The sequence below is a fragment of the Pinus tabuliformis genome, chromosome 1_1 (assembly GCF_031772625.1).
Source record: "Pinus tabuliformis cultivar Carrire ecotype Pingquan chromosome 1_1, CPIR1, whole genome shotgun sequence".
NCBI lineage: Eukaryota > Viridiplantae > Streptophyta > Pinopsida > Pinales > Pinaceae > Pinus > Pinus tabuliformis.
In genome coordinates, this window is record NC_142297.1 from 50,369,471 (window position 1) to 50,657,828 (window position 288,358).

The following is a 288,358-nucleotide window of genomic DNA, read 5'->3' on the forward strand; positions in this document are numbered from 1 at the left end:
AGCAAGTTTCAAAACACATGTAGACCTCCCTTTGGCTTGTACCCCACTTCCGCAGTGCATTGTATGTTTTCGCAATGCCTTTACAAAATGAAAACTTGATGACCTTTTCCTCCATGTGGATTGTTGGAAACCTCATAATAAGTACTAGAACCTTCATACAAATCCCTCATGATAACAAAAACCTTGAACTTCACTACCCCATAACTATCAAATTTACATATGGAAAGCGCAACAAGCCCCTTGCTGCAATTCTGCTATTTTCATCAAAACTGATCTTTGAGCCAAAAATGAAGTTTTTAGGGCTAGGTTGAAGTTTCTTGCTGGAGTTTCATCTTTGTACTAGCCTCTACCAACAATTCCAACTTACCTCTCTTCCCTTTTCTTCCAGCTTCTTTGACTTCAGTAAGCCTTTTCTTCACCAACCTAAGTCTTCTTTTCAGGACCAGGTTTTGCACATATAAATTCTTCACTTTCCTATGTAGAGGCAAGGTCCACTTCAGTTTGTATTTAGCCTTATCAAGGGCTGGCATAATAGCCTCTACATGTCCAAACAAAGCCAACTTATCCTTATAGTCTCTCTCTTCAATTTTATCTACTTGATATTGTATTCCTTCAATCTATTCCAGTAGCTCCTCAAACTTCTTTTGCTCATCAAGGAACCTCTGATCTAGATGGAAAATCTCCTCTTCTTGCATTTTCTCTTTGGTAGCAGACCTAGTTCTAGGCCTCCTTGGCTGCTCAGTTACATCTTTCAACTCTTCTACATCAATGACCATTTTACCTTTGTCTTTGGCAACATGAGCCAATGTTTCCTTTGATGGATTTTCTCTTCTAGGATGGATAGTTTCTTGAGACACTTTATGTCTAAGCTCCCTATTCTCCTGCTACAAATAAGCTCTAGTCACATGTGCCTTGTCTAATTGATCTTGTAATTCCCTATTTTGCTCGTCTTTTTCATCAATTTCCACCTCTCTTTGTGTGCTTTCTAATTCCATGACTTGAATTCGTGATGATGGAGGAACCATAGGTAGTCTCTTAGCAACAACTCTTTTTCTTGGCACCCTTACCACCTTCTCTATCTCAGGGGAAAATTGTAGCTTCTTAGAACTTTTCTTATCATCCAATTTTCCTTTGGTCAAAGGTTTCTTGACTGAGCTTATTGCAGGTGAAACTTCCTTAATCACAACTAAAGGAGTGTCTTTCCTAGCCTTTTGTCTGTTTGAAGATTGTGCTGCCCAACCTAAAGAGACCAAGAACTCCTACCATGTCTTCTCTCTATTCTCAATCTCCTTCAAGACCAACAACTTAGTCAATGAAAAATTAAATACATTGGCCTCCACTTGACTTCCTTTTGTGTGCACTCGATCAACCATCTTACATAAACTCCTGAACAAATAATAGGGAAGACTCATAGCTTTCTTGCAAGAGAAATGCATTAAGAGCCTCATGTGGTAGTGATAAACCCTATTGGATCGTCCCCCACATGTAAAGTTCCTTTGGATGACCTCTAACAACTTGCCACAATGGTCCTATAAATAACTCATAGAAATATATAAACCATATCGTTTCCTGTGTTTAGGCTTGTGGAAATCTTTCAACGCAACCAAATCAAAATCCATTCCTTTGAACCACTCCTCTCCACCTAAAGTAATTTCACTAGCCTCAGATATTGTTTGGCTTGAAACTAGAAATTTTAGGCTTCCCACATTTGCTTTTACACCATCAAAACTTTTAGTAAATTGTTTAGTCAACTGCAAATGGTATCCTTGAATTCTTTCAAAAAATCTCATACAACCTACTTGCTCAAAAGCTATGCTGCTGGCTAGGTATGCATTGATAACTAAGATTTTTTGCGGTTAAAAAAGTACAATGGATCCTCCTTTATGTTTTGTGTCCCATATTTTTAATTTTGCAACAATGAATTTGGTAAGGGTATTAGGCAACAAATGGAGGTGTTCTTTGGTTTCCAAACCTCGTGACAATGTTTTAAAATATAGCATATCAATTATGTCAAGATTCACAACTATGGGCACTCCCAACTTATCCCTATAAAACTCAGAAATTTGATAATTGTTGACAAGCAATTTGACGAGGGAAAGTCTCAGCACAAAGGGTTAGAAACATAAAATAGAGGAAATTTTGTTTTTAACACACTTTCAGGCATAAATTTTGATGGAAAAGCTTTGGTTACAATCCCCAGGCTAAAAACACAATTTCATATAAGGTTTACACAATGGAAAGAGGTAAATTGGCAGCTTAGAAGAAGGGGTGTGATCCACTATGTGGATTCACATCGCTTCGAGATGAAAACACAATGCCATATTAGGATAAAATGCAACAAAAACACAACGATATCAAATTTCACTTCTTTTACAAGATTGAACTGGTCTATAATGGCTTCTAATCACAATTTCACAGTTGTTCGAAGTCTAAAGGATAAAAACCAAACTGAATTTGCACTTTTGAGTGAGCATTTGACACTCATGTGCAAGAAAAGAAACGTTGTCTGAAATCAACGCCCCTGCAGACTTTGCACAGCTAACAAAACAAGTGAACAGGAGCCTCCAATGAAAATGTCAAAGAACTAAGCACTAACGCGTGCACGTAATAACCAATTTGAACATGCAATATAGCTTAGAGAGGGTAAAAATGATGTTGATCATGGTTTTGAATGACCAATCATGAAAACACAATGCATGTCTAGAATCACAACGCTTGGGAAGAGAGAAGGATTGTACTCATAACTGTTACCTCCTTTTCTGAGATCACTATTTTTTTGTTGAAAATACTTCCAAACTGACACATCACCGTCTCCAAATCTATGCCCATTCCCTTGTCATTAGTCTTTTTTATGCAAAATTGATTTCCATGATTGACATGTGATAACCAAAGCTTGATTACATTGATACCTGTACTTTCTTATAATGAGAACTGACCTTTTATGATTACAAATTAGAATCATGAATCATACTTTGACAAATCTAACCTTTTAATGCCATGACACTCACAAAGACCAAAAGAAATACACTAACATGCACTTATAACTATGACCTCAAGTGACATAGTAAGAGTATCATAACCAAGATACCTAGACCTAGGACACTAACAACACTCATGTTGATTTACATTTCCTCTACATTGACTTGGCCTTTCCCTTAGGTAATTGAGCATGGTGCTCATGACCAAGCTTCCCTTCATCAAGAAATATTTCTTGGTCCTTGATAAAAAAATCACAAAAAATTATCGAGGGTGTAATCCTTACCATCTTCATTGCATGAACTCTAGTTGGTGTGAAAAAAGAACATAACACATGATGAGGTGTTTTCATATTCATCTGGACTAGTTCAATGAGTTCTCTATCTCTATCGTTTGCCTCACTCTCATAATAAAACAATTATAAATCCAAAAATCATAATTAAATAAATTAAATCTTGAGAATTAGGAGTTAGTTCTTCAAACTAGGGAGTTTAGTTAGGATGAGAGATTCTCTCCAACTAGTTCTCCTAGATTAGTGTTTGTTAAGAAAATGTCTCAACCAAATTTGTTCAAGATAGACGCACTATATTGAGACAACTTCCTCATGTATTTATATGTATCATAAACATTATTTTAATAAGGAGAATGAGAATGAGAAATACATGAGCAAGAGAGACCACATGATGGCTCTCTGCCTTTTCCACCATGTCTAGTTTTTTCTATATTTCTGAGTGTTTATTTTATTGAGTTTATTTTATGTGTGTTAATTTCCTTCATGTGGTATCAGAGCATCAATGATTCTTAGGGCCTGACTGACTCCATGGTAGTCTTCCATAGAAACCTATTAATTATATTATGATCTTTGCAATGGAATAAGAAGGGGAGACATTGTTTACATTCATATCTCACACCATTTGTTGGAGAACTGGTAGCATGCAGATATTTCATTTTCACCGGCACATTGATGGTATCTAAACTTCATGCCATCCATCGGTGAGCATGGAGACCTACCATCTATCTGAATCTCTATTGAGTGGAATAATTGCACGTTGGAAGAGATACGACGATGATAAGCTGGAATTGTTTGCTTTAGTTACTACTGCATAGAATTATTGCAGCCTGCGAGTCCCCACTGCCATTGACAGCTTGCATCGATTCGTCCTTTTTTTTTCCACTCTTGACCACCGAGAAAAACTTCTAAACGACCATACGAGGCTTCGAGGAGCTTAAATTTGTTGTCTGGACCAAAAGATTCCTTTAATTTTCCTGTCCCATTGGCTTTGGCTTCATCCGGAGCATATATATTCAATTTTGTTGCGCCCTTGTGCATCACAAGGTCGAAACCAGCGTCTTACAATCGAGCTATTGAGAGGTGTACTAGGTTTGGAGATGTCAAAGCGTACCGAGTTCTGAGATTTGTCCCAGCGTTGTTAGGTTTTGAGCCTTTATAAACGTCGCTCACAGTGGCCAGGGAAGCAGGAGGCGTGGATAAAAGGAGGCTTAATGTGTCTTTTTATTCCCGAGAGGTGGTTGTTCTACGTGTTTTCGTTGAATTCAAGAAGTTTGAACGAAACAGACAGGTTGAAGCAAATATCCTCGTCAAAGAGGAGACGTCCCAAGTGCGGTAAGAATGTGAAATCTTTATTCGAGGGATCTTAGCGGCTTGAAAGTATTTGTCATAGAGTTATTTACAGAGGTTTTAATTGAGCGGAAGGAGATGTAAACCACAGCAGAAAAAAAGAGTTTGGTTGTGGCATTCGGTCATTTTGTTATATTTATAGAGAAAACTAGTAAAGAGAGCAGGACTTTGTTAGAGATTCTGGAGTTCTGAGTTCAAAGTTGGCTTCTTATTTCTACAGTATGTAGACTTTGAGGTGACGTGTTAGAAGCCGGTTAAAGAGTATTTTCTGATCCGACATGAAAAGGATTTTGAGAAATGGCCACCGGAGTGTTGGAAGGAACTAGAACTAATTCCAACTACCCGCAGTCAGAATTCAACAGAAGGTTTAAATGCAGTTTCTAGAAATCATTGACAATGGGGAAACCTTCCTGAAGAAGCCACCGCCCCATCGATCTCCAGAACCTTCTCCATCCTGTATAAATACATGTTTAATCAACTAATGAAGCCAAGTTCCAAGTTCTGGAGTTCTCAGTTCAGTGTTGTGTTTATGAGTTTGAGTCTCTTATCTCTCTGATATGGTATCATAGCTCTGATATGGTATCAAAGCGAGGTTGAGGGCTGAGAATGTAAGGTTCTTCAGTGAGGGTAAGCTGTAGAGAGGGAATAAAACCTATGTGAAAGGTGCCTATGTAAGTAAAGGGTGTGTTACGCCTGTGTGTGAGTAAAGGGTGTGTTGCTGAGAAATCAGGTGAGACTTTGCGTGTAAGAGTGAGTCAAGAAGCTATGCAAAGGAGGGTTCGGTGGTGAGCTGTGTGTTGTGTGCTATGAGCTTGGAAGGTCCTGGCTGTACTGGCGGTCGCGGTGGCGGTGGAGGATGCACCTTGGACTGCAATCGCAAGTGCCGCGCTTACTATTAGAAGTAGTACTCCATATGTGTTTTTGTTTGCTTGCTATAACGCGCTTACTGCTAGAAAAAGAATGTCATCTATGTTTTTTTGCTTATATGTTGTAAGCTAGTGCTTATATATGCTGTACAATTTAATCTGACGGGGAGGTTGGTTGAGTTTTTTGTGGTTCTGTGACGCTTTAAGTCTTCTATGTGCCAAGTGGCCTTAAACTCTATCAAGCATTTATGCATACGTTTCATATAAATAAGGTAAGGATCATAACATGTGGCATCGTCTTATGGGGGATAGTGCATGCACGATTGCTTACAGTTTTTGGGTTGAATCTCTGGTTAGATTCGACATTGAATTATAACTGGAACATTTAGCAGCAGACTCCAGGCTTGTTGTAGTAGAGCCAACAGGTATGAATGTTATTTTATTTTATTGGAGCATAAAGGGGTTCAAATGGGAAAATTGATTTTAAAAGATTTGCTTTATTTCAAGTGTTGAGACTAAATTTAGAAAGGGGGTGCTTATTTTTAATGAGAAGATTATAATGGAGTAATAAGGTATTTAGTATTTTTTTAATGTGGTGAAATTTTTTTGAGATTTAGTGAAATTTGGTGTATTTGGAATTAGATTTGGTGGCATTTTGGTGATTGGAGAAAGTTTTTTTTTCATCATGGCAAATTTGTTGCCTGATACTTATATGAATGAATCCACCTTACTTGATGGAGGAAATCATGTGAATTGGAAATTCAAGTTAATGACTATTTTAGAAGGTAATAATTTGTGGTCCATTGTGAGTGGGGATGAGCCCAAACCCACTGTTGCAGGTTCTATTCTAGATTGGGAGAGAAGGGAGATGAAAGCAAAGGTGTTGTTGCGTATGTCCGTAAAGGACAACATTATTCCTCACATCAGAGATTGCAAGACATCAAAAGAAACATGGGATATGCTGAAGGGTTTGTATGAAACAACAAATACAAATCGGATCTTGTTTTTGAAGACTAAACTTTTATCTCTAAAAATGGAAGCAAATGAAAATATAAGAAATTTCATATCTCGTGTCAAAGATTTAAATGATAAGTTAGGAGATATTGGTGAAAAGGTGTCTAGTACTGACTTAGTCACCATCACATTAAATGGCTTAGTGCAAGATTATAAAATTTTTGTTTCAAGTCTTTCAGCTAGAGAGAAACCCCCTACATTTGATGAATTGACAGGAATTCTTCTACAAGAGGAGGAGAGGATGAAGAGCTTTAATTTGGGATCTAGTAGTTCAGATTTGGCATTGGTAGCCAAGGGAAAATATCCATACAGAGGCAAGCAATGGGACAAGAACAAAGGAGGCGAGTTTCAAGCAAAACAAAAAGGTATGACAGAGTCTAAATTTCCAATCCATAAGAGAAATGATGATTGTTATTATTTTGGAAAACATGGGCATGATTCTAAAGATTGTTATAAAAGGAAATATAATGATTCTAGGCAAAGAAACGGAAGGCATAATGGAAATTTTGTGGACAAAGATACCTCAATCAATGATGGAGTTAAAAATCTTAAATTGTTTGTTTCCGATGCTGCATTGTCTGTGGAAAATGATGATGTGAATGCTTGGTTCATTGATTCTGGTGCATCACTCCATATGTCTTGTAATAAGGAGTGGTTTGATGAATATTATGAAAACATTGATGGAACATATGTTTGTCTAGGAGATAACAGATCACTTAAAGTTCAAGGTTATGGAGTAATAGGTGTAAATTTGCCTAATGGACAAGAGAAACAGATCCATAATGTGATGTATGTTCCTGATATAAAAAATAATTTAATTTCTGTTTCTACTATTACTGACCAAGATTTGAAGGTGGAATTTGTTAAATCACAGTGTGTAGTGAAAGACATTCAAGATCAGTACAAGGTTATTGCCACAGGAACCAGAGTTGGAGGCTTGTATAAGTTGGATGTGACCAGGAAAAGTCATCAAGCATTGACTTCTACAACAATATCAACAGTAGATTTATGGCATCAAAGGTATGGACATCTAAATCACAAAGATTTAATGCTACTTCAAAAGAACACAATGGTTGAAGGTCTTCCTGTCTTGAAGAATGATCATGTTGAATGTGAAGCATGTGTACTTGGCAAGCAACATAGGGAGGAATTTCCTATACATAAAGAAAAAAGGCAAAGGGAAATACTTGAATTAATTCATACTGATGTATGTGGACCTATGCAAACTAGATCTATTGGTGGAGCATGGTATTTTCTTATTTTGTGGATGATAGATCTAGGTATACATGGGTGTATTTCATAAGAAAAAAGAGTGATGTTTTTTAGTATTTTAAAGAATTTAAAAGTATGGTAGAAAACAAACTGGTAATTACATCAAAATTTTGAGAACTGATCAAGGAGGAGAATTCAAATCAAGAGAATTTAATCAATATTGTAAAAGCAATGGGATTCTGCAACAATTTACAGTGCCAAATACACCTCAGCAAAATGGAGTTGCTAAGAGGAAAAATAGAACACTAGTTGAATGTTCACATAGTATGCTTCAAGGTAAAAATATCTCTAATGTTTTTTGGGTTGAATCCATTAATACTGTTGCTTATTTGAAAAATAGGAGTCCGACCAAAATTTTAGAGCTAAAAACACCTTTTGAAGCATTTTATGGGTACAAACCAAAAGTGGGTCATTTAAGAGTTTTTGGTTGCAATGCATTTGCTCATATTCCAAAAGATGAAAGAAGAAAACTTGATGCAAAGTCAATTAAGTGCATATTTATTGGTTATTGTGACAATCAAAAAGCATACAAGTTATTTGATCCTAGTACTCTTAGACTGCTTGCAAGTAGGGATGTGGTGTTTCATGAGAATGCAAATGAAGGTGATAAAATAAATAATACTATTGTATGGCATGATATTGATGATTATGTCAAATTAGATACAAGTGTTGAACAAGAACAGGAACAAGCACAAGAATAGGTACAAGTTCAAGAGCAAGTAGCATCAAGCAGTCATGACACTCCAAAGAGAGGAGAGGAGACTCTGCAAAGAAAGAAAGATGAAAGTAGTAAAACTCCAAGAAGGTCATCACGTCAAAGTCAGGTACCTGTAAAGTATAAAGATTATGCATTAATGTCTCTTCTTATGAATGTTGTAGAACCTTCAAGCTATGAGGAAGCTAAAGAATATGAAGAATGGAGAAATGCAATGAATGAAGAATATAACTCTATAATGAAGAATGACATATGGGAATTAACAGAATTGCCTAAAAACAAAGTTCCCATATGATGCAAATGGCTTTATAAATCTAAATTTAATGCTGATGGAAGTATTGATAAACATAAAGCTAGATTGGTTGCAAAAGGATATTCACAAAAGGAGGGAATTGATTATGAAGATACTTTTGCACCTGTAGCTAAGTTGAACACAATTAGAATCATGATTGCATTAACTACAAAATATAATTGGAAAATGCATCAGTTAGATGTCAAATCTGCATTTTTGAATGGTGAGTTAAAAGAAGAATTTTATTTAGTTCAGTCTAAAGGGTTTGTAAAATAGGGATAGGAGCATCTGGTTTGCAGGTTAAAGAAAGCTTTATATGGTTTGAAACAAGCACCAAGATCATGGTATGTGAAAATTGATTCTTTCTTTTATGAGAAGCAAAAATGATCCTAACTTGTACATCAAGGAAGATGAAGGCAAGAATGTTGCTTTAATCTCTGTATATGTTGATGATCTTATCATGACAAGAAATGCATGCAAGTTGATTGAAGAAATTAAAAATCAGTTGTCACGTGTATTTGAGATGAAGGATCTTGGTGAATTGTATCATTGTTTAGGTCTTGAAGTTTGGAGGGAATCTGGTAAGATACTAATCACACAAAGCAAATATACAAGGGAAATCCTTAAAAGATTCAATATGATTGAATGCAAGGCAACATCTACTCCTTTAGAACAGAATGTCAAATTTTGTAGTGATGATGGAACCAAAGAGGTGAATGGAACTATGTACCGTCAACTGGTGGGAAGTCTAAACTATCTCACCACTACTAGGCCAGCTATAGCATATTCTATTAGCATACTTAGTCAGTTCATGGCTAAGCCTTGTGAAAGCCATTGGAAAGCGATAAAGAAAGTCCTTCGATATCTGAAAGGAACACTTAATTTTGGTATTATGTATACTGATGAATTTGATGTTGAATTGGCAGGTTATTCTGATTCTGATTGGGTTGGAAATCTAGAAGATAGGAAATCTACTACTGGATACGTGTTCAATATTGGTTCAGGACCAATATCATCGAGCAGTAAGAAACAACCAACTGTTTCATTGTCATCCACTGAAGCTGAGTATAAAGCATTATGTAGTGCTACCTGTGAAGCAATATGGCTTAGGAGGATACTTGAAGATGTTGGAGAAACACAACAAGCACCTACAGTAATCAGATGTGACAATCAAAGCACTATCAAACTAGCAAACAATCTTATATATCATGCAAGAACAAAACACATTGACACACAACATCATTTTTTAAGAGAAAAATTGCAATCAAAAGAAATTGACTTATCATATTGTAATACAAATGAAAATGTGGCTGACATATTCACCAAGCCTCTTGGAAAGGCTAAATTTGAAATGTGTAGAAGTAAGTTGTGTGTTGTAGAAAATCCAAATTATGTTGTAAGCCTAGCTGAAACTTAGACCAGCAGGCATATCAGTTAAGAGTATGTTTGTTATATAGTTGGAATTAAGGGGGAGTGTTGGAAGGAACTAGAACTAATTCCAACTACCCGCAGTCAAAATTCAACAGAAGGTTTAAATGCAATTTCTAGAAATCATTGACAATGGGGAAAGCTTCCTGAAGAAACCACCACCCCATCGATCTCCAGAACCTTCTCCATCCTGTATAAATAATATTTAATCAGCTAATGAAGCCAAGTTGTGGAGTTCTCAGTTTAGTGTTGTGTTTATGAGTTTGTGTCTCTTCTCTCTCTGATACGGAGCTGAGGTAATGTCGTAAAATATGTTGGGATTTTAACTCTTGAAGATGGCAGCAGATTCGTTTGCTAATTTACGGCTAGAATGTTGAATCGCATCAACAACTATTGAACCCTGGCAAAGCAAAGACAGGTAGTACTCGCAAGGCTTGCATTTGCCAAGTTAAATCCGAAGTCTTTGTTGACATTATAGCAATCACTATAGCAACAACCTCAAAGATGACATGGTATATTATAAAAGGTCGAGCAAACTTGCGCCAAGTTTTAGATCGCCTCTTTGTCCTAGCATGAACCGAAGATTTTTCTTTGGAAAGCTCCAACGCTTAAAAAGAGACCAAATTTGAACTTCTTTGAACAATGACATTATTTTATTTCCAAGTATGCATGATTATGATCTCTATAAAATCTATGTGGTAGATTGAAGGTAGCACTATTGTATCTTGGTATTGTACAAGCACAAAAAAGCCAGCATAAGCCAGGTTGAGCCACCCAATATCCAGCATGGAGGACAACCAGCGTGGAGGACGTGTTTCAAAGAGAAGAAGGTACTATTCACCTGGAAAGAGTTTTAACGATGGTGGTGAACTCTTTGTCAAAGCCAAATTCAAGGTTTGACTTCTCGCGAGTGAATGGTGAGAATTTACTTTATGCATTAAACTTTAAAGTTTAGTTTGGAACTAAAGGTGAATTCACCTTTTATAAAGTGATATCATAAAAAGATGATAAATTCATTTTCAAGTGGGATGATAAAGTAGAGTTTTTATGAGGCTTTTGGAGAGATAAGGTTATGAAAGATTTTTTTTCAAGATTTCCAATCATGATAATGTTAATGGAGTAATAAGGGTATGCTTTTTAATTTGTATAACTTTTTTGGAGTGATAAGTTGCCTTTTGTAATATTTGGAGTGATAAGTGAATTTTAAGGGAAGGTAATTTTTATAATGTTTTGAGAGTGAATGGGCAGAAATTAACGTTGACTTTCAAAAGTCATTAAAGTGAGTTTGTTGTTTGAAAAAGGGTCCAAACAAACAAAATATTGTAATTGAAAAGTTTTTCTTGGGTGTAAGAGCTGGTTGTAACCTGTATAATAAAAAGGCATATTTTTTGTGGAGTTGAAGTGTCTTAGATCTGCTCAAAATTGAATAAGGGGATCTTAGGAACACCTTGTGTAGTGCATGATTCTTGGTATTGCTTTTTATTTATGTCTCGTTTTGACACTAACCTTCATGTGGTATCCTTCTAATATGGTATACATGTAGCACACAACAAATTAACGAATTACATGCACATAATCATTTTCATTCAAGCTCTTGTAATCAAGCTTAAGTAAACAAGCACAAAGTGTCGCATCATCAACTTGATAGGATGATAATCCAAGCAAACACATTTCACATCATGTAATCAAAGAAATCAAGTTAAGGACGCTACAAAATCAAGCATTTCAAGCCAAGATGACATCAACATCCTCAACACTTTTTGTATCACTTGCAGATAAACTGTTTTAAACTAAATTGTCCAGGTGCATTTTTGGTTGTAACCGACACCCTCATTTGATTTGTTACAATGCATACATTAAGTCAAGTAAGTCATCAACTTATTCATCAAGATTGAACTTGTCATTTGTCTCTTGGGTGAATTTTCGACAGTGTTTAACACCCTTCATTTTTTAAAATCAGCAGTTCAAGCAAGTGTTTAAAAGCATCGATAATCAACAACCAGTACAAGTGAGTGTGTCATTTCAATGATCGACTCAAGTGAGAAATTTTTTCAAGCACAACTTCTACGACAAGCAAGCCTGACTTCAAAGTAAGCAAGGCAACATGGTGACACACATTCAGTTGTCCCAAATTATTAACAACTTAATGTTATCATCAACTGGCAACATGGTGCACTTCAGCAAAACCACTCTTGCTACCATTCAAGTGAATATTCAACATGCACATGAAACGATTGAGTTCCTTCAACTAGAGTCACAACTGTAGAGAAATGAGTTGCAAGAGAAGCGTGTTGCTTCCAAGTCTTTAACCAATCTAGAGACAGTTGATCATTCGAGTTCATTCATCCAACTAGCTTTACATGTTGAAGTTGTTCCAGTTCAACTTTCTTCCAAACCCATCATCAAGCCATGGGAAGAAATTCAAAGTAACAAAAATCGATGAGGCTTAGGATATATCAAATATGATGCCAAATTACATATCCCAGATTATTCAAAGCCCATTCAGTTCGTTAGTGCCGGATTACTTGAACAAATCACCTCAACAAGTTCTCATCAACTTGCAGACTGACGTCAATTGAAGATGGTACTCACACATATTGCAGCCAACAGTCAATTGAAGATGGTACTCTCATGCACCTGAAAGTAGGAGTACAACAGTGAAACTCTCCTACACCTGAAGGGGGGAGTTCAAAATTCAGATATAATTTGGAGAAGATTGCCTCTCCTTTCAGCTGACAAAGGGGAGAAATGTCAATGAAATTGACAAGTGGTTTTCAAACTGAAACTCTCGACAACATCAGCGAAGTAGCTAGTGGGCATCAACAACAAAAGTTGCAGTGAGCAGTTTTCAACATCAACAAATTCGCTAGTGGGCAATCGACAACAAAGTCATGAGTGAGCAGTTTTCAAACACAGCAAAAGCAACAGTGAATGGTTTTTCAAAGTCATCAGCCAGTGGGCGATCTCGTCAGCAAATACACCAGTGGGTGTTCATCATATTTTGTCAGTGGACATAGGACGTTGATTTCTTAGCACATGATTGAGTTGTCAAGTGACATTTGGAGATCAATCGATCATGTAGATGATTCATATTCTCTTCATATTGCAGTTTCTTTAGCATCCATCTTTGGAGGTTTTTCACGTAGTGGTTTTTTAGGATCAACTTGAGAACTTGGAAGAGGGTTCCTTGTTCTTATTTTGGATTTATCATTGAGGGGGGGACTGTTAGCCTCACTCTCATAATAAAACAATTATAAATCCAAAAATCATAATTAAATAAATCAAATCTTAAGAATTAGGAGTTAGTTCCTCATACTAGGGAGGTTAGTTAGGATGAGAGATTCTCTCCAACTAGTTCTCCTAGATTAGTGTTTGTTGAGAAAATGTCTCAACCAAGTTTGTTCAAGATCGACGCACTATATTGAGACAACTTGTTCATGTATTTATATATATCGTAACCATTGGACCGCCAAGCAGTTTTTGCTACAGTGGATAGTATTTCGGACGCGCCAAAGGTTGGAAGTGGTTTTGAAGGTCCAACCCCCAATTCCACTAAAAGGTTGACGCGTAGCAAGGCGGAGAGGAATAAAACCATATATCGGGTGGTTAACCCCCGATCTCTTGTTCCGCCTAAAATCGTCGACTACCGTCGGGTCTTACAGATCCAGATCAATGGTCATTGAGGGTTGATGTGTTGACTTCTGGTGTACGGTAAGCGTGCCAATGTGAAAAGGTAAAACTTCGGTGTTTCAACTTGTTTTTAGTGTATTTAGTTTAAAAGGAAAACAATCAAGTTATAAAGGAAAAGGGTTCCGCGAGGTGATTTTGGAGATTTTTGAGAGTCCGCTTCTGCACTGCATCATTTTTTGTATCGGAGCAGAAGAAAGGCTTGTTTGCAATGAAAATGCTACCAAGGAGGGGCATTGGTCGAGGAAGACCTGAACCAAATGCAATTCTATTGGAAGAGGTATGGAGTCTACGTACATGAATGGAGTCAATTAATACTGCCTAGAGAAGAGCACCTAATGAAGGAGATGAAAGTTCTTCAGAAGAATCTCCTACAAAGGAGGTAGTAGAAGAAGACAATGAAACTGCCAAAGTCATCAAGATGTTGGCGAAAGTAGGGGGAAAACCTAAGGTGGAAATCCTTATGTATGAAGGGATTCTGAATGCAGAAGAGCGAACAGATTGGATCAGATCCTTAGACCAGTACTTTGACTATGAAGAGGTTGATGAGGGGAAGAGGGTGAAGTTTGCAATTACCAGATTGAAGGGTCATGCAACGATCTGGTGGGATGAGTTACAGACATCAAGAACGAGGAAAGGGAAGTACAAGATCAAGATATGGGACAAGATGGTAAGTAAAATGAAAGCCAAGTTTTTGCCTAAAGACTATCATTTGAATTTTTTTAAGCAATTACAAAATTTAAGGCAAAAAGGAATGTTTGTTCAAGAATATACAGAATAACTTTATAGATTGAATATTAGAGTAGGGCATGTAGAGGATGATGTGGAAAAGGTAGCTAGATATATCAATGGCTTAAGGTATGACATACAAGATGAGATTAGCTTGTTAAGTCTGAAAACTATTGAGGATGCCTATCAAGCAAGTTTGAAGGCAGAAGAGAAGATATTGAGGAAACAAAGTCAAAGGAATAGAGGAAAAAGCTCAGCAAGAGGTAGGGGAACTACTAGACCAAGGGGACAACAGCATCAGCATGAAGCAGGAAGCTCAAGTAGCAGACCACCATAGAGGGGAGAATCTAACAGAGGAAGATTTGTGCCCAGAGGAAGAGGGCGAGGAAGAGATGTTCGATGTTATACATGTGGAGAATGGGGACATATGTCATGGGACTATCCTCATAATAAACCAACAAGTTAGAGGAATGCGAATGTGGCTGAGGCAAAGCCAGAACCACCTCGACTTGTGGAAAAGGAAGAACCCCCTGAAGAAGGTGAATCATTGTTATTGAGAAGGACTTTGCTTAGGGCAAAGCCGGAGATTGGAGAACCAGCACAGAGGAAGAATTTGTTTAGAACTACCTATAAATCCAAAGGTAAGTGTTGCAAAGTAATAATTGACAGTGGAAGCATTGATAATCTTGTTTCTACAGAGATGGTGGACAAGCTTGGACTAGCAAAGACCGTGCAGCCTACTCCTTACAAGGTATCATGGTTATAGAAGGGACATCAGATTATTGTGGCTGAACAATGCAAGGTGCAGATACAAATTGGTACGTATAAAGATGTCATATTATGTGATGTAATGCCCATGGATGTATGCCATGTATTGTTGGGAAGACCATGGAAATTTGATCGAAAAGCTATTCATGATGGAAGGAAAAATAGTTATACTTTGGAGAAGGATGGAACTAAACACGCACTGCTGCAATTGAAGGATGATGCTGACAAAGGAACACAGGGAAGTAGTATTATGTTGATAAGTGGAAAAGAGCTGCTGCAGGAAGTAGTGAAGAATGAGGAGTTGCATTTTTCTATTGTGGGAAGACCAAAGGTAATTTTGACTTCCACAAACTTGGATGATTTTCCTGAAGAAGTTAAAATGTTGTTAGATGATTTTGTTGATATTATTTTGGATGAGTTTCCAAATGCATTGCCACCAATCAGGAGTATTAGTCATCATATTGACCTAATACTAGGAGAAAGTTTTCCAAATAAAGCAGCATACAGATTAACTCCTTAAGAGAATATAGAAGTTGGAAGATAAGTGCAAGAGCTAATGGATAAGGGGTTAATCAAATAAAGTCTTAGTCCATGTGTTGTACCAACAGTACTCAGTCCAAAGAAAGGAGGAGAATGGCGTATGTGCACATATTCCAAGGCCATCAACAAGATCACAATCAGGTATAGATTTCCTTTTCCATGCATGGATGATTTAATGGACTGTTTGAGTGGATGAAAATACTTTACTAAAATAGATTTGAAGAGTGGATATCATCAAATAAGAAACTGAGAAGGCGATGAGTGGAAAACTGCATTTAAAACAAACAGTGGGTTGTATGAGTGGTTAGTGATGCCTTTTGGACTCACTAATGCACCTAGCACATTCATGAGATTAATGAATGAAGTCTTGAAGGAATATGAAGGCAAGTTTGTTATTGTTTATCTTGATGATATTCTAGTTTTTAGTAAAAGTAAAGAAGAAAATTTAGAGCATCTTAATTTGGTTCTCAGAACTCTGCAGAAAGAGAAACTACTAATAAATCTGAAGAAATGGAGTTTCATGAAGGAAGAACTGGTTTACTTAGGATTTTTAGTTTCTAAAGAAGGCTTGAAGATGGATCCAGATAAAGTCCAAGCAATTTGGAACTCGCCTACTCCCAGAAATATATTTGAGGTAAGAAGCTTCCATGGTCTTGCAAGTTTTTACAGAAAGTTTATCAAAGGCTTTAGTCAGATTTGTGCACCAATCCTTGAGACAATCAAGAAGATAAATCACCCATTCAAGTGGACAAAAGTAGCAGACATGAATTTTAATTTTCTGAAGAACAAGATCACAAAGGAACCAATTTTGGCTTTACCTGAATTTGAGAAATTATTTCAAGTAAAAATAGATGTTAGTGGAGTTGCAGTTGGAGAAGTTCTGAGTCAGGAGAAAAGACCAATAACATACTTCAGTGAGAAATTGAATGATGCAAAGAAGAAATATTCTTCTTATGATAAAGAGTTTTATGCTATTATGTAGGCCTTAAATAAATGGAGACATTATTTGCTGCAAAAAGAATTCATATTATATTCAGACAATCATGCCTTACAGTTCATCAATAACCAGCCAAAGTTGAATCAGAAACATGCCAAGAGGGTAGAATTTTTGTAAAGCTTTACTTTTGCAATAAAGCACAAAAGTGGTAAGTCAAATAAAGTAGCAGATGCATTAAGTGGGGTAATTTTTATTGTACAAGAATTCAAAGTGGGCGTTGTAGGGTTTGAGGAAATGATTGAAATGTACAAGGATGATGTAGATTTTAAAGATATCTACACAACAGTTCAGAATCCAATGAGTCATAATAGAAGTCAGTGGTTGGACTATCTCATTCAAGGAGGCCTAATGTTTAAAAGCAACAAATTGTGTATTCCCAAATGTTCCATGAGGGAGAACATAATAAAGTAGAAACATAGTGGAGGATTATCTGGACACTTTGGACAAGATAAAACCTTTGCCCAAGTGAATGCTTTTTATTATTAGCCAAAAATGCAGATTGATGTTAAGAAGTTTGTTGAGAAATGCAGGATATGTCAGCATGCAAAAGGAAGGAGTCATAATACAGGATTGTACCAGCCATTGCCAATACCAGATCGACCGTGGGATGCAGTTAGCATGGATTTTGTTCTGGGATTACCAAAAACCCAGAGAGGGAATGATTCTATTTATGTTGTAGTAGATAGATTTTCCAAAATGGCACATTTCATTGCATGTAGGAAAACTAGTGATGCAACACACATAGCTAATTTATTCTTTTCAGAGATTGTAAGATTACATGGATTGCCTGTAAGTATTGTGTCTGATCGAGATACCAAGTTTGTAGGGAATTTTTGGAGAACTCTTTGGAAGAAACTGGGAGCTAACCCCAGTTTTATTTTAGCATACCATCCTCAAATAGATGGATAGACCGAAGTAGTAAATGGGATCTTGGGGAATACATTGAGAAGTTTAGTGTATCAAAATCCTAAGCAGTGGGATTTAGCACTAGCTCAAGCTAAGTTTTCTTATAATGATACTCCAAACCGAAGTAATGAAATGAGTCCATTTCAGATTGTTTTTGGAATGAATCCAAGAGGTGTGTATGAGCCAGAGATTTGGGAAAACAAGAGACCAGAAGTAAAAACATTGAAGAGTTTGTAGAACAGATGTAGAGACTACAGGCAGAAGTCAAAGGCAGATTGCAAGAAAGTAGCAACAAATACAAACAAAGGGTATATCTAAAAAGCAGAGAGAAGGAATTCCAAGTGGGAGATTTAGTGATGGTGCATTTAAGAAAAGAAAGATTGCCTACTAAAACTTACAATAAACTAAAAATGAATAAGATAGGACCTTGTAAAATTGTAAGAAAATTTTCAGCCAATGCATATGAAATTGTGTTGTCAGAAAGGATTGGAATATCCCCCACCTTTAATGTTGCAGATTTGTATCCATACAAAGAGGCAGAGATAGAGCTATAGGAGGAAACTACAGGAGATGAAGTTCAAACTGTGAACTGGGAAGAACAGATGCCAAAGACAACTAAGAAAGAAGTGGAAGCTGTGTTGGAGAAAAGAGTATCCAAAAGAACCAGAGGACATACTTATTTCCAATATCTAGTCAAATGGAAAGGACAACCAGTGGAGGATGCTAGTTGGTTGACAACAGAAGAATTACAGAAGTATGGAGTAAGTCCTGAAAGTTTGAAGGACGATTCTTTTCTTCCCTAGGAGTCTGATAAAGGAGCATCTAACTTAGCCATCAATGTGAAATATTTTTCACATGTTGTGGCTAAATAAGTTGAAATTCATTGACCTGATGGGTCAAAAGGAAATTTTACTGAGAGGGTTTGTTCTCTCAAGAAATGAGTAGTATTTCATTATTGTAATAAGTTAGAAATTGTCCTATTTTAGGCTCAAAGATGAATTGTTAGCATAGGTGTGAGATAGAGCTAGGAATCAGAATATTTTTTGTTATATTTATTAAAAATAGGATTGATTTATTAGATACAGTTAGAGTGGTATCCGACTTATAAAAAGGAGGAAAAATGTAATGAAACGAGAGAGGATTGAGGAGTGGATTTAGTAGAGCAAGAGCAAGATAGTGTGTGGATTGTATTTTTGAGACAGAGGTCTTTGTTTGTGTAATCAGGCCCAAGGCCGAGACTCTATAACTCCTTTATTTTGAATGAATTGATGTTGTGCACATATATATATATATATATATATATATATAAATATATATATATATATATATATATATATATATATATGCAGCCGTGGAGGTCCTCAAATGCTTGTTTTCTCTGTATTTGGATGATATTGATGCTTGCTCTATTTTCTACGCTTTACAATAGATAATACTGAGTTAAAAGAGTAATCGGCGAGTCTTTTTATATTGTTTTGGTTTCGCAAGCGGAAAACCCAAAATACACTAAGGATCGGCGCAAAACACATTCGGATTTAGAATCCAGACTTCAAATTTTTTAGACGGAGGTTTTCAATGCTATCGAGTCCGTGAAACCCAAATTGCATCACTTAAGTGGAGAGGAACCAGTTTTTTGAATCGCCAATTTCCGACCTCGCAATAATACCGGATCTGAAATGTTATAAAAAAGGATTGATAAATTATCGGGTCCGCAAGCGCTATCGCATTGGCGCTTTGAAGTGGAGGAAGCCTAGACAGTGGCATTATGATTTGTGATCAGTCGATTAGATCGTGGTCGTTAGATCACGATCTATCGTAACCATTGGACCGCCAAGCGGTTTTTGCTACAGTGGACGATATTTTGGATGCGCCAAAGGTTGGAAGTGGTTTTGAAGGCCCGACCCCCGACTCCATTTAAAGGTTGACACGAAGCGAGGCGGAGAGGAATAAAACCATATATCGGGCGATTAACCCCTGATTTATTGTTCCGCTCGAAATTTTCGACTACCGTCGGATCTTACAGATCCGGATCAACAATCATCGAGGGTCAATGGGTTGACTTCTGGCATATGGTAAGTGCACCAATGTGAAAAGGTAAAACTTCAGCGTTTCGTCTTGTTTTTAGTGTATTTAGTTTAAAAGGAAAACGGTCGAGTTATAAGGGAAAAGGGTTCTGTGGCGTGATTTTAGGGATTTTTGAGAGTCCGATTATGGGCTGCATCATTTCATCTTTCTTCTCACAGTAACCCAATAATCCTTGACATGGGGGGCAGCTTTGAGAAGTGAAAAACTAATCTTTTCCCATTTAGAAAAATCATGAATAGAAAAAATGTCCTTCTAACCGATTTGACCATTTATCTACAACGCTTGCATCTATTTGACCTTTAAATCTGGGGATATCAAAGTTAACTTGTACCTTAAAGGGTGTGGTGCTTCTAGAGTGGTTGTCGGAAGTAGATTCATCGCCTTTGGATAGCCGCTAGAGGATTTGGGAAAAGTTTCCCATCATCGTGTTCCTTTGTCAGTCGAGGGCTTCTTTGAGAAATATTTTGAAAGGATCTTTTGCCCCCTCATATTTCTTCTCTTCCACCATGGGAATTCATCGGGATTTGCAAAGGCTGGTCTTGCAAAGGTTTGACTAGTTTGAACCCTAACTCCTTATATGTTAGGTCCCTATAATACTAGTGATTACCCCATTACTATTGTATTTGTATCCCTTATTAATATTATTGTGCCCCTATTGTACTCATATTGTTATTACTGTGCCCCATAGAATGCCTCTATTGTTATTTTTGTGCCTTTATATTATTATTGTTAGGTCGGCTGGGTTATATTGTGACTCCTTCGACTCCTATATATAGAAAGGAGGTTTTGTCATTTGAATCATCAAAGAATCATTCATTTGTGTAATGTAAAGGAGGTTTCCCCCTCAAAGAGGCTGAATTCTAAGGCATTGATTTATCTTTTTTATCTTTTTGTGAGCTGGTTTCATAACATTTGGTATCTAAGATTTGGATTCTAGGGTTTTGCTGCTCCAAATAGGTCATCATGGCATTTTCGCTATAACTTTTTTTTTGCGATGTTTCAGAAGCGAAAACAAAAACCCATTTGTAAAAAAATCTCACTAAACCTCAGGTCCAAATTTCAGATCTTTTCACGCTATATTGGCAGAGATATGATCTGAGGAAGTTGGTCTTTTTGCAGACTCCTGAATTACATTCCAAACAGGTGACCTGGGAAAAATTGTCATAACTTTCTCTCTAAGCATTGGATTGAAGTTTAGTAAGAAGGTACAAAAATAGGACAGACTGTAGTTTCTTGTACATATTTTTCAGATCCAAAGGTCGAAACAGGGACATGTGGCATGTCGTACAAGTTCGCTCTACTGAACTAGTCTATAATCAGATCACTGTGGGAGATTTGGCATAACTCTTCCTTGGAGAATCCAACTTGGATCAGATTCATGGCATTGTAAAGAGGACACAGAGGGCTACTACAAGTCGCAATTTCAGAATTGGAGGATCCGAAATTACAGAGATACATCAGAGGCAATACCGAGCTCCTACAAAGTGAAAAAAGGTCTGTAGATTTTTTTAATTTTTTTCTTAAGCTTGGTTTGAAAAATTGTTTTGAAGAATTCAAAGGGCATAGTAGAGAATTATTATTGGTAACTAATGCCCCGAGGAAAGAAAATGAAAACACCTAGTAAGAAACCTGAAAGGGCTAGCATGACTCATGAAGAAGAGGAAGAAATGCTACATGATATATCAAAATTACAAGACCAAGTGCAACAAATGTCACTCTCATAAAAGCTAACAGAAGCTAAGATAAATGGCGTGGAATATAAGATAAAGGGCATGGAAGCTAAGATGAATGGCATGGAAGCTAAGATGGATGATTTGAAGATAGATTTGAAGACAAATTTGAAGACAGACATGGCAGATTTGAAGACAAATTTTCTACAAGGAATACTTACTAATGGTGAAAGGGTAGTAAAGGAAACTCATGATGCGAACAAAATAAATGTTAATCATGATTTCATGGAATCTAATGTTGGATCGAAAACCCACCATATTCCAAAAATTGATATGAGGAAGTTTGATGGCAAGGATCCCGCAACATGGATATTACAGATGGAGCAATTTTTAGATCTCAATAATGTGAAAAACACACAAAAGGTACGTATTGCAACTTTATATTTGGAACCAAATCAGTTTGTATGGTACCAATGGCTTTTCTCTTGTAAACAAATTATCACTTGGGCAATTTTTACGGAAGAATTGACAGCACATTATGAGGATATAAAAAGCAACACTTTTTTTAGCCAATTGATAAGTCTCAATCAAAAGGGTTCAATAATGGAGCACATTGAGGAGTTCAACAAATTGAACATAAGGGTAAAAAATATTCTAGAGGAGCATAGGATTGATGTGTTCATAGGGACTTTAAAAGATAATATCCAACATGATGTTCGCCTTTGGGAACCTGATTCATTAGAGAAGGCATTCAGGTTAGCAAGAAAAATGGAAAGCAAAATTATGGCAACCAGGAAGCATACCACTCACAACTATAAATATGGAAGTGTTGTTGCCCCTAGTCTTCCACAACCTATAAGGTTGACACCACAACAATTGGAAGAAAAAAGAGCAAAAGGACTTTGTTATAGTTGTGATATCAAATACAGTAAAGGTCATAAGTGTGCTGAGAAGAAATTATTCTACATAGGTTGTGAAGAGGAAGAAGAAAAGGAGCAAGAAAGGTCAAAAGAAGAGGATATACTCCAGGAAAAAAGCCTAGAAGAAATGAATCTGACCATATCTTGTAATACATTGGCGGGAATTACCACTCCTCAAACCATCAAGATAGAAGGACAAATCAAGAAGACAAAGGTAATAGTGTTGATTGATTCAATAAGTGCCAACAATTTTATTCATTGTAAGGTAGCAAAAGAATTTAATTGCTTCCTATACCCAGCACCAGAGTGTCAAGTGATGGTTGCAAATGGAGGAACAATAAATTGCTCTGGAAATTTCCATAATATCAAGCTATCCATGGGAGAATATGTATTGACTACCCCAATGCTTTCCATTCCAATGGGAGTCCAATGGCTACAATCCTTGGGTACAATAGCTTTTAATTTTCAAGAACTTTTCATGAAATTTTCTGCGAAAGGAAAGGAAGTTGAATTAAGGGGTATTTCAGGGAAACCAAGAAAGATAATTAGCTCTAACGGTATGACAAAGCTTCTAAAAAAGGAACAAAGAGGTGTAATTGCACAATTATGTTCGCTAGATGTTTCCACGTCAAAATCATCTCTTTCTCCAGATCTCCAAAAAGTATTGGACAATCATTCCAAGGTATTTGAGACTCCCAAAGGTCTCCCACCTATTCATGATCATGATCATGCTATTCATCTGATTCCAAGAAGTGTTCCTCCAAACATCAGGCCATACAGATATCGCTATGCCCAAAAGAGTGGAATTGAACGTATGGTTGCAAAAATGCTAGAGGTTGGTATAATTCAACCTAGTCAAAGTTCTTTCTTTGCTCCAATAGTATTGGTGCACAAGAAGGATGGATCATGGCGCATGTGTCCGGATTATAGGAAGCTCAACAAGCTCACTATTAAAGATAAGTTTCCCATTCCTGTAATTGATGAATTACTGGATGAATTGCATGGATCAATTTACTTCACCAAGTTGGATCTTCATTTAGGATATCATCAAATCAGAATGAAGACTGCAGACATTCTGAAAATAGCATTTAGAACTCATGAGGGTCATTATGAATTTTTGTTCATGCCTTTTAGCCTTACCAATGCACCTTCTACATTTCAAGGTTTGATGAATTCCATTTTAATACCCTTCCTTAGAAAATTTGTGTTAGTATTTTTTGATGATATACTAATCTACAGCAAGTCTTGGAAGGATCATGTTGAACATGTTGATAGGGTGCTACAACTATTGGAGGAGAAAAAATTATATGCAAAAGATCCAAATGTTTCTTTGGAGTACAAGAGGTGGAATATTTGGGTCATATTGTATCTCATGAAGGAGTTAAGGTAGACCCTAGCAAAATTAAAGCCATTAAGGAATGGAAAATCCCCACATCCATAAAGCATCTGCGAGGATTTCTCAGGTTGACAGGGTATTATCGCAAGTTTGTTAAGAATTATGGGAGAATAGCAGCACCTTTAACAACATTATTGAATAAAGATGCATTTTCATGGACTCCAGAAGCAACAAAGGCCTTCGAACATCTTAAAGAGGCAAAATGCCAAGCATCGGTCTTAGCTACACCGGACTTCACAAAAACGTTTATTGTAGAATGTGATGCTTCTGGAAATGGAATTGGTGTTGTTTTAATGCAAGATGAAAGACCCGTCGCTTTTGAAAGTCGTCCAATCAAGGGAAAGTTTTTACACAAAGCTATTTATGAGAAGGAAATGTTGGCAATACTACATGCACTTAAAAAATGGCGACCCTACCTAATGGAAAGACACTTCAAGGTAAAAACGGATCATGATAGCCTTAAATACTTTTTAGAACAAATATTATCCTTTAAAGAGCAACAAAAGTGGGTCACAAAGATGTTGGGTTATGACTTTGAAATCATCTACAAAAAAGGAAAGAAAAATTTGGTGGCAGATGCACTCTCAAGAAAGGATGAGGATGTGGAAGCATTGTTGTGCACCACTTCTATTATGCAACCAGATTGGATAAACAAAGCAATGGAGGAATGGAAGAATGATGAAGAAGCGTGGGCACTTATTCAAAAGTTACAACAAGATTCCAGTACATCTGATACATTTAGCTGGCAAAATGATTCGTTATGGTACAAATATCGCTTATAACTCTGTAAGAATTCCCAACTCAAACAAAAGATTCTTATGGAATTGCACACTTCTCCCTTAGGAGGGAACTTAGGAATTTTAAAAACTTACCACAGGGTTAAGAAGGAATTTTTTTAGGATGGCCTTAAATCAGATATTCAAAATTTTGTGGCAGAATGTTTGGTTTGCCAACAAAATAAAGTTGAAACAATTAAGACCCCGGGTCTATTACAACCTTTATCCATTCCAAGCCAACGTTGGGAGGAGGTTTCAATGGATTTTATCACAAGTTTACCCAAGTCTAAGGGAAAGAGTGTCATCATGGTGGTAGTTGACAGACTTACCAAGTATGCACACTTTTACGCATTATCACATCCATTTAAAGCCAGTACAGTTTCTACTACATTTATGGAAACAATTCAAAAGCTACATGGAAACCAAAAGATTATTGTCAATGATAGAGATCCCATTTTCACTAGAAATTTTTGGACAGAATTATTTTCTTATCTTAGTACTCAGTTAGCTCATATCTCATCTTATCATCCTCAATCTGATGGGCACAATGAGATAGTAAACAAATGTTTGGAAGGATATCTTCGTTGCTTTGTATCTGATAAACAGACACAATGGGTCAAATGGTTGCCTCTGGCTGAATGGTGGTATAACACTTCCTACCATACAACAACAAAAATGACCCCATTTATGGCACTTTATGGATATCAGCCGCCATCCATCACATCATATTTAAGAGAAAATTCTAAGTTTCAAGAAGTGGAACATCACATCGAGCATCAACAACAAGTCCTCCAACTCTTAAAGGATAACCTCATGTTGGCATAGAATAGAATGAAACAACAGGCAGATCAACATCGCAGTGAAATAAGTTTTGATGTTGCAAAAGATTGGTACTATGGCATACAAATTGGAGCTTCCTGCAGCTTCTCGAGTGCACCTAGTTTTCCATGTTTCGTGTTTAAAGAAGGTTATAGGCGACAAGCTCCCAGTTCAAACATTATTGCCAGAACGTGATGAGGAAGGAAAAATTATATTGGAACTGGAAGCAGTCACAGAAACAAGAACTCGACAGCTACTAAATCGATCAATTTCGGAGTATCTCATCAAGTCGAAGAACTTATCCGCTGAAGATTCCACATGGGAGGATGAGAATTTTATATTGAAGCATCCAGAACTACTCAAGCATTGAGGACAACACTTTTTTGAAGGAGAGGGGCATGTTAGGTTCCTATAATACTAGTGATTTCCCCATTACTATTGTAGTTGTATCCCTTATTAATATTGTTGTGCCCCTATTGTCCCCATATTTTTATTACTGTGCCCCATAGAATCCCTCTATTGTTATTTTTATGCCTTTATATTATTATTGTTAGGTTGACTGGGTTGTATTGTGACTCCTTAGACTCCTATATATAGAAAGGAGGTTTTGTCATTTGAATCATCAAAGAATCATTCATTTGTGTAATGTAAAGGAGGTTGCCCCCTCGAAGAGGCTGAATTCTAAGGCATTGATCTATCTTTTTTATCTTTTTGTGAGCTGGTTTCATAACCAAAACCGGAAGTCCTTGATGTGGGGGGCAGCTTTGAGAAGTGAAAAACTAATCTTTTCCCATCTAGAAAAATCATGAACAGAAAAAATATCCTTCTAACTGATTTAACCAGTTATCTACGACGCTTGCATCTATTTGACCTTCAAATATGGGGATATCAAAGTTAGCTTGTACCTTAAAGGGTGTGGTGCTTCCAGAGTGGTTGTTGGAAGTAGATTCATCGTCTTTGGGTAGCTGCTAAAGGATTTGGGAAAAGCTTCCCATCATCGTGTTCCTTTATCACTCGAGGGCTTCTTTGAGTAATATTTTGAAAGGATCTTCTGCCCCCTCATCTTTCTTCTCTTCCACCATGGGAATTCATTGGGATTTGCAAAGGCTAGTCTTGTAAAGGTTCGACTAGTTTGAACCCTAACTCCTTATATCCTGACATCAATGGGGACATGCAATGAAAAATAGATAAAGAGCGAACCGCTTTGATACCACTAAGCTTAACTTAAACAGGAATGCAATAAATTACAAATATAACCATGAATACAGAGATGCAGCAGAAATACTACTTCATTTCATTAATATCATATACTAAAATATGCTTACAAAGAGAAATGGAAATAAACTAACTCAGACAATGGTAGATTATATCTGAGAAGAAATGTGGTGGCTACATGCCTCTGAACTGTCTTATAATGAGATTTAGAGACCTATTTATTATTGAGAAACAATGGAAAATCCTAATAAAAAACCTAACCCTAGGAAATGAAGCACCAAAACTATGGGCTCCATTTGGGTAAATTGGTACGTCAACTTCCTAGGGTCGTAACTTTGGCATACAATCTTCGTTTGACATGCACAATACCTTTTTAGAAATGTCTATCCGAGGACTACAACTTTAGAGTGACCAACACCAATCCATATACTAATTGGCCCTGATTTTCCCAAAAAAACGTCGTTTAGGGCCTCAAAATGGCTCCAAAAGTTTAGGACCCAAAAAATTGTCAAAAATAGTAAACTACGCTACGATTAAGGAAAATGAAAAACCCGAAAGAGACAATGGTGGGGGTCCCAATGGAATAGGAGGGTGTCCAACCACATCCACCTGGATCAGTATTGGCCAAAGGTATTCAATCAGGTGTAGGATAGAAAATACTTGTGTGGGTTGAGCTCAAGGTTGGGCAGAGCATATTGTATTCATCCAAGGCTTGCTTAGGAAGAAATGAGATAGATATAGATAGTGTAGAGGTTGCTCGAGCTTGATAAAAGCATTATAATATTCTCATATTTTCTTATTAATCCAATATACAAATAGTAGGGGTTTTAGTGGTGGCTTTCACTAGGAAATTATTGTGTTATATGAGATTGAATTATTTCTCTTTTATGCCTCGTGATTTCATTTATTGCTTATTATTTCCATTGATGAGTATAGTAGATTCAAGTCAATTGTTTTAGCATATTATAATTTGTAGTTTGAATCTAAAAGGAATTTCAGTATCAACATAGTGAAATATTAAGAGATTTCATTTAGCTTTTATGACATTTATTCTTAATACACAAAAATAATGTCTAACTATTTTAAGAAGAGCTAAAGTGTTTATCTTTGAAGATTTCTTTCCATGATTTTATTCCCTAAGAAATTCCCAATAAAAATTTACACATTTCTTAAAGTGGTGGTAATAGGCCTGCTAACTTATATCTAAAATCATACTTAACTCATACCATCTGTAAAATTGTCCTGCAAATACCTTGATTAAGACTCCATTTCACTTTCTCCATCACAAGAGAAGAGCATATTAAGAGACTTAAAATTTCCTAAATCAACAGTAACATTCTCAAATAATATCTTGGAATGTGATCAATCATCACGTAATAATTACTCCATATTTTCATCGAATGATCCATATTCCCCAAAGTGATCCATATCAACCAATTGGTTTAATGGGGAGGCAAGTGTACCATTTTATCCATATCATGATGATGATTTTCCTTTTCAATAGTCACAGTTTCAATATTTCCACAAGAGAGAGACTTGAAGAACATAAAAATTATTCATTCTTGGAATTATGTATGAATTGGCATTTTAAAATTATCATGGGCCATGGTTTTTGCATAAAATATCAGTGCACAAAGTTTGAAGCTTAGGTATTTCTACAACTAAATTTGAACTCATAATATTCCTACCTGAAGTAGTTCATCTACCTCTATAATTTGCAATGCTACTTGTAGGAAATTTATAAATTATTGGCTCATCTATAGAAGTGAAGGCCAAAATCATAGGAAAAGGGTTATTGCCATCATAGTTCCCACTTGTTTTTCATTGTCTTTACTCTGAATTGATTGCATCATAAGAGGATGCAATAGTGGTTGATACAGGGGTTCAGGTAACTCTGCACCCTCAATTCCTGCTTTGTTGGCATGAATGTACAACATTTATCTCCATAAGTGTCATATTTGGATTGAATAGCTTTGTAATAATAAAATCCACAACTCCTTGGAAATAACATTTCCATTTTTTTCATTGTTTTATTCATTTGCATTGTCGAAATCCCTTAACAAATGAATAAGTACATGCCTTCTTTCTAATTTTTCCTTATTTTCATCATGCGAAAGTGGTTGAAATGCATTACCTAAACTTGGAAAAGACAAAGTTTCTCTAATAGGTTTCCCACATTAGAGCACTAAGACCCATGACTCCATTTGACCCCAAGACTAGTATATGGACACTGAAGGGAAAATGCAAGATTCATTGATGGACAATTGACCATAATAGAAGTGTTACGTGTACCCACGCTACTTTTAGTCATCTAAAATTCACATAGTCACATTTCAAGATTCATTGATGGACAACTGACAAAACCATAATAGAAGTGTTAAGTGTGCTAACACTACTTTTAGTCATCTAAAATTCAAGTAGTCATATTGAATGGCCAAAATAGTTAATGGAGATGTTTATAAGAAAAAAATTGCATGGTTTCTTTAACAAAAAGTACTAAATAATGATGCCTATAGTATAGAATTACTTTTGGATGTAGGTTCCGTAAAAAAGTTATGATACGTCTTTTGCATCAAGTTATGGACTCTCAGATTGTTGATAATGCAATGGTTTCTAAGTTGATATAGGCTAGTCCCTACTATTTGATCTTTATATGAAACTTGAATAACTTTTAACAATTTGCAAGTGAAATGCTTGAGGGTTTATCTCCATTTAAATGTGAAATTTTTATGGAGTCTTTAAACAATTATGTCAGATTACTTAACATATAATATGATTTTAAAATAATTTCTATAGAAAATACTGAAGATCAAAATACCAAAATAGAAAACACAAGACAACAAATGATAAAGGAGTTCACTCCTCCCGGGCTACATCTCTTGGTCCAACTTCCAATGGTTGGGCCTCTTTCATTATTCTCAAAGGATTAGTGTTTACATCAAGTTACAATGCTTAGAATGTAGATATGATAGCTCCAATGGCTTCAGAACTATATAAAACCCTTGTCTAACCTCTTTCTGCTCCCAAAAAGGACAAAACCTAAAAAAGATATCATCTCCCAAAGTTTTTGTGCTATTCATTCTACAAATTCCTCTTTTTTTAGCCCTAGGCGACAAATTGCACCCTTTTTAGTATCATGGGGCGAAATTTTTGCCCAGCACCAGCGGGATTCCCTTCTATAAGGAGGAAAATTATCACCTCCTTAATCGCGTCAGTGAGTCTCCATACCCAGCCAAATTTCCGCCATGTCGCACATCAACTGTTATTGATTTCAGAGATTCTATCTATGGTTGGATGACTTGGGTTCTCGGGCGGTGACCTATGGGAATCCTTGTGTTGGGTTAGCGGAACCCTACCCCCGGAAGGTTCTCCTTCCCTCCCATGGTTCTGGTCGTGGTTACATGGTTTGGGCATATGGCCCAGGGCTGGCCCCATGGGCCGACCCTCCTCCTTTTAGCATGTGGTTCTTTGCATTTTTGTAGTGTTAGGAATATGGTGTTAAGCATTTTTTTTTCAATGCTAACCCATGGGTTGAGCTAGGGCCTAGGCCCATAGTCCCATGGCGCTGGGGTGGCCAAGGGCTAGGACTTAGCCCCATCCCCCTCCAAACGCACCATAACCAAAGTTTAAAACATGTATTGGTTGCCACGTATAACAATAAGTAATATGGCACAGATGGTCATAGGCATTACTACGTTGTTGGATGTCTCATGTTCGACCCCCATGGATGCTGCTTGGCCTTTAACAAAATTTTAGTGGTCACTGAGAGGCCATGTAGTAGCCTTTGTTTGGCCCATGTGGTCCTCCCTAGTTAGTCGATCTCAACCAACCTCACTAATAAAAAATAACCATTTTACATTCAATCCAATCCTAACAAGTGGCAAGTTATAATAGGTCAGAGAGACAAAGTCAACATGTCAGGGTCTCGTCAGCAGTATGGACTGTTAACTGTGCAGCCTTGCACCTAAAAACCATTTTTTTTTGTTTTTCCACAAATGAACAAAACACGTTTTAGGGAGCATACATCATCTGTTTTGAACGAAACGAATTGCACCAAATTCAAAACGATGTATATACATGGTATTTCTCGTTTTGATACATTTCGACAACTTCAAATTTTGAGGATAAAATTGATCCACCATATCATTCCTCCCCACTGGAATATTTTGGACCTCCAAAATCTCTTTATCCATCAACAAATAGATGATGGCAGAGCTCCCTCACCCTTCCGGTCTCAATCCACTAAAAATTTCTTGGATGTGACATTTTGCAATTTTCGTGAAACTGATCATTCTCCCTGATTTTGGAGACCTTGTCTTGTTGTCATAGATATCATCTTGCTGCAATTTACCAGAATATGAAAAACAAAAAACTGTCCTTGAAGCAATAAACACATTTCCTCCTTGGTCTCCAATCAAAGGAAACTTAAACAATGACAAATTTTCTCACCTGGAACATAGTTGTCATAACGATGCTTACCATGTCTAGCCTTGTACTTTGCTCGAATCTTGACCAAATGAGATCGCCATCGCCATGCACCATCTCTTTTCAAATCCAACACATTCTAAAACCCATAAGAATAATTTTTGAAACCATTGTCCTCTTTGTCAATTTTCTTTTTCTACTCTTTGACTCTTGCACCCTCTAACACCAGTATCTTACTCACACCAATGTTCATCAATAAGGCATGCTGCTACAAATTTACTTCATGTTTTTGACCTCTTTGATAAGGAAACATGTTAGACTCCTGAAACATATTATCACACTCATTAGCGACATCAATAAAATCATATTTTTCATTTGATGTATCACCTTGAAAGACCTCATTCACAACATCTTTATGTTTGAACATTAACAAAGAAAAATTCTCACTAGCATTCACAATTCTCTTCATTTGTCCAACATGCATAAGAGACAAACTCATATTCTTACTATGTGCTCTAAAAATGTACTCAATCCCATTCTTGAATAAGTGATAATTATTCTCGTGACGATGAAGTATTGCTCTCCTATCATAAATATATGGGCTTCCCAAAACAATATGAGTAATTTCAAGTAGAACTGCATCAAGTTCAACTTCATCAAGAAAGTTTGCAGTGATTGCAAACCTAAGTATACACTTCCTTGTCACTTGAAAATTTGCATTCTTACATATCCAACCTAAAGAATAAGGTCTAAGATGTGGAATGGTTTCTAGAATCAACTTTTTGACAATGTCTTCTAAGATATTATTTTCTTGAGAATCACTATCGAATAGTCTGTCAATCTTGGTATGATTTGAAATAAATCTAATGTGGAAAAGATCTGTTCTTGTTTTTTCATCTTGAGTTTCATTGAGACAATTTGAAGAACTAGTACTTGCAATGTCCTTACCTTTCAAACCCATCGTTGTAATATTTGTTTCATCTTCATAGTGTGAACCTAAATCATGTTGAGCAGTTCTTGTTGTCTTCTCCTTCTACTTGTTCTTAAACTTTGTGAGTCTCATTTTTTGATGAATTTTCCAATAATTATATTCATAATGTCCATCTTTGGAACGATGTTTAAATGTGATTTTGTCTTTCTCCATCATGATGGAAATATTCTTCTTCCCCTTTCCTTTGAACTTACCTTTTCCTTTCTCTCCAGATTCAAAGGAATCCTCACTTTTCTCATCAAAAATATTCTTCCCTCTTGCTTCTAGATGTGTGGCTTGTACACAAACTTCATCTAAATTCATAGGGTTAAACATGAGAATAGTGTGTCTAAGGTAACTATGTAAACTTCCAATATATTTGAGAAAAATATCTTGTGATCACAAATCTATACCCAATATTAAGGCTCTCCTCCTAAACTCTTGAGTATAAACTTGCACATTTTTCCCCTTAGCTTGCCTAAAGTTTGGTCAACCCATAATAGCTCTCTACATATATGCTAATGGATAAAAGTTCCTTCTTAATGCAACAACAAAATGATTCCAAGAGGTTAAGACCTTACCATGCTTTTTCATATCCTCTTGAGTTTTGGCTTCCCACTAAATAAGTGCTGCACTCTCCAACCATAATAAAGGAAACTGAATTTTGGTCTCATCATACTTGATGTTTTGTATCCTATAATACACTTCAAGTTGATGAACCCAATTATCCAGTCTCTCAGCATTCACCTCTCCATTATACATAGGAAATTCAAACTTAATATCAAGCTTAAGTAACGGAGTTTTACCATGACCTATTAGGGAATTTGGATGTGTTTGTGAAAGGGTAGAAGAGGTAGAAGGTGAGGATGAAGATGAGGACGATGATGGAGGTGAGGGTGGTGGTTTGTGACCATTCCCTCCAGTCCATTTTGCAGGCTTGTCCCTTTTTTATCCATGATATTTTGAACTATCTCCATACAATCTGGAATTCCTCTCCTCATTTACAACCATAACCATCTCTGACATCTCAAACAATGTTTTTATGAAATTTTTCTCATCGTCAAACATCCCTTCAATGCCCTGTTCATTTGCCATAACTATTGAAGATTGAGGAGTGTTTGTTCTCCTTGAAACAATCTGATATCTTGGCACTACCAATTCTCCTTCTCTTGTCTTGAGCTTCAACCTTGTAAGCATAAAAAAAAAAACCTGTAAACAAATCAAATCTTCACAAAAACAAACTGTGCTCTCATACCAAAATTGATCTATATATGAAACTTGAAGATTTCTTGACAATTTACAAGTCAAATTCTTGAGGGTTTATGTCCATTTCAACTCATATTTTCAACTTATCTCCCTATGGGTTTACTCAAATTCAAGCAAAAATACTCGTTGGATGTAGAATTTGATTCCTCATCTAAAGAATACCCATGTTGGATACTTTTGATGAACCTTGCTACATGAAAAATGAGAAATACATGAAAAAACGTGACTACAATCATGTTTTTCCATGTATTTCTCATTTTTCTTGTAGTATGCTATAATCGAAAATATGCAACATCGATACTCCTTGGACGAGGAATCAAATTTTACATCCAACGAGTACTCCTGCTCGAAATTTGAGTAAAACCTTGGGGAGATAAGTTGAAAAGTGGTGATTCAGAATACACCTTTTTTTGCAGCATATTTTTGGCACTCTAAATTTTTTTATGTATCAAGTATGAACATTTTTTTAAATGTTAGTGATTTCCATCTTGATTTTGAAAAGTTTTGATGCAACGTCAACCTTTTTTGTTTAGTGGATTTTTGTTTGTTAAATGTCAGTGATTTTCATGTTGGTAATAAAACATAAAAATAAAATAAAATAAAAACATGACAAAAAAAGCCATAAAAAAAATAAAAAAATTAACTTGTAAAAATAAAAAATAACAAATAACAAAAAATAAATTAAAAAAAAAGAGAAAATATTTCAAAAAAAACATATAATTTAAAGAAAAAAAATTGAAAAATAACAACAGCTAAAAAATAAAAAAATAAAACATTTATAAAAAAAATTAAGTTAGGAAAAAAGCACAATAAAAAACAATTAAAATAAAAAAATAAACCAAAAAAATTATAAAATTAAAATTATAAAATCTCAAAAAATTTATAAAATTCAAATAAAATAAATTAAAATTAAAAAATAAAATATAAAATAAAATATAAAATGAAAAAAAGAAAAAAACCAAAATAACCCCACAGAAGGTGGGCTAGAGGTGGGCAGGAATGCGGCTGCACCTTCCCCACCCATTAATTGTGAACAAATCCCTTACTCAATCTATCCTATTTTAAAATATTTAAAAAATATAAATGTATTATCTCTTATAAAGCAAAAAAAACTTATAAAATCATAATGATTTTCTTAATTATCGTATAAAATAAATATGAAGTCTTTAACTCTAAAAATAATTTATAAAAATAATAATACATTAATTATTTTAAATACAGTATAATTACTTATATTTCTTTACCGTTTCTCCATATACGAAATTATACATTTTGAACAGACAAAATAACCGTTGTTAATCATTAAATTAATAAAACAAATTGTGAACAAACACGGCTACATATTCTGTCAAAATTCTAAATATCTAAACACAAATTTTATCTTAGATAAACCAGTGCGAAATTGTTTCAAAGGACTTTGATACATGGGTTTGGTTCAACGGCTATAGCTCCGTAATTAGCGGCCTCATAGTTCGCACCTCCTACTCCGTGATGGCTTACGGGACAAATGGGAAGCCAACTCCATGTGTTCTCAATTAAGTTGTAATCAATAACATCTACTACTTCTCTTGATCTAATCTTCCCAAACTGTGATGGCACGAAACAAACGTGATCTCCAACTCCTATACAATCCCAATCAAAGATTGCTTGAAAGAATAGATTTCCTGCCAGTCTCCGTCCTGGAAAAGTCAAAACAGGATTTAATCCAGGTTTTTGTGTAGAAACAGAAAGCCATACATGAGATTTTCATACTCAGGCCGCACAGAACCAACCGTGGCTAAGAAGTAGTTTGAGGAAAGAAGGTCGTTCCATTGCTTGGAGATGATGCGATAACTATACACAAATTCCACTGGCAGACGCTTACATATCTCCGCTTGAAAGCCAACAGGCACTTCGTTCCACCATGAACCCGTTTTTTCCATTTCGATACTTATAACTCAACGGGACCAATGATATCAGAGTCGAAGATTTGGTCATGCATCAAATATTACTCCGACCACGATATATATATGGTACACTTATGAATATGGGCACGTTGGTTCAGAGCTTCTGTTATGAATAGAAGGTACGTAGACATTACATAGAAAAATATAATACTATAAATAAATGAAAATAATTGTTTGTAGTTTTGGGTTGGCTTTGGGGATATTAATTGTTTGTAGTTTTGGGTTGGCTTTGGGGATATTAGATTGGATATGGTTATTTATTTAAGATTTAACCTTATTTAATATAAGGAAAATTAATTTGAAAAATTATTAATAGATTAATTTAAAAAGAGATATTTTAAAGTGATTGAATTTTGTTGAGATTTTTTTTTGGGAGTAAAATAGGCAAAAATCTCTGTAGGTGACAACAATAGAAATTCAGTTTCTAGATTAGCTCCAGGTTGTTGGGAGATGATTAATGCCTCCTATATTTGATGTGAGTGAGTTAATGAGGTTGTTAGATTCTCTTTGCTATGAGGGTGAGAGTTTTGTGAGGATTTCATTATGTAATCTCCTGTTTGATTAATAAGATTGCCGATGCCTATGTTGTGTGGACGTAGCCCAGATTGGTTGGGTGAACCACGTTAAATTCTTGTGTCTTTATGTGCATGATTGATCTGCTGTGTATTTTGTTTAATTTAGCTGAGCATCTGATCTCCAACCAGTGGTATCAGAGCAGTTGGAGGTGGAGCGTGCTGAAGGTGGAGCGCAAAAGCGTGGAGCTGTGTATTACGTGCTTGGTGCATGTTGTGCGTAGAGGTCATTTCTTTGCTGCCTAGAGGCGTTGCATGGTGTCTCTACGTGCGTAGAGAGCCATCCTGAACGGTGGAGCGAGGCTTCCATTGATTTCATCGTGGAGCGCTGGCTACATTGAAGTCGATCTGGTGCTGGTGCGTGGTGGACTAAAGACTGCTGCGTGGATTTGAGAACCGATCTGGTGGAGGTAACTTAAGTTGTAAAATATAGATTGTTGCGTGGTGTTGAAGGCAGTGTTGTTACAATCAAATTTCTGCGATATCTCGAATGTGCTGAAAGATAACCAATAGATAGAGAAATTGTTGTATTGCACGTCTGATTATATTGCACGTATGATTGTATTGCACGTCTGTTTATATCGCGGGGTTCCATTCAACACAAAACCGTAAATTTTAAAATTGCAAATCGAAAATGTTAAAACTGTAATCTGGTTCTCTGTGGTTTCAGAATCGTTGTATTGTGTTTAATGTCATCCTTTCTGTGAGAGCACTCCATGGACGGGGAGAGATAAAGCAAGCGACTGTAGCTGGGTCAACTCCATTAGATCGGTAATAAGCAGCTTTAGGCTCCGATTTGTTCACAAAATCCTGTTCGGTTGTGTCCAAGCTCAGTTTTGCGAAACTATTTGTGGAGAAAACGTAAGTAAATCATTGGTTTATTGGTGTCCAAGCTCAGTTCTGTGAAACTATTTGTGGAGAAAACGTAAGTAAATCATTGGTTTATTGGTGTCCAAGCTCAGTTCTGCGAAACTATTTGCCCGAAACATTTGAGAGAGTAATTCATTGGTTGATGCTCAGTACCGAAAGCACTTCTTTTGTTAAACAATAGCATAGTTCCAGTGCATATTGATATTCAGTTTTTTGTATTATAACTCAGCTCTTTATTTAAAGGTGTTAGAGTCGGTCTAGTAGCCCTCCATCAGCGATCAAAACTCTTTGCATTTGCATAAGTAGGTGTCTCATCAGTGTCATCTTATTGCATTCCATTAGGCATGCCATAACCCTGATGGAGGAGATGGTGTCTTTATTCCCCTCATGGCACTGCTGGATCATGTTGTTTCAGTCAATAAACTATTTCAAAGTTGCTTGTCTTGTCTTGAGGTCAAAAGTCTTAGGTCTAGGGTTTAGGTCCAGTTTGTCTTCAAGGTCATGTCTCTAAAAGTTAATAAATGCCCAGCAGGCCAGAGGGATGATTATCAAAGTGTTTCTTTAAAAGATTTCATCTTGTACAGTTAATTTTTACCTTGGATTTAAAAACGTTGTTTTTAAAAGCCAAGGTCATTTCTCAAAAAATTTTAAAAATTGTAAAAATTCAAAAATTCTTTGAAAGGCAACACGCAACCCTGGACCCCTTTGCCGAGACTCTTCAGAAGCTATCCCTGCAAAAATTATCAAGGAAAAACATCAATTCAACCAATTTCAGGACAAAAGGAAACCAAAAAGTCAGCAGCATTCAAAGTTTAAAAAGTGTCATGAAAAACATTAGAAAGAGGGTTTTGACATGAAATTAATTCAAAACAAGGCTATAAAGTCATTCTCTCCCTCCATTAAGCTTCATTGTGCCTTCAAGCAATAGAGCAAATCGTTTTCAAGAGCATTTGGGCGAATTTGGTGAAGTGTGAAGGCGCGCGACCCGTCGAGACTGGCGCGCGACCCGTCAAGCGAGCGCGACCCATCAGGGCACCTCCGCCAGTGTAAATTTTATACGGGCGCGACCCGTTGAGTGCGCGCGGCCTGTTGGGCAGTGCACGCGACCCATCAGGGTTTCCTCCACAGAAAATTGCCAGCAAGTTGCCAAACGACCACAAATTGTTCAAGCTTGTCATGTAGGCCTTCAATCATATAAATTATGGTTTGCTAAAGCTTGAGAAGATCATGATAATATTTTTAAAAGCCTGCATTTGCAAGTAAAGACTCCATGTGCTTTTGCTTGAAAATATCAAAGTTGCTAGTGTTTGTTTTGTTGTTTTAAGGTATTCCTTTTCATTCCTATTGTTCCTACATTTTCCCACCTCCCATTTCGTATTCCCTTATCACTGTTATTTAATTTCCCTACCAAAAATATTAAGAAATCAAAAATCAAACCCTAAACCCTACCTCCCATAACATCCTTGCAAATGAAATTGTATGATGATGTATATGTCATAATTCTTCCCCTAAACTCCCTGTTTCATATATTGTTCCCAATTTCCCTTCCAAGTCTCCCTTCCCTAACATTTCCCTTGTGTTATTTGTCCCCTTGAAACAGCATTTCAAAACAGTTAAAACAGCAGATTTCAAAGCAGAAGCAGCAGTACATTTCAGCCACTTTGCTCCTGAAACCATGTCAGAAACCAAAACCGATTATGAGCAAAGTGATGACCATGAGTCAGCTTCAGAGTTTGAGGTACATAGGAGGCCTCACAGGGGTGGTAAGAGCGGTCACCATAAGAGAGAAGAGCCCAGCTCTTTGACCGATTTGCAGGCTTGTCCAATTGCAGTCACATGTTTCCGCTATCTTTCATGTTATGAATTTTGTGAGAGGATCTCTCAAATCCAGCATCACAGGGAGTTGGCTCGCTTGTTTGTTTTGCATTTGCATGATGGGCATGTGAACCTTGCAGGGGTGGATTTTACATTGACACCCGAGATGATTGCTCAAGCAACAGGGATACCAAATGTTGGAGAAGTGTGGAACAAGCGCAAAATATTGGACAGTTTTCAGTGTGAGCCTTACATTAAACCTGCATTTATGAGACAAGTGACGGGTGTATTTCCTTTTATATTTTTGAGGAATGAGTATGCTCCTCTGATGAGGCTTATCATGCGCTATTTCACCTGTGAGGGCAGATTTTCACGTGTGTATTCATACCATATTCGCTTGTTGATGCATTTCACACGGGTTCGGATGATGAACATCCCTATTTTCTTGTGCCAGAATATTGAGAGGATGGTGCCCTTGATGCAGAGGAAGAGCCCAGCACAACAATATAGGAGCCTCTATCATTATGGTTTGATTCAGCTTGTGGTCATACATCAGTTGGCTCAGCATGGCATCCCATGGGAGGAGTTTATCTCTCGTGAGTTTTTCACAGCACCACTACCACATCCTGAGATTGTTCATGAGGAGGGAGGACCATCACAGCAGCATGATATCCCTGAGACTAGACATGTCAGTTCTCCTCCATTGGTCACTTATCAGAGAGGCCACAGGGCCTTATTTGCAGCAGCTCGGCGAGTATTTTCTCCACATCAGGTGGAAGGGGTCTCGCCTTCTTCATCAGCACCACGAGTGTTATCTCCACACCAGGTGGAAGGGGCCTCGTCTCCGACAGCAGCACAAGTATCAGAGAGGGGCAAACAGCCCAGGATTGATGAGGGGCCATCAGGTGTTCCAGATATAGAGATTGTTGATCTTGATATCAGTTCTCCTAGCCTAGAGTCAAAGGAGATCATTCAGCACCTAAGAGATGAAAATGATTCATTGCAGCGAAAATTGGAAGGGGCACAATGGACGATCACATATTTAGAGCAGCGCAACAAGCAGTTGGAGGATGAGCACACTCTTGATGAGTTGCGGAGGATTCATGAGGACCGCAACTTGGCTCGAAAGAGACCCGGCGATTTGGTACCCGTTGAGCGAGAGGCTATGCTTCTCTAGGTCAATGCTCATTTGGAGAGGTTGCTGGCCAAGGCCAACCAAGATAAGGACTTGCTCAGAAACATGAAAAATCATTATTGGGCGTGGATGCACGTATGCAAGGCAAGAATGAAAGTGCTCCAAAGACGGTTGGCCAAAGCACAAAAACAAAGGAAAAAGCCCGATCCCCTCCACATCTTGGCTGAGGCTTCTTTGAAGGAGCATGATACTAAATAACTCAACTCCAGCACAATTTTCAAAAAAAATTGAGCATTTTGGGTCATTTGTGATTTTTCTGGCAAAAAACAGGTTTTCTTCACCGATGGGTCGCGTGCCGCGCGCGACCCTTTCGTTTGGCAACTCCATTTTGGAAAAACTCAGCATTTCTGGATTTTTCATGAAAATTTACACTTGCTCAGCCATTAACAAGAGATTTCATCAAGTTTTGGGTCTCCAGAAAGTCAAAAAAAAAAAGCAAAAAATGACTTTCTCCCACATTTTTGACACACAGGAAGCAGTCTTGGGAGATTGCAATTTTGGGGGGGGAAATGACCACCAAATTCAGAAATTCCACTTGGGTTGGAAAGTAGACATCTAGACCGTTCCAACAAGCCCACTTTTGCCTCATTTGGACACCTGGAAGTGTCTCAAAAGTGCCTCCAAAGGCGCGCGACCCATCAGGCAGTTTGCACAGGAATTCAACCTACAGCTCAGCAAAACGCAGTTTTGACTGGATTTGACTTTTTGGAGTTGATTTTCACCCTCCTTGTTGTAAATGATGTAATTTTATGATATTTTGACACTTATTTACCTACTCTAGAAGATTCATTCATGAAATAGCAAACATTTAATCAATGAATTGGTTTCCTAGCTTATAGAGGCAAGTTGTTTTGACTGCCTAGATTTTAGTGCTCGATTTAGAATTGGTTGAAACAGCTCCTAGAAGGATGAGCTCGACCCCTAGAGGCAAGGAACAGTGTTAGCTTGCCTATATTATGTATTTTCTTAATCATTTTCAGGGGTTGGGGAAGGTTGGACTCTTGAGGGATAAGCTCTATTGTATTACTCATTGTATCTCTGCAATTTTTGGCAAAGGAAGACCAGGGTTTTGCAGTCCTTTTTGGGATTCCTGTGGTTACATGTATTGATGGTGTGTTTCTCTTTGTACTTGTAAGTGTGTTATGTGAATCATTTCCTTACTTTTCCTTCTGCAAATTAGGCAAACGAAGTGTTAAAGTAGAATTCATGACTGTCATGCTCTGCTTTTAAGTTTGCTTAATATCAATGTTTTCAACTGTTTAAGGGGAATTCAAGGTTATTGTTTTCTCTCCTTAACTCCTCACCGGTCATTCTCATCCATCCACCTCTATCAAAGGCATAAATACTGTCTCCTACCTTGCCCCAAAGAACCCCCTGCAAAAACTGTGTCCAATCCCCACACCCAAAATTGCCTTTCCCCAACTTTCCACCAAAATCTTAAAATTTCCAATTCAAACCTTTTTTATCAGTTTACTAGCCTAAAATCAGTGTTTCCTTATTGGTTATCTCGCCCGTTGAATATATTTACCGAGATATACCGGAGAGAGCCCTCTCCTGCCCCGTAGGGCTAGCTACGAGGCTAAGTGGTTTGATGTTGCCTTGAAGTTTACCTTTCTCAGCCTGAGGTGAAATTTCAAGCGCTAACAAAAGGCAAAGACAGAAAGGCATAGGCAGTTGGTTTTGTTAATTGCTTGTATTGAAACATTGGTTTGTTTTTTTTTTGGAGATTATTGTTTTTTGATTGATACAAATGGTGAAAACTCAAAGTGCCCGATTCGAAATCGAGAAATTTAATGGCAAAAATAATTTCGAGATCTGGAAGGTAAAGATGCATGATCTGCTGGTATAGCAGGGCGTTGCAAAGGCATTGTTGGGCAGGTCCAAACTGCCTTCCCCCGTGACAGATGATGAGTGGAATGAATTGGATGGAAGAGCCTTGAGTGGAATTCGGTTGTGTTTGGCTGATGATGTTTTATTTAACATCGTGTCAGAGAAGACTACAGTTGGTTTGTGGACGAAGTTGGAGAAGCTGTATATGACGAAATCCTTGACAAATCGGATTCTCCTGAAACGGCAGCTTTACGGTTTGCGGATGAAAGAAGGTACCTCGATTACTGATCAGCTGAATGTTTTTAATACCTTACTGGTGCAATTAGACAGTCTAGATGTGAAATTTGATTCGGAGGATAAGGCAATAACTCTATTGTGTTCATTGCCCGAATCTTGGGATCACATTGTTACTTCCATAAGCTTTAGTCAGCAGACATTCTTGAGTTTGACGATGTTGTTGGAGGCTTGTTGTCTGAGGAGACGAGGAAGAGGTCGAATGCAGACACCTCTACGTCAGAGGTAATGATGGCCAGAGGTCGCTCAAGAGAGAGACACTCCGGGGGAAAGCATAGCGACTCTCGTTCAAAGTCCAAAGGAAAGAAGACAAAGGTGAAGTGTTGGCATTGTGGCAAGGCTGGACATCTGAAAAAGGATTGCTGGAAGCGAAAGCAGGCTGCTAAAGAAGGCTCTTCAACATAAAAGAAGGAAGCCAACACCACAGATACAGGTTTAGTATCTGGTTTAGGTATGAGTGATGAGGTATTGTCTATTAATGTTTCAAAACATGATCAACATTGGTTGTTAGATTCCGGGGCATCTAACCACATGTGTATTCATAAAGATTGGTTTAAGACATATAGATCAATTGATGATGGAGTCGTGTACATGGGTAATGATTTCACTTGCAGTATTGTTGGAATTGGAAGTATGCAACTGCAAATGTTAGATGGCACAACCAAATTGTTAACTGATGTGATACATGTACCAGATCTAAGAAAAAATCTAATTTCATTAGGAGCATTGGATACGAATGGATATAAAATTGTAATTCAAGGTGGAGTTATGAAAATCTATAAAGGTATTTTACTAGTGATGAAGGCTAAGAAGGTAGGAAATATTTTTCAATTAGAAGGTAGAACTGGGTCAGATCATGTGTCGGTGTCTGAACAGGACGGTAGTTCCATTCGCCTATGGCATCAAAGGTTGGGCCATATGAGCGAACGAGGGTTGAAAATTTTGGCTGATCGCAAGTTACTTCCTAATCTAAGATTTGGAAAGTTAGATTGCTGTAAACATTGCTTGTTTGGAAAACAAAGTAAACAAAAATTTAAAACAAGCAAACATACTAGTAAAGGATTACTTGATTATATCCATTCAGATGTTTGGGGTCTAGCCCCTACAGCGTCATATGGTGGCTCGTCATATTTTGTATCGTTTATTGATGACTTTTCTAGAAAAGCGTGGGTCTACATGTTGAAAAAGAAGTCTGATGTTTTTACAGTTTTCAAGCAATTTAGAGCATTGGTAGAAAACAGCACTGGTAGAACTATAAAATGTTTAAGAACTGACAATGGTGGTGAGTTTACTTCCAAGGAGTTTGACAGCTATTGCAAGGATGCAGGGATCGAGAGACATAAGACCACGGTTTATACTCCTCAGCAGAATGGAGTTGCTGAACGCATGAACAGGACTCTTCTAAAGAGAGCAAGGTGTATGCTGAGTAACACCGGGTTGCAAAAGGAGTTGTGGACGGAAGCAGTGGCAACAGCTTGTTATGTGATAAACCGATCTCCATCAACGGCGATAGGCTGCAAGGTTCCACAAGAGGTATGGAAAGGACACCCTTGTGACTATTCTAAACTCAGAGTGTTTGGTTGTGAATCATATGCTCTAGTGCCTAAACATCAGCGAACTAAATTAGATCCAAAGTCTAAAAGGTATATCTTTGTTGGGTATGGTGATGGAACAAAGGGATATAGATTGTGGGATCCTACTACCCGCAAAATCATCATCAACAGAGATGTAAAGTTTAATGAATCCTCTCTTGTACAGTTAGATGTAGATAGTAGATTGAAACAGGATGATGTATTTGATTTCCAGCACATTCAGTTTGACAGCATTTCTAATGATAGTCATAACGACCATAGTTCAGATTCTAGTCATGAACAGGTTTCAGAATCAGATTATGAACAGGGTTCAGATGGAGGTCATGAACAGGTCTCAGATGGCGATCATGAAGAAGTTCCTACAGATGATAGACAGCCAATTGTGGAAGCACCAGAAACTTTCTTAAGGAGGTCTACAAGGATCAAATGCCCTCCGAGAAGGTATGATGATCATGTTACTTCAGTTGCTTTGACCGCTAATGATGATGAACCTTTGTGTTATCAGGAAGCTGTAGAAGGTTCAAATAGTGACAAGTGGAAAGCAACCATGAAGGACGAAATGATGGCCTTAAGTAAGAACGGCACATGGGATCTGGTTGAGCTTCCGAAAGGCAGGAAAATTGTGGGGTGTAAATGGGTTTTCAAGCTGAAACGGGGTGTGAATGATACGGAAGACAGGTACAAAGCACAGCTGGTTGCAAAAGGGTTTTCTCAGAAAGCCGGTATTGACTTTCATGAGATTTTTTCACCAGTGGTTAAAATTGTTTCAATTAGAATTGTGTTAGCATTAGTGGCTTTGCTTGATTTAGAGTTGCAGCAGTTAGATGTTAAGACTGCATTTCTACATGGTGACTTAGATGAGGAAATATATATGGAACAACCAGAAGGGTTTGTTCACCATCGCAATGAGAAATTCGTCTGCAGGCTCAAGAAGTCATTATATGGCCTGAAGCAGTCGCCTCGGCAGTGGTATAAGAAGTTTGATTCTTTCATGTTGAGTCAAAAATATGTTAGAAGTCAATATGATCATTGTGTTTATTTTAAACAGTTGAATAATGGCATATTCATTATCTTGGTATTGTATGTTGACGATATGCTTTTAGCAAGCAAAAGCATAGAATAAATCAACAGGTTGAAGGCTCAGATGGCAAGGACATTTGGTATGAAAGATCTAGGAGCTGCAAGACAGATTTTGGGCATGGAGATTTTCAGAGACAGGAGAAATGGTAAGCTATGGCTATCACAACAAAAGTATATTGAGAAAATACTTTTGAGGTTTGGTATGAATAATGTGAAGCATGTTTCAGTCCCTTTAGCTTCCCATTTTAAGCTTTCTTCGAGTTTATGTCCTAATACAGATGAAGAAAAGGATTATATGTCTCGAATTCCATATGCCAATGTAGTAGGGTGTTTAATGCATGCGATGGTTTGTACTCGACCAGATATTTCACATGCAGTTGGGGTTGTCAGCAGGTACATGGAAAATCCGGGTAAAGAACACTGGTCAGCAATGAAATGGGTGCTTCGGTATCTGAGAGGCACAAGTAGTTATTGTATCACTTACAATAAGAGTAGTGAATTTGTTTGCGGATATGTTGATTCCAATTTTGCAGGTGATTTGGATAAGAGAAGGTCAACTTCAGGGTCTGTCTTTACTCTTGCAGGTGGAGCTATAAGCTAGATGTCAAAGCTACAGAACATTGTCGCATTATCCACTACTGAAGCAGAATACATTGCTGCTTCGCATGCTTGCAAAGAGGCGGTTTGGTTGAAAGGTTTGCTTGGTGAGTTTGGTAGGTTACAGGACAACATCAGGTTACTTTGTGATAGTCAAAGTGAAATACATTTGGCTAAGAATCCGCCCTATCATAGTAAATCAAAGCATATTCCAATTAAGTACCATTTTGTAAGACAGGTTATCACTGAAAGGGGAGTCTCTCTTGAAAAGGTGCATACAAAGGAGAATTGTGCAGACATGTTCACGAAACCAGTTTTGTTAGAGAAGCTACGCTGGTGTTTGGCTTCTCTTGGCTTGCAGAAAAAATAAAATAATAATAACAGGGCATCAGGCTAATTGTTGTCAAGGTGGAGATTGTTGAGATTTTCTGTTTGGAGTAAAATAGGCAAAAATCTCTATAGGTGACAACAATAGAAATTCAGTTCCTAGATTAGCTCCAGGTTGTTGGGAGATGATTAATGCCTCCTATATTTGATGTGAGTGAGTTAATGAGGTTGTTAGATTCTCTTTGCTATATAACAGGCAACCATTCGGATTGTTTGCTATGAGGGTGAGAGTTTTGTGAGGATTTCATTATGTAATCTCATGTTTGATTAATAAGATTGCCGATGCCTATGTTGTGTGGACGTAGCCCAGATTGGTTGGGTGAACCACGTTAAATTCTTGTGTCTTTATGTGCATGATTGATCTGCTGTGTATTTTGTTTAATTTAGCTGAGCATCTGATCTCCAACAAATTTTATTTAAATAATTAAATTTAAATTTATAGTAAGAATTTTCCAATAAATAATTAGTTAATTTGAATTAGTTAAATATATTATTTTTTCATTTTACATATTATTATTATAACATGTAATTGTTTAAGCGACTAAATATAACATAAATAAATTTTTTTTTAGGTAATTTTGTTTTTATTTTATTTTATAAAATTTTAAAATATATTCTTTAAATATTTTTTTCATTTTATTAGAGCATATTTTTTTAATGGAGTGTTTCTCTTCTTACATCTTAAAACTTAAGAAAGAGATATGATTTCCTAAGGCTCTAAATATAAGAGAGAATATATAAGTTGTTATCACCGGAAAATTTATGTGGTTGTATGAGGAAATAACTAAGGTAATCTCAAACTTCTTGTAGGTTGAAGTTGGCTCTTCAACCCAAAGAGGGATCTCTTCGTAAAGCGCAACTACCATATGGTCGTTGTAGTAGAATATTTTGTGTAATTGAGTTTAGGTGGCCAGATTTAGATATATGGATGAATTGGTTGGGTGATCTTCAAAACCATTCGACATGGAGTCTAGCTATTAAACAATTGAGATCAGAGCTCCAATGAGCAGGTTGTTCAAAGCATGAAGAGTCATAAGTCCTTTGACTATTTTGAGATTAGAAGAAAGAGGGACAAAACGAAACAAAATTTATAGATAGTTGGAGCAAATATTACTGAGTGATAATTTAAGAGAGGAGCATCAATGAAATCCAATCTCATAAACTAACATTATCATACATGGAAGAAAACAATTATATAACAAAAAAATACTTACAAGGTGAAGCAACACATGAATTTACTATTGACTACTCATAGAACATTGTGAATACATTTAAGATTGCACAAGCAAACCAAGTCTTCCGCACTTGCAGAGCATGCGGAGAAGACCAAACATCATGTGTGTATTGAGGAGGCCAATGTTATTGCTAAAGTTGCGCAGTTCCATCACCGAAAATTTAGGGAAGCCATTGAGATCGAAAGAAGACCAAGTAATCTCAATAGGGATGACGGTTGGAAGATCAGCAGTTGCTAGATTCCAGCCCTCTCTTCCTAATCGTTTCTTCCCCTTCCTCCCCTCCCTCTATTTATAGTTGGTTATAATTTTCTTATATTAATATTTTCTTAACCTGCTCTCTTTAGCCTTAATCCTTTGATCCTCTTTAGGAATCTCCCTTGATTTCTTATTTTTGAGTGACTATCCTTTCCCTGACTATCTATACTCTTATAGCTAAATTAGACAACTTTACCAATAAATCCATATAATTTAGTTACCTTCAATAATAATACTATTATTATAACACTATTATAGTAATAATAATAATACAATAAATCCTTATTATTACTAATTTCCCTAGTTACCCTAACCATTAATTATTAGAATAATACTTCAACATGAATATAATAGTATCTATTATTACCTCACTAGTCGAATATATATAGTATAACAATAATTAATAATATTTTTGTTAATATTAAATACTTTCAATTACTAATATCCCTAGATCTATTGATACTCTGACCCATTAAATAACATTTCTATTAAATTTATTGATTAGTTACCTTGCCATTATTAATAAATTAACCTTATTATTATAATAATATTTTATGAATTATTATCATATCCTCTTGATTAATAACTGTTAATTTTCCTAGTTCCATTATTTTAAGTTATCATTTTTATCAATTTTATAAATATTCCCCAGTAGTATCTGGGTATTAAAATAATATTTTTAACATATTAATTATTCAATTTGAATAGTCAAGTCTAGCCATTTCTTGGTCAAAATATTAGCCGTTTTATTTGTGTTTGTGTTTTTTGTTTTTTTTTTCTTCAATATGATCTATTATAGCCGTTATTCTAGCCATTGGAAGATCTGCTCTCCCTATTTAATTCTATAGCCATGATCTGATTATTCAACTTGTCCTGACGATGAACCACACTCGTTGGTTCGAAACACATTGACAAATGTATTACCATGTGATTTACGCCGAATTTTTTTTCTCTTAAACTCGATATGGATCACAGAAGCCTCAATTCAACTATTGCTCAAATATATCTAGATTCCAAGTGTTTTTCCAATAATTCCCAACCTCTATTTACATATTCATAAATGGTTTATATAGTTCTCTATATAACAGTTTTACAAAATAATAGTCCTCACATAATTAACAAAACAGAGATATTTTAATATCTCTCAAGTTCATGTATGCAAAAGATAAACTTAAAAATATTCTGAATGTCTTAGAATAACTATAATAAAATATGCTTGCATTTAGGTAAAAGAAATATTTAATCAACTTCTCCCTTTGAAACTAGAACAGGTCCCTCAACTGTAGTTTTAGCATCTATGCTATCATAAAAGGTCCCTCTATAACTGCTCATTCGTTCTTATTTAATTATGTTAGAAAATCTCTAACATTCAAAACTGGAAACCAGTTTTTTAATACTAATCTTCTTGCTTGAAATTTGGAGTGGTTGTAGTTGTTTTCGCAACAATTTGTGATTGTTCATTCAAAACTATGATCCTTCTTTTATTGCCTTTCAATAACTGTGGACCCATCCATATTTAACCTTTTGTATGTTCCTATCAGAGAAATCTTTGGTTTATTGTTTCACTAATATTCCTCGACCCCTTGCACTTTTAGACCCTTCTTGTATTTCTTCACTCTATGACTGAGGGTTGTGACCATCGTCTTAGCCTTGAAGTGCTAAGGATTTTTATTCATTACCGAGGGCTACTTCCTTTGTTAAATGCTTTAGGCCTAAGGTTCTTTTAAACTCTAAAGACTGTGTGCCAGTCCCGATATTGGAGCTCCCTCTATCAAAACGTTTTAATGTATGCCACTCTATACTGTGTAGAGTGTGAACTCTCTGATATGCCTAGCCCTTGGGGTTTAGGCGGAAAGTACATGACTGGGGTGTAGGGGCTCAGGGCCAGAAATTTTATGGGCTTTAACCCTGTGACTAGGACGAGGTCGATTCTTTGAAATAATGCATTACAAATAGTTCCTATGTGTAACACATGGTACCACAACACATGCACATGGACCTTTTATAATATAGATACTTGTTAATCAACGATTTTATAACGCTGCATTTGCACCCTCCCAAGGCTTACAATCTCTGATATGCGATAGCCCGTGGTTATCATCCCTAACCTTTGGTTCTTTGAGCTCCTTGCAACCGTCGACCAATTCAAATACCTGAGCCCCTCAATCAGAGGATTTTCAAGTGGTACATGTTACAAATCACCGATATGTGATCACCTTTGGTTCTCAGCCCTATGCCTTAGCTTTCTTTATGACCACGGGCTAGCCCCCATATCACAACCCCTTAATCGGAGGATTTCAATATGAGGTTTTTACATTGAGAGTTGTGAAACGCCTTAACCTGTTATCATCAATCTCTGATATGTGATGTCATCACTTCTACATGTCACCTTGTGATTTTTTACACATGTCACCCTTTTCTGGCCCCTTATGACCCCTGAAAATGTCAAAATTTCTTGCCACGTGTCCACTGTACTGCCACATCATGATGACATCAACCGCCATGTGGCCCTTATTAGATCCAATCACTACCCACCACACGTATCTTATCAGATCTAATCATTCCCTGCCATGTGTACTTTCTTGAATCCAATCATATTGTGCCATGCGTCGAGTTGGAGGAGAGAGAAAAGGAACGTCCATGCTCTGTTTTGCGATAACAATACTTTGTAAATTCCTTTTGGCATTTCGTGGGGGTTTAGCATTGTCGACCCTTTTCATGTCACAACTTCGCATATTGCAACTTTAAAATGTGGTCACTCAACCTCATTTTCAAATCGTCGATCACCGAATGTCGATATGCTCTATGTGACTTTCATCCGATATGTGATGTGCCTTGGACATCCGATTTCCTATCGTCGATTGCTCTCGACCTCTGATCACTGGTTGTCGATATTGTAGGACCTCTGCTCACCGATTGCCGATATCAATCATCAGTGATCGCTGATGGGCTTTGACCTCCATTACTGCTGCTTTAAAAAACTTTGATATGTGGGATCTAGGATTTTCATACTTAGGCATTTTCTCTTTATTTTCTGGTTTTCAAAGGGAAACTTCAATCTCCTCTAACTTTTGATTCCGGGGTCCTTTTGGGGAGTTCCATATATCATTGGAAACATAATTTTGAGCACTTCCAAATGGAGAGGTCCAATGTAGGCTTTGAGTCCTTCTAATGATTGAATACTGACTTCAAAATTCTCTATTTATTTACTCAGATTTCTGAAAAAAATTTGAAAGGACTGCTATTAAGCAATGTTCCCTGTTTATTACAAATTTAAATACTGAAACTACAACTGTCATAATTTTCCAAAAATATTTAAAAGTCAAGAAGTTTTTTGTGATAACAATGGGCTCCACGGGGATGTTGTTTATCAATGATGGCAGCAAGAACCTCACATATATCAGTCGCCTCATCCATTACAAAATTTAGCGATAAGAAAAATTGACTAAGAAATAGAGCTTCATATTTTAAAAGGTGATTTTACAGACTCTGAAATTGAAAGTAGAAAATAAAATTGTTTCTAAAAAACTTCTTAATTTTCTTATGAATATCAGCAGAACCTTAAGGCCTTCATTTTGGGCTTCAATTCCTTTAAAAAATTCATCCACAACTACATGATACTTTTCAAAATATATGTATATGTACAATAAAAATTAAAAATCATCATGTGTTCAAGAAATATAGTTCGTCATGAAACTTCCATTAACTAGACCTCCTGGTAAAGATTCTCCATGTGGACCTTCTAAGATGATATTGTTATTTCCTCGTAAAGATGAAATGTTAGTTGTTTATTACAAATTTAGATATTGACACTACAACTGTCAGAATTTTCCAAAAATATTTAAAAATGTGAAAATTTTATTGTAATAACAGTTGGCTCCATGGGGATGTTGTCGATCAATGATGGTAGCAAGAACCTACCATAGACTAGTCGCGTCATCCATTAGAAAATTTAGCTAAACGAAAAACTAACTAAGAAATAGAGCTTCATCTTTTAAAAGATGATTTTACAAACTCTGAACTTGAAAGTACAAAATAAAATTTCTAAAAAACTTATTATTTTTCTTATGAATATCATCAGAACCTTAGGGCCTTCACTTCGGGCTTCAATTCCTTTAAAAAATTCATCCAAAAATGAAATATACTTTTCAAAATAATGGATATGTACAATGAAAATTAAAAATCGTCATGCATTCAAGAAATATGGTTCTTCATGAAATGTCCATTAATTGGACCTCCTGGTAAAGATTCTCCATGTGGACCTTCTAAGATGAAATTTCTCTTTCCTCAGAAAGCTACAATTTTGTATGGCCTTTTCCAAATGTTCTCAAAATTCCCATGTTTGCCTTTCTCCTCAAAGTGAGCATCCCATTTTCAAACTAGGTCTTGGCATTTGAAGTCGTCCTCTTTGGTTTTTCTGTCAAAAATTATTTTTGATTTGATTTTGTATTTCTTGAGACTTTTCATACACCCTTTTTCTTGTTTCTTGCACTTCAATTAGCTAATTTCTCCTTCTTAGTAGCTTGTTTGGTTCTTCTCCTAACTCTTGCAAATATTTTGTAACATACATTCCCACTGAAAGAGGAAAAATTGTGTCAACACCATATACTAATGGGAAAGGAGAAGTATTGATTGACCTTTTAGTGCTAACTCTATCTTCCCATGAGGCAAATTTAAGATTTGTGTGCTAAGCCTTGTGTTATCTTCTAACAACTTTTTAATGATTCTGACTAAACTCTTATTAGAGGATTCTGCAAGTCCATTACCTTTAGGGTAATCTATTGTGGAATGGTTGAGTATAATATGGTAGTCTTCACAGAATGTTACTAACTTATTATACTTAGAACACTAGGTATTATCAATAATTATCCTCTTTGGGCAACCAAACCTAGAAATAATATTTTCTAAGAATTGAATAACCACAAGATCAGTAGCTTTCCTATTTTGAGGTGCCTCAATCCATTTTGTAAATTAATTTATCCATGTCTAGATCCATCAATGTTGTTTTGATGATGCTGGATGAATTTCACCTATAAATTCAAGGCCTCATTACTCGAAAGGTGCCTCTACAGAGATAGGTTTCAAAGGTAAAGACAATAGTTTTGACTTACCTTCAAACAACTAACATTTGTGACAAGTTGTTACTTCTTTCATAGCATCAAAAAATAAAGCAGGCCAACAAAAACTGAATCTCAATATTTTATCTATTGTGGCCTTCCAGTAATTATGCACTCCACATGCTCCTTCATGAAACTCTTTACGCATTTTCTTAGCTTCATCTTGTAGAAGGAAGTTCAACAAAATACCCTAAGGATCTTTCTAGTATAGATAATGGCCATTCAAAAGACAATACTTGACAGATTTCAATCTCAAAAATATAGCTCGTGTTTTATTTATTCATAGTGGCACTTGTAAATTTTGCAGAATGTAAACAATATTATCATGCCACTAACATTTTTTAAAACAATCTTCAACTTCAACCGCTGATTCTTCGTCTAGAAGATCTAATAATTCAAAAACATAATTTATACCAACATCATCAAGATTTGATTCGGATATGAGTCTTTCTATACATTTTCCTTTAATCAACTTGATAGGTTTTATTTCCATTTCACACTCCAAAATTTTAGTAATCCATGTCCCTCTTCTGCCATCATTGTCTGGTTGTACTAAAATACTCTTTATTGCAACATCTCGTACATATACAATCACATGAGAATGTAAATCAAACATTCTAAAATATTTTAGTACTTTGATCAATGCATATACATGGTTGTCTATAATATTGTACTTTAGTTCAACATCCCTCAATGATATGCTAATAAAGGAGATGGGTTGTTCTTGTCCTGCATCATTCTTCTGAAGAAACACACCAAAAAACATGTATTCAGAAGAAAAAGAAAAAAAATATGAAATCCCTTGAAAATTTGGGACTAATGAGTAGAGGCGCTTGACCTAAGGCTCTCTTGATGTCATTAAAATAATTCTTCACTTGTTTATTCCACTTAATTTTTCTCCCCTTCTTAAGGATTCATGTTATTACTTTTAATATTTCTGCAAAATTGAGAATAAAATGTCATAGAAAGTTTACTTTACCTAAGAAAGATTGCACTTCCATTTTACTTCTTGGATACTCAGTATTTTGGATTGTTGTCAATCTATTGGGGTCTATCTTGATGCCATACTTTGACACTATATAACCAAAAAACTTGCCTTCTCTCAAGGAAAAATGGGATTTCTTCGAATTAAGAGAAATTTTGAATTTCATGCACTTACTAAAAATTGTTCTAAGATGTTTCATATGGGAAGATTAGGACTTTGATGAAACAAAAATATCATCTAGATAAATCACTACAAACTTATCTCTTTGGTGAGCAAAGGTGACGCCCATTGCACCCTAAAAAGTGTATCCCGCGTTCATGAGTCTGAATGGCATCTCAGAATACATGAACGTACCCCATGGTGTGGTGAAGGCAGTGTTCTTCTAATATTTTGGGTCAACTAGGATCTCATTGTATCCAGACCACCTGTCCCGCATGGAAATCCTTTCGGAACCAATCACCTTCTGGAGAATGTGATCCATTTTCGGTAAAGGATAATTATTCTTCATTGAGACTTTATTTAAATTTGTGAAATACACACATAGGAAAATTTCACCACTTTTCTTTCTTATTGGCACCAAGTTTGCTACCCAATTGGAAAATATGAGTGGAATGATAAATTTCACAGCTAGAAGCCTCTTTAGTTATTTTTCAATCAGTGGTAGTAGTTTTTTACTGATCCTTCTCAACTTCTATTTGAATGGTTTCTCATTTTCCTTAAGTGGTATGGTATGTTGGATAATGGACTAATCATATATTTTCAAATCTTCATACCTCCAGGTGAATATATCAGTGAATTATTTCAATAATTTTTCATAATATGTTTTCTACTCTTTCTTCAAAGTGTTGGAAACTTTGACAACTTTTGGGTTACTTTCGGTTCCCAAATTGTAATCCTCCATCTCTCCCTCGATTGGAAGAATTATTGGCTTCAATGCTACATCATTAGAATGAAATAATCTTTCTAAAGGTACTAAGCCTCTAGGAATCAAATTATTACTAAGAGGAATAATATCCTTTCTTACTAGAACATTAAAAATGATTTTTTTTTCAGAATTTTCATCTATAATTTCATCTTCATGTCTTTCTATCACAGTGTTGAGGAACTCATTTATTCTCTCCAGAAATCTTTTGATTTGTTGGTTTGTCTTCAAAAACCTTCCAATGCTTTGTATTGTCTAGAATTGAAGGTGGTTGTTTAACATTTATCTCATATTTGTTATTTGAATAAAATAGAGCTCTAAATGTACTAGCAACCTTTTTCTAGAGCATCTATGATTTCGTTCTTCTCTCTTGGTATCAATGAGATTTCATGTTCGGTGAAGAAGTTAGCAAACAAATCCCAAATTTCATTTTTGTAGGCTCTGATTCTGGAATGCCTAGTTTGATAAACATACTTAACTTGATTCACAACCAGATCTGAATATCCAAAAATGTGAATTTTTTGTGCCTTTTTTTTCTCATAACATATTTAAACCAATCACGAGAGCTTCATACTTTTCTATGTTATTTATACACTCAAACAATAATTTATAAGAATGGCACTGAATTATACAATTTGGTCATGCCAAGAATGTCAATAAGTAAATTTAGAACATCAAAGAAATAGCGGCGGCTGGAGAAGACAGAAGCAAGTTGAACTAGGGTTTTCAATAGGGCATCAGTGCTGGTTACCATGGAGGGACGAGGAGGGGGGAGTTCCACTCTCTCCTACAGTCATTCGGTTTCAAACCGCTTCAAAAAACCAATGGAGGCAGGAACTGGGAGTATAACACAAAGAAACAGAAAAACATCAGATCACAGGAACAGGAAGAGAATCATGAGGAAGTCAGAAGAGAGAAGAGAAAAGGAGGAGGCAGTCAGAGATTTGAGCATAATAATATGACAGGACTCTGTAAACCTAGGTTGGCCATCACACCACGGGTTGTTTTAAGTGATCCAGCGCTATAAGTGCATAGGGATCACATGGCGGCATATGTAATAATATGAAAATTTATGGGGATATGGTCAAAGGAGAAGGCTTTACATGCATGGATAAAGAACCACTGGAAACCTAAGGGAGAAATAAATCTTCACCTTGGGTCAAAGGGTTTCTTCACAGTAGTGTTCACAAACTTAGAGGACAAAGACAGAGTGTTCGAAGGAGGACCATATTTTTATGTTGCTTCAGGACTCTACAATCGACCATGGGTGATGAATTTTGTCCCAGAACGAGAGACATTTACATCAGTGCTGGTATGGATAAGAATCTACTCCATACCTTTAGATTATTAGCTACCAGAATCCTTAAAAGCCATAGGCAATAAACTAGGTCATTTTTTAAAAATAGCAGATGCGACTCTACAAGGAAAATACACCTCTTTTTTCTGAATATGCATGGAAATGGACCTCTCTGGAGCACTTCCAGACAAAATACTTCTAGAAGTATATGATGAAGAATGGGTGCAGGTGGTGGACAATGAGCATGTCCCATTCATATGTCGCAAATGTCATGAACATGGGCGCCTCTTCAGAGACTACCCATTAAACAAAATGGAGAGCAATATCAAAACCAACATAGGCAAAGATATTGAAGGCTTTTCTAAGGTGGAAGGAGGAGGGAAAGGAGGGAAAAATAACCAGAAGAAAATCAATGAGGAGAAGCAACTAAGTCATAACAGATTCAAGATATTAGAAGAAGAAGATGGGAACAATGGAACGAACCAGGTATTGGAGGATAGTCCTGCAGAGAAGGAAAAGGATGACAGCATGGAGGATATACCTAAAAATAGAAAACTAAAGGAGGATCTACCAAGCACTATGGAACTTGATAGGGACCATGAGATGACCCCAAGCAAGGTTAGAATGAAGGACCATGATCTGCAGGAAATTCTTGAAAGGGAGAATCTCGATCTAGAAAATTTCCTGGAGTAGGGATCCACCAAAGGAGTTGAGTCTCTACCACAAGAGGAGTTTGACAGAGTGCAACAACTCTTCCTTTGGAGATCTCAAGGAAATGGTTTTGGAGTCAAAAGAAACCATGATATTTAGGAAAACAGAGGGGTAAAAACGATGGAGGCAACATCAGAACACGCTTCCAAGAAACCAGGCAGGAAAAGAGGAAGAAAAAGGCAGAATGAGTTGTTGATAGAGTGTGGGAAACTCATGATCAACTCAAGTAAGATGAAAGACCTTACTAGTTAATCATTTACAAACCTTTCTTAATGAAGCTTAAAACCAAATATGGTGTTTATCTAGGAAACAAAATGTTCAATAGATAAAATAAGAGAGATACATAGCAAATGGGTCATCAAGTATGAATATCTAGAAGTTAAAGCAGACAACATAGCAAGAGGGATTCTCACACTTTGGAACCCCCCGAAACTTGGAATCCTAGATGCTGAAGCATCCAGGAACTACCTATCGATGGTGATCCAACCTTTGGGAGATAAGTAAGTCTATCTAATCACAAATGTCTATGGTACTAAAAAACTTTAAAACAAACTCAGGCTTCTTAGCTCACTGGAGGAGCTAAGAGAAAGATATCCTGTTATGCCCTAGATTCTGGGAGGGGACTTTAATATGATCACATCTCTTTCAGAAAAAAAAAAAAAAAAAAAAAAAAAAAAGGTGGGACCAGAACACTAGGCAGAGACTCCATAGCCTTTCATAACTTCCTAAACGACGTGAGGCTAGTGGATACGGAGACAAAAAATGGTACCTTCACCTGGAATAATAAGTGGGGAGGGACTTCTCAAGTTGCCTCCAAACTAGATAGATTCATAATCTTTGAGGACCTCATTCTCACAGGCCTTGATTTTTCTTCTTTAATCCTCCCTTTTGGAGGCTCGGATCATTGGCCTGTCCAACTTGATGCTTCTTTTATAGGCACTCCGAGAAACATACCTTTTAGGCTTGAAAATATTTGGCTCACCCACCCTGACTTCATCAACAATAGTGGAAAATGGTGGGTAGAAGATATGCCCGTTCAGGGAACTAATATGTTCCTTCTGCATCAAAGGTTGAAACACATCAAACTCAGGATTAAAGAGTGGAACAAAAATTATTTTGGAAATATATTCAAAGCCAAAAAAGACTTTGAACAGAAACTACGGGGAATTAACTAGGTCCTCATCACAGATGGCTTCACCGAGGAAAGTAAAATACAAGTTGACTCTCTTCAACAGGAATGGGGAGACATATGCAAGCAAGAGGAGATATTCTGGAAATAGAAATCGAGAGTGCAATGGATAAAATAAGGGGAAGGAAGCACAAAATTCTTTCACAAGTCAACCATGAATCACAGGTCTCATAACAATATTTCAAAACTCGGAGATACTCAAGGAAGACAGCTCAGCACCCAAAAAGAAATAGAATCTTCTATGGTACAACATTTCCAAAGCATAGCAGAGGAGTCTCTCATAGACAGATCACAATATATCAACAACTTCACAAAGCACATTCCTAAGCTTGTAACAAGAGAATATTTCCAATTACAAACTTAACATGCCAGTGAATGAAGAGGAGTCAGCGAAGTCATCAAAGAGATGCAAAATGGGAAAGCTCCAGGCCCAGATGGGTTCAATGTAGACTTCTTCGAAACATGTTAGTAAATAATCAAACAAGATATCCTTGATGTGGTGGAGGACTCGAGGAAAAACAAAATTCTCTTGAGGGCACTTAATGCCTCCTTCATAGCTTTGATTTCAAATTAGGAAAAATTTATGACACCAGATAGATTTAGACCCATAACTTTATGCAATGTGGTGTACATAATTATAGATAACAATGTCAAGGTTTAATTACATTTGCAAGTGAACCTCCACCTTGAGGAGAATTCCATGCAAATCGAAATCAAGATGATAATGAAGGGATGTGTCCTACCTAAGCTCTTGTTGCTAGTGCACATGTTTATGATAGTAAATTTATGGCAAACATGGTAATTGTTGTTATTTCTAGGCTATTTATGGGCTAGTGTATGATCAATCCCAAGGGATATTCTCTTGGAAACAACCGCTTGTCAAGCATTTTCATGATCCATAGGGTAAAAACATCTAATAACAAACTTACTCGAGGCCCCAACATGATCCACCTGGAGGGATTCAATTGTAGCACATTTTTTCTAGGCCACCTTTCTAAAACTCTACTCAAGATGTTCACCATGTCTTTCCCCTTATTCTTAGTGCAACTATTCTTAGTGGGAGCTATATGAATTCCAACCTCATGAATTTCCCTTATGGGCCAATGAATTCTACTTCTATGGGAGAACTCACACGATACAATGGGATTCATCCCTAGCATTAGCCTTATAGTATGCACTATATCCTATTTATATGCACTATCTTACAAGTTTCGATAAGGTTAGGCGAATGGATACTAGTTCAAGTTGGTTGCTAGTCAACCCTCCAGACTTATCCATTTACCCTTTCAAACCATTTTGGAATTTGAATTCAACCACGAATATCGTAGCTTGTATTATTGCAAGGGGGTTGTAGAACTCGTTGATGGTGCTTGTTGTACTAGGGTGACTAACTCCTCAAGCATTGGTTTATTGTTTACTTCTGATTATGGGTGGAGATCCATGAACTTATTTAACACCTCTTCTTACTATACTTTTCCCATAATGACCACCTATCCAAAATTCCTCCTAGGGATTCCACTAGGTCCCACGCCACTACCATGGTTAGCTCAACTTCTTCGATGACCTTTTTTCTTCTGGACCTAGTGGGATTTTGGCCCTTTGTGATGTTGAAATGAATTACACCATTACTAAGAATAAATATATTCCCTAGTTAGGTCCTTAAATCATTTAACTATTACTAAGAAACAAGCAGATTCCCTAGTCAAGTCCTTGAAGCATTTTAGAACTTATGCAAGCCCATCCTTTTCCCCCTTAAGGAAATAAAGGTCAGTGATGGAATCTCCTACCTGACCTTTCCCCAAGATTCATTTCAATCATTTAATTTCTCACTTGACCCAGCTCAGGGATCTCACTTACATGAGTAGGAACTCCTCAAGAGCTAGGAATATAAGCACCACCCAACCCTTTAAGAGAGTTGGAGTCACATAGTTTTAGAATGATCGGTAAAAAAATTTTGATGGTGGACTAGCTCGAGTGTTGAAGTTTTAAAACCAAAATTAGGCATTGGAGTATGGTACCACACTTGATTTATCTCTATTATATCGCTAGAGGCACAATAAATATTAATTAAAATATATAAGAAATAGAAAAAGGTAAGATAAGGAAAATTTGTTATTTTGTCTTAAAGTAATGTCTTAAAACCCCCCTTCTTGCATTATTGTTATCAAAGTAACTCATTTCATGGAACAGTGTTGGCCTTCAAAGTGTAGAGAAAACCACAAAATTTGTGTGCTTTTGTGCTAGATAATTGTGGCATTTTCTAGAGAGATATTGGTATGGATAGGAGTTGGTGCTTTTTTGGGATTTTCTACTTTTACAAGAAAACTAGAAATAGGTGAGCGGAAGCAATGTACTCCTCAATATTTAGCTCTATTTCTCTAGCATAATTATGCTCTCAATTCCTTCTTTTAAATTCTTGACCATGACTTCTACTTATAGGCTAAATTGAGATATGAATTTAAATTAGAATCAATTTTAATTCTCCTTCTTGAGTCATGGGCATCCACATTCTTGACTACACCCAAAGGAGGGCCAAAGGATCAAGTGTTAATGAGAAGTGGGGCTCAAGAAAGCTTGTCTACAACTTTACAATGAAAAGTGTCCTTGCATATTTATGAGCTATGGAAATGCTAAATTTTATATATTTATAGCAATTTCCATAATAATTGAAGCTTTTTAGGTACCACTTGCACAAGTATTGAAGGCTATATAGGGTGATCCTAGAATTGGTTCACTGAGGGTTTTACTCTGCATGACAATGTACGTAGCATATGGGTCATGATATGACTATGTTATGTAAGTTAAATGTGAATATGTGATTCTTCCATGTACCGTCACTTGAATTTTATAGTTTGGTGAAATTATGGTGATAACAATATTGATAATATCAAATCTTACGTCTCCGTGAAATTTAAGGATAATAAATAGAATGGGAATGAAATAATTAATTAGATAAAGATGAACTACTTCAAAGATTTTATAAATCCAATTTTTTTTTTATCAAAACTATGTGTTTCATTTGAGCTTAAAGAAAAAAATGAATACTCAAAATTAAAACAAATGTTCATGACCTTCATCATTAAAGCCAACATCGCACTAATGCAAAAACACATTAGGATGAGAAAATTTGTAAAATTTGTTTCACAAAGGACTATAGCCCTAATAATATAAAGCATTTTTACTCTATTTCATAATTTAACTATTCTTCAAGACTCCTTAATTAATGAAAACCATAATAATTCTTCTACTTTCATTTTCACCATGTTTAAATATATAAATACCTTTATAAAAAATATTGAGTATATTCTATTGTTTTTTAGTTGTTTAGTATAATGTACCTTCATTTTCATTTCTAATAATAATTAATATCATACAAAACATGTACAATATACCTTGTAACAACATTTTGTTACTATAAATTTCAAATATATGTACAATCATTACTTAAATATTTGTGTGCTACTTAGATATTGGTCATATCTAGGAATAAAAATGTTTTGGCATGATATATGAGAAGAAAATGGAAGTAACAAGGTAATTGGAAAGTGTGAGGCTTATTTTTAAGTTATACAATTTACTATGGTGCAGGTTGATTGCCTCATTTACACGTGTCATGTTGTGATGCTCTGACCTTTGGATTTAAGGTGTATCAAAAAGTTTCACGTCCCTAGCTATCTTGTATAAATATCACACCCTAGATGGTATCAAGGGAGTGGTGTCTTGGAGATAAGTTGCAGCTGCTACAACTTCACTTCCTAATTTATGGGATAAAAATATACTTCAGTACCATCTTGACACCACTGAGACATACCAATAGTTGTAACTAAAACATGATTTCCAATTAGGGAAAATTTAATCATGTTTTAATAGAATAAAAACAATTCCATAAAAAATGAAGCCATAAATACAACACACATAAATAATATTGTGTTAATATTGGGTACTATTTATATATCATACTATATATGACTTGCCAATGATATCATTAGAAGTTTTTGTAAGTTAAACAATTACTTAAAATATCTCCCTCAGAATATTTTGTTGCATTAACAATAATTTGCACCATAACTATAAGATAATATATGTAAGGTGCCAACATAGTCTTGTCACCATCCCAAACATTAGAGCATCTAAATCATATGAAATTATAATAAGTAATGATGGAAATCAAATCTGTTACTAAGAACCCTAAAAGTATGATATTCATATAGATACTAATGTGGCATCAATTTTGATATTCATAGGAAAATTTTGATATTTATAGTGTTAAGAGGATAGCCCTAGAAGTTCTCTAAGACTATCCATGCCCTTAATTAATGTTCTACAATCAGAAAAATCGTCTTTTGAAACAAAATATTTATTGTCAACATGGACTCTATTTGTAAGTTTCATTTTCATTATTTATATCCTTATACCCTTGACTAATCAATTCACAACCTCCCTTAAACTTAAACTATGATCGTAGTAAACAAAACTCACATTATTTCATCTTATTATGACATAATTACAACAAAAAATTACTTACCAAAATTCAATTAAGGAATGTAATTGAGCTTGTGAAGGTCTTGTGTTTTCTATCACCATGACAAATTGACCTACATGCACTCATTCTTCACTTGATCACAAAAATGTCTTGCAATAACTAGAAATTACTTGTATCATGAATCCTAGTTAATTTTTTCTCTATCATAATAGATTACAAAACAAATTCCATTCTCTTATTGGGATTAAAGTTATGGTGTTAACAACCTCAAATGGAAAAATTATAATGGTTAAGGCCATTCTTTTATAGGAGCGAGGAGTCCATAAATCATAGGTTGCCTTCCAATTGTTTCTAAAAAATAAAATATAAATATTCCACTATCTGAGTATTCTAGTCCTAAAATGAAAAACATGAAAGAAATGGTTACTCAATAATATTATTGTGGAAAAATTTTCTTGATATAGCTACATATATGAATTTTCCTATCTATGTGAATTATTTCATTATTCCATACTGATTAATGTCACATGGACTTATGTGGGGAAGAATTTAAGTCATTCAGGCTTCTGAGGTGTCATATTCTTAACATATTTCTTGCCACTTTATTAAACCCCAATCCAAAGCTAAAATTAAATCTCTTCCACACTACTATCATAATCCTTTTCCTATCAATATAAGGGGGAACAACCACAACTGTAACAACATCATTGTACCATTCCTTCTTTTGATTGTAGTTATTCAATTATCATGCTTCCACAACAAGCCTCGAAATCCAATTTGAAGAAGAAACATTAGTAACTTCAATAATGCTAGACCATAAATATATGCTACAATTTTATTGATCTAATATATATATACTAATTGTTGGACACCTAATCCTAATGGGTTAGTGTGGAAGTCGAATGGAAAAAAGCAGTCCAAGAGACCTTGGGATCTGAAACCCAAGAGTCACATATTTGTACTATAAATGTATATCTGATGTTAATAAAAAATGAACTCACTGATTTATCTTTCATATCTCTTGTGATGTCCATGTGTGTTTAACATGGTATCAAAGCCGCTTGTTTTTCTGTGGCCTGTTATGTGCATGTCATGTCAGTCCTGGCCCTCTGCCATATTCTTTTCCAGCGCTCCTGACATGCTGCCTCTGCCATATAACGCATCTGTCCAAGCCGTTCTGAGATGTCTGTCTTCCCTATTCTATTTATGAGACCTGCGTTCTCTGTCCATAAACGTTCACTGTTCATAAACGTCTGCCAGTAGGTGACTGTTCGTTGCTCCTCTCTACCATATGGTATTTTTAGTATGCTATCCCTATGCATGCGCTTCTCTGTCCTGTCAGATAACAGTTCACGCCTTTGAAACAGTCTATTCGGCTTGGTAATTTCGCAGGAGGATATGCCTTGCAATGTCTAAAGGCTTTCAGTTTCCGCAGGTTAAATCATTTGTTTCCACAAACAGTAACCGTTTATTGTGTAGATCTTGGCCACACATCATTGCTCAGCTACTTTGAACCATCCTTTTGTGCCAAATAATTTTCCATAATTCACTGAACAATGTGCATGCCATATTGCTGGACTCGCAGGTCTTTTAAACCAAGATAATTTTTGCAACTCAGTAGACAATGTAATTGTGCACGCCATGACTTTCTCTTCCCCATATTAACAAAGGTTATATATGCAGCCTCGGCTTCGTATTTTTCAGTATTGAAAACTGCAGCCATCTTGGTTGATGTCCCACGAATTGATTTCACATCATTTAGCCATGGATCATCGTCCCATTGTCTTTCGATTCTGGAAATATTCATCACTGATCTATTCATCTTGGTCTTGACATTTCTCGTCTCTTGTCGATTGTCAGTCTTTTTATACGCCACCATTCCTCCCTCGACTTCAATTGACTTACAAATTGCAGCGAGTAGAGCAGACGAGTAAAACTGATCTCTGGCTTCCGTTGAAGCGTTCAAAGATTTTGCTTTTCCTCCGAATTTTAGCAGAAGCGTGGATTCGCGGTTGCATTGTCGGTCGCGGATGGATGATTTTGTGAAAATTGAGGAATCTTTGAGGCGGTCGGAAGGTTAAGATTCTTCGCCGTTAGAAGGAGACCTGGTTTAATGAAATGCGGAGGAGGCCGGGGCATTCTTGCTGATTTCCTTGAATTTCTTCTCTGCGCCAGCTTCTTTGTTTACATCTGGATGAAATTGTCTTGCAAGTTTTCGATAAGCACTTTTTATTTCTGATTTACTGGCATTCCGCGACACTCCAAGAATACTATAGTAGTCTGATTCTGCCCTGACAACCAGTCTATGTCCTCTTTGTTGAGAACACCGATGATATAAGCTAGGATCAAATATTGAGTTGACAGATTCTTTTGCAAAAAAAAACCTGCATTTGATGAAGCCAGGGAATTTCCTCTACTCCAACTGCTGCATTGACGATTACTCAATCTATGTGACTGTGCAAGAGCTGAAACATGAGGCAGAGAGCATTCTAACAAACATTGACGATGTTGGCTCCAGTGTACTGACAATGCCCCTCCAAATGGAACACACGCCATCAATTAGTCTTTCAAGGGAATGTAGGCTTCACAATTTTCTTTCTTAACCATTAGAAAGGAAGGTTTACTTTTGAAGAATGGTATATTCACAGCTCTGAGACCCAACTATCGAGTTTGTGAATGAGAGTGAATTGGAGTATGGAATCGAACCTCCTCCGACTCCTTCACCTCCTGCTCTCCGAGGGCGTGGTTTTGTGTTAGGAGGTGTTGTGATGTGTGCGAGATTTTTGCGGTCCGACGTTAAAGATTCGGGTGAAGCTTTGTAAATTAGTATGTTCATTCTAATTTATTTGCTTGTTTTTCAATTTGATTGCTAAGGAGAAACGAAAATGTGTTCTCTTTTCAAGTTTGTCAATGTGTGGAGATGTTCTTGTACGTGATTCAGAAGGTCAACACTGTGCTCCAAGTGAAGCAAGCATTCTGCAGCAATTAGAAGCAGTTGTTGTAATGCCAAACTACAACAGGTTGTTTCCAACTAGTCGGACACTGTTTGCTATTCTGGATAATGGTTATTGTGCAGCAGCGGCAAAGTGGCTAGCTTGTTGAATTTCCATTCAAAGATGCGATGGTGATAATCGGCTTCGTGTTTGCTATTCGGCTTGAAAATCATATAATGCAGCTTGTGGTGCCCGTCTTGACTGTTGTACGTCACTCGTGGAGGAGACCGAGCTTGCCGTGAAGGAGGTAGCCTTCTGGGGTCTCGTTTCAAGAAATCTGGAAAGTTTTTCCGTGCCGGTGTTGTATCCCTTGTCTCTTTGATCATGACTGGTGGTTATCTTCATAGCATATTGCGCAGTTCTCATCATGAAAGTATATGAGGTTGAAAGCCATTTTGTGCGATGAGTGTTTATAATTGTAGATTTGGATCTCAAAAATTTCTTTGTGTATGACATTTCTGGTGTATTTTTTACATTAAGATACCGCCCATATATATATGCACATCTCATACGAAGCACACTAATATGTTTTCTCATTCGTATCATATTCATCAATACCTGCTGAGGTGCACTTTTGTAAGCCAAGTTCATTAATATCTCCACACGAATTACTCAGCAAGTGTAAAGTTCCACCCGCTGTTACCTTATATGAAGTACAGGAATCAACAGAGATGTCAGGACGGAAACTCTGCCCGGAGTTGAACAGTGGCATAGATGCATCAAAATATGCAGAGGCTATTCTCCATCTTCATGAGGGTTGCAACACAAACTTCAGTGATGTATTGATCTGTTTGGAGTTATTAGTTCATCAGTCTCTAATAATCTCTTGAATATTAGCTGTTCATCTGCTTCCAATCTCTGTTATTATTTGAGTTGATACATCAGAGGTATATGTAATCCATTCCTGTAGTTGAAGTTCGAATTTCAAAGAAGGAAGAAGTCATTTAGTTGTGCATCCATACAAAGCGTATCTTGGTATACCTTAGCATTTTAAGGGTGAAACATATCTATTGTATCTGTGTTGGAAGGACTTTGAGCCTTTCATTCTTGCTGGACACAAATCTGTTTGTGATTGGCTAAATTCTTAGATGGAATTAGTTGAGTGTTCATTTCTTTGTTGAGACAATGGCTAGATTTGATGATGTATTAGAGTTACTGAATACACTAATACACTCCACTATTGGTGGGAAGGTAAATGTTAGCAAAGACACTCTTTGTGACATTCAGACATGCTTATATAATGCACAGGAAAAGATTGATTTTTTACAGCTTGAATCTCAGCTTCAGCAAGAAGAAATAAAACAAAGGAGTCATCATTCTGAACCTGTTTTTGTTCAGAACAGTGAAATAGACTCCCATAAGCAGCAAGTTCATTCAGATCCAGAAACCAATAAAGCAGCAGTTGTACATGTAGATGAAGAAACTCAGTTTGCATTTCCCAAGCCCATCATCAGACCTTGGGAACAGCTTTTCCACAACAAGCACAGAACTGGTCTTGGATATGACAAGGACTTGTCCTTTCATATTCCAGACTACTCAAAGCCCATTCAGTTTCAGAGTGTTGGACTCATTCATGATAGTTCACCTGCTCCTCATGACAGTGCACCTACTCCTCATGACAGTTCAGCTTCAGCTGTTCCAGACTCTGCCCCTCTTCCACAGCAACAACAACAACAAAAACAACAGATCGTGAAATGCCAACACTGTGACCGAGTTGGCCATTTGAAAGATCACTGTTTTGATCTTCATCCATGTAAGCACTGTCATAAAACCACTCATTCTTCAAACAGATGCTTCAAAAACAAACGTCCCGCAAGAACAAAGATTCATCTTGGATGGATCGCTTCTTGGCAATGGGCATCAACAGCCAAGAAGATATTCCAAACACGTGTCAGAACTTGTTCCAGAGTATTGAACAGTCTTGCAGTTGAGTTTTCTCCATATTCTCACCTTGTATCTGACAAGGGGGGAAATGATGGTCATCTACAAGCTTCAAAGTCACATAAAGCGAGCCTGAGCCACAACCTGCCACACCAGTTTCAGAGTTGTAGCCAGAGACAAAGATGCCTGTGAACAGATTGAGAACACTTCCTCTAGCAGAAGACACCAGCTTCGTGCCAGTTTTGGAAGAGTTCCAGGAATTGCATTAAGCATTCCAGAGTTGTTGGTCATCCTTAAACCATCACAGATTGAGAACACTTCCTATAGCAGAAGACACCAGCTTCTTGCCAGTTTTGGAAGAGTTCGAGGAATTTCATTAAGCATTCCATAGTTGTTGGTTATCCTTAAACCATCACAGATTGAGACTTCCCTTTTCAGGTTGAAGTTTTACCTTTTATGCGGGGTGAGACCTCCCTTTTATGGTTGAAGGTTTCCCTCTTTAAAACAATAGGATCACTTCCTCTAGCAGAAAACTTCAGTTTCTTGCCAGTATTGGAAGAGTTCCGGGAACTGCACTAAGCGTTCCAGTGTTGGTGGTCATCCTTAAACCACCTCCCTTTATACCAACATTTCATAGAGCACATTCAGCCTAGTGCTGCCATGTATTTTTTTGCACATTTTGTATTACAGCTCTTTTCTTGGACTCATACATAACCCTTCGGATTAAGGGGGGGAATGTTGGACACCTAATCCTAATGGGTTAGTGTGGAAGTCGAATGGACAAAAGCAGTCCAAGAGACCTTGGGATCTGAAACCCAAGAGTCACATATTTGTACTATAAATGTATATCTGATGTTAATAAAAAATGAACTCACTGATTTATCTTTCATATCTCTTGTGCTGTCCATGTGTGTTTAACACTAATGAATGCTAGGTGAAAGAAAAAATTGTATAATTTTTAACCAAAATTTGTAGTAAGGAAAATAGTGACAATTTAGGCCATCTTCTAGATTTTATGAGCATGCCCATTTCAAAAATGATAAAGAAACATGCATTGGCAAAAGTAAAATTGCATTGTTGCATTTCCTAATCCACTATGCCTTCAATGGTTTTATGTAAGCATTCCTCAAATAATGTAAGGTTTGGAGCTATATGTAGTCCATATAAAAGTTGAATTGATGGTGTGTAGGGCCAATACATCCCTAACTTATATAACTTCAAATAGTTGTTCCTGTAACAAAATACCCTTAGTTAATTTGTATTATTTTCTAGTTCTAAGGCCTTTGGGCTTGCACACACAATACCAACACCTATTGGCAAGGACAAAACCTTTTTAGAACCTATTTGTGCTACATCCACTCCCAATTCTCCATACAATATAAAAGACACATTTTCCAAAAGAAACAAAGAAGGATGCATCCAATCATCTGTAGCCCCCCATTCCAAATATAATTAGTTACAAGTAAACTTATTATTAAAAAAAATAATCATTTTTCTTATGATTATAGGTATGAGTGTAACTTGATTATAGGTTTTGAAAATTTGATGGAAATGAACAAAGTCAAATAGTTGAGTCCACTCTTATCCATCGGATTTTTAGAATTTTCAATTGAGATAATGATGGCCTATTTATAGCTAGTTTCCCTTTTCTTACATATTTTTGGAATATTATAGAGTCTATAATCAAGATAAGGATGGCCTAATTATAACTAGCTTTTTAACCTCAACTAATTCTTCTTGGTAGACAATGGATTTATTAAGTGGAATTATAAAACTATAAATAAAAACTCTTAAGCAATTCAATCAAATCCACATTGGTGTTCATACTCACCCAGCACCTTCCTTATATTTTCCAAATTCATTTTGACCCCAGTTTTAGTCTCATTATGAACATAGCTAATAGGCTTTACTTTGTGTTCCTTATCTGCTTCAATATTTTCCCTTAGTATCCCAATATCCATCCTTATCCCCTATTCATTTTGTACAACATAAAAATCAAATTTTAGGTGCTTCCTTTAATCAATACACATAAGACTTAATTGGCCCATCTCAAAAGAGATGATTCGATCTCATGGTGATAATGTGTTTATAAGAGAGCTTTACCACACATCAATACCCAAATAATTCCACCAACATATGCTAGATTATTGATACACCATGCATATGGACTTACCTAAGAATAACATGCAAGTAAAACTTATACAATATAGATTACCACATCTAGTTAAATTGATACTACCAAATAGTGCCCCAAATGAATTATTTCATAAATTAGCAGTTATTTTGACTCACTGTAACCATATGAGGGAAGCCATAGAAATGAAAGTTGATGAAACTAAATATAAAGACATAACTTTATTAAAAACAAAGCACAATTTGTGTCTGTGGGTTTAAATTTTTAATTTAAAGAGCTAAGAGAATCCAATATAGCAGTAAACCAGACAAATATACACAAGAGAACTCCCGTAGTGCTAGTAAAAAAAAGTATATTAGGAAAACCCAAAGTATGGGTTCTATCACAAGGTAATTTATTTCTCCCTGTGCTCTCATAAATGATTTATTTCAAAATTTTGGATTTTCTATGGTGTATAATACATAATTTTGAGCTATCATCAAAAACCTTGTTTCCCACTGACTTGGCTTTAGCAAGGGAAATTTCAAATGGCATACTAATATTGAGAGGTAGCTAAATAAAATGATAGAAGCCTACCCTTAACAAAGCCTTTATTAGTGTAGATTTGAGAGGAATTAAACTCCTTCAGGTCACACAATCCCACGTCAATTCCTTACCACGGACTATGTACCTTGAGGGTTTGAATACCTCTAAGTGCTAATTTGATCATATACTAATACTTATGTACATACACTCAAAATGTAAAACATTGATTTTAGAAGAGAGAGAATGGTTATTTCTACTAGAGAAAATGTGATATTTACCTTAAATTATTGCATATGGTTGATGGAATTTTAAACTAGGAAGCAATTGAGTATAAATAATATAATGATATTATACATATGCAAAGAGCCTTCATTGGTGGGAATCCTAGGTGGTCCTGATTAACCATGTTTTTGTTGTCCAAGTAAAACTTATAGTAGGTACACATGGCCTATCTCCATGAACCTTAAGATCATATATGTAACCCTGAAATGTATGGTTTTGAGAATGTTATGAAACCAGCTCACAAAAAGATAGAAAAGAGAGATCCACGCCTTAGAATTCAGCCTCTTCGAGGGGGCAACCTCCTTTAAATTACATAAATGAACAATTCTTGGATGATACAAATGAAAATACCTCCTTTCTATATATAGGAGTCTAAGTGGTCCCAATACAATCAAAGCCTACATAACAATAATATTGTAGGGCACAACAATAACAATAGTGGGCTTCTATGTGGCACAATAGTAACAATATGGGGGTAATAGGGGCACAACAATATAAATAAGGGGTATAACTACAATAGTAATGGGGTAATCACTAGTATTATAGGGACCCAACATGCCCCTCTCCTTCAAAAAAGTGTTGTCCTCAACGCTTGAGTAGTTCTGGATACTTCTGCATAAAATTCTCATCCTCCCATGTGGAATCTTCAGCGGATAAGTTCTTCCACTTGATAAGATATTCTAAAATTGATCGATTTTGTAGCTGTCGAGTTCCAATATAAATTTTTCTTCCTCATCAAGTTCTGGCAATATTGTTTGAATTGGGAGCTTGTCACCTATAACCTTCTTTAAACATGAAACATGGAAGACTGGGTGCAATCGAGAAGCTGCAGGAAGCTCCAATTTGTATGCCATAGTACCAATCTTTTGCAACACCTTGTACAGACCATAATACTTTGGTGATAATTTATTATCCTTCTTAGCTTGCTTTAGGGACATTTGCTTATATGGTTGTAGCCGTAAGAATACCCAATCACCTACATCAAAACTTCTTTCACTGCGATGTTGATCTGCCTGTTGTTTCATTCTATTTTGTGCCAACACGAGGTTATCCTTTAAGAGTTGGAGGACTTGTTGTTGATGTTCGATGTGATGTTCCACTGCCTGAACCTTAGAATTTTCTCTTAAATATGATGTGATGGATGGTGGTTGATACCCATAAAGTGCCATAAATGGGGTCATTTTTGTTGTTGTATGGAAGGAAGTGTTATACCACCATTCAGCCAGAGGCAACCATTTGACCCATTGTGTCTGTTTATCAGATACAAAGCAACGAAGATATCCTTCCAAACATTTGTTTACTATCTCAGTTTGCCCATCAGATTGAGGATGATAAGATGAGCTATGAGCTAACTGAGTACCAAGACAAGAAAATAATTCTGTCCAAAAATTTCCAGTGAAAATGGGATCTCTGTCACTTACAATAATCTTTGGGTTTCCATGTAGCTTTTGAACTGTTTCCATAAATGCAGTAGAAACTGTACTGGCTTTAAATGGATGTGATAATGCACAAAAGTGTGCATACTTGGTAAGTCTGTCAACTACCACCATGATGACACTCTTTCCCTCAGACTTGGGTAAACCTGTGATAAAATCCATTGAAACCTCCTCCCAACGTTGGCTTGGAATGGATAAAGGTTGTAATAGACCCGGTGTCTTAATTGTTTCAACTTTATTTTGCTGGCAAACCAAACATTCCGCCACAAACTTTTGAATATCTGATTTAAGGCCATCCCAAAAAAATTCCTTCTTAACCCTGTGGTAAGTTTTTAAAAATCCTGAGTGCCCTCCTAAGGGAGAAGTGTGCAATTCCATAAGAATCTTTTGTTTTAGCTGGGAATTCTTACAGAGGTATAAGCGATCTTTGTACCATAACGAATCATTTTTCCAGCTAAATGTATCAGAAGTACTGGAATCTTGTTGTAGCTTTCGAATAAGTGCCCACACTTCTTCGTCATTCTTCCATTCCTCCCTTGCTTCGTTTATCCAATCTGGTTGGATAATAGAAATGGCACACAACAATGCTTCCACATCCTCATCCTTTCTTGAGAGTGCATCTGCCACCACATTTTGCTTCCCTTTTTTGTAGATGATTTCAAAGTCATAACCCAACATCTTTGTGACCCACTTTTGTTGCTCTTCAGAGGATAATCTTTGTTCTAAAAAGTATTTAAGGCTATCATGATCCGTTTTTACCTTGAAGTGTCTTCCCATTAGGTAGGGTCGCCATTTCTTAAGTGCATGGAGTATTGCCAACATTTCCTTCTCATAAATAGCTTTGCTTAAAAACTTTCCCTTGATTGGACGACTTTCAAAAGCAATGGGTCTTTCATCTTGCATTAGAACAGCACCAATTCCATTTCCTGAAGCATCACATTCCACAATAAAGGTTTTTGTGAAGTCCGGTGTAGCTAAGACCGGTGCTTGGCACATTGCCTCTTTAAGATTTTCAAAGGCCTTTGTTGCTTCCGGAGTCCATGAAAATGAATCTTTCTTCAATAATGTTGTTAGAGGTGCTGCTATTCTCCCATAATTCTTAACAAACTTGCGATAATACCCTGTCAACCCAAGAAATCCTCGCAGATGCTTTATGGATGTGGGGATTTTCCATTCCTTAATGGCTTTAATTTTGCTAGGGTCTACCTTAACTCCTTCATGAGATACAATATGACCCAAATATTCCACCTCCTGGACTCCAAAGAAACATTTGGATCTTTTTGCATATAATTGTTTCTCCTCCAATAGTTGTAGCACCCTGTCAACATGTTCAACATGATCCTTCCAAGACTTGCTGTAGATTAGTATATCATCAAAAAATACTAACACAAATTTTCTAAGGAATGGTTTGAAAATTGAATTCATCAAACCTTGAAATGTTGAAGGTGCATTGGTAAGGCCAAAAGGCATGACCAAAAATTCATAATGACCCTCATGAGTTCTAAATGCCATTTTTGGAATGTCTTCAATCTTCATTCTGATTTGATGATATCCCGAACGAAGATCCAACTTGGTGAAGTAAATTGATCCATGCAATTCATCCAGTAATTCATCAATAACAGGAATGGGGAACTTATCTTTAATAGTGAGCTTGTTGAGCTCCCTATAATCTGGACACATGCGCCATGATCCATCCTTCTTGTGCACCAATACTACTGGAGCTGAGAAAGAACTTTGACTCGGTTGAATTATACCAGCCTCTAGCATTTCTGCAACCATACGTTCAATTTCACTTTTTTGGACATAGGGATATCTGTACGGCCTGATGTTTGGAGGAACACTTCCTGGAATCAGATGAATAGCATGATCATGATCACGCATAGGTGGGAGACCTTTGGGAGTCTCAAATACCTTGGAATGATTGTCCAAGACTTTTTGGAGATCTGGAGAAATAGATGATTCCAATGTGGAAACATCTAGCGAACATAATTGTGCAATTACACCTCTTTGCTCCTTTTTTAGAAGCTTTGTCATACCATTAGAGCTGATTATCTTTCCTGGTTTCCCTGCAATACCCCTTAATTCAACTTCCTTTCCTTCCGCAGAAAATTTGATGAAAAGTTCTTGAAAATTAAAAGCTATTGTACCCAAGGATTGTAGCCATTGGACTCCTAGTACAACATCAGCACCTCCCATTGGAATGGAAAGCATTGGGCTAGTCAATACATATTCTCCCATGGATAGCTTGATATTATGGCACTTTCCAGAGCAATTTATTGTTCCTCCATTTGCAATCATCACTTGACACTCTGGTGCTGGATATAGGAAGCAATTCAATTCTTTTGCTACCCTACAATGAATAAAATTGTGGGTGCTTCCTGAATCAATCAACACTATTACCTTTTTCTTCTTGATTTGTCCTTCTATCTTGATGGTTTGAGGAGTGGTAATTCCCGCCAATGCATTACAAGATATGGTCGGATTTATTTGTTCTTCATCTAGGCTTTGTTCCTGGAATATATCCTCTTCTTTTGACCTTTCTTGCTCCTTTTCTTCTTCCTCTTCACAATCTATGTAGAATAATTTCTTCTCAGCACACTTATGACCTTTGTGTATTTGCTATCACAATTGTAACAAAGCCCTTTTGCTCTTTTTTCTTCCAATTGTTGTGGTGTCAACCTTGTAGGTTGTGGAAGACTATGGGCAACAACACTTCCGTCTTTATAGTTGTGAATGGTATGCTTCCTAGTTGCCATAATTTTGCTTTCCATTTTTCTTGCTAACCTGAATGCCTTCTCTAATGAATCAGGTTCCCAAAGGCGCACATCATGTTGGATATTATCCTTTAAAGACCCTATGAACACATCAATCCTATGCTCCTCTGGAATATCTTTTACCCTTATGTTCAATTTTTGGAACTCCTCAATGTGCTCCATTATTGAACCCTTTTGTTTGAGACTTATCAATTGGCTAAAAAAAGTGTTGCTTTTTGTATCCTCATAATGTGCTATCAATTCTTCCGTAAAAATTGCCCAAGTGATAAATTGTTTACGAGAACAAAGCCATTGATACCATACAAACTGATTTGGTTCCAAATATAAAGTTGCCATACGTACCTTTTGTGTGTTTTGCACATTATTGAGATCGAAGAATTGCTCCATCTGTAATATCCATGTGGCGGGATCCTTGCCATCAAACTTCCTCATATCAATTTTTGGAACATGGTGAGTCTTCGATCCAACATTAGAGTCTATGGAATCATGATTAACATTTTTTTTGTTCTCATCATGAGTTTCCTTTACTACCTTTTCACCATTAGTGACCCTTTCTTGTAGCAACTTCTTCAATTCTTCCATGTTTGTCTTCATATCTATCTTCAAATCTGCCATGTCTCTGTTCAAATCTGTCTTCGAATCATCCATCTTAGCTTCCATGCCCTTTATCTTAGATTCCACACCATTTATCTTAGATTCCACACCACTTATCTTAGCTTCTGTTAGCTTTTGTGAGCGTGACATTTGTTGCACTTGTTCTTGTAATTTTGATATATCATGTAGCATTTCTTCCTCTTCTTCATGAGTCATGCTAGAGCTTTCAGGTTCCTTACTAGGTGTTTGCATTTTCTTTCCTCGGGGCATCAGTTACCGATAATAATTCTTTACTATGCCCTTTGAATTCCGTTAAACCAAGCTTACACAAAAAATAAAAATAAAAACTACACACCTTTTTTCACTTTATAGAAGCCTGATATTGAATCTGATGTATCTCTGTAATTTCGGATCATCCAATTCTGAAATTGCTACCTGTAGTAGCCTTCTGCGTCCTCTTTCCAATGCCACAAGTCTTAGCCAAATTGGATTCTCCAAGGAAGATTTATGTGAAATCTCCCACAGTGACTTGCTTTTAGACTGGTTCAGTAGAGCGAATTTGTAAAACATGCCACGCGTCCCTGTTTCAACCTTTGAATCTGAAACCCACATACAAGAAACTACAGTCCGTCCTCTTTCTGTACCTTCTTACGAAATTTCAATCCGATCCCCAGAGAGAAAGTTATGACGATTTTCCCCAGGTCACCTGTTTTGAATGTAATTCAGGAGTCTGCAAAAAGACCAACTTCCTCAGATCATATCTCCGCAAATATCACGTGAAACACTCTGAAATTCGGACCCAAGGTTTAGCGCGATTTTTTCTCAAATGGGTTTTTTTTTTGCGACTTCTGAAACATCACAGAAAAAAAGTTATAGCGAAAATTCCACGATGACCTGTATGGAGCAGCGAAACGCTAGAATCCAAAGCTCTGATACCAAATGTTATGAAACCAGCTCACAAAAAGATAGAAAAGAGAGATCCACGCCTTAGAATTCAGCCTCTTCGAGGGGGCAACCTCCTTTGCATTACATAAATGAACAATTCTTGGATGATACAAATGAAAATACCTCCTTTCTATATATAGAAGTCTAAGTGGTCCCAATACAATCAAAGCCTACATAACAATAATATTGTAGGGCACAACAATAACAATAGTGGGCTTCTATGTGGCACAATAGTAACAATATGGGGGTAATAGGGGCACAACAATATAAATAAGGGGTATAACTACAATAGTAATGGGGTAATCACTAGTATTATAGGGACCCAACAGAGAACGAGGAGCTCAATATCATTGCCTCTGAAATTGTGGCACTGCAGCTAATATTTTGGGTGTTATATGGATGCAACAAACATAAAAAATGATGGCCATTGAAGTGGGCCTATAGTCCCATGTGTCATGGTCACTTATGACCATGTGTGTAGCGTAGTGAAGAACATATAAGGATATGTAGTGCCTAGTTAATAATGCAATGAGGTGGTACCATTATCCAAAATAGACCAAAAACACCTTGTAACCATATGAACCTAGAATCCACTATAAATTGATGATGAATCATGAGTAAGATGGATCCCTTAAATAACATGGGGCTTGGATAACTTGTAGTATACGATAGGCTTCTCCCTACATGTGTCCCTTCCTCTGTTGTGGGTTTCCTTCTCCAACTCGTGTTTCCTTCTATGAGTTGTGCCCTTATCTTCTTCATCCTAATGTCCTATTTATACATGCCAATGGAGAATGACTCTAGTTGACTATGACACTCATGGTTGATTTGACTAACCCAAAAAGTGGATTAATTTATTTTCCTAATGGGAGACCTATGCAATGGTAGCTTAGATGCATTACAAATTATGGGAATCCTTACAAAAAATAGAATGTAGAATATAAGGATTAGTGATGAGATTGGCATAGCTAGAACTCATGAACTATAAACTTGTTGTTTTCGTTTATCTTTATGAGTGTCTTGTTATGTAATTCCTCTGGACTTAGGGATCATAGTTGAGCCCTTCATTGGTTTTATGGAGACTTGATAAGATCTAGGATTTCAACATCTTGAGAAGATTGGCTTTCATTGATTTGGGGTTGCAATTCCAGTGCCTTGACAATATTTTTCTTTCCTTAGGTTGGGGCTATAGTTTCACCTCTTTAAACTAGCCATTGGGAATATTGAAGTCAAATGAGTCATTGATGCATATTGAATTTTCTTAGCAGAACATTGTCTATGCCCTTCAATCATCTTGCACATCTTTTTATCACCCTTCTCATTCACAGTGAGATGAAAAGGGAATGTTGGGACAAAATGTCTCAAACTAATGTCTTGAAACACTTTTTCATTTATATAAGGGAAGAATTGAGATGAAATGATAAATTGTGAGACAAAATTATTATTTTGTCTCAACATAATGTCATAAACAACCCACTGTGTAGTATTGATTTTTTGAAATTGGTTGATTTCATTTATTGAATTAGGGATACTACAAAGAATATTATAGGGTTATTAAATCAATATTATCCATAATATTTTATTTCCTAAAGAATAGAAATTTTGAAATCCCTCTTCTAAAATAGAGCTTCTCAAAACCCTCTTCTAAAATAGAGAACTCTTATATGCTTAACAATTTGATTACAAATTAAAGAATAAACTTTATCCTATTTATTTTGATCTTTCTCAAAAATATATTATTTAATAACTTTAATAAATTTATTGAAAAATTTAAACATTTCATATGAGAAAAGATTTGTTATTTTTAAGAAAAAACATGAGCCTCCAACCATCTTTACAAAACAAATATATCATTATATTACATCACTCACAATAGAATGCATAAACATAAAATATAGTAATAATATATTGAGAACATTTTAAAAAGATAAATGCTTTCAAAAAATTCATATATATATATATATATATATATATATATATTATCATTTCATTTGGTTACATATACTAAATTTAATGGTCGAAAAGGAGTCTCAGGGCATGACCCTGTGAACCCAAGTCAGGGATGACTTGGCTTGTGCTAATGGTCATGATAAGTGATTTTGGGTCACCCCATAGGCCTTGTGGGCCCAAGTGAAGGATGACTTGGCTTGTGCTAAGGGGCATGCCAAGTGATGTGGGATCACCCAATAGGCACCACGCAGGGGCCACTGGGTGGCATGTGGCTATTGATGTGGAAAGGGATAGAAAATATTGACTTCAAATCACCATAACTTTTGGTCTACAAGTGGTATTGAGAAAAAAAATATATCACCAAAAATCTCTTGATAAGTGGAAAGTGATGGTGTATCAAATTTTAATTTCGAAAAAGTTGACAATTAAGAAATTTTGTGACCCCATTTCCATGACATGAATATGGAGGTTGATTTAATTCTAAGTAACACCTTCTCTATCCTAAAAATGGCTTACGCGAGTGTATGGGGGTGCTACAAGAAGTTTTAAAAACTAATTATTTTACTAATGGTAACTCCAGATCTATCAAGCCATAAGTGGTATCAAATTTCTCAATGTGAAAACCTATCCTCAAGTTTTGCACTCAAAAAACTAATTTTCACCGTGAGAGATTCGATCCCTCTTGGTACTTGATACATTTGGAGTTGATCCATATTGGATCATTCGGAGTGGAAAAAGTGGAGGAACCAACTCACAAAACCGTTTTTACCAGTGGGACCTTGTTTGGAAAAACACGGTGACAAACTTTCTAGGAGTGTTTTGAGGCATCAAACTATGTTCTTTGGAGGTAAAACTTTTTCGATTTAGCGCAATTCCATTTCATGGTATTATACACAAAGATCTCTCCAATGGTGCAAGAAGTGCGTGAATCAGAGTTTGTATGCGAAAGTTATGCCACTCGAAAGTTGACCTTCGTGTTTTGACACCTATAATTTGGGAGGATGTCGTGTTAGCCCCCATTATTCATGGTAAAGGGGCTAGCCACGTGTTTATGATATAAAATACTCTAAAATAGTCTATACTTTAACTCTATTTAAGAGTTGTAGTCTAAATTAACCACTAGTAAGCCATAGGGTCGTGTTATAATGGGGCCACTAGGAGAAAGAGACATTTCATTCTTTCAAGAGAATTTTGTTCCATAGCTTAGGAAATATAGTCCGGAGAGACAGGAGGTAGAACAAACAGATAATATTTGTGCACTATAATGGGCCACGTGCATTACTTCTTTGTACGTGCAGCCTTATTTTCTAGACAAAGAAAGAGAGTGAAGCGACCTCACCTTCGAGCTGGGTTTTCTCCCAAAAGGGTTTCCCATAACATATTTTGTGTCTTATGAGTTTGTGTGAGCTTATTTTGTCATTATCTATTTTTTTGCATAATTTCCATTCACATGCATGCACTAATTATAGTTAAATATATAGATCTTGAAGCTTAAATAAAATGTAATAGTGTAGAATTTTCATATTTCTAATATAATATTATCAGATCTGTTGTCACTAATTGTCGAGTGGAATATCCATGACAGTTAACAGATCAAGAGTTAATATGGATCTAGGGTGGTATTAATATTATTGATCATGGTGATTAACATCGACTAACACAAATATGGTTTACGAGACCTTAAGAAAGTAAGAGATAAATTAGAATTATTAATTCTTTAGCATTTTATTTATATGCTAAAAAAGAAGTGAGAGAAGTGCTCCTGTATCACCATAGTTTTGCTAAGTTAAAAGGTGAAGACTCATAGTGTGACAAATTATGTTTTGTGGTTTTATTATTGTTATGTTTTTAGTATCAATGTGATTACTTATGTTATTAATAACATTATTTTTATACTCTTAATATTAAATATTAAATGTCAATATTATTACTTCAATTTTGTTAATAATAATAATATTAATAAGAATATTATTACATCTAAATATTATGCAAAGAGACACTCTCTAGTATGACAAGATGTTGTAATATTAGGTTATGTAAATTAAAAAAAAACTAAATAAAAATGAACCTAATAAGTATAATTAATAAGTGCTCAATGTAAAATTGAGGCTATAGACTCAATTTATTGCATGTTTTCGCAACTTAGAGTTTTCCTAATGGAATCATTTTCTAATATATCTCATTTAACTCTTTGTATAAAAAAAATTATATCTATATCATAAACTATACTAGATACATCTTAACTTCAAATCTATCAAACTCTTTATAATATTTTATATTTTAAAGAAAGTAAATTAAGGAAACCTTAATGGGCGATTTTCAAGATTTATTATTATTTTTGGATCTAATTTGTGATTTTACCATTATTATATCTAAAACACTTCTAAATACAAAAACAATTGGATTGAAAAGTAAGGAATAAATGTTATCTTATTTTTTTAATCTATTTTTTCAAAATTATATTTTTTAATCACTTTAATAAACTTTTCAATAAAAAAAATATAGTTTTTTCACATAAACATAATTTTATTTTTATTTCGAGGGAAAAAATAGGTGTAATCAGCTAAATCTTTACTCAATAAAATATATCATTACATTGCAACATGTAGGGTAGGATGCAAAAACATATAATATATTCGATAATATGGTTAACACACTTTAAAAAGCTAAATGTTTTCCAAAAACACTATGAATTATATATTTTTTATTATTTTATTTGTTAATCATTATTAAATTTAACTTTTACCATGGATTCCACAATTTATTTATGATGACATATCCATGGATACCCTGGGGAACTAGGATCATTATTTTCCCCTGCCTGAAAGAGGGGACTTGGAAGTAATGGATCTCCTTTTAGGGAAGACCTTGTTTTTTATACTAATGATGATGGAATCAGTAGGGCCCTTACTCCTACATATCTTCATTGGGATTCCTAGAGTATATTCAAATCACTTGAGCCTTAGAATATGATTTTGAGGAAAATAATCGCGTTGAATACAATATTTCACCTTCCCCATTGCATATTTTTGGTTTTCATCATTTTCAGTCATCCATAAGTGGTTCCCTCACCCCTTTTCATATGATCTCAAGTGATCATGAGCCTTTCCCCCTTCTGAGTATAGTGTCAAGGAAGAGCCCCTCATTGGATATATCTTACCCCATGGAGCACACATTCAAAATTATAATCACTCCATAACTACCCTCTCCAATGTGACCACCACATTGAGCAAGTTATTTCTCCTTCTTTCCCTCACACTCCTTTCCCCTCCCATCATGACCTTGTGGCATCCATAATGTATAATATTATGAAAATTTATCATGATAAGGAGTTTCTCAGCTTTGTCATTCATTCATCCATTTTGTGTTTGAAATAAAGGCTCTAGACCTCTAAAATGGTGTCATTCCCCTCATCCAAGAATCCTTTCTACATCATATGCATACCACAATTCCATGCCTCCCACTCACATAATCCTCCAATTGATTGTGTCTACGTTGACTTTGGGATATATTGCATGAGTAATCATATGGACAATCATATTTATATTGACCTAATAATATGTTGGTTGAACTAGGTCTATGAGTACAAGTAGTTTTTGCCTCAAATGATATGCATGTGTAGGGTAGGATGCATTACATATTATCATATGATATTATCATTCTATATTAGCTACACTTAGATTAGAATTTCATTTACGTTAAAAAAATATATTTCTTTTTAGTTTTTATGGCATAATATAAGTGGGCAATCATACGAGACCATGAAATGATGTTTCCGCATATGCCCGATTTGTGATATGTGTAGGTTTGTGGTCCCAAGAGATTGATGGTGTTCACATGACCTCCTCATTCAATATGTTTATGCACTCTTCTGAGAGATCATGTTTGAGTTGGAGCCATATGTTACCCACCACTTTGTAGGTGATATCCATAGGAGAAAATTTGCTCCTAGATGGTCCTCATTTGTTAGCTAGAAGCCCCTTGTAGCCAATAGATAGCTTGATCTTCCACTTTCTCCACCACCTCAGCCAGCCATGTGGTCCCTCACCCATCTATTATGATCGTATGTTTGAAGGTGGGCCTTCCGACCCCAAATGTATGACTTTTCATTATGTAGCTGGGTATTTTTGTTTACTTATTATGGAAACTTTTAGGCATGGATAAGTGGGGGGATTTGGTGGGAATAGTGGGCTAGGTCTATACTCTTGTATCCTCTGCCCAATTTGATTGTTAAATTTCTATCATATTCTCGTGTGATCTCCTTTATTGGATGCTAAGATTTAGGGATGACACTACATGGGAAACCTCAATTTTTGTTGCATGGTTCCACTTCCCAATACCATATACATCACACCTCTTTTGATCATTACAACACTATTCATCATTATTCCCATCTCAGTCTACATTTTTCCATTGGGTCCACGAGTTAGCATCCCCTTCCCCTTCTCCACACCTTGGGTTGGGCCTCAAACAATACCCAAAGGTTGATGCAACTAAAACCAAAGGAAAAAGGATAATTTGGCCACCCTCAATAGGAAATGTACCATAAACCGCAAAATATGGTCGAGGCATACAAATTTAGCACGTGGGAAAAATCCAAAGATGAGCCCTACCCCTTATCTATGGTCATCACAGCGGTTCCTAAGGGACATATATGAGCCCCCTACATCATTAAGGAACCCATGATTCTCCCAACCCATGGTGGGAGATGAACAACCCCACCTTAAGGGGGTATCCATTACTATACCCTACACATCATCCTCTCATCCCCAGGAGGCCTGAGCAGTTATGAAGAAAAAATAATCAAAGGAAAAAGGCATTTGAAGGAAGGTGGAAAAATAAAGGCCTAGGTAAGTCATTATGATGATTACTCCTACCTACAATCATATGCCCAAGTGTCGGCTTTCCCTATTATAGCTACCCTTGTGTTGTGGCATGTGGCTTCAAGCCCCTAATTCCCACTCCATTCCATCACTATATCACATGCCACATACCACTTGATGGATTTACCAACGACATGTCACCCGCTTTAAAGGTTGAAACCACCTAATAGATTCCTTGGTTAACGCTTTTATTGAGCTTGGATACAATTCTACATTCCAAAGCCCACTATGGAAGGACATGCCACTATGAAGTCCACTTGATTTCCATGTTTTGTAAACTCTTTTACTCCATTAATCTAATGATTTGTTTTACTATAAGGTGAGGAGACGCATTGGATCTTCTACAAGATTACAAGTCGGTCTCCATTTCGGGTTTGGTCTACCTATACGGGGTCCAATCCCTCTAAAGGGTCACATTGGCACTTTTATGGTGAGCATTGAGAGCGATGGGCCTCCACCATAACACAAAAAAAGAGTGCTAAGTCATGGACCCATTAGCACCATTCATTTATTGCTCATGTTTAACCTTTTTGGAGAAGGAGGATGGATGATGCACCTAGACCACCTTGCCCAACCAACTTCACACTTGAACCATACACTTGGAAGATGTTCCATGGCCCAAATAAGGATGTGCCTCACCATGGGAGACAATGAGAGGGCTTATTCGAGCCCTTAAAGATGGTATACCAACATTATCGATCCACTCAGAGACCCATGAGCTTGCCATTGTTCCCCCACACACATTTGAGGGCACCACATTGGATTATCTTGAATATCAAGGGACCACTCCCGTGATCACTATGTTTGGAGCCTATTCCTCACATTGCCACACTTGAAACTCCACTAGACCTCCTCGATGGCCCAACGACTCAATGTATCTACTATTTTTCTCGCTTGAGAGGATTATCTTGGTATTACTAAGCTATATTAGTGGGATTGTCACCAAGTCATGTCATTATTGTACATTATTTTATTATTTTGGGCATTATTAGGATAGCTGAAATATTGATGGAATAAGCTCTTCAAAGTTATTTAAACCCAACATTTCAGGCTACTATGTGAGTCCATCATGAGGGGAACTCCCAGATTCTTTGAGAAGATTGATATGGATTAGGGCAAGGAATATGTAAGGATATATATATTGATAGATAAGAGAAATGATTTATGAGGGGAATGATTTGGAGTCGGTTGGTATAAATTGTTATTATGATTTGTAATTATAATGCAAAATCTATTAGCTAATAAAATTATGCTATGATAGTTATGTTATTCAAACCCCCTTATGGATTGTATAAATAGATGAGAGGCTAATTCATTCATCTCATCATCACTTGGATTAGATTAGTATCTCTTAAAAAAATTCACTTGCTCTCTTAGAAAAAATTTCTGGAGTTTCTTGATGCACTACGATGTTTGGATTTTTTCTATTACCTTTGGAGATTCTTTCTATGTGAAGATGATGAATGGATATACTCTTGTCTCTCTTTTAAGTGAAATTTAATGTTATTTTTGTCTTTCTTACTAGTCAAATGCATGAAACTTTATCATTGTTCTTGTATGGGCCATAAGTAATGTGAAATTCTTGAATGATTGATATATTGCATGTATTGTCATTGAGAGAGAGGGTGAATGTTCTTAGAGGCACCATAATAGGTTAACAAGCCTTGAAACTTCATTTCCTTCACAATTTGAAGTATAAAACCCTAATGACCTAGTATTTCACCTTGAAAGGCTACTGAAGATCATTTACGTATCCTCAGCTTATGAAAATTCTTGATGTAGGTGTATCTTAAATCCATTAGGCCCAATAAGCAAGGAATTCATCCTCGTATCCCTTTCGTGGTCAAAATAACCCTTCTTTTCTTCTTCTTTTCCAATTACAGGACTAATTCTAGAAGGTATCATAGAGAATCATTTGGAGACATCAAAAAACCTTGAAAATTGTTCTAGAACTATGCATGGTCTTCTCAATGGGTCCTCTAATTTTGAGCTCAATCTGATAGTGGAATTTTGAGATACTACAAGCCCTAACTCGAAGATCGTTATTTTCCCTAGGTTCCATTTGGTTAGTGCACTCATTTGGATCATTGCACTTAAATTCCAAGAAAATACTATTCCTTTGATCCTATTCTCCTCCCTAACCTAGTCAAGCCCCTCTATTGTTGATCAACTCCACACCCTTGACCTAGTTTGGGTCCACTTGGGTTCTTTATGGTCCTGCAACTTTGTGACTCAAATTCTACAAGGATTACATAGAAACCATTTATTTAGGATTATTATAACTACGATACACCTTGTCAAGTATTAATCACCAATCCTAGGTCTCAGTGGCCTCGTAGCCCTTCTAAGAGAGTTATTCATCTTGCTTTCATAACAAGTAAGGCCATTATCTGAGCCTCTCTTGTGAATGGGTTTCAGGAATTACTCCTCATCCCATCATTGGTATATCCACCTTTGTGAATCCTCTTATATTGGGCCTCCTCCCATCACCAAAAGTCCATAAAGAGTAGGGAGATTTAGCTGAGGTGACAGTGGGTTATTGATCCATTGTTGCCACTTAACCTGGTAGTTGCAACTTACTCTATAGGATGCCCTCTTAGGACCCCTCCTAGTTTGAATGGTAACAGGGCCAAATGGACCACAATGGGTGGCACGTGATACCCTTTAAAAGGGTCTTGTAGGTAGTATGACATGAGCATGATGTTATCTTGGGCTGACGTTATTACAGGACAATGAACCTTAGAACCTCAAGAGGATTTGTAGTGTATAGTTAGGAGAATTTTGAGTACTAACGGAGTCGACAGGTGGGAAGTTTCCTGGCCACGAATTATTTTATGTATGAGGACCTTGGGAACTCAAATCTCAGGGAAACTGTGCCACAATTGTGAACATGAGAAAGGAGGGTATGGGAGACAAAGCCAAGAGACAGGAATTACACCCATCAGTTGGCATTGGTAAGTGTGTCTCACCCCAAGGCCATTTCATCATGTGTATGCATAGTAGTTTGAGGAAAGTGAGTTGAGGTTAATATTAATTATAATGGAATATCGTTGAAATGTAGTCTCAGGGGTGGCCTTATGGGCCCAAGTGAGGGATGGCTTGTATTACACCTGTTGGAAAACACTGAGAGGGGGGTGAATCAGTATTTCTTTTCAATTGTTAATTTACCAGTTAAAACATTTATATTTAGAACACAAGATGAACAACAAGAATAAATGCTTTTATTAATATAATCTTTGTAATAAAATAGATACAATATATATATATATATATATATAGATATATATATATGATTCCAATCTATTTCCAAGCACCAACTTGGACTTTTTTGTGAGGCTCCAAACTCCAGAGCACCAACTATGTTTTATCAAGGCACCATCCCTGGACTTAGGAGCACCAACTCCCAGGACACCAATCCTTCCAGTTCTGAGGCACCAACCTCAAGGGCTCCAACCCTTTGCTGCAAACTATCTGGATCTGTTTTGTAAAGGCACCAACCTTGGATATAGGAGCACCAACTCCAAGGACACAAATCCTTCAAACTTCTAAGGCACCAACCCCAAGGGCTCCAACCCTCTTGTCAAGGCATGTTTGATAGTAATTTTCTACTCTCAGAACTCTTCTTTACTGAGTTTTGTATGTTTACAGCTTCACTGTAGTCTCCATATTACAGCATCAATGGCAATTAGTGTTCATATGAAGAAGTCTATGCAAATATTCATACTGTCCACACAGATTCTGCAGTAGCCATCATGATCTCTGATAATGTCTCCACTTAGCTTTAGTGAGTCTACTATTAGCTACACTAAGCTCTGATTAATTCATCACTGCTTTGAGCCTTTCACAGGATAGCCCGATCAACAGAGTTGCTCGTCCGTTGGCTTCCTCCTGTCCTGCTGGACCTTCAGCTTCCTCTTGTCTTGCTGGACCTTCAGCTTCCTCCTGTCGTGTTGGACCTACTGTTGCCTTTGTTTATTCCAGTTTTTCCAACCTCTAAACTTTCCTTGTTCTTTGTTTTATATGTCTAATACCCCTGACCTTTGGCTTCCTCAACACTCGCTTGATCTTTCAGCTTCCTTTGTGCTCACTCCATACACACAGTCTCTTCAAATCCATCAATACACACAGTACACGTTAATGTGGAAGAGAGGCCGAATTACACTAATGTTTCATATTAAAGAAAATATCAGAGAGGCCCCCTTTTATAATATTCATACAATATATATTAATAATCCCGCAATCGCAATCGAGCTTTAATATGACAAGACCTTAAGCCTTTAAACTCGGGACCACACAACATATCGGAATACAGGGATACACATGGAATACACAGAAAAATCCCGCTTCGAAACACTTAGCCAGACTTCAAATATTTATACACCCGGACATATATATATCGTTGGGTCCGCACATCAAAGACACCTCCGCAGCGCTACTCCTTCCTTTCTCCAATCTTCGATCAACCCTTCACCTTCGCGATTAGCATTTAAATCGCAATTGTCGATCTGGCGCTCGATCCGATGGTTGTCGCTTATCCTGATCACCAACCAATCCGCTCAATCTCCACCGTTTATCTCCTTTTATTTGATCCGACGGTTGACATTGATTTCGAGTCCATATATATATATATATATATATATATATATATATATATATATAGATAGATATATATTTATTTATTTATTTATTTATCGCAAACACAGTTTATAGTGTGCCATCCCTTTATAACTTGCGATGCATAACCTCCTATACAGGGACGCAATATGATTATAAACTGTTTTTAATACCTCCGTCGGTTCCATATATATAGATTGCAATCAATGCTTTCAATATGGCAAGGCTTTACAAGAGGCTTGCAATATGCGACAAATGCAATAATATATTAAATCATATTGCAATGGTCCAGTCGGGTCCGTCTATTATCGCAATCGGAGGTTTCGAGGGTGACAGCCCTTTATAACTTGCGCTATGAGAGTTCTGATAGGCGAATGCGATAATATATTAAATCATATTGCAATGGTGTAATTGGGTCCGCATACATATCGCTATCACAGTTTTAACGTGAAAAGGCTTAAAACACTGCGATACATAACTCCCGATATGCTTAAGCCGCATATAATCAAACTTCACACTTTGCTTTGATATATCGGACTTAACCACAAAACCCTCCGTATAATGGGAATATACACAAACACGCGGAAACTTACATTTTCCACTTTTCCATAGCCTTGGTGCATTTATCGATGCTTACCTTTATCAGGCTCATTCTCCACCGTAGATTTCCCTCCATCAGATCTGACAGTTGATATTACACCCGAAGTTTCAAACAGTCCGTTGATCCTCCACCATCGATCACCTCCCGCAAGATCCAACGGTTCACAAGGATTTCAGGTGGACAAATAGCTCGAGGATTACCCGCCCGAAAAATGGTTTCCTCTCTCCTCCTCGCTGCTACGTGTCGCTCGGTTAATGGAATCGGGCGCTCTCCTCTAAATACCACTTACCGCCTAGCGTCCACCCGAAAACCACTGCCACTGTTACAAATCCGCCTTTTGGAATATAACCACGTGCATTCACCTTGACTTTAACCCAATATATGTGGTTATATACTTTAACCCGATATATACTCCTCCACTTTTTTATGGTCTAATATGACTCCGCAATGGCTTCTGATGCACTGTTCCAATAGCTCTTCTCTGATATTCCTCTGATATCACATGATATGGCTCCTCTGTTAACTGCTCTTCCACTGGCTTCTCCTCCTGATGCGTGTTCCTCTTTGTTCCTTCTCTTTTGATGACTTCTTCCTCTTTGCGGGACTTCTTGGGCATATAATACATGCGATACTCCCGATATGGTTGTTTATGCTCCTCCACTATGTGTTCCTCTTTGTTTCTTAGTTCTTACCTTTTTTCGTTATGTGTTCCTCTTTGCTTCTTCTGTTGAACTTCTTCCTCTGGCTTTTCTTTGACTGCTCCTGTTCTGAGCTTCCAATGAGCTCTTCCGATGGTTTCCCTGATGGCTTTGCTCCTTGGCTTCTTACTCCTATTTCTTCATGGATCTGCTCTACTTCTCCTAGAATATTGCCATATTGACATCAATGACAATCCAGGTCAACAATCTCCCCCTTTGTTATTGATGGCAATATTCTTCTTCTCTCCCCCTTTGACATCAATGGCAAAGGAGTGCTCAGGGACTCCCCCTATCAAACTGCTTCTGTTCTTTATGAATAGTAGATCTTCATGAGTATGTTACTCCCCCTGTAATAGTGCTCTTCATTTTTTTTCAAGATAGAGGGATTTATGCTTTATCATCAATTATTACATTATCCCCTCTTCATGTCTCAGAACTACTTTATCATGGCTTCAACAATTCTTAAGGATGATCCACTTCAATGCTTTCAAACATATTACAAATAGAGACACACCAAATGATCAAGTCTAGGTTTTTATGCTTCATTCTGTTGTCTCCACAGTCAGAATTAAGAGGCCTTCATAGTCTGAATCAAGAGAAAATTCCACTGAAATTGTCATTCTTGCTATATCTCTTTAGATCATAGTTCCTTTTTATTTTTGTGCTTCTCCTTAAGTTACTGAGCTATATTCGAATGCATAACATTCTCCTTTATATAGTCTTTTGATGAGCCATCTTTTCCTTGTGTTCTTAAAAAAACGATCCCTGCAGGTTATCTCCACAAGCAGATTTTGATATCCAATCTGTGACTGTCCTTTTAAATTCTTTTTATTGATTGGCATCTTTTTGCAATGCTTCAGTTTTGTTAGATGTTGCCAACTGCTCTTGCTTGATGCTTCATTCCCAGATGTATCCATTTGTTTGAAGGTTGCCTCTATTTGTGTCCATAATCTACCTATTCTCACATCAAATCCCTGAGTCGAAAAATTTAACATATGTAATATCAGCACCATAGTTATTTTCCCTATTTCTCTAGTATTATATGACCTTCTCTATTGCTCCAATTACTACTTAGTGATCAAGTGGAAAACATCTTCAACAACAGTTCAAAGAATAGTTAAGAGATCAATTCTTCAATGGGGTGCTCCTGAGAGATGATCTTTATCAAAGAATGATTGTTAATATAGCTCAATAAGGATTTCATAAGGACCCTTTCATGAATATCTTCTGCAATAATGATCAAGAATCACAGGCTCCCCCTAACTGTATGCATCATCTCTTTTGGTAGATTCTTCCCATCAAATGCTTAGATTGTCAAAAATTAGGCCAATAACATGTGTTGTTGGCTGGAGAGTTCAAGGGACTTTCGGATTGTATTTTCTTTCTTCTCCATACTTGTGTAACTTTCTTCTTTTGCATGGTACTAGCTTGTGTAAGAGCCCAAGTTAAGTTACAATCACGTGCCATCATTGTTATGACACTTGAAGCATTCTACATTGTTCATGAATAAGAATTCATGATTTCTTCCTAAAAAATTGTTCCTTGGAGATTGTTGGGGACCATAATATCTATCTTTATGATATGGTTGGGGACCATAACATCCATCTTTATGATACGCTTTACAATCTTTTTCCATGTGATCAAAGTTTGTACAAGAATAACAATAACCAAGAAATAAACTTTGGTACCTAGGGGATGGAGATTTCTCTGATGTGCTTTCGAAGTCTTTCTGGCTTGAGATCCTTTGATGATAACCATTACTTCTAGCATCCTTGACATTATCTACATTTCTTCTTGGAGCAGGATTTCTTCCATTGTTGCCTTGATTTTTCTCCTTGCCTTTGCTGGAACTGGGAGCATCACCATTTTTTTTTGGCTTCTTCTCATCCCTTTTGTTTGAAGCATTATCATTATTGTTTGAGAATTCACCTGCATACCCGAGAGCTAATTTATCAGATGGACATCTTTGGTGGCTGAGCATGTCATCCAAGGCTTGACAGATCTTCAAGGTTTTGTTCATCCCTTCAACCTTTTTCCTAAGACAATCTCTTCTTCCAATCTTTCACACTCATTATTCTTCTCAGCAAGTTGTTTCTCAGTTTATTCCTTGATATGAGCAGCTTCATTTTCTTTTATTTTAAGGGAGATGATATCTGACTTCATTTTGAAGATTTCTTCATTTTCCTTTGCTAGAATGCTCTCCATTTCTTCCTTTATCCTTGTAGCTTTACATGTTTCGGCCTTGAGAAGTTTGATGTTAGATTTTACTCTGAAGATTTCTTCATCCTTTTCTTTTAGTTGACATATCATGGTGTTTCTCTCCTTTTCTGCTTCATCGACCTGTTCTTCTATGATTGCTAATGCTTCCATTTTCTTCTCGTCTCCTTGTGCTAAATGTCTTGCTTCTTGTAGTTGACTTGACAAGGTATCTTCCCATTTCTTTTCTTTATCCAATTGATTTGTCATGGATATGACTTCTTCATGATGCTTTCTTTTGCTTTGATGAAATTCCTTCTTAAGCTTGACAAGCTCTTCATCCCTTTCCTGTATTTGAAGCGGGACAAGGTCAACTTTCTTCCTTGTTTGGTATTGTTCACCAGCTAGTGCTTTCTTCTTAAGTTCCTTGTTTTCCTTTTTCAAATTGATAATCTCTTCCATGGCAGCTGTAAGTTGAGTGAGGAGATCTTCTACAAAATCTTTTTCATTCTCTTCATCTTCTAGGTATTCTTTAGCCTTGATGTCATCATTCTCATTTTCAACTTCTATGATGGGTTCTCGATTTTCTTCTTGATTTCCATCATCTTCTTGACTGATGGTCATGGTCAATGATACTTTTGAGTGAAGTTCATTAATTTTTTCCCATATACCCTTTGTTGACGAACATTTTCCTAAATTGTTCTTTATAGAATCAGGTAGCCCATTCAATATTGCCTCCATTTCTTTTGCATTGTCCTTGGATTCTCCATCCATCATGCTATCAACAATCACTGATTTCCAGATTTCAATGCCTTGAGTCTTTAAGAAATTCCTCATTCTTGCTTCCCATATATTAAAGTTCCCATTGAAACATGGAGCCTTCTCAAATTGATTGTCTTCTATTTCAGTGGTAGAGGGAGACACATCTTTAGGAGGATTGGAGACTTTCTTCGTTGACTTCACCTCTGTGTTCTAAAGATCAACCTTCAAGTTGTTAGGCTTTGAGTGAAGGTACTGGCTCTGATACCAATTGTTGGAAATATTGGTGGGGGGTGAATCAGTATTTCTTTTCAATTGTTATTTTTACTAGTTAAAACATTTTTATTCAGAACACAAGATGAACAACAAGAATAAATGCTTTTATTAATATAATCTTTGCAATAAAATAGATACTATATATATATGATTCCAATATGTTGCCAAGCACCAACTTGGACTTTTTTGTGAGGCTCCAACCTCTAGAGCACCAACTTGGACTTTTAAGTCCAAGGCACCATCCTTGGACTTAGGAGCACCAACTCCCAGGACACCAATCCTTCCAGTTCTGAGGCACCAACCTCAAGGGCTCCAACCCTCTCCTACAAACTGTCTGGATCTGTTTTTTCAAGGCACCAACCTTGGATATAGGAGCACCAACTCCAAGGACACCAATCCTTCAAACTTCTGAGGCACCAACCCCAAGGGCTCCAACCCTTTTGTCAAGGCATGTTTGATAGTAATGTTCTGCTCTCAAAACTCTTCTTTACTGAGTTTTCTCTGTTTACAGCTTCACTGTAGTCTCCATGCTACAGCATCAATGGAAATTAGTGTTCATGTGAAGAAGTCTATGCAACTCTTCATATTGTCCACACAGAGTTTGCAATAGCCATCATGACCTCTGATAATGTCTCCACACAACTTTAGTGAGTCTACTATTAGCTGCACTAAGCTCTGATTAATTCATCGCTGGTCTGAGCCTTTCACAGGTTAGCCCAATCAATATAGTTGCTCGTCTGTCGGCTTCCTCCTATCCTACTAGACCTTCGGCTTCCTCTTGTCCTGTTGGACCTTCGGCTTCCTCCTGTCTTGCTGGACCTACCGCTGCCTCTGTTTCTTCTAGTTTTTCCAACCTCTAAACTTTCCTTGTTCTTTGTTTTATATTCCTGATACCCCTGACCTTTGGCTTCCTCAATGCTTGCTTGATCTTTCAGCTTCCTCTGCGCTCACTCTTCGGCTTCCTATATCTCTTCAAATCCATCAATACACACAGGACACATTAATGTGGAAGAGAGGCCGAATTACACTAATGTTGCATATTAAAGAAAATATCAGAGAGGCCCCCTTTTATAATATTCATACAATATATATTAATAATCCCACAATCGTAATCGGAGCTTTAATATGACAAGGCCTTAAGCCTTTAAACCCGGGACCACACAACATATCGGAATACAGGGATACACATGGAATACAGTGAAAAACCCCGCTTCAAAACACTTAGCCGAAATTCAAATATTTACACACCTGGACATATATATATCATTGGGTATGCACATCAAATACCCCTCCGCAGCGCTACTCCTTCCTTTCTCTAATCTCCAATCAACTTGTTATCACCATAAAAGATTTTTTTTCTAAACCTGAATAGTTTACATTGTTCCTAGTCATTGGTCCTAGATAGGTGTCAAGTCATTTTATGTTTCAACAGGTAGGTGATGGGTTAAGAGTCTCAAAAGTCTCATTTTCATATCCAAATAAATTTTAACAACCTTAATCCATGTCTTAGAAGTCTCACATTCTGTTTATAACTCATGTCTTAAACCATTTTGAAATTTTCTTTTTGGAATTAGCCCTGAAACCACGTTTTCGTAGCACAGACAATGTAAAAGGTTTGTTTTGCACTATGAAAACGTTGCTCTTTTTGTAGCACTTTTCCCCGAAAATACTAAGCGTGCTATGAAAGCGCAGATTCGTAGGCAGTCTTATCAAAACATCAATTCGTTCAAATTTTGTTAATTTTTCATTATTAGGTATCAGTTAGGAGTTAGTTCTTAAGCATGCAACCATCCAAATCCATCATTTCAAATGTAGGGGTCATCATGACAAGTAATTTCAAATTTGAAAGGGTTGGCTAGTTTCTTATTGCAAGTTGCATGCAAACACTCAAACAGACCATTTTCGAATGATAAGCTTATGGCAATCTCTTACCAATGCTTCTCTCATCTATGAGTCAAGCGAGGCTGACCACCATAAGCAAGTGAGGCTGATAAACAGAAATTCAAGAAAGGTTGATTTGTTACAAGAATTCAGAGGCAAAGATGACAGAAGAAAGGAAAAATCACAGGTCTAGTCAATTTTTAAGTACAGAGCTTGAAAGCACCGAGGTCTTAGCTATAGATAAATCAGTAATGGAAGCATTCAAGAAAATAGGATGTTGGAAATTCTGTGAAAAAATTTAGGGAGAACACACTTAGGTGACAAAGGAGTTTGCCCCACATTTCACTAGCTCAAACACAAAGGTTGGAATCCTAAACTTGCAAATTACTCCTAAGCTCATAGCTTTGATGACAGAGATTCCTAGGGGGCAAGATAGATGGCTCAAAAACTTTAGATTTAACATGGAACCATGTAAAGTGTTTCTGAAGCCAAAGTTTGCAGAAATAGACTTAACCAAGGCAATTCCAAGGAACTACATCAACGACATCTATCCCAACTTTCTCTTCAACATTCAATGGTATTTTACCTATGAGGGAAGATATCATAAAGTATATTCATATCATTTTAAACTCCTGTTGCATTTTACTGGTATGATTTCTTTATATTTGTCTATATTCCTGTATGGAAGTATAGCAAAGATGGCAGATAAACTGCAAATGAAATCTCAAGGATATGAAACCTCCCTTTTTCATCATGGTCTAATTAAACTGATAGTTTTACATGAACTCAAAAGGATCAACAGAGAATGGTCTTCATTTTTGTTTTTATGTGGTTTTGGAATGGAAAATCAAAATATAGGCATTAACCCTAAGGCTAAAGAAACTCCATCAACAGAAATCAGTAAGCATGTAATGACCAGGTCAAAAAGGTATGTTAAGCTGAAACATAGAAAGCAGGTGAAAGAGCAAGTGAGTAAAGCATCAGTGATTAGTCTTGAGACTCCTCAATCTACAAAGGAAAAGAGAGCTGAAGTTAAAGAAATGACAAAATAACAGTCAGCTAACAAACCAGTTCAAAGGAGATTGACAAGAAGCCAAATTGCAAAAGAGAAGGGTAAATCAGTGATCTCAGGAGAAATTCTAGGCTTGAAAGTTAATTTAGATGATATTTCACAAGCCATTGATATTGAAGAATCCCCTTTGGTGCAGGCAGATTTCATAAAATCTGATAAAGGAAAATCGAAGAAGATGAAATCTTCTAAGAAACTGGAATTTGAGGATGAGATTACATCATTTGTGTTAAAGCCCAGAAAGCCTTTAACCAGGCAATATAAAAAGATGCAAGAGTCCAATATTGAGTCAGGGAAAACAGAGGAAGCTTCAATTGTTCAGGAAGATTTGATAGATCTTTCATCACAAATACCTAAAGGTGACAAAAACAAAGTTTTTTTCCACTCAAACAGGAAAACCAATTATGAAGAAATGGAAGAAAGGTTAAGAGCAGCTAATAATGAAATTGATAGACTAAGGAAGAGAGCAAGAAGGCATGCTGTTGAGAAGACAAATTTCAACTGGATAAAGGCTCTCTGGGAAGTTGAAAAAGTTTCCGAACCAGAAGTAGTCAGCAGTGAAGCTCAGTACTTTACTTGGACTGTACCTGCAATTAAAGAAGCCAGATTTGTAAGGATGATGAATGTTTAGTTGAGAGCTGCTAACAGGAGATTGAAGAGACATGCTGAATACCTAGAAATATAGTTAACAAAATCTGAAAAGAGGCTACAACAACAATGAAAATTGTGTTGAAAAAAGAGCATACACAGCAGTTTCGTAGCGCGCTACGAAACTGCTGAAGGTGAACTTTTAGCACTTTATATATGTATTTTGGAGGTAAGGTCTGATAAGTTTCAAGTTTTGATGTTGCTAGTAGACATATGAAGATCATAGATGAAGTTCAGATTGCAGAGATGAAGAAAGAATGGTTCAAAGAAGCATCTTACAATGATATAAAAGTTGCGCTACGAAAATAGGTTATTTTCGTAGCGCAGTCATGTTTCATCTTCTTCTCCATTTATTCGAGGTTCTCCTTTTGCACAGGTGGAAAAACACATGTCCCATATATGAAACAATCATCAATGCCAACAAAACTGCTCGATGATAAGCATAAAGGATTAAGGGATTAAAGACTAAAAAGGAGGAACTATGTCTCCTTGTTTTTAGGACAATTAGGTCATGAATCGGCAAGGATTGTAACAATGCTAGGGGCATCATAAAGGTTGAAGATATGGATTAGCCGCTATCAAAGGATGTATTTAAGTCATAGATAAGGTTGTTGAAACATGTTTTAGGAGTTTCACTCCTATTTGTATTAGGACTCCTAAAAGACAGTTAGTTGTCAGTTTGTAATTAAGAAATTTGCTTTATGAGTAGATAGGTATTAATTTTAGATATTCGAATTCTCCTAAGGATGGATCATAGACCAAGGTTCTAAAAACTCTATATGAAGCATGAGGTCGAATTTCTCAGGGTTGGCAATTTGATTAGCAAAAGAAGTTGTGTTATTGTAGCAGACTATGTGTTTCTCAAACTTAATATAGAGATCAGTTTTACTACTCAAGATTCACAAGGGGTTTATGTGTTTGATATTTCTATGGCCTTTTTCAATCATTTATTTGCAGTGGGTGTTACTTAGAATTCATTGGAAAATGCTCTAATTTCCTTCACATGCTTGTAAATTGTGTTTATTCACTATGTTACTGTTTCACTTATAAACCTAAACTCCAAGTGCCTTGACTTCCATGTTTAGCTGATTATGATGTTTTGTTGAAGACTATCTTGACTCCATAGCCCAATAGATGTTTGCTAAATCTTTGATTCAACCAGTTATACATTTTTTTCCATTTTTATTTATAGAGTTAGCCATCTAATCATTAATCAAAAATCCTAAACCTATTGAGAGAGCCCTCTCAGGTTGAGGAGGCTAAGCCTCAACCGAAAGATTGGTTTGAAAGAGTTACTCAGAGTCTACTTGATCAGCAGCCTATCAGGGTTAGATTTTGTGATAACACAATCGTTCACTTCCACAATTAGCATTTAAACTATGATCATTGACCTGGCACACGATTCGACAGTTGTTGCTTATCATGATCACCAACCAATCTGCTTGATATCCATCGTTGATCTCCTTTTATTTGATCCGACGGTTTACATTGATTTCGGGTCCATATATATATATATATATATATATATATATATATATATATCACAAACGTAGTTTATAATATATATCAACAGAGCTATCAGAGTTATCGGAGGAAGCAGAGAGCAAAACAAAGCTATCGGAGAGCATATCGGAGGAGTAATATGTGCCAAGGAGCCATATCGAGAGCAATGGAACCCAAAGGAAAAAGCGGAAAACATGTATATATGCTATATACACTATCGAAGGCGCAAACATATACATATATGTTATATACACTATCGGAGGCGTAAACATATACATATATGCAATATACACTATCGAAGGCACTACTACCCGAAACCCCCGACAGCGATATATGTGCGGACCTGACGAAACATAAATGTTCGGGAGTATAAACAGGGGAAGTCCGCCAAGGGTGTCGAAGCATGGTTTTAAGTGTATTTTCATATATGCAGGCCTTAAGCCTTGCCATGTTAAAACATGTGAATTGCGATATATATATATATATATATCATACAACTACGATATGTTGCGGACCCACTGCAACATTATGCAATGGTTTAATGTTATATCACATCCGCCCATCGCAATAATACAAAGGAGTGTCACCCCTGAAAGCACTGATTGTGATATATGTTGCAGACTCGATGCAACATTACAATTTGGCTTATTATCATATCGCATCCGCAGAAAAATCGATCGTCAACCATCAGCAATGTCATGGGCTCGACATATAAAGGACCTCCGAAAGCCGCGATTGCCAATTATGATTACGTTATGGAGGAACAGACTCGATGCAGTTATAGATGCGGGTATAATGTTTTTGAAGTCCACCCTATAAAGTTTTGGTCAGGTTTTCTCGTATATTCTTGTGTATTTCAAAAAATGTATTGCCCGGGGTTTTTGAAGGCCAAAATGCATAAATAATGGTTCCTATAGTTCAGTAGGCCTGAACGAAGCCGATTGGGATTGCAATCGTGACATGGCAGGTGGGGCCTCCTTGTTGGTACTGTCTCTCCAATGAATTCTCTCTATAAACAATAAAGACCTATGTTTGCATATTCTTACCAAAAAAAGGGGCCTCTGTTACAGTTTTTTATGCAGCAATTTTTCTCTGTGTATTCGGTCCTCGCCGTTGAATCAACGTGTCCCAGGAGTGTTGGTGAGCATGAAGAGACTGAAGAAGTCGAAAAGCCAGGAAGCCGAAGAACAAGCCAGCACAGAGGAAACCAAAGCGCCGAAGAGGACAAGCCAGCATAGAGGACGTTGAAGTGAGCGTTAAGGAAGCCAAAGGGGCCAGCGGAAAGAGAAAACCAACGGTCAGAGGCATCAAGAAAATACAAAAACAGAGAACAAGGAAAGTGCGTATGTTGTTGAAAAAGCTGGAGGAAAGAGAGGCAGTTGTAGGGTCCAGCTGAACAGAAAAGGGTCAAAGGACCAACAGGACAGTTGGCATTCGAAGGGTGAGCTTCTCAGCTAATCGTGTTACCTTGTGAAAGAATTAATCAGGTATACAATGCAGTCTGAAGAATAATTATGTGATGTAATGAATAAAGTTTTATCTAACATTGTTTGAAGGGAGAAGCATTTACTGTGACAGTGAGAACAGATGTTTGAACAGAAAGTTGGTTCTTGTGCAGAGCTTAGTGCAGCGAATAGTGAACTCACCAAAGCTGTGTGGAGACATTATCATAGGTCATGAAGGCTATTGGAGACTCTGTGTGAACAGTATGAAGAGTTGTAACGACTCTTTCATAAGAACACTGGTTGTCATTGATGTTGTAACATGAAAACTACAGTGAAGTTGTAAACAAACAGAACTCAGTAAAGAAGAGTTCTGAGAGCAGAACATTACTATCAAACATGCTTTGACAAGATTGGGTCGAAACCCTTGGGGTTGGTGCCTCAAAAGTAAGAAGGATTGGAGTCCTTACAATTGACGCCTCAGAAGTAAGAAGGATTGGAGTCCTTGGAGTTGATGCCTCAGAAGTAGGAAGAATTGGTGTCCTTGGCACTGGTGTCCCAGGGACTGGAAGGGTTGAAGTCCTTGGGAGTTGGTGCTCCTAAGTCCAAGATTGTTGCCTTGGTGAAACAGAGTTGGAGCTCTGGAAGTTGGAGCCTCACAAAAGTCCAAGTTGATGCTTGGCCACTGATTGCAACCATTTATATATTGTATCTATTTTATCGCAAAGATTATATTAATAAAAGCTCTGATACTACTCGTTCATCTTGTGTTCTGAATATAAAAGTTTTTAACTAGTAAAATTTTGATGAGACCACGAAAGAAAAAAAGATGCAAGTGGAATTAATTTCCGTCGACTTAGAATGCTTTACAACCATATATTAGATGTAATTTTTTTATCTATCAATAAAATTAAATTGCGGAAAAAACATATATATCGGGGCCATTAAGGGTTTGATGCCTCCTAGTAGTGATCTGTGAGAGGTTCAAACTTTGAGATGATGAAATGACGCTACGTTTGATGCTAAACCATGGTATCCTGCTCTGAGATTCTTGATGGTTTATTGTGAGAACGTGTAGACCAACAGAAACGACGCTGAAGAAGGCGTGAACCAACGTAATTGACAATGATGGGTCCCTCAAACAAGTCCAACACCAACGCAAGCAAGGTCATGTAATTCCCTTTAAAATGACAGTAATTCATTGCTGTGCGTGGTATTTCCTTGCACAATAGGCATGGGATGTCCAATGACCAGTAAGGACAAAGAATGTCGGATGGGTTTGTAGCAGCAACGTCCAGCATATATGTCGAAGGTTTCAATTATGTTTGATAATAGAATGCTGGTTTGAACAAAACTTGTAAATGTGGAACCGCGGAGAGAAATAAAAGGCCACTGGGCATGAAGAAACCTTCGTCCGCTCACAGAATCCAGTGGTTTCACGAAGAAAAGTGAAGCCCGTATCTAAGAGCCATCGGTTGGAAGAGTCTGTAGCAGCCTCTCACAAAGTGGTCAGCTAGTAAATGAAGCCCCTTATAGTCAAGAAGAGTCGATGTCTTCTAAACGCCGCTGCAGCCAAATCGTATTCAAATTTTTCATTCTGGGCGAAGTTCCAAGCTTTACCTGTCCAGTGACCTAGCGCGTGATTTTGGCATTGAAAGGCAGTTGTGAAGTAGTATCTTAGTTGTAGAAAACGAAATCGTGCTCCTTTCACTCCCAACAATCTGACACATCTATTTTTCTTTTGCAAATTGAAGGTGCTCCTCTCCATGTTTGGATTCTACAATTGCGCAACAACCCTCTTCTCATATGTGGTAGTTGTATGTTTGAGGGAGCTGGATGTCAGAGATACACTAGACTTCGACCACTACGCAACTGATTGAAGCTAGGAATCCTGTGATTGAATCCTCGACCACTCTTGTGGTCTGGCGTGTAAGGTGGAAATATCTCAGAAGTTTTGAAAATTAGTAAATCAAGATAGATAAAACTTAGCGTTCCCAAATGAAATACATAAATATATAAAGAAAATAAAATTTTGGGTTGAACTTCGATGCTGGTGCATTGCCAAATTGAATGTCAAGTTGGCAAGCTTTTGCCGTCCATAGTCTAAATCTTCACAACATTGATACATAGACAACATTAATTTGTTTAGTGCATTCTAATTTTTTTTTGTTGAATTCCAAGTGGTGTTGACCTAGTTTTTCATTGACGTCAATATGGCAATATTCTAGATACTAGATGATGATATGAAGCCAAAGGGAAGTAGTGCAGATCCATGAAGAAACAGAAGAAAGGCCATCACGAAAGTCAAGCCATGAGTAAGAGTCTGTTATCAGAGAAGGTCTTGAAAAACATTTTAAAGCCAAAAGAAGACATTGGACCAAGAGGAGCCACATTGGAGGAGCATCGCATGTAATACATGTCCAAGAAGAACCAAGAGGAAGAAGTCATCAACAGAGCTATCAGAGTTATCGGAGGAAGCAGAGAGCAAAACAAAGCTATCGGAGAGCATATCGGAGGAGTAATATATGCCAAGGAGCCATATGGGGAGCAATGGAACCCAAAGGAAGAAGCGGAAAACATGTATATATGCTATATACACTATCGAAGGAGCAAACATATACATATATGTTATATACACTATCGGAGGCGTAAACATATACATATATGCAATATACACTATCGAAGGCACTACTACCCGAAACCCCCGACAGCGATATATGTGCGGACGTGACGAAACATATATGTTCGGGTGTATAAACAGGGGAAGTCCACCAAGGGTGTCGAAGCATGGTTTTAAGTGTATTTTCATATATGCAGGCCTTAAGCCTCGCCACGTTAAAACATGTGAATTGCGATATATATATATATAAATACAACTACGATATGTTGCGGACCCGCTGCAACATTATGCAATGGTTTAATGTTATATCACATCTGCCCATCGCAATAATACAAAGGAGTGTCACCCCTGAAAGCACTGATTGTGATATATGTTGCAGACTCGATGCAACATTACAATTTGGCTTATTATCATATCGCATCCGCAGAAAAATCGATCATCAACCATCATCGATGTCATGGGCTCGACATATAAAGGATCTCCAGAAGCCGCGATTGCCAATTGTGATTACGTTATGGAGGAACAGACTCGATGCAGTTATAGATGCGGGTATAATGTTTTTGAAGTCCGCCCTTTAAAGTTTTGGTCAGGTTTTCTCGTATATTCTTGTGTATTTCAAAAAATGTATTGCCCGGGGTTTTTGAAGGCCAAAATGCATAAATAATGGTTCCGATAGTTCAGTAGGCCTGAACGAAGCCGATTGGGATTGCAATTGTGACATGGCAAGTGGGGCCTCCTTGTTGGTATTGTCTCTCCAATGAATTCTCTTCGTAAACAATAAAGCCCTATGTTTGCATATTCTTACCCAAAAAAAAGGGGGCTCTGTTACAGCTTTTTATGCAGCAGTTTTTCTCTGTGTATTCGGTCCTCGCCGTTGAATCAACGTGTCCCAGGAGTGTTGGTGAGCATGAAGAGACTGAGGAAGCCGAAAAGCCAGGAAGCCGAAGGACAAGCCAGCACAGAGGAAACCAAAGCGCCGAAGAGGACAAGCCAGCATAGAGGACGTTGAAGTGAGCGTTAAGGAAGCCGAAGGGGCCAGCGGAAAGAGAAAACCAACGGTCAGAGGCATCAAGAAAATACAAAAACAGAGAACAAGGAAAGTGCGTATGTTGTTGAAAAAGCTGGAGGAAACAGAGGCAGTTGTAGGGTCCAGCTGAACAGAAAAGGGTCGAAGGACCAACAGGACAGTTGGCATTCGAAGGGTGAGCTTCTCAGCTAATCGTGTTACCCTGTGAAAGAATTAATCAGGTATACAATGCAGTCTGAAGAATAATTATGTGATGTAATGAATAAAGTTTTATCTAACATTGTTTGAAGGGAGAAGTGGCCAGCAGAGAAGCAGTCATGCTAAAGCATTTACTGTGACAGTGAGAACAGATGTTTGAACAGAAAGTTGGTTCTTGTGCAAAGCTTAGTGCAGCGAATAGTGAACTCACCAAAGCTGTGTGGAGACATTATCATAGGTCATGAAGGCTATTGGAGACTCTGTGTGAACAGTATGAAGAGTTGTAACGACTCTTTCATAAGAACATTGGTTGTCATTGATGTTGTAACATGAAAACTACAGTGAAGTTGTAAACAAACAGAACTCAGTAAAGAAGAGTTCTGAGAACAGAACATTACTATCAAACATGCTTTGACAAGATTGGGTCGAAACCCTTGGGGTTGGTGCCTCAAAAGTAAGAAAGATTGGAGTCCTTGGAGTTGATGCCTCAGAAGTAGGAAGAATTGGTGTCCTTGACACTGGTGTCCCAGGGACTGGAAGGGTTGAAGTCCTTGGGAGTTGGTGCTCCTAAGTCCAAGATTGTTGCCTTGGTGAAACAGAGTTGGAGCTCTAGAAGTTGGAGCCTCACAAAAGTCCAAGTTGGTGCTTGGCCACTGATTGCAACCATTTATATATTGTATCTATTTTATTGCAAAGATTATATTAATAAAAGCTTTGATACTACTTGTTCATCTTGTGTTCTGAATATAAAAGTTTTTAACTAGTAAAATAATAGTTGAAAAAGAAATACTAATTCAACCTGCACTTGCCCCCCGACCTCCTCCCCCCTCCCAATATTTCCAACAAGTTGGTCAAGTTTTTGCTTTGCCAAATCTAAATCTTCACAACATTGATACATAGACATCATTATCTTTGCCCACAGTCCCTGGCACAAAATATGGGAGATAACCTCCAAATCAGTAAATCTCAGTTTTCTTTTAGTCAATGATCTGCTTAATTTTCCATATTCTTTATAAATTCACAAATTTTCATTTTTTAATGTATACCCTTAAAATATATAAGTTAAAATTATTTTACAAAATCTCAAAAAAATTCCAAAACCTGTATAATACTAATAAATCGCAATCGCTTCACCAATCATTTCATAATTGGAAATGAACAAATTCACCAAACTTGGACACTTCAACTTTTTCCTACTTAATGAATTTCTATACCAAAATTGGACTTCTCCCATAATGAGGATTCTAACACGTCAAATTGTGTGCCCAACAAAACATTGATTACTCATAGCCAAGTGTTCCAAGTCCCATTCATTTTGTTTTATTCAATTGGTCATGCTTGCTTGGACCTTACTGGTGGACATCATATATTTTCATTTCTTTGATAACTATCCGATTAAATGATGTATTAACGGATGAAAAATTTAACTGAGATAATATTATTTGAACTTGCGACCGTACAGTGACAACTTCTTCACACTCTTGCGTCGCATATGGTTCTGTTTCGTTCCACTATATATGTTAAAATGAGAGACCAAATACAAAGATTTAATTAAACTAAAAACAGAAAAACAAACAGCAAAACAATCTTTAAGAATCTCCATATATCAGTATTCCAGGGACAAACTCGTGCACAGTATTACCTGTAAAAGTAAATGTAAGGCCCGCTAAATGCTTATGTAACAAAGACTCGTATTTTCTACATACATCTTGCATTGCATAGAACTTGCGGAGCCTGAAAGAAATAAAGAACCCCGAGTGCTGTGAGCAGCACACAATCTTTTTGCATATCAATTTCTTTTGTAAAGACATGAATGTACTTGGAAAAAGTATATTCTAACATTTTAGGGGCCATTCAATCAGTTGATATTCGACGTTATACCAATATCACTTGGGTGTTCAACGAACCCAAAAACCCCTAAACACCACTCAAATTTTGAAATTGTTGTCCATAATGCCAACGTAATAGACTATAGCCAAAGCAGACCTACTTTACAAAAATGAAAGAAAAAGCATAAAATTATATTGTTCAAGTAGACATCAACGGCGAATAATAGCCTCACATGTCCAATACTATAGTACAAATCGCCATAAAAACATATCACTCGAACAAACTCAAAAAATTAGTCACAAACTGAAATCTGGCTACTTCTCGCCTAAGCATTTTGCAGCGGGCTGAAATTCAATAATATGAAAAATAAAAAGCTTTCCTCATAATTTGGAACTGTTCCAAAATTGGCATTCCCCGCCAGTTCTGAACCTTGTGAATCTAACTTCAGTAATGCTACAATGTAGCATCAAAATCATACAAAACGAGTGCTGTACAATCAACACACATTAGTATTATAACATTTTGACTAATCTGTGTCATGATCCACTTTCTCCTTTTTCTTCTTTTTCTTTTTTCCCTCGCCTTCAACGGTTTGTAACCCATTCAAAGCAGTTTCTTTCACTGATAAGATATCTAAATCAGCTCCAGATTTCTTTTTCTTTTTCTTTTTTCCTTCAGATGCTACTGGCTCTTCGTTGGTACCACCATTTTCGGTATCAAGCCCAATGTTCTCTCTGAGCCGTTTCTTTTCTTTCTTACTCTTTTTCTGTAATTCAGCATCCGCTTCCACTTCTGTTTGGTTCAAGAGATCAATTTCCATTTGATCTCCCTTCTTCGTCTTCTTCTTTTTCTTCTTCTTGCCTGCCAATGCATGTCAGAAAATGTCCATCGTGAATAAATCAAGAAAAGGGTCGACTATAAACAAGGGAATAGCACTGACTTGCTTATACAAAGACTATTTTCCTTATGTTCCCTATACAAACAATTTTATAGAAATGTCTTCAACAAGTTATTCATTTTCTTCCCTACCATTCTCTTCTGCCTCGCCAGCCTCTCCAACTTCAGGCGCATCTACGTCCATTTGATCCTTATGCTTCTTTGTTTTCTTCTTCTTCTTCTCAACTGCCAATACACAATATCAGATACATACGAGCAAATTATGAATTAGACCCAATACAAAATATCTACATCAAGCTCAATATTTTGACAGGTTGATCAAGGACTATTTCTAACAAAAAGATTAGCAACCATGTACTTCACGAAACACCTTTGATCAAAGAAATATAGCACTACATTTTTTATTTCACAGGGTAAACCGTAAGAAAATTGACCATATGTAATTGTTGAACTATCATTACAGATCCTGCCATGTAATTATCATCATTTTGTATTACGAGTAGCCTTTTCCTATGACCTGTGGTAATCCATGATGAATTTAAATAGTCATGGGTCAAGACCTGCTGGATGCCAAGATAGAATATAATTGTTTTAAAGTACCCTTCAGAATCGTCTTCTGTAGTTCAAAAGACACACAACTAACACAAACCCTTGTGAGGTGTCACATCTAAGATCGACACACAATGATCTCAAATACTTTAAATTATCCTCGAAATGACTTCAGTAACATGGTACAACTAACGGATAAATAAACCTTTTCAAGTAAAGAACAGAGTTCAGCAAACTTCCAAATTGAACTAAACCTAGCTCACAAACCATTTCTTCAAGGACCAAAATCCACAAACAATTTATTCGAGGGCCAAAGCACATTCCTTCCTGCATATAAGCTCATTGAGGAAAAATTTCCATGCAAACACACCATGAAAATAAACAGCTTCACCAAAAACCCTCCAACAACACATTCAATTACAAAGTACTGCAGATTTCTTATTTAAGTTATGGATTTGACAGATTTCACAGATGCCTGCCCCATTTCCAAATCGAGGGCATTTCATATCCATGAAATAGTCAAGCTTAAAATTTCAGATGGTTTCATTATTAGAACACAGTTGAGGATAGAATCATACCCATCGTGTTACATGTCATTACTTTCATTATTTATTTATGTTATTTGGCATGGATCTATACACCTTCTAAAGTTGAAGATATGATATGACAACCCAATAGCCCAAGAGGTTAGTTCAATAGGTTGTCACCAATGTTATTGAGCATTTGACTAGTAGTGCCTGGTTGGAATCCCCCAGGGTGAGTGGCCACTTGCCTATGCCAACAGGTTTAATAGGGACACCATCCATGATTGGGGGGAAGCATCCCTTGGGTTTAACCCTAACAACCATTGTAGGCTAATTAATTACCCACTAATTGGGTACAATCATGATACTAATGGCCATTGAATGACCACTAACTAATGATTAACCACGGGTGTTCGATATAATTGCCCACTATAAGTGAGTCAAAAATGACATTAATGATGAGCTAATTAATGACCTATTAATGGTGTACAACCATAATACTAATGGAAACGGAACAACCACTGACTCGGGATTAAGCACGAGTGTATGTTATAACTGCCCAGTCCCACTAAAAGTGGTGAGTCACAAATGACATTTATGAGCACTAGAAGGGACCACTAAGTGAGTCGTAAATGACATTAACAAGAACAAAGGGATCACTAAGTGGTGCTTAAGCACCATTACAGCTGTCACCAACATCACTCCTAGGTTAAAGGGCAAAATGCAAATTTTGAATAATTTCAGAGGGGAAATCCCCTTTGAAGAAGCGGTATTTTACATCATGGTACAATATATTTACATCAGGATATTCCAAACATATTCCGAACAAAAGCATAAATTACATTCCAACATTCCCCCTTAATAATCACTTGGGTAAGTCATAGTACAAATAAATTTGGTGTATCACCATTACAGCTGTCACAACATCCCTCCTAGGTTAAAGTGCAAAAGGCAAATTTGGAATAGTGATGTATTTGACAAAAGCATAAATTACATTCCAACATTCCCCCTTAATAATCACTTGGGTAAGACGTAGTACAAATAAATTTGGCCAAATACACCTTCTAAAGTTGAAGATATGATATGACAATCCAATAGCCCTAGAGGTTAGTTCAGTAGGTTGTCACCAATGTTATTGAGCATTTGACTAGTAGTGCCTGGTTGGAATCCCCCAAGGAGAGGGTGCACTTGCCTATGCCAACAGGTTTAATAGGGACACCATCCATGATTGAGGGGAAGCATCCCTTAGGTTTAACCACATTCTACATGCGTTATGGGCCATGGCTATATTGGTTAACCCTAACAACTATTGTAGGCTAATTAATTACCCACTAATTGGGTACAATCATGATACTAATGGCCATTGAATGACCACTCTAGATAACTGGATTCGTCCTATAGGCCCCACGAATCCCGAATCCATCGTGTCCGACACGATTCTCTTAGGATTCGTGTCCAAAAACCATGACACGTCGTGTCCTATTTTGACACGTCGAATCTGACTGCGTGTCACAATTTTGGCAGCGTGTCCTATTTTCCAGGACTCGTTAGGCGGCAAAAATGACCTGCACGGGTATGAAAAGGCCGCATTTGGTCATTACAGCGACGCATATTTTCATTTGGCAAGCGTTTTGGCAGCTTAATGATCAAGTCTAGGCCCTAGTATTGATATGCTATTCATGGTAATGTCATCCTTTTACTTAAATTTTTAACATTACCATGAAATGGCTCAGGATGTTTGAGAGTGGTTCCGGCCTCATTGGATTTTATATCGAGAGAGTAGAATTTTAGATTTCATTCAAAATCCAACAGAGTTATCAGTTTTTCAGGATTTTAGGATTAGGGGATTGCAATGTTTCCATTGAATTTTGTCATGTATTAGAATATGGAACTCGTATTTAATCAAGAGCACCAATCCCTCTATGTACCTTGATGTTAGTGACATTGGTTGTTGAACTCCTGTGTACGCATCACTCAAACAAAATCTTGACTTGATATGTTATGCTTGTTCTATCTTATGTTAATGCTTAAGGGGTGATATTAATGACAAAGATCCCTATACAGATACAGAGGTAATGACAAAGATACCTGTAGATATTAATGCTTAGAGGGTGATATTAATGACAAAGATCCTGATTTTCCAAGACTAAAAAATTAGACATTTCTCGTGGTGGCAAGAGGGCCAAGCATAAGAAATAGATAATAGATTGACATGTATTTAAATTGTGTGTACTATGCATGCTAATAGCTATAGATGAAGATCTATATTTGAAATCGATAAATTTGTATCATTAATTAAAATTTGTGTAAGAAATATCTAATTTTTAATATATATATATATATATATATATATATATATATATATATTAATAAAATAATATATAACAAATCCTACGTGTCCTGTTCCGGGGGGTCAACGTGTCCGAATCCGACACCACGAATCCCGAATCCTACGAATCCTGAATCCCCGTGTCAGGTGACTTAGCCACTAACTAATGATTAACCATGGGTGTTCGATATAATTGCCCACTATAGGTGAATCAAAAATGACATTAATGATGGGCTAATTAATGACCTACTAATGGTGTACAACCATAATACTAATGGAAATGGAACGATCACTGACTCAAGATTAAGCACCAGTGTATGTTATAACTACCCAGTCCCACTAAAAGGGTGAGTCACAAATAACATTTATGAGCACTAGAGGGGACCACTAAGTGAGTCATAAATGACATTAACAAGCATAAAGGGATCACTAAGTGGTGCTTAATCACCATTACAATTGTCACCAACATTCCTCCTAGGTTAAAGGGCAAAAGGCAAATTTGGAATAATGATGTATTTGACAAAAGCTTAAATTACATTCCAACGTTCCCCCATAATAATCACTTCGCTAAGTCATAGTACAAATAAATTTGGCCAAATACACCTTCTAAAGTTGAAGATATGATATGAAAATCCAATACCCCTACAGGTTAGTTCAATAGGTTGTCACCAATGTTATTAAGCATTTGACTAGTAGTGCCTGGTTGGAATCCCCCAAGGTGAGGGGGCACTTGCCTATGCCAACGGGTTTAATAGGGACACCATCCATGATTGAGGGGAAGCATCCCTTGGGTTTAACTACATTCTATATGCGCTATGGCTATATTGATTAACCCTAACAACCATTGCAGGCTAATTAATTACCCACTAATTGGTTACAATCATGATACTAATGGCCATTGAATGACCACTAACTAATGATTAACCACAGGTGTTCGATATAATTGCCCACTATAGGTGAGTCAAAAATGACATTAATGATGGGCTATTTATGACCTACTAATGGTGTACAACCATAATACTAATGGAAATGGAAAGACCACTGACTTGGCATTAAGCACTAGCCCAGAGCCACTAAAAGTGTGGGTCACAAATGACATTTATGAGCACTAGAGGGGACCACTAAGTGAGTTGTAAATGACATTAACAAGCACAAAGGGATCACTAAGTGGTGCTTAATCACCATTACGGTTGTCACCAACATTCCTCCTAGGTTAAAGGGCAAAATGCAAATTTGGAATAATGATGTATTTGACAAAAGCATAAATTACATTCCAATATTCCCCCTTAATAATCACTTGGGTAAGTCATAGTACAAATAAATTTGGCTAAATAAGCATTAAAAGAATTCCCCCTTATTGCTCAATTGGGTAGAGAGTAAAACAGTGACCAATGTTGACAACATCCCAACCATGACAAACTAGAGAATAGAGATACACTTTAATGGAGAGACAAAATTAGCAATATTGTAGCCTCCACACGAACCTCTTCAACGCTAGCAAAGCAAATGGAGAGCCATACTTCAAAACTATAGCCAAAAGAAGACCTTCATCTAAGTCACTTTGGAACCAGTGAAGCAAATAAACGGAAACGCAAATCCAAGTTTGAAAGCACATATGCACATGTGGTCAGAGTAAGGCACAAATCTCAGAACGTTGTTAACGATTAATCTTCAAAAATTACATAGAAGATAGCAAAGAGCATGTTGAAGCTAAGAATGTCCTGATAGAGATGCAAGTAATGGTGTCAAAGATCACCTAGATTTCTCTAAGCAAGCAAACCAAGAAACTAACCATGCCCTCATAATGATAAAAAAAAAACTCAACGAATGTTGAAAATGTTGGAAAACGTAACTAGCTTTGCTCTTCATTTAATGTATTTGAGTCATCTTGTATTGTACTTGTCAAAAGAATAAAGAAAATATTTATTATTATTATTATGACTTATTAATGCATGGGTTTCATGCTTGGGTCATCATGTTTTAGGTCAAAGTCCCCATTGAGGAGTTCTAGGATTTATTGTGAATCAATAGAGTCATTGTACTTTTAAAGAGACCTTTCTTGGGTTTTTGAATCATGTAAAAAGGCCAAGTATTGAGTCAAATGTAATTTATGTATCCTCCACATCAAGTCGGACTAGAAGAGATCAAGTTGGCATAAGGATATCAATTCGACCTCCCTTGAAGCCTATAAATAGAAGCATGTCGAATTCATTTGGAGTACCTCATCTCAAGCAAGTTCGATATCTCTGAGGAAGCTGGGAAGTGAGAAGTACAAAGTCGAGAAGCCAAAAGAAGTGCGAGTTGGGTTGGGTCTAAGGAGGAAGAAAAATGAAATTTTGGTGCCTCTCTCTCTCTGTTTCATGCCCGAGATTGGGAGATCAAAGTCTTCCAAGTTTTGTTGATGCCGGAAGCTGTCTGATGCCAGAAGTTATCTGATGCCGGACGCTGCTACATAGTCAAAGCTACTAGAAGAGAAGTCGAAGATCTAGTAGGCTAAATTAGTGTGGAGGGAAGGTTTGGTCTTTGGTCTAGGGTGAAGAGTCTCAAAGAATACTATTGAAAGGAAGAGAATTTTGATTGGGTCTTCCCCTCGAGGGGGGTTTTTCCTCAATACAGTGCCTACATCTGGTGTCCATTGTTTTATGTGTTATTGCTTTGGTAATTGCTTGATGAACTAAAAGAAAGAAGATATAAGGAATCGTAATAACAAATCAAGAACATCACAATTAATTGTCAAGAATTAGAAAATTGTTATGCCTTTCCGATTTTCTAACATGGTTTTAGAGCTTTGGTGAAGAAAGAAGAAAAAGGCAGACTCAAGCTCTTGATCAAGGAACCATTCAAAAGGATTACCTCAGGGAAGGAGTTTACTATATTCAAGGGAGATGTCTAACACAATCAAGGGATAGAACAAACTTGAAGGAACCTCAAACTACAGGACCTGGAAGAAGAGGATTGACCTCATCCCTGAAAAGAACAAGGTACTAGAATTGGTCAAAAGAAAAGTAAAGAAGCCTACAGATGACTCTAGTGATGCTGACAAAGTGAAATTCAGGGAACTAGTATTGGTGACCATGACTCTAATGGTAGAAGGAATAAAGGACAACCTTATCCCATTCATAGCCAACATCAATCATGCTCAGGAAATGTATGAAGCCTTGTCAAAGTTATTCACTATTAAGAACATTGGTCAAGTAGCAAGTTTGAAAAATGAGCTAAGGACCACAAAGATGACTAAAGAAGACACAGTGGCCCCCTTCTATGTGAAGATAGCAAGAATCAGGGATTATGTTTTGGTCGTTGATGAAATTGTTCCAGACAAAGAACTCGTGATCATTGCTCTATTAGGATTGCCACCTACTTGGGGTGCATTTGTTGCAAGTCTTAACAGTTGGAAGGAAGCTCCCACTTTTTAAGAACTATGGATTGCCCGCAGTCAAGAAGAATTGAGGATCTCTTTAGCTGCCAATCTTAAAGGAGTATCAAATGGCTACATTGATCACCATAAAGGAAAGAAATCAAAAGGACCAAGGAAGAAACTTGACATGTCCCAGGTAGAATGCTATCAATGTCATAAGAAGGGTCACCACATGAGTGACTGTCCCGACAATCCAAGGAAATAGAAGAGAGATAGAGATCATGCTAAAAGAGACTTGACATGTCCCAGGTAGAATGCTATCAATGTCATAAGAAGGGTCACTATAGGAGCGACTATCCCGACAATCCAAAGAAATAGAAGAGAGATAGAGATCATGCTAACATTGTTGAAGAAGGAGACCCAAAGAAAGTAAAACCCGAAGAATCTGATATAAGATACTTACACTATTAAGCCCTTTTCTTTTAGTCTTAGATATTCTATTTTTGTAGAATAAATGTTTAGGATTTATAGGTTTTAACATATTTTTGGAAAAGACCTTTTCTTTTGTTTTATAAGTTTATAGGTATCCCTCAAGCTTTGGAGGGAACCCCCAACAACTCTCAAAGATAAGTATCTCATTTCCTTTCAATTATTGGTTTCATGTACTCATTTAGTTTTGATTATATTAATACTAGTTACCATTCTCCCTCTATTGTCTTGGTTAGGAAAAACATCTGCTATATTCTCAAGTAGTATGAAAGAGGACCACTCAAGACAAGGTTTGTCAAGGAACAAAGGTATGCTTTAGAACATTGGTTTCTTTATAATAAATGCTTATTCATTTGACAATCTATTACTAACATGGTTGTGCCTAGCTATAGTGAATCATATTGATTCTTATTTTGGGTGATTCATCTCTTAATAAATCTACCCCACTCCTATTCTTAACTGATTATATAGAACCTTAGACAGGTTCTCTGGAAAACCCTAACCTAAGGGTATGCTAATGTGAATGTTTGAAACCCTAAAACTACTTAGAGATATTGCGAAATGCTATTTAAAGTTCTTTTTGATGATGTCATGATTAAGATTTCGGTATGATCATGAAAACTTAACTTGTTAGGGTTGAATGATGTTTGTCTGAGATCTTGAACCTTTGAAATTTTGGAATAGTAGGGTTTGCTTTGCTATGTTATGAAACCCTAGATCTTTATGTTTTGATTGGGTTTATAAGCAAAACCCTTGTTATGTATTTAGAGTCCTAGGAATGAAGCCCTAAGTATGTGTACATTTGGTCGAAACCCTAGCCTGGTCTGGGTCAGTATATGTATAATATATTAATGTTGTCTGACATATGATATGCTTATGCATGATAATTGTTAAATTATGGTATGTTCTATGCTTAGCGCAGTTTACTTATTTTTCTTCTTATTAGCCACAGATTAACAATCACATATACATTAAGTAAAGTGCACATAGAACATTAAATGATCAACTGAAAACAAGCCAAGACAAGAGACACAAGATGTGGCGGCTAGCCAAGGACAAACCCCAATGCGGGGAAACCCTTTGATCAAATCTTCTTTTATCTTCAATAGTTCAACAAAGAGAAATAGTACAAAATCTGAATTCTGTAATTTTATATCAGCAGCAACAAACCCAAGATCAGCAAAGTTAAACTTGGTCAAACTAGCTGAAATTGACCTCTAAAATACTTGGTCAATTTCCGATCAACTTGTCGTTGAACAGCCTAAAGAAACAGCCCTTGAACAGCCCCAAAATTTCAGTCAATTTGTAGATTTCTGAAGTCAACTTGCAGCCCTAAACTAGGGCAGTCAACATCGGTCAAACCAGAGGTCATATCACCTCGATTTTTATGCCAAAAATTGCGGCCTGCCTAGGAGAGGCAACCACACCCAATCCATACTTCTGGAAGGTCAACGCTTGCTCAACGTTGGTCAAAGAGATGACCTGCTGCCCTAGCATCCTTCTTTCTGCATCTTCCTTGCCCTAGGATGTCTTCCTTTCAACCACACGTGTGAGAGAGAGAGGCTCCTTTTATGCATAGGAGAGAGAGAGAGAAGATGAGTGAATTGAATTGTCCAAATGAAGAGAATACTTCTTGTATTTATATGCAAACGTTGAGGTTGAATAGACATGATTGTTGGTCTTCTGAGCCTACATAAGTTTGTTGGCCGACCTTGACAATTTGTCCATAACCAAAATAAATGCATATCTCCATAAATACTTATCGGAATCGGATGATCTTTAGATCAATCCTACACCTCTCGATGAGAGGAATCTAGGAAAAATATCAGAAGCCATAAATAAGGTGATCCACATGGAGTTTGGCCCTAGTTGCCAATTTTAACACTCCCTCTCAACTAGGGAGAACTTCATTTGCAACCCGTGAGACCGTCACTGCTATCCATCCATCAAATGCACTGTCCTAGCTTGACCCCACGCTTTGCTCTGTTATGCTCTGCTCGAACTATGAAGAAGAAGAAATGATCGAAGATGTATCATACCATCCTCCACTAACCCGAAGTCAGTCTCAGAGTGTGAACCACTCTCACTAATCCCAGATCAATGGAGATCATCCTAGCATAGGGAGTACGGTTGATACAGCGATGCATCCATCAATAGTACTACTATGGTCCCTATCCTCATTTCCCTGCTCATTGATCAAATGAGAGGTACTTCCCATGAGTCCCAGACTACATAGTACTACTATGGTCCCTATCCTCATTTCCCTGCTCATTGATCAAATGAGACGTACTTCCCATGAGTCCCAAACTACATGGGTAGGGTGCCTCGACAGGAGAACTAATCATCCTGTCCATAGGAGAACAAATCATCTTGTCCAGTGGATGCCACGGAGAACTAATCATCCTGGCCTACAAGAGAACTAATCATCCTGGCCCACAGGAGAACTAATCATCCTTTTCTACAGTCACCACGAGGTGTCACAAGGGAAGGTTGAACCTTTACCCTATACATAATGCACCACCAGGGGATGGTGAGTCGCCCTGTGGTCACATGTCGCTCCAAGAAGTACCTCGCGCCCCCTGGAGCTCCCAGAGCTCAATACATCATACTCGACCCTCATAAGAGGGTCTCTGAACGACACCAAGTTGTTCTCGGAAAGTCAAGAATTTGACCTTTCCTAGGGGCTTTGTTAAAATGTCGGCGACTTGTTCATCTGTACCAATATGTTGGAGCCTTATTGCTCCCCGCTGCACCATATCTCGAATATAGTGGTACCTAATATCGATATGCTTGGAGCGATCATGAAATATAGGATTCTATGGCAAACGGATCCTGCTCTGGTTGTCACACAGAATCACGGTGGTATCCAATGTAAATCCAAACAGCTCACTGAAGAGCTTTCACAACCAGACTGCCTCACAAGAGGCCATGCTAGCAACAATGTACTCTTCCTCAACAGTGCTCAAAGCCACCGACTTCTGCTTCCTGCTCATCCAGGATATCGAGGCAGATCCCAAAGAGAAACAGCACCCGGAAGTGCTCTTTCGATCCACCACACTGCCTGCCCAATCAGCATCAGTATACCCAAGTAGTCTCACATCTCCAGCAGTGTATCTCAACCCATGAGTGATTGTGCCACAAAGATATCTCAACAGGTTCTTAGCACCAATCCAATGTGAGTGGTGAGGCTCAACCATATGTTGACTCAATGTGTTGACTGCAAAGCATATATCCGGACGGGAGTTCACCAAGAACATTAATGCTCCGACGAGTTGACAATACTCGGTAGCATTTCGTAAAACAGGTCCGGCAACACTACCGCTTAACTTCTTGAAGTCAACCTCCATTGGGGTAGCTACGGGCGTGCAGTGCACCATGTTGAATCTCTCCAATATCTTCACCACATATTTTCCTTGAGATAGGAAAATCTCCCCTGGTTTCTGCCAGACTTCCAGTCCTAGGAAATAGTGCACAAGTCCTATGTCTTTCATCTCGAACTCAGAAGCTAGCTCCCTCTTACATTCGTGAATGAGAGGGTCTGCACCTGTTAGAAAGAGGTTGTCAACATATAGCACCAGTATGAGAGGCTTGTCATCTATAACCTTAAAGTAAAGGTTAGGGTCGGCTTCACTCCTAGTGAGTACCAACTATCGATCTTCTCATACCATGCTCGGGGTGCTTGCTTTAGCCCATAGAGGGCCTTCTTCAACTTGCACACATGAGATTCTCGATCATAAATCTCAAATCCTTCGGGTTGCTTCACATAGACCTCCTCTTTGGTTGAACCATGTATGAACGCAGCCTTGACATCCATTTGATGTAGGTTCCATCCTTGCAAAGCAGCAAGGGCTATGATCGAGCAAATGGTGGTATATGGGGCAACTGGTGCAAATATCTCGTCATAGTCTATACCTTCCTTTTGGGAGAAGCCACGAGCGACAAAACGAGCCTTATACTTTTCCGCACTTCCATCAACTACATGCTTTATCTTGTAAAGCCATTTTGAAGTGACAACTGCTTTGTCCTGGGTCTGGGGACCACATCGCAAACATCGTTTTTCATAATGGACTCATATTCCTTGGTCATAGCATCCTTCCATACTTTATGCTTGACAGCATCTGTGAATGACGAAGGCACATTTTGGATGATCGTGCTCATGATGGTCAGGTATCCCTGATACCTGTTCGACTTCTTACTTTCACGGAAGGTTCCTCAAGGTGCAATGTGTCCTTCAGCATCATCAAGTGTCCCCCTAAGCCATGAAGGCCTCTTCCTAGAAGAGGAAGGCCCTTGCAGAGGAGGATCAATAGGATCCATAGGTTCTTCCACATCGGGCATCATCTCATATTCCTTTTCCTTCGATTCCCCGGTGTCAGCTTCTTTAGATCCCCTTAAAGTAGGAAGATTGTCTACTTTGCTAAGAGCCATATCTTCGTCAAAGGTGACATCATGACTAATCTCGACTTCCCTTTGACCAACTACATAGATTCTATAGCCCTTAGTATTTTCGCTATAGCCCACAAAGATCCCTTTCTTTCCAGATGCACCCAATTTATTCCTTTTCTCTTTCGGCACATGAAAATATACAAGGCTTCCAAAAATTCTAAAATGAGATATGTCAGGTTTCTTACCGGTGAACATTTCTTCAGTAGTCTTGGAACCCAATGCTTGATGAGAGCATCAGTTTTGTACATATACGGTGGTATTTGCAGCTTCGGCCCATAGAAACTTCGGAAGTCTTTGATCATGGAGCATATAGCATGGATGGCCCCCACAATTGTACGATTCTTCCTTTCTGCCACACCATTTTGTTCAAGAGTATATGGTGTAGTAGTCTCCCTCTTAATGCCAGCCTCTTTACAAAAGTCATGAAACTCATTGAATTCATATTCAGTCCCATTATCAGTGCTTGAGATCTTGATCTTCTTTTCGGTTTGATTCTCCATCAAGGCTTTGAAGTGTCGAAACAAGGAGAACACTTCATCCTTCTTTTTCAAGAAGTATATCCAAGTCTTGCGAGAATAATCATATGTAAAAGTGAGGTAATATAAATATCCTCCCAAGGAGTTCATAGGCATCATATCGGATATGTCTAAGTGAACCAACTGCAATATATCAGAGGTCTTGCTTTGGCTTGAGGGGAATGGTCCCCTTTTGAGCTTTCCTTCGGCACATCCTGGACATACACCTTCTTGCTCTAATCTGAACTCGGGCATCCCGATCACCATTTTTCTTACATCGGATAGAGCTTTATAATGAAGGTGAGCAAACCTCTGATGCCATAGTTCAGATTGAAGGGATGTGTCACAAGACATGACACCCAGTGGACTTCCTCCGACCTGATATAATGAATCAACTTGAAACCCAAGAGTAAAAGCATCTTTAAAGTTCTTTTTCCATACACGTACCTTGCCATTGCTGAAAGCCACCTTGTAGCCTTTGTCTTTCATTGCCGAAATGGACACCAGGTTCTTTTTGAGATCAGGTACATATAATACATCTTGTAAGTGAGTCGTATTAGTCTGATTCAATTGAAGAGTGACATTTCCTATGCCTTTCACGGGATATTTATCTCCAAGAACAATTTCCAAGTTGGTTTCCTTCTCTATCAGATTATAGAGAGCTTCTTTGTAACCAGTGAAGTGCCTTAAGGCACCACTATCAATCAGCCAATTTCCCAACGAGTCCGGGGGAGCAGTAGTAGATAGAGCTGCTGGTAGATAATATTTATCTTGCTTATTGTTAACAGTGTTAGATTCATACCTGGAATTTCTTGCCTTCTTAAATGGTGGTCCTCTTCCTTGATTTCCAGCACTTCTTTTACCTCTACCATTTGACCTGCCATTCCTTTGATTGCCTTGAGAGGCATTTTGATCATCATCTCGATGTGAGTCCCTTTTATCAGGGCACTCCCTTGCATAGTAACCCGTTTTATTGCAATTGTAACATCATCCTTTTCTTCCACCTTTAGGTCCAGCTTTTCCTTTGAATTTAGCCCCGGAATTGTTTCTTCTTTTAGTATGAGAAGAAAAGGCAGAGGGATGACCTTTAAGTATGGGCATTTCTTGCTCTTCCATCCTCGTTTCTTCTTTAATGCATCTGGGCATTAATTCCTCAAATCCAAGAATTACGTTATTGTTGAGAAGAGTAGTCCTGAATATATACCATTCAAATGGCAATCCTCCAAGAGTTGTGAGTGTTATTTCCCTGTCAAGAATTACTTCCCCAATAGATAGGAGATTGTTCTTGATCTCGGTAATCCTTAAGAAATATGCTTGCATACACTCATATTTTCCCTTCTTAATCTCCTGCAGCTTATTTCTAAGAAACAAGACTTGATTGCATCATTGACTTTAAATAAACACACCAGTCTATTGTAGATTTCCTTGGAGGTGTTCAGCTCGAAAACATAGGCCACCAAGCGCTTGTCGATAGAGTCCCAGATGATCTTCCTTGCTTTGACTTCTCCCTTGGTCCATTTGTTCCTAGCAGCAGCGGATGCATTTGATGGAGGCTCAACAATCCCACCTCTCACATGGTCCAACACTTCTTGCTCTTCTAATGTTAGATCAAAAGACATCTTCCATCCGTTATAGTCAGACTTCTAACGGAGTTTGTCTTCCGCAGGGAAGTGTGTTGAGGACCCCATGATTTCTTTTTTAAGATAGCCTTGCCAACCTTCTCTTCGATGATTGCTCTTGCTTGGGCTTTGTCTTCACCTAAGCTTCGATACCATGTTAAATTATGGTATGTTCTATGCTTAGAGCAATTTACTTATTTTTCTTCTTATTAGCAACAGTTTAACAACCACATATACATTAAGTAAAGTGCACATAGAACATTAAATGATCAACAAAAAACAAGAGACACAAGATGTGGCGGCTAGCCAAGGACAAACTCCAATGTGGGGAAACCCTTTGATCAAATCTTCTTTTATCTTTAATAGTTCAGCAGAAAAAAATAGTACAAAATCTTAATTCTGTAATTTTATATCAGCAACAGCGAACCCTAGATCAGCAAAGTCAAACTTGGTCAAACTAGCTGAAATTGACCTCTAAAATACTTGGCCAATTTGTGGTCAACTTGTCCTTGAACAGCTTGAAGAAACAACCCTTGAACAACACCAAAATTTCAATCAATTTGCATATTTCTGAAATCAACTTGCAACCCTAAACTAGGGCAGTCAACACCGGTCAAACCAGGGGTCATATCACCTCGATTTTCATGCCAAAAATTGTGACCTGCCTAGGAGAGGCAACCACACCCAACCTGTACTTCTGGAAGGTCAACGCTTGGTCAACGTTGGTCAAAGAGATGACATGTTGCCCTAGCGTCCTTCTTTCTGCGTCTTCCTTGCCCCAGGACATCTTCCTTTCAGCCACACGTGTGAGAGAGAGAGAGGCTCTTTTTATGCGCAGGAGAGAGAGGCTCCTTTTATGTGTAGGAGAGAGAGAGAGAAGATGAGTGAATTGAATTGTCCAAATGAGAATGCTCCTTGTATTTATATGCAAACGTTGAGGTTAAATAGACATGACTATTGGGCTTCTGAGCCTACATAGTTTGCTGGCCGACCTTGACAATTTGTCCATAATCAAAATAAATTCATATCACCATAAATACTTATCAGAATCGGATGATCTTTAAATCAATCCTACACCTCTCGATGAGAGGAATCTAGGAAAATATCAGAAGCCATAAATAAGGTGATCCACATGGAGTTTGGCCCTAGTTGCCAATTTTAACAATAATGAATTCCTAGATATCTGTGTTGACCTAGTTATTAATGGTCATAAGTCTTAGGATTTAATGTAAGTCCTTATCTGATATTATAGGATGATGATGTTTGGAAATCTAGGGTTTTGCAGCTAAACCCTAGTAGTAGTTAAATTCTCTAGTATGTGTGATACAACAATCTGAGATCTATTTTAATTGTTGAGATTGTGAAAATGAAATTCTAGGGTTTTGGAGTTAAACCTTAGTAGGAGTAAAAACCTCTGATGTATGATGACAATGTGATAATTCGAGATTTGTGTAAAATTGTTGAAATCTGAGTTTTAGTTGTGATTGATGTTTGATTGAAAATCTAGGGTTTGCAACCAACCCTAGTGGAAGCTAGTCATGTTAATGACGTTGTGATTGGTGTTGATTGATTTTTTTGTATGAAATCTAGGATTTGTATGAATCCCTAGTGGAAAGTCAAACATATGGATTTTGAAAGTTGTTAGATGCCTTGCAGATCTATATTTGTTTGAATTGTTTCTAGGGTTTGCTATATGTTGTAATAGGGTATGTCACGCCTTTGAAAGAAACATTGAAACCCTAGATGGAATGAAAGTTGCTATGAAGTAGTCTAAGGTGTATAACAAAGTCCCTAGCAAGATGTTGAAGAGTATATGTCTCTTGTTTGTAATTATATTTGGCAGAAATGCTTCTGTAATTCTATTATGGCTAACTTCATGCTTCTATAATTTTGGTTGTACTTGCTATCTAAGTTGTGCAGGTACACAATCTTCAATATGGTGAGGATGTTTGTTGATATGATAAGCATGATGAGGATGATGATAATTTTGATGGTAATGGTTGGAAGAAACGAAAGATTCTCCCATGACGAAAACAGAAGAAACCTCCCTAAGATTAAGGGAGTCTAGATAAAGAGATGCTCTTTGATGATGTTAAAATTGGCAACTAGGGCCAAACTCCATGTGGGTCACCTTATTTATGACAGCTGATATTTTTCTTAGATTCCTCTCTCTGAGAGGTGTAGGATTGATCTAGAGATCATCCGATTCCGACATGTATAAATGGAGATATGAATTTATTTGTATTATTGACAAATTGTCAAGGTCGGCCAACAAGCAAAATAAGCATTTTCACCCCCAGCTCATCCTCAACGTTGCATATAAAAGGAGGAGACCTCAAGGCATTATTTCATCATCTCATTCACTCACATCTCTCTCTCCTCACTTGATTGGGTACGCTTATCTGGGCAACATCTCTCACACATGTGAAGGAAGGAAGGCATATGGGTACGCTTATCTGGGCAGCATCTCTCACACTTCGAAGGAAGGCATTTTCTGTTTAGGCAGCATTGACCAGTTTGACCGAACTGTAGATTTTCTGTTTTAGGTTGCATTGACCACCGTTGACCTCTCTTTGACTGTGCTTTGGGTGTGGTTGCTTCTCCTTGGCATGCCGCAGATTTTGGCATAGAAACCGAGGTGATCTAACCTCTGGTTTGACCAGCGTTGACAACCCTAGTTGTTGGTTGAAGGTTGACTTCAGTGGGCCAGACTTTGACTGAGTATTTTTGGACTATTTTGGGTTGTTTCATCTTGATGTTGGAGGCCGAGTTGACTGGGCTTTGACCGAGCTGATTTGGAGGTCAAATCTAACCTGTTTTACCAGCGTTGACTTTGCTTATTAGGGTTTTCTGCTGTTGTCATAAAATACCAGATTTGTATTTTTGTATTATCTCTCTCTATGTTGAACTATTGAAGAATATAAGAAGATTTGATCAAGGGTTTCCCCACATTGCGGTTTGTCCCTGGCTAGTGCCACATCTTGTGTCCTCTTGTCTTGGCTTGTCTTTTACTGTTTATGTTTATGTTCTATCTGCATTTTACTATCATGCTGATGTGATTGATAAACTGGATATTGATATTGGGCTAATAAGAAAATTGAAGTAAATTGCTCTTAAGCATAGAACATAACAAAAATGAACAGATAACCCATTTCAGTCTATAAGCAAAAGAGTATTAGCATGCTTACGATGTATGCATATGATAGCTACATATGCACACATCATATGTCTTGCACTAGTATACTTATTAAATAATTAGGAAACAGTTAAATATTGATTAATATATATATAAACATATATTATATTAATCAAAGTGTTTAATATCATAAACATTTATTAACCATTAAGTTTGTTATTGTAATAAAAAAATTATAAGAAAAATAACAAAACAAAATCATCAAAGTTAAAGATGACAAAGACCTTAAAATTTATATACTCACCTCACCTCACTCTACACATAAAATGGTTCTGCCGAAATCAAATCGAAGAAGGGAGGTGGAAGAAGGCGGTGACTGCCAAAAGGGGATTACTTATTCCGAGCATGCAGAGGAAGAAGGGGGATTTTCGGACTAGAAGAGGACGGGGATGAGAGTTAGAGATCTGAATCAGAGTTGGGTTTCCATTATTCTTGAAGCTTTTTTGGGCACGAGGGACCGAAATACTCAAATTGGGAAGTATTTTGGAGCTGAGTACCAAGACTATGCTCAGCTTGGCTGGGTGGTTTTGGTCTTTTGGTAACAGAACGGGAGCGGGAGCAAATTGGAATTGTCTTCAAGTTGTTTTCCAGGTATTCTTCTGTTGCTTGGACTTTCGACTTATTATGTGATGACCCATTTCAGTCTATAAGCAAAAGAGTATTAGCATGCATACGATGTGTGCATATGTATAGTATACTTGTTAAATAATTAGCAAAAAGTTAAATATTGATTAATATATATGTATATAAACATATATTTTATATTAATCAAAGTTTTTAATATCATAAACATTTATTAACTATTAAGTTTTTTATTAATGTTTATGATATTAAAAACTTTGATTAATATAAAATATATGTTTATATACATATATATTAATCAATATTTAACTTTTTCCTAATTATTTAATAAGTATACTAGTGCAAGACATACGATGTGTGCATATGTAGCTATCATATGCATACATCGTATGCATGCTAATACTCTTTTGCTTATAGACTGAAATGGGTCATCACATACTTCCTTCCTTCAGAAAACTTCGTCCCGAAGTTAGAGTTTATATAATATATCAGTAATTGTTTTAGTAATTAGTGTGATCATGTAAGGATTGCATTTCAAGATTGAATTTTGTTTGAACATTTAAAGTTTTATAAACTTAATAATCATTCCTTGCCCCAACTAGGTTCCCAAGCTATTCTAGAATCATCCTATCCTTCCTAATCTCTTACACTCCCTTCCTATTTGTCCTCTACTGGAGTATGCAATGGCATTAGCTACGCTAATATAACAATTCATAGGTTCTCAAAGGTATCATCGTCGACTACATCGACCTGATTGCCCAATAAGCATCTGGCAGTCATCTTCACACATCTAGGGGAGCGTGACTCGCACATTCCTCCCATGACTACACGTTTTGGAGAATAAACGGTGGGTAATACCTCCACCTATCCTAGTGGGGTCAGAGTCCTCTACTAGAGTATGCAATGGAGTTAGCTACACTAATCTAAGCATTCATAGGTTCTCAAGGGTATCAACGTTGACTACATCGACCTGATTGCCCAGTAAGCATTTGGCAGTCATCTTCAGTGTTCACACATCTAGACGAGCGTGACTCACATTCCTCCCATGACTCCAAGTTTTGGAGAATAAATGGTGGGTAATACCTCCACCTATCCTAGTGGGGTCAAAGTCAACACTCTATCATGGCTAATAGCTACTGCTGGAGAAGCCAACATCATTTGGCTCAGACTATGAAGCAGAGTCAAATGGAGAAATCCATGGCTCCTCCTCCTCATCGTGATCTCCAACTGCAACTGTAGAAATAGTAGCACTAGCATGCGAAGCAGTTGCACGTTGAGATAGATGAGTTATGCACTTGCGTCGTCGTGGAGTAGAAGAAGTGTCTGCCACTAGAGGACTTGGGGCTAGGTCTAATACTAGTGGATCTCCATTTAACTGAACATTATGTTCAACTGATGCCTCAATCTCTAAATCCAAATCAAGACCAATATCCTCATCAAAATCAAAACTCTTCTAGATGACTCTCCACTACCCAATCTAATGTTGGATCAATATCTTCCAACACAATCGGATCTGTATTAGGTCTTTTGTTCAGCAATTGGTTGCGCTTATCCCGAGGTTGTATTGGACATAGACTATATCATTTAACCGTTTTTGTTCCATACGATTTCTCTTCGTTGTGTGATCCTCTCAAAGACAGACCAATTGCACTCACACCCAAAAGCACTGCAAGTTTGACTCAAAATACGGATTGCAAACTTCTGCAATTGAGGACAATGGCTACCAGATGCCTCCCACCATTGTGCTACAAAAAACATAGTTGTGTAATGAGTTAGCTCAACAAATTATATCCAACTTTCAAATAATAAACAATTTAACAAAATGTACTTTCTTGAATCCTTTCTTCTTGCCTTGCTTGTTGAAATTTATTTGACCCTTTTTTCCCTTCGCAAATCCTTCGTTCTTATGAGGGCACTTAGCTGCAAAATGCCCAATCTCACCACAATCAAAACATGATAAAGGAAGTTTGTCTTTATACTTACCTATTCCTCTCTTCATCTTCCTTGTAAGATAAGCAAGCTCTTCATCTGAAAATTCTTCTTATCTTTGCATAGACCAGATCTTGGTTCGGATAACTACTTGCCCTTCCAGATCTTCTTGGATGTTGAAAACGTTGTTTCTAACTTAGATGAACCATTTTCTTCTTCAATCCTCATTTCGTATGTTGTAGGTATCCCATGTAGTTTGTCCATACTTAAGCTACCTAAATCTTATCTATCTTCTAAGACGAAAACCTTGGGATTAAATCTTGACGGAAGAGTTCCGAGGGCTTTTCGAACAATGACCTTTTTGTCAACCAGTTCATCCTTCCAATGAATTTGTTATTTCATCTATCCGTTGAAAGTATGTTGCAATGTTCTCATCTTCTTTCATCGTCAGTTGTTCAAATTGAGCTCTGTAAATTTGAAGCTTTTCTTCCTTGACCTTCGAGTCTCCTGCATATATATTTTGAAGTTTGTCCCATAATTCCTTAGCCATTTTACAACCCAATACTTTAACAGCGACAATTTGAGTAAGCCCACTTATAAAAGGTACCTTTGCTTTGGCATCATTTTCAATATTTTTCTTACCTTGTTCATTTGTTGTTGTTTTGTAGTCATGCTCGATTATTTCCCAAACTTCATATCCTTGCGCAAGTAAATGAACCTGCATCCTTCTGCTCCAAAGTGCATACATAGTTATCTCCATTAAATAGAGGAACTCTATTCTTGGTGTATTATGTGATCTCCTTCCATTTGTTAAATCGCGACTTAAGGAACCAAGCTCTGAAACAAATTGTTGGAATACTAAGAAGAAGGGGGGAGCATGAATCAATCTTTCTTAGCAAATAGCACTTTATTAATCCTTTTCAAAGCATTAGTTAATCTTCGATTATTAATATTATTATTTAGTCACAGTAGTAAACAGCAATGCAAAATAGAGACAGTAGGCACAAGATTTTTAGGTGGAAAACCCCTTACAGGTTAAAAACCACCAAATGCTTTTATAATAAATTCTTTAATCTTCAGCGCCAACTGAAATGAAAGTTACAGCTTAGAATTCTAAAAAACATTCTTCTCCAGCTCCCACTGGAAGGACGCCCCAACATCCTGGTTTTATCAGCAATTAGTTGAAAGGATGCCCCAACACCCTAGTAAGCCACAACCCACCCTACCACCTTGAAGTATTTATAAAATTATAGGCCCCTACCTGCAGGTGACTTCATCCACCTCCCTAGCACCACCCTACCACGCTATAAAGACAAAATAGAAAAAGATGTGGACTCTCATACTAGGGACAATGATCCATGTTACAATGATTTTCAATACATGATAAATAACACTAGGACCATACCCTTTATCCCGACGGAATTTGACAATAAAACTGACTCTCCCCAACAATGCCTTTTACAACTCTTAGGCAATTTGACTCTTTTACAAATATGGGCTCTCATACCAAAGATAATGGCCCAATTACAATGATTTGACTCTTGACTTTGACAATGCTTCTTAATACATGGACAGTTGTTGATGATGTGACAAGATAGTTGTTTTGTCTTCAAGAATTATCCTAATGTAATGCTTCCTTCAAGAGATGATGATTTGTAACTTCAAGCTCTTGGATGTCCTGGAGTCTTCTTCTACCTGCGTACAAATTTTCCTAAACGAGACCCAATCCCAAAAGAAAAAAAATACCCTTCAACTTACCTTTGCCTATTGTACACATGTAAGTACATAATAGTGAATGTACAAAATTAAATTATTACAACGTGTACTTGAAATGTGCTTAAGTTTGTCTCTTGTGTTGTTGGCTTGTAGCAGCAACTGACACAATTTGAAAACAAGCCTAGACTCTGCTTAGACATACCCAACCTTGACACAAACCTAGATTTTATGTAAGACTATACACAGGAGAAGAGTATTAGACACAATGTTGACTTAGACATACATAGGATAGAACTTACCCTCGCTATCAATATCGGACACAACTCTAGTTACAAACTTACAAGACACAGTTATGACAAGGCAATCTCACACTAAGTCAAACACAACTCAAAAAACTAGCCTAATACATGGTACAGTGCAATCAACCATTACTAAAGTACATTATCAACACACAAGAAGAGAATTTGAATATATACAGACCTTTAGCTTAGCCTCATTACAGATCTACCTTTCGTTCCTTCCACAACAAGCAAAGGATTATTCAACGATGTTTAGACCTATGATGTCTTTGAATGAGGAACCGAGACCAAAGGCTTGTTGCTAGATCTAAAGAAAAGGCCTCAGACCCTTAAACAAGATTATAGATCATCAAGGTATCTCCTTGCTTGTCTCTAGTAGTTTGGAGTGGGGTTCTGAGACCTCAAACAATCTGATGCCTTCATTGCTTTTGAATGGAGACCGCAATCCTTTGTACGTATTTAAAACTTGGACCAAGACCCTAGTGTTATGAATAAATATATAGGAAATCGTATAAAATAATGTAAATGATAATAATCATAAATAATGATTAGTTAATTAGTAATTAGGTTGAAAAGTCATGTGTAAACGACTCTCATTGTATCATCATTATTATTCACATATTTAATATATAATATTTGTATCCTCATGGATATCTTTATATTCCAAGTCTTCTGGAGTAATTAATCTGAAGAAGGAACTTTGTTCGCTTCATTTGGTATCGAAGCCACGTCTAATCCCAGCTTTTAGCCATCAACCGTTTGTCAACCTTGTTGTCGTCAAAGAATTCAAGCACAGTTGGAGGTTCTCCATTCCATTGGATTCACCATCAAGCCTTTGGCCATTGAAGAAAAAAGTCAAAAGCAATTTTAAAAGAGCAAAGGAAAAAAGAAAAATTATAAATACAAAAAAAGAGTCAAAAATATCAAAGTAAAAAAAAATAGATTATATATAAAAAAAGGAGAAAGAAAGTTTAAAAAAGAAAAAGGATATTAAAAAAAAAAGTTCAAAATAAAAAACGGAAAAAAAAAACTGCAAGCCGCAACTATGTCGTAGCCAAACCAACGAGCCCCTCCACCGCATCTGCATAACCAGCCCTCTATGTTCTCTGTCCACCGCACTTGCACACCTCAACCTCGCCATTCCTCGACCACCTGCATCGTGGGATCCGTTGTCCACAGTGTAGGTCACCACTGCAATTCTTTGTGTTCTCTATCCATCGCACCCGCACACACCTCGACCTCGTCATTCCTCGACCACCTGCATCGTGGGATCCGTTGTCCACAACATAGGTCAACATTGCAGTTGCAGTCCAGTCATTGTCATTGTCCACAACACTGTTTGCAGCACTGCAAATTCTTCTCTACCGTTACCATTTCGTTGACGTTACTGGTAACCACCCTCACTGCTGAAGACCGTCAACTACCCTTCGAATCGTGAAGACTGTGCGTCGCCATTTACAAAGTCGACTTATGACTTTGTCAACAGTCGTATCATTTCATAAAATTAGTATCATTTCATAAGATTAATATATATGATTTAATATATAGTTATATATAAATCTAAATATATTAATTTAAATAAATAACTATATAAAAAAATATTGAAGAAAAAAAAAAAAATATATATATATATATATATATATTAATTAATTAATTAATTCAATTAACTAAATTAAAAAAAGGAATATTAAGAGGTAATCAAAGAATAAAAGAGGGGTTACATTAAAAACCCTAAATCTCGTTCCAAGGCGAAAAATGGAAATCAATAAGGAAAGATTTCCTAAAACTTTTATTAAATGTGTTAGTACACTATTTAAAATCAAAGGATCACTGACAAGAAGAGTTATTATAATCTCTATCAGCGCTACTGAAGATTGTAATTACGTTAGTACTAAATGTCCCAACCAACTAGTAATTCCTAAATCGACTATAATCGGAAAAAAATTTGTTGGCACAAGTAACAAACAATACAACATAAACAATCTACAATTAGGTATTGAGGATTATACTTTTACTCGCAATTCATCGTGAAAACCTTATTTTTTGACGATAGTGACATTGTTTTGGGCTCACCTTGGATGGAAACTCTAGAGTCCTTTATTCTAAATACGAAAAAGAAGTCCTTTACCTTTTCCCACAAAAAAGAAAAAAAAAATAACGCTACAAAATGTTACTTTGAAGCCAGATTCAGTGATGCGAAAAGGCACACAAGAAATCTCAAAAGTAATTCTTCAAGAAAGTAAAAAAATGATACAAAATATGTAAAAGGAAGTTGACAAAATCACCGCTGACAAAAGTGAAGTCTCTCGGCTAAAAAACCATAGTGAAAAATTTATTAACAAAAATCAAAAAGCTTAGAAAGGACAAAAAGTCATTAACAGACAAGTTAGAACAACTTGCTCAAGAAGTATCAAAGTCTCCAGTGATAGCAGTCCAAGTTGAACATAAGGGAGCAGATACCAATCTAGTGAATGTCACAACTCAAGAAGAAGACAAGCAAGTTGAAGAAAATACACACTTAGATATTGTAGTTCAAACAATGAACATCACAAGTGAAGGTTTGGCAATGAATTCAACAACATCCTCACAAGAAGAAAATCAAAAAATTTCCTCACACCTAATAAGGGAAAGTCAAACCCAAAAAGTTCCCTGTCGACATTCGAATCATGAGAGTAGACAACTCAACCAATCTACGTATCGAGACCATTCAGAACAGAAACAACAAACTGACATTCCAGAGAATAGTGATGTAACCTCAATCCAGTCCTATGATGACAAGTCGTTACAAAACTCCAGTGATCAGAATATTACACAAGATTAATCTAGGATGGTCTGATCCATTCTCAGTGCGATAGTTTTGTTTGTCACTTAGAAGATCATATCAAGTTGTATCGACAAAGATCACTATTTAGAGACGAAAGGACATTCGAAACCAAAAAAGAGATCAAGCCTTTTTCATCGACAAGCTTTGAGGACAAAGCTTTTTGAGGAGGAAGGCAATGCTATGAATAAATATATAGGAAATAATGTAAAATAATGTAAATGATAATAATCATAAATAATGATTTGTTAATTACTAATTAGGTTGAAGAGTCATGTCTAAATGAGACATGACTCTCCATGAAGAGACACCTGCTTGGTATATAAGCAAGCCTCTCACTCTCATTGTATCATCATTATTATTCACACATTTAATATATAATATTTGTATCCTCATTGATATCTTTATATTCCAAGTCTTCTGGAGTAATTAATCTGAAGAAGGAACTTTGTTCGCTTCACCTAGTTATTGTATGCAAACTTATAGTTTCAGGTTAGAAACTCCACCTTGCTCATAGTTTTGTAGTCTGAGACCAATAATGATGCTTGAAACTCCTAGACCAAGACCTATAATGATGCTTGAAACTCCTGGACCGACACTTGCAATGATGCTTGAAACTTCGTGATATAGGCCTAGACTAAGACCTTGCTACCTAGCCCAAATCTTGGCTAACCATTGGTGATTAGACTTGCAACAAAGCCGAGCCCTAACAAAATGTATCTACGTGAATTTCTTTGAGAGTAGTGCTGAAATTTCAGAGATATCAGTTCAGTTCCTCATACATTACATCTATGTCAAATGTCTCTTAATATATAGCATAAGGTTCTCAACTGAAAGTTGTAAGAGGGGCTTCATAAACGTTGGAGGAGTTAATTACCTCATGATTGAAGAAATATCCACGTCCCTTGAATGATTTTGATGTTCGTATACCTTTTACTATATTATGACCATTTGATCATAGAAGAATATTTAGATTAATTAATGGAGGGAATGTGAGATAATTGTTGGCTTTACAGCCTAAGAATTATACCTTATGATGTGCAAAAATGCTAAGTGACCCTTAATTTAATTAATCACTAACCCTTATTAATATTTGTCTAGGAAAAAAAAATAATACCATTAAAATTTTGAAATCAATGATTGGCTTAGTGCATATGGTCCTACCTAGGCTGTGAAGCCAGTGATTGATTTATTGTCTTTGATTCTTGAAATTATTCAACTTGTACAAAATGATATTGCGGCGAGAATCACTGCCATATATTGACAATTGTAGGTGAACAAAGTGTCATGTCACTACCCCATGGGGTTTTAGCCCACAAAACTGGGTCTTCAACTTCAACCTCAATTTTCTCTCAAACCTGGAGGAACCACAAGGCGTACCACATATCAACAGAAACACCCCTTCTAGGAGAATCTAATAAGGTTGGTTAGAAGACAAGAAACCACGAATTTTCATGCCAAATTTGCTGACAAGGATCAAGGTAGCTCCTAGTGCTACTTGGGTTGACATCAATGACAACCACCAATCAACAATCGAAACCCGACCTGAGTTTTAAAACAACTGTCGTTGCATCATCTTTGGAGATTTCCTGACTCAACACCAATAAGAGACGTGTATCCATGTCTTTCCTATCATTCTTCAAAGGCCATTGCCCAATTAGCCCCCTTGTCTCTCTTGTCGAAGGCAACTGAGGGTGGCCTATCTAATCATTAATGTACTCCACCTCTCCCATCTAAAAACAGAAACTGTGAAGCATATTCTATGGGAGTACCCTCTTGCAAGGTCGTGTTGGTATTAGGTTCAGTTGTAGTTGGCAAGCATTATTCATGGGCATTTGCATTGGAGGGTAACGTTGTTGGGAGATTCCAGATCCGTGATCTATGATTCTCTAGCTGCCATTTGGAACTAGGTGAGAGTTTCAGCGTTTGTTTGTTCTCTGGAAACTCCAATGCAAATATGTGTTTGAAAATTATAACAGTTATATCTAAGACTTTTATGATCCATATTGTAAATAGTAATGTCTTTCGGATTAATCACATCAATGTCTTTGGTTGCTTTCTATCAATTATGAAAAAGAGGAGGTATATATATGCAGTTGTTGGAAAAAAGATCACCACTGAGTAAGGATGCCAAACTATTAGACTATACCAATTATTCTGATTTTATAGCTATTTTCTACGTTACCGAATCCGCGGGCGTCAAGCGGTGAAACCTCGGATCCCCGAATCCGAAACTGGTATGGATACAGATACGGTGGGATCCGCACGATCAGTTAACAAAATGTTGATGTCGCACTTCAGGTGGGTTTGGATCCTCAGTTAACAATTGATCCAACTCAGTTAATTGAAATTTTATTCTCGTTTAACTTCTAGTTTAACTCCTAGTTGAGCTGCAATGAATTCTATAAAAGGGCGATAGTGAAATCGATTTTAGAGTGGGCGAGTTTGGTTGGCAACGTCGTGGGAGAGCAGGCATCTGCGCGGCTTCTTCGTGCGGCGTCGAGCTACGTGACGTTCTTTGCCCACAGCAGGCGAGCCATCCTCCAGTTCTCCGTATTTCGGGCAGAGGACCAGGCGTGGGCGTCGTGGGTCGGGCATAGGACCAGGCGTGGGCGTAGTTGGTCGGGCAGAGGACCAGGCGTGGGCGTCGTGGGTCGGGCAGAGGACCAGGTGTGGGTTGCAGGGGTGGGCATCGTGAGTCGTGTGTCTCAGTTCCCCGTGGGCGTCGTGGGTCGGGCAAAGGACCAAGCATTGGTTGCAGGCGTGGGCGTCGTGAGTCGAGCGCTGCGCAGTAGGTTTGATTTTAATTTTTGTGTTTTATTTTAATTTTCTTTTTTATAACATATACCGTTATACGTTATAACTTATATCAATTGACAATATGATATGGTTAAAAATTAAATTTTTTTTAAATAAAAATTAAATATGGTTAAAATTTAAAATATTTTTTTATAGATAAAAATTAAATATGGTTAAAAATTAAAATATTTTTTTATATAATGGGGCAGATGCATCAGGGTACAGCTATTGGATTATGAAGGAGTCCCCTTCCGCTGCAGACGGTGCCATAAAGTCGGACACCTTGCTAAGGACTGTCCTCTCAACAAGAAAGCTGAAGACACTCCGAAGAATACCCCGACTTCCTCCAGGATGGCATCTCCAAACTCTTCTCGGCCTCCCTCTGCCGGTCCGCCCCCTTCGGCTTCAGCACCAGTGGACGTTTCTGGACTCCGGCGTCCTTCGCCTCCTATCACTAGGGCACGCTCGGCGGCTGAAGCGGGTATGATCTCTGGTTCTCTTACCTCTCATGTTCTTTCATCGATTGATGTCATTGGTCCCTCATCTCTTTCCCCTATGATTCATTGCCCTCTTACTTCATCTCCTACCATCTGTTCGGACCCAATCATATCCACTTCTCCCCTTAAGAATTGCTCCTCCCCGCGGACGTCTTCCCCTCCACACCCATATTTTCTTCGATCTCGGAATCCAGCCAGAGAGCCCCCAATCGGACATTCCGGTCTGGGCATTGTTTTTCCTGAAGGGGGTGTATCGAATACCAGAGGGAGAAAATCCCATCTCTCTAAAGCCATTAAACTTGCTGGGGCAGAGGTGGTCTCTGGCAGACAATCGACCATTGACGGGGTCCTTAGAGCGGGACACACCCCGAGAGGTGTTCCCCCATGAAGTGTCTTTCATTTAATTGTAGAGGACTGGCTAGTTCCTCCAAGAAACTAGCCTTGAAGAGGCTCATTGAATCAGAGCCTAGTGATATTATCATGCTACAAGAAACTCTCTGCACAGCTGATCAGTGTACTCAAGCCTTGCTTACCTTGGTCCCTGGTTGGAACATCTTTGCAAACGATGTTGTTGGTCGATCCGGGGGGCTTGCCATTGGGATCAACCCCCGCACCATTAAACTAAATTCTAGTTGGGGGGGGGGGGGGGCTGGATTCATTGGAATGGATATTTTCTCTGCTGACCTCGGCATGGACCTTAGAATTGTCAATATTTATGCGCCCTGCTCCCAGCGAGAAGCATTCTGGCAGCACATCCTTCATCTCCCTTTACTGAATGAAGATCATGTCATTATCGGAGGTGACCTAAATTTCTCGCTGGGTTTCAGGGAGTCTTGGGGCTCGGATGCTCAAATTGACCCCATTACCGATTTCATGCACAATCTGCTAGAGCAATCAAATTTTATAGATATCCCCATGCAGCGCCCCCTTCCTACCTGGAGGAATAGACGGGTTGGGGACGCTGCCCTTGCTCGCAGACTTGACAGATTTCTCCTTAAAGGGACTCTTCTCCAGCGCGTGCATCTGTTCCGACAATGGGTTGGCTCGGGGGGGCTATCGGACCATAATCCTATTTATCTGGAGATTCAAGGCCCTACCAAGAAACCCAAGGCACCCTTCAAATTCAACCACACCTGGCTGAAGGACCCCTCATATATCAAGCTGATTAAGGATTACTGGATAGCTCACCCTATCAATGACAATGAATCTTATGCTAAAGGTTTCTGCAGAATTAAAGCATATTTCTATCCAGTGGGCTAAGGCGAAATTGGAGAGGGAATCAGCACAGCTCACCCAAATTGAGGCTGATATTTGCTCTCTTACTGACGACCGGGGCTTGGGATTCATCTCTGCGGCTGACAAAGGCAGGCTAATTGACTTGGAAAGTCAAAAAGCCAAGATCCTCAAAGAGAGGGAGGAATCCATCAGATTAAGAAGTAGAGCATTATGGATACAAGCTGGGGACGACAACACAAAGTTCTTTCACAGCTATGCAAAGAGCAGGAAAGTTTCTAATACAATCTGGAAGCTCCCCTCTCCGGATGGTGATATTGCAGACAATTTTCATAAGCTTGCACACCTGGGCACCACCCATTTCAGGAATTTGTATAAGAGTCCCCGGGAAGCCAATCTACTGGACATCATCAATGTGGCAAACCACTTCCCAAGATTCGTGGAGGATGAAGATGTGGCGGATTTAACCGACCCTGTTACAGCTGAAGAACTTGAAGGGGTGTTGAAGTGGTTCAAGAAAGATAAAAGTCCCGGTCCAGATGGATGGACCATCGAATTCTACCTAGCCTTTTATGAAGATCTGGGGCAGGATCTGCTGAGGGTGGTTGAGGAGAGCCGAACTACTGGATCCATTTATCATGCTATCAATTCCACATTTATTGCCCTCATACCCAAATCTGATTCCCCGGCATCCTTTGATGACTATCGACCCATTTCATTGTGTAACTGCCTATACAAAATCATCTCAAAGATCATTGCTAACCGGCTTAGACCTATCCTCTCCAGGTCCATTGCCCCGCAGCAATTTGCTTTTCTAGATTCCAGACAAATTCATGAGGCCATTGGACTTGCACAAGAGGCCCTTCACTCCATCTGGTCTAAAAATCTAAAAGCCATCCTCCTCAAAATCGACCTCTCCAAAGCTTTCGATCGTGTCAGCTGGCTCTATCTTAAAATGATACTCATTCATTTGGGGTTCCCACATGCTTTTATCTCTTGGATAATGGCCTGCATCACCTCTCCCTCCTTCAGTATCCTCATCAATGGCTCGGCCTCTACATTTTTCCACTCGGAAAGAGGTCTGCGACAGGGGTGCCCTCTATCACCCCTTCTCTTTCTCTTGGTCATGGAAGGCCTCAGTCGCCTCATGGAAGCTGCAAAGAGGGATGGTGATATTGGAGGTCTTGGCATATCCGATTTGTGCTATCTTACACACCTACTTTTTGTGGATGATGTTCTTATTCTACTTGATGGCAGTGTCAGAGACTCCCGGACCTTCTCGAAAATCCTGCAAAGATTTTCTGCAGCTACAGGTATGCAGCCAAATCAGACGAAATCCACCATCACCTGCGCCCGCACATCTGTTCAGGAGACTCGGACTGCCCTACAGGCTTTTCCTTACTCGGTGCACTCTCTGGATAGAGGTCTCAAATACCTGGGTTTCAATCTGAAGCCTACCTGCCAAAGGATAGCTGATTGGGTCTGGTTGGTGGCCAAATTGGAAAAGAGGCTTTTGGGTTGGAGCCACAGATATCTATCTAGGGCTGGCAGACTGGTGCTCATCAAATCTGTGCTAGAGGCTACCCCGGTCTTCTGGATGGCACTAGCCTGGATTCCAAGGAACATCCTGGGGAGGCTGCAGCAGCTGTGCAATCGCTACCTATGGAATGGGAGTCAGGAGAAAAGAATATTTGCTTGGATCAGCTGGAAGAAAATCTCTCTACCCAAAAAATGGGGAGGTTGGGGCCTCAAAGACCTCCCAGATTTTGCCAAAGCACTAGCTGCCAAGATGGGATGGACACTGCTCACTAGCCAAAATCTGTGGACACATGTTACTTATCACAAATACATTTGGCCTCAAAATATTATGGATTGGGCCCGACTACCAACCTGGTCTTCGAAAGGATGCTCTTCTGTCTGGAAGGCCTTGATTGATTCCCTTCCCCTCATTCGGGACAACCTGGCTTGGCGCATAAATGATGGCATGACGGGCAGGATAGGCATGGACCCTTGGAATAACAGCGGGGGCAGACATATATTAAATCAGGAGCTTATCAATTATCTACAATCCCGGGGGATTCGGCACTTCGCACAGATTGCTGATCCGCATCGAACAGACATCTTCGCTCAAGCTTGGAAAACTGCCCAATATTTGGATCTCCCTATTCAATGGCATCAGGAATGGGATCAATATACCATGGCTTTAACTGAATCTCACATCCGCATCAAACAAGGGCCAGATGAACTTATTTGGTGCCCAGCGGACCATGGTATATATGCACCAAAGCACGGATACAGTGCTCTCATATCTCACAGATCACCGGAACAGATCCACCCGTGGTGGCATATCATATGGAAGCTCAAGGCCTCTCCCCGATCAAAACTATTCTTCTGGTGTGCTCTCCATGGTATCGTCCCCACGGGAGAACAGCTGACCCGCAGAGCCATACACGGCCCCTCTTGGTGCACCTTCTGCAAAAATGCGTCTGAATTCACAGACCACATCTTTCTACTCTGCCCGACTGTCCAAATCTTATGGAGAAATATTTGTCAGCAATTGGGCATATCGGGACAATGGAGTGGACCTGATTTACAAAGCGCATGGAGTAGCTGGTCACAAACCCACCCGGACTCAAAATTAATCAACCTCCCCCCTGTGGCCACCTGGTATATCTGGCTCGCCCGGAATAGGGCCATTTTCGAGGACCGACCGATTATGGGCTGCCGGATTGAAATCGCTGTTATTGCTGCATATCAGGAGTTACCAGATCCGCCACCTACCAGGCCCAGATCCATTCAGCCTATGCCCGAGATTGACAGATCCATCCCTTGGGCATTTTTCGACGGGGCAGCGAATCAAGCCGGGTGTGGTGGAGGATTTGTCCTTCACATAAATGAACAGCACAGATATCTAGCAAAACTGGGTTTCGGAAATGGATCAAACAATTTTGCTGAGCTCTCTGCATTACATAATCTTCTACATTTTGCTTTATCACATCAGCACACACAGATCAATATATTTGGGGACTCATTGGTGGTTGTTAACTGGATCAATAATGTCACTACTTGCCATTCTCACACACTCAGCAATTTATTACATAATACTCTCACACTCAAAGCAGCTTTTGATCATTTCACTTGTGTGCATATTTACAGAGAACACAATAGCGAGGCTGACAAACTATCCAAAGAGGCCTCGACACTTCCCCGAGGCGATGGGCAAATAGTGGAGCAGAATGGGTCAGATGAACATCAGTTTTACCACCGACCATATATAGATCAGAGGCAACAGAGGGACAATAGTCCCAATAGCTGACCGAGAATGGAGACTAATTTGACAAACTGCTACTATATTTATAAAATAGAATCTTTTTGTATATGCGAATAGGCTGTAGAGCCAGAACAATGAAATGTAATTAGTACTTTTTTTGTTACACACTGATAATCACCTGAAAAGGTGGATTTTGTATGAACAAGACAGTAATGCCATGGCATCTGCTTATGTAATTTTCTAATATTAATGAAAGTTACTGATTTTTCCAGGGGAAAAAAAAAATTAATAGTAGGCCCGTGGGCCGTAAGCTATATTAATAATTTAATATAATGTGTAAGTTATAAATAAAAATTAAAAGACATAACTTGTAGCTGTAAGTTATAAATAAAAATTAAAAATATATATATATATATATATATATATATATATATATGTTTATGTTTATAATTTTATTTTAATAATTATAATTTATATCAATTATTCAATATGTGTATTGTTTTTTTAATAATATTTAAATTTTATATGTTTATTAGTTTTGAAAGTTTTAAAATATGTATATAATTAGTTATTTCTTTAAATTTTAAATTATTTATTATAAAATAATAATTTAGAATTTTATATTTTTTTGCAATCTTATTTCGACCTACACATGCATATATATAATAATATATCAGGAATAACAATTTAGAATTTTCTTTTGAAAATGACAATTTTTTTAATTTATATTTGGTTATCAACACGGGTGTGATAAAAATGAAACCACTACAGCATGAATCTAGTGAAGGAATAAATATCAATAAAGATCCAAGATCTCCTTTATGGCAGTATGTGGAAATTCTTGGCAAAAACTCTGGTGGTGGTTTGTACAAATGGAGATGTAGTGAATGCAATAGCATTCGAAATGGCTCATACACTAGGGTGAAGGCCCATCTCACTAGGCAAACTAACACAGGTGTGTTAGTATGCAGTGGTCCAAATGGTCCAAATGGCCAACCTGGGACAGGTTTGAGTCCTGCAAAAGTTAAGTTTTATGTATCTTTGCAAGATGTCGCTGATAGGAAATTCACCAAGGGAAAACTCCCTGTGCAAGCCTCTACAACCAAGTCTTGATTGCCATCTACACCAGCTCTCACAAGTTATAAAAGGCCTACTCTAGGACCTCTTGAAGTAGCATTCAATAACCAGGGTAGAGAAGTTGCAGATGAGCATGTTGCTTGTTGCATCTATGCAAATGGACTAGCATTCAATTTGGTGCGCTCTCCTTATTGGCAACAAATGATTAAAGCAGTTAACGAAGCACCAAAAGGATACAAGAGCCCCGGGTATGAAAAGGTACGCACCACTTTGTTAACATCAGAAAGAAAATTTGTGGATAGACAATTACAATCAATCCGTGATACATGGGCAGAAACAGGGGTGTCCATCGTTTCTAATGGATGGAAAGACCAAAGAAATCGCCCTTTATATTATGTTATTGCAATTTGTCCCCAAGGAGCAATGTTTTTGAAGGCCATTGATTGCAGTGGAGTGGAAAAAGATGCAACGTTCATCTCGACAATTCTTATTGATGCAATAGAAAGTGTGGGGTCACAAAATGTTGTCCAAGTTATCACAGACAATGCAAAGGTTTGTAGAGTAGCGGGCCTGATTGTGGAGGGTCAATACAATCACATATTTTGGACTCCATGTGCAGTGCATTCATTGAACCTAATGCTAGCCAAGATTGGTGAAATTAAGTGGATCAATGAAATATATGTAGCATCAAAGGAGATCAAAATGTTTATCACCAATCACTCAATGTCCCAAGCCATATATCAGAGTTTTGCAAAGTTGGAGCTAGTAAAGGTACTCCAATTTTAATCAATGTCATGCATTATGAGTTCTCAATTTTAATGTTCAATTTATTTTATGTCTGATTTAAGATTTTACTTTTCAAGATGTTTATGTAGGTTGCCGAAACTCGTTTTGCTTCCCACACTTTAGTCATAAAAAGGCTTTTGGAGGTCAAACAAGCATTACAGGGAATGGTCATTGACCCTCTTTGGGAATCATGGAGGAATTCAACTTCTGATAGAAGACAAAGAATAAAGTATATCATTCTTAATGATGCATGGTGGGACAAGGTCCAATACCTTTTGCAGTTCACAGAACCAATTCTAACCATGATTAGGGCATTTGACACAGATATGCCCTGCTTGGGGGAAGTCTATGAAAATAAAGATAGTATGTCGGAGAAAATACGGGAAATTATCAAGGCAAGTGAGCATGACCCGTTTGAAGTAATTAACAATGAAGTGAAAGACATATTACAAAAAGGTGGAACAAAATGACCACACCATTACACCTTTTGGCGTATGCTCTACACCCCAAATATTACCATTCCAAAATATTGTCTTTACCTGGTAGAGCAGCACCAAACAGAGATTCTGAAGTGGTACAGGGATATAAGACAGGTTTGAGGAAAATCTATAGGGAAGTTGGAATTGCAAAGGATGTACGTGAGGAATTTGGAGCATTTGTACAATCCACTGGGATCTTTTCAGATCCAATAGCCATGGATGATCAAGGGCATATGGATCCTATTACTTGGTGGGGCTTTCATGGTGGAGATAGCACTTATCTCTCAGCTCTAGCCACAAGGTTGTTATCACAGGTTGCCAGTTCCTCATCAGCTGAGAGGAACTGGAGTACATATGGCTTCATCCATTCGGTAAAGAGAAACAGATTGGGAGCAGCGAATGCTGAGGATCTTGTATATGTCCATTCCAACCTTCGCCTTCTATCACATTCTACTTCAGAGTATAAAGAAGGTCCAAATAGGATGTGGGATGTGGAACCTGAAATATTTGACTTGAACATGACATTGAATGCCATGACTCACCTTAATCTACTTGAGGATGCTACACAACCACTTCCTACTTCTGCAACAACTTCTAACATTCCTGGCGCACGATCGTCTATTCATGATGTAGAGTTGCAATATGTCGATGATGATGATGTAGACCCATTTCATGATATGTAGACACACCTACTCTATATTATCATATTAATAAAGTGATCATTGATGAAACATTCATTTTGTTTTTACTACTACCATCTTTGTATGAGGAAGACGCATCATTTTAGTGTTCAAATCCATAAATTGTCTAATTATTTTAGTTCTAATGTTGTCATTCATGAATGGTTTTGATTTTAAACATCAAATGTATTTTTTAAAATTTTAAAAAATATTATTATATATTTTTGTACTTGCCGTATCCTCGCCGTATCCGGATCCTGGGTTTTCAAAAATCCAACGGATCCGGATCCGTATCCGTATCCTGGTAACTTAGGCTATTTTAGTTGTTTTAAGAAAGAGGATTGTAATTTCATTTTATATACATTTCCATATTTTAATCCTTCCACTGATGCAAATATTTTTCAGTATATATATGAAATATCTTAACCATTAAAAAAAACGATTATAGTTTGCACAACAGCTTCTTTTATCTGTCTCAGACTTAATGGATCCCAGGTTGAGAAGAATATCTGCCACTTTACTATTTGCTAAGAATGATCTTTGTTAGGTGTTTGTGTGTACTTACACTTAAGTAACTGGGGTCAGTATGAGACTTGTGACAACTAATCATAATGTCCTAGCCCAAGGGATCAACTCAATCAATCATCATGGATGTGCCAATGTTGTTGGGCATTTGGCTAGTTCCATGCCAGCAGGTGGTGCCTGATTCAAATGCCCCTGCATTAGGGCCCGGGCTCATTAGTCTACACCAACAGGTTTACCAGGAATGTCATCCATGCAAGTGGGGAAGCAGCTCTTGGATTTACGCACAAATTTTTCCATGGTTCATCATGTTCTATCATTTAATCATTTAAATAGTTAAGTGGTTGATTCAAGTGTATAACATTTATAGCATATTTTAAGCATAAAAACAAGCTTACAGCATAAATCCACCACTCACAAAAAAAATTGAGTCAATGCTAATTGACTGAGTATTCAACAATGTTTGGGAATTAAATTCAAAACAATATAATGATTGGATCAAAAAAATGCAAATGTGCTACCTTTCTGGCCAAAAAGAACAAATTGTTGTCTATGGTTTATATTATTCAAAAACAGAGTCTTTGCAAGCTTAGTTCCATAGTAAATTTAGGCTAGTTAATAACATTAACAATATTAACTCAGAATGTTTACATGGTGTCGATGAGGCTATCCTATGAAATGAAGAGAACAAAAAGGAATTGAACACTTCTTTTCTGAAACAAAGAACAACTACAACAAAATAAAACCACTGCTCTCTATTGACATTCATAAAAAAATACAAACCGCACAGTTGCAAGTGCATGACAGAAAATTTAAAAAAATAAAATACAAAAATAAAAATAAAAATAAAAAAACATACTAGTACCACTTACCTTCTACTTCAGGCAAGTCACCATTTTCCTCATCAGCTTTCTGAATAGCTTCTTGCATAACATCAAGATTCTTCCGAGGAGCAATCCCTTTATCATAAAATTCCAATCTTTCCTCAACCTGTTCTCGAAGTTTTTCACCAAAAATATTTGTATTTGTCTCTGATGTAGGCAATATTAGCTCATTAATATTAAATTGCAAAATCCATATAACAAACTTAGGCCATCAAAATCCAAATATTCTGGTAAGAAAATTTTGAAATGCCAAGCATATACCTACCAGAGAAACAGTCAATACGACTAGCTATAGAACATTTGTTAGCCAGGTAACGAGATATACGCCCCTTATTTCGAGAAGAAGCTCTCCCAATAAAAGATGAATGAAAAATAAGACCATACTTTGGTGTATTTCCACGTGTTTTAAGAGCCCTGACACACATTCAAGTGTCTCAATACACTTTCTCGAAGACAAAGAATTTAGACAGTAAGTAAAAATAACATAAGAGAGAAAATTGCATTGTAACCTGAAAAGAGCCTTCTCAGCGCCCAGAATCTGAAGAGTTGATGCTGGACATTTTGCAAGGTTTGTAAGGCTCCCAGCATGTGAGATCAATCGAGCACCTACCATTTCACCAATCAAAGTTGCAAGATTTGGAGCAATATCATGCATCTTTGACACAAGATAAGAATGGAGCTGCTTCCGATACTCAGAAAGTTCTATAACCCTCTGTGCAAACAGCTCAATATTTATTAAATCAACTGGAGATATGTCTTGACCTGAAATCACAAACATAATGATATCTTGTTATAAGAGAGGCAATTAAACTACAACTGAAACAAACATTACTTGATCTCAGTAAACAAGTATCTGATTAGAGAGTCTGTACCCATGGAAGACTTTGCAGCTTCTATGATATCCTTGGCTTTGTCTTCATCTCCAGTTATTTCTACTAATTCAGGTAATGCATCATCTGATAACGTGGACTTATCCTTCACAAACTTTGCAACTCGTGCATATATATAGTTGTCATTAATAATCTTAACCAGCTCAGGAAAATGCCACGAATACCATTCTCTGCAGATCAACTACTAATGATTTAATTGCTGGAGTATGGAAGTCATCAAATAGGTCATGTAATAAGAACGAATGGGATGATTAACTATAAATATATTCCATCTATCCATAGAATCTATATTGACCAATGAAAGACTTATCACCCTGGCCTGCAAGTAACAAATACAATTTTCCTGGGTCTCTATTATGAAAGACCTAGATAACAAAGCACCATACACTAGAGAGAATTATACAAACTCATTTTATGAACATGTACAATAAATGGATTACAATAAGAGCAAAGCTGACATAAGACTCCAAAATAACAGAGACCTTTTAATACATAAAGATAACAAGAGAAATTTGATTTAAGAATGTAACTCCTTAACATAATCTGCATCTTAAACATTCAGGATGGGAAATTGTTGGCTAAGCTCACAAGTTGATGTCCATTTTTAGCAGTTCACAAGATAGATGATAATAATGGATTTGAACCTTGTTCAATTTCCTCTCAAGACATGGCACTTACTAACTTTACAATAGACTGAGGACGTGGTTAAAGCCTCAATTACCCATCTTCTTGTAATAACCACTATATAGATTTTAGGCTGAAACAATGTAGGGTCAAAATCTTGATAACCAAGATTCTAATAATTATCCAAAAACACTGGGGCAGAGTGTAATGGTAGTCATGTGCATCTCCATGAGGTAGACCTCTCTAGTTCCAATCTCTTACTATGGACATACTACAAGCTCAACTCCCATATTCACTGAAGTATTAAGTCTAGAGTCTAGACAGAATGTATTCTCATGCTCCTATCAAGCAGTCAAGACACCAGAATCAGTGATATTTTTTTGCACAAGTGATATTGTTAATTTTAGGATAACAACGTATGTTCTATGCTTAGAGTAATTTTACTTCTATTTTCTTTATTAGCCCAATATCATATCCAGGATAGCAATCACATCAACATGATAGTAAAATGCAAATAGAACATAAACAATAACAGTAGAAGACAAGCCAACACAAGAGGAAACAAGATATGGCACCAGCCAGGGACAAATCCCAATGTGGGGAAACCCTTGATCAATTCTTCTTATAATTCTTCAAAAGTTTAGCAGAGAGAAAGAGTACAATTTACAACATTCACTTGCCCAATGATCAGTCAAAACAGCAGAAACAGAAAACCCTACCCAGAAAGTCAACATTGGTCAACAGGGCTGAAATTGACCTTCAAAACAGCTCAGTCAACCTTTGTCAACTCGGCCTCCAACAGCAAGATAATGCAGCCCAAAACAGTCTGAAAATAACCAGTCAAATCTGGTCAACAAAAGTCAACACAACAACCTGAATTAAGGCAGTCAACGCTGGTCAACATAGGGGTCAAACTGCTTTGGTTTTTGCGCCAGAACAGCCTGCCCAAACAGAAGTCTCCCTCACAAAATCTAAGTCAAACAGGGCCAACGCTGGTCAAAGTCAGCCTCCTGAAATTTTGGTCAAATCTGGTCAACGCAGCAGCTAGAAAAGACAGTCTTCCTTTCGCCCATGTGGAGAGAGAGGCCCAGAAATCCATACTCAATCAAGATGAGAGAGAAAGATTCAAAAGTTTAGCAGAGAGTACAATTTACAATATTCACTTGCCCAATGATCAGTCAAAACAGCAGAAACAAAAAACCCTACCCAGAAAGTCAACGCTGGTCAACAGGTCTGAAATTGACCTTCAAAACAGTTTGGTCAACCTTGGTCAACTCAGCCTCCAACATCAAGATAATGCAGCCCAAAACAGTCCAAAAATAACCAGTCAAATCTTGTCAACAAAAGTCAACACATCAACCTGAATTAGGGCAGTCAACGCTGGTCAACATAGGGGTCAAACTGCCTCGGTTTTTGTGCCCAAAACAGCGGCCTGCCCAAACAAGTCTCCTTCACAAAACCTAGGTCAAAGAGGGTCAACGCTGGTCAAAGCCAGCCTCATCAAATTTCGGTCAAATCTGGTCAATGCAACAGCGAGAAAAGACAGTCTTCCTTCCGCACATGTGGAGAGAGAGAGGCCCAGAAATCCGTACCCAATCAAGATGAGAGAGAGAGATGAATGAGATGAGATGCCAAAATGAGGAGGACGCACCTTGTATTTATGTGCAAGGTTGAAGGCTGGAGGAGGCTAATTTGATCGCTGGCCGACCTTGACAATTTGTCCACAATCAAAATAAATTCATAACTTCATTTGTACATGTCAAAATGGGATGATCTTTAGATCAGTCCTACACCTCTCAGAAAGAGGAATCCAAGAAAAATATCAGCTGCCTCATAAACGCTGTCCAAAGTGATGTTAGGCCCTAGTTGCCAAATTTAACACTCCCTTTCAACTAGGGAGAACATCTCTTGCCACACTGTTTGACAATCTGTACCATCCTTGTCACTGCACTGCTTTTCTCTACTTTGTTGAACCATGAAGAAAGAAGAAATGATCGAGAATGTATCATACCATTTTCCACTGACCCAAAGTCAGTGTCCAACAACAGAGTGTGTCATACCACTCTTAATTGACTCGTAGTCAGTTTCCATTGATCCTAGATCAATATCAACATCCTATCATAGAGAGTACGGTAGTACACGATGCGTCCATCGGTAATACTATGGTCTCTATCCTCATTTCCCTACTCATTGGCCAGATGAGAGTTACTTCCCATGAGTTCCGGATTGCATAGGTAGGATGTGCCGGCAACAGAAAGTGAACCATTCATCCTGCTCATATGCCATAGGGGAGGGTGAACCACTCAGCCTATGCATATGCCACCATGGGGTATCACAGGGGAAGATGAACCATTCACCTTGAACATAGCACACCACTAGGGGAGGGTGAGTCACCCTATGGTCGCTCATCGCTCCAAGAAGTACCCCAAGCCCCCCAAAGCTCCCAGAGCTCACTATCCATCTCATACAGGACCCTCATAAGAGGGTCTCTCCACGACTCCAAGTCATTCAGGGAAGGTTAAGAATTTGACCTTCCCAAGGGGCTTCGTAATAATATTGGCGACCTGCTCATCGCTCATCAGTGCCAATATGATGGAGCCTTATTGCTTTCCGCTATACCATATCCCGGATGTTGACCACTACTGGTCAACTACCCATGCAGTACACCCCCCTTTTTCTTTGCAAAAAGGGGCAGCACCTGATCAGCGTGTCCATGCCATCCAGCAATCATCAGCAACTTGATCATTTGTGATTGTAAACCCAGTCTGCATGTATAAATTGTAAATAATCTTAGCAGACATGAGTCGTGTATGTGTATTGCCTAGGTGGACCTAACTTTCTAGTGGTAATCTACGTCCCGAAAGGTTTTTTGTCTCACCGATCCATGGATCGGCAGAGTTTTCCTTCAAACCTAACCCCAAAGCCGGGATGGATTTTGTCATTAGAACTTTAGGAGAATCCTAGTGTGTTGATCTGCTAGATTATAGTTGTGTCGCAGAACTGGGTGTTTTGTGAGGGTCTGTATTAAGTGGGTTTGTCCCCTTGAGATGTAAATTGTAAAAAGTCATCATGAAATGTGTCTTGAGGGTTGAAAATGTTTTAAATCCCCTCGTGAGTCCTAAGTCCTAGGTCCTAGGTGATGTTTCCGAAGGATTAGTTTGATGATCCATTTAAAAAAACAAAATAAAATAATAAAATAAAAAATAAATAAAAAAAAAAAAAAAAAATTAAGAAATTTTAAAAATGAAATAAAATAAAAAAATAATAAAAAATTTAAAAATTTAAAAAATTAAATAAATAAAAAATAATAAAAAGTTTAAAAATTTAAAAAATGAAATAAAATAAAAAATTAAAAAATTAAATAAATAATAAAAAATTTAAAAAATTAAATAAATAAAAAATAATAAAAATTTTAAAATTTTAAAAAATTAAATAAAATAATAATATTTTAAGTGAATAAATCGACGGATGAGATCAAGAGATGTCTTGATCCTCATCAACGGTCGAGATCATTTCTACATGGATCATTCGAACTAGCCGTTGGGATCATTTCCTTTATATAGGGTCTTAGGTGGTCATTTCAGATCATTCGATCTGTGAGTCTAAGACTGAAGAAGCTCTCTTGTAAATCTGTTTCTGGTTAATAAAGGAAGACTTTGGGGTCCATATCTTGCTGGTGTTACTCTCTTGGAATGCTGTGAGATCATTTCATTTTCTGCATATGTTATTTTCAGCCATTAATAATAGCTTTTTGTAGAGTATTGTGAGCACAGGTATCTTGTTCACTTGTTGGGGTTTGAGTGTTGTTAGAGTTTCTGAAGTAATGGCAGGTATCTCCATCACTGTTTGAGATCTAGCAGCATTTTTGCCCTCTTTGTTGACGGTTGTTTTGAGCTGTGCAGAAAACATTTTCTGAAGGAATTTTGTGGGCGTTCGGGGAAGTTCTCGGCTGAACCAGCCAACTCCCGCAAGCATTTTTTGTTGAGCCCAGTTGGATTTGATCCTGGGACTATCATTCGGTTTATTTATCTGATTTGCATGAGATATTTTTTTTCTGAAATTCTTCACAGTGAAAACCTCAAATTTTTATTCTTAAAATATTTTTTGTGCTTACTGCTAAATCTGGTTGTTAAGGGGCCAAATTCGTAAATTAATCAGTTGTCTTAGGGTTTCAAATTTAGCTGATCTAGGGTTTTCAAAAATCTGCTTTTCACAATTTTTTTCATTAGGGTTTAGGGTTTTTAGTTTAGTTTCTGGCATACTTCATTTTAGGTTCTCTTTTCTTTTGGCAAGTTACAGGTGCAGGTTCTGAAAAATATCTCAGGGTTTCATGATATAGGGGTTTGCCCTTTTCCTCAGCAGAGTTTTTTAAAGTTCATAAATTGCAATACCTGCGGAAGGAATACTCGGAAAATCTCAAGAGGTCGGTTGTCAACAAATCCATATATCCACACGCAGATAGCAGAAGTGAAAACATGCAATCACGCCGCCGCAACAGGTCCTTGTGATAACAACTTTGTCAGATTGGTGTAATTGTTGTGGCTCCAGCTCATCGTATGTGTTGTGCGTCAACTGTATCAAAAGGTTAACCTTCTCACGAATACATCCTTCAGCGAAAAACAGTTTCAAATCGATCACTGCAAATCTGTCCGTCAACCTCCAACGTGCTCAGCCTGCGGATTTAGTATCGATTGCTAGCAAATCTTTTGTGCAGCGAAGCCATAAAGCAGATCAAAAAGGAAACATTTTCGCTGCTCCTTCTATTCCATCACCTGCAGACAGTTCACACGTCAGGCAGCAAGGAGGTCTCAAATTGATTCAGCAAATCCGATTCAAAACAAAATCATTCCCTGCAGAATTTTTCTCAGTCGAAACCATTCCAAGCACAAACGCTCAGATTAATATTCACGCAAGTTTTATTCTTCTGATGCCAGCAAACGCTAGGCCAGGTAAATCACGCTCAGAGAATCAAATTTCAGAAAGCCGAACAGGTAAAATCGATTCAAGTTTTCCCAAATCACTGCGTCTGCGTCCAGGTAAGTTCCAAATCGATTTTTTTTTCTCCTCAATCCCGCCGTGCGTATCTGCGTGGGCATCGAAGTTTTTCTTTGTTATACGCCAGCGGCAGGGGTTACGGTTCCACTGTGTTTTCTGCTGTCGTAGCCTTGTTTTATTATTTTAGTGGTGTTTTGCTCAGACTTTATTTAGGTTTCTGTATAGTTTCATTTCATGTTAATTCTCTTAGGATTTAACATATTTAGATTTCTTGTAATATATGATTTACGTAGTTTATGTTTTGACTTGGATTCGTATTTAAGATTTAGGTTTAGAGATAGTTAACGTAGATTAGATTTTTCATTAGGTTTTTCAAATGTTAGATTTTTTTTTTTAAATTTCATTTTCATAAAATATATAAAAAATAAAAAAAGGGGTTTCATTTCAATTTTTAGTTAGAGTTTCAATTTCCTTTTGTTTGGACTTTCATTTGTTTTAATTAGATTTGTTTAGATTTTTAGATTTTAAAATCTTTTCATTAAAAATTAAAAATAAAGATATAAAAAATAGTAAAAAGCTTTTATTAAAAAATTTAGGCTTGAGTTTATATTTCTGTATAGTTAGTGTTTTAAATTTTAGTTTGAATAGATTTTAAGCTTTAAGTTTTATTTTTATTTTTATTTTTAGATTTTAAAATATTTTTTTTGAAAAAACATAAAAAATTTCGTGGAAAATTATTTTGCCAGATTCAGTGGTTTTCATGTTATATCTTTCATGCTGAGATCTGAATTTTCAAGTCGAGATACGAAATTGATATCTAGTTAATGATTTACGATTCTCGTGGTGGTTTAAAGCATTCATCTTTCAAAAATTTCAGTTGTTGGATATCGTTTTGGTCATTTTAAGAGCATTTTGATTTAGCTGATGACAAATGATTGATGTTCACAGTTCATGTTTCTATATCATCTAACAAGTAATCGTTTTAACCACAATCTCTTAAGGCACTGGTCTGCTAAATTAAATAAATCTTTTAGTGCTTATCTTAATCATATCTCGTGTCTCCCAACCAACTGGTCGACAGTTGGTCTCATCATCTCACAGGGACTACCCCCCTTAGCCGCGGGAGACAGGCTTAAACGGAGGGATCGGGGATCAGAGTGACAGCCCCCGGTCTGAGCGTTGTCGTGTCAATTCGCGCGACAACATTTTTTGGCGCTGTTGCCGGGGAAATTGTTTTCTCGGCATTTCATCATATTTTCATCATTCATCGTTCATCTGTCTATCATTCGTTTGAGCCGGCAACGCCAACATTTTTTGGCGTCGTTGCCGGGGATACTTTTTCTCTGCGTTTCAACGACAAATCATTTTTCTCATTTCTTATCTCTTCATCTAGCCCGGCAACGCCAACATTTTTTGGCGTCGTTGCCAGGGACATTTTATTCTCGGCGTTTCAACGACAATCATCATTTTCTTATCTTTTCATCTGGCCTGGCAACGCCAACATTTTTTGGCACCGTTGCCGAGGATACTTTTTCTCGGTGTTTCAAACGACAAATCATTTTTCTCATTTCTTATCTCTTCATCTGGCCCGGCAACGCCAACACTTTTTGGCGCCGTTGCCGAGGACAGAGTTTTTCTGTTCCTGGAATTTCATCGACATTCATCTTCTCATCTTTCTCATCTCTCATTTGAGCTGGCAGATTCAACCTTTGGGGTTATCATTTGGATCTTTCATTGCCTTATCAGTGTCTCTTCGGTGTGTTTCTTGTTTGGGTGGCGACTCCACTTTCTCATTTTTCCCAGACAAGAAGCTTCCCTCATATCTGCTTGTGATTACTTTTTGGATCCTAGAATCAGATTCATTGTTCAAGTGGCGACTCCACTTCTTTCATCTCTTAATTTTCTTGAGCAGAAATCTCTTTCTATCATCCATCTGATCCCTTACTGTTCATCATGGATTATTCATGTAAACCATGTCATTTTACTGATAATCTCCATGATCTTCCGAAAGAGGCCATTTCTAAATTATTTAAGTTCTCGGGTGGTGATTCGGTCACTGTTGGAAAGCATTTAAACATGTTTACTTGTGTAATGATCTTATATTGTAGATTTCCTCAATATAATCATGAAGATTTCAAGATGCGTCTATTTGTCCATTCTTTAGAGGGTGATGCCTTGAATTGGTTTAATAATTTTCCTAATGATTTTTTCACTTCTTTACAAGACATTCTCAATGCTTTTAAAGATAGATATGATAGTCCAAACAGCTTGCCTTCTACCTCTAAAATTGTGCAACAGAATGAAAGTAATTTGATAAGAGGTCCAGCTGAAAGATCCCAAGACGATTCATCATGTCAGAATGTGTCATCCACCGGAAATATTGCAGATCAAGTTCATGATAGTGAAAAATCAGGGACAAATGACAATGAAAGGGAAGAGCAAAAACAAATTTTACGAGATCTAATGATGCTGGTAAGAAATATGGAAATCAATCAAACTAATTATGTCAATGATGTGAAAACTTTATGCACCCACCTGGAAAAACGTAATAGGGAGATTGAAGTCACGCAAAATCAGCATGCTAAGGAAATTGAGGCCATGAAAACTAAATATGAAACAGAAATTAGAAGCATGCAAAGCAAGATGTCAGTCTTAAAGGAAAATATGGTGACCATGAAAGTTGATCATGATAGGGAAATTGACTCTATGCAAAACAAGCTATTAACCATGGATGAGGAAATGACCATCATGACGTTCAATCATAATAATCAAGTGGCTGACATGCAAGCGAACCATAAAGAAGAAATAAATTTTATGCAGCATTGCTTGATGGACATAAAGGAAAAGAATGTTAAAGTAATGCAAGAACACCATGCCAGACAAATCAGTGCTACAAAGGTTAAACACTGTAGTCAATTGGATGCCATTAAAATACAAGTTCAAAGGTTTCAGCAACTGGCAGAGGATAAGAGAAACCAGCAAACATCAACAGATCAGGAGTCTTCTCATTTGCTGCAACAAGATTCATCTTATTATGACGAGGTTATTGATTCGATTGAAAGATGGTTGATTGAAGGTGATCCGGATAGACTTAAGAATGATAAAGATCAGATGCGGGCTAAAGAAAGACATATCACGCATACTTCATCTGATAGTTTTGAAACAGAAAGTTCCAGGTCATCAGTAATTGAACCTGCCAGAAAGAAAAAGCGTAAGAGAAAGAAAAAAAGAAGAAGATTTGACGCATGAGACGGCCGTGAGCAGCTTGATTTTCGGATAGGAAAGAATCCTACCATATGCAAAATTGACATGGCACATCCGACAAGCAGCCAACAGATTTGCCTGAAAGCAGGCAAATGCTCAGTATGCACTATATTGAACACATCTGATGTCGTAGGGCATCCTTTGTATCGTATTTCTAACCCTACTCCTTGTTTTTTCCGCATTTTTATTTCTGTTTTAGGATTAGATTTGCTTTTCTAGATTAGTTAATAAATGAAGAGCTTTTATCTTTCTTGTGCTTAATGTATATGATGATTTTTGGATGGACGCTACTTATTTTTGTGATGTATGGATGCAGATTCTGGATTCTCACATTCCTGCAAGCAGCAACGTGTCCCCAAGTAGAGCCAGATGTTGACCACTACTGGTCAACTACCCATGCAGTACACCCCCCTTTTTCTTTGCAAAAAGGGGCAGCACCTGATCAGCGTGTCCGTGCCATCTAGCAATCATCAGCAACTTGATCATTTGTGATTGTAAACCCAGTCTGCATGTATGAATTGTAAATAATCTTAGCAGACATGAGTCGTGTATGTGTATTGCCTAGGTGGACCTAACTTTCTAGTGGTAATCTACGTCCCGGAAGGTTTTTTGTCTCACCGATCCATGGATCGGCAGAGTTTTCCTTCAAACCTGACCCCAAAGCCGGGATGGATTTTGTCATTAGAACTTTAGGAGAATCCTAGTGTGTTGATCTGCTAGATTATAGTTGTGTCGCAGAACTGGGTGTTTTGTGAGGGTCTGTATTAAGTGGGTTTGTCCCCTTGAGATGTAAATTGTAAAAAGTCATCATGAAATGTATCTTGAGGGTTGAAAATGTTTTAAATCCCCTCGTGAGTCCTAAGTCCTAGGTCCTAGGTGATGTTTCCGAAGGCTTAGTTCGATGATCCATTTAAAAAAACGAAATAAAATAATAAAATAAAATAAATAAATAAAAATTAAGAAATTTAGAAATTTAGAAAATGAAATAAAATAAAAAATAATAAAAAAATTAAAAATTAAAAAATTAAATAATAAAAAAATTAAAAATTTAAAAAATAAAATAAAATAAAAAATTAAATAAATAATAAAATATTAAATAAATAAAAAATAATAAAAAATTTAAAAAATTAAATAAAATAATAATATTTTAAGTGAATAAATCGACGGATGAGATCAAGAGATGTCTTGATCCTCATCAACGGTCGAGATCATTTCTACATGGATCATTCGAACTAGCCGTTGGGATCATTTCCTTTATATAGGGTCTTAGGTGGTCATTTCAGATCATTCGATCTGTGAGTCTAAGACTGAAGAAGCTCTCTTGTAAATCTGTTTCTGGTTAATAAAGGAAGACTTTGGGGTCCATATCTTGCTGGTGTTACTCTCTTGGAATGCTGTGAGATCATTTCATTTTCTGCATATGTTATTTTCAGCCATTAATAATAGCTTTTTGTAGAGTATTGTAAGCACAGGTATCTTGTTCACTTGCTGGGGTTTGAGTGTTGTTAGGGTTTCTGAAGTAATGGCAGGTATCTCCATCACTGTTTGAGATCTAGCAACATTTTTGCCCTCTTTGTTGACGGTTGTTTTGAGCTGTGCAGAAAACATTTTCTGAAGGAATTTTGTGGGCGTTCGGGGAAGTTCTCGGCTGAACCAGCCAACTCCCGCAAGCATTTTTTGTTGAGCCTAGTTGGATTTGATCCTGGGTCTATCATTCGGTTTATTTATCTGATTTGCATGAGATATTTTTTTTCTGAAATTCTTCACAATGAAAACCTCAATTTTTTATTCTTAAAATATTTTTTGTGCTTACTGCTAAATCTGGCTGTTAAGGGGCCAAATTTGTAAATTAATCAACTGTCTTAGGGTTTCAAATTTAGCTGATCTAGGGTTTTCAAAAATCTGCTTTTCACAATTTTTTTCATTAGGGTTTAGGGTTTTTAGTTTAGTTTCTGGCATACTTCATTTTAGGTTCTCTTTTCTTTTGGCAGGTTACAAGTACAGGTTCTGAAAAATATCTCAGGGTTTCATGATATAGGGGTTTGCCCTTTTCCTCAGCAGCGTTTTTTAAAGTTCATAAATTGCAATACCTGCGGAAGGAATACTCGGAAAATCTCAAAAGGTCGGTTGTCAACAAATCCATATATCCACACGCAGATAGCAGAAGTGAAAACATGAAATCACGCCGCCGCAACAGGTCCTTGTGATAACAACTTTGTCAGATTGGTGTAATTGCTGTGGCTCCAGCTCATCGTATGTGTTGTGCGTCAGCTGTATCAAAAGGTTAACCTTCTCACGAATACATCCTTCAGCAAAAAACAGTTTCAAATCGATGACTGCAAATCTGTCCGTCAGCCTCCAACGTGCTCAGCCTGCGGATTTAGTATCGATTGCCAGCAAATCTTTTGTGCAGCGAAGCCATAAAGCAGATCAAAAAGGAAACATTTTCGCTGCTCCTATTCCATCACCTGCAGACAGTTCACACGTCAGGCAGCAAGGAGGTCTCAAATCGATTCAGCAAATCCGATTCAAAACAAAATCATTCCCTGCAGAATTTTTCTCAGTCGAAACCATTCCAAGCACAAACGCTCAGATTAATATTCACGCGAGTTTTATTCTTCTGATGCCAGCAAACGCTAGGCCAGGTAAATCACGCTCAGAGAATCAAATTTCAGAAAGCCGAACAGGTAAAATCGATTCAAGTTTTCCCAAATCACTACGTCTGCGTCCAGGTAAGTTCCAAATCGATTTTTTTTTCTCCTCAATCCCGTCGTGCGTATCTGCGTGGGCATCGAAGTTTTTCTTTGTTATACGCCGGCAGCAGGGGTTACGGTTCCACTGTGTTTTCCGCTGTCGTAGCCTTGTTTTATTATTTTAGTGTTGTTTTGCTCAGACTTTATTTAGGTTTTTGTATAGTTTCATTTCATGTTAATTCTCTTAGGATTTAACATATTTAGATTTCTTGTAATATATGATTTACGTAGTTTATGTTTTGACTTGGATTCGTATTTAAGATTTAGGTTTAGAGATAGTTAACGTAGATTAGATTTTTCATTAGGTTTTTCAAATGTTAGATTTTTTTTTTTAAATTTTCATTTTCATAAAATATATAAAAAATAAAAAAAAGGGGTTTCATTTCAATTTTTAGTTAGAGTTTCAATTTCCTTTTGTTTGGACTTTCATTTGTTTTAATTAGATTTGTTTAGATTTTTAGATTTTAAAATCTTTTCATTAAAAATTAAAAAAAAAAAAAGATATAAAAAATAGTAAAAAGCTTTTATTTAAAAATTTAGGCTTGAGTTTATATTTCTGTATAGTTAGTGTTTTAAATTTTAGTTTGAATAGATTTTAAGCTTTAAGTTTTATTTTTAGATTTTAAAATATTTTTTTTGAAAAAACATAAAAAAATTCGTGGAAAATTATTTTGCCAGATTCAGTGTTTTCATGTTATATCTTTCATGCTGAGATCTGAATTTTCAAGTCGAGATACGAAATTGATATCTAGTTAATGATTTACGATTCTCGTGGTGGTTTAAAGCATTCATCTTTCAAAAATTTCAGTTGTTGGATATCATTTTGGTCATTTTAAGAGCATTGTGATTTAGCTGATGACAAATGATTGATGTTCACAGTTCATGTTTCTATATCATCTAACAAGTAATCGTTTTAACCACAATCTCTTAAGGCACTGGTCTGCTAAATTAAATAAATCTTTTAGTGCTTATCTTAATCGTATCTCGTGTCTCCCAACCAACTGGTCGACAGTTGGTCTCATCATCTCACAGGGACTACCCCCCTTAGCCGCAGAGAAAGGCTTAAACGGAGTGATCGTGGATCAGAGTGACAGCCCCCGGTCTGAGCGTTGTCGTGTCAATTCGCGCGACAACACCGGATAAAGTGGTACCTGATATCAATATGCTTGGAGCGATCATGAAACACGGGATTCTCATAAAGACGAATCCCACTCTGGTTGTCACAGAAAATCACGGTGGTATCCAGCACACGTCCAAACAGTTCACTAAAGATCTTCCTCAACCAGATAGCTTCACAAGAGTCCAAACCAATAGCAATGTATTCAACCTCAGCGGTCCTTAAAGCAACCGACTTTTGCTTCCTGCTCATCCATGATATTGAAACAGAACCTAGAGAGAAGCAACATCCTGATGTGCTTTTGCGATCAACCACACTGCCAGCCCAATCTACATCTGTTAAAATTGGCAACTAGGGCCAAATTCCACTTTGGACAACTCCTATGGGAAAGGTAATTGCAGCATTGAATTCCTCTCTTCGAGAATACCAAAATCGATATAAAGATTGTCTGAATTGGTCAAGCAAAAGTGTATTATTTAATTTTTGAATTATCTCATAGAATTATTATGGTTGGCCTCTCCTACATGTTGGCTCATCAAGCCCAATGGACTCGTCTCTTGTCCCCATCGAATACTATATATAGAAGTGCTCCATCACACTATGTCATATACTTATCACTCATTACTCTCTTTGAAATGACCGCAGAAGTAAGGATACCTCCAGCGAAGAAGGAAGGGATAGTTTGATGTCTTATTTGGGCTGCCTAATGGGCCGAATTCCTTACGCTGGAGGCCGTGTCTGTAAAAGGCAAGTTTGGATTTATACGAGGATTGTTTTGGGCTCCATTATCTCCTATCACAGATCTGAGTTCTCGTGAAGACCAACTGCAGGCATAAGGAGGGTTTAGGTGTGAGTTTGTGGTGTAAAAACCCTCTCCTTGGTGAGCCGCATCTTCAAGGAGCCTACCACATGCTAGCCGCTGGCATTAACCTGCATTATCCTATTTAACAAAGGGATTGGACGATCATCATATACCCTAGTTAACCGCAGACCTATCTTGATGAAGGCAGGTTGTCATGAAGGTTGTTTGTGGGTTGAAATAAGTAGAGTCTTGTACTGGAGGAAGGACAAAATTTTCATGAAGAGAGATTGTAGGAGAAGGGTGTTTTGGATGTGATTTTAAGGGCTGTTGCAATATGTCACAAGCCCTAACCAGGGGCAACAGAGGCAGTACAGAAATGATATGATCTGCAGTCCAAGCCTCTTCAACTGTATGACATCAGGAACAACTCGACTGTTTCATAATTTCATTTGTGATTGGGCCATCTATTGATCTAAGGGTTGTGCATCTGTATGTTCAAATTGGCAAGTCATTTTTGACTTTTATTGTACTCTCTCTCTCTCTCTGCACATTTGATTCTAATAATAAGAAGAATTAATCAAGGGTTTTCCCATCTTGGGGTTTTTGAATTTTTCCCTAGCTTGCGCCATATTCTCATGTTCTCTTGTCTTGGCTCATCTTCAGCATTTTTCGTTTATGTTCTTTCTTCAGTCACTGTCCATAATGATTTATGTGATTGCAAATTAAATGGGTTAATATGGAACTTTGAAGTAACTGTCCTAAGCAAAGAACATGTTAAAAATTAACATGGTATCGGAGCTCAGGAGAGGACATGCCCAAGCAAGAGTAAAAGAAAAAGCAATCACAAGGAGAAGTTTATTGACAAATCTCCTCCCTCTGCAAAATAAGACAACATGAAATGGACTATGAGTGCACATTTGTTGTGTCTATCTTGCTAGAAGAAAAGGGTCTCGAAATCTTCAAATGGAAGCAGAGGGAGAAACCTTTTGGGAAGCCCTGATCAGTGACTAAATTACAGTCTAATGAGTAAAGATCAAGTACCCATGATCCCTGTGCTAGAAGTCGAAGAAGATAGTCAAATTGCCATTTAAAGTTGAGCATCTTATCAAAGGAAGCGTTCTGATATGAGAAGTGATCCAAATCCATTCAAGTGACCAATCCTGACCTGCTAATGGACTATAGCTCGCATCTGTTTCAGGTCTATGACTCGTATACCTCAGAAGGGATCTGTGTCAGAGATAATCCCTCCATTCAAGATTCATTTTCCCTGCTACATATAAATTCGGATGATCACAATACCTTCAGAATTTGAGTATCAAGTTTCTCCGAGAACAATATAGAACTTTGTGTCCCTCTTTTAGAACAATCCTTTAACAACATCAGGACTTTGCATACAAACTTCATGAGCCAATGGAACTTTACAGAGGAACATCATTGTTGAAATTTGATACCGGAGGACAGGTGGTTCCCTAAGGCTTTGATCTTTGGCCTAGGGAAAAGTGTCCAAAAGAATTTAATTTTTCTCCTAAAGTGACTTTATAATTTTATAAAGTTAAATCTAATTTAAAAGTGACTTTAAGTGATAAAGTTATTAAGTCTAATTTTAAAGTGACTTTTATAAAGTCAATGAAAAATTAGAAAGGAAAAGTGACTTTGGAAATAAATGACTAAGTGGGTCTTTATTAAAGTGGGGTGAATTAAAAAATAGAAAAGTGAGATTTAAATGAGCATTTAATCTCAACCATTGATCTAAATCTATTTCAGCCATTGGATTTAGAGATCACCCAAAAGTCACTTGGAGTTATATTAAAGGAGGAAAAGGAGGAAAAGGTCATTCATTCTTTCATGAGCAGATTGGGAGAAGGAGAGCAAGAGAGCAAGAGAGATTTCTGAGCAGGAAGGAGAAGGAGACAGCAGCTTGGCACACATTCCAAGGCAGCAGTTGAGCAGATTTGTACAGCTGATTCAGCACATAGTGAAAGGCAGATTTTTGCACAAAAATCGAGGAGCAGTTTGCTGATTTTTCTGCACACAAAACGGAGGTCGTACAGCATTTATTGCTGTCCTGTTTGCTGTAATTTCCAGATTGCTGTGAGGCACGGGAAAGGAGATAAGTTGTAAATTTGCTTGCTGATTTTTTGCTGAATAATTCTCACTGTAAAAAAACAATTTTCAGAAATAAAGAAGAGCTCTCAAACTGGTTTTCCCCAAGAGTTGTAGGGGGTTTTTCCAGGGTCAAGTTGACCAAAAATATCAGTGTTTTAATGTGTTTTAATGGCTGTTTTTAATTGCTGATTTTTATTTCTGCAATTTCCAGCATTCTGAAAAATTTCCAGAATTTGTGTTTTCAGCCATATTTTTTTTTTCAGTCTGTTAAATGTATGGTTATGGGAATGGGCATTTAACTACATGGGAGAAATAAGGTGAAACTGAAAACCGGGGTGGGAAAACAGAAATTTTTACATGGTATCGGAGCTTGAGTGCTGAAGGGCAGTTTGGGACAACAAAAAGAAAAATTACAGTTGCTGATTTTTCACTCAGAAAATTCCAGCAAGCTGATTTTTTTCATAAACAGCAGTTTTATCTTTACTACAGCAGTGCTATTTTTTCAGTTTTAGGACAGCAGGATGTCATTGGGATTGAGGGTGGAGGATAGGCTGGATGGGCATATAAATTACAGCGTTTGGAAGGAGAGAATGCAGAGTATCTTTGAGGAGGCAGAAGTCTGGGATATCATGGTGCATACCACACAGAACCCTGTTGTTGTGCCCACTGATGTTACTCAGTTGGCTGAGTATAAAAAGAAGAACAATAAGGGTAAGAGGCTGATTCTAGACGGAATCAAAGACCATTGCATTCCTCATGTGAGAGGAAAGAGCAATGCCCATGAGATGTGGACAGCATTGTCCAATCTCTACCAGAGTACCAATGAGAACCGGAAGATGGTCCTGAAGGAGAAGCTGAAGAACATTAAGATGGGGAATGATAGTGCAGCTGGATATCTCACAAAGATTACCAATGTGAGAGATGAGTTGGCAGCGATTGGAGAGGCCATTCCACCCACTGAGTTGGTGCGGATTGCAGTGAATGGCCTCCCCCGTTCATGGTTGAACTTTGCTGATGGGGTTTGTGCACGTGAGACCCTTCCCACATGGGAGAGGTTTTGGGATGATTGCATTCAGACAGAGATCAGGAAAGGACAGCTTGGGGCAGCCAAGCCAGTTGAGCAGGATGAGGATGTAGCACTGGTGGCAGGAGGCAAGAAAGGTAAAGGGAAGAAGCAGGCTTCCACAAGCAGTGGTGGGGGCAAAGGCAAAGGTAAAGGTAAACAGGGGAACACACAGAAGGACTATTCCAAGGTGAAGTGTTGGAATTGTCAAAAGATGGGACACTATGCAGTTGTGTGTCCGGAGAAGAAGAAGAAGAAGGGGAAGAACCAGGACGTAGCAGCTTCAGCAGAGATTGAGGACTTTGCTGGTCGTTTTGACCGAGAGTTTGCGTTCACTACGTGTGAGTCCTCTAGTACAGGATCACCTGCCACACAGGTTCAGAGGGAGCATGCTTTTCCCTCGATTAGCGGAGCATCTACAGGTATCTGGTATGTGGACAGTGGGGCTTCACGTCACATGACAGGAGTCCGGGAGTACTTCTCAGAGCTTTCAGAGAGTGGCACTGATATTGAGGTAGTACTCGGTGATGACAGAGTTGTTAGAGCAGTCGGGGTGGGGACAGTGACATTTCAGAGGGAGTCCAAACCTCCCTTGAAGGTGTCAGAGGTTCTTTATGTGCCAGGGACGAGGAAGAACCTCATATCCGTCTCAGCTTTGGAGGACAGAGGATATGACGTACTGTTCAGGGGAGGACAGGTGTTGATGTATCCCAGGGGCACTCCAGCTGATTCAGCTAGAGTGATAGGTGTACGCCATGCAAAGGTGTACAAGTTTGCATTCCAGCCCCTTTTGGCATTGAGTAGTAGTACCGACAGCAGAGCTAGCAGTTCTGAGCTGTGTGAGATTTGGCACCGCAGGATGGGACACATGTATCATGGAGCCTTGAGGACATTGCGGGAGATCACTACAGGTGTGCCAGATTTCAGTACTGATCACTTTGATACTTGCAGAGGTTGTGCGATGGGCAAATTTGCCAAATCCCCTTTTCCCAGCAGTGACAGCAGAGCGACGGGGATACTTGATTTGATTCATTCCGATGTGAGCGGTCGGATGTCTCATGTTTCCTTGAGTGGATATGAGTACTATGTGTTATTCATTGATGATCACTCCAGGAGGACCTGGATTTATTTTTTGAAGACCAAGAGTGAGGTCTTCAAGCGGTTTCAGGAGTTCAGAGCTCTTGTGGAGACTCAGACAGGTCGAAAGATCAAGTCCTTGAGGTCGGACAATGGAGGAGAGTACACCCTTGGAGAGTTTGTTGACTATTGTGCGGAGGCAGGCATTAGGAGGGAGTTCACTGTTCCTTACAACCCCCAGCAGAACGGGGTTGCGGAGAGGAAGAACAGATCCATCATAGAGGCTGCCAAAGCTATGTTACATGATCAGGGGTTGCCATTGTTCTTGTGGGCAGAGGCCTGCAACACAGCTGTTTACTTGCAGAACAGGAGTCCGCATCGTGCCTTGGGGCACATGACTCCGGAGGAGGCTTTCTCTAGGAAGAAGCCTGATCTTGGTCATCTTCATATCTTTGGATGCATTACATACTCCTATATACCCAAGGAGAAGAGGACCAAACTAGAGCCCACCGCAGAGAAGGGTATCTTTGTGGGCTACAGTGAGACCTCAAAGGCCTTTCGGATTTACATTCCTGCACAGAGGAGAGTTGTTGTCAGACGGGATGTGAAGTTCGAGGAGGACAGGGCCTTTAGGAGGTCACGGGAGTTAGAGTATCTGGATCAGCCAGACCCTCAGCAGCAGTTGAGTCAGTCGCAGGGATCCAGTGGGCAGGGATCAGGAGGATCCGGAGGTACATCTATGAGGATGTCAGGTCCGTCAGTGGGCAGTGGCTCATCGAGCCAGAGGGGTGGTGCTCCGGGCAGCATGCAGAGCAGTTCACTAGGGAGTCCACTGATGGACAGTTCACACGGTACCTCAGCTTCTACAGGTTCAGGTGCAGGCAGGAGGACAGCAGACAGACAGTCAGGAGTTCAGGCTACTGATGGTGATGAGGAGGAGGAGTTTCATTCTCCTATGGGAGAAGCATGCTAAGGGAAGAGGAAGCCCAAGTGGCTTCAGGACACCTTGAGAGATGCCACATCTGTTGCTGAGCCGAAGAGGCCGGTCAGAGAGAGTAGACCACCTGAGAGGTTTTGTAGTTATATGGCGATGGTTACCAGCATCCTTGACTCTGAGCCTTCTAGCTATGAGGAGGCAGCTAGCCAGCAGGTCTGGAGAGAGGCCATGCAGGAGGAGTATTCTTCTATCATGAAGAATGATGTTTGGGAGGTGGTGCCGAGGCCTGAGGGCAAATCCGTGGTGACTTCCAGATGGCTTTACAAGGTAAAGCATGCTGCAGATGGCAGCATTGAGAAATTCAAAGCGAGGTTTGTGGCTAGAGGGTTCTCCCAGGTAGAGGGAGTTGATTATGAGGAGACCTTCGCTCCCGTGGCTCGATATACTTCGATCCGCTCCATTATATCGATAACAGCAGAGATGGGTTGGAAGATCCACCAGATGGATGTGAAGACCGCATTTCTCAATGGCTTCATACAGGAGGAGGTGTACATTGAGCAGCCACAGGGCTTTGAGGTGCATGGGAAGGAGTCCCATGTGTGCAGATTGAAGAAGGCCCTTTATGGCCTGAAGCAAGCTCCCAGAGCTTGGTACTCCAGGATAGATGCATACTTGCAGGGGATGGGTTTCACAAAGAGTGAGGCAGATCCGAACCTTTACTTTATTGTGATTGGTGAGGAGCCTCTCATTCTGGTGCTGTATGTGGATGACTTGATCATTACAGGTGCAGAGAGACTCATAGAGCACTGCAAGAGAGATCTTGCGGCGGAGTTTGAGATGAAGGACATCGGCTTGATGCATTACTTTTTGGGTTTGGAGGTGTGGCAGGAGGAGGGGCATTTCTTCCTGGGGCAGGGGAAGTATATTGTGGACATCCTTAGCAGATTCCACATGGAGGATTGTAGACCCATGTCGACACCGATGATCACCAACTGGAAGAAGCTTCATGCTTCGGATTCCGAGTTGGTGGATCCCACATTGTACAGGCAGTTGATTGGTTCCTTGATGTATTTGGTCAACACTAGACCAGATATCTGTTTTGCAGTCAACACGATGAGTCAGTTTATGTGTGAGCCTAGGAAGGTTCACTGGGTGGCTGCAAAACACATTTTGCGGTACTTGCAGGGGACAGTGGATTATGGTCTGGACTATAGGCAGGGAGATGGAGTGAGATTGGCAGGATACACTGATTCTGATTGGGCAGGTTGTGCTTCTGATAGGAAGAGCACTTCAGGGTGTTGTTTTGGGTTGGGTTCAGCAGTAGTGTCATGGTTCAGCCGGAAGCAGCAGTCAATAGCACTGAGTTCAGCGGAAGCAGAGTATATGGCAGCCAGTCTAGCTAGTTGTGAGGCCATCTGGCTTCGCAAGATGTTGTTTGGCTTATTTGGTCAGCCGTTGAGACCTTCAGTGATTTACTGTGATAATCAGAGTTGCATTAAACTCACAGAGAATCCAGTATTTCATGACAGATCAAAGCATATCGGGATCAGATATCATTTCATCAGAGACTATGTTCAGAAGGGAGCTGTGAAGCTTGAGTATATTTCCACTGATGAGCAGGTTGCAGATATTCTTACCAAAGCCTTACCACGGGGCAAGCATGTCTACTTCAGAGATAAGATGGGTGTGGTGAGGAACACCTTCCTCGGTAAGAGGGAGTGTTGAAATTTGATACCGGAGGACAGGTGGTTCCCTAAGGCTTTGATCTTTGGCCTAGGGAAAAGTGTCCAAAAGAATTTAATTTTTCTCCTAAAGTGACTTTATAATTTTATAAAGTTAAATCTAATTTAAAAGTGACTTTAAGTGATAAAGTTATTAAGTCTAATTTTAAAGTGACTTTTATAAAGTCAATGAAAAATTAGAAAGGAAAAGTGACTTTGGAAATAAATGACTAAGTGGGTCTTTATTAAAGTGGGGTGAATTAAAAAATAGAAAAGTGAGATTTAAATGAGCATTTAATCTCAACCATTGATCTAAATCTATTTCAGCCATTGGATTTAAAGATCACCCAAAAGTCACTTGGATCACCCAAAAGTCACTTGGAGTTATATTAAAGGAGGAAAAGGTCATTCATTCTTTCATGAGCAGATTGGGAGAAGGAGAGCAAGAGAGCAAGAGAGATTTCTGAGCAGGAAGGAGAAGGAGACAGCAGCTTGGCACACATTCCAAGGCAGCAGTTGAGCAGATTTGTACAGCTGATTCAGCACATAGTGAAAGGCAGATTTTTGCACAAAAATCGAGGAGCAGTTTGCTGATTTTTCTGCACACAAAACGGAGGTCGTACAGCATTTATTGCTGTCCTGTTTGCTGTAATTTCCAGATTGCTGTGAGGCACGGGAAAGGAGATAAGTTGTAAATTTGCTTGCTGATTTTTTGCTGAATAATTCTCACTGTAAAAAAACAATTTTCAGAAATAAAGAAGAGCTCTCAAACTGGTTTTCCCCAAGAGTTGTAGGGGGTTTTTCCAGGGTCAAGTTGACCAAAAATATCAGTGTTTTAATGTGTTTTAATGGCTGTTTTTAATTGCTGATTTTTATTTCTGCAATTTCCAGCATTCTGAAAAATTTCCAGAATTTGTGTTTTCAGCCATATTTTTTTTTTCAGTCTGTTAAATGTATGGTTATGGGAATGGGCATTTAACTACATGGGAGAAATAAGGTGAAACTGAAAACCGGGGTGGGAAAACAGAAATTTTTACAATCATCATCATCATAACCCTGCATGGGAATTTTAATTGTTAACAGACCTTTGCAGGGGAACTTCGACTAGTCAACAAATCTTTGGATGACTTTCTCAGGACAGAGCTTTAAATGTCAAACCTTCGGATGCCTTAAATCAGAATTTCAGATCTCTTGTAGAATGATATTCTGATGCAGGAGCATTTTTCTCTCAGGCCAAAACCAACATATAACTCAAGCCTGGGTCTTGTCAAATGCGACTTGTCATTGTAAATATTTATTTTCCTATGTTTTAAGAGGTAGTTTAGAAAGAAATGAGTAAAGATCAGATGTAATTGAATTTGGACCATAGTGGTAGATTTAGAATGGGATTCTAGGAGTCTTGTTGAGCCAATTTTAGGATCTGTCGAAATCTTAGGAGATCTTGGAGATATTTGGATCTAGGATAAGATTTAAGGATTAATGCTTGGATCTGAACTAAATTGAGGTTCAGGAGTTTATTTGTATATGAATTATAAGTCTCGTAGGCATATAGAGAGGAGAGGAGAGGTAAGTGTGTGTGAGTGTGATGATATAGATAGGAGGCCAATTTAATGTAGAAAATCAGGCCAAGATTGTATATACAGATTGATTAATGAAAGGAAGTTTTTTTTCCATTGTCTCTGTGGATATTTAACTATTGAATTCCAGTTTGTATGCCTATCTCAAATCACAATAGGCTGTCTGAGGATTTGTTGTTTTATTCTTTTTACGCTTTGAAGGGGATTCAACGAATGCATTGATGGTTTAAGCACAGGGTTCACTGCTGAATGCGATGAAAGGGGAATCAAGCCTGGAGAGAAGATGGATCGGTAATTGGCAAAAGCGCCTTACAAGAAACCTGAGTGTAATTTCTCACGATTTTTCCATCTGAGTTGCAGAGGCGCCGACTAGTGCCATCGATTGTTTGAAGAACGATTGGAACACTGTTTGCAGAGGTCATAGGGTCGGATCAGTCTCAAAGGATTGGAAGTTGTACTGCGATTTGAATCTACCCTCAGAATGTGTGGAGAGACAGAGTATAGACTGCAATGCGCCACAGTCTGACTGTTGAAATCATTAAAGGGGAACAGTTGAAATGGAATCGCTCCACTGTGAGCAAAGTTCTGGTAAATTAAAGGAATATTGCGCTAGTTATTAATGTGAATAGTCGATTCAACAAGGGATTCCGTGTTGGAAACCGTTCGATCAGGACTGGTGAAGAGTTTGCGATGGTGATATCGTTGATGGGCATTAAGGGTTGTCCTGGAAGGCCAGAGGGCAGATCTCAGATCCCTGACCCATCAGAAAATGAAAATCATGGTGGAATTCTTAAATAGTTAGAATCAAATGTTGAGCATGTTGTTGAATTGGACTATTGTGTTTTTTTTCTTAGGAATTCATGGCTGCTGTACAAATCGGGAGTGTGGTTGCATGTAGATGGCATATGGATGGCCAATGCATCTACATAGGTTGGCACGCTTTTGTGGAGCAAATCGAATGTCTTGGTTTTGATGGGCTAGTGAATTTTGACGATAAGAGATTTCTGTAATATTTTATGATGAAGAAATCGACTAATGAATTAGGTTTCCCAAGGCCTGTAGGTTGCATTGTCCAATGAAATGCTGTGTTGGGAAACAGAGAAGCTGAAATGTGTTGGGAAATCCTGTAATTTAAATATTGATCGGATTCTGAAGGTATGACGTTTTCGTGTTTGTTGTACATTCCAATAGATGATAAATTAAATTGAATTGGTTATTGAGCCAGAGCAATCGAGATTTAAACCACTGTCAAGAGAGCCATAGAGATTGTAGAATTCGATCCAAGCTCTGCATCATTTGGTATCAGACCCTGACATTTGTGAAACTTGTGAGAACATTGCGTGGAGTAATTGTTGAGCAGTGATGTATGCGAAGATGCATGCGTAAAGGCTTGCGTAGAAGGGAAGAGTTGCCTATAGTGCAGACTTGTGGAAGAATTTGGATCCAGTTGTTGCAGTCGAAAGTTGAGTGCGCACTTCAAGAAATTTTGAGGAGCGCATGAGAATTTGATAATAGGCCACACTTGAAGGTCCTGCAAACACCTTCCCACCCATTTTAAAGTGCCAACCAGACTCAAGTCTTATCGAAGTCATTTAAATCAAGCTCTGTGTCACCTGAAGTGTTATGCAGGGGAGCCTGTGGAGCTGAGATTGTGAGGGTGAGATTGGTACTGTGAGACTGCGAGATAGAGGAAGCGCAGAGCCAAGTGTTGGGGCGTTGAAGCATGTGCTAGAAACTGTTAGTGGAATTCTTGTTTGTGGTTGTTGTGGAGCATTGAGAACCTCTGAGATCGATGGAAGTGAGTGTAGACCGGTGACAGAAAAGTGAATTCGTGTGAACCCGTACCAGAGCCTGTGTTGGAGTTGCTATTCCATTGGAGATTGTCGCCTATATTGGTTGCAACAGAGAAAATATCACACATCACTAATTCACCTCGTGGGAAGATTGGTGGAGGCTCGAGGAGAAGCAAAGACTCTGAAACATTGTGTGTTGCTAGTGCGAAACTTGCAATAGTGCGTGCCTATGGATTTTGACCATGGAGATCTTGGCCTAGATCATGTAGCGGGGAGCAGTGAAAGCAGAGTGGAAGTCTACGATTCTTTTTAAAGAGTCTAGATCTATTATACATGTGCGTGGAACAGCGTAAGCAGTTGATCTATATCTCTGAGCTCAGTTTATTTCTCTCTTTGTCGTGGTTAATATTGAGAAACAGCAGCTGTATATTGAAAGAGTACGCAGTGGAAGCATGGTAGGTCAGAACCTGAGAGATTTGTTGATGTGACAGTGGATCATGGCAGTAAGCTATGACACAAGAGAAGTTTGCAGAAGACAAGCCAGCCAAGAAGCAGATTGATTAAAGAGGTATGAAAGTTTGTTTGATGATTAGCAGCAATTGAATGAGTGAAAAGTTTAGCACAAGAATACAGCAATAAGACTGTGGGAAAAACCTTTGGACATTCTTTGAGTGTAGCAGAACCTTGAAGAATTCCAACAGAGGTTGGATAAGGAGGACAAGTGAATGTTCTCAAAAGAGAGTGAAATACTACAGAAGCCAGAAGGAGCAAGGTGTTGCTCAGAGAGTGGTTCCAAAGGTAGAGAACCATAAGATACCAAGAGACCAGGCTCAGAAGGAAGCTTGCATTGGTATAAAGGTAGGTTTGAAGACTTACAAAGGAGAGGCTTGAGTGCAATTAAGTGGACAAGGGAAGTTCACAAGAGAAGAGGTGAAGATAGGGACCATGGAAAGTCATTACAGAGGTTCAGAGAAAAGCCATAGCAGAAACAGCGGAAAGGATGTCAAGGCAAATGACATGACAAAGAAATGGAGTCAACAGGAGCTTGACAAGGAGATTGCTAAGTTCAAAGAACAACTCGATGTGTTAATGATGCTGCTAGAGGAAAATAAAAGACAAGGTTGGGTCTTGAGGAAAAAGACAGTGAAGTGGCCTAAGTTACAGAGATGGCTACAACAAAGGCAAGTGAAGTGGCTGGTGGAAAAACTCAAAGAAGCTGAGTTGGAAATGGAACTTTCCATTTGTGAAGCAGAACAAGGTGAAGTTCTGGGTGAAGATGGAGAATGTTGATCAGTTAAAGATCTCATGAACTAATGGGATAGTTCAAGGCAGCATGAGGAAATGTGGACAAAGGTAGCAGAAAAGGCTATAGAGCCTTATATATTTTAAGGCTAATAATTTTGATGTGTTTGCAGGCTTTGCAGAGGATGAGCAGTCTTTTGAAACTGTCATAAAAATTGATGAAAGTTTGGAAGAAAAGAAGGATGAAGAGTACCTCTCAGAAGATAAAAATTCTGAAGCAAAGTATGATGGAAGATGCCTCTTGTGTTGAAATTTAGTACTGGAGGACAGGTGGTTCCCTTAGGCTTTGATCTTTGGCCTAGGGAAAAGTGTCCAAAAGAATTTAATTTTTCTCCTAAAATGACTTTATAATTTTATAAACTTAAATCTAATTTAAAAGTGACTTAAGTGATAAAGTTATTAAGTCTAATTTTAAAATGACTTTTATAAAGTCAATGAAAAATTAGAAAGGAAAAGTGACTTTGGAAATAAATGACTAAGTGGGTCTTTATTAAAGTTTGGTGAATTAAAAAATAGAAAGTGAGATTTAAATGAGCATTTAATCTCAGCCATTGATCTAAATCTATTTCAGCCATTGGATTTAGAGATCACCCAAAAGTCACTTGGAGTTATATTAAAGGAGGAAAAGGAGGAAAATGTCATTCATTCTTTCATGAGCAGATTGAGAGAAAGAGAGCAAGAGAGATTTCTGAGCAGGGAGGAGAAGGAGACAGCAGCTTGGCACACATTCCAAGGCAGCAGTTGAGCAGATTTGTACAGCTGATTCAGCACATAGTGAAAGGCAGATTTTTGCACAAAAATTGAGGAGCAGTTTGCTGATTTTTCTGCACACAAAACGGAGGTCGTACAGCATTTATTGCTGTCCTGTTTGTTGTAATTTCCAGATTGCTATGAGGCACGGGAAAGGAGATAAGTTGTAAATTTGCTTGCTGATTTTTTGCTGAATAATTCTCACTGTAAAAAAAGGCAATTTTCAGAAATAAAGAAGAGCTCTCAAACTGGTTTTCCTCAAGAGTTGTAGGAGGTTTTTCCAGGGTCAAGTTGACCAAAATATCAGTGTTTTAATGTGTTTTAATGGTTGTTTTTGATTGCTGATTTTTAATTCTGCAATTTCCAGCATTCTGAAAAATTTCCAGAATTTGTGTTTTCAGCAATATTTATTTTTTTCAGTCTGTTAAATGTATGGTTATGGGAATGGGCATTTAACTACATGGGAGAAATAAGGAGAAACTGAAAACCGGGGTGGGAAAACAGAAATTTTTACATGGTATCAGAGCTTAAGTGCTGAAGGGCAGTTTGGGACAGCAAAAGGAAAAATTACAGTTGCTGATTTTTCACTCAGTAAATTCCAGCAAGCTGATTTTTTCATAAACAACAATTTTATCTATACTACAGCAGTGCTATTTTCCAATTTTAGGACAGCAGGATGTCATTGGGATTGAGGGTGGAGGATAGGCTGGATGGGCATATAAATTACAGCGTTTGGAATGAGAGAATGCAGAGTATCTTTGAGGAGGCAGAAGTCTGGGATATCATGGTGCATACCGCACAGAACCATGTTGTTGTGCCCACTGATGTTACTGAGTTGGTTGAGTATAAAAAGAAGAACAATAAGGGTAAAAGGCTGATTCTAGATGGAATCAAAGACCATTGCATTCCTCATGTGAGAGGAAAGAGCAATGCCCATGAGATGTGGACAGAATTGTCCAATCTCTACCAGAGTACCAATGAAAACCGGAAGATGGTCCTGAAGGAGAAGCTGAAGAACATTAAGATGGGGAATGATAGTGCAGCTGGATATCTCACAAAGATTACCAATGTGAGAGATGAGTTGGCAGCGATTGGAGAGGCCATTCCATCCACTGAGTTGGTGTGTATTGCAGTGAATGGTCTCCCCCGTTCATGGTTGAACTTTGCTGATGGGGTTTGTGCACGTGAGACCCTTCCCACATGGGAGAGGTTTTGGGATGATTGTATTCAGACAGAGATCAGGAAAGGACAGCTTGGGGCAGCCAAGCCAGTTGAGCAGGATGAGGACGTAGCACTGGTGGCAGGAGGCAAGAAAGGCAAAGGGAAGAAGCAGGCTTCCACAAGCAGTGGTGGGGGCAAAGGCAAAGGTAAAGGTAAACAGGGGAACACACAGAAGGACTATTCCAAGGTGAAGTGTTGGAATTGTCAAAAGATGGGACACTATGCAGTTGTGTGTCCGGAGAAGAAGAAGAAGAAGGGGAAGAACCAGGACGTGGCAGCTTCAGCAGAGATTGAGGACTTTGCAGGTCGTTTTGACCGGGAGTTTGCGTTCACTACGTGTGAGTCCTCTAGTGCAGGATCACCTGCCACACAAGTTCAGAGGGAGCATGCTTTTCCCTCGATTAGCGGAGCATCTTCAGGTATCTGGTATGTGGACAGCGGGGCTTCACGTCACATGACAGGAGTCCGTGAGTACTTCTCAAAGCTTTCAGAGAGTGGCACTGATATCGAGGTAGTACTCGGTGATGACAGAGTTGTTAGAGCAGTCGGGGTGGGGACAGTGACATTTCAGAGGGAGTCCAAACCTCCCTTGAAGGTGTCAGAGGTTCTTTATGTGCCAGGGATGAGGAAGAACCTCATATCCGTCTCAGCTTTGGAGGACAGAGGATATGAGGTACTGTTCAGGAGAGGACAGGTGTTGATGTATCCTAGGGGCACTCTAGCTGATTCAGCTAGAGTGATAGGTGTACGCCATGCAAAGGTGTACAAGTTTGCATTCCAACCCCTTTTGGCATTGAGCAGTAGTACCGACAGCAGAGCTAGCAGTTTTGAGCTGTGTGAGATTTGGCACCGCAGGATGGGACATATGTATCATGGAGCCTTGAGGACATTGCGGGAGATCACTACAGGTGTGCCAGATTTCAGTATTGATCACTTTGATACTTGCAAAGGTTGTGCAATGGGCAAGTTTGCCAAATCCCCTTTTCCCAGCTGTGACAGCAGAGCGACGGGGATACTTGATTTGATTCATTCCGATGTGAGCGGTCGGATGTCTCATGTTTCCTTGAGTGGATATGAGTACTATGTCTTATTCATTGATGATCACTCCAAGAGGACCTGGATTTATTTCTTGAAGACCAAGAGTGAGGTCTTCAAGCGGTTTCAGGAGTTCAGAGCTCTTGTGGAGACTCAGACAGGTCGAAAGATCAAGTCCCTGAGCTCAGACAATGGAGGAGAGTACACCCTTGGAGAGTTTGTTGATTATTGTGCAGAGGCAGGCATTAGGAGGGAGTTCACTGTTCCTTACAACCCCCAGCAGAACGGGGTTGCGGAGAGGAAGAACAGATCCATCATAGGGGCTGCCAAAGCCATGATACATGATCAGGGGTTGCCATTGTTCTTGTGGGCAGAGGCCTGCAACACAGCTGTTTACTTGCAAAACAGGAGTTCGCATCGTGCCTTGGGGCACATGACTCCGGAGGAGGCTTTCTCTGGGAAGAAGCCTGATCTTGGTCATCTTCATATCTTTGGATGCATTGCATACTCCTATATACCCAAGGAGAAGAGGACCAAACTAGAACCCACCGCAGAGAAGGGTATCTTTGTGGGCTACAGTGAGACCTCAAAGGCCTTTCGGATTTACATTCCTGCACAGAGGAGAGTTGTTGTCAGACGGGATGTGAAGTTCGAAGACGACAGGGCCTTTAGGAGGTCACGGGAGTTAGAGTATCTGGATCAGCCAGACCCTCAGCAGCAGTTGAGTCAGTCGCAGGGATCCTGTGGGCAGGGATCAGGAAGATCCGGAGGTACATCTATGAGGATGTCAGGTCCGTCAGTGAGCAGTGGCTCGCCGAGCCAGAGGGGTGGTGCTCTGGGCAGCATGCAGAGCAGTTCACTAGGGAGTCCACTGATGGACAGTTCACACGGTACCTCAGCTTCTACAGGTTCAGGTGCATGCAGGAGGATAGTAGACAGACAGTCAGGAGTTCAGGCTACTGATGATGATGAGGAGGAGGAGTTTCATTCTCCGGTGGGAGAAGTGCGCTCAGGGAAGAGGAAGCCCAAGTGGCTTCAGGACACCTTGAGAGATGCCACATCTGTTGCTGAGCCGAAGAGGCCGGTCAGAGAGAGTAGACCACCTGAGAGGTTTTGTAGCTATATGGCGATGGTTACCAGCATCCTTGACTCTGAGCCTTCTAGCTATGAGGAGGCAGCTAGCCAGCAGGTCTGGAGAGAGGCCATGCAGGAGGAGTATTCTTCTATCATGAAGAATGATGTTTGGGAGGTGGTGTCGAGGCCTGAGGGCAAATCCGTGGTTACTTCCAGATGGCTTTACAAGGTAAAGCATGCTGCAGATGGCAGCATTGAGAAATTCAAAGCGAGGTTTGTGGCTAGAGGGTTCTCCCAGGTAGAGGGAGTTGATTATGAGGAGACCTTCGCTCCCGTGGCTCGATATACTTCGATCCGCTCCATTATATCGATAGCAGCAGAGATGGGTTGGAAGATCCACCAGATGGATGTGAAGACCGCATTACTCAATGGCTTCATACAAGAGGACGTGTACATTGAGCAGCCACAGGGCTTTGAGGTGCATGGGAAGGAGTCCCATGTGTGCAGATTGAAGAAGGCCCTTTATGGCCTGAAGCAAGCTCCCAGAGCTTGGTACTCCAGGATAGATGCATACTTGCAGGGGATGGGTTTCACAAAGAGTGAGGCAGATCCGAACCTTTACTTTATTGTGATTGGTGAGGAGCCTCTCATTCTGGTGTTGTATGTGGATGACTTGATCATTACAGGTGCAGAGAGACTCATAGAGCACTACAAGAGAGATCTTGCGACGGAGTTTGAGATGAAGGACATCGACTTGATGCATTACTTTTTGGGTTTGGAGGTGTGGCAGGAGGAGGGGCATTTCTTCCTGGGGCAGAGGAAGTATATTGTGGACATCCTTAGCATATTCCACATGGAGGATTGTAGACCCATGTCGACACCGATGATCACCAACTGGAAGAAGCTTCATGCTTCGGATTCCGAGTTGGTGGATCCCACATTGTACAGGCAGCTGATTGGTTCCTTGATGTATTTGGTCAACACTAGACCAAATATATGTTTTGCAGTCAACACGATGAGTCAGTTTATGTGTGAGCCTAGGAAGGTTCACTGGGTGGCTGCAAAACACATTTTGCGGTACTTGCAGGGGACAGTGGATTATGGTCTGGACAACAGGCAGGGAGATGGAGTGAGATTGGCAGGGTACATTGATTCTGATTGGGCAGGTTGTGCTTCTGATAGGAAGAGCACTTCAGGGTGTTGTTTTGGGTTGGGTTCAGCAGTAGTGTCATGGTTCAGCCGGAAGCAGCAGTCAGTAGCACTGAGTTCAGCGGAAGCAGAGTATATGGCAGCCAGTATAGCTAGTTGTGAGGCTATCTGGCTTCGCAAGATGTTGTTTGGCTTATTTGGTCAGCCGTTGAGACCTTCAGTGATTTACTGTGATAATCAGAGTTGCATTAAACTCACGAAGAATCCAGTATTTCATGACAGGTCAAAGCATATCGGGATCAGATATCATTTCATCAGAGACAATGTTCATAAGGGAGCTGTGAAGCTTGAGTATATTTCCACTGATGAGCAGGTTGCAGATATCCTTACCAAAGCCTTACCACGGGGCAAGCATGTCTACTTCAGAGACAAGATGGGTGTGGTGAGGAACACCTTCCTCGGTAAGAGGGAGTGTTGAAATTTAGTACTGGAGGACAGGTGGTTCCCTTAGGCTTTGATCTTTGGCCTAGGGAAGAGTGTCCAAAAGAATTTAATTTTTCTCCTAAAGTGACTTTATAATTTTATAAAGTTAAATCTAATTTAAAAATGACTTTAAGTGATAAAGTTATTAAGTCTAATTTTAAAATGACTTTTATAAAGTCAATGAAAAATTAGAAAGGAAAAGTGACTTTGGAAATAAATGACTAAGTGGGTCTTTATTAAAGTGGGGTGAATTAAAAAATAAAAAGTGAGATTTAAATGAGCATTTAATCTCAGCCATTGATCTAAATCTATTTCAGCCATTGGATTTAGAGATCACCCAAAAGTCACTTGGATCACCCAAAAGTCACTTGGAGTTATATTAAAGGAGGAAAAGGAGGAAAAGGTCATTCATTCTTTCATGAGCAGATTGGGAGAAGGAGAGCAAGAGAGATTTCTGAGCAGGGAGGAGAAGGAGACAGCAGCTTGGCACACATTCCAAGGCAGCAGTTGAGCAAATGGTCTACAGATTTTGACCCAGCGCAAGATGTGCCCAAGGCGGTTCCTGTTTGGGTGCGCCTCCCGCATCTTCCCCTGCATTGCTGGAATCAAAGCTCACTCCAGTCCATTGGAAATGCTCTTGGAAAATACATAGACCAAGCCCCAAGGAAGGACCAGTATTCCTGTGCCCGGATCTGCGTGGAGGTCGATTTGGAAACAGGATTACCCGAAGCGATTCAGCTATCGGTGGCAAACTGGACACACATACAAGAGCTTGATTACGAACAGCTGCCCTTCAAGTGTCGTTTCTGTCACGAGTATGGGCATTTTGCTAGATACTGCAAAAAAAGAAGCGACGAGTTAACAGAGAAGGAAAAAGAAGAACAATGGAAACATGCAAAGAAGACAACATTCAACAGACAGAGTAACAAAAACAAGGCTAAAGGGACAGAGAACAAAGTAGATAATGGAAGCACAAGTAACCAAAACGTCGGAAGCAGTGAAACAAAAGGCAACGAGGGGGATAAAAACCCCTTTGAAATCCTCACGCCTCCTTCAGATCCTCTGGAAGCAGGGGAAGAAGAACCACCACAGCAGGAGAATATTGAAACTCTAGAACCAGGTAATAACCCAATCTCCATCCCAAGCAATATTTCTTCTCCATCATACGCAGATATAATCAAAAAAAAGAAGAAAACAATAGAGAATATGGGATCATCAGATGATGAAACACTAGAAAGGTCAACAAAAAGGGCTGGACGAAGATCAAACAAGGAAACTAGAGAAGAGGAGTCAGAAAGACAAAAAACCCTCGGCAGTCAAGCTACCATCGAAATGACACTAGGGAGGAATATCAGGCCTAGGGCCTCCAAAGGAGGAGGGCCTACCCCTTCAAGTGGTAAATGATGCAGTTGATCTCTTGGAACTGTAGGGGTCTGGGTAATCCCAACAAGGCAGAGGCTATCAGAGACTTATTGAAGATGGAGACCGCGGACATCCTTATGCTCCAAGAGACCAAAGTAGAAGGGGAAACCCTTCTAAACACCAGCGCTAAGAAATGGAAATTTGATTCAGGAAAGGCTGTTAGTGCAAGGGGCACAGCTGGAGGATTAGGTACTTTTTGGACAAAAGACTTCTCACTAGAACGATTCTTAGCGACTCAACATTGGATTTTCACAGAGCTACGTCACACAGTAAGCAATCTTACCCTCGCTCTGTTTAACTTGTATGTCCCTGTTCATTATGAAGAAAAGAGAGAGTGCTGGAGGTCACTTATAGATTATATAGCGCAAATCAGTCCCACAAATTTAGTCATAGGTGGAGATCTGAATATAACTCTAGATCCCAAAGAAAAGAAAGGAGGGATCCAGTCTAGAGATCCTTTCATCAATACAGTGGGCAATTTGATTCTGCAGTGGGACTTGGTAGACTTCAAACCAGTGAAAGGCAAATACACCTGGACAAACAATAGAACCGGAGAAAATCATATCTCAGCCAGATTGGATAGGTTTCTTATCAGCAGCTCTTTAATGATGGACAACAGAATAGTTTTCACCAAGATTCTTCCAAAGCTCACATCGGATCATAAGCCTATCCTCTTATGCCTAAAAGAGGAAGAGGATTTAGGCCCCCTTCCATTTCGTTTCAACCCTCTTTGGGCAGGCAAAGATGGGTTTTTAGAAACAGTTCAAGCAGCATGGAGGATAGATGTACTCGGTTCCCCAAGCTATGTGTGGGAACAAAAAATGAAAAATACAAAAAAAGCACTTAAAGATTGGATAAAGAAATCCATGCAATCTCCCAAAAGGCAGAGGAAGGAGGCAAGTAATTCAATTGGAAGGAATACAAATGGAAATGGAGGAGAAAGATCCCTCTTCCACAGATTTAGCCAATGAAAAATCTGCTCAAAGGAATGTATACTGTTCTTTCAGAAATGAAGAGGAATATTGGCGCTTAAAGTCTCGAAGTCTATGGCTCAAATCTGGGGACAGAAATACCTCATACTTTCATAGACAGTGCCAGGCCCGTCTCTCGCGCAATCACATAACAGAAATTACCAGCACTAGTGGTCAGGTTTATAAAGGATTCTCTCAAATCCAAGAAGCAACGGTAAATCATTTTCAGAACCTTCTTAGTGCAGGAAGAAATCGGAATGAGGAGGATGAAACAGAGTTCCTCACAACCATCCCAAATCTAGTCAATGAGGAAGATAATGATTCTCTGATGAGCCCAGTAACAGAAGAAGAAATAACTAGTATTGTATGGTCCATGGAACCAGATAAAGCCCCAGGTCCCGACGGTTTCACAATACACTTTTACAGAATTTGTTGGGAGATTATCAAAATTGATCTCTTCAAAATGATAAGAGGAGTCTTGAGGAAGGCAAAAGTGGGTGGTGGAATAAAATCCACATTTCTCGCTTTAATCCCCAAGGAAACAAACCCAAGATCCTTTGACAGATACAGGCCGATCTCCCTTTGTAATTCATCATACAAGATCGTGGCCAAACTGCTGGCAAACAGAATCAAGCCACTTCTTCAAAAACTCATCTCTCCAGCCCAAGGAGGATTTGTGAAAGGCAGACAAATCTTAGATAATGTCATTCAAATCCAAGAGGCTCTCCATTCCAGCCACACACGGAAAGAACAAGGTATGATTATCAAATTAGATATGAGTAATGCTTTTGATCGTGTTAACCGTTCTTTCTTGCTCAGGGTACTTGCAGCCTTTGGGTTCAGACAGGAATTCATAAACCTTATCAAAGCCTGCATCGAAAACATCTGGATCGCTCCAATGGTGAATGGGAGACCAACAGAGTTCTTTTCAGCCACCAAGGGACTGAGGCAAGGCTGCCCTCTGTCTCCCTTTCTCTATATTCTGATGGCGGATTCATTAAGCAGAAAGTTGACACAGGAGCAACAAAGTGGCACCATTCCTGGGATAAGAATCGTGCAAGGCGTAGCCCCAGTGAATCATGCGCTCTTTGCCGATGATTCACTCCTGCTCGGGGGCGCATCCATGAGAATCGCTAAATCCTTCAAGACAATTCTCCAAAAGTATTGCAGTGTTACTGGAGCACTAATCAGTGAGAGGAAAAGCGCAGTTTACGGATGGAATACTGATCAACAAACAATTGAAAGGATAGCCAGTGAACTGGGGTTCAAAGGCTATGCAGAGTGGGATAAAATAAAGTATCTTGGTCTTCCGTTGACGATGGGATCCAATCGTAATAATTTGTGGGAGGAGGTGATTTCCAAGTTCAATAAGAAGATAGCAGCGTGGGGCGGAGTCTGGCTTACCATAGGAGGCAAGCTCACCCTCATTCGTTCTGTACTTTCAGCTCTACCTACTTTCCGAGCCTCTTTGCTGATGGCTCCAAGGAAAATTGCAGATCAGATCTCTTGTTTAATGCGGAACTTTTTGTGGAATGGTGGGAAGGGGAACAGTAACCGTTTTCACTTAGTTAATTGGGAAATGGTGAAGCGCCCAATTGCTGAGGGAGGACTTCAAATTAGAGACCCCCAACAAGCAAATCTAGCCCTGGGATGTAAACTCCTGTGGCAGCTAATATCTGAGCCCAAGCATCCAATCAGCCAGCTCTTAAATCTCAAATATCTCAGAAATCGGTCGATCATCTCCTTCAACCCAGCGTCTTCTCCTAAAGGAACACAGGCTTGGAGGCTCTGTTGTAAAGGGATAGATTTCTTCAGAACACATTTGTATAAAATTCCAGGGAATGGCAAAAAAACATTGCTGTGGAGAGACTGAATCATGGCCCATCCTCCACTCTCAGACATAAATGAAATCGCAGATTTAAGAGTTTGGTTAAGATCAAAAGGAATCAGGAAAATCGAGGACATTGCAGAGTGGGATAACAAAGGCAATTGGCAGTGCTGGACTTTACCCAACATACCAGCGCACTTAAAAAATCAATTAAACTATTTCATAGATGAAATCACAGACTTTACTCCAGTGCATAAGGACGAGGAAGATTCATGGGGTTGGGGACAAACAGGGGTATACACAGCCAAACAAGGGTACTTACAGATGCAAAGCAAAAAGGACTCTTTGCACCCGGAAGCAGTGTGGAAGCAGATCTGGGAAAGCTTCAGCATTCCGAAGATCAATTTCTTCTTCTGGACTTTGTTTCACAACAAAATCCTAACTGGAGACAACCTATGTAGAAGGAACATAGCTAGTCCACATCGATGCGTGTTCTGTAAAAAAGCCTTGGAGACCTCAGTTCACATTTTTATTGAATGTGAGTATGCTCAGAAGGCCTGGACTAGCTTCTTGGCTGGACTGAATGTAAGACCCCCAGTGCATTGTTCGATAACAGACATGTTTTTGTCTTGGAAAGCTAGGTATCCCTACAGCATCGCAGACAAATCCCTTTGGTACAAGGTGTGGATAGCAGCTCCAAAATATGTGTGTTGGAAGTTGTGGCTCTCCCGGAACGAAACTGTCTTTAATCAAAAAGAAATGTCAGCAGGAAATGTCGCAGATAAGGCCAAGAAACTTCTAATAGAAACTCTGAGACAATCCAATGTTAGAGATAACTTCCTAAGAGATGAAGAAAGAGCATGGTTGGGTGATTACACTCCTACAACGAATCCTTCAACAATCACACGCCCAAATCAAAAGGAAAACTGGCAGATTCGAGACAATTTGGAAAGCTTCCAGAAGTGGTGGAAATCTCAAGGAAAATGCTCTATCTTCTTTGACGGAGCCTCGAAAGGCAATCCAGGCAGGTCAGGAGCCGGGGGGGTCATTTATCTCCCGAATGGAAGAAAAGAGTAATTCAGTTGGGGACTCGGAATTAAAACCAACAACCAGGCAGAAGTCCTTAGTCTTTTAAAAGCTGGCCAACTGGCCAGAAAAGGAAACCCAAGGGAAATCTTAGTGTTTGGAGACTCAGAGTTGCTGATAAAAGCTCTATTAAAAAAGAAAGGACTTAAGGATCCAGTTCTGAAAAAACAGATATTAAGAGTGAATAGACTCTTGAAGGACTTCTCTTCAGTTCAAATCTTTCATATTCTCAGAGAATTAAACTCAGAAGCAGACAGTCTGGCAAATATCGGATGCAATCTAGAAAAGAACATGATAAGTATAAATGCAGGAGAACCGAGTATGGCAGCCATCCCTTAAAAGGGCAAGTCGATCTTGTAAAAGCAGAAAATTATTCTGTTAGAAACAGAAAATGTAATACTTGATATGGCTTTGGCCACCCATCAATAAAATATACGTTTCGGTTATAAAAAAAAAATGCATGGTTATGGGAATAGGCATTTAACTACATGGGAGAAATAAGGAGAAACTGAAAACCGGGGTGGGAAAACAGAAATTTTTACATCTTGAATGAGGAAAACATTGACATGTTGCAGCAGAAAGAACTTATTGATGAATTGATGTTTGGAGCTGTTAAAAACAGGGACAATTTCTTGTGGAAGAAGGAGATGAAGTTCAGCCTGAAGAGCTGATATGTGAAACATCGGTTAGGGCTGTTGAGCCTTATATTTTTCCAACTGACAATTGGTGTATGAATACAGGGATTATAAGTGCTAAAGAATGACAGTTCTCAAATACTGTTACAGAGCATGGATTTGATGAAGGATTGCTTTTTGAAAGCGTAAGGAGAGAACAGAAACTTATTTCTATGGAGATAAATGAAACAGAATTGTCTATGGAAGACAATCAGATTGAAGAACAATCACTGAACAATAGTGACCATATAAAGGATGAAGCTGGAAATGAAGAGCATTGTGATAAAATGCTTGCTAAATGTGAAGAGGAGATTGAATTGCTGGAGAAGTTGCTAGGAGAATGTGGCAATAGAAAAGAAATGGTTACAGAAGTACCTGACAGTAGAAGAGAGTCTCTAATAGTCATGGAGACAGAAGAATGTTTTAATTTACAAACCAATAGTTTGTTTGCAGGTACAGTGAATAGCATTAATGAGTATGATGTTGTGATCAAAGATATTGAACAGAGGTTGTTTGGAGATGAGATAAAAGTTCAGAAGCAACAAGAGGGTAAGGATGTAAGGGTGGTAGTAAGAATCCAGCAACTCCAAAGTGAAGGTAACCAGCAGCAGGTTAGAGGTAAACTTGAAGAAGATAACAATTCTGAACTTTTTATAAAAGAAGAAGTTCAGTTACAAATGTATAAAGAAATTGACAGGCTATGGAAATTAATGGTGAAGCATTTCAAAGGAACGCACAGCAAGCAAAAGCTAACAGTCAGTTTGTTAAACTTATTGACTGAGAAGAATGTTGTAGGAAAAGAAAAAGGAAAGCTGCAGTATAAAGTGTGGAAACCTGGAGGAATGAAAAAGACAGCATCAACAGCAAAGAAGGAAACATTAAGGATAATGGCAGCAGTAAGGTACAGCAGAGCTTATGAAAGGCTGCAGACAAAAGTTTGGGACCCTGGAGGTTTTCATCAGCGTCTGAAATTACATGATCAGGAGATCATGAAAGTTTTCTACTTTGAGAGTCTGATGCAGGAGCATTTTTCTCTCAGGCCAAAACCAGCATATAACTCAAGCCTGGGTCTTGACATTTGTCCAAATGAGACTTGTCATTGTAAATATTTATTTTCCTATGTTTTAAGAGGTAGTTTAGAAAGAAATGAGTAAAGATTAGATGTAATCGAATTTGGACCATAGTGGTAGATTTAGAATGGGATTCTAGGAGTCTTGTTGAGTCATTTTAGGATCTGTAGAAATCTTAGGAGATCTTGAAGATATTTTGGATCTAGGATAAGATTTTAGGAGTAATGTTTGGATCTGAACTAAATTGAGGTTCAGGAGTTTATTTGTATATGAATTATAAGTCTCGAAGGCATATAGAGAGGAGAGGAGAGGTAAGTGTGTGAGAGTGTGATGATATAGATAGGAGGCCAATTTAATGTAGAAAATCAGGCCAAGATTGTATATACAGATTGATTAATGAAAGGAAGTTTTTTTCCATTGTCTCTGTGGATTTTTAACTGTTGAATTCCAGTTTGTATGCCTATCTCGAATCACAATAGGCCGTCTGAGGATTTGCTGTTTTATTCTTTTTACGCTTTGAAGGGGATTCAATGAATGCATTGATGGTTTACGCACAGGGTTCACTGCTGAATGCGATGAAAGGGGAATCAAGCCTGGAGAGAAGATGGATCGGTGATTGGCAAAAGCGCCTTACAAGAAACCTGAGTGTAATTTCTCATGATTTTTCCATCCGAGTTGCAGAGGTGTCGACTAGTGCCATCAATTGTTTGAAGAAGGATTGAAACACTGTTTGCAGAGGTCATAGGGTCGGATCAGTCGCAGAGGATTGGAAGCTGTACTGCAAATTGAATCTACCCTCAGAATGTGTGGAGAGACAGAGTGTAGACTGCAGTGTGCGACGGTCTGACTGTTGAAATCATTAAAGGGGAACAGTTGAAATGGAATTGCTCCACTGTGAGCAAAGTTCTGGTAAGTTAAAGGAATATTGCGCTAGTTATTAATGTGAATAGTCGATTCAACAAGGGATTCCGTGCTGGAGACCGTTCGATCAGGACTGGTGAAGAGTTTGCGATGGTTTTCTCGTAGATGGGCATTAAGGGTTGTCCTGGAAGGCCAGAGGGCAGATCCCAGATCCGTGATCCATCAGACAATGAAAATCGTGGTGGAATTTTTATATAATTAGAATCGAATGTTGAGCATGCTGTTGGATTGGACTGTTGTGTTTTTTGTTTCTTAGGAATTCGTAGCTGCTGTACAAATCAGGAGTGTGGTTGCATGTAGATGGCATAAGGATGGCCAATGCATCTACAGAGGTTGGCACGCTTTTGTGGAGCAAATCGAATGTCTTGGTTTTGATGGGCTAGTGAATTTTTACGATCAGAGACTTCTGTAATATTTTATGATGAAGAAATGGACTAATGAATTAGGTTTCCCAAAGGCCTGTAGGTTGCATTGTCCAATGAAATGCTATGTTGGGAAACAGAGAAGCTGAAATGCATTGGGAAATCCTGTAATTTAAATATTGATTGGATTCTGAAGGTATGGCGTTTTTGTGTTTGCTGTACATTCCAATAGATGATAAATTAAATTGAATTGGTTGTTGAGCCAGAGCAATCAAGAATTAAACCACTGTCAAGACAGCCGTAGAGATTGTAGAAATCGATCCAAGCTCGGCGTCATATTCACAAAACTTGGTTGACTGTCCTCAGAAAAGAACTACGGAGCCATTTTATAATAGAACTTGGATACCTTCTTTAAACAGATTTTTTGATGCCTTGACTTGGCGTGATAGTAATATGAGTTTCTGAGTGATGTGTCCAAGGCAAAATAACTATGATATGAGGGGACCACTATGTAATGACTCAAGTCTCCTATCTTTATCCGATGAACAAAGTTCATAGGCTCTAAGATACTATTAAAATACTATTAAAAGGTATACTTCATGTTGCCAGATGTTACAGTGAGTATGCTGCTCCAAGTTGTTCTAAGGTGACAAATGCTACAATTGCTTGATCCACGCGTTACACAGTTTATATGATCCAGTGTCAAAGTTTTGTTATATGAAGTGCTCAAATTGCATAGAGTATATAGCATGTACAGCATAATATGTATGTGATGCAAGTGGTATGCATTTAATCCAAGCCATCTCCTAAGGTACGACAGTGTATGATGTGAAGCATTATCCAAAGTTGCTATTGTATGGCTGATTTATATAACTATTGCTAAGTAATGATGAGAGTTTGTGTACACCCTTATAGTATATATCCCATTAACAGTGACTAAGACATGGCTGACAATATATATGACATGGCAGACACCCTAGACAGTATGTATGTATGATATGGCAGTCATCTTTATGATATGTGTAACACGGGAGACAGCATCCTAATATAAATATGGCACATTATATTAATCGCAGACAGGATCCCCATATGAATATGACATGTTATATGGCAGACAGGATCCTCATATGGATATGACATTAAATGGCAGACAGATCCTCATATGAATATGGCATATTATATTATATGACAGGATTCTCATATAGGTATGGCACACTATATTAATGGCAGACAGAAACCTCATATGACATATTACATTAATCGTATGGCAGACAGAATGTTCATCCTCATATGACATTATATTAATTGTATGGCAGACAGAATGTTCATATGATGAGAGATCTCATCTTTCATAATGTAGACTTATTACTCGCTTGGCATGGCAGACATGAGACTCCTGTGTTGGAAGAATATGCTAGTCATAGAAGGGTTAGGACTAAGAGGAAGTTGTCCAGATTTCAGAAGTTAAGTATTGTACATCTCTTTTGTTGTACTTTATCATCACTAATGTTTCTTGATGATGATGTAAAGTCCTTAAATGATGATGTCAATGTTACTTGGGAGCGGGAGCGGAAGCGGGGAGTGGGAGCGGAAGCGGGAGCGGGAGCGACCATTTTCAGAAGCTCCCGGTTTGGGAGCGAATCCCGGAGCGATTTTTTAAAAATATATATATATTTTAATTTTTGATACATATATGTCAACAAAAACATGTAGAATGATGAATTAGATATAAAAAACATAAAAAAGCATAGATTGAACCATATAACAACAATCATCTAGAAGTTATAATCTTCATCAACCACGTCCGCAAGTTAGTAACATAGTAACATACAACATATTGAGTCTCATGATTCATCAATCTTAAAGTTTCAAGCTTTCAAAATTCAATATATAACATTTATCATCATTGATCACCAAAATTGTACTTGTAAGCTAAGTGTAACCATTACAACAAATAATATCTAACATGAAATGATATGTTATAAAATGAAACGAAATGAAACAACTTTCAACTTTCATGAAGCATCATATTCATAATTCATTACTAATGAGTTATAATTGCCAACTTCAAACTTAAATTGTCATATATTGTTTAAAAAAATATCATAATAAATATGAAAGAGTCAATAGTTATAAAATCTACTAGAAACTAGAGAAGAGAAGTAAATCTATTATCTATTTCTTATGCTTGGGCCTCTTGCCACCACGAGAAATGTCTAATTTTTTAGTCTTGTTGCAAAAGCAATATCTTTGTCATTAATATCACCCTCCAAGCATTAATATCCAGAGGTATCTTTGTCATTACCTTTGTATCTGTATAGGGATCTTTGTCATTAATATCACCCTCTAAGCATTAACATAAGATAGAAAAAGCATAGCATGTCAAGTCAAGATTTTGTTTGAGTGATGCGTACATTTTTAGAAGGGTCATGATAGAGGAGTTCGACAACCAATGTCACTAACATCAAGGTACATAGAGGGATTGGTACTCTTGATTAAATATGAGTTCCATACCCTAATACATGACAAAATTCAATGGAAACATTGCAATCCCCCAATGCTGAAATCCTGAAAAACTGATAAGTCTGCTGGATTTTGAATGAAATCTAAAATTCTACTTTCTCCATATGAAATCCAATGAGGACGAAACCACTCTCAAACATCCTGAGTCATTTCATGGTAATGTTAAAAATTTAAGTAAAAGGATGAAAATGAAAATTAAAGAAAATGTCACTTTTACTTTAAGAATTTAACATTACCATGAATAGCATATCAATACTAGGGCCTAGACTTGATCATTAAGTTGCCCCACTCAAAAACTATTTGTTTCTTTCAAAAAAAATTGCATTTCGAACATTACTACAAAAAAAAAAATGCAAAAAATGCAAAACGCTCCCGAAAAGGCAGGGAGCGAAATTTTTTTTAGGGAGCGCGCTCCCGACCCGCTCCCGCCCGGAGCGCGGATGAAAATGAAAATTAAAGAAAATGTCACTTTTACTTTAAGAATTTAACATTACCATGAATAGCATATCAATACTAGGGCCTAGACTTGATCATTAAGTTGCCCCACTCAAAAACTATTTGTTTCTTTCAAAAAAAATTGCATTTCGAACATTACTACAAAAAAAAAAATGCAAAAAAGGCAAAACGCTCCCGAAAACGCTCCCGAAAAGGCAGGGAGCGAAATTTTTTTTAGGGAGCGCGCTCCCGACCCGCTCCCGCCCGGAGCGCGGATCGGGAGCGGGAGCGAGGGGGGGGGGCGCTCCCCCGCAACACTGGATGATGTGGACTCATGGATGATGATGATGTGAACTCATTGATGATGAACTCTGTGATGTAAACTTCTTGATGATGATATGAATGAAACTTCTTGATGATGATATGAATGAAGTTAACACCTTAATGATTTGGGTAAGGTCACTCTGTGATGTAAACTTCTTGATGATGATATGAATGAAGTTAACACCTTAATGATTTGGGTAAGGTCACTTTCCCAATATTTAGAGGGAGTAGTGATTGAAAATGATGTCTGTTGATATCAATATAAGACTTTCAAAGCCAAGATGGAAATCTTTGATACACTATTTCCTGCATGAGATGGAGAAGCTGTTGATCCCTGGTTTTCTTGATAAACACCTATCACATGCCTCTAAGTCAAGCTATGGATGTGCCTCATATATTGGATAGTTGCTTGTTGAGATATCACTGTGATGCTACTATTTATGGTCAGAAATTCACTGCCAGAATATAAGATTCCATGGATATTCTGATACTGGCTCAGTTGGCAGTGTGATAAGTAAAAGGAGTACATCTAGTGCTATATTTCTTGATTATGTTGCTCTGGGAGCACTATTGAAGTTGAATGCATGGCTTATTATGAAGCCAGTTGGTTGTTGAAGCTCTTTAGTGAGCCATTTGAGCACATGCTGGAAACCACCGTTGTATATTGCAGAGTGGGATTCGCTTTTCAGAGAATCTCGTGTTCCACGATCGCTCCAATCATATTGGCACCAGGCACCACTTTATTTGGGATATGTTACAGCAGGGAGCAATCAAGCTCCAACATTGCAGGATGGATGTACAAGTTACCTACATCTTCTCAAAGCCTCTTGATCAAGTTTTCTCAGAAAGAGGCTAGAGTCATGGAAAGGCCCTATTAAGAGGGTCCCGATTGTATATTGATCTCTGGGAGCTCCTAGGGGCTTGGGGTACTTATTGAGCTACGAGCGACAATAAGGTGAGTGGTTCACCTTCCCAAACTATTGATGACATATGCATAGGATAAGTGGTTCACCTTCTCCTATAGCATATGAGCAGGATGAGAGGTTCACCTTCTCCTACAGATACCCCAATGAGAGATGCATATAGGCATCTGTTGACATGTCAGTGGGACGTGGTTCATCCTTTCCCCACATGTAGGATGCCCATTCCCTACAATTGTTGGTTGACATGTCGGTGGGACGTGGTTCATCCTTTCCTCACGTGTAGGATCCTTCATGCAATTGATTGTTGTAACTTGTGTTTGTAGGATGCAGTTCATCCTTTCCCTACTCTCGATGATTTGCACACGTAGGATTTGGTTCATCCTTTCCCTACGTGTGGTTGATTATGATGTGTGACTGTAGGATGTGGTTCATCCTTTCCCTACTGTTGAAATTTGGTACCGGAGGACAGGTGGTTCCCTAAGGCTTTGATCTTTAGCCTAGGGAAAAGTGTCCAAAAAGAATTTAATTTTTCTCCTAAAGTGACTTTATAATTTTAATAAAGTTAAATCTAATTTAAAAGTGACTTTAAGTGATAAAGTTACTAAAGTCTAATTTTAAAGTGACTTTATTAAAGTCAATGTAAAATTAGAAAAGATAAGTGACTTTGGAGATAAATGACTAAGTGGATCTTTATTAAAGTGGGGTGAATTAAAAAATAGAAAGTGAGATTTAAATGAGCATTTAATCTCAGCGATAGATCTCAATCTATTTCAGCCATTGGATTTAGGGATCACCCAAAAGTCACTTAGGGTTAGATTAAAGGAGGAAAAAGAGGAAAAGGTCATTCATTCTTTCATGAGCAAATTGGGAGAAAGAGAGCAACAGAGCAACAGAGATTTCTAAACATGGAGGAGAAGGAGACAGCAGCTTGGCACACATTCCAAGGCAGCAGTTGAGCAGATTTGTACAGCTGATTCAGCGCACAGTGAAAGGCAGATTTTGGCACGATTTTCGAGGAGTGGTTTGCACAAAAATCAAGCAGTTTGCTGATTTTTTTTGCACGCAAAACGAGGGTCGTACAGCGCATTTATTGCAGGCTGTACAACTCATTTATTGCAGTCCATACCAGTGTTTTAAAAATCGTTTTTGAAAACCGGTTACCGGTCTAACCGGCCGGTTAGCAAGCCCGCCGGTCTAAACCGGCCAAAAAACCCGGTTTAAATGCTGATTTCTCCATTTTTTTGCCCTAACCGGTGAAAACCGGCCGGTTTAGGACGGAACCGGCCGGTTTGTAACAAACCGGCCGGTTCCGTCCTAAACCGGCCGGTTTTAGGCACACCCACCATAAAGTTAAAAAACCATATTTTTTACTGTGTTTGAAGGGTTTTGGGGGTGAACTAAGGGTGTTTCAACCCTAACAATGTTGGAAATTAATGGTAATGTTAAATTCTTAAAGTAAAAGTGACATTTCCTTTCATTTTCATTTTCATCCTTTTACTTAAATTTTTAACATTACCATGAAATGACTCGAAATGTTTGAGAGTGGTTTTGACCTCATTGGATTTCATATAGAGAAACTAGAATTTTAGGTTTCACTCAAAATTCAGCAGACTTAATGGTTTTCAGGATTTCATGGTTTGGGGGTAAACAATAAATGCAATTAGAGCTCCAAATGATGAGAAAAACTCCTGATCTAGATCCCATTGTGTTGGACGATATTGATCCAACATCAAAATGGGTGGAGGAGACTGAAGAACCTGTGTTTGAGGCTTATTTTGATATCGACATGGCTTTGGCAAGGGATGAAGCAGATTATGTGGTGGCATCAGAACCAGGATCAATAGCGGCATCAATGAAAGGCAAAGAACCAATGGAAGGCACTAGTCATGCAGGTCGACAAACTCGTGCTTCCATTAGGTCCACTTCTATTGTCATTGGTGGCATTGATACTGAGGTTGCAGATCAGGCTGAGGCATCCACAGACTCTGAACCAGATGATATCTATGTAGCTCCTGATGATGATCTTGTGTCTAGTAGTGGTGATGAACTTGATGATTGATCATGTATACACTGTAGACTTGTAGTAGGCCAATGGCCTCATAGCTTGCAGCATTGTTTTTGGACTTTATAGGCCATTTAGAGCCTCATTTCTTATGTATTTTGCTATTTTGTTGATGATATGTATTGCACTCGGTGCCATTTTGATATATTCACCTTTACATGGTATATAAATGAGCAAACTTTGCATATTTTGTCTCTATTGGCTTGGAATCATGGTTTTACATATTAAAAATAGTTTTGTTTCATTAAATATTAATTATTTAATGTATTTTTTTAAAACCGGTTCGTTTAGACCAAACCAGTCCCGGTTAGACCGGTTCCGATCGGTAAACCGGTTCATTAGGTGGACCGGTCCGGTCACCGGTTCCGGTTTTAAAAACCTTGGTCCATACAGTGCATTTAATGCTGGTCGTACAGTAGCATTTAATGCTGAAAGTGGGCACGAAAGTCGAGGAGGTCGTACAGCATTTATTGCTGTCCTATTTGCTGTAATTTCCAGATTGCTGTGAGGCACGGGAAAAGAGAGTTGTAAATTTGATTGCTGATTTTTTTGCTGAATATTTCTCACTGTAAAAAGGCAATTTTCAGAAATAAAGAAGAGCTCTCGAACTGGTTTTCCCCAAGAGTTGTACGGGGTTTTTCCAGAGTCACATTGACCAAAAATCACTGTCTTCAAATGTGTTAAATCACTGTTTGTACCTACTGATTTTTTATTTCTGCATTTTCCAACATTCTGTAAAATTTCCAAAATTTGTGTTTTCAGGGAAAATTTATTTTTTCAGTTGTTGAATGTATGGATATGGGAAAGGGCATTTAACTATATGGGAGAAATAAGGTGAAACTGAAAACCGGGGTGGGAAATGAGAAATTTTTACATGGTATCAGAGCTTGAGTGCTGAAGTGCAGTTTGGGACAGCAAGGAAGAAAATTACAGCTGCTAATTTTTTCACTCAGAAAATTCCAGCAAGCTGATTTTTCACAAACAGTAGTTTTATCTTTACTACAGCAGTGTTATTTTTCAGTTTTAGGACAGCAGCATGTCATTGGGATTGAGGGTGGAGGATAGGTTAGGTGAGCATACAAATTACAGCGTTTGGAAGGAGAGAATGCAGAGTATCTTTGAGGAGGCAGAAATCTGGGAGATCATGGTGCATACCACACAGAAACCTGTTGTTGTGCCTACTGATGCTACTCAGTTGGCTGAGTATAATAAAAAGAACAACAAGGGTAAGAGGTTGATTCTAGATGGAGTCAAAGACCATTGCATTCCTCATGTGTGAGGAAAGAGAAATGCCCATGATATGTGGACAGCATTGTCTAATCTCTACCAGAGTACCAATGAGAACCGGAAAATGGTCCTGAAGGAGAAGCTGAAGAACATTAAGATGGGTAATGATAGTGCAGCTGGATATCTCACAAAGATTACTAATGTGAGAGATGAGTTGGTAGCAGTTGGAGAGGACATTCCACCCACTAAGTTAGTGCGGATTGCAGTGAATGGCCTCCCTCGTTCATGGATGAACTTTGCTGATGAGGTTTGTGCACGTGAGACCCTTCCCACATGGGAGAGGTTTTGGGATGATTGCATTCAGAAAGAGATCAGGAAAGTCAGCTTGGGGCAGCCAAGCCAGCTGAGCAAGATGAGGATGTAGCACTGTCGGCAAGAGGCAAAAGAGGCAAAGGGAAGAAGCAGGTTTCCACAAGCAATGGTGGGGGCAAAGGTAAAGGTAAAGGTAAACAGGGTGACACACAGAAGGACTATTCCAAGGTGAAGTGTTGGAATTGTCAAAAGATGGGACGCTATGCAGTTGTGTGTCCTGAGAAGAAGAAGAAGAAGGGGAAGAACCAGAACGTGGCAGCTTCAGCAGAGGTTGAGGACGTTGCAGTTCGTTGTGACTGGAAGTTTGGGTTCACTGCGTATGAGTCCTCTAGTGCAGGATCACCTGCCACACAGGTTCAGAGGGAGCATGCTTTTCCCTTGATTAGCGGAGCATCTTCAGGTATCTGGTATGTGGACAGTGGGGCTTCACGTCACATGACAGGAGTCCGAGAGTACTTCTCAGAGCTTTCAAAGAGTGGTACTGATATAGAGGTAGTACTTGGTGATGATAAAGTTGTTAGAGCAGTCGGCGTGGGGACTCCGACATTTCAGAGGGAGTCCAAACCTCCCTTGAAGGTGTCAGATGTTCTTTATGTGCCAGGGATGAGGAAGAACCTCATATCTGTCCCAGCTTTGGAGGACAGAGGATATGAGGTACTGTTCAGGGGAGGACAGGTGTTGATGTATCCCAGGGGCACTCCAACTGATTCAGCTAGAGTGATAGGTGTACGCCATGCAAAGGTGTACAAGTTTGCATTCTAGTCCCTTGTGGCATTGAGCAGTAGTACCGACAGCAGAGCTAGCAGTTCTGAGTTGTGTGAGATTTGGCACCGCAAGATGGGACATATGTATCATGGAGCCTTGAGGACATTGCGGGAGATCACTATAGGTGTGCCAGATTTCGGTACTGATCACTTTGATACTTGCAGAGGATGTGCGATGGGCAAGTTTGCCAAATCCCCTTTTCCCAGCAGTGACAGCAGAGCAACTGAGATACTTGATTTGATTCATTCCGATGTGAGCGGTCGGATGTCTCATGTTTCCTTGAGTGGATATGAGTACTATGTTTTATTCATTGATGATCACTCTAGGAGGACCTGGATTTATTTCTTAAAGACCAAGAGTGAGGTCTTCAAGCGGTTTCAGGAGTTTAGAGCTCTTGTGGAGACACAGACAGGTCGGAAGATCAAGTCCCTGAGGTCGGACAATGGGGGAGAGTACACCCTTGGAGAGTTTGTTGACTATTGTTCGGAGGCAGGCATTAGGAGGGAGTTCACTGTTCCTTACAACCCCCAGCAGAACGAGTTGCGGAGAGGAAGAACAAATCCATCTTAGGGGTTGCCAAAGCCATGTTACATGATCAAGGGTTGCCATTGTTCTTTGTTGAAATTTGGTACCGGAGGATAGGTGGTTCCCTAAGGCTTTGATCTTTGGCCTAGGGAAAAGTGTCCAAAAGAATTTAATTTTTCTCCTAAACTGCCTTTATAATTTTATAAGTTAAATCTAATTTAAAAGTGACTTTAAGTGATAAAGTTACTAAGTCTAATTTTAAAGTAACTTTTATAAAGTAAATGAAAAATTAGAAAGGAAAAGTGACTTTGGAAATAAATGACTAAGTGGGTCTTTATTAAAGTGGGGTGAATTAAAAAATAGAAAGTGAGATTTAAAGGAGCGTTTAATCTCAGCCATTGATCTAAATCTATTTCAGCCATTGGATTTAGAGATCACCCAAAAGTCACTTGGATCACCCAAAAGTCACTTGGAGTTATATTAAAGGAGGAAAAGGAGGAAAAGGTCATTCATTCTTTCATGAGCAGATTGGGAGAAGGAGAGCAAGAGAGCAAGAGAGATTTCTGAGCAGGGAGGAGAAGGAGACAGCAGCTTGGCACACATTCCAAGGCAGCAGTTGAGCAGATTTGTACAGCTGATTCAGCACATAGTGAAAGGCATATTTTTGCACAAAAATTGAGGAGCAGTTCGTTGATTTTTCTGCACACAAAACGGAGGCCGTACAGCATTTATTGTTGTCCTGTTTGCTGTAATTTCCAGATTGTTGTGAGGCACGGGAAAGGAGATAAGTTGTAAATTTGCTTGCTGATTTTTTGTTGAATAATTCTCACTGTAAAAAGGCAATTTTCAAAAATAAAGAAGAACTCTCAAACTGGTTTTCCCAAAGAGTTGTAGGGGGTTTTTCCAGGGTCAAGTTGACCAAAAATATCAGTGTTTTAATGTGTTTTAATGGCTGTTTTTGATCGCTGATTTTTAATTCTGCAATTTCCAGCATTCTGAAAAATTTCCAGAATTTGTGTTTTCAGCAATATTTATTTTTTTCAGTCTGTTAAATGTATGGTTATGGGAATGGGCATTTAACTACATGGGAGAAATAAGGAGAAACTGAAAACCGGGGTGGGAAAACAGAAATTTCTACATTCTTGTGGGCAGAGGCCTGCAACACAGTTGTTTATTTGCAGAACAAGAGTCTGCATCGTGCCTTGGGGCACATGACTCCGGAGGAGGCTTTTTCTGGGAAGAAGCCTGATATTGGTCATCTTCGTATCTTTGGATGCATTTCATACTCCTACATACCCAAGGAGAAGAGGACCAAACTAGAGCCCACTGCAGAGAAGGGTATCTTTGTGGGCTACAGTGAGACCTCAAAGGCCTTTCGGATTTACATTCCTGCACAGAGGAGAGTTGTTGTTAGGCGAGATGTGAAGTTCGAGGAGGACAGGGCCTTCAGGAGGTCACGGGAGTTAGAGTATCTGGATCAGCCAGACCCTCAACAGCAGTTGAGTCAGACACAGGGATCCAGTGGGCAGGGATCAGGAGGATCCGGAGGTACATCTATGAGGATGTCAGGTCCGTCAGTGAGCAGTGGCTTGCCAAGCGAGAGGGGTGGTGCTCCGGGCAGCATGCAGAGCAGTTCACTAGGGAGTCCACTGATGGACAGTTCACACGGTACCTTAGCTTCTACAGGTTCAGGTGCAGGCAGGAGGACAGCAAACAGACAGTCAGGAGTTCAGGCTCCTGATGATGATGAGGACGAGGAGTTTCATTCTCCAGTGGGAGAAGTGCACTCAGGGAAGAGGAAGCCCAAGTGGCTTCAGGACACCTTGAGACATGCCACATCTGTTGCTGAGCCTAAGAGGCCGGTCAGAGAGAGTAAACCACCTGAGAGGTTTTGTAGCTATATGGCAATGGTTACCAGCAACCTTGACTCTGAGCCTTCTAGCTATGAGGAGGGAGCTAGCCAGCAAGTCTGGAGAGAGGCCATGCAGGAGGAGTATACTTCTATCATGAAGAATGATGTTTGGGAGGTAGTGCCGAGGCCTGAGGGCAAATCCGTGGTTACTTCCACATGGCTTTACAAGGTAAAGCATGCTACAAATGGCAGCATTGAGAAATTCAAAGCGAGGTTTGTGGCTAGAGGGTTCTCTCAGGTAAAGGGAGTTGATTATGAGGAGACCTTCGCTCCCGTGGCTCGATATACTGCGATCTGCTCCATTATATCGATAGCAGCAGAGATGGGTTGGAAGATCCACCAGATGGATGTGAAGACTGCATTTCTCAATGGCTTCATACAGGAGGAGGTGTACATTGAGCAGCCACAGGGCTTTGAGGTGCATGGGAAGGAGTCCCATGTGTGCAGACTAAAGAAGGCCCTTTATGGCCTGAAGCAAGCTCCGAGAGCTTGGTACTGCAGGATAGATACATACTTGCAGGGGTTGGGTTTCACAAAGAGTGAGACAGATCCGAACCTTTACTTTATTGTGATAGGTGAAGAGCCTCTCATTCTGGTGTTGTATGTGGATGACTTGGTCATTACAGGTGCAGAGGGACTCATAGAGCACTACAAGAGAGATCTTGCGGCGGAGTTTGAGATGAAGGAGATTGGCTTGATGCGTTACTTTTTGGGTTTGGAGGTGTGGCAGGAGGAGGGGCATTTCTTCCTGGGGCGGGGGAAGTATATCGTGGACATCCTTAGCAAATTCCACATGGAGGATTGTAGACCCATGTCGACACCGATGATCACCAACTGGAAGAAGCTTCATGCTTCAGATTCTGAGTTGGTGGATCCCACTTTGTACAGGCAGCTGATTGGTTCCTTGATGTGTTTGGTCAACACTAGACCAGATATCTGTTTTGCAGTCAACACGATGAGTTAGTTTATGTGTGAGCCTAGGAAGGTTCACTGGGTAGTTGCAAAACACATTTTGCGATACTTGCAGGGGACAGTGGATTATGGTCTGGATTACAAGCAGGGGGATGGAGTGAGATTGGCAGGTTACACTGATTCTGATTGGGCAAGTTGTGCTTCTGATAGGAAGAGCACTTCAGGGCGCTGTTTTGGGTTGGGTTCGACAGTAGTGTCATGGTTCAGCCGGAAGCAGCAGTCAGTAGCATTGAGTTCAGCGGAAGCAGAGTATATGGCAGCCAGTCTAGCTAGTTGTGAGGTCATCTGGCTTCGCAAGATGTTGTTTGGCTTATTTGGTCAGCCGTTGAGACCTTCAGTGATTTACTGTGATAATCAGAGTTGCATTAAACTCACGGAGAATCCAGTATTTCATGACAGGTCAAAGCATATCGGGATCAAATATCATTTCATCAGAGACTGTGTTCAGAAGGGCGTTGTGAAGCTTGAGTATATTCCCACTGATGAGCAAGTTGCAGATATTCTTACCAAAGCCTTACCACGAGGCAAGCATGACTACTTCAGAGACAAGATGGGTGTGGTGAGGAACACCTTCCTCAGTAAGAGGGAGTGTTGAAATTTGGTACCGGAGGACAGGTGGTTCCCTAAGGCTTTGATCTTTGGCCTAGGGAAAAGTGTCCAAAAAGAATTTAATTTTTCTCCTAAAGTGACTTTATAATTTTTGTAAAGTTAAATCTAATTTAAAAGTGACTTTAAGTGATAAAGTTACTAAAGTCTAATTTTAAAGTGACTTTATTAAAGTCAATGTAAAATTAGAAAAGATAAGTGACTTTGGAAATAAATGACTAAGTGGGTCTTTATTAAAGTGGGGTAAATTAAAAAATAGAAAGTGAGATTTAAATGAGCATTTAATCTCAGCCATAGATCTCAATCTATTTCAGCCACTGGAATTAGGGATCACCCAAAAGTCACTTAGGGTTAGATTGAAGGAGGAAAAGGTCATTCATTCTTTCATGAGCAGATTGGGAGAAGGAGAGCAAGAGAGCAAGAGAGATTTCTGAGCAAGGAGGAGTAGGAGACAGCAGCTTGGCACACATTCCAAGGCAGCAATTGAGCAGATTTGTACAACTAATTCAGCACTCAGTGAAAGGCAGATTTTTGCACGATTTTCGAGGAGTGGTTTGCACAAAATCGAGGAGCAGTTTGTTGGTTTTTCTGCATGCAAAACGAGGGTCGTTCCAGTGCATTTATTGCAAGTCGTACAACTCATTTATTGCAGTCCGTACAACGCATTTAATGACGGCCGTACAGCAGCATTTAATGCTAAAAGTGGGTACGAAAGTCGAGGAGGCCGTACAGCATTTATTGCTGTCCTGTTTGCTGTAATTTCCAGATTGTTGTGAGGCACGGGAAAAGAGATAAGTTGTAAATTTGATTGTTGATTTTTTCGCTGAATATTTCTCACTGTAAAAAGGCAATTTTTAGAAATAAAGAAGAGCTCTCGAACTGGTTTTCCCCAAGAGTTGTAGGGGGTTTTTCCAGGGTCACATTGACCAAAAATCACTGTGTTCAAATGTGTTAAATGACTGTTTGTACCTGCTGATTTTTTATTTCTGCATTTTCCAGCACTCTGTAAAATTTCCAGAATTTGTGTTTTCAGAAATTTAAAAAAATATATATATATTTTTTCAGTTGTTGAATGTATGGATATGTGAAAGGGCATTTAACTATATGGGAGAAATAAGGTGAAACTGAAAACCGGGGTGGGAAATTAGAAATTTTTACACCTACGTATGATTATGATGTGTGGTTGTAGGATGTGGTTCATCCTTTCCCTACGTGTGGTTGTGAGCAGGATGTGATGCATAATTTCCCTGCTATTGATTCAGTATCATCCTACCCATGTAGTCAAGGACACATGGGAAGTACCTCTCATTTGGCCAATGAGTTGGGAAAAGTGGTTAGGGACCATAGCACTATCGATGGAAGCATAGGTTATTGACGTACTCCCTATGACTAGGATGCATGATGTTCTTCAACTTGATCTGGGATCAAGTTTGATTGAGGTTTTACCTCTGGACTGACTTTTGTCAGTGGAGAGTGGTAAGGTCTTGTGACTCACTCTAGATTGATTCTTCTTTATTATTCATATTAGTGTTCAACAACACAGAGCAGAGATAACATATAAAGATGGTTCATGATGACAGAATTGCATGATGATCTATAATGATGAACGGATTGGCAGGTGGAATTCTTCCTAGTTGAGAGGGAGTGTTAAAATTGGCAACTAGGGCCAAATTCCACTTTGGACAACTCCTATGGGAAATGTAATTGCAACATTGAATTCCTCTCTTAGAGAGTACCAAAATTGATATAACGATTGTCTGATTTGGTCAAGCGAAAGTGTGTTATTGAATTTTTGAATTATGTCATACAAATTATTATGGTCGACCTCTCCTATATGTCGGGTCATCAAGCCCAATGGACTCGTCTCTTGTCCCCATCGAATACTAGATATAGAAGTGCTCCATCACACTATGTTATATAGTTATCAGTCATTTCTCTCTCTAAAATGGCCGCAGAAGTAAGGATACCTCCAGCGAAGAAGGAAGAGATAGTTTGACGTCTTATTTGGGCTACCTAATGGGCCAAGTTCCTTAGGCTAGAGGCCGAGTCTGTAAAAGGCAAGTTTGGATTTATATGAGGATTGTTTTGGGCTCTCTTATCTCCTATCACAAATCCGAGTTATCATGAAGATTGACTACAGGCATAAGGAGGGTTTTGGTGTGAGTCTGTGGTGTGAAAACCCTCTCCTTAGTGAGCCGCATCCTCAAAGAGCCTACCACATGCTAGTCGCTGGCATTATCCTGCATTATCTTGTTGAAAAAAGGGACTAGAAGATCATCATATACCCTGGTTAACCACAGACCTATCTTGATGAAGGCAAGTTGTCATGAAGGTTGTTTGTGGGTTGAAATGAGTACAGTCTTGTACTGGAGGAAGGATGGAATTTTCTTGATGAGAGGTGATAGGAGAAGGATGTTTTGGATGTGATTGTAGGGGCTGTTGTAGTATGTCACAAGCCCTAACCAGAAGCAACAGAGGCAGTACATAAATGATATGATTTGCAGTCCAAGCCTCTTCAACTGTATGACATCAGGAACGACTCGACTGTTTCAGAATTTCATTTGCGATTGGGCCATCTATTGATCTAAGGGTTGTGCATCTGTATGTTCAAATTGGCAAGTCATTTTTTACTTTTATTGTACTCTCTCTGCACATTTGATTCTAATAATAAGAAGAATTGATCAAAGGTTTTCCCATCTTTGGGTTTTTCCCTGACCTGTGCCATATTCTCGTGTTCTGGCTTGTACCATATTCTCATGTTCTCTTGTCTTAGCTTGTCTTCAGCATTTTTCGTTTATTTTCTTTCTTCAGTTATTGTCAATAATGATTTATGTGATTGCAAATTAAATGGGCTAACATGGAACATTGAAGTAACCGTCCTAAGCAAAGAACATGTTAAAAATTAACAGCATCAGAGTAACCATGGAGCATCACATTCTCGGCAGTGTATCCCAATCCATAAGTGATTGTGCCCCGGAGATATCTCAAGAGATTCTTGGCAACAATGCAATGTATATGATGAGGCTCCACCATAAACTAACTCAATGTGTTCACTGCAAAACATATGTCCGGGCAGGAGTTCACCAAGTACATCAGGGCCTCTGTGAGTTGACGATACTCAGAAGGATTTACCAAATCGCGCCCAGTAGCATTTCTGCATAACTTCTCAAAGTTAAGTTCCATCGGAGTAGTCACGGACTTGCAGTGCACAATCCCAAATCTTTCAAGTAGTTTCACAACATATTTTCCTTAAGAAAGGAAAATCTCCCCTGGCTTTTGCCAGACCTCCAACCCTAGGAAGTAATGCAATAGTCCTAGGTCCTTCATATCAAATTTGGAAGCCAACCATCTCTTACATTGATGAATAAGAGGGTCTGCACATGTCAGAAAGAGATCATCCACATAGAGTACCAAGCTTCACTTCTTGTAAATCTCAGCTTCATCAGATAGTTATCGATCCTCCCATACCAAGCCCGGGGTGCTTGCTTCAACCCATACAGGGCTTTCTTCAACCTGCATACATGTGTCTGACGATCTTGAACTTTAAACCCCTCATGTTGTTCCACATAGACTTCCTCCTTAAGTGAACCATGCAAGAAGGCAATCTTGACATCCATTTAGTGTAGATTCCATCCTTGCGAGGTAGCAAGGGCTATAATCGAACGGATGGTGGTGTAGCAAGCAATGGGTGCAAATATTTCATCATAATCTACACCTTCTTTTAAAAGAAGCCTCGAGCAACAAATCTGACCTTGAACTTCTCAGCACTTCCATCAGCACCATGCTTGATCTTGTAGAGTCATTTAGAGGTGACAACAAATTTGTCCTGGGGTCTAAGGACCACATTCTTCATAATCAATTCGTACTCTTTGTTTATAGCATCCTTCCATACTTTTTGCTTCACAACTTCTTCGAATGAGCAAGGTTCAGACTGAATGATGGTGCTCATATCAGTTAAGTACCCTTGGTACCTATTAGGCTTCTTGCTTTCACGAAATGTCCCCCTCGGTGCAACATATCTCTTGGCATCTTCGAGAGTTTCTCTCAGCCATGAGGGTCTCGTTTTGGAGGAGGGCTCATGAGGAGGAGGATCAATGGGATCCATCGGTTCCTCAACATCGGGCATCGGCTCATCCTGCGAATCTCCCTGATTTCCTGCATCTTCTTTGTCCCTCCTTGAAATAGGAAGGTTGTTAATCTTCCTTAAGGCAGCATCCTCATAGAAGGTGACATCATGACTCAACTCTATTTCTCTTTGACTAGACACGTAGATTCTATATGCCTTAGAAGCTTCACTGTAGCCCACAAAAGTTCCTTTCTTCCCAGATGCCTCCAATTTACTTCTCTTTTCTTTCGGCACATGAAAGTATATAGTACTACCAAAAATTATAAAATGAGAAACATCAAGTTTCTTACTGGTGAAAACTTCTTCTGGAGTTTTGGAGTCCAATGCTTGATGAGGGCATCAATTTTAAATGTACACAACAGTGTTGGCAACTTCTCCCCATAGGAACTTTCGAAGTCCTTGATCATGAAGCATGGCACGAGTGGGGCTTCTATAATGGAACAATTCTTCCTTTCAGCAACACCATTTTGCTCAGGAGTATATGCAATAGTAGTCTCCCTCTTAATGCCAGCTTCCCTGCAATAGTCATTAAATTCATTTGACTCATACTTGGTTCCATCATCGGTCATCAATATCTTGATCTTCTTCCCTGTTTGATTTTCCACCAAGGCTTTGAAGGCACGAAACCATGACAGTATTTCACCCTTCTTCTTTAAGAAATATATCCAAGTTTTGCGAGAGAAGTCATCCACAAAGACAACATAATATAAATATCCTCCTAAAGATGTCACAGGCAACATACCATATAGATCAGAATGAACCAATTGCAAAATCTTTGTGGTCTTGCTATCACTTGAGGGGAATGGTCCCCTTGTATGTTTTCCCTCAACACATCCCTGACATACACCTTCATGCTCTATTTTGAATTCGAGCATATCTGTAACCATCTTCCTTGCATCGGGTAGAGCCTCATAGTGAAGATTAGCAAACCTTCGGTGCCATAGTTCGGATTGAAGAGATTGTCGCAAGACATGGCTCCCAGTGGACTTCCTCCAACTTGATATAAACCGTCAACTCTGAATCCAAGAGTAAATGCTTCTTTGAAATTTATTTTCCACACACATACCTTTCCACCAATGAATGCCACCTTGAATCCTTTGTCTTTTATTGTCAAGATAGACACTAGATTCTTCTTTAGATCAGGTACATATAGTACTTCTTGAAGATGAACGGTGTTACCTTGATTCAATTAAAGGGTAACATTCCCAACTCCCTTCACAAGATAGGTGGCATTGTCTCCAAGGATAATTTCCAGATTTGTATCCTTCTCTATCAAATTTGAAAGAGCTTCCTTGTACCCAATGAAGTGCCATGAGGCACCACTATCAATCAACCAATTTCCCAAAGTATCCAAAGGAGAAGCAGTAGAGAGGGCAAATATAAGATAAAATTCCTTTTGATTACAATTTACAACATTACACTCATCATACCTGGAGTTTCTTGTTCTTTTAGAAGCTCGATCATTTCCAAGTTGAGTAGTGGAAGGATTCCTTTTCCCTTTATTGTTGAACGTGCCATCCTTTGATTGTTGTTGTTGCCCCTGGAATGATTGTGATCATCATCATGAGATGTGTCCCTTCCATTTGAACACTCCCTGGCATAGTGACCAAACTTGTTGCAAACGAAGCATCTTCCCTTCCTTCCATTTTTGAATCCCGGCCTTCCATGACTTTACTTCTTTGAACCTGCATTGTTCTTCCTCTTGGCATGAGCAGAGAATGCGGTGGGATTATTCATATTCGAAGGCATCTCCAATTCCATCATCCTTGTTTCTTCTTGAGAACATCTAGTCAGCAATTCTTCAAAACCTAGAATTTTGTCATTATTGAGAATAGTAGTGTTGAACATATTCCATTCGGGAGCAAGACCTCTAAGGGCAATGAGAGTGAGCATCCTGTCAGCAATAGCTTCACCAATCGAAAGAAGATCATTTTTTATCTCAGTAATCCTCATGAAGTAGGATTGAATATCCTCACCTTTTCCCTTCTTTATATCCTTCAGCTTGTTCTTGAGGAAAAGAATTTGATTTGCATTGCTAGATTTGAACATGCCAACCAACCTGTCATATATCTCCTTTGATGTATTCAAATTGGAGATGTAAGCAACTAAGTGCTTATGAATAAAATCCCTAATGATCTTCTTGGCTTTGAGTTCACCCTTCTTGTACTTTGTCTTAGCAGCAGCCGGTGCATTTGAAGGAGGTTCAAGAATTTTTCCCTGCTCATAATCCATGACATCTTGCTCTTCTAAAGTCAAATCAAGAGACATCGTCTATGCATGATAATCAGACTTATCATTAAGCTTGTCATCAGACTTAAAGTAGGATGTAGAGGCCATTGAGACTTGTTCTTGATCAGTGATTGCTCTTCACTCTTGCTTGGGCTTTGTCTTCACCTCAACTCAGATACCATGTTAATTTTAGGATAACAATGGTATGTTTTATGCTTACAGCAATTTTACTTCATTTTTCTTTATTAGCCCATTATCATATCCAATATAGCAATCACATCAACATAATAGTAAAATGCAGATAAAACATAAACAATAACAGTAGAAGACAAGCCAACACAAGAGGACACAAGATATGGCACCAGCCAGGGACAAACCCCAATGTGGGGAAACCCTTGATCAATTCTTCTTATAATTCTTCAAAAGTTCAGCAGAGAAAGAGAGAGTACAATTTACAATATTCACTTGCCCAAACTGATCAGTCAAAATAGCAAAAACAGAAAGCCCTAACCAGAAAGTCAACGCTGGTCAACAAGGCTGAAATTGACCTCCAAAACAGCTCGGTCAACCTTGGTCAACTTGGCCTCCAACAGCAAGATAATGTAGCCCAAAACAGTCCGAAAATAACCAATCAAATCTGGTCAACAAAAATCAACACAGCAACCTGAATTAGGCAGTCAACGCTGGTCAACATAGGGGTCAAACTGCCTCAGTTTTTGTGCCCAGAACAGCGGCCTGCCCAAATAGAAGTCTCCCTCACAAAACCGAAGTCAAACAGGGTCAATGCTAGTCAAAGTCAGCCTCCTGAAATTTCGGTCAAATCTGGTCAATGCAGCAGCTAGAAAAGACAGTCTTCCTTTCACATGTGTGGAGAGAGAGAGGCCCAGAAATCCGTACCCAATCAAGATGTGAGAGAGAAAGATGAATGAGATGAGATGCCAAAATGAGGAGGAGGCACCTTGTATTCTTATGCAATGTTGAAGGCTGGAGGAGGCTAATTTGATGGCTGGCTGACCTTGACAATTTGGCCATAATCAAAATAAATTCATAACTTCATTTGTACATGTCAGAATGGGATGATCTTTAGATCAATCCTACACCTCTCGGAAAGAGGAATCCAAGAAAAATATCAGCTGCCTCATAAGAGCTGTCCAAAGTGATGTTTGGCCCTAGTTGCCAAATTTAACAGATATGCATTTACAAAAAGGGAGATCATGTTTGCAAGCAGCCAAAAATGTCAACTTCTAACCAATAGTCTTCTATCATTAAAGTGGTATCATTTAAAAAGACTAAACTTGAAGAAGAACGACTAAACTTTCTAAAAGCCAACCGACCAAGGGTCACATTTGATAGTTTTATGTAATTATTTTGTTAACTTAATATTATATAAAATGAAATCTTATAACACAGTTTGATTGGAAATTCGGTGTCATGATTTGTTCACCTAAAAACAGTTTAAATTAATGTTAAGTGATAAGCAATGCTTGCTAATTAATTCTCTTCTAGTCCCACTGACCTACTTTTGTGATTATTTGGACATTAGCAACATTATCTTATTTCTGTATTCTTACAACTTTTGAATCCTAGAATTATTGACATTCATTTTGACACCTATGCTATCCATTCTGGAATCTGACATTACATGAAGGTATAAAATATGGTGAGGCAAGCATTGCAGAGATACACATGCTGCCTTACTTGAAATGTCTATCCATGTGACTGCATGGTAATAGGCAAAAAAAATGCAAGTTGATAATCAAATATTTATTATTTGATGGAAGATATCCAACAAACTAACCCATTAGGCATTAGTTGCAAAAGGTAATTTAAACTAGTCCATGATCAGTAATCCGTTTTGTCATATAGCACTAATTCAATATATAGCTGGCATCGCACTTGTTCCCTGTTTGCTTTTTGTATTTTACTATTTTAGCATGCACTTTAATTTACTTTTTCATTTACCAAAATAGTTGCAGTTTTCCCTTTCAACTGAATATAGTTATTTCTAATGTTACAGGGAAGGGTAATACATATAGCTATGCACCAGACCCTGTAAAGTTTAAACAATCCGATGCGATAATAGGCACTTACAAATCCAAGTTAATGAACAAATAGTTTTAACTTTTAGTGTAAAGATGATTCCTGAATCCTAACTAAAGAATTAAAAAACAATTATGAGAAATAAACCTCAACTTGACAGCCTGTTAAAATTGACCCTAGATGCTGTTTCATACAGACCCCTTTAATAACCCAAAAAAGCAACAAAAAAATAGTAAGTTTTAACTTGCAGTACCTTACTCTCATGCAAAAGGTGTTAATGTCTTTGTCCAAAGTATCGAGAAGACTAATAGCCTGTATAACCATGTTATCTACTCTGTTGACATTGAACTTCACTTTCGCTCTGCTGTAGCTGTGCCCAAGGCCCAGTTGAGCCTTCTCCAAGTCTACTTCCTGAAAGAGACAGCACAAAGATATGTGTCAGTAACTGACTGCACAATAAACAATATAAAGTGCCATAAATCAACAGGAATTCAACCATAAACCTTAAGATCCTTGATGAATGTGTGCAAATGGAAACGGACTCCTCGAAGAAGCTCCAGCACAAAATCATTGCTCTGGCAAGGAATACTCAAAACTTCAAAAATTTGAGAACCTAGCTTTGGTTCTGCCACTCCCAAGCTGAATTTAGGTTTCTTCCCCTCCTTAACTTTTGGCAAGTTTAGCTCTAGAAAATTCCTCAGCTCATCTGTCATGAGTCCTGCAGTACAAACAAGAAGTATATTCATTAAGGAAATGTGCAACATTACAGTGAAACTTTAATAAAAAAGACTTCCAACTCCTTTTTGAAGAGGTCATCCATCCTAGCATTACTGAATGAATAATTCTCATATTTGGTGTAGCCCCATCCAAAAATAACCTATACGTACTCTTATTTATATTTGATTCATATATATGCTCTGACTAGACCAACAGAATACACAAAGATGCTGCATTCAATTTTTCTGTGTTCTAATTGTATATAGTTGTGTATATAAAAGAAATCTTTCAGATTCCGTACCTTACAAGAAATCAATCTGAAATTTGGCTTGCTTTTATGCTGAGGAGTAATACCTACAGGTTCTAAGCTATTATGGAATTTGATCATCTACTCACTTAAACATATTGACATCTTGACTTGCATCATGAATGCTCTGCATAAGGTCAACCATTCCAGCTCAGCCTTAGTATCGACACAAAGAATGTGTTCCGCCCTTTCATTTACATATATAGAGAATATTTACCATGATTTCTAAGCTATAGTGGAATCAAGTCATCTACCGTTATTAAATTTTTGAATTGCATCGTGAATGCTTGCTCTGGTAAGAGTAATAATTCATATAATCTAAGTCTCAATGAAAAGAACATGATCTACGCTAAGCTCTGATAGGTCCAAACATCATTAGTTCCTAAAAGAACTCTCGCAGGAATGCATCTACCTGTGACATTTTATTTTGAAGCATATCAAATGAAATCTTAAGAACACTGATAGGTGTTGTATTTTGTTATCGTTGTGTTTGAGCAGTGGATATGTGAACTACAAGCTCCACACCATTGAAAGAGAATTATTAATGTTTATCTTGCTCATGACTGTCTCAACGATCGGGAACGTTTCAATCTCTCCAAATTTGGAAAAAACGCGTCATTAGTCTGGCTTACTAATGAGCATTATCAAAAAGAAATCTCATACTCAACAGGGCAAAATGCTCGCATATTGACATCCCTTCTATCGTCACCATCACTCGGCATAGGTTATCAAACCATCTCATTCTTGGTCTCATGTTGGTGTCCTTGACTGTCATACATAAAGAATCTAGAGCTGTGAGTTTGCGTGCGTGAGTACATTGTCCCACAATAACAACTATTGTGAGACAAAAATTGGTGTATGAAGTACAACACAAACCAAAAGCTTTGACAACCCTGAAGCTGACTTTAGGTTGGTTTATGGAGTACTATAAAGAATCTAGAGCTGTGAGTTTGCGTGCGTGAGTACATTGTCCCACAATATCAACAATTGTGAGACAAAAATTGGTGTATGAAGTACAACACAAACCAAAAGCTTTGACAACCCTGACCCTGACTTTAGGTTGGTTTATGGAGTACTATACAAACAAAAAGCTTCCACAGTCCTGAAATTGGCTTTCATGTGCAAGTCCCTGAATTGATATATGAATCCTCCCTCACTCTGGCAATAACACCAATTAGAGATTCTATTTATTGTGAATGTTGTCTTTGTGTTGGCTCCTTGACTGCAAGCTTGCTAAAAACAAGAAGACTATGGCTATCTGACTCCTGATTATTAGAAACTAATCATTCAAGTAAGTCTGTCTACCTGTTGAATCACCTTTCGAGAGGGTGATTTGAAGGCTGTACATTTCAAGAATATCACTATATGCAAGCTCATAGACTAGTGATCAAAATTTATTGAGTGCCCCATGTGAAACCACAAACCACAATGGTGACAACATAGGCGGCCAAGTAACCACTTGGTTACATTTAAGTTGTGAACCCTAAACTTTGCCAACTCAAAATCAAACTCATCCTACTAATACACTAAAATGATAAACCTATATCGCTAATTCTCTCGTGCCAAATGTCTTGAACCCAATCCCTCCAAATACATGTAGATATTGTATTTGGTTAAGTAATACTTGCTTATTAGAAAAAATGAAAACAATAGCCAACCTTCAGAGACTGCATTGCACTGGTTCAATGCATCAGCTGCCGAACTAAATGGCTGAATTGCAGTCAGCTTCACGACCTTCCCAAATCGATTTAAATCGATAATGGAGCTCTGAACAGCCTCTGTGCTCTGCCCAATTTCATCTATTCCATGTGCCTCAAACAACCCATATCCAGAAGCGAATTCGAACAGCAAGTAAAGCGCCTGTAAAATCCCACACGCTCTTGTTTCAAAACGGTCAAAAACACCAAAAAAATCAACTAAGACTGATCGAAGGCTTCCGATTCTTGATCGAAGGCTTCCGATTCTTGAATAGAGGAATGAATTAATTAAAATTTCAGGACTTACCATTGCAAAGTGAGAATTACAACATCAGTGAGAAGGTCCAGCCTAAAAGAATAATAAAATGGACGATCAATTCGTAAAAAATCGCCGTCTTTTTGCAGGGTTCTGTATAATTCCCCGGCTTTTTCACCGGCGTTCTTGTTTCACATACGTAACAGCGCTGCTCGAAGATAACATGAAGCAACAACGAAAAAAAGGCTCTTTGGGGCGAAATGGGGTTTTAGTAGATAAAACCTAAAAGTGTAACTCGTTCTGATCGTCTACTGAATGCGCATTCAACGAATGCGACCGCAAGCAGCCCAACAAATACAAAACGATATAAGGAGCACTATAGACCCGCTCGCGGCTGCAGCCAAAACCCTACTCACAGGGTTTAAGCTAAGTGACGAGCCCTCTTTGTCTGAGCTAAGTGACGAGGCCTCGATGCATACTTTGTCATATGGACATTTTATTTATTTTGTTCGAGCATAGGTTTAATTTTTATTAAGATTTTAATTCAAGATATATGGGGATAAGTAAAGGGTGTGAATTATTTATGGGATGTTTTAGTTAAGCCACCTTTGCACAATTCTTGTGACAATATGTGTCCCCATATAATCTCGATGCACAATTCTGGTCACAATATGTATCCCTATAAATATCATAAATCATTTTTATTCAAATCATTTTTTATTTAATATTAAAGTCCAAAATACTCATATTATTGTATTTTTCAAAACAATTTAAAATTGCAGGTATGTAAGCATGTATATTTACATATATGAAAATTTTATCTTACACAATTATTGTTATAGATCCCACACAATCCATAATGATAGCATCTTATAAGTGGATAGATCACTTTTTTATTCAACATTAAAACAAAAACAAAAAATAATATCAAATTTATGTGTTTTTAAAAATAATTTAAAATTATATATATATATATATATATATATATATATATATTAATATATATATTATACACATATCTATATGGAAATGGAAAACACATTAAAAAAACAAAGAAACAATTTATGTACATTAAACACAAATAGTTACATAAATGCATATCAATGCTCTTTTACTATTCAAATATTATATAATGTAATTATTTGGTGAACAAATCAATGAATTAATGTTTACATATTAAAAAGTTTATATGTATTATTGTGGCATCTTAAGTGTAAAGATATTAATACTTAGATAGTTGGGTACACTAAATTTTGAAGAATATAATTTGGATTATATCAAAAGAAAATCACTAGATTTATATAACTACGATCATGTAAAAGTTGTACATATTTAAAGATATGAGTTTGCGAAACAATTTTTTGGGTAGATTGTACAATATAGTTTAACAAACAATATATGAACAATATAAATAATATATGAAAAATTTAGAATGAAAATATTATGGTACAATATGTGCTAAGAATTCAATTATGTAACTTTTGATTATAATCTCACCTTTACTACCTACATTGTGTAGTTTAATTTATCCCTAGCCGATCAACTTGTCACCGATAAAAGTTGCACCATCACTCAATGCAACAAAGTGAATTGCAACGTGTATTAAAGGGTAGTAAAAGAGACTAACATAAAGAAAATGTATAACATCCTACACATATTTATATCAAACCACAAGGGCTTAGACAAGAACATCACAACCAAATCATTTCCCTCATTATTATCAAAAGGAATTCATATGTCACATTTTCCATTTATGTCCAAATGCATGTATTTTGAATTACCTTTATAATAGTTTATCATTAACCCATGACAATGTTATTAGATACATGGTAGAAGTTATAATTAATTAGATTAATCCATTATAATTATTCTAATCTTAATGACAGTGCATGGGTTGCAGCGGTTGGATTGCAATGGTCGTGCTCTATCAATTATATTCTTTGATACCTTTTGTTGGAATCATCAAAGCTTAAGTTATGCAAGACTTAGTCTAACATCTCCTTTATAAAAAAAATTCAATGTATTGTCAAAAAGGAAACATGTCAAAAACTTAGAATTTGCAAAATTAAACTATTAAAATAATATAAACAAAATTTATTCAAATAGTGAGCAAGGAAATTGGACATTGATCTTTAATAATTGAGTATTGGTCCCAAATTCACATCCAACCTTGTACTTTATATTAGAATTTAATGGACATAATCCTTCAAGATTTGTGTCCATGTAAATAATAAAATTATAAATATTAAAGAAGATGAAGATGAATCGACTCCTTGATAGTGAACAAATGAGTTGAAGGAGTTGTATAAATTTGATTGAGATCTAATAGGAAACCTATCAATTTGAGAGTGTTGATCAATTTTCTTATCAAAGGAAAATTACCAACATCGAGAGAAAATTTTTAGGGAAACAAGAAAGACTCTCCTGATTTTTATAGAGGTGGTACTCCTCTCTTGATTGATGGAACATTCTTTTTCTATCTTCAAATGAATGCAATGGGTGAGTGCTAAAGAACAAACCTCAACAAATATTCTAATAAATCTCTCATATAGCAAATTGACTTGTAAAAGTATGTTACCGCTCAAACTAGTAGGGATCCTAGGAGGGAAACCTAAAGGGACAGTTGATGCCCTAGGTGACCTATGTAGGTTAGGCCTAGAAAAAGAGGGGAAGGTGAAAGAAATAAGCTTTAAAGTGATCACCAAAGGAGGATCAGTGCTTTGTCCTTTGTGAGAGATGGAGTCATGAAAGATTTAGAGTTTGGATTGATTTTCACTAGTCAAGGAGGCCTAAAAGACAACTTTTTTGGGTATTAGGGCTTAATGGAAGTAGCTTCAAGGTCATTTATACTTCATCCAACAATATCTGGTTACTTGTCAAGACAAGGATGTCTCTAGGAACATTCATTCATTCAAACATGGCCCAATCATGATACAACACTATTTAGAGATTTAATTTCCACAATTTTGTTCCAAGAAAAGTAGCAAATTAACCCTAGAATGGTGAAAATCCCAATATCATGAATGCAACAAAATAGAGAATCAAAATAGCATTAACATAGTACTTACATGTAAGAATAATATATCCAATCACCAAGATATTCCAATCATAGAACCTCCAAGACAAGGAAGAATAATCAAACATCGAAATTGATACATTGATCCAAATAGTCTCATCCTCAAAAGATAGCGAAAATCTCACAAGAAGATATGATCCAATCCAAGTGATAATATAAATGATTTCATGTCTCTCCTATTTATACACTCATTAGGAGTTTGAAATACCTAATTTGAGCCTACATTATCCCATTAACTAAAATAATGTGCAAATAACTATCTTTTGGTGACAAGCCCACCAAACTAGTTCATAAATGAAAAGGTAAGCCTCTCAAGAGGTAAAATAGTAATCTATGATGTCATAGGGCCCTCTAAGAGGCCTAATGAGGTCCATGGGTGCCACAATGAAGAATAGGACCCTAAAAAGCAGTGGAGAAGGGGTTGTCCCCTTGTAATAACCTATGGTGCTCCAAATGACATGTGGGGGCACACAAGTGTCCTCATGGGTCTCCAAACAAATCGAAGATGCATGTAGATTGCTTGCAAGGGCTAGGATGATGGTGCAGGTAATGCCACATCATCGTGCAAGTCTTGGATCATCTGCCAAGTGTATGGTGTAGATCTGGGGCCAGTTGGGCATGATGGATCAGGTGCATCCTCCTCGTCTAATACGTGAACCACGAGCAATATTTGAATAGTTGTGGGGATCCATGGAGTGAACTCTATTGTTTTGGAGGCCCATGGCTCTCAACGCTCACCGTACATGTGCCAATGTAGCCCTTTGGAGGATTAGGACCCCATATAGTGGGACCAAACCCAAGATGGAAACCATCTACAATCCTGCATAAGATTCAATGCATCCCCTATCCTTCCAGTACAACAAGTCATTAAAGAAATCAAGTAAATGAGCTTACCTAATCATGGACCACATGTGGGGACTTCATAATGGTCTGCCCTTCCATAATGGGCTTCGGGATATGCCAATGTCTCCTAAACTCAAAATGGGGTTAACCAATAATCTTATTAGGTGGTTTCTACTTCTAAATGGGATAATATAGTCAGGTACATCCTTCAAAAGGTGGTGGCATGTGACAGATAGGTGAATGAAGTAGGGAATGAGAAGGGGCAACCTTGGGTCACATGCTGGGGTACAAGGGTAGCTAATAAGAGGGAAGCCCACACTTGGGTTTATAATGTGTAGGAGGGAGAATTCGCGGTACATGGGGTGCCCTGACCTTGATTTTTCCACCATTATTTTTATGCCTTTTGCATTTTTATGATTTTCTTTGATTAACTACTCGGGGCTCAAGGGGTTAGAGCATGATGTATAAGATATAGCAGTGAATTCTCCCTTTTAAGGTGGAGCAATTCATAGCCCACCAGGGGTTGGAACAATCATGGGTTCCTATACAATGAAGAAGGCTCATAGAACATGTAGGAACCAGAGTGATGGCCAAGATGATGGGGCAGAGCTCATGTATTGGCTTTTGTCCACACACTAAATGTATTTGTCCCGACCATATTTTGCATCTTGTGGTACATAATCCTATTGATTGTGGCCAATATGCAACTTTCTTTCCAGCTGTATCAACCTCAGGGCTTCATTCTAGGCCATGACCCAAGGTGTGGGCAAGGGGAAGGGGAAAGCTAACCCTATGTGGACCCAAGCGGAAGAAATGATGAATGAGGTAATAATGAATGGAAAAAGGGTAATATAAGCGGATAAGGGAGCAGAACCACAAAATCTGGGTTTCCCATGAAATACCATCCCTGGAACCAAATGCTCAGTAAAAGAGATCCCACGAGACTAGAATCCAAGGTTAATTCCTAAAAGGGGTTTAGGGGACAAAAGCACAGACCTAGCCCATTCTTTTCGTCAAATCCCCCCATTAATCCATGCCATGAGTGTCCATGATAAGAAAACTACAATACTCAACTTCCAAATGACAAGGCATACCTTTAGATTCAAGAGGCCCACCTTCAAACATACGATCATGGCAGATGGGCGAGGGACCACATGGTTGGCTCAGGGGATGGAGAAAATGGCACAACGAGCTAGCTAGTGGCTGCAAGGGGTTGTTGGTTGTTCGCTGAGGACCATCTCGGAGAAAAAAATATCCTAGGGATATTACCCACAAAATGGTGGGTAACAAAGCACACCATCTATTTCATTAAAAGAAAAGGGATTAAATATGACAACAAAATATTTTATTTACATGATTTATATGTGAAAACTAAAAAGACTCTTCTCATGGAAATGGTATTATCAATGATGTTTACATAATAAGATTTTTAAAGAGTGAAGTAAAATTTGTAAGAAGATTAGATTCTGACAGAGCAATAAATAAAATGTAAGTTTTAACCCCGTACAGAAATTACCTGCATACAAATTCTAAGAACAGAAAATAAACAATGCGAGAGCATAACACATAAAACACATATACACAGAGATTTCCCTTGGATCCCAAAACAGGGACTACCAGATTGATTTTTCATTATGTTCCTTTCAATGTTACAATACATATATATACATGCCGAAGCATCCAATACCATGGACCGAAAACCAACGCACCCAAAACCATGTGCGAAAAACCATGCACAAAACCATAGGTAGGTTCGCCCCACCTAATATAGGGTCCAAAAAAAAATTTCCCGTGGCGCTGCCCTGAACCCCGTAGAGGGGGGCTACCTGCCCCCCTTAAACCCCCTGGACAAGGGGGTTTTCCACTTCCCCTCTAACCCCCCGATTAACTAGGGGAGCTAGTCGTGGAAAGAATATAACACAACCCAACTTTCTCCCACTTGTTGTTTTCTTTCCATGGGGGCCACAAAAGAGCTTAGTCATTTATCTAGCCCTGCAACGCCCATTGTTTCTCTACACCAAGAGAACTTCTCAAAGCTCACAGATTTTGTCAATGCATATATAGTGTTCTTCAAAGTGTCCACCTTTACCAGCAACACCTTTTTGTCTTCTATCATATCCCTCACAAAGTGATACTACACATCAATGTGCTTTGTCTTTGAATGGTAAGCAGGGTTCTTTGCCAAGAAATTTGTACTTTGGTTGTCATAGTCTATCCTTATAGCTCCCTATACTAACCCCATACTTGAACACAATCTCTGCAACCAAATTGCTTCCTTGCTTACATGAGTGGTTGCCATGTATTCTGCCTCTGTAGTTGATAGTGCCACTACAGATTGTTTCTTACTCATCCAACTAACTGCACCTCCAAATAGGTTAAACACATACCCACTTGTAGATATTCTCTGATCGAGATCTCCAACCCAATCTGCATCAACAAAGCCATGAATATCCAACACTCTGTCCAATCCTGGTTGTTGGCTTATAGGGGCTTGACCCAGGTTCGGAAGAGTTATTTTTCTGGGAAACACATCACGATCTGTCTAGGGGGTGTCTGATGTCGGAACACTGGAACTGGTCCGGATGTCACTCAATGGCAGTGGAAACCTATATAGGGGTTTGACCCAGGTTCGAAAGAGTTATTTAGCCAAACAAATCCCGCAACTACCGGCCCTTTCGACAACAGCCCGCGGAGCGCGAACTGAGGTCTCACTCGAGGTAGCAGGGGAGGGTGCTGGAACCAAGTTTCCACACCCTTGGGATGTCTTGATGTGGTCTAGAGGTTTCGCGCACCATTCTGTGGCTTCGTGCCACTCTGCTTCGTGCAGATCCAGACCTAGAATACTCCTTAATACTTATTAATGCGTTGTTTATATATTCAATCTACTTTTTATGGTCTTTAAACAATTATCAGAATTAACCAGTTCATGCACTTAGAATAGACACAGATTCACATATATTCATAACATAAGCATATGTGCATAGATCAAACAGTTTATATTAACCATACATTAGCTAGATCCACGATAATTCAAATTTAACACAAAATTTCAGAATCAACTTATCTTTATTCACTTTCTTCACCAATACATCCAGATCCGTCCTACGCACTCAGCTACAGGGGTCCGCGCACACAAATGTGGACTCTTCCAAGCCTATGTGCACACAACTGTAGAGCCTCTATCCACTACCCAATACCCTCGTCCCGGACTTACAGACGCTTCAAGAATTTTCTTCTCAAAAACCCATTACATATCAGATCTAAGATTACATACCAAAAATCTTCCTTCTACCCATAGAGCCTCGCTCTATTTATACCTTCCTATGGTCCATGGACCAACTTACTTCCTATTATTCTATATTATTTCTTGGGCGACAACCCTTTGACTCGACTTATTTACAATTTGTTCTTCGTGCACTTCATGGAGTCTTTACCATATCTTTCCCAAAATTTTGAATTTTGAACCCCAAAACTATTACGTGAACCCTCTGCTACCCAACAATCCCCTAACACAATCATCATGACTCGTCCCGAGTCACTCGGCTAGTGTGACAATCTTCGCGCAGAGGTCAAACAACAGCTTCTTGCTTCACTGGTACATGCAGCAAACTCATCCACAATCTATTATATTCGTGCAATGTGAGCCGCCAACACATCAGTCTCCACCGAAGCTTCTGCACCGGGTGCATACTCTACCTGTATGTGTGCCACCTTGCACTCAATGGCGGTGGAAACCACAAATGCCTCATCAATCCATGGTTGGATACGTTCTTTGATCACTGCTTCTTTCTGGCGGGCAGCATCATCTTGGACTTTCAGAGCATGGGCCTCCTTCATCTTGGCCAAGCATGGCGTAACCACAACCGTCTGCGCGGTCCCCCTGATATTATCGTAGGCTTGCTGGAGCTCTCTTGCCTCGGTTTCTAGTCGATGTAGGGTAGGACCTTCTTAGAGTGAAGTGAGTGTGATAAGCGATTGCGTCAACAAGTCAGTGCATGCCTTCATGGATCATGTGATATTTTCCCAGCTGGAGCTAATGATGCTCTTGCACTGCTCAGTGACCTCAGGGGGCGTTGAAGGATGTGCCTGCAGTTTCAGCTCGGTAATCTACAAACTGAGCTCCACTTGAATCTCTGTGGCCTCCTCCTTTGCGATTTAGAACCCACTAGCTAGCTTGTTGATTCGTACGCCAATAAGCAAGTCAAGCGCAATCTCTAGCTCAGGGGCTCGTGAACATGCTTCCCTGACCAGTAGCTCCACTTGTTGAATTTGTGTGATGGCTTGGTCCTGTTGTAGGCTCAACTGTTCTATATTAATTCATTGTTTGTTGAGGACCTGTGTCACGTGCCTCTCTTTGGCGCGAAGCTCCATCGTGGTGTTGTCCTGGAGTTGGTACAAACTATTGCACGAGAGGGCAGCCAAATTGAGTCCCATACCTTGAAGTCGTCCTACCACAGCTCGGTCCTCCTCATTTTCCGTTATCAATGCTCCTATTGAAATCGAGTATGAGCTAGTTGGGATTTCAGTAATTGCTTAGTGGCTGACATTCCTGTAACGTCATGAGTAGCGGTGGTTCCCATGTGTGATGCCCGTGCACTCAGTCCTTGTAGCTAGTCATGGAGCTCCCCCAACACAATCTGGTGCTCCGACATGGTGTCGTTGATTGCATCTCAAGTGGCTTCGCGAACAGTGTCCCTTGGGTAACCCTCAGTCAAGGTGGTTAGTTCGCCATCCCATTTGGACGCGTTGGCCTTCTTTTGTGGCTTCGCCCATTCTGTCGGCACCGACCGCTTTAAGGGCACACCTGTGGTGGTTTACGGTGTTCATTTCGTCCCTGTCTCCATGGCCGTCTCCGAGGGTACCTTCTGACTGCTTTTGTCCTTTGTCGACGCAACCCCTCCTATTGGTGCTTTTTCTGTTGAAGTCTACACCGCCTCTCGGGCCACCCGAGTCTCTACAACGTGCTGTTCGTTCCACTTTTGTTGTGTTGCGCGCTTAGCTGCATCTTCTACCTTCGGATAACAGCCTCATTGCACCCCTCTACATTGGGTCCGCGCCATGCTGGTGGCCAAGTATCTAATACGGCGTCAATAGCTTCATCAATGGAAATGAGAGGGAGTGTGGTCCATGTTTGGTCGAGGTCCTTGTGCAACCGTATGTAGACAAAGTGCATGTCTGCTTTAAACTCGGCAATATGTTTCACACTTTCATAGATTTCGGTGGACAGGTGGGGTAGCTCGTTAATCCACTGTCGCACACTCGCATCCATTAATACCCAAAAGATATTGATGCCCTGGATTCGTACAACATCTCTTATCACCCAAAGGGAAGCGTATTTGGCAGCTTCTGGCCAATCCTAGTCCAAGGTGGGGAACTGGTTGTCTTTGGGTAACTCAATGGTAACCAACACAATGGACAGCAACAGCCATGCATAATGAAAGGTTTTTCCCTCCTCTGGGACCTCTCAACAATTGGTCAGGAACTCTTCACAAAGGAATTGTGACTGATTGAACCGCTCGCCAGCTGTGCATTCCTCAGTGGGCGCAATGACTATGGCTGGAACCTCGGTGTTGCGGCATTTCTGCATCACTTTTTCGGCTAGCAACAGGGTAGCAACACAAACAACCTTATTTGCAATATTATCAATCATGTACCTGCGCTACCCCTTCTCAAGCTTATATTTCTTTTTCAGGGTTTCTATCATTGCTACATCGCCACTCTTATCGACAATTTCCCTAGGGTCTCTCCCTTCGTAGGGAAGCTGCGAGATCTTATGAACGAGTTCGATGGTGATGCAGACGGGTTTGTCGATCCACAATATTCCCTCATGGACCAAATAGAGCAACTGCTTGATGACCAATATGGTGAAAAGGGGGGCGGAGAAAGTGGGGGATGGACAAGAGACAGAGCAGCTCGACCTTGTCCACATTTCACACCCACTCCTTTGGTTGTAGGGTTGTAACTGTCCCTTCTTCCCTTTTTTCCATCAGTGCATCAGTCGCTAAATGGGGAAATTTTGTTGTATTTGCCAGGTCCCAGTCTTCAAATTTCATTTTCACAATCCGGCCAACCACCGAGCTTTCAACTAGAACTCCTTTTGGAAGGGACGGGGTGACGAGTATATTATCGACTTCATCCAGATTAGTAGGTACCTTAGCTTTCCCTTTGTTTGGAGGCACATACTTGGGCCGTCGTACCAGCTGGATAGTATCCTCATCAGGGTTTATTTCTTCGACATATGTTGGAGAGCCTACTTCCTCCTCGTTGCTTTCAATTGTGACCATTTTTCCCTTTTCTTCCATGGTGAGCTTACTAAAGTGTAGATGCCGCGGCGACCTTACTGGTTCTGGAGTCTAGGAGTCCTTCTTGGTCCGCGGCGTCAGGGGTGATTTAGGGAACTCGGTTGCTTGCGCTGGGGGATTCTATGGACTCACATCGGTAGGGTTTCTTATCCTGAGGAATGACTCTCGGTACTCCTTTGGCAGTGACTGAAACCATGGAATTTTCTCCATTTGCTTTACATTTTGCTTTGCCGGAAACTAGGGCGTTCTAATCTTCAGTTGAGCAACCTTATTGTTGTGTCCCTTTTCTTGCGTGTTATATACAGTTTCAAATTTAAAATTGGTCGTTCGCCCTCCTCGTGGCTCATTAATGTGATTTTGGCGGTTACCCTTATGCCTTAATTTCCCACCGCCCGCTCCAACATGTCTTAATTGGGACATCTTATCATGAACCGTACCAACAACAATCACTTTCCATTCTCTCTCCGTAGCATCGCAGCTCCTGGTGTGCGGGTGCGTCCTGTGCAGTTGATCATCCGTGCGCAGCTTTTCTGCAGCCTGTTTTATAGTCCCACGCCCTCTTCCAACTGCGTGGAGTGCTAGGACTGAGCCTTCTACAAATAGTCAGGTGGCCGCAGACAACTGATCTATTATAAATGCAGAGGGCTAGGGCACTACGCTCGTGACTGCACCAACCCAACTAGGATCTCTTGTCCCTATTGTGAGCAGTTTGATCATGAAATGGTAGATTGTCCAACGTTAATTACCCATATGCATGAGAAGGGAGTGTTACAACCCACACCAACTCAAAATGTCCAGATGATGCGATCGGAACCACGCGAAGAGGACCCCAGTATAAACATGGTATTGAGGAGTGGCGCAACCACAGGAGGCGATACGCGGAAAGAGCTTGCAGAAGACGGGAAGAGGCACAATGCACCTACAAAGGAACCTGACTCTGAGCTGGAACAAGGGATGAGGACGTCTAAGGAAGCTCAAAACAACTTTGCGGAAGTCTCTACTCCAGGTAGGAGGGACTAAATAGAGCCAATATTGGACCGCTCCATGATTACTACCTTCCTTGAAACCTGCATGAAGTTGTTATGTGATAACAAAGACATTAAAGGATTACAGGAGTTGATCATTAAGTGTGTCGGGTCGGGCGAACCGCGCGTAGTCCAGACACTAGGAAAACATGCCCTGTGCATTGGACGAGAGATGAGAATGACAGTGCAAATCGGCGAATACGAGATGGACCAGGTCATTCTGGATTTGGGTTCGGATGCGAACGTGCTACCTAAGCAAACATGGGAACGCATGGGTAAGCCTGCACTATAGTGGTCCCCGATTCAACTAAGGATGGCCAACCAACAAAAGATCTTACTGATGGGCTGATTGCAAGGGGTGACAGTGGACATTGAAGGCGTAAGTACGCAGACCGACTTCGAGGTAATAGAAATTGTTGATGACAGTAATCCTTACCCTGCGTTGCTCGGAATCGATTGGGCCACGGACATGAATGGGGTCATCAATTTAAAAAGGCAGAAAATGACATTTGAGAAGAAGTCACTGTGGGTAATAGTTCCGTTGGACCTAGCTGAAGGAGAGCGCTACACCGAACCGGTGTGCGACGATGAATTGGACTGCATCTATCAGATAACAGCGCAGTACCACGATCTGGTGAATCCCACAGACGATGGAAGAATCTCATGGTAGTGTGATAGCTCGTGCACATCGGATTCAGATGAGGAGACTGAGTGATGGCAAAAATGATTGCATGAAGTTACAACACTTAATTGTAATATGATGATTAGATCGTTGCGACGCGTGACCACAGAAGAAAGACAATGGCCAGCGGATAATGGCGCAACGAAGGAAGGGCAGTTTGTTAGCCTTGGCACCTTAATTGTAACATAGGAGCAACCTGGTGCGCCGGAAGAAGCACCGCGCGCACCCAGATGGAGGGCGCAGAAGCTGAGATGTAGGAGGTGGTTCCAGGTATGGATTGGAGGATGCGCGCGACAACCCTGGTGGTGCAGAGCAGTCATCCATCACCTACGAAGGGCACGAATGCACATCGCATGAGCATCAACCCAACCGGATCCGCACGGAACAAGGGCTCGCGGGGGCGGGAAGGGAACTTTCTCCACCACCAGACGAACCATTACCTCTACAGTCCGTCTTGCCTACGGGAACCTACGCGAAGGAATTCAATAGCTATGGGAAGCCGTCTGACACGGTAAGAAGGGACTTCGTGAGTTAGAGGAAGCGGGGGCCAGACTCCGAGAGAAAAGTGCGAGGTTGGATGAGGAAATTGATAAACTACAAGTAGAAGTCACCCCTCCCAGCTCTGCAAAAGAGTTAGTGAAGGAACCAGACATGGCTAGCTCTTCTATACTAGTCAGACAACCCGCGACCCTGCGAGCATGGTTGCGCCTGCACCCTAGGGCACATAAAGACACAGATCACGATGCGCCATCAAAATGCGAATGGTGCTCGGAGCGCAGGATAATAGGGAAGCGATAGGCTCATAAGACCAGTGCGACCACCTGACTATCTATAGAAGGCTCAATCCTAGCACTGCACATAGTTGGAAAAGGGCGTGGGATTATAAAACAAGCTGTAGAAAAGCTGCGCATGGATGATCAACTGCACAGGACGCACCCGCGCACCAGGAGCTGCGATGCCGTGGAGAGGGAATGGAAAGCGACCGTTGCAGGTATGGTTCATGATAAGATGTCCCAATTAAGACATGTTGGAGTGGGCGGCGGGCAATTAAGGCATAAGGGTAACCACCAAAATCGCATTAATGAGCCACGAGGAGGGCGACGACTGATTTTAAATTTGAAACCGTATATAACATGCAAGAAAAGGGACACAACACTAAGGTTGCTTAGCTGAAGATTAGAAAGTCCTGGTTTCTGGCAAAGCAGAACGTAAAAAAAATAGAGGAAATCCTGTGGTTTCAGGCACTGCCAAAGGAATACCGAGAGTCATTCCTCAGGACAAGAAACCCTACTGAAGTGAGTCCATAGAATCCCCCGCCGCAGGTAGCTGAGCTCCCTAAATCACCCTAGATGTCGCGAACCAAGAAGGACTCCCAGACTCTAGAACCAGTAAGAAGGTCGCTACAACATCTGCACTTTAGTAAGCTCACCATGGAAGAAAAGGGCAAAACGGTCACAATTGAAAGTGACGAGGAGGAAGCGGGTTCTCCAACATATGTCGAAGAAATAAACCCCGATGAGGATACTATCCAGCCAGTACGACGGCCCAAGTATGTGCCTCCAAGCAAAGGGAAAGCTAAGGTACCTACTAATCTGGATGAAGTCGATAATATACTCGTCACCTCGTCCCTTCCAAAAGGAGTTCCAGTTGAAAGCTCGGTGGTCGGCCAGATTGCGACAATGAAATTTGAAGACTAGGACCTGGCAGATACAATGAAATTTCCCCATTTATCGTTTGATGCACTGATGGAAAAAAGGGAAGAAGGGACAGTTACAACCCTACAGCCAAAGGAGTGGTTGTGAAATGTGGACAAGGTCGAGCTGCTCTGTCTCTTGTCCATCCCCCACTTTCTTCGCCCCCTATCACCATATTGGTCATGAGGCAGTTGCTCTATTTGGTCCATGAGGGAATATTGTGGATTGGCAAACCCGTCCGCATCACCACTGAACTCGTTCATAGGATCTCGCAACTTCCCTGTGAAGGGAGAGACCCTACGGAAATTGTCGATAAGAATGGCGATGTAGCAATGATAGAAACCCTGAAAAAGAAATATAAGCTCAAGAAGGGGTAGCGCGGGTACGTGATTGATAATATTTCAAATAAGGTTGTTCACGTTGCTACCTAGTTTTTGGCTGGAAAAGTGATGCAGAAATGTCACGGCACCGAGGTTCCAACCTTAGTCATTGTGCTTGCTGAGGAATGTGTAGCTGGCGAGCTGTTCAATTGGTTGCAATTCCATTGTGAAGAGTTCTTGACCAACTGTCAAGAGGTCCAAGAGGAGGGAAAAACCTTTCATTATGCGTGGTTGTTGCTCTCCATTGTGTTGGTTTCTTGTCATGTGGGATGACTCTCGGTACTCCTTTGGCAGTGCGTGAAACCACAGACTTTCCTCCATTTGTTTTACTTTCTGCTTTGCCGAAAACCAGGGCATTCTAATCTTCAGCTAAGCAACCTTAGTGTTGTGTCCCTTTTCTTGCGTGTTATATACGGTTTCAAATTTAAAATCAGCCATTCGCCCTCCTCGTGGCTCATTAACACGATTTTGTCGGTTACCCTTATGCCTTAATTGCCCGTCGCTTGCTCCAACGTGTCTTAATTGGGACGTCTTATCATGAACCGTACCTACAACAGTCGCTTTCCATTCCCTCTCCACGGCATTGCAGCTCCTGGTGCGCGTGTGCGTCCTGTGTAGTTGATCATCCATGTGCAGTGTTTCTATAGCCTATTTTATAGTCCCACGCCCTCTTCCAACTGCGTGGAGTGCTAGGACTGAGCCTTCTACAGATAGTCAGGTGGTCACACCGGTCGTGCGAGCCTGCCGCTTCCCTACTAACCCAGGTTGCGAGCACCATTCGCATTTTGATGGCGTATCGTGATCTGTGTCTTTGTGTGCCCTAGGATGCAGGAACAACCATGCTAGCAGGGTCATGGGTTGTCCGACTAGTATAGGAGAGCCAGCCATGTCTAGTTCCTTCACTAACTCTTTTGCGGAGCCCGAAGGGGTGATGATCTGATAATCACCCGACGAGTGACATCAGTTAGAGATTTATTAAACAAAAGGTATTACAGACTCATGTGCTGGTGTGCGTTCTATGTTATTTAAGCAACAGATCGATCAGATTGCTAATACACAGACATTTAAATGGAAAGACAATAGAGGAATACAGTAAGCAAACATAAAGACACGAAATTTTTTAATAAGGAGTTCACCCTATTCTCCAAGGCTATGTCTCCGGTCCAGCTTTCAGTGGTGGCCTTGTTTTATTGTGTCTTTAAGCAGAGAATTACAATGCAGGGACTCAATGTGAGTTCTCCTGAAGTAGGTTTGCTTGGCAGGGTGGTTTCTTGGATTCCCCAAGCCACTGGAGTACACAGACTCTTCTTCTTCCTACCAGCTCTGTGACCTTCTGGTCTACAATGGAAGGAGCCAAATATGATGCTCGATCCAGACAGATTCCTCTATGGGATGGCTTGAATCTCTCAAGCTTTGGTGCTCGATGTTGCCACTGGTCAGCTCGGCCCTCTGTCTATCTCTGCTTCCGCTTAACTACCTCTTCTCTGGTTTCTGTCTCTCAGTGTTCAACTGTTTCTCCCTTCTCTGTTTCGTTGTTCATGGCTTTTAGCCATTCAAACTCATGCCCATTCGGTTCCTCTTCCGCCTCTGTCGATTCACCTTCTGCAGCTGTGCTTGGAGTTCCCTGTTCGGCGTCAGCATGGACGCTCAGGGAGTGGCCACGTGTCCCCATCTGAACAGCGCCAGCCTGCTCGTCGGTTCGTTTCTTCAGTTACGTCGTGGATGCATTTTTCCTCCACCGTGGCAGTCAAACGGATTCCAAATCCCTTTAGAACGCGGCTTAATTCCCTGTCGATTCCGCTTCTTTCCATCGGGCGCAATCTCAGCTGTCCGATCTGGGCCCCCCATATCCAACGTCATTCGCACATCCCGCGCGGTTGACCTGCTCGACCGATAACGCGCGATCAATGGCGGTTTTCTCTCACCTCTGCCGCCATGCGTCAATCGTTGAGTGGGATCGCTTTGCCTTCTCCAAAACTGTTTACCATTTGAGGGCGCCCATACCACTGGTTTCTATAGCGCGGGTCCTGCCTTGTACGATTAGCACTTTTTGCCTTTTTCCGCCCGCAGTTCTCCAGTTCGCCATGCATCCAAGTGCTAGGGCTTCCTCCACTTCAGCCCTGTTTGCCCAGCGATGCGCGATCACGTATCAAAAATCACCTCCTTTTCCCAATCCAGGGCTACTTTGACCTCCCGCACAGTCTCCATGGGCCTTGGTCAACGCGCTTTGACCAAGGTCCTCGTCGTTCCACGTTGGCTGCCATTGCCACTGGTTCAGGGTGTTTTTTGATTGTTGTTTTGGATTCTTTAGAGATTTGTTTCGTCCCGATATAGTCAAGGTTCTTTGACAGTCTTTTATGGATCCGATTCGGATCACGGCCTTCCCACTGAAAAAGCTTTTGGACCACCAAAAGTTGGTTTTCAAGCATCGACTAAGTGAGGAAACTGTTGTCTCACTTGCCCAATCTCAATCCACTTTGCACTGCTTGGCTTCGAACCTTTGAGCCCAATCCAGAGGTATTCCACTTCTCCGCTGCGTGTCGTCCTTACCTTCCTATCCAACACTGTGTCTTCCTACAACTCATTAAGATATTCAGGTAGCAGGTCGTCAACAGAAGGTAATTGACTTTGATCTTCAGGGTCCTCAATCATTGAAGGCTCAAACAACCTCAAACAGTCTACATTTACTACTGAGTAGATGTGCATGTAAGCTGGTAGATCAAGGCAAAAAGCATTTTCACCAATCTTCTCAAGTATCATGAAGGGTCCATACCTGATAGGTTTTAGCTTTTTACCTTCACCTTGCATCCTGTCCTTGCTGATATACAGCCAGACTTGGTCTCCAACTTGGAAACTATGCTACATCCGATGCTTATCATGCCTAGCATTGTACTTGGCCTGGCTCCTTTCCAGCTGTTCCTGTACTGCATGGTGGATCTCCTGGATCTGTTTAATGAACCTAGTTGCCTTATCCACATCACTGTGTCTATCAACCATGGCGTCTTTACCAAAGACAAAATCCAAAGGATATCTTGGTATGAAACCAAAACAGGTCTCAAAAGGAGATCTCTGTGTAGAAGAGTGTTTGGCTCTATTGTAAGAATGCTGCACATAACACAAGTGTTCATCCCAAAGCTTAGGGTGTTTGCTGCAATATCCCATCAGTAACTGGATCACCATCCTGTTAACTACTTCTGTCTGGCTATTTGTTTGTGGATGAAAAGTTGTGCTTTTCTTTAACTTGGTGTCCATTAGTTCCCACAGACTTGACCAAAACTTCCCCACAAATCGGGTGTCTCGATCAGATACAATAGAAGTGGGTAATCCAAAATGAACCCATACATGTTCAAAGAACAATTTTGTAGTTTGTTCAGCTGTAATCTGTTTACTACAGGGTATCAAAATACACGTTTTGTTGAACCTATCCACAACAACATATAGATAATCATGACCTTTCCCAGATTTAGGCAGTCCCCCAACAAAATCCATGGAAATACTTTCCAAAGGATGAGAAGGAACTGGCAATGGAGTGTATAAGCCTAGTTTTCTGTTGTCGGGCTTGCTTTTAGCACACATAGCACATCCTTTTACATATCTAGAAACTCATTCTCGGCCAATAGCAGAACCTTTGCAGCTGTGAAACTGTTTTACTTACTCCAAAGTGACCTGATATCAGAGAAGTGTGTGCTTCCCTAATTATCTTTACCCTCTCAGTTTGTGGAATGAAAAGTTTCCCACAATGATATAAGAGTCGGTCCTTCACATGATAGTCCAATTCTTCTACTCTTTTGCCTTGACTCAAAGTTGCATATACATCTTTAAATTCCATGTCCTGAGCATACTGTTCTATGTAGCTTTCATGCAACACAAAATTATGCTTAAGTATGGTAGATGCATTTATAATGGGTCTGGATAACATGTCTGCAACCTTGTTATGTATGCCCTTTTATATCTGATGACTAAATGAAACTGTTGCAGAAAACCCATCCATCTATAATGTCTTGATTGCTGCAACTTAGTTTGGGAGTGTAGATATTGAAGTGGCTGATGATCAGTATGTATTACTGTTTCTTTGCCGATTAAGTAATGTTTCCACTTTTTTACACTTTGAACTAATGCATACAATTCTTTATCATATGTAGGATAGTTAACTACTGCAGGATTAAAAGTCTCAGAATGATAACATATGGGTTTATCGTGTTGTGTCAACACTGCTCCCATGGCATAGTCATTGGCATCAGTTTGGATCTTAAATGGTCTTTGTAGATCTGGCAGTGCTAGTACAGGTGTTGTACTAATCTTTTCTTTCAAGGTGTCGAAGGCTTTCTGCTGTTTGCCTCCCCACTAGAACACCTTGTTCAATCCTGTCAAAGCATGTAAGGGAGCTGCAATTGAGGAATAATTTGAAATGAACTTCCTCCAATATTGTGCTGCTCCTAAGAAGCTTCTCACTTCTGTAGCAGACTTAGGTTTAGGCCAGTTTACAATGACTGCCACTTTGGAGGGATATATTTTCAATTCACCTCCCCCTACTATGTGACCCAAATAATTTAGAGAGTTTTTGCCAAATTCACATTTGGAGAGTTTAACATAAATTTTTTCTCTTTTGAAAACATCTAATGTCTGCTTAACATGCTTTAAATGTTCTTCCCACATTTTACTAAAAATCAGAATGTCATCCAGATACACAATAACAAAATCATCAAGAAAACTTCTGAGTACATCATTCATTAATCTCATGAAAGTAGCAGGAGCATTAGTTAGGCCAAAAGGCATAACCAGCCATTCATACAATCCCTGTTTTGTTTTGAAAGCAGTCTTCCATGCATATTTCTCTGCAACTCTGACCTGATGGTATCCAATGTGCAAATCCAGCTTGGTGAAATAAACAACTTCCTTCAATTGATCTAAAAGATCATCTATGCGAGGAAGGGGATAACGATTTTTTATTGTTATCTTATTCAGTGCTCAATAATAAATGCACATTCTCCACGAGCCATCTTTCTTTCTCACCAAAACGATTGGTGACCCACATGGTGATGTGCTAGGCCTAATGAACCCTTTCTCGAGCAACTCCTGCACCTACTTCTTGATTTCAACATTCTCTAAAGCAGACAACCTGTACATCCCAATGTTAGGCAAAGGAACATCTTGCTGCAAAATAATATCATGTACTATTCCCTTTTTGGGTGGCAGACCTTTAGGTTCTTGAAATAAGACATCATACTCTGAAACAATCTTTTCTATATCAGCTTGTTGATCAGCATTACAACCCTCAAATACATTGGTTTTATCAGGTTTCTTTTCCTTTACAACCATCAGTAAGAACTGTTTGCATGAATTTATCATTCTTTTCATCTGTCCTGAGTTTATGAGAGTATAATTATTCTTAAGCTTATGAGCTCTTACAAAGTATTCGATTCCATCTTTAACAAGTAGATACTTGTTCTCGTCTCTATAGAAAACAACTTTTCTATCATACAAGTAGGGACTTCCTAAAACAATTCCACATATATCCAAAGGAATTGCATCTAACTCAACCTCATCTACTAATGCTGGCCCAAAAGAAAACTTGACTTTGCACTGTCTAGTCACTTGTAGTTGTACTTTATCATTCAACCATCCTAATGGGTATGGTTTCTTATGAGGTGTAGTTGCTAATCCCAATTTCTTTACAATTGCTTCATAAATTAGATTTACTTGTGAGCCACTATCAAACAAAGTATCAATCTTTTTATTTTTGGAAACAACTCGAATATGGAAAAGCTCATGCCTTTTTCTCTCATGTTCTTCATCAATAACAGATTGAGCAGAATTACTAGTAGATGCTTCAGAATTCTTACCTTTTATACCTGTGCTGCAATGATTGTTTCATCTCCCGAGTTTGACCCCAAATCCTTTTGAATAGCTGCAACAGTCTTCTTCTTCTTGCCCTCAGACTTCTTAGGTCTTAGCTTTGGATGCAGAATCCAACAGTGCTCGTCATCATGCCCCTCCTTTTTACAGTGAGTACATGAAGCTTTACCTTTTTGTGCAGTGTTAGCCTTCCTTGCTTTCCACTTCTACTTTCTTTTCTCCTTGATCTTGCTTACAGTGGGTTGGAATGGTCCCCCAACTTCTGGATTTCCATTCTTTCCTCTAGCTTCTAGATGAGTAGCTTGTACAGATACCTCATCTATACTAGTGGGATTAAACATGAGGATGGTATGCCTCATGTAGTTGTGTATACCACCAATGTACTTTAGAAGAGTCTCTGGTGAGTCTAATGAGACACCCAACATCAATGCTCTCTTTCTGAACTCTTGAGTACACCCTTGCACACTTTTCCCTTTCAATTGCCGAAGAGTTTGGCAACTCATCATGGCTTGTTGCATGTAGGCCAATGGATAGAACTGCTTTTTGATTGCAGCAACAAATTCACTCCAGACAGAGATGGTCTTACCATGTATTTTTATATCAACTTGGGTTCTGCCTTCCCACCAAACCAAGGCAATGTCTCCTAGGCGTAGGCTTGGCAGCTGAATCTTATTCTTGTCTGAGTCTATGTTCTGTACCCTGCAATACACATCAATTTGTCTAATCCAATTGTCCAACTTTTCAGCATTTATCTCTCCATCATATATAGGCAAATCAAATTTAACATCTAACTTAATCAAAGATGCTTTCTTATTATGCACAGGGCTATTAGGAGGTGTGAGAAAGCTTTCCTCTTTCCCCTTTCCTTTTGAGTGGTCATGGGAATGAGACTCATCTTTTTCTTTATCTTGTTTAGAACTTGATGAATCTTCATCCTTATGCTTTCTAAAGTCCCTATACATTTCTTCTACCATAGACTTTATAGCTAGGAAACTTTCTATGAATTGAGGGTCTGGCCCCATAGAACCTTCCTCTGACATCGTCTTCCGAGAATAGACTCTCCCAATTTCAGGATTAATGTCCACCAACTCTCCTTCTCCTAGTTTGAGCTTTGATCTAGTGAGCATTCACAGCTAAGCCAACACAAGCTTGTCTATCCTTACAGTCTAAAGCTCTGATACCACTTGATCGGATAATCACTCGACGAGTGACATAAGTTAGAGATTTATCAAACAAAATGTATTACAGACTCATGTGCTGGTGTGTGTTCTGTGTTATTTAAGTAACGGATTGATCAGATTGCTAATACACAAATATTTAAATGGAAAGACAACATAGGAATACAGTAAGCAAACATAAAGGCACGAGAATTTTTAATAAGGAGTTCACCTTATTCTCTAGGACTAGTCTCCGGTCCAGCTTTCAGTGGTGGCCTTGCTTTATTGTGTATTTAAGCAAAGAATTACAATGCAGGGACTCAATGTGAGTTCTCCTGAAGCAGGTTTGCTTGGCAGGGTGGTTTCTTGGATTCCCCAAGCCACTGGAGTACACAGAGTCTTCTTCTTCCTACCAGCTCTGTGACCTTCTGGTCTACAATGGAAGGAGCCATATATGATGCTTGATCTGGACAGATTCCTCTATGGGATGGCTTGAATATCTCAAGCTTTGGTGCTCAATGTTGCCATTTGTCAGCTCGACCCTCTGTCTATCTCTACTTCCACTTAACTGCCTCTTCTCTGGTTTTGTCTCTGAGTGTTCAACCGTTTCTCCCTTCTCTGTTTAGTTGTTCATGGCTTTTAGCCATTCAAACTCATGCCCGTTCGGTTCCTCTTCCACCTCTCTCGATTCACCTTCTACAACTGCGCTTGGAGTTCCCTGTTCAGCGTCAGCATGGACGCTCAGGGAGTGGCCACGTGTCCCCACCTGAAGAGCGCCAGCCTACTCGTCGGTTCGTTTCTTCAGTTACGTCGTGGATGCGTTTTTCCTCCACCGTAATGGTAATGGTTAGTCCGATCGTGGAGAAAGTTCCCTTCCCGCCCCCACAAGCCGTCGTTCCGTGCAAATCCTGTTTGGTTGATGCTTGTGCGATGTGTATCTGTGCCCTTCGTTGGTGATGGATGACTGCCCTGCACCACCAGGGCTGTCGCGCGCTTCCTCTAATCCGTACCTGGAACTGCCTCTTACATCTCAGCTTCTGCGCCCTCCAGCTGGGTGTGCGTGATGCTTCTTCCGGCGCACCAGGCTACTCCTGTGCTACGATTAAGGTGCCAAGGTTGACAAATTGCGCTTCCAACATTGCGTTGTTATCCGCTGGCCGTTGTCTTTCTTCTATGGTCACATGTCGCAATGATCTAATCATCATATTACAATTAAGTGTCGTAACTTCATGTAATCAGTTTTGCCATCGCTCAGTCTCCTCATTTGAATCCGATGTGCAGGAGCTATTGCGCTCCCATGAGATTCTTCCATCATTTGTGGGATTCACCTGATCGTGGTCTTGCGTTGTTATCTGATAGATGCAGTCCAATTCATTGTCACTCTCCTTGTCGCGCACCGGTTTGATGTAGCACTCTCCTTCAGCTGGGTCAAGCCTTCAGAGCAAAGGACCAATGAACGGTCCATTATCGGGAACAGGATCTTCCTAAGGGGTGTCTAATGTCGGAACACTGGAACCCTACAAAGAAAGAGCTTGAAGAGAGGTGGGATCTGAAGTTTCATGAGTTCATGGTTCAGGAAAACAGAAACCCGCAAATATCAGAGGAAGATAGGTTGGACCACTATATATACACAGATATTCTCGAGGTCTTCTTCACGACATTTCCGGTAGAGATGTACGAGTGGATCGTGAGGTTAGCTGACAACGTGGGAATGTGCAGATTAGATTAGCCTATTGTGTGGACTCCAGAACTAGTGCGCAGACTAGAATCCACCGAAGATAAAAGCGCATGTGCAGTAGATTATTGGCTGGATCAGGTAATAGGAGGATTTATTATTGAGTTTGCGATAGATAAAACTGTGAGTTATAGCAAAGCGGAAAGGCGATTTCTCCAAGGACCGCAGGGTAAGTATATCAAATCATTGAACACTTGGATTAAGATGTTGTTGTGTGAAAAACAGATTATGTGTGTCTATTGATGTCTAGAGTAACATGGAGCAGAAGAGGTTACCGAGGAATGGAAGGGGTAGAGAACAGTCCTCTAATTTCTATCTCATGGGAAAGCAAGGAGGAGCTCGTGAGGTTCTCACCGAGAAGTGCAGTCCGGTTGATCAAGGAGCGCTTCCCACTGATACCACCTCCGACCACACCACCACCTGCGTCACCTACATCAAATCTGTCTACACCGACACTAACCCCATCTCCAACCCCACCACCACCAAAATTCGAGATGGTGCATGTAGTCAAGCTGCCAATACTTAAGGGTGTAGGAAATGAGGAACTAGGGCGATTCTGGTTTGTGAAAAGGTCGATATGGGATTCCCAAGGCATAACGAATGAGAACATCAAAAAGGCTACCCTAGTTAGCGCACTGTAGGACCGCACGTTGACATGGTACATAAAGTACTCAAGCGATCACTCGAATGATGGAATAACGGCAATCCAGGACACATTAAACAAAGAATTCGGCCGACCAAAATCAAAAGCACAGTCGGTTATTAGGTTCAAGGAGATCGCACTGTTTCCTGAGGAAACCCCATGGGATCTAGACCAGAGGTTAAAAAGCACCATTCGTAAGACTAACATGATATTGACGGATGCACAACACTGCGCGTGGTTTGTGGTGTCATTGACACCACTGTTAGGATATTCCGACACATAGGAAATAGTTAAGTATAACTTGGTCTAGTATAGAGTTAGGTAAAGTGTGTTTCTTTACTATGTACATTTTGTAACTTACAATCCGACGGTCATGATATGTAGTGATCCGACGGTTCATTCTCTCCTCGGTATTATCAACACTTGATTCGTGGCTTAACGCCCGATTGGTCCATGATCTCTATTTAAAGAGCATGGAGGGTCATTTGTACGTTAACCGTTCATGAGAGAAGCTTATGTAAATTTTCATTCTTTTATTAATAAATTGCCTAAATTGGCCGCGTTGGCTCAAACCGTGGACTGTTTCCCTCTTTGAGGGTTTTAACTACGTCAAAAGTACTTGTGTATTGATTTGTGATCTATTTGTGAGCGGTGTCCTTTGGTGTTATGTCTGAGGAACTTACCTTGTAAATTCCGACATGGTATCAGAGCTATTTGAGGGCCGCGTCTGTTGGTGATCCAAATCTGAAGCCGGTAGAACTGCATCCGATTACCGTTTTCCTAGATCTACTGTTTCTGACTGCTTTCGGGACGAGAGGACTGCTCTGTTGTGTTGGGAGCATCAGTTCCAGTGAGGAACCCCTTTCGTTTCACGCGAAAAGGTTTTCGGCAGCCCTAGCTACGTCATTTTTAAGCTCTGGAGGTATACAGTGTTTATTTGCAGTTTACAGTTATTTTCTCTCTGTTTATTTCGGTTTCAGTTTATTTAGCCTTTTTTATTACCGGATCTATACCTTTCATTTCTACATATGCTCTTTGCCCCGCGACTCTGTGCGATCTGGGCAAATCAGAAACAGAAAGGAAGGATTTTTCTCATGCGTATGCTCTTTTCCGCTGCGCCTTAGTGTGATCTCGGAAAATCAAAAACATTGAGGAAAATATTTAGTTTTCAGCTAAAGCTAACTTCGAGCCGCAAGGTTCGTTTTTTTTTTATATGTCCGTGTTGGGTTTTGTGTTTTTTGTTTTGTAGGGAAAAAGAGCTTTCTCAAAGCAAGCACGCAACCCAAAGCTTCAACCCCCCCCCTCTCTCTCTCAAACTTTTTGTATAGCCCACTTGGTCCAAAGCTAATTTATGGGAGTAGAGGTCTTGAGTTCAAGTCTCCTTTTTGTGGGGGCAGATTTTTCATTTCCGCACATTCCCGCACTTCGTCGACGACTTCATCAAATTTTCTTCAAAAAGCCATAACTTCTTCATCCGGACGCTGTTTTCAGAATCATTTTTTTTTAAACAACGTAATTTTTCGAGATCTTTCCATTGGAACACTTAGTTTCAACATCTATAGCTTCAGTTTCTGTTAAAATGGAAAGTCCATTCCAAGTTATTCTTGACAGCACCAACTACTTCCAATGGTGGTCCTACATTGTGGATTTACTTAGAAGTAAAGGTCTCTACAGAATAGCCACAGGCCAAGAAACCAAACCGAAAGATGAAGATAAGGCAACTAAATGGGAAAATAGGCAAGACCAAGCACGTGGGTTGATAGGGATGTCTATTTCTCTAGATCTTAGATTCCATATTGCAGAACTTGATGCTCCTGATGAAGCAATGAAACAGATTACTAAAGTCTTTGGAAATAAAAATGAACTTAGAGCCCATCAACTTGAAAATGAGTTGCTTACATTGGACCCCAATAATTTTCTTGCATTGAAGATTGTTGGGCCTCAAAATGGTCCCTATTTTCACTCCATTATTCACCAATATCTTCACATTTTACCTTCATGTCACCTCCATTCCACCTCCACATCATTACATTTACCTCATTATTGGGTTATAATTATGCTTTTCCAAAGTTTATTAATTCTTAACATTTTTAAGTGAACTTATGGCTAAACTTAAATAATATGCTTATACTTATACCTAACAATTAGAATGAGTTTGTTGACATGTGTAGGTATAAAGGAAGCTTCCAGGGCATCTTTATGTGGCCTTGAATGATCAAATTTGAATTTGATAAAATAAGCCTCATGGAGAAGATCATGGAACTCATGGAGGAAATCATGGAGGATAGGGTTATGTGTCTAGATGGTTGAGAAATGTATGGAACTAAAAGAGAGATTAGTGGATCATCATTATGAGTTTGTTATCTCATCTCATTGTATAAATAGGAGTACCTCCTTCATTGCAAGGAGAGGACTCTTGGAGCATTATATCCAACTTATGATGGAATAGAATAAAGCTTCATTTTACATATATTTTCATTATGTAGTTATAGATATAAGTTGTACATATATTTCCATTATGTAGTTTAGATACAAGTTGCCTTAATGTAGTATATGGAATAGCTTGTCACTTTGTTCTTAGGAGAATTGAGCTCACTCTAGAAGGATCAAAGGAACATGTTATTTCATAATAGATCTTATTTCATTTAATTGCTTAGATGTTTGAGGATTTGTTTATGATTGATGAATGAGTTTTAAATTAGAATCTTATCAGCATATGAGAGAAAAACCAAGGGTCTAAGTTAGACTCTCTCTCCATTTGATTTGCATGATAATTGAAATTCATTCTTTTGCTTTTATGTTTCAAGTATCATATGAGGAGATAACCAAGAGTCTAAGTTAGGCTCTCTCTCCATTGATTTATATGGTAATTGAAATTCATTCTTTTGTGCTTTTATGTTTCAAGTCATTTCATTTCTTATGCTTATGAATGAATCTTAGTTTAGTTTGGATTAGTACATGAGAGGACAATCAAGAGACTAAGTTAGTCTTTCTCTCTCTTTGAATCTAAACAACGATTAAAGTTCATTCTATTGTCTTCATTTCAAGTTTCTAGTTTTATGTAATCAATGATTTCTCTATGATACTGTAGGGAAGGACAACCAGGACCTCCTTAGTTAGGAGCCTCTTCCCTTGCATATTATATTGAATCGTAAATAATTTAGCTAGACATAGAGTTAGTTGCCTACTCTTGCATATATATTGCTGGCACCATCACAAGCTTACGAGTTTCCCTGGTTGATAATTTAATGCAGCAATTTAAGCCCAATAAATTGCCCAACATTTTGGCGCCGTTGCCGGGGACGGTGATAAGGGATTAGGCATTAGGAATTTAATTCAGTACTAGTATTTTTCTTTAGACAAAATAACTTGTGAGACCTGGTGACAGCAGGATCTTCACAAAGGAAGTTCAAGTTTGAGTTTTCTGATGTTTTAGTGTTTAGCTAGTTTTAAATTCAATCCTTTTTGAAACCCCCCTGCATGAGTAAAAACGAATCAATCGATTAGTATGCTCTCTTCCTGCACTTCGTGCGATCAGGAAGATCAGAAAATCTATTGATTTCGTTCGAATAAAAATACTCTTGCTGGAGAACTAATATGCAACATGACAATAAAAAAATTTGTGAATGAAAAAAAATAAAAAAAATCATCCTAAAATAATTTAGATAAAATCTAGTTTTTTTTTTCTTTTGAATTTTAGTTTAAAACCAATAATAAAAATAAATAACAAAAATAAAAAAATCTTGCTGGAAATTTAATTAAAAATATGCTTGATGATCATTTGAGTCAATAAAAAAAAATCTCCTCTTGTAGAAATATGTTCTTCGTTCTTAGTGGCTATCACCAGTGACATTGCGAGCGGTGGGAGATTGCCCTCCATATCTGGGCTGACAAGGAATATATCTCCATCATTACTGCCGGCGGTTGTGAGCTCTACGGTTGTGAAACATTTTTGCTTACGAGTCTAGTTGCAATCGCAGCAAGAATCGGTCGATCTGGAAGAGTTTCTGGATGATACCCTGTTCAGTTTCCCTTTGGAAGAACAACAATGGGTCGGCAGCCTGTTAGACGAGGCATTCCAGGACGACATTTCGATCCCCTTCGACGATTTCAGAAACGATTATGCACCAGCTTTTGTTGATGAAATAGTGTCGAATCCGCAGATCTCCAATGGCGGATCTGCAACAGCAAGTGGAATTCAAAGGATGTACAAGGAAGTTCTTCGAATAATAAGCAAAGTAAGAACAATTATAAAAATTTCAAGCAATCTGTTGCCAGTGATTAATCCAGTGAGCATTCGTTCAAAACCATCAAGACATATGATGCCATACATTCTTATTTATATAAGTTTATACGAGTTTGTGTTTTATATGTATGATTTATGTGAGATTCAATTCGGAAGCAAACCTTGACGCAGCAGTAGAAGGAAACGAGATATATCCCTGTGGAGCAGAAGGAAAATGGCAAGTGGAGGGAAACAAAGTAGTGGAGATAAGGATTATGGCAGATTGGTGCAGATGTGCATAGATGCAGCTTGTAAAAGTAAGGAGACTGTGGAAGTATGGCGGAGACAGAAGCGGACATTGGAAAGAATGCCAAATCATCTTGTAGGCCTGATTTTCAATTGCCTGCTCAAACGCCGCTTACTTGCACCGCCGCTACTCGAGGTCTTTCAGCAGAGTGTGGAAGAGGTGAATTTGAAGGGAGAAATCTTTGTTGACGCAGAATGGTTGGCATATTTGGGAGCTTATCACCATTTGCGCCTTGCAAACCTAGCAGACTGCAAGGCGGTGAACAATTCTGCACTCTGGAATCTCGCTGGAATTACAACCTTGGAAGAATTGGATTTGTCAAGGTGTTCTAGGGTGACTAATGCAGGTTTAGAGCATCTTCTCTCTCTTCCGAACTTGAAAATCTTGAGTATTTCAGAGACTGGAATAAAGGCAGATGGAGTGGCTCGGCTCTCTGTTCTCACATCTCTTATGTCCTTAGACCTGGGTGGCTTACCAGTCACAGACTTGGTGGTTTCTTCATTGCAAGTTCTGACTCAGTTACACCAATTAGTTATGTGGGGTAGCAAGGTTTCTAATGAAGGGGCTATTCTCCTTAAAACTTTACCTAAATTGAATTGCCTGAATTTGGCATGGACAAATGTCACTCAACTTCCAGCATTAGTTTCTCTTACATCTTTAAACATGAGCAATTGTACCATTGAATCTATTCTTGATGGATTGGAAGAACCTGAAACATCATTAGTGACGCTACATTTCTCTGGGGCAAGTTTCATAGATGCCTACCGTGTGCTTTCTGGCCTTCATGCTCGAAATTTGACTTTTCTGGATCTGTCTCGATCATCTATTAACAATGTATCTTTCCTTGCTGGTATGAAGAGGCTTGAGTGCCTAGATCTCAGCTGCACTGGAGTGACAGACTCATCCATGAACTCAGTGGCCGAAATTGGAGCAAATTTAAAACATCTTAACCTAAGTAATACAAGAGTCACTTCTGATGCTTTAGCTATTCTATATCGAAATGTTCCCAAACTTGAATTCATTTCATTATCTCACACCATGGTGGATGACAATGCCCTTGCATATTTGGGTCTGATTCCTGCACTGCGTAGCATCAGCTTGAGCTTCACGAATATCAAAGGTTTCATTCATGTAGGAGAAAGTGAATCAATTCCACATTTTTCACCAGCTTCTCTGCAACAACTTCAACACTTGGAAATCTTAGACTTAGAAAACACTCACAAGATGCAACTGATGCGGCTGCTAAAGAAGAAAGTTTAAGAAGAGAATTTGAAGCAGAAGGACACATAATTGCCCCAAAATAGAAGCCATTAAATCAAAAGGAGCTGCAGGATTGCGTGTATTTACATGCGGCCTTGTCCGAAACAATGAGGTTGTACCCCTCCGTCCCGATAGACCACAAGGGCGTGGTGAATGACGATGTGCTTCCAGACGGAACGTGCATAAATCCTAGGATGAGGTTTTTTTTACAGTATATATTCTTTGGGCCGCATGGAGAAAATCTGGGGGCCGGATTGCCTTGAATTCAAGCCGGAGAGATGGATCCATAAGAACAATGATGGGCAGGCGATGATTAATCACGAATCTGCGTACAAATTCGCGGCCTTCAATGGCGGGCCGAGGGTGTGTTTGGAAAAAAACATGGCGTACATGCAGATGAAGGCCGCGGCAGCCGGGATTCTGAGGAGATTTCAGGTTCGAGTGGTAAAAAAATCAATTGGTTGTGCCGACGATATCGCTGATACTCACCATGAAGCACGGCCTCAATCCACTCCTCCACTGGTTTTGAGTGAATAATGGCCGATAAAAGATGAATTTTGGCATAATATATCTATATATCCTTTCTTTTATAATTTATTTTTAGAAATTTTCCTTATTAGGTTTTCATAAAAAAAAATTGTTGATTTTCAACTTAAAAACTTTCAACTTAAATAACAAATTAAAAAAAAAAATTGTTTTTTTAATTTGTTGTTTAAAAAAAAAAAAAAAAAACTCAAAAGTCAACATAAATAATAAATTCAAAACAATTGTTTTTTATTTAAAAAAAAAATAAAAAAATATTTGTGTGTTGATTAAAATAAAATAAAAAAATAAGAAAAAGAATCAAAACAACACAAAATATTTTTTTATATTTTTTTTTAATTAAAAAAAAAAAAAAACTTCATTTTAGTTATAGTATATTTTTAGACTTTTTTTATTAGGTTTTAATAAATAAAATTTTGTTGATTTTAAAAAAAAATTCAACTTAAATAATAAATTAAAAATTTATGTTTTTAATTTATTGTTTAAAGGAAAATCTCAATAAATAAATAAATAAATTAAAAAAAAATGTTTTTATTTATTTTAATATTTGTTGTTTAAAAAAAATAATAAAAAAAAAATTCACACAGATTTGAATATAAAAAATGGAATACTTGGAAACACATTTAGAAAATCGATTGGAGGATTCTTACGATAGCTTTAAGTTGGCATCACATCTTTCTGTTGTATGCCTTATGATGCACTAATATGCTGAACACAACAGGTAATTCAAATGTCCATCTTTTTGCCAAGCACATTTCATGCGTTATCTGACACAAACAGGGAGTATTATTTTTCACGGTTGTTTTTAAGAATGGATTGAAACTGATATCATGAATTGAGTTACTTTCAACACTTGGATTTCTCCTAAATCTGTTTTATTTGGTATGAAATTTTTGCGTAAGAATCATGAAGGAAATGCGCAATTCTTCTTGAACAAACTTATGTTTTCTTTCTGCCAAGTTTTTTACAGGTTACAGGATAACAAAGTGATCATTAAGGAGATTGCATTGTGACGACAATTAGTCTTCCAAAGACTAAATTCATGAAAAATTCTGAAGACAAATCCATCTCCATAACCACTACCTTCTACCTCCCTTTTTGAAAAAGATTTTGAATTCCACCAATTGTCAGCAGGACATTTCCATATCCATTTTTCACAGCAAGAGTTCTTATTCATACACCATGCATTTCCTTACATCCATCCATTTTCCTTGTCATTACCATACCCCTTCATTTCCGCCAATAAAACCCTGCTTGAGTCAAATTCCTAGAGTCTAAGTATCATTGAAAAACACCTAGAGGCTTGCATGCCTTAATGGCAAGAACTCTTGCCAATGAACAATGGGAGTACATTAATATCCCTTGTTCGTTGGACCTTGTAGGTGACTCGACCACGACAAATTTATTCGTACCTACAAAGATGTGTTAGGCATCCTGACTCCCATTGGAATCAATGGTGGGAGCTCTTGTGTTGGCTAGGGGCATTCATTAACGGCCACTAAGTCAACAACTTCTTGCTATGTTCGACATCGACACATTTAATCACATAATAAAATTTGTGCCATCGAGCGTTGAAGATTTGAAGACCCATATTTTGTAGCAGATGAAGCCAATTTCTTTTCATTGTTTTTCAGTTTGTCATCACTTGAGGACAAGTCAATCAATAGGGCTGGGAGGGAAATGTAACATCTATATTTTGTATAACTTCCAAGCCTTATAGATTTTCAGCCATATTTAGCAGACTCATCGGATTCATCATCCAGCAGCAGATACGACTTTCAGCCATGTTCAGCAGACTCCTCAGATTCATCATCTAGTAGCAGAGGATCTAACAGTCGATACGATAATACAGATCCATCTTTCATCCACAACTTGAAGAAGCAGCTTCAGAGCAGAATTGTGGCAGCTGAACATGCATGATTCATCCATGATTTTCCCAACCAAGTAAAGAGGACTATGAACAACAGTCTTTGCTGCCACACGTGCACAAATCTCATCCATTTTTGGAAGGGTAAGTTAAGGTATGATATTTTCTAACTTTTAACCATTAAATTCCTTGAAAAGTTAGAATAATAATTTTTGGAAAAACTTCACTTCCTTTCCCCTTTCTTTCCCCATTTCACATAACTATCCAAACCATCTGTTTAAGGGGAAAGATACATTTACATACATGCTTTGTCACATTCATATTCACATTCATATATCACAACCCCACTTAACCCCACTTACCTTCAAAATATATTCACTATTACATGAGCATACAAATGGCTTTGTCGAAAGCATTTAGAAGTTAATTGGATGCCAACACAATCATGGTTGCTACACAAGAACCAACCATGACGCATTCCAACAAAAATACTCTGCCATTATTACATGAGCATACAAATGGCTTTGACAAAAGTATTTAAAAGTTAATTGGATGCCAACACAATCATGGTTGTTACACAAGAACCAACCATGATGCATTCCAACAAAAATACTCTGCAATAAAAAGTAATATGCAAAGATCATACATTGAATGCAACAAACAAAATATGGTTGAAACACAAGAACCAACCAAGTTGTAGTTCATCAAAATAATGCTTTGCAAAAGTTAAGTAAATGATATCATGTAGAGTTTAAGCCAAAGCTCAAGTACCAAAAAGTAATGTAATAGATTGCATGAGGACATGCAATACCTTCAGTTTGGGGGAGATGTTGGGCCTCAAAATGGTCCCTATTTTCACTCCATTATTCACCAATATCTTCACATTTTACCTTCATGTCACCTCCATTCCACCTCCACATCATTACATTTACCTCATTATTGGGTTATAATTATGCTTTTCCAAATTTTATTAATTCTTAACATTTTTAAGTGAACTTATGGCTAAACTTTAGAAAATAATATGCTTATACTTATACCTAACAATTAGAATGAGTTTGTTGACATGTTAGGTACAAAGGAAGCTTCTAGGGCATCTTTATGTGGCCTTAAATGATCAAATTCGAATTTGATAAAATAAGCCTCATGGAAAAGATCATGATCTCATGGAGAAGATCATGGAACTCATGGAGGAAATCATGGAGGATAGGGTTATGTGTCTAGATGGTTGAGAAATGTATGGAACTAAAAGAGAGATTAGTGGATCATCATTATGAGTTTGTTATCTCATCTCATCGTATAAATAGGAGTACCTCCTTCATTCCAAGGAGAGGACTCTTGGAGCATTGTATCCAACTTATGATGGAATAGAATAAAGCTTCATTTTACATATATTTTCATTATGTAGTTATAGATATAAATTGTACATATATTTCCATTATGTAGTTTAGATACAAGTTGCCTTAATGTAGTATATGGAATAGCTTGTCACTTTATTCTTAGGAGAATTGAGCTCACTCTAGAAGGATCAAAGGAATATGTTATTTCATAATAGATCTTATTTCATTTAATTGCTTAGATGTTTGAGGATTTGTTTATGATTGATGAATGAGTTTTAAATTAGAATCTTATCAGCATATTAGAGAACAACCAAGGGTCTAAGTTAGACTCTCTCTCCATTTGATTTGCATGATAATTGGAATTCATTCTTTTGCTTTTATGTTTCAAGTATCATATGAGGAGATAACCAAGAGTCTAAGTTAGGCTCTCTCTCCATTGATTTATATGGTAATTGAAATTCATTCTTTTGTGCTTTTATGTTTCAAGTCATTTCATTTCTTATGCTTATGAATGAATCTTAGTTTAGTTTGGATTAGTACATGAGAGGACAATCAAGAGACTAAGTTAGTCTTTCTCTCTCTTTGAATCTGAACAACAATTAAAGTTCATTCTATTGTCTTCATTTCAAGTTTCTAGTTTTATGTAATCAATGATTTCTCTATGATACTATAGGGAAGGACAACCAGGACCTCCTTAGTTAGGAGCCTCTTCCCTTGCATATTATATTGAATCGTAAATAATTTAGCTAGACATAGAGTTAGTTGCCTACTCTTGCATATATATTGCTGGCACCATCACAAGCTTATGAGTTTCCCTGGTTGATAATTTAATGCAGCAATTTAAGCCCAATAAATTACCCAACAAAGATTTTTTGTCCAAGTTCAAGACCCTTAGACTTCTCTTGGAAGGTGTTAAGGTTAAGAAAGAAGATAGTAACCTTATATATTCCATTCTTACTAAGTTGGGACCAGCCTACTCTGTGTTTGTTTCTACCTTCCATTCTACAAGAGAAGCCTTCATTTCTCAAGGACAAGACTACAAGTACCCTTCCTTTGATTCTTTTTGTGATTCTTTAATAAGAGAACAAGAAAAACTCTTACACCTTGGTCTTCTTAATCTTGGAAACTCTTCTAAGAAAGTGTTAGCCGCCCAGCAGCAACCAAATCCAAAGAATCCTAAGAAGTTGTATCCTAAAAAGAATGGTCCTAAACCAAACAAGGGTCCTAAGCAATTTCAGCTTCAAAATGAAAAATCATTTCAATAAAATGATAAGACAAATAAAAAAAAAGGGAAGAAGATTGATAGACATTGCAACTTTTGTAATCGAGATGGCCACTTAGAATCTAAATGCTTTAAGAAGATGGAAGCCTTGGAAGCAGCAATGAAGAAGCATAACATCCATTTGGAGCACTCTTCAACTTCAACTTCATCTTGAGGAATGGCACTTTCTGCATGTGGTTGTCAAGCATCTCGATCTGGCTATGCACTAAATGTATCTTCTTCTTCTCATTCCCATGAGTGGCTCATTGATTCTGGAGCTTCTTATCACATGGCCAAAAACAAAGCCATGTTTTCTTCTTTAAATGATTTTAACACCAAAAATATATATGTTGGTGATGATAGATCTCTTAGTGTTGTAGGGACTGGAACTATTCATCTAGACAATGGTCAGTTTAATGATGTATTATGTGTTCCAACCTTATCCTGCAACCTTCTATCTGTATATCAGATAACTCATTCAGGTGAAGGTAAAATCGTTGAATTTTCACCTCACGATGTTGTAATTAATAACCTAAGAGATCCTAGACAGATTTTAGCTACTGGCATTGCTGATGATTCTACAAGGTTGTATAAGTTTCACAACTTTGGGTCATCAAATCTTCCGTCAGTATTTGTTGCTCATAATGATGAAGTGAGAAAACTTTGGCATGAGCGATTTGGTCACTTAAACTATTGCTCTCTTCAGAATCTATGTAAAGAAAATATGGTGACAGGTCTTCCAATGGTATCTTGCAGAGATGGTGTTTGTTCCGGATGTGTACTCGGAAAACATCATCGGGACAGTTTTGAAAAACGTGCCTCTTGGCACGCCTCAGCCCCTTTACAGCTCGTGCATAGTGATTTATGTGGTCCACTTCCAGTTGTTTCATTCTCTGGCTACAAGTATTTCTTAACTTTCATTGATGATTTCTCCAAAAGCACTTGGGTATACTTCTTAAAACTCAAGAGTGAAGTATTTAACATGTTCTTGGCCTTTAAGGCCTTTACTGAAAAACAATCTGGACATCAAATTCTTAAGCTAAGATCTGATAATGGCAGAGAATATGTTAACAACAAATTCATCAACTTTTGCATTGAGAATGGAATTCAAATGCAACATACTGTTCCATATACTCCACAACAAAATGGTGTAGCTGAAAGGAAGAATCGCACCTTAAAGGAAATGGCTAATTGTATGCTTCAATCTAAAGGACTTAGTCTTAATTATTGGGCTGAAGAAATTAACTGTGCAAATTACATAATAAATCGCACTCCTACTAAGGTTTTAAAGAATATCACTCTAGAAGAAGCATGGAGCTCAATCAAACCAGATGTAAGTCAATTTCGTGTTTTTGGAAGTGAAGCATGGGCCCATATTCCAGACGAGAAACATAAAGCTTTAGAACCTAAGAGTGAAAAATGTATTTTTGTTGGATATTTTGAAGATGTAAAAGGATATAGAATTATTCCACTTAAGTCCAAAAATGTTACCATTAGAAGAGATGTAAAGTTTGCTGAAAATATATCGGCTTGCGAGCCTAGTTCGGCTGATGTGCCACCTCTCCATATCTCTTCTACTTTTGAAAATATTTCTTCTTTAGATGATGAAAGCGAGGATGAAAATCCTCCCCCACCTTCTCAGGATCCTCCTTCAGCTCCTCAGCTTCCAAAATGGGTCCGTGTTACTCGGGATGCAGCAGGTGATCTTTCTGGTGATCCTACAGATCAGCGACGTACACGTTCTCAGTTTGATAGAGCCTCTTCTTTACTGGCTAAGGCTTCAGTAAATCATGATCCTGGCACCTTTGCAGAAGCTTCAAGCCATCCATATTGGGAAGCAGCAATGAATGAAGAATATCATTCATTATTGGCAAATGATACATGGGATCTTGTTCCTCTACCAAAGGGACGAAACTTTGTTAGATGCAAATGGGTTTACAGAACCAAGTATGGACTAGATGGGAAAGTTGATAAACATAAAGCTCGTCTTGTTGCTAAGGGTTTTTCACAAGTTGAAGGCATTAACTACACTGAAACCTTCTCCCCTGTTGCCAAAATGAACTCTATCCGCCTTGTTCTTTCCCTTGCTGCCTCTTTCAAATGGGAAGTCCATTAGATGGATGTTAAATCCGCCTTCCTGCATGGGGACTTGCATGAAGAAATCTATATGGAACAACCTATTGGCTTTATACAAACCGACTCCAGCCTTGTATGTCGCTTCAGAAATCCCTTTATGGTCTCAAGCAAGCTCCTCAAGCTTGGTATGCCAAAATGGATAGCTTTCTTTTAGAAAATGGCTTTTCTAGGTGTCATTCTGACAATACTGTCTACACCAAGAAAGTGGGCAAGTCTCTTATCATTCTTGTTCTTTATGTTGATGATCTTATCCTGACTGGTAGTGATCCCAAGCTTATAAACCATGTTAAGTCTAGCCTTAAAAGGAAGTTTGAAATGACAGACTTAGGACACTTACATTATTTTCTTGGTCTTCAAGTCTTGCAATCCAAGGAAGGTATTTCCCTTTCCCAGTCCAAGTATGCCTGTGATATTCTACGCCATTTTCACGTGGAAGACTGTAAGCCAGCCCCTTTTCCCTTTCAGTCTGGAGTCAAACTTTCAGTCACTTGTACTTCTCCTAAAGTTGATACTACCTTATACCGTCAACTTGTAGGAAAACTTTTGTATCTAACCCATGCTTGTCCTGACCTTTCCTTTGCTATTGGCCTTGTTGCTTGGTTTGTGCAAAACCCACGTGAAAGTCATTGGAAAGCAGCTAAAAGAATACTTCGTTATGTTCGAGGTACAGTTCAGTTTGGGATTCATTACAGTGCCGAAGCATCTCCTTTATTGGTTGGTTTCACTGATTTCGATTGGGCTGTTGACCCTGATGATCGGAAGTCTACTGCAGGTTATGTGTTCACTCTTGGTTCAGGACCTATTACATGGGCTTGCAAGAAACAAGGTGCCATTTCTCTTTCTTCAGCAGAAGCAGAGTATCGTGGTGCCGTAGAAGCTAGTAAGGAAACCTTGTGGCTTCGTCAGATCCTGTCAGAGTTTGGCTTTCAGCAGCAGCATCCGACTACACTTTGGTGTGATAATCAAAGTGCCATTCAACTATGCAAAGATCCAGTCCAATATCAGCGCAGCAAAAACATTGAACTGCACATGCACTTCATCAGAAAGCTCATCCATGACCATGTTCTTGAAGTGCAATATTGTTCAACAGATGATCAAGTTGCAGACATCTTTACAAATGCTCTCACAAAGGCGAAGTTCACTAAACTTTGATTTATTTTTGGAGTTCAGGAAGTTGTCACTAAGGGGGGATAGGCTCTAGTGCCTCCTTCCTTCTCCTATTGTGTCATATTTGTAAATCCTTCAATCCTATCCCAAGTTGTTCTTAAGGGGGGATGTTAGGATATTCCGACACATAGGAAATAGTTAAGTATAACTTGGTCTAGTATAGAGTTAGGTAAAGTGTGTTTCTTTACTATGTACATTTTGTAACTTATAATCCAATGGTCACGATATGTAGTGATCTGACGGTTCATTCTCTCCTCGGTATTATTGACACTTGATCCGTGGCTTAACACCGATTGGTCCATGATCTCTATTTAAAGAGCATGGAGAGTCATTTGTACGTTAACCGTTCATGAGAGAAGCTTATGTAAATTTTCATTCTTTTATTAATAAATTGCCTGAAGTGGCCGCGTTGGCTCAGGCCGTGGACTGTTTCCCTCTTTGAGGGTTTTAGCCACGTCAAAAGTACTGGTGTATTGATCTGTGATCTATTTGTGAGCGGTGTTCTTTGGTGTTTTGTCTGAGGAACTTACCCTGTAAATTCCTACAACCACATCTGAGGGCAACCCTATCACAACAAAAGATCTCAATCCAAGTTGAAGCGTTAGAGACTGCAATGAGGTTGCATGAGACCCCGATACAGGATCCAGGGTTAGGAGTTCAGCAAATACATGCGCAACTACAAAACCTGAGTTTGGAAATGCAAAGCTTGAAGCAAGACAGGGTGCTTCGACCGGAGGCACGTGTAGAGGTAGGTTGTATTAAATGTAAAAGTCAAGGGCATGATAAGGACCACTGCCCCGTCTTCGTGAACTATCTGGTGGGAGGGGGCCCGATGCCATTAAAACTAGAGGTACAAGAAAGACCAGGTCCCACACTTGCGCTCTAGTGTGCGATTTGTCAAGTAGGGGGAAAACACGCAACAGATAACTGCCACCTATTACAAAAGTATACCAAGACCCCGCAACAACTGTACTGCAACTTTTGTCAATCAGTAGGTCACGATGAGCGAACATGTCAGAGTTATGACTTAATGATGGAAAGAACCCCAGCCTACCGAGTGCAGACTGAAGCGCAAGGAGGATTTCAAGGATGTGGTCGAGGAAGAGGAATGGGGCCCAGGCGGGGCCGCAGACAACTGATCTGTTATAACTGTGGAGGGCTAGGACACTACGCTCGCGACTGCACTAACCCGACCAGGATCTCTTGTCCCTATTGTGAGTAGTTTGATCATGAAATGGTAGATTGTCCAATGTTAATTGCCCAGATGTGTGAGAAGGGAGTGTTACAACCCACACCAACTCAAAATGTCCAAATGATGCGATTGGAACCACGCGAAGAGGACCCCAGTATAAACATGGTATTGAGGAGTGGCACAACCACAGGAGGTGATACACGGAAAGAGCTTGCAGAAGATGGGAAGAGGCATGACGCACCTACAAAGGAACCTGACTCTGAGCCAGAACAAGGGATGAGGACGCCTAAGGAAGCTCAAAAGAGCTTCGCGAAAGTCTCTACTCCAGGTAGGAGGGACCAAATAGAGCCAGGATTGGACCCCTCCATGATTACTACCTTTCTCGAAACCTGCATGAAGCTGCTGCGCGATAACAAAGCCGTTAAAGGATTACAGGAGCTAATCACTAAGTGCACTGGGTCGGGCGAACCACGCGTAGTCCGGACACTAGGAAAACATGCCCTGCACACCGGACAAGAGATGAGAATGATAGCGCAAATCGGCGAATACGAGATGGACCAGGTCATTCTGGATTTGGGTTCGGATGGGAACGTGCTACCTAAGAAAACATGGGAACACATGGGTAAGCCCGCACTACAGTGGTCCCTGATTCAACTAAGGATGGCCAACCAACAAAAGATCTTACCGATGGGCCAATTGCAAGGGGTGATAGTGGACATTGAAGGCGTAAGTACGCAGACCGACTTCGAGGTAATATAAATTGTTGACGATAGTAATCCTTACCCTGCGTTGCTCGGAATCGATTGGGCCACGAACATGAACGGGGTCATCAATTTAAAAAGGCGGAAAATGACGTTTGAGAAGAAGTCACTGCAGGTAATAGTTCTGTTGGACCCAGCTGAAGGAGAGTGCTACACCGAACCGGTGCGCGACGAGGAGAGTGATGATGAACTAGACTGCATCTATCAGATAACAATGCAGGACCACGATCGGGTGAATCCCACAGACGATGGAAGAATCTCATGGGAGCGCAATAGCTCCTGCACATCAGATTCAGATGAGGAGACTGAGAGATGGTAAAACCGATTGCATGAAGTTACAACACTTAATTGTATTATGATGATTATATCGTTGCGACGCATGACCACACAAGAAATACAATGGCCAGCAGATAATGATGCAATGAAGGAAGGGAAGTTTGTCATCCTTGGCACCTTAATCGTAATGCAAGAGCAACTTGGTATGCTAGAAGAAGCACCGCGTGCACCTAGATGGAGGGCGCAGAAGCTGAGATGTAGGAGGCGGTTCCAAGTACGGACTGGAGGATGTGCGTGGCAGCCCCGGTGGTGCAGGGCAGTCATCTATCACCAAGGAAGGGCACGGATGCACATCACGTGAGCATCAACCCAACTAGATATGCGCGGAACGAGGGCTCGCAGGGGCGAAAAGGGAACTTTCTCCACAACTGGACGAACCATTACCTCTATAGTCCGTCCTGCCTACGTGAACCTGTGCGAAGGGATTCAACAGCTATGGGAAGTCGTTCGGCGCGGTAAGAAGAGACTTCGTGAGTTAGTGGAAGCGAGGGCTAGACTCCGAGAGAAAAGTGCAAGGCTGGATAAAGAAATTGATAAACTACAAGTAGAAGTCGCCCCGCCGAGCTCCGCAAAATAGCTAGTGAAGGAACCGGACATGGATGGCTCTCCTATACTAGTTGGACAACCCATGACCCTGCTAGCATGGTTACGCCTGCAGCCTAGGGCACACAAAGACACAGATCACGATATGCCATAAGAATGCGAATGGTGCTCGCAGCCCAGGTTAGTAGGGAAGCGGCAGGCTCACACGACCAGTGTGACTGTTGCCAGGAAAACTAGTGTCTTTTCGATCTGCTAGTCCCACTAAGATTGGTAGCTATCTTAGAAAGATACAATCAAAGAAATTTGCGATTTCCTCTATGTATGATAGGTAAGAGAGAGAAGCAAAGGAACCAACCTGAATCTTTTGCTTGACTCCTTGCTTGATTTCTCTCCCCCTTGATAGAGCTTGCAACTCCTCTCCTATTTGTCCTACTTAGAGAATACCTATAGAGACAAAGTAACAGAACACCATCAAAGCATCTCGACCTATTATATCATAAACAATGCAGAATTAGAAATACATTGAGCATACAATGGCGTTTACAAATAACAAGATTCACAAGTACACGATTGTATGGAGGAAACTCAAGGAACTTTACTAAAATAGAAGGGAGAATTACAACCCAGTTGTCAACATCATCCTCCCAGCATCAAAGCCCTCTTCACCTCATGAAAAGCAAGATCGCTCAACAATACAATGCTTCTTCTCAAAGACAAACTATCAACACTTCCTTACCAATTACAAAATCCAGCCTCTAGATCTCTCAAATGAGGGATCCATTTATAGATGTTTGCAAGGGTGTGAGTCATCTCTGGGTTTTTGATTAGTGTCATTCCACTTGTAGTTCTTGGTTTCACTTGCAGATTTCTTGGATCTCTTACTCATCCCTGGGTGGATTCAAAAATGCAAGTGTCATAGGGGAAGTTTCGAGAAGATTCCATGAGCATCCACTTAGCAAATTGTCTCGGACATTTGTCCATTCTCGCTCATTGCACCCCACAAAAGGCCTCTTTAGTATGCATCACACCTGGCTAGTGTAGGAGTCAGTATGCATTGCACCCTGACCATGGAGTAGTCAGTATGGTCCACATTTGGCCAGTTTTGAGTGGTTTTTTCAGCTGGAACTTTTGGGGAATGATGTAATTAGTTGACTATGATCCTTTAGGGTATGAAACAACACTATTAGGGGTCAAAGAGCCCTTGGTTTATCGACATATAAGATTGGGGTTGCAGTGCCAAAACATGTCTATAACAGTGACCACCTAACTATCTGTAGAATGCTCAGTCCTAGCACTCCACGTAGTTGGAAGAGGTTGTGGGACTATAAATTAGGCTGTAGAAAAGCTATGCACGGATGATCAATTGCATAGGACGCACCCACGCACCAGGATCTGCGATGCCGCAAAGAGGGAATGGAAAGCGACCGTTGCAGGTATGGTTCATGATAAGATGTCCCAATTAAGACACGTTTGAGCGAGCGGTGGGCAATTAAGGCATAAGGGTAACCGCCAAAATTGCAGTAAAGAGCCACGAGGAGCACGAACGACTGATTTTAAATTTGAAACCATATATAAAATGTAAGAAAAGGGACACAACACTAAGGTTTCTCAGCTAAATATTAGACAACACTGGTTTCCGGCAAAGCAGAACATAAAACAAATGGAGGAAAGTCCGTGGTTTCAGGCACTGCCAAAGGAGTACCGAGAGTCATTCCTCAAGACAAGAAACCCTACCGATGTGAGTCCACAGAATCCCCCGTCGCAGGTAGTCGAGCTCCCTAAATCACCCCGGACGCCGCAGACCAAGAAGGACTCCCAAACTCCAGAACCAGTAAGAAGGTCGCCGCGACATCTGCACTTTAGTAAGCTCACCATGGAAGAAAAGGGAAAAATGGTCACAATTGAAAGTGACGAGGAGGAAGCAGGCTCTCCAACATATGTCAAAGAAATAAACCTTGATGAGGATGCTATCCAGCTAGTACGACGACCCAAGTATGTGTGCCTCCAAGCAAAGGGAAAGCTAAGTTACCTACCAATCTGGATGAAGTAGTTAATATACTCGTCACCCTGTCCCTTCCAAAAGGAGTTCCAGTTAAAAAGCTCGGTGGTCGGCTGGATTGCGACAATGAAATTTGAAGGCTGGGACCTAACAGATACAACAAAATTTCCCCATTTAGCGACTGATGCACTGATGGAGCAGAGTGTAGAAGGGACAGTTACAACCCTACAGCCAAAGGAGTGGTTGCAAAAGGTGGACAAGGCCGGGCTGCTCTATCTCTTGTCCATCCCCCACTTTCTCCGCCCCCCTATCACCATATTGGTCATCAGGCAGTTACTCTGTTTGGTCCATGATGGAATATTGTGGATCGAAAAACTTGTTCGCATCGACAAACCCGTCCGAATCAGCAAAGTAGTTGTTTGACACTTTGCGGTGCTTGCAGATTGAGTATGACATCGATCTTTATCGGATCCACCATCAGGCCTTGTTTACAAACCACATGGCCAAGTAGGTTCCCAAAGGGGACGAGGAAAGTACACTTCTTTAGGTTTAGCGCAATCTGGTGTCGTCGACAAGTATCCAGCATTAACCGTAAGCTTGTGAGGTTGCGGCATCCAGACCAGTTCTAGTTTTTCGACGTCAGACACCCCTTAGGGAGATCGTGATGTGTTTCCCAAAAAAATAACTTTTCCGAACCTGGGTCAAGCCCCTAGGGGATGTGAGTATAACCCACATTAGGAAGATCCCGGTCCCATGAGAGTCTATCGTCCGCTGTTGGATTTACCCTGTCCTGATCTTGCGCTGTAATCTGGGAGATATAGTCCAATTCACCATCATTGTCTTCGTCGTGCACTGGCTCAATATAACGCGCCCCTTCAGTTGGGTCCAACGGAACGACTACGCGGAGAGATTTCTTTTCGAATATCATTTTTCATTTCTTGAGGTTGATGACTCTATTCATATCCGTTGCCCAATCTATCCCTAACAATGCAAGATATGGGTTACTATCATCCGTAATTTCTATAACCTCAAAATCGATTTGTGTGCTAGCGCCATCGATGTCTACTGTAACCCCGTGCAGTCTTCCCATTGGTAGAATCTTTTTTTGGTTAGCCATCCATAACTGGATCGAGGACCATTATAGTGTGGGCCTGCCCATGCACTCCCAAGTTTGTTTTGGTAGGACATTCACGTCTGACCCCAAATCCAAAATGACCTAGTCCATCTCATAGTCTTCAATCTAGACAGTTAGTCGCATTTCCCGCCCAGTGCGCAAAGCATGTTTGCCTAACTTTTGGACCATTCGCGGTTCGTCCGCTCCCGCGCATCGAGTTATCAATTCTTGCAGTCCCTTCACCGCTTTAGCATCCCTGAGTAACTTCATGCATGTTTCCAAGAAGGTGGTTAGCATAGAAGTATCCTACTCTGGTCCGAATTGTTCCTTATTGTTCGAAGTAGAAGCTTCCGTGAAGTTTTTCTTGGCTTCCATAAAGGTTTTCTTCGCACGCTCCAAGCCAAATTCTAGTTGTTTTTGGTGGTGATGGGGGGAGGGGGGGCTTACGGACCCATGTATCTGCCTCTGGCTGCTTCCCCTTATCTTCCCCTGTAACGACGCCACTTCTGAGCATCATATTTACATTAGGATCTTCTGCGCGGGTTCAACCTTCATCATCTAGACGTTCTGAGTAGGGTTAGCTGGCAGCACCCCCTTTTCTTGCATCTGAGCGATCAGCGTGGGGCAATTGACTGGTTCATGATCAAATTGGTAACAGTAAGGGCAACATGCTTTGGTCGGGTTCGTGCAATCACTCGCGTAATGCCCCAGTCCTCCACAATTATATCAAATTAATTGTCCTCGTCCCTGTCTAGGTCCCATTCCCACGTGGCCCTGTCCGTGTCCCTGGTATCGTCCTTGTGCGAGTGATCTGGCGGGATCCTGCCCGTGCACCTTCGTTTGCATCTTATAAGCAGGTGTTCGATCCATCAACATCTCATAACTATGGCAATTTATTTCATCGTGGCCCACCGTCCTACAGAATTTACAAAATAATTGTTGTGGGGGGGGGGGTTGTCTTAGGTTCGGCAATAGGTGACAATTTTCTGTGGCATGCATTCCTCCCACCTGATAGATTGTGCACCAGAGTGCGAGCGCCGTGCTTTGCCCAACTTGTACCTCTGGTCACAAAGGTATTGGTCCTCCTCGTGCCACATAATTCACGAAGATTGAAAAGTGGTCCTTATCGTTGCCCTGTCCCTTACATTTGATACACCACACCTCCTCCTGTACTTCTGTCCGAGGCGCCTGCCCTTGTTTCAAACTTCGCATTTCTAGACATAGGTTTTGTATTTGCACTTGGATTTGTTGTACTCCCAACCTTGGATCTTTTATTGGGGTTTTGTGCAACCTCATTGCTATCTCCAATGCTTCAGCTTGGGTTGAGATCTTTTGTTGTGATAGTGTCATCCTCAGATATGGTGTCAATGACACGACAAACTAAGTGCAGTGCTGCGCATCCGAAAGTGTCATGTTTGCCTCGCGGATGGTTCTTTTAAATCTCTGATCCAGATCCCAGGGGTTTTCACTAGGCAACATTGTGATTTCCTTGAACCCAATAACCGACTGTGCTTCTGACTTTGGTCGACCAATTCCTTGTTTAGTGCCTCCTGGATTACTGCTATTCCCTCATTTGGATGCTCGCTTGAGTATTTCATGTACCACGTCAACGCACGGTCCTGTAGCGTGCTAACTAAGGTAGCCTTCTTGATGTTATCATCTATGATGCCTTGAGCATCCCATACAGACTTTATCACAAACCAGAACCGGCCCGGTTCCTCATTTCCTACACCCTTAAATATCGACAGCTAGACTGCGCTCGCCATCCCAACTTTTGGTGGTGGAGGAGGTGGGGGTGGTGTCGGTGTGGATGGGTTTGATGTAGGTGAAGCAGGTGGTAGCATGGAAGGAGGTGGCATCAGTGGGAAGCGCTTTGTAATTAATTGGACTGCACTTCTCGGTGAGAACCTTGGAAGCTCCTCCTCGCTCTCTTGTGAGATAGAAATCAGAGGACTGTTCTCTACTCTTCCCGTCCCTCGGTAACCTCTTCCACTCCACGTTACTCCAGACATCAATAGACGCGCATAATCTATTTTTCAAACAATAGCATCTTAATCCAAGTATTCAATGATTTGATATACTTACCTCGCGGTCCTTGGAGAAATCGTCTTTCCGCTTCCAAGTATTCAATGATTTGATATACTTACCCCACGGTCCTTGGAGAAATCGTCTTTCCGCTTCACTATAACTCACAATTGTATCTATCACAAATTCAATGATAAATCCTCCTATTACCCAATCCAGCCAATGGATTTTATCTTCGGTGGCTTCTAGCCTACGCACCAGTTTTGGAGTCCACACAATAGGCTAGTCTAATCTACACCTTCCCACGCTGTTAGCTAACCTCGTGATCCACTCGTACAACTCTACCGGAAATGTCGCGAAGAAGACCTTGTGAATATCTCTGTATATATAGCGGTCCAATCAATCTTCCTCCAATATCCACGGGTTTCTGTTTTCTTGAACCGCGAACTCATGGAGCTTCAGATCCCACCACTCTTCAAGCTCTTTCTTTGTAGGGTTCCAACGTTCCAACATCAGACACCCCTTAGGAAAATTCCGGTCTCGGCAACGGAACCATTTGTTGGCTTATAGGGGCTTGACCCAGGTTCGGAAGAGTTATTTAGCCAAACAAATCCCACAACTACCGGCCCTTTCAGCAACAACCCGTGGAGTGCAGAATGAGGTCTCACCTGAGGTAGCAGGGGAGGGTGCTAGAACCAGGTTTCCTCACCCTTGGGATGTCTTGATGTAGTCTGGAGGTTTCACACCATTCCGTGGCTTCGCGCCACTCTGCTTCACGCAAATCTGGGCCCAGAATACTCCTTAATACTTATTATTGCACTACTTATGCATTCAATCTACTTTTTATGGTCTTTAAACAAACATTTATCAAAATTAACCTGTTCGCGCACTTAGAATAGACACATATTGACATATATTCTTAACATAAGCGTGTGTGCATAGATCAAACACTTTATATTAACCATATATTAGCCATATCCGCAATAATTCAGATTTAACACAGAATTTCATAATCAACTTATCTTTATTCAATTTCTTCACCAATACATCCAGATTCGTCCTATGCACTCAAGTGGTGAGCTCCAGTATTGTAGCAATAATGCTACAACTCCTGGGGCCTCCTGTCTCTCATTTTATCAACCCGGTAGTTCGTACAAACTTGGAAGCGACGGTGCTGTATGCACAAGTACTAGCTCTTGTCACAGCTGTCACTTGGTCAGCTGGCACAAGTCCGCTAGGGCTCAAGCCAACTTCTATAGGCTCACAGAAGGAGCTTTATCAATGATGGACGAAAGCTAACTCAAAGAAAACTACTCTACTTGGCGAAAATGATCTGAAAGCAAATCAAAGCATGTAAACCTAGGAAACCCTAATTTAACTAGTCTAACCTCTATACTGCAAGGAATGTGAAGGAAACTTCTACCAATGCTGCTGTTACCTCTAATAAGTGGAAATGCATGGATCTAAGTTGTTTGCATCATGAAAGACATGTTTTTGTATTTTCGCTTTAAATGTGTGGAATGATTGTGATTGTGTGCTAATTAGGGTTTGGTTGTGCAGATGGGATGGAGAAGGAAGGAAAGCGTGGGACAGGTTGGGAAGGCTAGGGGAGGTCCCTAAGGATCCTTATCATCCATCCACAGAGGTTCCTCGCATTCATATGCTCAGCAATCGAGAGAGTGGCCTCCTACAGGATGGCTGTGGAGGATCCTACAGGATACTCTGTTTTCTACAGGATGTCTACAAATGGCTACAGGATGACCTACCGTGAGTGGTTGGAGTGATGGAGGAGTAATGGAATGGTAGGGGGAGATGTGCAAGGTGGGGATGAGGCTGGTGATGGATGTAGAAGTGAAGGAATGGGATAGGGAGTGAATGAAGGGAGTAGGTTGGAAGATGGAGGACTAGGTCAACAACGAGGGCTAGAGAATGGAGCTATGCGAGGAGTGAAAGTCTTTGGAGAGATAGCAGAGCGGGGTGAAGGTCGAGAAGATGTGTGTGCATGTGTGATCAAGGTGGAGGAGAAGGTAATGGGCCGAGAGGGAGAAGTGTAAATGTAACAAATGCTTATGACTGTTATCAAACCGAAAGTGCATCAACCTAACTACCTGTGCTCATAATTCAATGATCAACAATCAAAAACACGAAGGAGAATATGCATGAAGCTGTGGTAAAGGAGTGCAGTGCATGAGTGGATGACAAGGAAGCATCTAACGTAACAGTGACTGTATTGCAGCAATCATCAAGTGAAGAAATGCGTGTTTTTGGTGGCTAGCTATGGGCTGCACCCCAATCTTCAAGAAAGATGGCAGTGAGTCCTAACAGCCTTTTTGTTGGAGCTCCAATGGACTATATCTATCCTCTGCTACACTAAACGACTGTAAACAAACTCACCATAAGCAAATCCTATCTACTCATGAAAAAGACCAACTCAACAACCTATAATTCGAATTGCATGTATAAATGAAAAGCTCAAAGTGCTGGAAATGAAATGGGAACAACACTACAACAGAGGGGATCTATGGCTCTCAGGTTGGGCCCTAACCTGAGAGCTATAGTCTCCTTAAGAAACTCAGAACTAGATCACAAACTGTCTTCTTTATTCATAATCTGATATCATGCCAAATTGGCTTACAAAAGAGAACGAAACTTGAGTTGTGCTCCAAAATTACAATAGTAACACGAGAGTTTCAACAACCTAACCAAGGCTAAGGCCTCTATACTTATACAAAACGATGCTCCAATAAGTATCCATGATTCTAGGAGCTCGGCTGTTCAATCTATAGTTTAACTGCTGATCCTGTAGGATGATCATAAATGTTGTTTCCTGTAGAGCAGTTTTGAACTGTTGTTCCTGTAGAACAGCTGGCCGTGTATTAAGCTCGGAGGGAGGATGGAGTGGGGCTCGGAGTTCTTGGTGAGGATCCCGAGGAATGTCCCCCAAGACCGTGGACAACCTCTCCTTATGTCAGCAATGCCAACTCGTTGTCTCCTTGCCACCTTTTCGTTGTCTTTTGCTCCCTTTTAATGCCAAAACCTGGAATCACAATGCATTAGCTACGTAGATAAAGTGCCTATCCTTTCTCCTACAAACAACATGAATAAACTAAGAAGTGTATGCATAAACAATAAAAATGAATGGTTTGAGCAAGCAAAATAGGCCAAAATGAGCCCAAATTGTACCAAAATTGGGGCTCATCATCACCCCCCAGCTGAACCATTTGCTCATCCTTGAGCAACCTTGCCCCTGCTCCTCGTCCTTGGCCGAGGACTCGGGACCGGAACAGGCTGTTTCTTTTCTGCTTTTGATGGCCCTGCCTTTTCTGCCCCTGATGGTGATGAGGGTGATGCTTCCTTCCCTTTTTATATTTCTTTGAGTCGGGCTTCAGAAGGCGACTGGCCTATCTTTCGTGTCCAGGAAGTTATTTTTGGGCTCCCCTTTTCGGGGGTAGCTGATGGTTTAGAGGGGGTTCTTGCACTGGGTGAAGTAGGTACGTCCCCTGAAGTGGTATGGCCGCTGGGTGAAGGCTGTGGCTTGCTCGGGGACATCCTCTTGCTTCTCCTGGCTTCAGGTGGCAGAGGGGCCTCCCTCTCCCTTTTCTCTTTCGGTTTTGGAGGTGTGCTGAGGGCAGCCAGTGCCGCTGCTCCCTCCTTATCGAGGATGTCAGCCTTCTCTTTCTTGTGTTTTGCTCCCTTGGAGCTCCTTGTAGAGGGTCCCTCCTTTTTTGATTTCAGGCTTCCTGTGGAAGACCCTGCTTTGCCCGCTTCCGGGCCTCCTGTAGAAGATTCTTTCTTTGTCTTCGGGATCTCTACAGGAGGCTGTTTCGCAATGACCTTCGGGCCTCTTGTAGAAACCCCTCTTTCCAGCCTTGTGATTCTTGTAGGAGCCCCTGTCTCTGTCTTCGGGCTTCCTGTAGAAGCCTGTGGTTGTACTGTCGGGCTTCCTGTAGAAGCCTGTTTTCCAACAATTTTCGGGCTTCCTGTAGAAGCCTGTTTTCCAACAATTTTCGGGCTTCCTGTAGAAGCCTTGGTCGTTGCTCTTGGGCTTCCTGTAGAAGCCTGCTCCTTACTGATCTTCGGGCTTCTTGTAGAAACCTTTATCTTTGTTTTCGGGTTTCCTGTAGAGGCCTGAGTTTGCGTTTTCGGGCTTCCTGTAGAAGCCTGTGATTGCGTTCCTGCAGATGCAACTCTCACCACCTTCTCTTGCCTTGTTTCGTGGCTTTTGCGTTTCGCTTTGACTGCAGAAGCTGTCAAGGTGCTTGGGCTGGCAGGGGCCACCTCAGCTTTGATTGCCCTGCTTTTCAACCTCTGTTCCCTTGCTGATAGGATGGGGGTGTCCTCTTTGACTTTGTCATCTTTTCCCTCTTCCTTCTTCTTTCGTTCCTTTTTCTGTGCTGGAGCCGGAACTTTTTGGCTTTTTCCTTTCTTACTCCCGGCTGCTGGCTCTTCTTCTTCTCCGTTAGAGAATTCCGCTTCTTCAAGCAACATTTTTATGTTCCCCGTTCTGGATAAGTTCCTAAATGATTCCCAAGCAAGGGGGACTTTATATGAGCGGAGAGCATCCTCCACGAGGAGCTTGACTAGCCCATGGTGGGCTATCTGGTCCGGAATTCCGTCCTTGAGCTTGGTGGAACACTCCATTAAGGACTGTAGTAGAAAGTAAGGAATGCTCAACCTCTGTGCTGCAGGGAGGTCAATCTGGTGTCTTAGTTCGTTAAGCAGCCTGAAGTGATACGCATATACAATGCTATATCGACCCTCACAGGTGATATATTTCATAATTTGTAAACTGACTTCGTTCCATGGCGGCAACAGGCTTTCCCTTTTGACTCCATTTTTGTCTTCGGTGAATGACTCTTCCGGTGGGAAGAACTCCTTCTTTGCTTGCTGGCTCATCTTCCGCTCTTCTTTGTCCCACGGCAGACCCATGGGCAGCTCTGTAATCCGACTGATATGCTCTGGGGTGAGTTCGAGGTTGAGACCTCTGAAGGTTACCGTGGCCAATGTCTGTGATTTAGGCTGCAGAGCCTGCAAAAATTCCTCGGCTACTTCATCATTGTAGCCCTGTAGTTTATCACAGAAAGGCATCCATTGCGCTCTAGTGAAGAGCTCAACCATTGCCGGGTTTCTCCTTAATGCATTTGAATTAGTGGGCTCTCGCCTGATAAACCCGCCAGGCATGATGAACACAGTGGTTTATACCAGAGGTGGTGGATACATAGGAAATTCGGTCTTAAAGACAGAACATGCAATGAATTTTCAGATCACAGTTGATTATACAACTATCCTGTAGGAGCGATAGTATAGGCACAACAATCCAATTTTTTTATGACCAGCTGGTGAAAAAATGACTTTGCCACCTTTGGAAAACAATTGCGGAAGGAGTTGCAGGGTTACCTCTTTTCTGCCACCTTTTTTTACGTGAAGACTTCACCTTCCTGTAGAGCCGCGTTCCTGTAGAAACTGCTTCCTGTAGGACGGCGTTCCTGTAGAAACTGTTCCTGTAGGAGCAGTGCGCAGGCTTCGGGAAGAGCTTTAGTTGGCTGGCGGTCAAGAGGTGCTTTACCAGCGTTCAAGTAGCCGAGAGCTCGGCGTATCAACATGCAGAGGTAAGCAGAGGATCGACTCGAGTTTTGAAGTGAGGTTGATGGAGATACACGCTTAATCGAGCCGATTAGATTTTGAATCGGCGTAGCTCGTGGCGCGGGGGTGAGCTGTCCCCGCCGGACCGTTGGGTGACGTCACCCATCATCCGCCTGCACATTCGTTTGTTTCCGCATTCATTCCGACAGATCTGCCACCGCCCTTTTCGGTTAACTTCACTTCTCGGTTGACGGGACTGATCTTCACGTGCTTGCTGCGTGTTTCTTTCGTCATGGCTGCCACCTCGTCCTCTGATTATCCCTTTACTAACCGACGTGGCCAATCACTGGCCTTTAGGCTGCTCAACCATTCACCTTTATGCCATGCAAAACAAATCGAAGTAATAATCATGCAGTTTGATGGAGAGAAGGATTAGAACACTTACCTGCGCGCGGCTGCACATGATTTCCAGTTTTTTGAGCGATGGATCTACCTGCCGCATGTGGCTGCACATTCCTGTAGGCTCGTGGTTACAGGATGCTGGCGATGGAGTGAATGGTTCTGCGTTCATGCGCCCGTGTTTGATCTCAGATGGCGGTGCTGTGAATGGTCTTCACTTGAGCAGGTTGAACTGTTACAGGATCCCCGCGAGGGGTCTTGTCACCGTTCTTTCTCCTCGGGTGTATGCTGCATGCTGGCGGTTCTGGCTTCTCGATCACGATCCCAGCGCTTCTGATGTATCAACGTGGATGTGGTATGGTTCTCGGTGCCTAGTTTTTCTTTGACAGATGCTTTCTCACGAGAACTGATTACTTTGGATTGCTGCTGCAGGGATCTTGGTTGCATGGCGACGAGGATGGTGGAGGACGATAATGGCAATGTTCAGGGGTGCCATCATTGGCATGCATGCATTCAATCCACTCCTCAGTCGCCAGATCTTCATTTGAAACACATTTCGGCCATCGTAACCTTCTACAGGAAGTTTCCTGTAGAACACAGAGCTTCCTGTAGAAAATTGGCACTCTCCTGTAGAAGATCCGCGTCTTCCTGTAGGAAGACTGTCTGTTCCTGTAGAAAAACTGTATCCTCCTGTAGAAGATCCAAAGCATGATAATAAATGCACATACCTTAAAAAACATTGTTGTTCTTGGAGGAGGTGCTGATGACATCCTTTGCTAGCATGATGAAGGCCCCTGGCTTGGAGTGGAGAGGCTTCTTCTCCTCCATAGAACATCTGCATGCAAAACTTTTATGGTGCTGATTGCTTTTTCCTTTTTTTTTTTTTTTTTTTTAGAAAGACAATAGGAGCGCCTCAATGAGGTTTTCACCCCTACTGCCTGCCTTGGGCGCCTCAGAGAGGTTTTCACCCAAGGATCTTTATTTTTCTCTCTTTTCTTTTTCGAAAGACAATAGGAGCGCCTCAATGAGGTTTTCACCCCTACTGCCTGCCTTGGGCGCCTCAGAGAGGTTTTCACCCAAGGATCTTTATTTTTCTCTCTTTTTTTTGTGTGTTTTAGATCCTTCAGGGTATGCCCAAAGTGGAGGCAGAACCCTTCTCTATGACCAAAACAGATTTCTCCATAGTGCTGATAAACTCTTGTCTTGAGAGAGGTCTTTTGTAGATCTTCAATCGGTGCCCATTGACAAGCATGGGAATGGCTTCCTCATCAATGGTTCGAATGAGGACTGATCCATTGTCATGGCATTGTTCCACCACATATGGTCCTAGCCATCTGGTCCTCAACTTCCCCTTGAAATCTTTGAATCTGGAGTCATACAACAAGGCCCAATCTCCCGGCTGAAATTGCTTGTCATGGAGATGTTGGTCATGCCACACCTTCCTCTGAAGTTGAACCACTTCTGAGTGAAGGAGGGCCTGCATGCGGTGCTCATCCAGTCCATTCAGCTACAATAACCTTTCTTGCTGTGCATGGCTGAGATCTAGGTCCAGCTGAGCTGCCATCCTCAAAGTGTTATACTCAAACTCAATGGACAACAAAGCTTTCTTCCCATAGACCAGCTCATAAGGTGTGAAGCCGGTGGTGGTCTTCCAAGTGGTGTTGTAAGCCCATGTGGCCTCAACTAGGCGATTTGCCCAGTCTTTTCTGCTGCTGCTCACCACTTTGGTCAAGATCCCTTCTAATGCTCTATTGGTGACTTCCACCTGCCCATTTGCTTGAGGATGATAGGGGGTGGAAGTCCTATGCTTGATCTTGTGATGAGCTAGTAGATCTTCAACCAAGTTGGATGTGAACTGGCTCCCTTGATCGGTCACCAGCTCTCTTGGGTAGCCAAACTTGTAGAAAATGTTCTCTCTTAAGAACTCGACCACCTTCTCTTCTGTTGCTGCTTTGATTGCTTTAGTCTCCGCCCACTTGGTCAAGTAGTCAGTACACACAATGATGTAGGATCTCTGCCTCGAAGGGGGATTGATTGGACCCACAAAGTCCATGCCCCACTTCTCAAATGGCTCAAGAGTCACTTGAGGTTGGAGAGGCATCTCATCCCTTTGGGTAGGTTTCCCCATTCTTTGGCATTGGTCACACTGGCTGACATATCTTCTGACGTCTTGATGAAGTGTGGGCCAATAGTAGCCTGCCTGCAGGATCTTGAAGGCAGTTCTCTTTGCTGCAAAATGTCCTCCACAAGGCCCATCATGACAGGTGAGGAGAATGTCAAAGACTTCCTCCTCCCTTACACAACGCCTTAAGATCTGATCAGGGCCAAGCTTGAACAGGTTGCCCCCGATCCAAGTGAATGAGGCACTTTTTCTGATGATTTTGCTCTTCTCCTTTGAAGAGAGGTGCAGAGGAAACTGAGCTGAAACAAGATAGTTTGCTATATCAGCAAACCATGGAGAGAGTACTGAAATAGAAAATAGATGCTCATCAGGCATCTGGTCATCCACCGTCTCATCTTCACCTGCAGACAAATCCAATCTAGATAAAAAATCAGCAACAACATTTTCTCTTCTTGGTTTATCAACAATGGTTAGATCAAACTGCTGCAATAAAAGTAACCATCTAATAATACGAGCATTCACATCTGGTTTATTCATCAAATATCTAATATCAGCATGGTCAGTATGTAGAAATGTTTGATATCCGGTAATGTAATGATGGAACTTGTTTAGTGCATGGACTACAGCTAAGAACTCTTTCTCGGTTACAGTGTAATTCAGCTCAGCTTTGGACAAGTTCTTACTAACGAAGTAAATGGCATATGGAAGTTTTTCCTACATTTGTCCTAAAGCTGCCCCTATGGCTTTGTTTGAGGCATCAGTGTGGATGTGGAAAGGTAGGGCCCAGTTTGGACCTCTCAAGATTGGTGCTGACACCAACTTGTCCTTTAACTCATTCAAACTCTTCTGACAAGCATCAGTCCACTTAAACTCCACATCTTTTGCCAACAAGCCAAACAATGGCGAGGCGAGCTTGCTGAAGTCCTTAATGAATCTCCTGTAGTATCCCGCTAATCCCCAAAAACTCCTAACATCCCTTACTTTTTGAGGAGGTGGAACCCTCTTGAAGAGAGCAATTTTGTTAGGATCCACCTGCAATCCTTGGGAAGAAATGGTATGGCCTAACACTGTCCCTTCAGTCATTAGGAATTCACATTTCTCAGGGCTAAGGGACAAGTTCATCTCGATGCACTTGGTTAGGACCTTTCCCAAGTTGGACAATGCTTCCTGGAAGTTGGCCCCATAAGGGGTAAAGTCATCCATGTAGATTTCCACTGCATCATGGACCAACTCCGAGAAGATGCTCAAGACAGCTCTCTTAAAACTAGCAGGAGCATTGCATAGCCCAAAGGGAAGGACTCGGTAGGCAAAGGTACGCCAAGGACAAGTGAATGTGGTCTTATCTTGGTCTTCCGGGCTGATTTGGATTTGATTGTACCCGCTGAACCCATCCAGGAAAGAGAAGAACTTCTTTCCTGCCAGTCCATCCAACACTTGATCTATGAAAGGTAGAGGGAAATGGTCTTTCTTGGTAGCTTTGTTCAGCTCCCGGTAATCTACACAGATCCTCCACTTCCCATTCTTCTTGGGAACCAACACTAGAGGGGACACCCATTCACTATCTGAGATGGGGTAGATGAATCCGGCATCTAACAGTTTTTGCAATTCTTCCTTGACAATGTCTTTAAGGGCTGGATTCATTGTCCTCTGCGGTTTCCTAACCGGTTTACAGTCCTCTTTGATGTATATATGATGAGTACAGACCGAGGGATGGACTCCTTTCATCTCCTTATAGCTCCAAGCAAAAGCATCTAAGTGGCTGGCCAACAGGTTGCACAGCTTCTTTTCCTGAGAAGGAGATAGGGAGGAGCTGATTTTCAATGCTCTCTCAGGGCCGAACTCCACATTCTTAACTCTGGGAGTGACAGGGTTGGTTGTACAAAGATCCACTAAGGTGCTGGCTTGGGCATCCTCCACCAATTTTTCTAAAGGTAGTGCACTGGTAGGTGGGTTTTGGATCAAGTTCTCGATCAAATCATCCTCGGTTGGGGGATTTCTTCTATTGGTTTCTATGGTACATAGAGGTGCTGAATACACCTCGTCTTCTTCTCCTTCTTCCAACCAGAGTGGTAAGTCATGCTCTAAAGAGGGTTGGGTAGGAGGGTATAGGACAAGTTGCTTGGACATGGGACCATTTTTGATGGTCATATTTCCAGCACGACAACTGATATAGGCATCTGCAGTGGCTAACCAAGGGCTTCCCAAAATGAGGGGATATCCAGTAAGCTTTGCCTTTGGTTGCAGAACCAGGAAGTCTGCAGGATACTCCCAAGAGTCAATAGAGACCAAGACATCCTCCACAATTCCTTCGGGAGTCACAGTGGAGCGATCTGCTAATTGCAGTACTGTCGAGGTCTTCCTCAAGGAACCTTGAAGATTGAGCTTGCACATGGTATCCCTGGTCATTACATTAATGGCAGCCCCCAGATCAATCAGGGTGTGGGGTATGATGGTGCCATTGATGTGGAAATCTACTACAGGACTTCCAGGATCTGAGTACTTTGGGCAGATGACTTGTCCTAGCATAAGGTCAGACAGTTGTCCTATGACATTGATAGTTGAAGCATCTTTCTTCCGTCTGCCTGGATGTTTGAAACACTTCTCCTTAACCAGCTTGTTATAGATTGGCACATCCTTGATGGCCTGGAGAAGGCGTATCTTCACACACAACTGCTTGAGCTCTCCCAGAAGCTCATCTTCCTCCGGGTTGGGTTGTGTGGTGGCTGTAAGTCGCTTAGGAAAGGGTGGAATAGGCTTTGGTTCACTTTCCTGATGGTCTTCCTCCTCCTCTGGGGGAGGAGGTTGGCGATCTGGAAGAGTCTTTCCAGATCTAAGATTGATCTCCTGGATCTCCACAGCATAGGTAGGGCATGAGGTCTCCCCAGTATATACCTGCTGAGCCTGTCTATTGTTGGGGTTCGGGTTCGGTTGAGCAGGCATTTGAGGTTGCCTTGGAGGAGCAGGAGGTAATGGTTGTGGCTGAACTGGAGGTGGAGGCAGAATGGCGGGAGGATTTTTGTATTGAGGCCTCCACCCCGACTGAGGTGCACTCCATTGAGGCTGCGACTGGGTATGTGAGTGATATGGATAAGAAGTAGGTTGAGTAGGGTACTGAGGTGGATAAGACCATGGAGGAGGCATGGATCAGGAAGGATGAGCAGGGGGACCCCAGGAAGGCATGGGAGTCAAGTGGTTGGGGATGTAATAAGCTTGAGATGCCCCTTGCATCCCCTGCTGATAAGGTCTAGATCCTTGAGGCCTCCTTTGGTTGATGAAGTAGAGAGGTTCAATGGGGGCTTCAGTTCCTTGGTACACGGCTTTAAACCCAGGCAAGGTTGGACACTGATTTGTTGGGTGGTCCTCCTCACAAACGAAACACACTTCAACCGAATGCAATGGACATTCGTTCTTAGGGTGTCTTCTGGTGCACCTAGGACAGAAGACAACCAAGGCTCTCTCAGCTTCCTCTTTCTTTTGCTGGATCCTGAATGTGTCCAGCTGCATGGCAATGGTATGTCTCACCTCACTCTTAAGATCTTCTAATTGGTTTGTAAGCTCATGTTTGGAGAAAGGGACACCGGTGGAGAGGAGGTTTCCTCTACCTCGTTTTCTAGCTGCCCTGGAATGATTTCGAAACACAGTCTTGATGTCCTCATAAGGCAGTTGGTAAATGTCCCCCCCAGCTAACATGTGAAGGGTATCTAAGAGATCTTCAGGTACTCCTCGGAGCAGAACCAACTTAAGGGATTCAGGGTCAAGTGTGCACCTGGCCCGCTTGTAACTAAGTTGGAACCTTTCCTCATAGTCCTCTAAAGATTCATCGTTTCCCATGGTCATCCGAAAGATTTCCCCCTTTGTTTCCTTGGACCTACAATAATCCCGGTACTTGGTGTTGAAGGCTTGCTGCATCTGAGCCCATGTGGTGATACTATTCCCAGGAAAACCCATGAACCAACGTAGTGCTGCATCCTTGAGAGCAGAAGGGAAAAGTTTTAGCTTTTGTTCATCCTCAGTATAGTCATAGGTTCTACAGAGGACAACAAACTCAAATAGGAAGGTATCAGGATCCTCAGTGGTCATTCCATGGAAGTGAGGCAAAGCAGAGCGGCTAATGTTTTTCATTTTCATCTCACTATTGGTCTCTCGGATGGGGAAAGCTCCTTCTATCCTCTCATCCTCTCTATTGTCAGCCATAGCTTTAGGTGGAGTGGTCTCTAACTCTTCTTCTTCTATAGGATTTAGGTATGTCTTGGGATGTTCACCTATAGTTTCCTCTGAATCACTGTCACCACCGAAGAGTGAAGGGTGACTAAGTGATGTGGTGGGGGTGTTTGGTAGGAATTTGCCTGATCTATCTCGGTTCCTACGAGGCATGAAATGGAAAAGAATTCTCTTTTTTGATTGCTTTTGTTTTTCTCTGTGCACCTGCAAAAATGAAACAGATTGATTTCAAAATTGAAATTCTAATCTACACTTGCGGAATCGAAAGTCTAATCTATGAAAGCAGGAAATGCTAAGCTATGAAAGGAGGAAATACTAATCTATGAAAGCAGGAAATGCTAATCTATGAAAGCAGGAAATGCTAAGCTATGAAAGCAGGAAATGCTAAGCTACTTTTGCAGAAGGGAAATGAAATAAACTACTAAGCAGAAGTAAGAGTACGAAAGTAGAAGAAAAGCAACAATTACTAATACTCTGACGCTTCCCCGGCAACGGCGCCAAAAAGATGGTGAGCTCCAGTATTGTAGCAATAATCCTATACTCCTGGGGCTTCCTGTCTCTCATTTTATCAACCCGGTAGTTCATACAAACTTGGAAGCGACGGTGCTGTATGCACAAGTACTAGCTCTTGTCGCAGCGGTCACTTGGTCAGCTGGCACAAGTCCGCTAGGGCTCAAGCCAACTTCTATAGGCTCACAGAAGAAGCTTTATCAATGATGGACGAAAGCTAACTCAGAGAAAACTACTCTACTTGGCGAAAATGATCTGAAAGCAAATCAAAGCATGTAAACCTAGGAAAGCCTAATTTAACTAGTCTAACCTCTATACTGCAAGGAATGTGAAGGAAACTTCTACCAATGCTGCTGTTACCTCTAATAAGTGGAAATGCATGGATCTAAGCTGTTTGCATCATGAAAGACATGTTTTTGTATTTTCCCTTTAAATGTGTTGAATGATTGTGATTGTGTGCTAATTAGGGTTTGGTTGTGCAGATGGGATGGAGAAGGAAGGAAAGCGTGGAACAGGTTGGGAAGGCTAGGGGAGGTCCCTAAGGATCCTTAGCATCCATCCACAAAGGTTCCTCGCATTCATATGCTCAGCAACCGAGAGAGTGGCCTCCTACAGGATGGCTGTGGAGGATCCTACAGGATACTCTGTTTTCTACAGGATGTCTGCAAATGGCTACAGGATGACCTACCGTGAGTGGTTGGAGTGATGGAGGAGTAATGGAATGGTAGGGGGAGATGTGAAAGGTGGGGATGAGGCTGGTGATGGATGTAGAAGTGAAGGAATGGGATAGGGAGTGAATGAAGGGAGTAGGTTGGAAGATGGAGGACTAGGTCAACAACGAGGGCTAGAGAATGGAGCTATGCGAGGAGTGAAAGTCTTTGGAGAGATAGCAGAGCGGGGTGAAGGTCGAGAAGATGTGTGTGCATGTGTGATCAAGGTGGAGGAGAAGGTAATGGGCCGAGAGGGAGAAGTGTAAATGTAACAAATGCTTATGACTGTTATCAAACCGAAAGTGCATCAACCTAACTACCTGTGCTCATAATTCAATGATCAACAATCAAAAACGCGAAGGAGAATATGCATGAAGCTGTGGTAAAGGAGTGCAGTGCATGAGTGGATGACAAGGAAGCATCTAACGTAACAGTGACTGTATTGCAGCAATCATCAAGTGAAGAAATGCGTGTTTTTGGTGGCTAGCTATGGGCTGCACCCCAATCTTCAAGAAAGATGGCAGTGAGTCCTAACAGCCTTTTTGTTGGAGCTCCAATGGACTCTATCTATCCTCTGCTACACTAAACGACTGTAAACAAACTCACCATAAGCAAATCCTATCTACTCATGAAAAAGACCAACTCAACAACCTGTAATTCGAATTGCATGTATAAATGAAAAGCTCAAAGTGCTGGAAATGAAATGGGAACAACACTACAACAGAAGGGATCTATGGCTCTCAGGTTGGGCCCTAACCTGAGAGCTATAGTCTCCTTAAGAAACTCAGAACTAGATCACAAACTGTCTTCTTTATTCATAATCTGATATCATGCCAAATTGGCTTACAAAAGAGAACGAAACTTGAGCTGTGCTCCAAAATTACAATAGTAACACGAGAGTTTCAACAACCTAACCAAGGCTAAGGCCTCTATACTTATACAAAACGATGCTCCAACAAGTATCCATGATTCTAGGAGCTCGACTGTTCAATCTATAGTTTAACTGCTGATCCTATAGGATGATCATAAATGCTGTTTCCTGTAGAGCAGTTTTGAACTGCTGTTCCTATAGAACAGCTGGCCGTGTATTAAGCTCGGAGGGAGGATGGAGTGGGGCTCGGAGTTCTTGGTGAGGATCCCGAGGAATTTCCCCCAAGACCGTGGACAACCTCTCCTTACGTCAACAATGCCAACTCGTTGTCTCCTTGCCACCTTTTCGTTGTCTTTTGCTCCCTTTTAATGCCAAAACCTGGAATCACAATGCATTAGCTACGTAGATAAAGTGCCTATCCTTTCTCCTACAAACAACATGAATAAACTAAGAAGTGTATGCATAAACAATAAAAATGAATGGTTTGAGCAAGCAAAATAGGCCAAAATGAGCCCAAATTGTACCAAAATTGGGGCTCATCATCAAGTGCAGGGGTCCGCGCACATAGTTGTGGACTCTTTCAGGCCTCTACGCACACAGCTACAGAGCCTTTACCTACCACCGAATACCCTTGGCTCGGACTTGCAAACGCTTCAAGACTCTCCTTCTCAAAACCCCATTACATATCAGATCCAAGATTACATACCAAAAAGCTACTTTCTACCCATAGAGCCTCGCTCTATTTATACCTTCCTATGGTCTGCAGACCGACTTACTTCCTATTATTCTATATTATTTCTTGGGCGGACAACCCTTTGACTCGACCTTTTACATTTCGCGCTCCACACATTCCGCGGAGTCTTTATCCTATCTCTACCCAAAATTTTGGGCTTTGTGCCCCATGACTGTTACACGGGGCTTCTGCTACCCAAGACTAGTCTTCCTTGGTAGCACAAACCATAATCACTAGTGCGACGCAAATACCTGAAAAACCCACTTCAGTGTTGTCTAGTGCTCCTTCCTTGGTTTTGACATAAACTTGCTCAATACTCCCACTGCATGTGCAATGTCTAGTCTAGTGCAGACCATCGCATACATCAGGCTACCGATTGCACTTGCATATGGAACACGGGACATGTCCTCTTCCTCTTCTTGTGTCTTGGGACACTGTTCAACAGATAACTTTACACCTACAGGAATAATAACCTTCATCGGTTTACTATCCTGCGCATTAAACCTCTGCTATATTGTTTTGACATACTTCCTCTAGTTTAACCAGAGCTTCCTCCTTGCCCGATCTCTTCTAATTTCCATGCCCAAGATATAGTTTGCAGCACCAAGATCTTTCATGTCGAATTTGGAGGACAACTGGGTCTTCAAATCCTGGATAATTTCTTTGTCATTTCCAACCAACAACATATCATCCACATATAAGACCAGATAAATAACATGGTCACCAATTAATTTAAAATACGCACAGTGATCTGCTTTGCTTCTGGTGAAGCCAAGTCCCCATATAAATGTATCAAATTTATGATACCACATCCTTAGTTACTGTTTTAACCCATACAGAGACTTCTTTAACTTGCATACCAATTATTTCTTACCCTTCACCACAAAGCCTTTAGCTTGCTTCATGTAGATCTCTTCTTCCAGATCCCTATGAAGAAATGTTGTCTTCACATCCATCTGTTCTACCTCAAAGTCAAAAGCAGCAACAATAGATAAAAGTAATCTAATAGAAGCTACCTTGGCAATAGGAGAAAAAATATCACCAAAATCAATTCCCGGCACCTGGGAATAACCATTTGCTACCAACTGAGCTTTATATTTCTGCACCTTTCCTTCTACATTTTTCTTCTTCTTGAACACCCATTTGCTACCAATGGGTTTCCTTCCAGCCAGCAACTCCACTAGATCCCAAGCCTCATTTTTGTGCAAAGATGCCATTTCATCAACCATGGCCTCTTTCTAGAGTTTTCCATCCTTTGGATCTACTGATTCCTTCACAGTTCTGGGATCATCATCAATAATAGATAAAGAAAAATTTGAACAGAAAGTAGATGGACTATACCTTTATGGTTGCCTTCTTTCTCGAACTGATATTCTCACAACTGGAGTTTGTGGCTCTTCATCTTCTGATTCTTCTTCTGTTGTAGAGTCTGATTCTTCCTCCTTTAGATCAAACGTTATCTTCTCAGTTTCTTTGATGGGACTTCATGTTTAATAACATCTTTCACCTCTCTGAACACCACATCTCGACTGTACACAACCTTCTTTGTTACTGGGTTCCAAATCTTATAACTCTTTAAACCATCCTTATACCCAATAAAGATGCACTTTTCAGATTTACTATCCAACTTTGTCCTTTTCTCCTTTGGAACATGTACATATGCATCAGATCCAAATACTCTCAGATGTGAAAGAGAGGGTTTCTTACCAGTCCATACCTCTTGTGGAGTCTTATCCTCCAACGTTGATGAAGGTGATCTGTTGACTAGGTAACATGCTGTCTCCACTGCCTCTGCCTAGAATTCTTGTCCTAACCCGGCACCACTGAGCATGATTCTTGCCCTTTCCATCAATGTCTTGTTCATTCTTTCTGCAACTCCATTTTTCTCAGTGTGTATGGAGTAATCTTATGTAGTGCTATACCACACTTCCTACAAAATTCTTCAAATTCCTTACTAAAAAACTCTCCACCGTTATCTGTCCTCAACACCTTTATCTTCTTCTCTGTCTGGTTTTTCACCAGAGCCTTAAATTCTTTAAACATGTCAAAGACTTCAGATTTCTTCTTGAGGAAATATATCCATGTATTCCTTGAGAAGTCATTTGAGAAGTCATCTATAAATGATACATAGTACACAGACTTACCCAGTGATGGAACCTTCACATATCCAAACACATCACTGTGCACAAACTCTGATATCTGTTTCGCCCTCTTACCACTAGAGGGGAAACTCACCCGATTGTACTTCCCATATACACAATTTTTATAGAAATCAAAATCCAGAGAGCTATTAGTGATACCTTCTACCATACCTTTACCATGAAGTATTCGAAGGCCATTCTCTTCAATATGTCCAAGCCTTTGATATCATAGCATGGTCTTTTCTCCAGAGACCACTATATTTTCTGCTCCACATTCAGGAACCACAGAACTGTTGCACCCATAAATAATAGTGCTACTTTGCAGCTTGTATAGAGTTCCAATCTGAACTCCCCGCATCAATACCAGTGCTCCCCGAACCATCTTGCAAGTATCTTTCTCGAACACTGTTTTTACACTTGCATCATCTAGCTTGTTTACATAAATCAGATTTTTGGCCAATGCAGGAATATGCAGAACACTCGGAAGTGTTCTAAGCCTTCCACCTTGCAACTTTAACTTTACTTTTCTGCGACCAACGATTCTATCCTTCCTATCATCCCCTAAGAAGACATCACCACCATTGTATTTCTCATACTCATAGAACCACTCTCTATGGGGAGTGAAGTGAAAGGATGCACCTGAGTCAATCAACCATGCCTCATGATCTACATGTGTACTTGAAGAAGCCAAGTACACATCCCCACCTTCATCTGAGGTGGTTTTCGCCTCTGCAGAAGGAGCATCATTAGATCCATTTCCTTTCTCAGGAGCTTTAGATTTACAGTCCCTTTTGTAGTGCCCTTGCTTTCTGCATTTCTAGCACACCACATTTACAGGTTTTCCTGGAGATTTAGATCTCCCTCTAGATTTAGATCTCCCACTCGATGACTTATTTTTATTTATGTTCTGGGACTATCCTCGTATAGACAAGGCATCACCATTCCGGCTCTCCATATTTTTCCATCTCATCTCCTCCGTCAACAAGGATGAGACTATTTCATCAAACTGCAAGGCAGTTGCATTGCTACCTATTGCAATAACTAGACTATCCCACGAATATGGTAGAGAACACAACAAACTGATGCACTTATCTTCATCTGAAATTTTAATATCAACAAATAATAACTGACTTACCATAGTATTAAATGCGTTCAGATTCTTTGTCATCGAGTCTCCATCTTTCATCCTCAGGTTATAAAACTTTTTTTGTAGGAACAATTTATTGACCATATACTTAGATTGGTACAAAGTCCCTTACTTGTCCCACAAAGCCTTCGTCGTAGCTTCCCCTGATACATTCAGCAATACTGAATCTGGGACACACAATTGTATTGTGCTCTTTGCCTTCCAATCCAACTTTTTCCATTCTTCATTAGACACTGTCGTTGGTTTAGTACCCGGATCTACCGTGATCCATTGATCTTTATCCACCAACAGATCCTCCATCTTGAGTTTCCACAACTCAAAACTCTGACCGTTAATTTCTCGATCTCTATCTTTCCGCTGCTCACCATCTTCTTTCAGCACCAGAATCAATCCCACAGATCTCCCACTGGACAGGGTCTACCACAGGCCCGAGCGAAACCTCTCAGCAGCAAAGGCGTCCCCTTGAAGCCAAAACTGCTCTGATACCAAATGTAGGTTTTAATCCCGTACAAAAATTACATGCATATGAATTGTAAGAACATAAAATAAACAATGTGAGAGCATAACACATAAAACACATATACACAGAGATTTCCCCTGGATCCCAAAACCAGGACTACCAACTTGATTTTTCATTATGTTCCGTTCCTTGTTACAATACATATTTTATACATGCCAAAGCATCCAATACCATGGACCAAAAACCATTGTGCCCAGAACCATGTGTGAAAAATGATGCACAAAACCATAGGTAGGTTTGCCCCACCTAATATAGGGTCCAAAAAAAATTCCTTGGGGCACTGCCCCAGACCCCGTAGAGGGGGACTACACGCCCCCCTCTAACCCCCCAGTTAACTAGGGGAGCTAGTCATGGAAAGAATATAACACAACCCAACACATACCATGTCATTGGACAAGATGAAAAGAGATAGACCATATTTACAAAGAAATTAAAATGGTGTTTGATGGGCCTCATTAATAGGTACCATAGCAAGGCCTATTTTCCCATCCTTCAACATATATTTACCTCTTTCCTTACAGTTGATAACATCTTTTTGACTAAAATGAGTTTAGTAGGAAGATTAAAGGATGTTTATCATATTTTGTGCCATAACATGATTAATGTGTAGGAAAAGAGTGCATTTACTATGCATAGATACGTTGGAGGCAGTTGGAGAATATGTAGGAGGCTTGTCCCCTACATTTACTCACCTACAACTCGACTTGCTCCTTGTATTTACTCACCCATAGTTCGAGGATCTACTAATAGTTGATGCACTCAAGGATTGTGAGGATCTCAGGGAGCTAGATCCACCTTTTTAGGGATTTTGGAGGGAAGCAATCCTCTTTCCAAGGAGGCTGCCCCTTAGTCATTTTTGTATAAATAAGGAAGCCCAAGGGCTTAATAGGATGAATCAAATTTTGGATAAGATAGAGACTACTAAGAGCTAGGAGCTCATACTTGTTATTTTCATCCTTTTATCGTGTACTTAAGCATTGTTTTATATTAATGAAAAGCTTTATGTTATCTTCAATCTATGTTTGCTTTAGAGGGATGAGTCCCCTTGGGTTAGGTCCCAACCCAAAGGATTTAGTCTCTCTCTTTTGTGTATTTTATTCATGCGTTTTCTTTCCTAGTAGTATTTCCTTTCCTTTCTAACATAACTTGCTTATGAGAAATTTGCTTGTGTAGGTATGTCAATCACCTCTCTTGTGGGAAGTGTGGTTGGAGATATTGTGTTGGCAAGCCAAAAAGATATAGTTAATTTCTTTCTGCATTAGTTAGATATCAGATTAGCCTTCTTTTTGCATCTTTGTTTTCTAAAAATTGCTAAGTGGTTTAGCAGTTTTCTTTAAGAAGGGGAAGCATAATCTCTTGTGATTGTAGGTCATGTGCAAAGACTACAAGGTAGATTTCCTTTAAATTCAGTACTCATTTCTTGAATAAAATTCAACTCATCCTTTTTTGTTATTGCAATTTTTTTCAATTTGCACTGTTGACATGCTTTAGATGTTTGTCAAGATTGAGTGACTTCTGTGGTGTGCAAGTTCTATTATTGGATTGCAGGGTTAGCATTTTCATTTACACTCCTCGTCATACCACCAACTCTTTTCTTTCTACCTCAACAACTCCTTCAAAACGTTGTTCACCAAGAGTTCATTTCTGTTTTGTTGAAGGTCATCATGTGCATTGTCCCTTATGTAAGATGGGTCCCTGAAGGGTACAAGCTTGGAAAGGGCCTCATATAACCTTCTTCTACCTTCCATTACCCCTTCCCACCTCCAGATCGCTTTTTTGGCTCTTAGAATACTCATGGATTCAATCTTGTAACACTGTGTAGAAACTCTCCAAACTTGACTAGAATTATCCTTAAAGCTTGATTTTTGCCTCCTAGCCCTTAATAATGTCCCTTAGGCTCTGAAACCGTGATTGAGGAAGACCATTTAAGACTTCTATTTCCACCACTGCAATTCATTTATGCAATTAGGGTTAATAAACAAGTTCATGAATTGAAGAACATAATGATGATTTACATTATTATTTTATGTAGCACTTAATGAACTTTGTTACTAGGATATATTCTCTCTTGAATGCATTAATTGAAGGTTGATTTCATGCTCTTTACTTTGCGCAAGTGTAACGCCCCACCCCATATTTACGCACTTTTACAACCTCTCAAGGGTAAACATGAACCCTGTATCACTATGATATGACTCGACCTCCATGGAAGTGGGGCCGACTAACGGGAAAACAAGCTGACATCTCTCAGAAACTACAGATTACTCAGGGGCCTAACAACCACCCCAGGTGATCAATCCCTAAGCTGGAAATCTTTTTCATTGAATTAGCTCCACAATCGCACCCTTAACACATTATGCATGCGGTTGGGAGTCTCTAATTACACTCATAAGCCTGTCTCCATGTTGTTATGACGCAAATCCCTCAGTTCTGTGCTAGCGGTTGCTAGATCTAAGCCACCTTTCAGGCTAGTCAGAACTCCGCCCATAACTCCCTATAACTTTCTAGAATCATAATTACAATGGTAACAACACCAAACAATTAAATTTTGAGCAAAATCTTGACCAAGACATGCCTAATGCATGATAGGCATTTCATCAAACATATAGTAAACAAAGAAGTTATAGGTCATGAATGCATATATGACCATAAACTTATGAACTTCATCTGAGAATCATCAATAAAGATATATGTTCTCTTTAGTTAGTTGCAAGAATACTTGTTGGACCATGCATTCATCAACCATTAATAATCCATCAAATCATGAACAAGATCCATGGTAAGAACACATATTAAAACCAAGCATATAACCAACATATAACCTGTAACAACCCCGGGTTAAATTTCCATGTAATAAAGTTCATAAAGGAAAAATAAAACCAAGGTCATGGGACACGTATTCCAAGCTAAATGTTGGGTAAAACATCCTAGTGGATGTTCATTTCGGTTTATTATAGTTAAGGAAACCAACAAAGGCAATAACAAAGGCATTGAAAAGGAAAAGAGGCATTAATTGGCATTCTAATTATTAAAATAATGGAAAATAGGAGAAAAGAAAGGTGAAAGGTCATAGGTTGCATGTGAGGAGGAAATTGAAGGGAAAATAATGGAAATTGAAGAAATTAGAGGCCTCATTAATAAAAAGGCTTCTTAGGATCAGTTCATGATTTTTTGCCAGTTTTAACTTGGAGCTCTCTCTCTATTCTCTCTCTCATACTCTTGGACACTTAGAGTATTTTTGGAGCACTTTGGCATACATTGGATTTGGAGAAAGAAGGAAAAGGGAAGCAAAGATCAAGTAAGGAAGAGTTGGATCGAGTGGCTACAAAGAGATTACTTGCAGGTATCGAGTTGCATGTATGATTTCCTTGCTAGTTTTGGCATGCATGGTACACGCATGTGTATATTTTGTTCTCTTGTTTTTATTGGCATGGGATTTGCCAGGTGTGATAGTGATTTTAGCTTTGTCTTGCCATTTCCAGATAGCCATGCTGTGATGGGGTTCTTTCATTTGGTTGAGTTGGATTGTTGGATGGTTTTGGAACTGGGTGAGGTGGTCTAAGGAAAATTCCCAAGGGCCTAGGAATCCATTAACCGATAATGGTGGGATACATGGTAAACCATGAGGGCGGAGACAAAAAAATTCCTCAAGGTATTGGTGAAGAAATTTGGAGGCATCCAAGCTTGTTTAGGCCTATTGATCCCTCGACCGGTAATGGCAAAATTACGATAAAGCATGGTAGCATATGTTTCTTATTTGGGCCTAGGAATCCCTTGACCGGTAATGGCGAGATACCTAGTAAAGCCTAGTTGTATAGACGAGGGTTGGGCCTAGAAATCCCTTGACCGGTAATGGCGGGATATGGGGTAAATCTTGAGGAAGTCCTTGTTGGTTTGTTGTGAGTCCCACATTCATATTTGGAACATGGCACGGGGTTGAGTGGCTGAAAGAAATATTTGGTTAAGTTCAATATATGGTTGGGTGGTACATGAAAGTCCCTAGCTTGGTTGGATTTGCATATGTTAATATGAGTTATTTCCTTCTTGCGTTTCATGAGTATTTATGCTTGTTATTATGTGACTTTGATGGTTGTTCTATCATTATTATTATTATGGTTATATGTTGGTTATAAGCATGGTTTTCTGACAGACTTTAGTTATGGCTCTCATCATGTTTTAATTAGTAAATGGATGGTTAATTAATGTATGCCCTAATAGATGTTATTGCAACTATTAGGAGAGGGAATTATACCTTCTTGATGATTCCCAGATAAGTTTTAGATCTCTGTGTTCATATATGCATTCATGACCTATAGATTTCATGTTCACCATGTATTTTACAGAAATAATGTCATGGTTAGGCCTTGTTAAGTCAAGTTCTTGTCTAAGTTTTGTGCTAGTGGCTTTGTCCTGGTGTCATTTACTATTCTGGAAAGTTTCATCCAGTTTTTGGCAATGGTTTGGAGACTATCCATAAAAAGGTGGCTTAGATCTCGCGGTTGCTGGCACAAAACTGGGTAAAAATGACTACAGTCGCTCCCTTACAGGCTAATGCATGTGACTGGAGGGTTACAGTTGAATACAGGTAGTGTTATGCTAGCATCTAGGGGTCCAGATTGGTGAAAGAGAAAGTTAACTCAGTGTTTGGGCACTTGGAAGGGTTGTTTAGCTCTTAGGGGTCCTGTAGCACGTGAGGGAAGTCTGTAAAGTCTTGGTTTGTCAACTCCATTTCCATAAGTTGACCTAGGAGGTTGAGCCATGTCATCGTAGCCCTCAGCTCATGTTTACCTCGGGAAAACCAATGAAAGTGGGTAGATATGAGAGGGGTGGTTATAGGGTGGTATCTGAGCATTGTTCAACTCTTGGAATGGATGGGTGGAATGTGTTTGTCATGCATGCATGTTAGTTGTCCATGTGATTGTTATGCATGCATTGTGATAGTCATTGTTGTAGTTTGTGTCATCATGATGTTGATATGTTGGCTGAGATAGAGCAGGTGAAGCAGATTATCAAAGTGAGGTTGCAGCACTCGACCTTAGAGTAACAACAGATCGTCATACATGTTTGTGTGTTGGACATGGAGGTATAATAGCTAATGGTTGTTATATACATTATAGTTATGTACATGCTTGTCACTCTATTATTGTTATGGCTATATGCATGTTAGAGGTTAGTTAACCAGTGTGGTCATATACACATGCGTCAAATAGTCATGAATGGTAGTAACTTAGTGTTATATGCATTGTGTTCATACACATTATGATTATGGTCATTAAATTTAAGATCTTGATGTATATGTATCATGCTAACTTGGATTGGCTTGTGCAAATGGTTATGGTTATGATATTCAATTATGAGTCGATATACTGGTGATATTGTGTCGTACTAATCTGGACTAACTTGTGCAGATGTGATAGTCTCCCTTGAGATACATTGGGGTATGAGTCTTGTTATATCATCTATTTGGTTTATTTAACATGGTATGTTTATAGGTTGTCTAAATGTTTGGTTAATTGCATGATGTGAGTATGTGTGTCTATAAGATTGCATGAAGGAATGATCTTGTTTTAAGACGGTTGTACTAACATGTTATGTGTTGAGACAATAGATATGTACTTGAGTGCAATCAGATGCTAGTTGTAGTATTAGGACTAATGATTACGAGTTTATTATGACATGGTTGTTAGTCTTGTTAAGGTTGATTTCAAATTAATATATATAATTTCTTGATCTTTGGAACATGTGGTTGACATGTGTGAACAACTGTAAGGAAACATGTTTGGTACTAGCGTGACAAGGTAAGAGTTGATTTATTGATATAACTAATAGTTGGGTAATGTGATGGTACATAATAAGACTCAATTGTAACAAAGTAAAGAGGCAAAAGAAAATAATTGGTTGAGAATTCCTTTGGTTATGTTTGGAAACCATAATACCAAACGAATGAGTGTTTTGCATGAATACAAGAAATATTCTCAACCTTGATTTTCTCTGACATTATGTGGATCATGAACATGTATTTTATAGGTATAACAGTTGATTTTTAGTCATGGTTGGATTCGTCAAGGAATTGGAGTCCCTTGAGAGCTAATATATGCATGTGTTTAGTTATAGGTCAGCGTGTTGGGTACAACAGGGTAAAGTAACTAGTATGTAGTTATGTTTATTTATGCAATGACAATTATGTGTTTATGGTAGCATGATGGAGGGGATTTCATGGTGAAAGAGGCTGCCATGAAATCTTGAAGAAGGCTTGGGTTGAGATTTCCATTGGAAGCATTGGGAACCCATGGGGATTGAGTCATGGTGTTTATTGCTAGTTTTGTTCTTTTGGTGCCTTGTGAATTGTTTGTGCTTGATTTCCAATTTTGTTCATGTCTGGTGCATGATCATGCCACTTGTTTGTGGTGTCGTATTGTTATTGGTTTTCATGGTTTTCTTCTTGTTTGTTTCTTTTTATGCCTTTTATGTTTTGAGAGTCTTAGTATTTGGCTGGGGAAAGAGGAAATTTGATGCAGCTTGGGAAGAGCTGTGTGGTACCAAACATGTAATGTAAGACCCAGATGAAGCTCGGTGCATGTATAAGGGTAGCTGAAGGCAAGAGTATGACAATTAGTTGGATTGGTGGGGTCCATTGGGGTAAATGGGCGGTGGCATGACAATCATAAGAAAGGTAATAGGAAAGGTAAAGTGAATGGATGTGAGGTGTCAAATGCCTTAGCTATGTTGGGAATTTTTGTTCCACATGTTGTGCACAAATAAAGGGAATTCCCTTAACATTAACCTTATGATATTTGGTAATTATGTGTGGATCATGATTGTTTTATACTGATGTTTATATGTATACATGTATGTATATAAGCCATTCTTTGATAGGGTCGTGAGGGATCATGATTGTTTTATGCTAATGTTGTTATGTATATATGTATGTATGTCATTGTCTGATAGGCCATCAAGAATCATACTTGTGGAGGAATGATTGTTTATGCAGGTGAATGGCATAAAGAGATTCCTAGTCTTATGAGGAATCAAGTGGGAAGAGTAGCCCTGATAGATCTATGAGGTCAGTATCATGTGGATATGAATTGATATTGTGTGACTATACTATGTCTATGTTTATGTTATGGATAGACTATGTTGAGGGATACATTACCGAAGTGAAAGTAGTGTGACCTACGACATGCTAGGAAAAGCATGGATAAGAAACTAGAAGCAAGGTTGCTTGGTAAGGACAGTGTGGTCTTAGGATGTGTAGTACTATTGTTGTGTATATATTGTACATGTTGTACCTGTGGTGCTACGTACACGTGGTATGTTGTGCATGTTATTGATTAGGTGATCAATTTCAAGCTAAAAAATAAAAGTGCCCAAAACTTCTTGAAACTAACACCAAATCGAAGAGATCGTTGGTCTGAATCCAACGCAACTTGAATTGCTCAAAACCGATATCGTATGCTACCGATATCGCATTCTGATTATTTTCCCAAACATGCAAAAATTTTGCAGGTACGCTAATTGTGAAATCCGTACACTGACTAGACATGTTAACTGGGTTTCTCGGACCAATGAAAGGCTGCCACTTGTCCTCTCCAGATTGGTTCGAATCTATTGTGTTATGGTTGGTTGTTGGTGTTTTTATGTGGTTCAATAACTGGGAGCCACGTGGGTCAATGGGTGGTTGCCACATGGCCTCCCAACAGTGGTCTAAAAATTATGTATGGGCCAAACTGCCCCACAAGGATCGAACACAAGACCTCCAAGCCAATAGTCTAGCGCCTTACCACTAGGGTGCACGGTGGTTCTTACAAACCATAGTGACAAACTTTTATTTAAGTTTTACGCATATGTTAATTGGGGGAAGGGGCCAGGGCTAAGCCCTAGCCCCGGGCCACCCCACCCCCATGAGACCACAGGTAGGGGAGCCAAGGGCTAGGTCTTATCCCTAGCCTAAGGTCCTGACACCCACAACGACGTACCATAGGACCACAAACATATAACCCAAAGCCAAAGTGTGGAGGAGGGGAGTTTAAGGCCCCAACCCTTGGTCGGTTGGCCTTGATATGACCCTCGACGAAAGCTTGGGGCACTAGGCGAAAGGCACTTCGATGGGGGGGAGGGCAACCTGAGGTCGAATGGAACATAACGTGACCGACATGAATGCAAAAGGCGCTTGATAGAGGTGCCAAGGAAGGGGGCCAGCCCCGGGTCCGATGGAACATAACGTGATTGACGCACAGGATTTGGGAGCTTCGGTTGGTAGGGCGAGCATTAAGACCCAACCCTTGGAATCGTGGCACCATATAACCATATGCCTAGAGGTTAAGGGCTTAACTAGTGGGGGTGGGTGTTAAGGCCTAGTCCTTGGCTCTATGTGGCGGCATGACCTAGTTTTTCGGTCTCAAGGGGTTAGAGGATGAATTAAACATCCAACATAATGCATTGGTGGAGGGTTGAATTATTGCTCTGTTAGCGATTTTTGGGGCAGATTTGTAGGACAGTTAGCTAGAAGGGTGAATTTGTAGGATGGTTAGCAGTCAAGTTCATGAGAGAGCTTGGAAGCTCATAAATTTTTGAGTTTTTATCCAAATGGAGCTCAGAAAGAGGTTGCTTATTGGTTTTTGGATGTTCTAAATCCATTGGTAACCTCTAATTTCTGATTTGAGCACATCTACAGGGTCTTTTTGTAGGTTTGAGACTAAAGGTGTATGGATCAGTCAGGGTTTGGAAGCAGTTATGGGAGGTATTTGGGCATGGAGAAGACCTTGTAGGGGTATTCTCACTTCCAGAAGGCTATTATAGCAGTTGTAACCAGTAGGGTTCAGCTCAGGTTTAACTTCCCTTAACATGAATTTTTGATTATGTGCTTCAATGTGGAATTGAAGGGTTCACGTGATGTTTTTAGCTCATTTCAGTTGAAGTATGTCATCTTTGTAGGAGATGTTTTGAGTTGATGTTATTGTGAGAGTTCTTTGTAGGAAAACATTACCTTGTAGGGGTAATAGCCACATATTTACCTGTAGAAAATGTTTATGTACTTCATTGATACTGAATATATGAGTGGTCTAGTCATGTTGACAGGCCCAAAGATGTAGCCCAGGAGGGGTGAACTTCGTCAACAAACCTTTTGTCTTGCTCTTCTTTATGCCTGCATGGATTATGTGTTGTTATGTTCATTATGTTAAGTTACATATGAATATTGATTCATGATTTGAAGAGTCATTGTAAAACTTGTTGTTTCAAGACCCATTTTAACCTTGCAAAGCATTGACACAGTCCTAAGTTTTGTTTTATTTGATTTTGGAAAAGAGGAAGAAATCACCTAATCTAATTTCAGATCAATTATATGTGTTCCGCTATGTACATATGGTATATGCGGTGTTGTGTATAAATTATGCTATGTACGCATGTTATATATAGTGATGTGTACATATGGTGTTGTGCACATGTCGTGTTAGGGCCTAGATTTGCCTCAGGCTGAAAAGACAAGGTTCTAGGTCCACATCAAACCACGCTCATCCTCGTAGCTAGCCCTACGAGGACAGGAGAGGGCTCTCTCCGGGTCAATCTCAGCGAAAGATAATCGATGGGGTTTGAGATGACTGATTTAACAACTGATCTTATGCTAGGCATGAAGTGCAAAGTTTTGATTTGAGTTTTTGGGGGTTTTGTTGGAAAAAAGGGACAAGAAAATTTGGGTCCGGGGATGAGGCCAAATTTTTGCAGAGTTCAAGTAGGGGCAAGATAGGCAATAGTTTTGATGCTATGGATTGAATGAATGGGTGGATCAGACTGGTGAGGAGTTAAGGAGGAAAAGAGGGTCTCAAGAGTCCTCCTCAAACATATGAAAACTTGTAGAATTAAACAAAATTTCAAGGCAGAGCATAACAGTCCAATGAATTCTACCTCAATCACTCATTTGTTCAATTGCAGAAGAAAATAAAAGGGAAAATGATACACATAAACATCAGTGAACTTACAAATACATAGAGAAAAACACCATCAATACATAGAGCCACATGGATCACAAGTGCTGCAAAACCCTGGTCTTTCCTTTGCCAAAATTGCAGAAATGAAATGTACAATGAAGTGCCAAGCAAACCCAAGTATCCAACCCTGAAAATGACTCAGAAAATACATGATATAGACTAGCCCAACCCATTCCCTTGCCTCTAGGGGTCGAGCTCATCATTATAGCAGCTGTTTCAACCAATTCTAAACAAATCACTGAAATCTAGGCAATCAAACAACTTGCCTCTATATGATAGGAAACTGATTCATTCATTAAATTTTCACTCTTATGTGAATGAATCTTCTAGAACAAGTAAATATGTGCCAAAATTATATCATAGTCATCAAGTTACATCAATATAGATCAATAATTACATCAAAAAGTAAAACTAGTCAAAACTAGGCGAATTTCTGAGCTGCTGAGTGAAAAATAGGCAAAAATCCTCTATGCGTCGCGCCTGAAACCTGTATGCGTAGCACAACTTTGGAGCTGATTTTGAGGCACTTCCCAAAGTTGAAATTGAGCCCAAGATAGTACGTTGGAAAGCACTACCTGTCCACTTTCCAACCCAAGTGGAAGTTCTGAATTTGGATGTCATTTGCCCCTCCAAAACTTCAATATCCCAAGACTGCTTCCTGTGGGTGCAAAAGGTGGCAGAAAGGTCATTTTTAGGGTGTTTTTGACCCTTTAGGCAACCCAAAACTTGATGAAATCCTTAGGTAATCCATGAGCATACATAAATTTTGATTACAAATCCAAAAATGTAAAGTTTTCCTCCTGGAGATCTCCCAATTATAAGCGCGCACCAAGTGGCGCTACGCGTTGGGCAAGAAAACCTGTTTTGAACCAAAATTTTCAAAATTGACAAAATTTTCTCCAAATTTCTTGAAATTTGGACTGAAGATTTATCATTGAGTGTCATGCTCCACCAAAGAGGCTTCAGCCAATATTTAGAGCCTATCATCTTTTTTGCGTCGTCTCAGTGCCTTCTTCATCCATGTTGTCTGAGGTAAATATGAAGAGTTTGGTGTCTTGTTTTGATTTCCAAATGTGTGACAAATAGAAAAGGACTATGAACAGTGGATACCATGGACTTTTGTCAAGTGAAAATTGGAGTGTGGGGACAGTCACTTTTAGGGATGTAGGGATTTGGAGAATGATATGGGAATGATATCGTGATAAATGATATAGGAGTGGGAGAATGATGATAGGTACTGATATGATTGTAGAATAGGGAAAATGGGAAGCTGGGATATGAGTGGTTTGGGTGGTTAGGGCATGGGAAAAGATCACAGGTGGGAAAGGAGAGTTGGCACCACCATCATAATTTCAAAACACCAAATTTAAAACCCCAAAGGAGCAACTTTTGATATACACATAGGGTTTATATTTTCAAACTTTCAAACCTTTGAATTCTCCCTCCAAACAACACCCAACACAAGTTAAATTCAATAGAAGCACGCTTGAACTTACTTGGAGCAGAAAAAATGGCGTTTTTGTGAGTTTTGATGACAGAAGCGACATAAAACTGGCCTGTAGGCTCTGTGCGCCGCGCACAAACCCAGTGCGCCACGCCTCCTGGATGCGCCGCGACAGTGGAATTTTACACTGAGAATTTGCGCCCAATGCGCCGCGCGGCCTGTGTGCACCGCGCTCTAACCCAATGTGCCGCATAGCCAATAAACACAGTCTTAGGTTTGAAAATTGTCCTCTCACTACTAAACTTTGACTTCAATCGACCTCTTGAGTGAAAATGGCATTGATAAACATAGAAATATTTATATAAAGTCATAGCTTTGACCTTTGCTTTGTAAAGACCCATTTTTGTAATGTTGCAGAATTGGCATTTCTTCCCTTTGATTTTTTGGCTAAAACGATGGCTTTTTGGTTGATTTGTTTTGCAGGGATGGCGGCATGTCTTGACAAAGGAAGACCAGGGGCTGCATTTGAAGTACTTCATGATGGAGGACTTTAAAAATACATACTTATTACAAACAATTAATTTGACGATTTCTTCTTCAAAACAGAGTTTTGAAGAAGAAACATCCTTGAGCATTATTGATGATAAGAATTTTGGAATGAAAACTTATTGAAGACATCCTCATGACCTGTGGGTGTTATTTGACATTCTAAAGACCAAACCCTAGACCTAGAAACTAAAATGACTCTGTTTGACCAAAATACCTTCTATGACTGTAAATCAACTTTGATGAACTTTGATAAATTTTGACCAACCCAGTAGGTACAAACATGAGGGAAATGAGTAATGAGACCCTTCCGTCAGATAATGGCATGCCCCTAACGGAATGCAAATGAATGAACGGAACAAGACACCTAAAAATGAAATGCAACAAAAGAGATTTTGATCGCTGACGAAGGGCTGAACAGACCAACTCTAACATGTTGTATATACGGTACTGTGTACATGAGGTGTGATGTACACATTGTACATATGGTGATGTGTACAAGTTGTACATGCGGTGTTGTGTACATGTTGTACATGTGGTGTTGTGTGCACGTGGTGTTGTGTACACATTGTGCACGTAGTGTTGTGTACATGTTATGCAAGTGGTGTTGTGTACATGTGATGTTGTGTACACGTTGTGCAGGTGTTGTTGTGTACATGTTGTACAGGTGGTGTCATGTGTATGTGGTGTTGTGGAAAAGTAGTATTGTGTACATGTGGTACTGTTGTACATGTGGTATTGTGTGCATGTCGTACATGTTGTGTTGTGTACATGTGGTATTATGTGCATGTCATACATGTTGTGTCGTGCACATGTGGTACTATATACGTGCATTGTGTAGTCATGGTATTGTGACATGTATATTTGTTGTGTTGTACTTTATGTACATATATGTGTTGTGTTGTACACCGGCTATAGGTGTATGCAATATGTTGTGTTATACACCAGGTGTAAGTGTATGCATTGTGTTATGTAGTACACTGGGTGTAGGTGTATGTGTTTTATCGTATACCAGGTATAGGTGTATGTGTTTTATCGTATATCGGGTGTAGGTGTAAGTGTTGTGTTGCATGTCGGGTGTAGGTGTAAGTGTTGTGTTGTACGTCGAGTGTAGGTGCATTTGTTGTATGTCAGGTGTAGGAGCATGTATTGTATGGTGTTGTATGCCATGTGTGGTTGTATGAGTGTGGTAAAGAGAAGCGGAGGAGTTGGGTGTTTCTCGGGTGTGGCAACTGATCCAGTGTGTGTACGAAAAGAATAAAGGTAGAAGCAATGAACTGATTAAAGGATAAGTATCAATATTTTATTTTAGTTCTAATTATGCACATGGTCTATGATTCTAGTTTATGATGACTACATCTAATTCATGAATTTGATCTATGATGGTTGCGTTTTGAGCTAACTGGATGTGATATGTTTATTCATGATGATTTGATCAAAGAGCTAGTTTAACTTGTGACAAGAAGTAAACAGAATTGCAGGTGTACCTTATTGATGAGCTACCAATGAGGTATGATTTGAATTTATTTCAATTCGTTTTGAGTCTAATGACAATTATGTGCTTGGTACATGAAAGCATGGAAATGTTCGATTTGGGTGGTTGGATTGACTGCCAAAGAATCAGTAGCAACAACAAAAAGGAATTGGAACAAGCATCAGTTTACTAGTAAAATATTCATGAGTAGGGTCATTGTGGGAGACTAGTACCCAATAGTGTCCATTGATTTCCATGAGCATGTTATGACTGGTATGATGGTTTTGAGGCAGGGATGTGCCTTGGTTTTTGGACTTTCAAATGCGACAAGACCTTGCCAAGGGATGGATTGCCTGGGATAGGGGATGCCGAGGAACTTGGAAGGTAAGTGACAACACGACAGAGGGTTACCAGATTTCCCAAGGGACTGTGTAGTAGAGAAGGGAAGATCGGGGGATGGATTTGTTTTGGTCATTAGCATTTCCAGATGGAATCAAATGCACATTAGGAGTGTGCCCTGTAACAATGAGCCGGTAATTATTCACTGAGAGAACAAGTAGCGCGAGGATCGTAGCACTGGATATTGGATGCAGACTTTGAATTTGGCAGTGGATTCTAGACTTCCTGAGAAGGAGGTGAATCCTGGTATTAATTTGAGGGTGGAGGTGTGAGCCTTGGATTCCCTTGTTGCTAATACATACATTGTATCCTTTTATTTGTTGGTTGAGAAAATGTGCATATGTGTATGTTATTGTAAATATTGTATCGAGTTGTGGTTATAAAGCTCCATATACAATATGATTATTTGTTGGTTGAATGTGTATGAGTATATATGTGGTTGCTATTGTAAATAATGTAACGATTTGTGTTATAAATCTTCAGTAAGTAGTATGTTTGTCATGTTTTCAGCAGGATATCATTGTAAATACTACAACGAGCTAGGTTATAAAGCTCCATAGGCAGTATGTTTTGTTTTCAGTGGTTTATTGGTCATAGGTGTCATAGAACACTTAGGACCCTGCTCCCCTAAGGGGGAAGGGTTTGTAATAGCCCCGTGTTAAAATTCCAAGTAATAAATTTAATAAAGGCAAAATAAGACCAAGGTCATGTTGACTAGGATCAGTATTCATAATGACATGTAATTATGATTTTATGTAATGAGATGTAAATAAGAAAAATAAAATTATTATATTGACTTGCTTCATGGGTTTCATGAGCAAGGGATTTTGCTTTTGAGTGAAGGCTCCCATTGAGAGTCTTTATGATTTATTTGTCATCTAGTCATAAAATGTAAGAGTCATTGTCATGTAAGTGAAGTCATGTTACACTTTCTAAAAGGTCAATATTGTCTATGTAAAGTATCCTCCAAGAAATTGTCACCAAACATCTTCAAGTCGGCCTATAAACGATAGAGAAACTGCTAGAACAAGTCTGCCTAACTCCAATTGTCAAGTCGCCCTAAAGGCCTAGTAAGAAGGTGTATCTCAGGAAAATTCACAAGGGCATAAGAATCCCTTGACCTGTAATGGCGAGATACATGGTAAAGCCTAAGGGTGGAGACGAGAAAATTCCTCAAGGTGTTGGTGAAGAAATATGGAGGCATCCAAACTTGTTTAGGCCTAGTGATCCCTTGTATAGTAATGGTAGGATTGTGATAAAGCCTGGAAGTGCATGTTTCTTGTTTGGGCCTAGAAATCCCTTTACCGGTAATGGTGAGATATACAGTAAAGCTTGGTTGCATAGATGAGGGTTTAGGGCCTAGAATTTCCTTGATCGATAATGGTGGGATATGCGGTAAAGCTTGAGGAAGCCCTGGTTGGTTTCGTTGTGAGTCCCACATTCATGCTTGAAATATGGCATGAGGGTGATTGGCTGGATTGTTTTTTTGGTTCAGCCCAATCTATGGTCGGGTGGTACATGGAAATCCTTGACTTGGTTATATTTGCATATGTTAATAAAATATATTTTGCTCTTGTGTTTCATGAATATTTATGCTTTTTATTATGTAGCTTTCATGGTTGTTCTATCATTTTTATTATTTTGGTTATATGTTGGTTATAAGCATGGTTTTGTGGCAGAATTTAGTTATGGATCTCATCATTTTTTGATTAGTAAATGAATGGTTAATGAATGCATGACCTAATAGATGTTGTTGTAGCTATTATGAGAGTGCATTAGACCTTCTTGATGATTCTCATATAAGTTTCAGATCTCTATGTTCAAATATGAATTCATGACCTGTAGATTTCATGTTTGTCATGTGTTTGACGAAACGAATTTTATGGTTAGGCCCTTTTAGGTCAAGTTCTTGCCTAAGTTTTGTGTTAGTGGCTTTGTCCTGGTGTCATTTACTATTATGGAAAGTTTCATCAAGTTTTGGGCAATGGTCTGGAGACTAGCCCTGAAAAAGTGGCTTAGATCTCGCATTCGTTGGCACATAATTGGGTAAAAAAGGCTATAGTTGCTCCCTTGCAGGCTTATGCATGCAATTGGAGGGTTACAATCAAATTTAGGTAGTGTTATGCTAGTGTCTGGGAGTCCAGATCAGTGAAAGATCAAGTTAAGTCAGAGTTTGGACACCTGGAAGGGTGGTTTAGCTCTTGGGGGTCTTGTAGCACCTGAGGGAAGTCAATAAAGTCTTGGTTTGTCGACTCCATTTCCTTAAGGTGATCTAGGAGGTTGAGTCATTTCATAGTAACCCTCAACTGATGTTTACCTCGGGAAAGCTGGTGAAAGTGGGTAGATATGGGAGGGGTAGTTACATAACCAGAATAGGAACCATGTCAAATCAGCCATAAGGTCACCATAATAACTAGTACTAGTGCTCATAGATCGCAATAGGAAAATAGCTTATCTTAATATATGAAAATTCCAACCAAGTACCACCCAACCATAGATTGGGCTGAACCAAATATCTCTTTCAACCAATCACCCCCATGCCATATTCCAAGCATGAACGTGGGATCGTATGGGTTAAACCAAAATAGAACCAACCAAGGTTTCCAAACGCCAAACCACCTCAACCATAATGATTTCAACTAACCAGTCCAGAATTCACTAATACCAACTAAATCGATCTCTTCCCAAGTTGTCTAGGGCTCCACAAATTCTGTCTCAACCCACAGATTCTAGGGACCCAAGCTGTTACAGGGCTCCAGAGAACTACCATCTCAACCCACAATCTCTAGGATCCCAAGTTGTTCTAGGGCTCCAGAGATTCTATCTGAACCCACAACCATAGCAACCTAGAGAATCAATCAAAAATCAAAATGGGGAACCCACTACACCGTAGCTATCCAATAAATAGCAAGGCAAGGATGAAACACTGTCAACCCAGGCAAATCTGCATGCCAATGACAACCGATAACCAAGAATCCACATGCATGTATCATGCATCCAAAAACCAGTAAGGAAATCACACATGCAACCTATTACCTGCAATATCCACCAACTGTAGTTGTTAATCTAATCTTCTTTTTTGTTTCCGACCAATTCCTTGCTCATCCTTTGCTTGCTTGCTCCAAGTCCAAGTGAATGCTAGAGTGCTCCAAGAATGCTCTAAGTGTGCAAGAGTGTATGAGAGCCAAAATCTAAACTGAAAAAAGTTGTGAATTGTTTCTCTAATGCCTTTTTATGATTGATGTCTAGTCTCTTCCTTTCCTTTTTCCTTTTTATTTCCTTTTCCTTCATTTTCTCTATAATTTCCCTTGCCTGTATATTTGTGTCTCTTCACCTTCCTTTTCTCCTATTTTCCTTTATTTCCTTTATTAATTGCCATTTATTGCATCTTTGTCTTTGCCAATTTCCATAGCCATTAATAAGCCACATGTTTGCCCACCATTCAAATTGTAATACATATCCCATGACCTTGGTCTTATTTTATTTACATGGAATTTTAACCAGGGGCTGTTGCGACGAGTTATATTATGTTTTCTTTCTTTGATGCTTCTTAAGCTAGGGTTTCCATTTCAAGCATTGTCATTCTTAAGCATAGACTAGGTTTCCTTTGATGCAACATTTACATTATGCAAATATATCAATGTTGAAATGTGGCAACAAGAATATTCCAATTTTAATTTGTCCTTGAATTAAAATTCGAATTTAGTCTCACCAGCTGCTTGGAAAATAATTAATTAATTCATCTTGAGTTAATTAGTTGAAGAAATCCAAGCTAGAAGTCTTTGTGAAGTCATGCAACAATTATCCCTTAAATTAAGGAGATTATCCCTTAATTAAGGAGATAAGGATGAGTTGTATTTGAGTTGGAATTAGCTAGCTCAGTTAACTGTGTTAAGTCTAGTTAAATTAGTTCCAAACTATTTGAGGAACTAATTGTGAGTTCAGTCAGTTAATGCATGCATGCATCAAACTAGTGTGCTCCAGATAACTGAAGATTCTCTCATAAATAACTCATGCATGTCTGTTCAAAGAAAGATAAAGACAGGGACAATGTACTATCAGTTGCAAGATTTTTCCTATAAGGAAAACTCTTGCATGCAGAAGGAATTCATTCCTTGAGATTTGTGTAGTTTTACAGGGTGTAAGATCAGTGTGAGTGATTAGTGTCACACTTGGTGACAGCTAGATCACCCAGGAGAAACTGTGCAAGGAAATAGGAGGCTTGTAGGGCAAAGGAGAAGGTATATGAGCAATCTATTTTGTCTGTGAGCAACAGTGACGGATTGTACTGAGAGCTGGATAGCTGTGAGAGCTAAAGCTGTGTGTAATCCTGATATATTTCCACTTGTATGATAATACAGATAGCGAGGTTTTTAGCTGAGGCTTTCCCTAGAGTATTCTTTTGTGTTTCATGTGTATTGATTCTTCTTCTCTGTTATATGTGTTCCGCTTGATCTTGCTCAAATCTATTAAGCTTCCGCAAGTTTGATTGTAGAAGTAGATTAAGTATTTTGCTTTAGTTATATTGCATTATTAGGTTAATACAAAGTCAAATTTTCTACATGGTATCAAAGCAAAGGTGATCGAAGCTGTGAAAAATATATTGAGAAGGGAAATTCGAAGTTTGAAGTTCTTGGTTGCAGGTGCAAAATCGAATTCTTATCATACTTCAAAGTTCACCAATGGCGTTCAATGGCTTGAGACTCGAGTATGCTCTGGATGGTAGCTCGAATTACATAGCATGGAAAGATTTCATGGAGGCTGTATTAGAAGACAACGACTTGAAGGAATTCATTGATCAAGAAATCCAAAAGCCCGCTTCAACTAATGCACAAGAGTTGGCTGAATGGAAGAAGTGTGTGGCAAAGGTGAGACGGATCATCATGGAGGGAATTCGAGACCATATTGTCTCAAGTCTCCATGGGAAGGATACTCCATATTCAATGTGGAAGACATTAAAGGACCTCTACCAGAACAGTAGCGACTAGAGGAAATTCGCGTT

At 39.3% G+C, this 288,358-nt stretch overlaps 2 protein-coding genes across 2 annotated transcripts; one reads left to right on the forward strand and one right to left on the reverse strand.

Annotated features, from left to right (window-relative positions):
- Positions 1–103,877: 103,877 nt before the first annotated feature.
- LOC149211521 (nucleolar protein 56-like) lies at positions 103,878–205,555 on the reverse strand. The gene is made up of 10 exons (XM_089391520.1): positions 205,136–205,555; positions 204,790–204,991; positions 202,611–202,825; positions 202,361–202,518; positions 141,872–142,059; positions 141,509–141,761; positions 141,265–141,413; positions 140,988–141,146; positions 104,532–104,624; positions 103,878–104,363 (listed from the first exon to the last, which is right to left on the reverse strand). Exons 1-10 carry the CDS (start codon positions 205,136–205,138, stop codon positions 104,029–104,031), a joined length of 1,755 nt encoding a protein of 584 aa, XP_089247646.1. The 5' UTR covers positions 205,139–205,555; the 3' UTR covers positions 103,878–104,028.
- Positions 205,556–232,823: 27,268 nt separating this feature from the next.
- On the forward strand, positions 232,824–234,269 carry LOC149211522 (uncharacterized). Its single transcript, XM_089388416.1, has one exon. The coding sequence runs from the start codon at positions 232,938–232,940 to the stop codon at positions 234,267–234,269; it is 1,332 nt and encodes a 443-aa protein (XP_089244542.1). The 5' UTR covers positions 232,824–232,937.
- Positions 234,270–288,358: the final 54,089 nt, after the last annotated feature.

Coding starts and splice junctions, on each gene's coding strand:
- LOC149211521 (XM_089391520.1), bottom strand. Junction 202,826..204,789: donor GTGCAATGCAGTCTCTGAAG/GTTGGCTATTGT, acceptor TTTGTACTGCAG/GACTCATGACAGATGAGCTG. Junction 141,414..141,508: donor GCTGAGAAGGCTCTTTTCAG/GTTACAATGCAA, acceptor AATGTGTGTCAG/GGCTCTTAAAACACGTGGAA.
- LOC149211522 (XM_089388416.1), top strand. CDS start 232,938: ATGGCAAGTGGAGGGAAACAAAGTAGTGGAGATAAGGATTATGGCAGA.